Source organism: Drosophila erecta, unplaced genomic scaffold (assembly GCF_003286155.1).
Source record: "Drosophila erecta strain 14021-0224.00,06,07 unplaced genomic scaffold, DereRS2 tig00000000-arrow-pilon, whole genome shotgun sequence".
NCBI classification, from domain to species: domain Eukaryota; kingdom Metazoa; phylum Arthropoda; class Insecta; order Diptera; family Drosophilidae; genus Drosophila; species Drosophila erecta.
Window position 1 is genome coordinate 7,737,397 of NW_020825194.1, and position 254,100 is coordinate 7,991,496.

Consider the following 254,100-nt stretch of genomic DNA (forward strand, 5'->3'; position numbering starts at 1 on the left):
TCTTGTTACGCTTCTTTGGTTTTCCCACTATTGATGAATGCTGTCTGCTGTTTTATTTCGGTTTTTGTTTTTGGTTGTGATCTACATTTAATGTGATTTCTATACGCTTTGGCAGTGTTTATCATTTGAACAAATTACAATTATGATCAGAAAACTCTTGCTTTTTGAACGGCAAAACGAAACAGCACAGGATAAACGGATTAAACGATATCGTACTCGAGATACTTTAGTTACTTATCATATTTACAGGCTATGTACAAAAAATCAGAGCGTTTCTTTTGAAAGTTTCGAGCGCAAGTGCGTGAAGTTGGTAGAGAAGTTAGTACAGAAGGTTATAGCCAGAAGTCGGAGTTGGAACTTAACGTTTTCGCCATTTGGTTACCGATTGTATCTATCAAAATTTGTTTAGAACACCACAGTTGCTGCTCGTAAATCGCTGGTAAAAAGCGCACTCATTCACATACACTAAAAAATATTACTAACTACTTTTCATCAGCTTTCGTCGCACTCTATATTCCGGCCTAGGTATCCTCTATATTAAGTGGTATTTAATTATGATTCGAATGCGCTACTTACAATATTTTCTCAGGGTTTTCTCCCCAGCGTGTTTGTTTTTTTTTTTTGTGTAGAGATGTGAATGTAAGAAGTTGTTGTTCAATTTAGAATTAGCAATTAGCAAATTTGACTTGCGTCGAGTGAAAAAGCTGAGACTCCTCTAGTTAAGTGTAGTACTTTGCATATGGTTTAGTATTTGCCTCAAAACAGCCTTGATTGGGCGATTCTTCGGTAGAAACAACCATGTTTTCTCTGGCTTTCATAAAGGATCAGGTCGAGCCATATGTGTATTTGTTTTAGGCATACGAATTAGCTAGCAGATTGTTGGCTTTAGGTGTTAAATGTCATTAATCGATATTTGTGTTTTTAGGTTTACATTAAAAGTTGAATTATTACAATATGCTCTGCTCTATATAAATCGTTTTGCGCATGCTCAGAAACTTCTAAATGCAGTTTTTGAATTTTAGCCTCATTGCCTTGTATCTGTTTGTCGCTATCAGTATCTGTATCTCAGCCAAAAGCAATCCGCAATGCATTGTTTGCAGTGTTTAATTGGTGTGTTCGATATAAATTGTTGCGTTGTGGCCGCATTCAGCGACTTAGAGATAGATTTTGAGACATGAGAGTACACAGATCGAGTAGACTTAGTTTGTAGTTTTTGGTAGTTTCTTGTTTTTCGCTCAGTATTCCTTGTTTCCTAGTTTAATGTGTAGCTTACCTCACTAATGGTTCCCAATTGCTTACGTCACACCATTGAGATGGATTTTCGTTTAGAATTCAATTTTCAATTGTTTCTTATGCAATGATAGCGCCATGAAGTGAACTCAAAATGTAAACGAAAATTAGTGGTAAATGATTCTTAAGTATAAATGTAAATGTAAATGTAAATGATAGTCGACAGCACTCATACGTAAATACATACCCATAAGTATAACTAATGATTGTTGCTTGAAGACGAAATTGGGGGCAAACCATATGACAAACCAACTTAAAAGTCAAATAATAATACGAATATTTTATTGGGGCACACAATGTTGATTACAAAATAAGAGGGATAAACAAGGATACAAAATCAACCAATGTAGTTGCAAGACTAAAATTATAGATATACAGAATATGATAATTTCAAGGTTCTAAAAAGGCATACGGAATGATGTGGGAAGCAATCAGTTGGCAGTTGAACGATGGATATCAGGGCTAAGTTCTTGGTCCCCCGATCCGGATTAGCTTTTTATATGTGTGGAGACAGGCGGCATTGCCGTCGACGTTGATCTGGTGGTCAGTGGTTCCGGTTCCGGTTGTCTCTTGATTGTTAGTTTGGATGGACAAAATACACCGAGCCGCATGCCTTCACACACATAAAAGAGCAGAGCAGCGCATTTCATGGCACGCAAGTTATGGTCGTATTCTCTAACTTATTAACGCTTTTGATTTCACTTTTGTACACGGTACAATCGATTTACATACAAATATGTCTTTTTTTCGCTGCCGATTTGTTGTCGCCTTGTCGAGTATCAAATATCTTATGCCAATAGGTAGTTGTGGGTGCGTTGCCACAAATGCGCTGCTCTGCCTTCGATCAGCTTCTCCATCGTTCAAATGTACGAATAAGGACCATCAGTTAAGGCGCTACACAGTAACAATCAAGAGTTATCATCCTTGTTGGAGCCGCCCCCACCGACCCCGGAACCCTGTGTGTTGGTGCCTCGTCCGCCGGCAGGTGCTCGTACCGCTGGCGGCTTGTACTCCAGGCCCGGATCGAATTGCATTAAAACGAATACCTATATGATGCACATTGTATAGTGGAATGATAATGTATGCTTATGGGGCAACTTGCCTGATCTGTTGGCAGTAGTGAAAAGTCATCGGGTGGGTTGGTTATTACATAACGTTTGCTGCTCGCATCACAACTGGAGCTGGTATCCCTGAATCGGTATAGTCCGATGCACAGCATTCCGTACGACTTGAGGGCTGCCACAAACAGATCCCCGTACTTGCCGCACTCCCCAAATTGAGCCAACGGACCGTCGTACAGCGAGATTTGACCCACTCGACATCTAGCAAGGGAAAAACATTAATCAGTGATCAGTGATTATTTGGGATATTGCCTGATTCGACACCTCATGGAGTCCGCCACTTACCTGTCTCGATTGCTCAGACTCTCCACGGTGCTGTAGCCTCCGCGGAGGCCAGCTCCCTCGGCCAGGATCAGTTCCAGCTCGGGCGTGGCGCCACCCGTTATCAGTGAGCGGATCAGCGTTAAGGCGTTTTGATTGAAGTAAGTCTGTACAGTTGGGGATCAAGCGAAAGTTTATACATATGACCAAACACAACAGTGGAGCTAAGAGGGAAGACCCCTTCAGTGACTAAAACAAGGACATTACCGTGGACATCAGCGAGTCTAACACACTCACAGCGAAGGCTGTGCCGCAGGCGAAAGGCTGCGTCAGATATAGTTCTGTATCTGGATCATCGTCGTCGTCTTGATCGAGAAACTGCACGTTACTATCATTGACCAGTTCTTTAAACGACAACCAACATGTGAAGCATTAGTAGAGCACACACTTAAACCGCATTCGGAGCAGAAAGCGGGTGAGCCTGGCCAGGATATCGGATGCACCCTCCACCCCAGGATCCCTTACCATTACCATTACCCATGCACACTCCCCATCCACATCCTGGCCAGCCTCACAATCGTTCGTTCGTTCGCAAACTCGGCCAACTTAGTGCGATGCAGTTTACCTGTTATCATGGGCACATTGGCGCCATACACCGAGCCCCTCCGCTGCAGCACAATGGGACTGCCGGCGGTGGCGCTCAGGTTGTCGAACTCCGGGCCGCGCTGGCTGAGCACACCGATCGTGTCGTCAAAGGTCATGGCCTTGATGTTCAGCGAGGCGAGGATCGCCTCCTTGTCGGCCAGCGTGGGATCGTCGTTGCTAGGAACTTTCGCCGACAGGATGCAGCACATATCACACAGATTGACATTCACGGCCCGCAGGTCGGCTCGACTCAGCGGCGATCCGTTGAGCACCGAGATCTTGGGCAGGTTCTGCAGCATCTTCCACTCGCGCCGGATGTAGTCCACCGAGCCCACAATGACCACGTGCTTCAGCTCGTGGTAGTGGAAGTTGGACGCCCGCAGCGGCATCACCAGATTCCGCAGCCCGATCAGCGGCGAATCGGGATCGGCAAACAGGCACACGACCACGTGGCCGTTCAGCACGGTCATGGCCGCCTGGTTGCGATCCTGTGGAGAAATGTGCAGGTTAACTTTCATACCAATTCAATGAGCACTGATTGCACTGGACTTACCAGTATGCAGTCTTCTAAGCTCTTTGCCGGACTCCAGTGGAACATTCCCGTCGAGTCGTACTTCATTTCGGTCTTCTCGAAATCAAAGTCCTTCGACTGGTCGTCCGCAATGCCGGCGGGCAAGGATACGCCGCCGTTTTGATTCTGAGTGCCCGTACCGGAACTGCGACTCGTCGGCCTAGACACAAGTAGATCGATAGGATAGAGATAGAAGTTAGCCATCGGGCGGTCTGTGCTGGAGCTGGATTCGATTCGATCATAATGGGTTTTACTTCGATTCAACTTTTGACTTGCATATGCAGATTATCAACCAATTCAATTCAAAAACAAACGCTACATCCAAATGCAAAGTGTTCATCGGAAACGCTACGAGTACGTGTTTCGTTCAATAAATGATGTGAATACTTCAATACGAGTACGAGTACTTGGGGCATATTGAATTAAAATGTGATCTCAATATACGATAGTTAAAGATAGAGAGTTTTACGTTTACAAAGATAAATACACGGATAGTAAGATAGATAGAGAGTTAGAGATAGAGAGATCATGTGCTAATAACAAAAGTCTCGAAATGAATGCGAACAAGAATTTTAGAATAAATCAATATGTCACTACGCAAAATGCTTAACTGCACTATCCGGCGGCGGTTGGGATGTATGGATCAAAGACTTTATATAGTATATAGTGTATTAGGTGGTAGCCAAACTCCCTCCAGGTGTTTCATTGTGATTTAGGTGCTCTTCATGCGCGAGGGAGCGGCCTTAGTTATTCTATTCCATAACCCTTCCGATCCGCCGAACTTGGCATTTTCATCTACAAAACTTAATGTTGCTTCTTATTAATTAAAAAAAAAACATAAAATATATGGTACACTGGTGCAGTTTTATTACAAAGATGAACACAGGAACAACACACACAACACTTAGATTGCAATTCAGTTCAAATGATTCAGAGAAATAGACATAGAATGCAGGAGAAAATGGGCGATTATTGAGCTTAATGTATGCTTTCGTGGTCTGGAACCAGCTTATTTTTATAAGTCTCGAAGAAGAAGTTGTAATATTTGTAAGAATTATCGTAGTATGCGCCAAACGGTATGCTACGCTTTTGACTGATCCTTTTTCTCAAAATTGGTGGAATGATCTTAAGTTTCGCAAAGGGAAATCCATATTATAAAACGCTTTTCTTACATAAATATTTGCGTACAGTTAAAATATACATAACATTTTCACGGCAAATAAATCAGTAAAAGGAGAATTAAAGAAGTTCTTAAAAAGCAGCTTCAAAGAATATGAAACCCATATGAATTATTCATTGAACTCAAAGTAAAATTGGCACTTATTAGTTTACTTTGAGAGGCAGAGAGAGAGAACTAATATATTAGGTGTTAGTAGACAGAATGCTTCAGAATGGAATGCGGTTAGTTATGCTGGGGATAGTTTAGATGGCGAAAATAATCATGGGGCGCTCACGCATACACACCAACATATACAAACGCACAGACACACGTACACATACGCACACAGACACAGAAGACAGCGACATGACAAAAAAAAAAACGCACAAATTTGTTATAATTCATTATGTTTAGTACGCGAGTTTGATGGAATGGCATAGCTTTCGATCAATCAATGTCAATATCAATGTGTGTCAAACAAAATGCGCATAAGATGTAGTTAGATAAGTATTAACGAATACTAAGGTATAGTTAAAAAAAGGCTTTTGGCTTTTTTAGTTTTGATAGAGTTTAAGTTAAAAATCTAGGAAATTATGGACGCATACATGAGCTTTTTAACTTCGTAAGCAAGTTGATAGCCCGCATAAGGGTTAGCATCATTCTCTGGTGGCCTGAAACAAGATGTTGTTCGTTTTTATACATTTAGACTGGTTAAAAGTTAATAATTGGTTGGTTGATTTGTTGGTTGTTTGTTTGGGTTTTATTCGTTTCTCTTGAGTGAGCGAGTGGTTGAGTGAGCAGGTGAGTGAGAGACAGTTAGTTGAGGTGTTTGGTTAGTTGGTTAAAGAGCATTTACATATGTACGAGATACCTATTCATCCTTATCCTGACCATTGTGTTGTGTCAACTAAAACATGTGTGGCAAACACAGTAACCATAATTGAGTGTAATCTCTCGCGTTTTTTGTTCGATTGTAACGCAACGGAAAAGTGGAAAATCAAACTTGATGCAGCTGCAAACAGAGTTTTCCTAGTGGGTGTATTCATTGAGTTATCTTGTTGCTTGCTCTTGCTCGATTACCGACTTTGCTTTGCTATTTATTTGATAACTGAACAGAGTGCTGTTTAATGTGATCAAACTCTATAGTTAAGTAGATGGCCTGCTGTTCCACCCCATGTTAAATATATATTTATATATGTACAGGCCCCGCTGGCTACGTGCGATTGGCTTACCTGTTGTACTGCGATGGCGATATCACTTGGCCCTCCACCTGCCGGCTCACGTTCACCGTGGGCTTCACCTTGTTCACCTGTTTTCCCGCCGCCGCAGCTGCTGCAGCCGCCGCTGCCGTGTTGTTCATGTGGTGCATGCCACCTGTACCGTTGCCGGTGCCATTCGGACGGCGCACATTGCGATTGAGTACTGTAATCACAAGATGGTTGCGCACATGATAATGATATGTAATCATTCCAGTCGAAACTTACGATTCGTATCTTCTCTGTCACGAGTGATATCACCTGTGGCAGATTGGCAGTTTTATGTTTCATTTGGCATTGGCAGGCAGAAGCGTTGTATTTTTTTTGACGAGATCAGAGATAGAGAGCAGATCAATCGATTAGTAAACTTGGCAAGAACGCGGTCGCGCTGATCAGAGAGTGTGAAGAGATACTCATTGGCTTTAAGTATTAGTCATTAGTTAATCGAGAAAGGTATTTTTGAGCCGCGTGTTGCATGTTGCAATTAATTTAGGTTCAGGTTACTGGATCTTAGTTCTTAGTTCTTGTTATTATGTGATGCTTTGTGTGTGGTTGCGACAGTAATAAACAAAATTGGTAACAAGCAGATTGGTTATGCAATTGAAAACAAAGGCACACCGAGTGATGTGTACAAATAAGTAAGTTAAGGTAAATAGACATCGATATGTGGGTATGATAATACGGAAGATATATATCGGTTCTTTAGATTAGAGAGTATATCAACGAGTTACATTAGCAGAGGAACGAGTTCTGTTCAAGAATCAACGCAAAAACAGAGTTATGCAAACGAATATCTAAACAATTATCATGGGTTATCGATTGGATTGGATACAATTTCATCTCTTACGTCTTCAACTGAGGAAAAAGCGAACCAAGGCAAACGAAATCGTGGGCCAAACTGATAACTGAATTGTGATCTTGATCTTGGGTGTGGATGTGGATGTGTGTGTGTGTGTTATGTGAGACTAGGAGCTGGATGGCTGGATGGCTGGATTGCTGAGCTATCCACCTAAACACCTCCGCTTCAAAATGACCTTTCTGTGGATCTGATCTCTGACTGATACCAAATTGAGTGTTCGTTCGATCGACTCGGAGACGAGACTTTACCCGATACAGATCCACGCACATGCACCCGCTTGGGTAGCTCTGGAGGCGTAAATGTGGGTGCAGGATGGTGTTCATCTGTAAAATACGGTGGTTCGTTATCACACAGCTCGGCAAATCAGATTCGGTGTGTATGCAATTTCTTGTGTGTTATTTATATGGTCAAGCTTTTGTATGTGAAGCTCAAAACTGCTTTTGAATATACATCAAATTCTTGTTCTGTTTTCTTTTTTGTTTTTTTTTATTAATTTTTTAGGGGGGATTGTGTTTGGTTTTTGTAAGAACTGAAGCGGTAAGAGTATTGGTTTGTGTTCTAAATAAACACGAAATTTGAGAGGAAATCATAGAGAAATTAGTCTGACTCTTGGGAAAACCCAGGAAAACCTGACGAACTCAAATCAAATAAAAAGTGGCTCTCGGCCGAAACTGAACGAAAAGTGTTCAAGATGGTCGGGGTATGGCTTTTTGGGATTCATTTTAGGGTATTTGCTTTATAGAATATTGAACAAAACATGCAAATAAATATGAGTTGGAACAGAACTGGTGATGGTGTCATCTTACATTTATACAAACGGTTACATATTATATATAGGTAAAAAGAGTATAGATACAAACAGAGCTAAGCAAGCAGTGGTATATATTGGTACTCTGGTATAGGGATACAAACCAAATCGGTTAAAGCTTGAAGCATTATTTAAGCAACACGCTGACTAAGTGCGGATTACAAGCTGAGTAGCAAGATAGGCAATAGCTCTATATAGTCATCAATAGCTGGTTTTTTTTGGCTCACTGGATTTCAGTATCCGATTATCAAGCACTTAATACTTAGGCTGCTAGAACTGCTAACACCCACTTAAAGAAGAACTTCAAACGATCTCTCCAACTACGAGTTGCACTATCTAGTTTAACCCCTGTTTCCGATTTTGGGGCTGATTAAAACGATCATTGATGGTCAGCAATTTAACTGCACGGAATTTGGAATTTAATCGCTCTCTAATTGGAATCTCCTGTTCCCCGGAGGATTGGGTTTGGTGCAGTGCTCGGGGGGATGAGGAGGAGCTGCTTGCTTTTTATGTTCATTTTATTGTTTTGGGCGGTTGTGATCGAATATTGGTTCTAATCATTGGCTCAGTTGCTTTGCTTTCACAAGTCATTTGCATTTTATTTATTCATGTTGATTTATGTATGGTTTTAAACTAAAACTGACGATGGCTCTAATTAAATGGGGTTCTCTCTTTCAAACGAAAACGAGAAATAACCGAAACAAAACCAAGGTACAATACAAATCACGAGATTTTAAACGAAAAACGTGCACTGGCACATATGAAGGGGAATTGGTCAAAAACTCTAGTAATTCAAATGATAACGAAATGTTTTCGACAAGTACAAATGCGATATTGAAATTGATGTTCTTAATTTCTGGTATGGATATACAACAGTTTGAGTTAGTTTGACTTACTTGACAACGAGTATTCATCGTCTTCTACACACACACACAGAGACATATAAACAGGAGTATTTATTGTAGTTGTAGTAGTTGATACGGAACACGAATGTGTATGTAGGGAGGTACAATAGAAAGATGATAGGTTTACATATTTGAAATATTATATAGAAAGGAACATAGGTCCATAGGCGTAGAAGATCGAATTTGTATATATTACAGAAAATGAGTGTAGAGTGTGGTGTTGTGTTTCAGGATTGCAGGTCCTTAGAACCCGAGGTGTTGTGTTCATTGGAGTGTTGGAGTTGGTGTCACCACTTAGTATGCATATCATATAAGAAGGAAACTTGAAGTATTTGCTTGGATATGACATAGTTGTCCAAAGATACGTGAACGGTTAGAATTTGTATCACGAATTAACGATACTATACGACATGATATGATGCGATACGATAGATACAATACAATATGTAGTTAACGTTTGTACAAGATACTTTACGATATAGTAGGAGTACGATTATTATGTAGAGTATGACTCGACTTGATAACAAAACGAATAGTATGGATACTATGGAGCTCATACGAAAACACAACGCTTGAATCGATTATGGTTACTGAATATGTAGTATCCAAACAGTTGATTTCCAATATTAACTGGACTCAAAGCGAAGTTCGGTTTGGTTTTCTCTGGACTTTACTACACACTCACACGCACACTAGGGTTAAAGTTGAATACGAAACAGTACACAATTACTAGAACGAACGAGTAGAAACGAAACATGTAGATATGTGTGTGTTGTGTGGTGCATTAGTGTTGGAAAGGGGCGGTTGGTTACTTAGGGGCGGGTCCAGGGACTTTGTGTATTTTTTTGTGTTGGTGTTTGTGTTCTGTGTTCTGAGTTCTGAGTTCTGAGTTCCGACAAAGATTGATTGATTTTTTTTAGATTGTTTGGCTGCCTGATTAATTGGCTTAGTTTTCGATTGGTTTGCTGAATGGCAAATGGCATATACAGCTGAACAATAGCAATTAGAGTTGGATAGTTAGTTTGTAGTTAGTTGGCAGTTAGTTTGGCGCTATAAACATGTAATTGAGCGTTTTAACTTGGTTAGCAGGAGGATTTATAGGGAGAATGTGATGGTAAATTTCGGTTGCCAATTGGAAATCATGTTGGGTTTCGTGGTTTCTGGTTATGAGATGTATGTTTCGTATGCTTATCGGTAACAGTAGAGTAGTGGAGACAGAGACAGGAGATAGAGAGAGACAGAGAGAGAGAGAGAGAGAGAGAGAGAGGTAGAGTAAGTTATACGTACTTGCACGCCCAACCATTTGTACGGCTCGGACGCCTTTCCGGAAGGTGGCCACTGTTTTTGTTTCATGAAAACAGAATTTTATAGGATCGTGTGAATAGGTAAATGATGGCAAGGTAATGATTGTTGCTTTCAATATAATTTAGTTCTTCTTCATCATCTGCTCGCAACACTGCGCCAGCTTATCATTGGAACATCATTCAACGAAAATGATGAATAAATCATAGGAAATTAAATACGCTATACGGAAATCATAGTAAATTCACACGGCACACGTACTTGAACGTTCGTAAATAATATATTATATTTATGTAGATATATTCATATGTGGTATGCAGTTTATGATCATAAGTAGATATATGTATGCAATGTATATAAGGAATATATACTAGGTATGCTTTCTGTTTATTATGACACTATACGCGACTCTTGGGCGAACCAAACCAGAAATCGTGGCAAAACTAAATTAGTTCTATAATAGGTGTATGTTATATTTATACTGAGTACGATAGAGAGAACGATAGAACTATAGAGCGACAGAAGGAGCAGAAGTACGAACTGAATTCAACTCTTAGTCTAAAACTTATTTACTCGGAGTTCCCTGCTTGCTATTATCGAGTCTATCCACAGTTCCTCACAATCTGATTTATAAGTTTCCCAGTTTTCCAGCCAAATGATGCGGGGTTCGGTTCTTGGCGGGGATTCTTTTGCATTTAGCAGCTAAGAGCTTTTCATGGATTTTAGCATTAACTAAGGCACACAAACGCTGACAGTTGTACATTAATTTAGTAATGTTGATTTAGTTTCCAAGTTCAATTAGTTTTCTCAATGAATTTGGCAAGCCAAATCTCAGGAGCGCTGACCAAATTCTGTATAATTTCTTAGCTGGAACTAAAGAATATGCTAAATTTGTCAATGTTTATCGGATCAGCGGACTGTTAATAGTGTTAATATTGTTCTTTGGTTGTCGCTCCTTTTATCTTTTAGATTGGTTTGGATTAGGTTCAGGATTAGCAGCAACAAATAATTCTTTTGGCTTGGTAGTATATATAAACGGATATTAATACTGGATAGAGCGCCGCAAATCGCATATAATTGGTTTTGGATTCGTTTGTGGAAATGGATTTGAAAGCGTACCCTCCATTGTATTCATCACCGACGTGATGCCTTGGTTGACCATGCCCGTCTGCATCATAATCATGCCCACATCTGCAAGATGGTTACGTTTTTGGTTGGTATTTGGTAGATACTCGAATAGACACTCGCTCATACACACAAACAAATGCACATATGTATATATAGTTCAGTTAGGTGTAATATATCTGGGATCGGTATCTGGGATTGGTTCAGAAACTTAAGCTCTAGGCACTACGAACTGCGTTTCACATATTCAGCTGCAACACATTGGATCCCGAATTTGATCTTTCGCTGGTTTCAAAGCCAAAACGCAGGCAACGCAAACTCGGCAAACGTACTAACTACTTAAGAACATTTGCAGCTAAGTTGGGTGTTTACAGTTTAAGATTAACAGATTCACAGAGTATAGGTTGAGATTGTTCAGGTATTATGCTACATAGAAGCAAATACATAAACTTAGGTTATTCTCTGAAAACGCCATGTTAAGTTCTGCCGTAACCTGATCTAATGTTATTTACACTTTGGCTTTGCAGCTACAATCGCGGTTATATACAATCGCGTTAGATATATATATATATATATATTTAAACTTTAAAATTTAAATAGAGATCGGTGAGTGAGGTGAGTGCCACGCCAAGAACACAAATCAACGGAAAAGTGTTAGGGGATTCGTGAGGACGGCGCAGCATTTCAATAACTTAGGTCTACCGGTAAGTATTAAAGATAATTTAGTCATAAGTATTAGGAAGAGTATTTAAATTAGAGCTGGATGCTGCAAAAGTGAGTTAAAATTTATCGAAAATAGAGTATAATCTTTCATATTAAAGGTTTTTCGTATGGTGAATGGTGTGATAGGATGTAAATTGATTGTTGTGCTCATTTCCATGCACTTATTTTGATCTCGGCTTATTCTCAACACATAAGTATAAAGTACAAAGATTAAGAGGGGATTACAGAGACAGAGAGAGCAAGAGCGAGGATTAGCGAGACAGACTTTTAAAAAAATGTGCAGTTTCAGGATTGGAACAAAAATCGATCATCAAAAGAGGGCTATCAATGGGGTGTGAGTTATAAGTTCATAAAGAAATATGGATGGTAAAGAGGTTCTCATGCCTTTTTAATGAAATACAAAGCTGTAATCGAGTTGCAAAGAAGGCTTGAGTTTTAAAAATAGAAAAATATTTGAATAAATTTGCATATATCGCGTGGCGCCTGTTGTCTTTTTGAATGTGGCAGCTTCGCCTTTGTATTTCACTTCTTCAGGCTGGCATATCACTCATACGCCCCGTAAAACGCAAAATTCACTTTTGAACTCAAAATCGTGGTTGTCAACTATCATGGTGGTACTCTAATGGATTTCTTTTTGGTGATGGTTAAGGAAAAGCGAAGAGGTTTGGTTAACATTTCTTGCTGGCTGTAGTATAGGTAATCAAAGAACTGGGGTTGCATATCGCACAAACATATTTACAAGGTCGATGGTACGTTATGGTTTGTTTGCTTCGGGGCTTAATCACCGTTGGATAATTGTATGGGAATAAATAGTTAATCGTTATAGGTGTGGGTGTATTTAACTCTTACTTCGTGGGTTACAAAGAGGCGCATGTCAAAACAAACAGTGACCAAAATGGAACTGCACGTGGGCAAGGTAATCGGGCAGGACGAAATGGTTGTTGTTCAGATATATTTTATATACGAGTGTATGCAGGGTGGTTATGATATCGGAAACTTCGGTTTTATGGTTAGGGGCTGAGCACAATGGGTCGGTCCAATGGTTCGCCTTGCAAAATCGTTTCAAAAACTAAAGACAAACAATCAAAATCAAAGGAAAGGTCTTGATTTTGTTGTGCTCTTGAGGTGGAGGTGAGGTGCTGATAGGAAACTCAACTGGGGATCGTTTTTAGGGAATCGGGACCTTCGCTTTGCTTATTCAATGTACAAACAAAAGGTAACGGGAGTATGCAAAATGTACTTTATACAAAAGTTGGAATCGGTATCGGTTGGTATTGGTATTGGTATTGGTATCGGGTAAAACTTGAAAACTGAGAAGTGTTTGTGTGGTATCAAGTGTTCTGTTTTTTATGTGGGCAAGATTAGAGTGTGGTTTCTTGTTGTTCTTTGGATTATTCGGCTTGTAGCTTGATTTACCTAAGTCATCGAATTTGCTCCTGGGCTGAACAGTCACTGTGGGACAAAGTTATGGCATTGGATTGTATTATTGGTATTAAATTCGATTCGATTTCGGTTTAATTGGTTGTATTTGGTTATGTCACGTTGCAAGTGCGGCACACACAGTCGCACACACACACGGATATGTGCGAGGGGTGTTCGAACAGTTGCAGCCATGCCAATGGGTTTTGGTATTGTTGATTCGGTTCGATTATACATAGTTATAGTTATAGTTAGTTGTTGTGATTGGTTGTTGCAGTTTTTTGGTATTGATTTCATTGAGAGCGAGGCCACACGCGCCAACACACATACATAATAAATATATAATAAAAAACATGGATATTTATGTATAAAAATATGTAAGAATATACGAATAGTTTCATGGTGGAGAGGTAAAATATTTAGATATTCATAAGTATTAGAAAGATAGCGCCTTATACCTAGAGACTGCCTCAACACTCGCTAGTTCCTTCTTACAAACTAAAATCGAGTTGTTATTTCCTATCGTTTCTCTTGGCTTTTTCGATTCTGGCTGTCTTCGAAACGTTCGATTCGATTCACAAACGAAACAACAAATCAAATACATATTAAAATCAAAACGGATAAGTTAAATTAAATTCATAGATACATAAGACTCTAAAAAGATAGCTGTGGCTACTATTTGGTACAAGGGTTTGCTTACAGTTCTTGCATTTGCATTTCTTGATCAGCGTCTCGTCCTTGATGTCCTCATGACACGCCTTGCAGTAGAACCAGGCACTAAGGAAATTACATTTATAAATTAAAGTTAAAATGTTGGATATACTATAGAAGTATATGGATGAGTCTGGCTTGCACTTTAATATAAACTATATTTCGGAATGATTAAAATTGATAATATACTCAAACACCCTTTGCGGTGCGCTTCGTCACTACATAGAAAACATATATTTGAGAGGAAAGTGAAAACCAGAAGCCGCCTGGAAGACTTGTAGGGTGACCTCTTACCGCTTCACCTCGTCGGCGCTTTGTGCTATGAAGAAACCCTGGGTGTTGGCCTGGATTTTGGCCCCCCGAGGGTTGATGGAAATCTTGCTGTCCGCCCCCTCCTCGGCGCCCTTGATCTCGATGGCCAGCAGCAGGAGCTTCAGCTTGGAGAAACACAGTCTAGACGCGGGGAAGAGGGGAGTTGATCAGTTCCCGATCGCCCGATATCGCTTCAACTTAGCCTAGTTCTTTGCTTTACAAGTAATTGAACCTAGTTTTAGTATGCTACAAAGGTGTAGTCGAACTCTCTCAAAAACAGGGCATGCATATGGTGTCTGTGAGTGGGGTGTTTGTGAGTGTGTGTATGTGTCGTTGTATTGGTGAGTGCTCTGAAAGCGTACACTGTTTAAAATCAATAAACAATCAAAACGCTTGACGAGTCAAAAAAAGGCATGCTTGGCAAAATGCTTAGTTGAAAAAATGCTATTAAAAAAATTAATGTCTGAAAAAAATCAAAACTACCGACAGTGAATCATCATCATCCATTGCCAACTAGGGTACACTCTAAAAAACATTCTGCACATGCAATGAGTTCGGGACTTCGGAGGTGGAGTCACAAGTGGAGCTGTTCTGTGGGTGGGGTCTCTAGAATTAATTGCAGTGTACGTGTCTGACGCTCTACGAATCGCAGCGAGCGGAGTTCGCAGTTAGCAAGCGATTGTGGCGATCGGATGCGGATTACGATTGCAGTTGCGAATACGGATACGAATACGAATACGAATACGAGTACGGATACGGATACTATCAGGTATACGGATACGCTATATGCAGTTTGAGCCAATCGAAATGAGTGTGAGTTTAATATACAGGTTGTTCAATGCGTTCGCCCCGAAAGATTTGATCTCGGGTTCTCGATACTGGTGGCTAAATTGGATCTTTCAGTGGCTATGGTTCTAGAGTATGGGTTTTTGATATATATCGAGATACATGGCCAGAGGTGGGAGAGTGGGGAGTGGCGACAAACAGTTGTTTAGTTGTTGGTTGTTGTTATTATGAGGAGAAGGAGAGTAAATCAAACGGAATCGAATCAAGTTGGTAAATAATAGGAAAAAGAATTGTTAAACAAACTTATTTTGTACAATGCAAAAAGTTGTAGTAGTAGTAGTAGAAGTAGTAGTATTTTTTATACAGTTTGCATATAATTTTTTTGGTTTTAGTTTTTTTCTCTATTTTCTCATTTTTGAGTCTTACTCGCTGGCTTGTGGGAATGTCATGCCGGTAAATGAAGGTGATAGGGTTTCGGTGTACATCTCACACCCTGTACCTTGAAGATAATCATTTTGCCAGGCCTGTGTGTCTGGTGACTGAAAGTTAGAAAATGGTTTTGTTGTGGTTGGCATTTAGTAAGTTCGCTAAAGTAACTACTTGGCGCATTATCGGTTTGGATCTAATTTATTTGTTTGTCTGTTTTGGTTTTTGGTTTTGTGTGGCTGTGGCAGGTGGTTTTTATAGTTTTGGGGGACAGGTCCTACGCTTTCTGGGTCATCTGGTTCTACGGCACACATTTCAACAGCTGGCGAGTATCGGTGCTGGTTGGTGTGGATGGTGCTTTTGTTTCTAGGTCAGGCATTGCATACACTTTGGCTTTGGCTTTTTCGGCATTGGCTTTGGCTTTGGCTTTGGCTTTTGGCATAGAAATACTGCTTCGATCTCGGGGTTATCTTTGGTGGCATTCGGTCTGTACACTTTCTGGCGATTTGGCGAACTTTACAGCATTGAAGAAGGCACGAGCATTGGGATCATTGGCATCAAGACTCAACCGAACCGAACGTGTGTCAAATGAGCAAAAATCAAAAGGTCGAACTGAAAACCATCGGGAACGGAAAAGAACCAACTCAACTGAAAAATGCACGCTGCAAACTTAGAGCTTAGAACTGTTACTGAGATACAAATAGATAGATTGATTTAGAGAAAGATTCAGAGAGAGTTTCGGATAAATCCGCTCACACAGATACCATACATTAGCGATTGGCTGTGTGTCTGGCTGTGTATCGGTGTGTGTATGTGTGTGGGTGTGTGTATGTGGTGTTTGTTTGTCCTTAAATAAATAGAGTCAGTTGAACTGGCCCGTTTGAAGTTTTGAAGTTTGCTTTTGAAAATGAAGGATAAGAAACCATATTTTGTATTTGCAAACACTGAAGGCATTTTGAACACTTAGAACACTCAATTACACAAAGAATTTGCTTGAAACAACGACTAATTTGTCACAGTGTAATGTCTTGGCTGGTGTATTTTTGTGTACTTGTTTGGAAAATCATAAGCTAAGTTCACTGGCAGGCACATTTACACGTTGCAACACTTAGATCGGTGTAAACGTGCCGGATCTTCGATCAAAATCGAAAAATTAAGATACAATCAAAAAAAGATAGATTTACAACGACGATCAGAACTGAGTGAAACGAATAACAATGTGTTTACTTGTGGTGTGTGTGAGAGTTGTGAGGTTTTTCATCGGCCTACAAATTGGCTAAATTGTGATGTATTACTACTTGAAATATACATCCTTAAATCACAATTATGCTTATGTTTGTAGGCCGAATATATCTTATGTTGTTCATGGTGTGTGATATTTTGTTTATTTTAATTTTTTGATTTTTTGTTTCGTTCAACGCTGCACGATTAACAAGTAGAATAGAGTAGGTAGTAGTAGATACGATATAGTATTTAATTGGTTTTGTTTCTGGTACGAATATTACGATATAGCTTATGGTTGGAAAATTGGAAAACTGCCAGCTGCGTGACTTACTCAGTGGCCTGAGCAAATGGTATTCCAATAAATGTGGGACTCAATGTTTCAGTGTACATTTCCATGCCAGTGCCGCGCAGGTAATCATTTGTCCAAGACTGCATGTCTGGCGACTATGGGTTAGAGACGTAATTTAGAGACATTTGGATATTTTGATTTCATACGTATATACGGTACAGTACACCCCACATATAGTAAATTGCTTGCCCCCTGGGCGTTACATTTGTCTGCGGATCTGTAATCTGTAAGCGGTAAATCTGGAAAATATCTAGCCTTTTTGGGCCTGCTTCCACTGGGCGCCAGTAGTGTGAGTGTGTCTGGTATTTCGTAGGTGAGTGGCCTGATCTCTGGACTGGGACTGCAACCCCAACTTACCGTCTTGAACGACCTCATGGCGAACAGGTTGGCCATCATGGTCGAGAACCCGGGCGCCAAACAACTCTGGGCAATGAAGCCCAGCTTGAGTTCGGCCAGGCAGATGACATCGTCGCCCTGTTTCCAGTCCCACGATGGTATGTTCAGCAAGTACGCCTAGGAATTGTCATAAAGATCGTTTTAAAACAAAGATTTTGGAAAATAGAGGCCTTGAAAGCATTGGAAATAAATAAATATTTTTTATGTATTTATGCCAGACGCACCTTATTGTGGTACTGCATCAGCTGGATGATGACTCGAATGTCGTCGCTGTAGTTTTTGATCGAGATGACTCTCATGATGTTGGCAGCATCTTCTGCGTCGGGATCTTGGCAATATTTGTTAGCTAGCACGAGGCAGGCGTCGGCTTCATGAACCTATTGCATTCGCAATATCCAAAGGATGCAAGGATCGAGATAGAGTGTTTCGGATTAGCATAGTATTATAATGGCTATCTAGTATAGCTGTTTATGGTCAGACTATGTCTATGGGCATTGATGTTTGTCTCATGTGAGTTAGTTTTGTTATGTTGAACTGTTCCAAGTAGTTTGTTATGGTTCAGTGATTGTTATTGTTACTGTTATTGTGAATAGATATTGCAGAGGTGTCACGTTTAGAGCATTGTCCACAATATAAACAATTAGTAAGCGATTTTTTTGTTTTTTGGTTTACACGCACATCGACTGGACAACTATGGTACGAGTATGAGTACTTAAAATGCCACAGGTGAGTGTTTGTTTTTGGTTGGCTCGATCTGGCTGCGATCGAGTCCATATCAATATATATATATTTAGATATCTTGCATATGCATTGCGTACGTACTGAGTAGGGTTCTTTGGGGTACGAGTAGTATTCATTAGCATTGCCCACAAGGGGCCGGTTGGGGATATAGTAAGCGGTTATACAGTGGCTGGGTGGGTGGGTGGTTGGGTTGCTGGATAACACAGTCTTTCGGTTTCAACTCCAAACTAAGGACACATTAAGAAATCATAAGGCGAACGCTCGGTGCACGGGTGGGTGTTTTCACAAAGAACAAGTACACAAAAGTGTCGGGGTGGTTGGTTTTGGCGTGGGGGAACTTAAACTTAATCAAATATCAAATACCAAATACCAAAGCCCCACAAAACTCAAGAGCAACTCAAGTGGGCGTTTAGACAATAGATTGGCACTAGCTACAAGCATCTGTATCTGATTATAGACATGCAGTATGCTCGCATGCAAAAGATAAGCTCAGATACTGTGAAAAGTAACTATCTGCATCGCAATATGGCATTTTACAAGGCCAAGGCTGCTCAAGAGTGTCGATTCAAAGGATATCGATTAAGCTGATAAATATATATACAAACTATTAGGGCATGTACTTAATGATGGCTTACTGTAGTTTAATATACATTTCCCTCAAAATCTAAGTAAATGGATGAGCAGACTCACAAAAACCTTTACTGCTCTTAAACAAGTTCAAAGTTATAACTTATAAATATTCTTCTTTACTTTGAAAATATACAAAAAGTCTTCTCTGATAAAAACAAATTTATGTTAAAGATTATTTTATACCTAAATCTATGTTCCTGAATTAATATCATTTGCAATGATATCAAGCATATATTTTTTTGGTTTAACTTGTGTAAATTAATTCGTAGCTACTAATTAAATAGTTATATCCTCACTCAAAAATTTGCAAGTTCTCAAAACATTTCTATAATTCCTAAAATCCAATATAATCCATATTATAAAACTAACTCAAATTTTAAAATCCCTCAAATCCTATTTAATCCATATTATACAATTAACACTTAACTTAACACGTACAGTAGAATACTTAGCACATACATAAATAGGAAATTACGTATACGTTAATCGTTGCAAGTAATGCAGCTTAAAATAAGGATAAATCAAGATGATTTCGTTATCATTTTACACAACAAGTTCAACATCAATTTACGGTGTTTCAGTGTACAGCGAGTGTTTGTTTCGTGAATTGGCGTTCGATTTGTTTGATTCATGTTCAGATGGTTAGTCGAGTGCTGGAATCCAACGGATACGTGTACCGATGGATGTGGTGTGGTGTTGTAAACTAAACTAGGTCCAGAAAATGCATTATGGTCGCATACACCACGCATGTATTACACGAATATCGCTTGTACAGTTAGACAGACATTACACACACACACACGTAAATACATAGATTAGTATATTAATAGGCGGGTTGTAATTACATTTGAGCGTTCGTTACATAAATAAGTACGTAAGAAGTAGAAGTACGCTTATTCTGGGATTTCGGTTAATACATAATGAAATTAAAGCTCACAGGTCGAGACGAAAATAGACACGAAAAGGAATAGGTTAAATGAACAACGGAACGAAAGCAAACGAACAAACATATAGAACGGATAAAATGAAAATACATTTTTGTTTTACCTTAACCCTCTGAAGATCGATCGGATTCATAATGGTTCCTTGGAAGAACTCCACGGTGGTAAAATGACGTTTGAACAAACCCTCAAGTTCCAAATCGGGTGGTTTACTTTATAATTTTTCATTTGAAATTGATTGTTTTTTTTTTTTTTTTTTGGTTTTCATTTTGGTTTATCGTGGTTGTTGTGGGGAAATAATACAAAGTTTTTAGAGTTTTCAATGATTCCAATGTACACAGAGTTCACGTAGATTGGATTGTATTCAAAGGAACAGAAGAATATCATATCATTGCATGTGTGTGGGTTGGTGTTCGAAACACAACAAACAATATACAGATATTTATGATTATGGTGCGATTTTCGTAGTCCGCAAATATGCAAATGAAAAAGAAGAAAAACAAACGATGCAGACAATTATTTTAAAGAAAATCTCCAAGCCGAAGGTGCAACAAAAACTGTGATTCATTAAAACTAAACTGAACTAAAGTCGAAATACTGTAACCTCCTTACTTAAATTAGGTCTATGCTCTAGACAAAAACTCTTCTTAAATATCTAATTAACATTACTTAACTAGGCTCTCAAGGCTAAGTAAACTCTATGGGAGTATAAAAACTGTACGGATATGATACAAGAGGAATATTTGAATTCAACTTTTGGTTACTACGAATTGATAAATATAAAATATAATAAAATGTGAAGTATTTGTAAGCTTGAGCTTAAATTTGGATAAAAGGATATATGACAAAATTCAGCTAAGAAAGTCATTCCATTAAGCGGGGTAAAAATACTTTAAGCCAAGAAAAGAAACGATGAAACAAAAAAAATGGGATATGGTGAACGGGATTCTTAACTAAAGTCTATCTAAAATATTATAAACATCATTTATCACGAAGCTCTGAGAGGAATTGTTGGGAAAATGCTCTTCTCGAAAGCCTCATCAGCAGCAACCGGAAACCATTAATAATAATGCCGTAATAAAGCTATAAAATTGCAATAAAAATAAACATAATTGAATTGTTCAAGTTCAAAGTGAGAGCGAGCATAGATTTATGGCATAAAAAATAGAACGAGGAAGGGGGCGTGTCTTCTTTCATTTTTGTTTTCTTTTTTTTGCTGTGAAAGGTCAGCAGCGAAAGGTAGCCAAATTCTTTATAATTATTTGAATCGGAGGGCAAGTTGAGTGAAATTGCATCCTAGCTGTTGAAGAACTAAGTTGCGGGCACAAAAACATTCACAGGATCTAAGTATGAGTTGCACGTAAGATTCGCTGTTGTTTTTCATGTTGTTGATTATTTTGGAGTTTGATTTTGTTTTCTTTTGCTGGGACACCTGACAATCGGGGCTCGAGTAAATCGTTTAAATCGTTATTTCTGCGTGTCTTCACTGGTTTTCATGTATGTGTCTCTCTGTGTCTGTAGGTGTTCGTGTGTGTGTCTGTTGGTGTGGTGTGCATGTGGGTGTGGGTGTGGGTGTGGGCGTGGCTTGGTGTCTGTGTCACGGTGTGTGTTTGTGTACCTTGACTCGCTCCAGGTCGACTGCGTTCATCATAGTGCCCTGAAAAAAGGCCACTGTGGTATAGTGACGCTTCAGCAGTCCCTCTAGCTCCAGGTCAGGCTCTTTGCTATTTGGTTTACATTACAGTACATGATATGGCATATATATAGTTGAGTTTAGGCATTGATTAGTTACAAAGTGAACGTAAGAGGTATTTCCAAATCAAAATATTACATAACTTTCACTGACTGTGTGTTTTCTAGTCGCTAGATTAATGCAAATACTTAAAATAGTGCCTTTAACTAACTTAACTGACTGCAAAACTGGCATCCCAACTATCGATTTAGCGGCCAGCAGCTGCACAGATGTGAAATTAATCAAATTTAGATATTATTACTATGTAAGTGGTCTAAAGTCGCAGATTTCATACGATCCGATTTTATTGCAAAAACTATTGCCTACTTTCCTGCGCCGCCGCTGGCCGCTAATCCACTTTATTTTTAACTGCTTAGGTACTGCGCTAATTATTCTCTTGCTGCTGAATTAAAACTGAATGGAACATACATTTATCAAATAATAATGGAAATAAAACAACGACACAACAAATTAGCAATACGACTGTAAACAGGTTATTCTTCTGCTTAGGCGCTAATTGGATTCTGGATGGACTTACCGATGGAGAAAGACCACTTCGACATCGACATCCTCCCGATCTTCGTGGAGGAAGTCCTTCAGGAAATGCGACACGGATTCGTATGTTATATGACCGCATACCACAATATGTCTTGAGTTGGTGGGGGTTGGGTAGATAGAAAAATAGATTAGTTCCTTGAATGGGCAGCGATTCAAACGATTAATGCAATAATTTCACTTAAATCTAGTGTGGAATGCACTGAAGCTCTGTACATGTGTGACGTATGTGTGTGTTTCAAATGAGCATGTGTGTGTGTGTGTGTTACGGTGTTTCAGTGTTAGTGTGCGATTAAAGCGGAAAAAAGGAAAATTGAATTTAGTTCAAGTCATGAAATTAAATTCACTTCCTTAGCCGAATTATTGATCTCAGATTTAATCACATTCCATTGATCTGCCATGAAGCCAAGTCCATAATATAGTACATATGTGTGTTGTCAGTGTTCGTGTGTTTGAGTGCTTTGAATGTGTTTGAATGAGTGCATGTTCTTCGGTGCGGTTATTGATTCGAGTATATTCATTGTTTTGTATTGCTGTATATTTCTTTATATTGATTATGCTTTGATCTGTTTGTATTATTTATCAACTGCTTATCGTTGCCTTGTTATGATTATCTTTATGGCTTGTCAGTATTATTTGGTGGTAAAGTATAATTACTTTGCATTTTCTTAGGAAACAAACATTTATCAAAATTATACAAAATACACGAACTCATAATTGAAACTAAAAACTTAAATGATAAATGCAAAATGCATGAATTTAGTCTGCTACCCCAGGGGCTTGTACACAAATCAATCAATGGCAATAAATCAAAAGACACAAAATGAGGATCTTGTCGCCGCATTTTCGGCACTCTGCCGCTGCAGTTCGCCAATCGAAATGATAAGTATATATAAACGATTGTCGAAAATAATATTGTTCTAAGTAAAGGCTTAGCTACGCACACCATTTTCGGTAGTAATCAACTTACATGCATCAAGTAAAGCATCAAAAGTAGTCAGCAACTGGCCAACGCATTTGTTTTCTATATACACATTGTATAATACACTACTCTCATTCCAGGTATATAAATTACTACTACAGGTGCTAATTATACAAGAGATTATTTGTATTGGGTATTTACTGTAGTCACAGTCATGCAATCAGGCAGTCAGGCAAACCGGGCAGGCATTCTTCCCATACCTAGTAAAAAGTGAGTGTCAGTGCCACTACACATGCATACTTCTACATTATTTTTTCGAGTGTTGGATGTTTGTGAATTTGTGAGTTTGTGGATGTGCGTTGAGAATCAGCGAACTATATCAGATAGTTCCCAATTACTATACACCTACGGTTTCAGCTACAATGTCGATGAAAGTCAAAGGATAATAGTCCTTCAAATCAATGGGTTAAGTCCTTGTCCGTAGAAATATTTAACAAAAAGTCAGTACAACAATCGTTTGTTTTCTAGAAAAAAGGTAAGCGTGGTCAACAATTTAATGATCGATGTCATGATTGTGATCTGTTATATGTTCAATCCATTTTTGTAGATCAAATCCGGATGCAAGGCAACTGTTTACCTCTACGGTGGCAATAAAAAAACTGTGCTCGACTAGTTCGCTAAAACGAAAGAAGAACTTCAATTTGCATTTAAACAAGAAAGAAAGAAAGTAAATGCACTACATTCGATTAGTTCTGGTGTTGCTGGTATTTCTTTTCATTGCTGCAGCTAGGAAAACGAATGGTGACGTTTGGAATTAAATGTTTCTTTTTTTTTTTTCTTGAAATGAAATAATATAGAGTGAGAAGGTTTAACATATTTGATGCCTGGCCACGCATTTTCATTGTTTTATTTTCATATACAGAATGGCTGCTCAGAATAGGAAAACATAAATCTATTTCAATGCGCCAAATCTATCGCTCAGAAATGTGCAATGAATGTGAGTGGATCTTTTGAGGAAATCAAAAACTGTGGATAGGAGAGATCTTGAAAGAGAGACAGAGTTACAGAGAGACAGGAGATGTGTGTATGTAGAGATTGGGTGGGGCTCGGATACGGATACGGATACGGTTACGGATGCAGTGGTGGAATCGGGTTCAGTTGCGTTTACGGATACGGATGGTATACTCAGAATCAGAATATGAACTGTCCTCATCGGAGGAGGTTCGTTAGCTAGAGAACAGGGGCCGCGCATCATAACATCATATCTAATCGTCCTGGACCTCCTACCTGATCCTGATCCTGATTTTGATTGGGGTTTTGATTTCGAGCTTAATCCTGATCCGAACAAGGTGGGCAAAGGAAATCAAATGAAATCGCCGAGCGCATCCATACACAACACTGAGTTTACGACAAAAGTGGGTGGAGTGGAGATTCAGTTTCATCCGATTCGCATTGTATAATCTGTGTGTGTGTGCTGTAGGTTATGGTTGTTTATCTCATTATTACTTGATCATACCGTTGTATTCGAATGTTCGTTGAAACGAAAGTATGGTAAAAGAAGAGGAAAGTATCAAAACCATAAGAGTATAGAGTAGATGTGTGTGGATGTGTATAGCATGGGGTATGTGTATACAAGTTTACCAAGAACTACAACACTGATAGTATCTGATAACTGATTGAAGGTTTGAAGAGAGAAAGATATGAATATATAGAGAGGCAGAGAGTAAGAGTATAATATGCGGGAAAGATAAATGGGTTTTATTGATTGATAGGTTTCATTGATTCGCTTTACACACACATCGATGTTTAATCCGTTTCTCAGATGGCAGCTGCCTGCTGATTTTGGTCAAGATGTCAAAGCCAGTTTTCAAGCCGTGTGTTCTAATATTGTACATTATCTAGCCAAAAATATTGAGCAAATTGAAGTCTTCCGTGGAAATTGCTTGGTATTTACAAATTGCTGTCTGTACTTGGGGAGAAAAAGTCTATAGAGAGTTCGACTCTATGCATGTGTGTGTACATTTTGAATTAAATGGATTCTAACATTTACGTATACAATCGAATCAATAGTATTATTATTGTTAATATTATTATTGTATTTAGTATGCATTATTATCGTTCAATGTTAAATCGTTTAGGTGGATATACATATACGCATGTATATTTATTTATGTATATAGATATATATATACGAGTTACGACTTCGATAGCAAGGACTATATAGACAATTACGATAATGTAACACAATAATAAACACCAATCACTGATTCACTTCAAGGGCTAATACAAATGCAAAACGAGGCTAGGATGATATGGCATACAGAAAAAGAGACAAACTAAAGAGTATACGCATATTGAATTTCGATTAATGCCAATCATCAGCTCTGACTTCACACTCGCTGGGTCGACCTGCAAATTACACGTATCCAATTCGTTTCTAGATGAACCAAAGAATAATATTCAAACAATATACCCAAAATTGTAAATCAAACACGATTAAGCCGCGTTTTTCTTTCTTTTTTTTTGAAACTGAAGACGAACGTGCAAATCAAACGAAAAGTTAGGAGCTAAAGAATTTAGGTTCAAGATCAGGATGTACGAGTACGAATATAGAGAGTAGAAAGTAGCAGAAGAGTAAGTTGATAATTTGGCGTTCAAATTGAGGATGTAGTATGGAAACTCACAACAAGATAGCATTTGGTAGTTAAGAGTACGCACATGATATAGTAGATACACTCAGAACAGTATTTTAAGTACGAAACAATTGATTGTATGTGGTACGATTCTCAAATACGATCAAATCTGCAAAATGCCAATTCAAAGAACACAAAACTCAAAACTGGCAAATGAAAACGCAAATCGATGGGCGAAACTTAGGTAAAAGTAATGAAACTAATGCATAACCCGGCACAGCCCCCCATTTCCAAGGGGGGTTACGTCCTAAGTTACCTTTACATATTGATTTTTTTTTGGAACTACTTATGTAGACACGTCTAGGTCGCAAAACTAAAAGGAAATCAACTGAAGTACAACCAACACAAAATGAGTTGTTCGAGAACTGAAACATATACTTGTTGTTCTTTTTTCATATAAGCAATATGAGTATTTTAGTTAAAATTTTCTTGTTGATTTCGGCTTTATTTTTTTTCAATTGCTGTGTGGGTGTTTTATATTCCGTGGCTGTTTGTTGTTGTTGGTGTTGTTGCGGTGGTGGTGAGTGTTTGATCGATTAAATGTTTTGAATTTGGGCTGGGTGATTGATTGATTGGCTGATTTTGATTGATGGCCTGGATAGTTGGAATGTACAAATGCTGTGTTGTCACTGTGTTGTTTATGTGCCGTCCTGAGCTTTCCAACGGTCCCACCGGGCGTATGAGTAATATATTGTGTGTGTCGCTTGAGTTGCTGTTGGTGATTACTGTGATTGGACTGGTATTGGTATTGGTATTGGTGGGTTGGTTGGTAGGTTGGTTGGTTGGTTGGTTGGTTGAATCGGATTGGATTGGCCATGTTTGTGGTGGCTTTAAGTGTGGATGGCTGGTGTTAGGCTGGTGTGTATCTATTGGTAGAATCAAAATCAAATTTCAGCTACTTTTCCACACTCGCAAATCGTTTGGCATGAATGAAGCGCAAACTAAAAGTAAATTCTATCAATTGGTATCGTTTCAATGTTTATTCGACTGCTTTTGGCAGAAATTTAATTTTGATTTGGTGTTTACTTTTGGAAACATAAATGCTCGTTGTTGGTTAGATTTTTAAAATTGGTTGTTGGCTTATAAATTATGATTGGTATTTTATTTTTGTGGTAGTAGTCTTATTGTAGTTGTTGTTGTAGTAGTAGTTTTTTTTATATAATTTTTGGTTTAATCAGTTTGTTGATTAATTGTTTACGATTGATTGTAAGAAAATTTGGTTTGTCTCACCTTCGCCCTTTTTCATTTTTTAATGTGCCCCCATATTTGGCTCTTGTTCCAATCAAGTCTATAATCTCAGGTATACAACTTGCAAAAATCGCCTGTTTACAGTATGAAAGATAATGATGACAGTGAAGTATTTTTGATCTATTCGGTTTTTTGATTTTTTTTTTGTTGTTAAACATAAATAAAAAAGCATTACACAAATTTCGTTTGACACAAGACACAAGAGGCAGAGAAAGTGGCCCGAAGAATCAGCAGAGAGTTAGAGAAACAGAGAGAATGTTGGGGGGAATGGGTAAGTCAGACTCGAAGAAGGATCCCTATATAAGCACAGGATAAAACGCAGCCAAGTGGATTATTTCGGATATATCTCATATGAAGCTCCTCTTGGTGGTTCTCGTTGTTTTGGCTCTGGTTGCTGCGGCTTCATTTAACCAGAAGTTTAACTAGAAGTTGTTGTTATGTCTTCGATCGTAAACAAGGAAAATCAAAATGATATCAAAGAAACAAAATGTATGTAAAAAATCGGTCTTATTATCTTCATAAATCGATGGGCCGCTTCGACGGCTTGCAGCTAGTTTCTTATGGCTCTAATGGTTTCTTGGGGTTACGTGTTGTGTGGTTCGATTACGGAACATACGTACATATAGTATAGTAAACATATTCAAAGTCTAGGTGGAGAAGTAACGCCTAGTAACTCGGTGCCAAGTACACACGCACACACATCGACGGCCATTTGACCTTCGACTTCATCTTTGTGGTGGGTTTCAGTGCCTAAACTCTAGACTAGGACTACTCAAATCGGGTGATGCTAACATTCTAACAGACTAAACCGCACGTATGTGTGTGTGTTGGGTATCGTATCGGGTGGGAATCGGTTCGGAACGGGAAAGAGTTACAGATAATGTGAGGACATGATGCTGATACTGAATACGATCAAAAGATACGGATACTGCAACTCTTTACTGATATACAAATATATAATTTATTTTTATCTAAATGATGATAGTCGTAAAACATATTTCAACGCCAAAAAAGCGCCGGTTTCGTACTGGTTTCGTTTTGTTTTCGTTTTCGTTTTTGTTTTTTAAGTTTTAGTTTTATTTTTATGCGTGGCTGCGGCATACAAAGTGGGTGCAAGCAAATAAACGACTTTGAAATATAGATGATTAGATTGTTCGATTAGGTAAGGTGTGGAATTAGTTTCGTATTGGTATGGTAAATAAATTACAAGTAATCGATATAGTACGTTGGATAAGTTGAAATTGCAAAAACGTAACTACTGCAACTTTATTTATGTATGTATCGCATATAGGAACAAGTGGAAAACATATGGAAATCATATTCATATTGGAAACTCAAAATTCTATGCGGGAACCAAAGCAGCAACTGGGTGTAAGTGTGTTTCAACCGAAATTAGAAAATCGAAAGATAATGAAACCAACGCACAAACAAACGATTCAACAAAAATGCATTTCGGTAACTAAATAAGAAGCCAGTTGGGAGAACATATATATATTCTTACATACAAGTATGTATATTGATTCAGCGCTAGTTTTGGAGCTTAACACTTCGAACTCAAAATCAATGACGCAGCTGAAGTTGCATAAAAACACGCAATAGTGGCTCTGGTCTATATAGTATGTACGGTAATAATCAAAATCCAAAGTCAAAACTAAACAGAAACCAAAGACGAACTCAAAGATTACACTTTTCAAATGCAGCGAGTCTAGCCCTTATAAATATTCGCTGAAAAAAAATCCATATTTCCTGGGTAGCCCTTTTCAAATACTTCTGTAAATTAGTTTCTGGAAAATGTATTGTGTTATGTGGTTATTGAATACTGTTTTAGTAGGTTCTTTTTGTTGTTTAGCAAAAGTTTGAAATGTGCATGCTTTAAATATCGAACACAACAAATGCGGGAGCCCATCGATAAAACTTTTATTAATTAGCAAAAAGTCTGCAACTAATGTACAGTAAAGATTAGTGAGACGAATAGGGGTAAGACGGCCCAGAGATTTCGAAATTTAGACGACAAAAAGTGTTGCATACCCACAGGCGCCAAACAAGAGAAACATATTTAGTTTACGATACTTCTTTGATGGTTTAAGCAATTTATGAAATTTTACAATTTATCTGTCTAGCTAACAATAAGCCTAATGAAACGCACGCAAAAATGAAGCCATAGTTTCAAAAAATAAGAGTAATGTGTGTAAACGACAACGAGAATTACAGAAGGATTTGACAAGTAAATTACATAAATTATATCTCTTATACGGAATAGATTATTCCCTGGATTTTTGTGTAATTTTTGCCATGATTCTTTGAATGTGTTTCCTTTTTTTAATTGTTTGTTTAACTAAATACAGACACATGCCGCCAAGAAACCAATGCCTTTCAAGTCCTAATTGATTTTTCTTAATACTTTTTCTTTGGTTTAGCTTTATGAAAATAACAAAACAAGATAAATATTTTTTTTAATTTGGTCGGAAGCCCTGGCAACAATTTTCGAAACTCATTTGTTGCCGTCAGAGTTTGTCATTTTTATGCAATTCCAGGTAACGTCGATAAAAATGTTCAATAACAAGGTGAAAAATAAGAAATCAATCGAAATAATAAATAAGCTGTTGGTTCATTGACTGAAGTTAGGTAAAGAAAATGTTGTAATACAAATAGAATTCAAGACTCTTCGATTGCTGCGGTGTTTTTGGTATTTGTTTGCATTTATAATCATTTCTTGTTTATCTTGATATTTTCGTGTTGTATAGTTTTGGTAATTTCTCTTAGCGGTACAGCCAGCAACGTGTTCGTGTACCTTTTTCTAGGATCCTTGCTATATGTTCCACCATATTTGCTTCTTTGGGCAGCCAGTTCAGTGATTTCTGGTATCCAACTAGCGAAAACGGCCTAAATTCAACAACACACATACACATTTAGATTGATTGAGAGGTGCCAAAAAGGAGATTCAGTTCAGTTTGTTTTTTTCGTTATTTTGTTTTTAACTGGTTGGTTTTGTTCTGTTGGGCTAACAAATTTGATCTATGGAGTGTTAGTGTTTGTGTGGCTTTAAAAGAAATGGACAAAATTATTATATTTTGACAACGTTGACGCTGACGACGAAGAACAGTGCAGAATGGGAACCGCTCAACCCGCAATTAAGCTCTGATTCATACTCACAGCAGTATTCGCACTCACTCTACTCACTCACATCGCACTCACTCGTTTATTTACACCGATTAACATACTTGCCACTCACTCCATCCGATACAGATACAGATACTTTAAGGCTAATTGTACATTACTTTACACGATTTCTCGCCACGAGTTCGCATTTTGTTCGCATCTATTTACTGTACTGTACTCTTACTTGATTACATCTAATAATTTACATTGGTAGTTTACAATACACGACAGTGCTGGGGCCTAGACAGAGACAAATTTTGGAGTCGAGATGTTCGTGGGGAGCAAGATCCCTCCTAAAAGTCATCTGGAATTATTATTGGTAGTGCGCTAGTCTTTACGCTATTCAAATACCGTACTTTGTACAATCCTAATTACATTTTACTATGAGTATTTATGGGTAGGTACGCTTCCGATTCTTCGGATTGAATAAGTAGTAGGGTGATGAGAAAGCAATACTTCGGTTCGCCGAATTTACAAGGTGATCCCATGGGAAGTACCTTTTGGGTGAGCTTTACTTTAGATATATGGACCAGCGAGACTGACAAATGAAGTTACATATTTAGTAGGAATAAAGGGGAAATATGAATTGAATAATACATATCTTGCAAAGAAGGTGGCTTGAGTTTGCTCTCTTCAAGAAAATACGATTTGAATTACGTGTCATGACTTTGGATAGTTTAGTTACTTTATTCAATGCGTGACCGATGCTTTTTATAGGGACTGGTGTTGTAGATTATATGTTTATAAGTGGGGGCTCTATAAATCTGTGTGGGATGTGGTACAACAATGCGCCTAAGTAGATTGCACAAATGCTTTAGGTTATCGAAATAAATATATATATGAACCTTGAACTATTGCAAATTGATAAACGCATATCTTGTATCATAACTCTGGTGTTAATACGAAACGTTTAAAGCATGGCAAAGTATAAGTGTCAAACGATAATATCTTGAATAAAATGTTTACTCTTCAGACAAAATTCAAAGTAAAATGGCCAAAATGAACTCACGCTTGCCTACAAAGTGATTATATGATAGACATTGCCAAAGAGTTCAATAAAAATGTTTAACGAAACGAAACAAATTAGGAGGAACACAAGTACCAAGGAAAATAAACAAATAAAATTGGAAAACCAAACCTAAGTAAATGGAACATTAAAATGTTTAATGGCTTGTACAAATAGAACGATGTGTTTTCGAATCTGCTGAAATGTCTCTGACTGCGAGGCAACAAAAATGGTTAAAAATTATAATAAATAAATACGAACCGAAGTACAAATCGGATGATTAAATTGTACTTTACTTTTATTACTTGTTTGATGATTTATCAAATGTCATATCTGTTTCGGTATTCGAAATACATATTTATCAAGGAACAAAATAGTTTAAAACGGACGACTTAAGAGTCGGCTGAACTACTTTTTGATGCGGGTAAGTCAACTGTATATGCGATCATAGAGATACAATGAAATTAGGGAAACAAAGTGAAAGGGTAACAGACTATTTAATTTATCGACTTTGATCAATATTAAGACTTAGTGATTTATCTAATTGGACTTTTACTTTACCCTAGATGGGCTCAAAATACTATGAATGTGTGTTTTTTTACAAAAGTTTTCTTTTGTACTTCAACCGATCCTAACACTTCGAATTTTGTTTTGGAAAATCTTAAGATAATAGTTCTCATCAGATGGGACTTCCTCACTAAGAGCATATTGCTATCATGGTAAGGTTTATATATTTTCATGTTATACTTTAGATTTATTGCGATTTATAACTTTTTGTGAATTATTTTAAGAATGTGGCTTGGTGTTTTTCACATCAAATGCGATTATTATGTTTTATTTTTATTGGGTTTAATTATAGTTTTTATAGACTACCTCTTTCCGTGTTCTCTTTTCAGTTCACCGCCATACTTATTGCCACTACCGACGAGTTCAATTATCTCCGGTATACTGCTGGCAAACATTGCCTAAAATATTGCATCGTACACGAAATTAACAAAAATCAATTCAGCAAAAATATATGTACTGGTTAGGATTTAAATACAGTGATTGTGTCTTAGGCTTAGTCTAGTAGTTATCACTATGCTTTGATTGCTTTCACTTGGGCATTAAGGACAAAAAAAAGAAAACGCAGAAGGCGGTTATCTGGTGGGTACGAAGTCAGGCCAGGACATTCACACCCAAAGGATATCTAAGGATGCCTAAAAGCGTTCTGGTCCATTCGGTCCATTGGTTACACAAATATGCGGCAGCCAGCATTAAAGCATGCAAGAACATTAACTTTTGGATAATATATAGATGTATTTGGAAAGCTCCTATCCTAACCGACAGATCCCTGAAACATATAGTCCTCACTCTTGGCTGTGTGTGTTGGGTATTTCTGGTGTTTGGTGTCTACGAATCTTCCATTACAAAAACCAAAGCATATCGAAAGTTTCAAATGAAAAGTGATAAGGTAACTGCATGCATAAGTATCGATTATGGGAGAAAGTATTGAATGGGGCTGCGTGAACGTATGAGTCGAGTGCCCCCATCTGTATATAAGATATTAAATCTTGTGGATATCGAACGGATACATATAGCAGATATATCCGGGCGTGTGTGAGCGTGTGTTTGTTCGTGGTGGGGGTCGGAAAAAAGAAAACGCGTTAAGCTTGGGTGATGAGTTAAGCTAACGAAACTTTGGTAGGATAAACGCAAATACGAAACTCAGCCGAAGGGCCTCAAATAAAGTTCCATAATTCATAACTTGTGCAGCGGTATTAAGTCGTTCTATGTATTTACATAACGTGGCATGTACATAGTAGAAATGCAATTAACAAATGTATTGAGTATTAAGTCTAAAGTTACGTAAGAGTAAGAGAGAGAGAGAGGTCAAAGGGCAACAGGGTCAACGCATGGTTACTCTATGGTTACGTCTAAAAGAGTTCGAACTCAGTATCGATTATTCACTATAGAGTATAGAGTATCGAGAGTGCTACACTCTGGCTAGTATTGGTACTGATACGGATACGGATATGGATACTGATACTGATACTGATACTGCTCTTGCTTTGGCTACTCAACTATGGTTTCTGAGCACAACTGTACTAGTGGTAAGTAGTAGATTAGGCGGCAACCAAAACTTAAATCATTCACACACTTCAGCACTTCCAATCCCGCTTCGGCCGGGCCTAAACTCAATGGGCATCGAGGCGGACAGAGATAGGAGAGAGAAACACTGGCTACATCTGGATAATATATATGTGGTATATATTATATACGTACTCGGTTAGAACTAAGAGAAGGCTTAGACTTATCGGTATGTCTGCTGTTTGTGTTCAGACGGGTATTTGTTTTACTTTTCTCTAGTTTTTTTTATTTCTTGTTTTGTTTTTTTTTTTTTTTGCACTTGTGCATTTGCGTTGCGAACTTACCAAGCCGACGAGCAGAAAGAACACGAGAAATGTTCTTCCCAGGACAGTCTCACAGTAAACGTCACCATATCCTACCGTTGACATGGTCACAATTAGGAAATAGACACAGGTCCAATACGATAAACGATGAGCATTATTAAAATCCAGCGGATCGCCAGAGTTCTCCAGCTAAATTTTAAGTAAATGCAAATGCAATTATCAGCCGCATCAGCGGATCAGGTCGTCCAAAGTCCTCTTCGGTTGGACACTCCATAAACACATCGAAACATATATTTGTTCGTAAATATTGTGGCGTATCGAAAGTGCCTGCTTTTGGGGCTCTGTAGCGGGCTGCAACGCGGCGTATGCGTAATATTCGGGACTGGCTCCTCGCACACGCTGCAAGCCCACCACAGAGTCACCCACACAGGCACAACCGATCGCGCGTGCGTGTATGTGTGTCGAGTGTTTGTGTGTGTGAGTGCTTATGTGTTTGTGTGTTTCTACATACCAGATGTATAATGCCCGCTGCTGTTAACCACACGGATATAAAAATTGATACTAGTTGAGCCAAGCGTATGGAGCTCGATGTTTTTAGTACGTTTAAATATTGTAAAATATCTGGAACAGTCATGAGACGTAGCGCTCGAAGAAATCGAAGACCTGTTCACGATAATACACAAGGTATATACACAATTGCATACAGGCGGATGTTTCATGTAGAGTAAGGCACATTGCATGCATACAAATCGATCAGGACACTGTTTTTTGGGTCTGGCTGTTTTTGTGTGGCTGTTTCTGTGTTTCATAGTGACTGTGTGTGTGTGTGTGTGTGAAGGATATCTATATACACTTGGGAATCTGATTGATTTCCAATCTTGAGCAACACCGATTTGTATGCATATAACATTTTGGAATTTCATTGGGATAGGTTAATTTGAGAGGGATTGTTTCGCTTACCGATCCATGTTCGATCTAAATATATTGATACGAAGGACGGGGGTATTGTAAAATAATCTACAAAACTGTACATTTCTAACATAAACCAAAGCTTATCGGACGCCGCTATGAACTGTAAGAAGATTGTCAGATTAAAAAAAACGAAAGAGTTTTTAAGAATTTATCGCATAAATCAAAATACCAAAATCATCATCGCTCCAGACCAATTGATTCAAATAATTCTTAAATCAACTCAGTGTGTGCGCTGGTGTGGTCAGTGTGTCAGTGTGTGTGTGTCTGTCTGTCTAATTGGCCGTCGGCAACTTACTCGTATAAAAAAGTAAACCATAAAAAATATATTGAATGCGAGATCGATCTGTTGAGTAATGTTGTTACTCCACTTTTGGCATCTTTCGACTTCTTCGCTAGATGCATCAACAAAGTATATAATGAGGGATGCAATGCTGAGTATAAATACGAGTACGACCTGCAAGAGAAAATGGAAACATAATTAAAAGGCATCATTACAAACCACATTAAATTACAGCTCTTCCGCAGCTTATAAATAATCGCTATAAAACATATTTTGTTCATCAGCCATAAGGGAGACATCCCTTATCGATTTTGTAAATTAAAGAACCGCACATGACATGAGTTATTCTGCTTAAGAGAACAGCAAGCTCATTTAATAACTCATAAATTCATTGGCTGTTATAAAATAAACCCACACACAACTGCCTTACAAATATGAGCAGCTGCTACATTTCTGTGCCATAAATCACGGCCTTGTCAGATGACAACCGCATTCGAACGCTTCATTGAACTCAACAGCAGCCCACTCCCCCACCCAAAAACGGAAATTGGAAATGGAAAAGCAAAAGCAAAAGGCAAGGAATGAAAAGCGGTGGCCTGAAGGAAAAGGATAATCGGAAATGGTCCTTTCCTTTGGTGGGGCAAAAAGAGGGAAAACCGCAGTAATGTGCATTTTTAATTGCACACTTTGGCACAGGCCACGGACTCCGGTTCTTACGGATCATTTGATTCATGGCGAAAGGACTAAGGGACTAAGGGACTAAGGGACTAAAGGACGAAGGGACGATGTCCGGCCAGAAAATGCGCGGCTGCTGGGGCAATTAGTCGGACCCAACCCGTTGATAAATCTGCGGCAGTCATGAAAGTTTTACAAGGTAATTTCCGAGAAGGATGAAATTCTGAGGGAGTTGGCTAGCTAAATGCCAGCGCTGTGTGCCAACTGAAAACAACACTTTCGTAGAGGCCAAACGAGGTAGTTCAACTTGAGCTGGCTGCACTTTCTTTATATGTATGTTTAGTAGATGGGTACAGGGTATATTCCCATACATAATGCCAATGCAATTGTAATTGTAATTGTCGGTGCTATCGTTTCGTAATTACGTGGATAATCGAAAGCGAAGTGCCACAGAGAAGAGAAGGAAAAGCTAAATTTGGCACGAAACCGGCACGCAAGCTATTTACTTAGGGCCATAAATTGAAATGTCTTGGCCCGGTCGGACTACTCATTATTCTTGCTCTGCGGCTTTTTCTTGGCATGCAAATTACACAAACACAAAATCTCCTTACGAACTTGTTAGTTGCGCAATAAAGTTTTTGCCAGCACGAAAAACTTTGCCAATCTCAGTAGACAGACTAGAATTTTCAAGTAAATTGCAACGAGTTTTCCCCACATTGCTGGCATTGCGTATACGTCATGTGGTGCCGGGCAACTGACACTTTCATTAGCCACCACCCTGATCCCCAAGATGTCGGAAACGGAAGCCTAATGAAACCCCACACCACACACGGTTATCTGACGTCACGGACAAAAGGTAATAAATGCAGGTTTCAATATGGCGGCAACTTCTTCTCTGACGTCTTCACTGTCACACAACCCAACCTAAGCCACCATACCCACTTTCCCCCAACTTGGCATGCCCAATGGCCCAATGGCCGGGGAGCATGAAAACTGGGTCAATCACTCGGAGCAGCTGAGTTCACAGAGAGAAAAGCACTTAAGTCCTGGCTGCCATCAAATTGCATCAGCGCGATTCTGGGTATCTGGGTCACGAGGCGAGAAAACACGTGTCCCACTCATAACAATTTCAATTCGATTTGTTGGCTCCTCTGCAAAAAGCTCGAATGCGATTTGTCCTGGCCATAATGCCGCAAATACAGCAATTTGTTTGAGAGCCAACGGATTGAATGTATTTAACTGAATGCACGGCGCAGTAAACTCCAATAATTAAGTCATTAAAACACTTGATAGCTTTGTAGATAGTATTTATAGTTGCTTAAATCGATCAAACCAAAATCAAGTAGTTTTTCATTGTACTCTTAAAATTGAAATGTATATCTGTGGCACATCTGCTTCACATAAATTTCACTTTTTTCTTTTGCGTGCAGCACTTTAAAATGTTATGGGTTCACTGTTTATGTTTTTCTTTTTCAGCTTTTCCAGCACTCATATATGTGGCGTGACCAAGTGCAATCTGATGTGGGCGTAGATGGGTGGCAAGTGCTGGGATTTAAGCTCTTTCAGACGACTTCCGCATTGGAGTCACAGTGCAACGCGCATACCAAAGCCAATTAGCACCTGCAGCAGGGCTTCAATCCGCTTAGAGTTGCATGGATAGTTCAATAAAAGCGGATAACAAATGGCAGGGTTTCGCTATCTTGAAATAAGCCAAAGCGATTCGGAGAAAGTGGAGGAAACTGCCAAAAATAAAAAAAGGGAAACAGCAGGCACGAATTGTGTAATATCCAAATGGCAAGCCATTCATTTTGCCAGCCACAATAACAACGCCCAACAACAAGGATAAACAACACCCAAAAAGGGGCGCCACACGAAAGGACGAAAGGCGAAAGGACTTTTCCGAAAGCAGCTGCACCGCAGTACACATCGTAACAACGGGAAGGGAAAGGAAATTCGACGCTGTCTGCCAAACAGCAAAGCCAATTGGCTGCCAAAGCCCGGCACACAACTACGAGTGTATGGTGACTAGGCCTGGTAATAAACATTCACAATCTGCCACCCACTCAGCCCACTCTCCTCCCACATTTAACCCCACTCCGCAGCGGGTGAAAGTGGAAATGTGCGCGCTGTTTCATCGATTTTCCTGCTGGTAGCATTTTCCTTTCAAACGGCTTCTATCCTGGCATTTGCCATATTATTTACTGTTATTTGTTGTGGTTCCTCGGGCAAACCCCACCCACTCCTCCACTGAATCCCACCCAAAGGCATATGCATACATCATTTCCTCGGAGCCCGCTTCCCTTTATAAGCCCAAAGTTCCAATTGGCTGAAAGAGGCACTTTTATTTATAGGATCTGAAGAGAAGCTAATCAACTGAAAACTAAATATTTTAAAATAATATTTCAATATAAAATAAAGTAACCAACAAACCCATAAGTGTGCCAGACACAACGCACCACTCGGCGGGCGGTCGGAAAATGGGAAAATCGGAAAAGCGGGAGCACATGCTACATGCCAATGATCGCAACCCACCGCTGCGCCATTGTGCGCCAGTTGACAAGGAGGCAGCGCTGAACTGCCTGGCGAGGATTGGGCGGAGGGCAGGATGCGTGGTGCAAGGTTATGGATGTCCCACCCTTGACCCCTTACAATCGGACAGAGCTTGTCACTTTTGCCAAAGAATCCTGCTCCCTCAAAGACTTGCGAACAGGCAATCAAACTTTACTTGTAACAAGGCTTATCGTACAGAGAATAGCATGTTCGGCAGAAATGAAAGAACAAAAAATGATATAACAAGTTCCAGAAGCAACTGCTACTAGATTTATGTATAATAATTCTAATTAATTCACAACTATACATAAAACCGTGTTTTTTATCAATGAGAATATTTATACATTCAAAGAGGATTTACCATACACACATGACAGCGCTATTCCTCCCACCTAAAGTCCCCCAGACAAATGCAAAAATTCAGCTGATAAGCTCGCACTCAAAGTGTCGGCAACATCAAATCTAGAAATACTTATCGAGCGCATTAAGCCACAATGCCCAATAAGACCCACTAAATTGCCGCTGAGCCAGTGTGAGTAATTAACTAAGGCAAGTTAATTGATGGGACGGTACGCCATGAGGTATGCGTAATATTTGGACAAACAAACGATTTCCATCGACCTGTTGTGAGGGAAGTGGGCGAGAACCACAAAACCATTGAAGTTAATTCCTACGCAGGCATAGTGTAATTGAAAGACCCCCAATTGCACCCACCTCTCCCCCACTTTGTGCTCATGTAGTTATTGTACGTGGAAATGGCGCATTTACTTTGCTGCTTCCGTTGTTGACATGAAATGGCTGCCCCGAGTCCACCGAGTCCACCGATTCAGCAGTTCAGCAATCGCAAACAAATTACACACGCAAGTGGCAGCCAATGGACATGGAGGCATGGAGGAGAATGTGCCTGGAAACTGCTCCAAATGCATGGCGACGGCACTTTCGCCAGCTGCAACGATGGACAAGGACACCTCAATGTTTTCCTTGCTAGTGGCACCCATATACCCACTCGATCTCTGAATAATTCAGCGGGTTTTGGCATTCGAAGGGATGGCACTTGGAGAAATTAATAAGTTCTTATGGCAAGTGGGTTGACTTTGCTTACTGAACTTCTAGGAATGCATTGCTTATACGAACATACTTTCTCGAAGATTCTACTTCATGCAGACACAGATACCCTTCTCTCTACTTAGCCAAAAGATACTTTAAACTTGTAAGACGGAAACCATTATCTTTATATACAATAAGGCCTTCCCATAAAAAGGCTTCTTCAAGGAACATTCCATGTAGCAACGGAGTAGTAACGAAGGTCTCTCCACAAGTTATTACAACTAAAGTACGTTAATCATTGGACGTATTGGATCATTAACTCCACTGTAGATGCTAACAATTCTCTGCAATATTTTCTAATTTATTTGGATTTTCCATAGATTCCATCATTAGAATACGCCACTATTTCCCACAGTGCAGCAATGTGACCATATGCTTGGGCAAATTTCCACAGCAAACAAAGAAGGGGGGCACTCATAAATGATAAATGGACCATGTCCAAAGGGAGGGCACTCACCAAAATTCGACCAGTTGTTGTTTGACCCGAGATAAGCTCTCCAGCCCAGTCTTTCGCTTCTGTCATAAAGGTGCCCTCGAACTCCTGTTTGTTGCGGGAGGCCTTCTGCTCCTTCTGCTTGGGGTCGTTGGGCCCCAGGTCCGGCTCCTTGCGGCAGCAGACGAAGGCGAAGGCTCGCCATAGTAGCACCACGAGCAGGCCAGCAAGGAATGTAAAGATGCTGGACAGCAGAAAGCACCAGTACTTGCGCACCTTGAGACAATCATCGGCGTCGAATGGTGAATCTGTTGGATCGTCGGCCAATGATTCGACAGTGCTTTGATCACACCCCGACATCCCCTGCAATTACAATATATATTCGAGAAGCGGTAGCAATTAGTTCGGTTGCAGTGTGCTGGCAATTAGCTAACTATAATTAGCATAAATCAATACGATAACTGGCGGAAACATTGTTTACGTCATACACTTGACATTTGAAATCGGCGAAACGCCTTCTATACCCGCATGAAGCCACTCGGCCGCAATCCAATCTTATATATATACACTAACACTATATACTCTTCTCAACTTGGCGACGCTGGCGAATGTAAACAAAATTTGCGCCTGGCCAAGGGTGCGCATAAATGAAATGAGTTCATGAATAAATGTCTCTAGTTTGTTTAGCCGAAAACTGTATTCACTTGTGCACACACCAAGAAGAAAGCGCAAAATAATAATGACATTTTACAGTATTGTGTAATGAAATATGCAGTTCCATGTGGTTACTTATTCCTACTTATTCATAATCTATGGGGTTGGTTGTATATTCCTTAAGTTTAATATGTAGCTAAAAATTAAATTATATTTATTTTGCTTGAACAGCTTTCTGTTTTACATTCTGTTTATTATAATGGCACTACTTGTATATTGTTCTACACATATTGCTACCAAATTCTCTCTGTGCATTGGGCACATAGTGTGTTCTGTGTGCAATCCTTACATTTGTCAATGTGCTGCTGAAATTGGTGTCGATCAAACCGCTTGCCATTTTGGCTGTTTACATTGCGACACTGGCACACAAACGCTGTCAAATTAATATTGCCGCGATATTCGAATGGCGTTCAAGTGCAGGCGAGTGCCAGAGAATAAAAGACGCTGGGAAATCCGAAAGATACGAATGATCCACCGAGATCGCTGAACACCCAAAGGCCTCAGCCTCACAATGCGAAACGGAACGAAAACTTGGCCCGCCTATTATAAATAGCATCAAACAAATCTGTTATTTTTAAAGTGATCTTTTCCTCCGACACACGCACGGCGACAAAAGTGCTCATAACACTGGGCAAAGGCCGACTACACAGCTCCGATCTTACGATCCATAGAACCGAATTCCATAACTACACGTATACAATCTGATTACAGTTGTGGCTATAGCCTGCATTCACTGGCCATTCACGGGGTATTCACTGGGTATTCACAACTCTCGGCCAGAGGCCAACGCACTCATTCGGTGAATCACTGCACATACGCATGTGAATTTGCAATTTGTACGAACTTTTGGGGGTGGGGACGGGGCCACAGATATACATGCGTATAGTATATGTATATATTACTATATATATGGGGGATGTCACACGAACGACGCGGCACGCACGCGATTCTAGATTCTAGTCTAGAATCGAGCTGAATCAAAAGGAGGCACCGAGCGAACCGCACAACTGGCGTCCACCAACTGAACGAGCCGTTTTCCAATTGCCCCAGTGCCATCGGGACGGTTCCAACGATTACGAAGAGCCCGCTCCTATCTATCTATATCCCCTTGGGGGCCTTCACTCTCCCTCCCTCTCTCTTTCTGGCTCACCCACTCTCCGGCCATCTCTCTCGCTCTCCGGCGGACTGTACGGCTGTACGGCTATACGGCTATATGGCTGACCGCGAAAAGTGTCAGGACGGGCGACAAACTTGAATTTAATTAAAAGGCAGCGCCAAGACAAGGCGAATTCAATTGGGTATTGGAATAAAGCGGATATACCCTTACTGTGGGGTTGCAATGAATTCTAAGGACCCTCATGAATATGGCTGCCTGGATTTGAAGGACTTTGTGCAGCGTTTGGCATCCAGAACCAAAAGATTTCAAGGATTATGATGTGTAAGAAAAATTAATTCAAGGAGAGAAAATGTGAAGTTGTTATTATGCTAAATGTTATAATTATATAGATTCTTATTTACAACGTTTGGTCTAACTTTAATCTTAAGTTAAGTTAAGATTGTTCTAGCAAGCAGCACATATATTTTATTGCTAGCTCTGTTAATGCCAAGTTTTCTACGATCTCATGCTGGTATGTTCGAATCAAAAGTTCGATTGATGCAAATTTCGGGTGGAACCCTTGGCAAGGGCAGCCAGCACATGCGTGTGTGTTGGCTACAATGAATTATTGTTACAAGAAGAAGAGACAACGGCAGGCCGAATATAAATAAATAAATTATGAGTTCGCTTCTATTCGCCTTTGTATTTTGGTTTGTCTCTTGTTTTGTGCTCTGCGCCTATACACACACTTTTTGCATTCCTTCTTCTGTGACCCCATGGCCCCCGGGCAGCACTCGTCCCCAAAAAGTGGGTGGTGTACAGTGGGTGAATGGGTGGGCGGCAGGTTAACGTGAACGTTAACGTTACTGCCATTGCCACAGTTAACTCGGGCGAGTCACGCCATGCCGCCAGTTAGCTGTCGTTTCATAATTTACGCGCTTTGTTTGCTATTTCCTGCGGGGGCAGCCGTGGTAACAAGTTGGCCCAGTTTGTTTGCACATGCCACTGCCACAACTTTGCACTACTTTCCACTGCTGCCCCACTGGCCATAATTGCTCATCATCCTTAGCCCTCGCATCCCTGCACTGCTATCCTAGCCCATATCATCAACATGCTCATCATAAGCCAGTGGCGTGCACTTTATTTATAGTTTTTATTTCAGTATCGTTTTTTTTCTCTGCTCTCTATTTTTTTTTTTTTTGCTCTGCTTGGGCGGTTAGGTTCTTCGCTTCATTGCATTTACGCAATTATAAATAGAGAAGAAGAGCAAAATTGTAATTCAATTAAATTTTTGATGACTATTTTTAAGCAGCATTTACCTTGAATTTAAGCTCAGTCATTGCGTATACGTAATATTTAGGAAATTCAAAATATAAGTTGCAAAGTTCTGAATGGTTTTTAAGCTGCATTAATATTGTCATGAAGTTTATTATAATTTTTATTTATTACTAAAATTTTTTTTTTTTTGGGTTAAATTGTAAAGTTCCACTAGAGGTGTTATTTTTAATGCGGAATAGGTTCAACTTTGAACTTTATGTCAGACTTGAGGCGTTTATAAATATTATTCTTTCTAACTCAACTCAACGTTTATTTGTATTAAAAAAGTAAACACACCCACAAAGTTGGATTGAATTTAGAGGTGGTATCAAGTTTCCTTTAAATAAGCACATTCAAACGTATCGTACATTTCAGTTGCTTGCCTTTTTCTAGTATTTGGATTAATTTCCGAGCACTTTCATCGATCCAAGCGAAAATGCAGTGGCCGGCGTTGAATGAATTATTTATAACATGAGAAGCACTGGTCGCTCTATTTTTTGGCCCAAATGGAGAATGCTTTTTTCGGTCGAACCGCCTTTACTGGCTCAAAGATACTGCACCAAGTCGTTGGAATTGTAGGCGTCTTATGAATGCGGGTGCTAAAGATAGTGAACGATATAAATTATGCCACCGGGCCGATTTGCCTGTCATTCTGTGACCAGAAACGGATGAAGTCACACGGCTGCCGGTGGCTAGATAATAATTTACATTGCGAACTATCGATTTTGGGGGCGTGGGCGAGCCCCTGACCAGCTCTATATATCTTGACGCATGTCCGTCAAAGCGAAACGCTCGGAAGGCACAAAGACGGCGACAACTGACGAAGCTGACAAATACCCTTCGACTTTCTGAGCAATTTATGGCCAGCACTTGGCCCGCTGATTGGGTCCGTTGATTGCCGGCCACTGGTCCCTCCGCTATTTTCTCTTTCCCATCGGACATTGGACATTGGCCAAGGCCAAAGGGCTTAGGCTGCACTTGGTCGTTGTGTGTGTGTATGTGTGTGTGGTCTCTGGGTTCTCTGTTTAATGTCCAGTGTTTGGTGGTCTGTGTGCTAGATTCCCAAAGGTCACGCGACCCATGGCGAATGGGTGTCCAAAGTGATGGAAATCCCATTTATTAAATGAAGCGAACGAACTCGAAGTAAGAAGCGGAATATAGGATCGCATAATTAAGATTAGATTAAGCACAAGAAGAAAGCCATTGAAACTCCTACATAAAAATGGACTTAGCTTAAAGTATATTATTGTTCAAGAAATGGAAAAGCATTCGCACCTAGTGGATAAACCAAACATTATAAACTTCTAAGCACTGATTTGATTATTTACAGTAATTTACAATAGATGGTACAAATATCTTAAAATTACAGTATCGTTTTACACCAAGTTGCACACTTAATTTACAGATAATTTGTGTGTTACAAAAATGTTTACAAGGGGAAACACCTACACTTTAATGAGTAAATATATAATGAGCTCGCTCTTTTAAATGCAAAACAAAGTGATAAGCGATAGGATTAAAGATCACTGCCATATATGTTCGAAGTAGAGCAAACTGTGATAAGAATGGCAGCTGTTAGCACTGCAAACTATCGATGGAAACATGATTGATTGATTGACGAGCTGCAGATAAGGTAGCCCCAGTACTCCGTATGCAGATCATAGTGGAGCCGCTAACGTGATTTCTACAATTTCAGATGGTCTTTCACAAGCGTGGCGTACGAATATTTATCTGTGGATTTATCACGTACGACATCAAGGGCTTTACCTTTGGCGTGATGGGCGGATAGAACGGTGGCAGTTCGTGGCAATTGGGGCACCAGCTGGCCATGTCTGATGATGGTTCGTTCCGGGCGGACCGCTCGCTGATGTGGTGTTGATGGTCTTTCTGGGTTTCGATGCGGATCTTGCGGCTGCGATGGCTTTCCCCTCGCTATCCCTTCTCATATTCGGGTTTCTAAGCGGCAAAGTGTGTGGATGTTGTGGTGGTGGTGGAGGTGGTAGTGGTGCAATCGAATTGGGAATCGGAACAGTGTTGGGCGAATGGGTGGAGGACTGGGAGTACTCACCTAGTACTGGCTAAACCACCGAGGCAGGGCTCCAGGGCTGCCAACATTCACACGCTCAAATCGCACATCAATGTGTAGACGATTTGTGGTTGTTGCAGCTTGCCAATGTTGCACGTGGAAATTCTTGGGCTGGCTGGATGTTCCTCACTTGCTGATGGATTGTGTATTGCTGATTATTTCATAATTGCATTTGGGCTCCGTGGATGAGTTTCATTGTGTTATCAGCTGCATTAGGCTTATCAGTTTCATTGTGCGTTTGGTTTGTTTGCTTGTTTCTTTGCCGTTTTGATCGATAGTTTGTTTTGTGAATTTGAATTGGAATTTGGTTAAATTAGAAACTGCGCTTAGTCACACTGCTCATGTTTCCTTTCACAACTTATTTAGCTTTGTTTGCCCACGAAATTTTTCCTTGTGTGTTAAGCTGCAAGAGATTTATGGAGTTGAGCGATAATTTAAATACTATTTAATTTGCCAAGGCAGCGCGACGAACGCGGTAATTAATTATATTTCTTAGTTAAGCTGTCAGAGTTATTTGCGTTTTTAATTTTTTTACGACCGCCGACTTTTGTCAATGATATTTGTGTTTTAAATGAGTTCCTTCAGTTTTATTTGGCTGCTGAGCATTTTATTAAAAAAATATTGTTTTAGACATTGTATCACCATTTTCCGTAGCCGGAAAACCAAGCGTGTCAAGTAAATAAATAAATAAAGATGCGAAGCAGACTTGAAAGCAAAATCAGCAGCCCTCTCGCTGTTTTTAAATTCTCAGTTCTCTGAGAATTCTCGGAGAGTTCTCTCAATTTCTCACTTTGGCTGATGGCGTATTGGCGGCTGCGCGGTGCAGGGAATCCGAAATTTGTGAGGCTGAAAGCTTTTTCCTTGGCTGCGAAAGTCGCACATTTTGGTTAAGCATACGCAATGTGGTACCAAAAACTAGGATTTTTTGAAATATACAACATGCTTTTCATTTATGACTTTCGTTTGCATATTCTTTTAATGGAATACATTTAGTGGCAAACATTGAAATGGTAACTTGTTAAGTTATTCATTTCATGGCAGATTAGCGAGGCTTTGCTGTCCTGCGGACTCGTCCTTTCGCCTGCGGCATGTCGTTGAAACGGAAACACACTGCCCTAGTTTTTAGTTCCCCTTCGTGTCACACACACACGCACACACACACTCGCATAGCCGCAGGACGCACACTTTCATGCGCTTAACAAGCTGCCTAATGTGGCCGCAAACAATGGAAACAGGACAAATGCCGAGTCAAATGAAAGTTGCATTTCCATAATAAATAAGCAGGCGACACAATTTCCCACCGCACGCCAACGGTCGGAAAACGGGGGCTTGGAAGTGGGCATTCGTGGGCCAATGTAAACAGAGCTTAGTCCTTCGTCCTGGCCGCGCATTGAACTCGCCTGGATTTGGTGGCTTCATGTGTAGGTATCTGGGTATCTGCGTATCCTGGCGCACGCACACACACGCTCTCGCACGCATACACTCGCACACGCTCGGCCAGTGACTGACTGACACACATATACCAAGGCATCCTGCGACACACGAAGGACGACGAGTAGGAAGCAACAAAAATAACATTGACGATGACAGCAGCAGCAGCAACACCAGCAGCGGCAAAGGCAGGCGAACGATACAAGTGTATCTCCGGCCTGGAACATCGACTTTATCATCGGGTCGGGTCCCTTCGTCCTTTCGTTTTGGGGAACTTGTGGTGTGCTCGTTTTAAAAACGAACGAAAAACTGTGCCGTATGCGCATGTGTGTGTGTCTGTGTGTGTTGACTTCAACAAATGTATCTTTTAAATGGAAACCTGCAGAAGTAACAAAAAAAAAAAAAAGAAATGCGAAAAACTATAGTTCAAAAGAGTTTTCCTTTAGCTTTGCGATGGTCCACTTGCGAACTCCTTTATGTATGCAAGACTTTTTTCGCGAATAACAATTGCTATTTAAGGGGCGCACACACACGCACACACTCGGTCACTAATTAATTGAATTTCCTGCATTGTAAGTGTGTGTGTCGCACATTTTCACGTTCACTGAGCCCGTTTTCAACGGATACCGAATTTTGCACAATTGCCGTTCCGCAAATGGCCAAGATAATGGCCCGGATTTTGAGCCGTTTTTGCTCAATTTTCCCCGTAATTGGCAAACGCAGTTTGAAAATTTTTCACATTTCCAAGTGGTGTGGCTGTGTGTGTATGGGTCTCCGTGAATATACATATATGCGATAGGCACTTCTCCACACAGTCCACTCACTCACACACCCAGAAACCCAGACGCGACGCGCTCCAACGCGAGGACCAACCTTTCTCGTCAGCAGCGTATACAATTCTGCGCGATGTCGACTCCGACGACATGGAAATCGGTGGCCCAAAGTGCTTCCGCACGGCCCAAGCTCGTCTTTGGGAGCTTTTCGGAGTCCTGCGGTTGGTGCGGGCTGGACGCTTCGTTCGATTCATCAAAACTGGCGCCAAAACCCATTCACTATGAATGACCCAGTGCCGCGGTGATGGTGATGATGATGGCGATGGTGATGGTGTCGATGCAGGTGCAAGTGAACTTTTCTGCGATGCACACGTGGCGTATGAGGAATGTCGGATTAAATTCATTGCATACTTTTGGGACAGGTGCAATTTGCGTGCCAAATGAGATGAAATTGTGGCCAAGAGAACTGGTACATATTTGTATTCCCTTATCAATGCATAAATTACTTAAAATTTAAATTATTTAAAAAATGCGAGACAATTTCTTCTTGCATAAATACACGGTAATCTTTGTTTCGATTATTAAATATTCTTTCAGATGCAGTTATCCCATTAAATATAATAAATTTGTATATAATATATTTTTGACTTACCTTTATTCATTTTTATTTTCTTCAGAATGAATCATCATGAAATTCAAATCTTTTCCGGCGCCAATGACATCGATTGCAAGCTTTGCAATTTGGTATTAAAGCGTATCGATAGCCTCATCTGCCACCGATAGTTATGTCACCTGGTTTTATTTTGGTCTGAACGATCGAAGCCGGCATAGATTTCTCCGTCTGCAAACCAGAACTAGTCTGAATCCTCTGAGGGATTCGGGATATACCAGAAGGACAGCAGAAGGACCATGACGACGGCCGTGCTGGGAGGCGGACTGAGTGGACTGTCCGCCGGATACTACCTGTTGCGGCGATTCGGAAAGCCGCTGACCATCTACGAGGCATCGCCCCGTGTGGGCGGATGGGTGCGGTCGGAGAATCGGAAGGATCGCAATTTCATCTTCGAGAGCGGGCCGCGAACCATACGCCCCGTAGGATTGCCAGGAGCCAATACGTTAGAACTGGTGGAGGAGCTGAAGCTGGAGGTGACTCCCATTCGACGCAGTCATGTGGCAGCCCGCAACCGAATGCTGTATGCCAAGGGACAGCTCTGCATGCTGCCCAACAGTCCTAAGGGTCTCTTCGGCGTCCTGCCTCCCTTCACGAAGCCGCTGTACAAAGCGGTGCTCCGCGATCTGGTCACAGCAAGCAAAAAGGCCAAACTGGAGGATGAGAGCATCTACAGCTTCGCAGAGCGGCGGTTTGGCAAGGAGATAGCTGACTACGCCATCAGCCCCATGATCTGTGGTATTTGCGCCGGAGACGCGCGCGAGATAAGCGTGCGCTTCCTGATGGAGGGACTCTTTGAAAAGGAGCAGAAGTATGGAGGAGTGCTTAAGGGCGCACTCATTTCCCGCTTCGAAAAGAACAAGACCAAGGACACCAAGGATGGACTATTTGCTGAGGGACAGCCCAAGCTGTATGCGCAGGCGCTGAAGGAGAAGTGGGCCATGTACGGGCTGCAAGGCGGACTGGAGAACCTGCCCAAAGCTATGCGAAAGTATCTGGGTGAGCGGGATGTCAACGTGCAGCTTAGCAACGAGTGCCGAAATCTGACCTTTAGCAGCTCTGGCGTTCGGATGAACATCAAGGATGCCGAAGTGCCGGTGGATCATGTGGTCAGCTCCCTCCCTGCCTACAAACTGGCGCCTCTGGTAAAGCAGCAGCATCCCTCGCTGAGCGCCCAACTTTTGAGCATTCCTTACGTGGATGTGCTGGTAGTAAACATGCAGTTCCCGGGCAAACTACTGAAGCAGGACGGTTTTGGATTGCTAGTGCCGCCAGTGGAAAAGCTGCCTCTACTGGGCGTTATCTTCGACAGCTGCTGCTTCGACATGGGCGAGAACACTGTGCTTACCGTGATGATGGGTGGACATTGGTTCGACCAGTGGTTCGGCGATCGTCCCAGCCCCAAGCAGATCCTTGACTTGGCCACCAGTCATGTGCAGAAAATGCTGCAGATCCGCGAGGAACCCAAATTCAGTCGAGTGCACACGCTGCACAAGTGCATTCCGCAGTACACTGTGGGCCACAAGCGGCGTGTTGAGGCCATTCGGAACTATATCAAGACTTACAAACTGCCACTGTCCGTCTGCGGAGCTGCCTACGATGGCGTGGGCATCAACGATGTTATCCTGTCCGCCCGGCGACAGGTGGAGGGCATACCCTTGTCTTAAATCAACCATTCCCTTCTAGCACAACCTCTTCCATTGGTGATTCTGTTGTATTTGCGTAAGCTGGTTTTGTGAGTAGTAAAGTAGTTCCTTTGTACATAGAAATTGAGTTCTGTTCCTTCTGGGTTTACTTGCCGTGGCCTCCCAGGCACGGCGGACTCTTCTCCGGCTCCTGCTCCGGTTCCCACTGCTTGGGCGTCTTGGCCTCAATGGACAGGGCGTGCATAAACTCGAAACCGGCTGCCTTCAGGGCATTCTTTACCGTGTCATTAACCAATCGATGACGCTAAGGGAAAAAACCTGTTCATAAATAGAACGGAAATCTACCGATTAAGCTTACCTTGATGAGGGTCAGATCGTTGAACTTCTCCGAGACGACGAAGACACGGAAGTGTGACTCTGACCGCTTGGGGACATTGTGCTGGGGCGATTCGTTAATGACCTCCAGGAATACCGGCTTTAGCTCCGTGTTAAGTGCCTTTCGCATGGCAGACTCGATGGGCGGATACTGTCCCGCCTCCTGCGACATTGTGGCTCTGGGTAGGATCTGTCCTAAGCTGGTGATAGTGGGTGTCAGTTGATTCAGGTTTCTTAAGGAAACTCCAGTGAGTCGGCGAATAGTGAAATTTAACATGATTCCAGTATAGTTCGCACAGCTGTTTACAATTACATAAACAACTGCCAGACAGGGTTGCCAAGTGCAAGTGGAGAATCGACCAATCGATAACGATACGACTGCCACTATTCAAAAGACTGTTTTAACGGCTAATACAAAATATATTAAAATATCAAAATTACATTAGTTTACTTTCGTATACAGCTCTGCATTTAAGGACAAAAAAAAAACAACATATATCTTTTAAAAAACTTATCAAGTAGGGTATACAAAATGTTTAATAAAAGTAAATGTAATGTACACTAATGCTGCGTTCTCCCCTAAAAGTTTCAAATATAATACTATGCGCTAAAAATATTTTATTGGGGCCAGAATCAACAGTGAACGCAAAACACGCTCCAGAAATAAATCGTACATCTATGTATAAACAATCGAGCGAATATCAAATGTATAATCAAGTGAATAGAAAAACGTCTCCTTCACAGCGATTTCGGGATCAATAGTCAACCAGTTTCTTGAGCTTTGGCGGGGCGGAGATGACGACGCGTCCTCGATTCGAAGATCCGCCGCCACCGTGACCGTAATCCGCCTCACGATCACGGTCACGCACACGCATTCTTTCGTTCTGCTGCTGCTGCTGTTGTTGCTGCTGGTGCTGATGCTGCTGCCTGTACCGTTCCCGCTCGCGATTCCGCTCAATGCTGCGATCCCGCTGCCTCCGCCTCCTGGACTGACTCCTCCGGCTACGGGAACGGCGCCGATCCCGACTGCCACTGCGCCGTCGACTGTGGGAACGTCGCTTCCTCTCCACGCGACTTCCGCTTCGGGAGCGCGAACGCTGCCTCCGATTGTACTTTGGACTGGGTGTCCTTGTGCGTCTCCTTCTTTCCGTTCGGCTGCTGCTGCGTCTGCTGTGCTGTGTATCCGGCGGTGGCGACCGCTTACGACTGTGCGAACGGCTGCGACTGCGACGCGACGAGGACTTTGCCAGCTGGCTTTCCGATCCCACAGATTCCGCCTCGCTGCCCGAGAGCTTTCCACTCGAGGGCGTTCCGTACTTGTGACGCAGCTCACGGCGCCTGTGAATATGTAAATGTGAGAGGACCGCCAGAGCCAACCACATCCAGATACCCACCTTCTGCGCAGTTTCAGGGCCAGTTCACGCATCTCGTCCTCGCGCTCCTGCTGTTGCAGTCGTTCCCGTTCTGTCTTTTCGATTTCCGCACGCTTATCGGCTTTATCTGCAAAACAATTCAGTCTTAATTACCTAATTCAAGGGATTTAGGAAGGCGCTTGGTGAACATCACACTACACTCCAGTTGGCTTACATTGCCGGTTCAAAAGGTTCTGCATCTTTCTCTTAAGCCGCTCGCGCAGATTGGGCCGTCCGCCGCCACCAGAACTCGGATGTCCGGAGCCCTGTAAAAGCACATACTTATTTAGCAAGTCTCAGGATGTTGTTGTGGTTTTAAGGGAGCAGTGGGGGCCGTCGAAAGTGTGGTAGGCATTGGGGGTGGTCAGTGCGTCCATGATGGGCTGTCAGTCTAGGACTTCTACTCACTAACAATAGGAAAAAGCTAGCTTCGAAAACCGAAGCTCACAAATACCTGTGCAGACTTATAATTTGCATGATGCTTTCAAGTTCAATAGAATTAATTAATTTATCTAACTGGATTCGGATCAAAGATTTCTATATTAAAACTTGAAATATGTATCTGTAAGATGACCAAGCTGATTCTATTCGTGCCATTTTGCTTTGGTGAGAATTCAAATTTTTTAAAGACTTAACCCATGGGAACGAATCACGAAACTCCATTGCATAGCAACAGATTGAAGAAAAAGCAGACAAACCGGCCAGGAATTGCAATGGTTTTATATATACAATGGGGTGGTGAATGCATCCTTGATTGCATCGCAATCAACATTGCATTTCAACGCAACTGAATTGCTGCAGTGGTATTAAAAGGGGGACATAAAACAATGTATCAACAAATGGACATGCAGGGATGGTTGCTAGTCAGGTTTGGAACGAGAACACGGTGCTGCCTGCTTGGGTCCGAATGTTGCTCATTGGATTGGATGTCGGATAGCGGGAGGCTGAGACGTGAATTTTGTGGTGTACTCCAGTTGGGTGGGGCATGACACGCTTGGCTTTGCTTACTGACTTTGGTTTCGGTAGCAGAACTATATTTGCCTGTTTGATTACCCGTGCTGCTCGATGACGACATGGCCGGCTGTAGGGCGTGGGAACGCTCCGACCTGAAAGAGAGATTCCTTAATGAGAAAATGGTTACAATTACACGGATACAGGCGCTAGTCCTTGGCTGTTCTACTTTACCACTGTCTGCAGCACACAAACTTACGCAGTGTCCACTTCCATATCATCGGACTCCTCAGCTCGCTTTTCCAACTGTGGCTGTTGCTGCTCCTCGTTGTCGCTGCCTTCGCTGTTTTCCGCTCCCGACGACGATGAAGACGACGTGTCGTTGGCTCTTTTTCGGCCATAGTAGCGTTTCAGTGGCGGTGGTGGTGGCTCTACCACTTGTGGTTGCACAGCAGCGGGAGCGGAAGCTGTGATGGGTTGGCTTAGATTGAGCACTCGCGCAGGTATGGGATAGCTGATCATGGGCGGCGTTGCTTTGGCCTGCAGCTGCTGCTGATGCTGCTGCTGGAACATCTTTACCGCCGTTACAGTGGATGTAGTAGTAGTGGTGGTGGTATTTAGGCAATAACCACCCACTGTCGCCACTGGCGGAGGTGAGGTCTTCTTCTTAACCCGACTCCTTCGGCCGGAGCGGGATCGGGAGCGACTTCTTCGCCTGTATGAGCTGCCACTGGAGCTACGAGAGGAATAGGAGTAGCGCTTCCTAGAGCGCTTGTAGCTTGGACTGCGCGCCTTGTAGCGTTTCCAGGAACCGGAGCGCGATCGACTGCGAGACCTAGATCTGGATCTTGACATAGAGCGGGATCTAGATCTTGACCTGGATCTTGATCTGGAGTAGTACCTTCGCCGGCGACGAGAACGCGTCCTGCTCCTTCTGTGATAACTTCTACTGCGGCGACTTCTCCGACGACTGCCACTGCGACTCCTTGAGGGCGTGGCACTCCTAGAACGAGAGCGGGAGTGCGAGCGGGAACGGCGTCTGCTGCGCTTGGACGACTCATTCATCACTTTTAACTTGTCCAGATTATCTTTCACCTTTTGAGCATAGGAAACCGAGGATGCTGCGGCGGCGGCAATAGCCGCACCGCTGCTAGCATTGATGCACGATTCACCCAGGGTCAGACCGGGCTTCGTCAGGCTGATGGTGATCTTGGAGTGCGGCTGCATTTCGTCCTCGCCGCCAAACGAGGTAATATAGGTTATCTTCTCGGGACCTGCTTCCGCGGGCGAAGGCGATCGCGATTCGCTGTCCTCCTCCTTTTCCTTGTCACCGCCCTTACCACCACCCTTTTTGTCCTTGTCCTCCTTAGCCGCATAGCTTGGCGGACTGAATGGTCTATTGGCGATCCTCCTCTCCTTCTGGGCCCGACGCTCGCGTCTTGACTTGCGCCCGCTCAACAGCATCTTCTCCTGCTCCTCCTCGCGCGCAATGCGGAGGGCATCTGCCTCGTCAGCATCCTTAGTGAGGTGTGAGAAGAAGTCATTGCTTTTCATGCCGTAATTGCGCCCGCAGGCGTTAAGCTCGTGTGCTTGAGAGTTATCCAGCTTGCCGATGTCTATCGACACATCCATGTCGATGTCAGAATCGGACTCATCACTGCCTTCCCCCTTTTCCCCCTTCGCAGCAGCTGCCGCTCCACCAATGACAGCCGAACTGGCGGCTCCAAAGGGCTGAGGTCCAATAGTCGCTGCATCGCCGGTATCGTCGTAGGAGTAGCCAATTGTTGCTCCACCCGTCTTCTGCTTCTTCTTGGCCAGATTCCGCTCGGCCTCTAGTTGGGCATTGGCCCCGAACTGCTCCTCCAGGTAGAGTTGGTGCAAGAACTTATCCTCACTGACGTTGAGAAAGTCATTTTGCGCCAGGATGCGATAGCGCTCGTAGTTTAGCTGGCGCTCCTCGAGGCTCAGCTCAGAGTCACCATCCGCTCCCTCGGCGTTGGCCTTGTTCACGGTAGGGATGTGATCCAAATGGGCGCGTACATCGAAGCGGTCGATGAGGTTGTCCTGCTGACCCTGCCAAGGCACACTGCAAAAAGTACAAATCACTTAGCAAAAAACGTCGCCACGCAACGAGAAAGTAGAGGGTTTTAAGCTCCAAATGAATATCACTTGCATGATTGCGGCTCCATCGCCGGCGGCGGCCACCGCGGGATCCAAGTAGATCTTGCTACGCCGGCCATGCAGCTGCAGGAACTGGGTGGGATCGGCCTGGATTTTGTCGTAGAAGTACTGCCGCCGCTCCGCCCTCTTGCGGTAATCGACGATCAGGCCACGGATCTTGCGCTCCTGCTTTCTCGCCTCGTGCCACATCCTCTACTTGTGTTCCGTGCGATCGCCGGCTGGCAAATGACTTGGCTTCACAAGAAAAAGGACATTAGCACGCCCGGCAAAAATATGACCCTATACCAGCTAAACCAACGATATACAGTATGACCGTGCTGTAAAACCCCGAACTAGTGGTGGGAGATACAGCGACGTAATAACGATACAATGTACACTCAAACATCGATATATATAGAAGACGCTTGGCAGGACATTTTAAAAAATGAAAAAGCGGTTAAGTAGGTTAAGTATTGTCAGTGGCTTTGCCAATCGTAGTCTTATTATGGTTTTATTAAAAATAAGTGAACGGAATACTTGTTGGTTTTTGAATAGTTAAGCTCCAAAAAAAATACCCTCTATGCTTGGTTTTCTGAACCACTTTGAACGAACGAACGTTATTTCCGGTCGACACTGGCAACGCCGTGGAGCCTGCGCCCTTTTGTCGGTGGTGGAAACAACAAAAGGACAATAAATAACAAGCCAAACTGGAATGGGCCACAACACAACAATTGTCGCTCGCCGCCTTTTGCGGCATCGATTTTGAAGGGGAACACATCCACAGCCACAGGCACAGGCACAGCTACATATATCGAAAGGACACCCACGGGGATTTGCGAGTGCAAGGATCAAGGAGCAGGGAAGGGAAAGCGACGGCAGAACGAGTAAAGCTCGTTTTTCTGGAGCAGTTTTGATGTCCTCAGACAGACGCTACTATTTCGGAGCGGATTTGGAGGACAATGAGGGTGCCATTTGCAAGGACAACGACAACGATAACAACAACGAACAGGAAGTGGATAAAGACGATCCGGATGACTCGGAGTTCCTGCAGGATGTGCCCTACTCCTCGAGCAGCATTGACCGCAGCTCGGTGGGCTCCATTCCGTGGGCGGACGATGCCATCAAGAAGAACCTGCTGGACTGGGAGCGGGTGGAGCGGCTGATGAGCGGGGAGGATCCCTTGGCTGAGCTTCAGGAGCCGGAGTTGCGCAACGAGATCGCCGACTGGCACCGAAAGTTCCCCAGCCTGCTGGGCCGCAGGACTCGACCGCTGCGCCACCACAGCTTCGATAGTCAGACGCGGGAGGATATTGACTCGATTTCAAATCTCAGTCTGAACTCCCTGGACGACGACGATGATGAGGAGGCGGAGGATGGATTTCTCACACCCAAGGCAGAAGAACCAGAGCAGCCTCATCACCGCTCCTATTTGCGTCATAGCCAGAGGAAGCTGGTGGATCTACTGGACAGGGATTTGCGGGTCACCTCCGTTTCGGTTAGACTCCTCAAACGGCAGCGCAGCCAGCAGAACCAGCCCCAGCTGCCCATCTCAGCCACCACCCAATCCTCGGCTCGTCTGCGCATGCCGCCCATCCTAAATGTGCTGGACACCAACCGGCGCTTTCGGGGATTGCTCAACAACCGCAGTTTCGTTCAGCTAACCCAGGTGCAGCAGAAGGAGCAGCTGCAGCATCAAAACCAGGCCAAGTCTGCCGTGTTGCCACATCAAAGCCATCGATCATCCGCCTGGCACATGCCAATGGCCGCCAGTCGTTTCTTTAACAACAAAAACGCGGTAGTGCTGCCCTCGCTTAATCTGGGCAGACATAGCAGGGATTTGCTGGCCACCACCACGGCCACTTCGAGCCAGAGCAACTCCAGCGGCGGCGGCGGACACAACAGCCACGGCCACAGCAATAGTTCCTCCAACCGCTCCACGCTGCATCCGTTCGGAGCGACCAGCGTATCCAGCAATACACCATCCACTGGGCGCTCTATCTCGGCGGCAGTGCATCATCCGCGATCTGAATTTGCGCCCAGCAGCGCCTTTTACATACCCTACAGTGCCTCGAAATTCAAAGCCTTCAAGTAACCTCAAACAATAAAACTGATCTCAAAAGAGTGTTTTCTTACTATTCTTCTGCTTTAAAAGTGGTAAATTCTAGATATTGTAGGTATGATGATAGTCCTTTCAATGTTTTATATAAGTTCTGCTTGCCAAAGAACAGAGCATACAAAAATAACGCATTTTATCCTTTGTTTTAACGAATTAAAATTCCTATAAGACGAAAGTTCTCTAAAACTCCTGCAAGTGACGGCATATCCCACTAAAGACCCATATTATCCAGGCGCAGGCGTCCATCGTGTTCTGTGAGGTAGAGGGTGTCGGCTAAACATTGCTCTGTGATCAGCTCCTCCACGCGATCGTGCATCTGGAGAGGAATGTATAATAGATGTTAAGCTTCCTGGGAACAAATCAAGATATGTTACCCCCTTGGCTTTGTGCTCGACAAGCACATCGGGATACTTGAAGGCGGGTCCGAAGTTTACGCTGACCGTGGCACTTTTGTGTATCGAGATAGCCGGAAAATAGCTGCCGGCATAAATGTCTTCGAATGCCACTCCCTGAGATTGGCCGTTCTTAAAGAACTCGATGCGACTGCCCTGCAGGATGTGCAGATTCTTTAGGGTTTCTGTGATCTTGTCCTTATCCTCGTAGTACAGATGCGACTTGAACTTGACCAGGGGCTGTTGAATGTAAGAATGAATAGATTGAACAAGATTGCTAATTAGGGAGGGTCGATTTGTAAAGATACAATAATATGCAAATACAGGGTTAAGGCATTATATAGGCTAATTATCAAGTTGACCTACATCATTTTACAATTCAAAAGATATATCTGGTTTGATCAGAAAAGAGAAAAACAAGAATTTTGTAGGAAGATTAACGATCTGAGCCTACCCGATCTTTAAATGTGTTGGGCAGATAGTCGAGCGACGCCTCCTCTGGCAGTTCTATAAGGAATCCTAAGGTATCGCCTTCCACATAGGCCTCACTGTAGTGTTTGCCATGGCTCTCGGTAAACTTCGTGCCCTTGCGAGATCGCCAGGAATAACCGAACTTGTCGTATCCCAATGGAGCCTGCAAGTTACCGTACTCCCTGCCCCAACCAAGTCGCGTGGCAGCTCCCTCGGGCATTTCTTCGATGGTGATCTCAAAGTACCAGCATCCCCGGTTCACGGCTAGGAAAAAAGAATTGATTTAAATGTGATTTCTTTAGGGAGCTATAAATATGTATATAACGTTACAGTGTGTGGCTCGGACCATGCAATATCCACGTTCGCCCGTCACTGCCAGCCGATCCTCGCTTATTTTTAGCTGTGGTGCCCGATCGTGCAGCGCCAGGAGTACAGAGTGGGGCACCAGAGTGCGGTAAAGCCAGCCAGGAATGGGTTTACCCGCCCAGTCGGAGCTTTCGTCGAACTCCTGACGGAATGGCGCATGTGGATCCGGTTCGGCGAGTATGTAGCGATAGCCATCCTTGTTGAAGGGGTGCTCCAGTGGATAGCCATGTGGTGGCAGTTTTACATTGGCCGTAATATCGGAACTGGGCCGACCCTTCTTGCCTGTGGGTCCCGAATCCGTGCCAGGGAATTTCCTTTTCTGTCGATTGTTTTTGGAGAGGGTCGCTGGAAGCATGAGGGCAAAGCATTAGTTACAAATCCCATAAGTAAAATAATACAATACAATCAATAGTCCTTAAGACAGCATAACTAGTGCGTGATAGTGATAGAGGAGTATTCACTACGCTTGGAGTAAATCTTGGGGCGTATCTGCAATGCTCCCCAAAGAAGCTATTTCCAAGGAAATTCCTTCACCATGGAAATTGATTCTAGCTACATATGTAGGTGAGTGGGCAAAGTTCGAGGCGGTGATGTTTCCGGGCTTACACTCCTCGTCCGTAAAAGATGACGCCATGGCGGGAGGAATGAGCAGGAGCTGGAGCAGGAGCAGGTCGCAATGGAACTGAAGGAGCGGGGGTCTTGCAATTGCGTAGTGCTCAAAATCAAATCAGAATCAATTCCCCCGAAAGAGAATCACACACACACACACAAACGCACACTGACACACTGACGAAGTGTTCCCCAAGCGTAACTATTTGTTTGTAATGAATGAGCCAAGTTGAGCGCCTCTGCCAGCCCCACCCCACCCCACTTCGCCCCGCCCACAATCTGACTACGTGGGGCTCTCTCTTTTCTCTCCTTGCGCGTGTGTGTGTGTGCGAATCTGAAACTACGATCCGCATTGCGATTTCCAGTAGTTGTTGCTTTACTCTGCCAAACACTTGCGAAAGAGCATGCGAGAGGGAGCGGCGAAGTGTGCTTGTTTGTTTGCGGAGAGTGTGCTAGGCGCAAACGGCGATAAATAGGGAGAGCGAATAGGCAGCGAAATAGACGACACAAAAACCACTGTGCCAAAATCAGCTGGACGACCAGTGTTGCCAGTGTAATTTGCCCGCCTAAAGAAAATTCCTTTAGCTTTTCCCCCCGAGGGTTCGATAACACATGCGGTCAAGATTATAGCGCTATTTTGTAAACACAGTTACTTACATGATTATAAAATAGTAATACACTCACCTTGAGTATATCCATCGTCGGTGAGTCGCAGGGCGCCGCTCTTGCTCATGCTCTCGTAGTTGGGCTTGATGATCCGCAGATCCTGATGGAACAGTCCGTACATAGCGCCAAATTCTGCGTGCTCCTCGTAGGTGAACAGAGTCTGCACATCCTTAACCAAAGATCGCTGGACGGTGCTGTACCAGGATTGGGTGAGCCTGCGCGGCATGGTGGTCATGGCCTCCCAGTACTGTTCGATGTACGGTATGATCTCCTTGTCCTTGCTAAACTGTATCTGACGACGTCCGTCCCTGGAAGCCGCCTGCTGCATATTGGCAATGGCGCAGTGGCACATCTGGGATATGGCTGGCGATGGAGATTGTCATTACCAAGAGGGTTACGTCTGGCCGGCTTCTTTGCACTTACTTGCCTGACTCTTACGAAAGCTCTCCAATCCGCTGGCAGAGCAGTTTTTGCAGACGAACACATAGTTGGTGATGAAGGGCAGAAGTTTGCCCTTACCGAGTTGGTAAGAAACGCAGGTCTCGTGCACCCACCGAGCACAGGTGGCACAAAGCAGCTCCACAATGTTGAGATTGCGCTCCTTGCCGCTAAAAACAATCTTATCAATTGAGGGGCCGACCAATCAAAGGCCATACAACGAGCTCACCAGTAACAAACGCCGGCTACGGATCGCGTTTCCTGCGATTTATCCTCCTCCGCATTGAAATTCACTTCGGAGCTGGACTCTGTGGGTGAGCTGGTGTCCATTTGGCTGTCTTCCATGGCAATGATATAGATTTTCAGTCAACAAACAGCATGTAAACAAAAATTTGCGGCCTGCAAGAAATTCGGTGGCTGGCCAGAGTGACCGTTGGCTGGTAAACAAATGGTGTGTTTGCAAATACCAGAACGCCACCTATGAGCGATAACGATAGACGACGACAACATTTTGGGCACACAGCCTGACAACCCTGCCCCTGCCTCTTCGCTCCAACTCTGGCTCTTGCTTCGATTGTAATTGTATATATATACATATATATCCCTACCATATATATGTATGTCCGAGTGTAGAATTATCATTTTTTTGTTGCCGAAAAACAGTGTTCCGTGTTGAGAGGCGAGGGCGCCATCCTAAATGGCATTGCACGACCGCCGGGAGCGAGCCGAGCGACCAACGAAAAGCAAGAAGACCAAGTGCCCGCAACCGAGACCGAGACTCCGCCAGCGTATCCCAGACTCCGACTCCTCTACCTAGACGGCCAGGAGTCGTCGCCGCTGGCAAGGCGGCCCTAACCCCTGGAAGCTCCCGATTTGGTGTGCATCTAGTGGAGCACCATGTGCGAGGTGTGCGCCGACTTCCAGAATCTCCTGGAGCTGTGTAAGTAAAAAGTTCACCGCAAAAAAAAAAAAAAAAATTGACAAGAAAGACGAACACCGAAGCCCCTGCCCTGCTCACCTATGGTATTCCGAATTCCTTTTGCAGATGAGGTGCGCGTGGCCAGCTCGGATCTCAAATTCCAGCTGCTGCTGAAGAGCGAGATCGAGACCACCTTCAACTACATCCAGTCCTGGCCGCAGCGTCAGTGCATGTGCCTGTACCGGGACACCAAGAACTATGACCGCTTCAATCTGGTAGTGCAGTCGCTCATCTGTCTGACGGTGCAGCACCTAAAGCACATCGACCACTTGATCGACAACTACAAGCGACTAACGGCCAGTGCTGCCCAGGTGGTGGCCCAGGCCCAACAGCAGCGAGAGCAGCAGCGTGACGAGGCGTCAGCCCAGGCAGAGGGAAAGGATTCATCCGCACCAGCGGAAGAACCCAAGAAAGAGGAGCCATCTGGATCCTCAGGTGAGGAGGCTCAGGGCTCCGGCGATGGGCCAGCCAAAAAGCCGCCAGTTGGCCCCTGCACTCCCCCTCCTCCGCAAACAGCCAATTCGCAGCACAAATCCCACCTGCAGTACACAGAGGAGCCCTGGATCCTGCCCGAAGTAGAAAAGCTACTGGTGCTCGTCTCAAAGGTGTTCTTGCTCAACTTCCCGCTGTACATCGCCCACAAGCATGGCATGCACTCTCGGCTGGACGACCTGCAGGCTGAGGAGGCCCACCATCTGGCCCTCATCTGCGATCTTCACGACAACGACCTGCCCATCTATCTGCTGCGGAACGTGAGCCTGTTCTGCAACTCGGGCGGCTTTGGCGCCATGTCGCTGTGCTTCGAACACCCCGATCTGCCAGTGTCCACCGCTCACTCGATGACCGCTGCCGTCTCGAATGTGAAACTTTGGCTAAACTATCACTGTAATACCCAGCTCTTCGTGCCGCTGCGCAGTCGGATACTGCAGTACATGTGCAAGCTGTCGGATCAGAGCCTCCGATCTGCCGCCACCCGCGCGATGGCCGACTTTGTGTGGTCTTCTATGCGGGACCCGCTGGATGTGGCTGTCAACTTCGATACCGAAGGATTGGCACTGGCCTTTAAGTACTTCACATCGACCACGCTGACCATGCGACTGGCAGGTAGGTCCTACGATGCACAGATATTTATTAAAGGCACTTCGAACAAAGTTCAAAAATCATTATATTTATCTATCAATAAATATTATACATTAGACTAAATGATTTCAAATACCTTCCAGGCATGGCCCAGATCAACGCACACATTAATCTATTTAATGAGATATGCACCACCGAAACCGTCAACGAAGTGGAGCTGTTCGGACAGCGCATCGCAAACTGGTTGACCGAAAACCATATTGTGCAGCACCTGTTTGGTCCGAATCTGCACGTAGAGATCGTTAAACAGGCGCACGTGCTGCTCAACTTTTTGGCGGTGGAGAACCAGATCTCCGAAGAGGACATCAAGCTGATCTGGCAAGCCACCCAGCTGAAACACTGCTCAAAGACGATCTTCGACATCCTGCCTTCGCTGGTGAAGAACCTGGCACCGCGCCCGGCCATGCACCTTTACTCACTCCTTTGCCGCATGGATCCCAAGGAGCACACTGAACAGAGCATATACATCGCCTCAGCGCTCACAAAACTGCTGTGGACTCGAGATTGCTCTCGCAGCCAAATGAACCTAATGCAGGACCACCTGCTGGGTTCAAACGTCACCGCCTCCAGCTCTGACAGCGGCAGCATTGAGGGCAGCAACACAGAGGACGACCATGTGGGCGCCGACGATAGTAGCATTGCCAGCGGTGGAGGCGGCGGAGGTGTCGGTAACAAGAGTCCAATCGATGGAGTAACTCCATGCAAGCAGGCCCGGCACAGGCGGCACATCTGTGATCCCACCACTGAAAAAGGAAAGCAGTTAAGCGCCGAGGATATGGGCAAAGTGGATATAGTGTAAGTAAAATAGTTTTTCTGTACAATTTGAAATGTACAAACGTAATAAGTAATAACATTCCTTTTCTAATTTACCCAGAAACAACCGCATTGTGAACATTATCGACAACACAAGCAGCGAAGAGGAGCTGCAGTCGCGGGCCGCCCTGGAGCTGCAACTGCATCGCAGCCGCAAAAAGACGAGCAACAAGCGACGTCGCCAGAAAGCCAACAAGCAGATCATTCTGCCCCATGAGCTGGTCGAGATTTGGGACGGAGCTGAAGATGTGCCCAGCAGTGACGACGCAGATGGCGAAGCCGATGGTGATGGCGAGGGCGAACTTCTAGCGGACAGTGACGAGTGCAGCGATGGCGCAACGAGTCAGCTAGTGCCGGCAGCGGTGCTAAAGCATCTGCAGGGAGAGGGACCCTATATCAGGGCCATTGAGACCAATATCAATGAGCTGCTCAGTGGCGCGGAGAACGATGGCAGCTACTCCTCCCCGATGAGCAACAAATCCGAGAAGAATCTGGCTGATTTTGATGACGAGGACGTGTCGCCTTGCGAGGAGGAGCTGGCCCAGCTGGTCAGCTCCCGCGCCAATTGCCCGGACGTTCCACCAGCCTTTGCAGCTGCGGCCGCCGCCATGATGGTGGCTCAGTCGGCGATGGCCCTTCAGAAGTCTGGGGAGTCGAATGTTGCTGCTGCTGCCGCTGCTGTGGCCGCTGCTGCGGCGGCTACCGGTACTGCCCAGCAAACGCTGGTGGCGATGAACCGTCAGGCCAGCGTTGCTGCAGCCGCCGCCGTGGTTGCTGCGGCCAAGGCAAAGTCGGACTCTGATGTGGATCTGATGGAGGTGGCTTCCGGCGGAAAACAGCACCATTCACCAAAGGCGAGCCAGGGCAGCTCTGCGTCCGGAAATACACCGGTACAGCCCTCCTTCAAGCTAAACGATGTGTGTCAACCCGGAAACACACTGCTCTGGGATCTGCTTCAAGACGATAAAATTGTAAGTTACTTTACTTTCGTTGTCCTTAAATCCGGTGTAATGTTAATTTTGTCTCGCAGGGCCAACTGGGAGAATCTCTGGCTTTGGAGGCGGAGAAGGCTCTGGCCACTCTCCTGTGTTTCAGCATGGACCGCCAGCTGCGAACGAAATTTATCGAGGGTTGCCTGTATAACGTCGCCAACAACCGGAGCGTTATTGTCAGTCTGCGACTGCTGCCCAAACTGTTCGCCTCGTTCCAACAGTTCCGCCCCTCGGACACACACTCAATGACGCTGTGGGCAGAGCGAAATCATCGCATGATGCAGTGCTTTTTCAATAATATACGACACTATGCCCGTCGCCATGCCGAGGTACTGATAACCCAAAACGGAGAGCAACAGCAGCAGCAGCTGGGCGGTCAACTCTACTCCCACAAGACACAAGTTTCTGTAAGACTGCAGTTCCTATCATCGATATTCTCGACGGTAGGATCCCCGAAAAGCTTCCGCCTAACGCTGGAGCAGCTTGACGCGCTATGGGAGTGGCTGGCCCACGATCCGGAGTGTGCCGATTGCTACTTTTCGTGGCTGCAGGCACAGGCCAAAGGCGGTGACCAGCACGCTCTGGGCATTGAAGCACTGCAGCATTTATATTTGAAGAAACTTCCAGAGCTGCGACCCGAGGAGTTCTCCATGGTTGCGTTGGGACTATTCCAACAGCTCTGCAGCTTCGCCCGCATCGCCATGGCCGAGTACGACAAGCACAGCGAACAGATCTCGGCAAGCGCCAGTGCCGTTGGAATGTACCATCTGTGGAAGATCGCCTTGCGCGCCCAGAGCAACGATGTCTCCTTGGCGGCCATACAGTACATCAACATGTACTACATGGGTCAACAATTGCGCCTGGAGAAGGAATTCGTTTCCCAGTGCATGGAAAACCTAGTTCAAGCGGCCACGGCTTTAGAAAGGTGAGTAGAAATAAATGTCCTTTGACTATTTTTCTATTTTTTTTTCTTTCTTCAGCATCGATGATGAGACTGCTTTGATGCGAGTCCAGCGAGGCCTGCTCCTGCTAAACACCCATTTGGATACTTTCCGGCGTCGATATGCGTTTCATCTGCGACGCTGGGCAATCGAGGGCAAAGGGATTGGATCGCATAGTAACCTAAAAAACGAGGGAGCTGGTCCACCTCTACGGATCGTTCTACAACAGGCAGGACTTTCGGAAAAAAGCCTTTTACAGATGCACGCGTGTGACTTAATCGCCGACCTCAAGGCGGAGGTGTCCAAGTGGTGGGAGAGCCTCCAAACTGGTCTGGCTGCTCCTGTGCTCGGTCTGCTGCTCAGCGATGGACCGCTACGCATTATCACACAGGGGCAGGAGCTGACCTCGGATTACGATGAACGGAGTCTCGGTGATGCTGGATTCAAGGATAACCAGATCGTCTACGTATCCTTGGGTGGACGTGGGGCCAGGCGAAAGGAGTCCAATTTGGAGCACCCGTCAATGCTGCCGCCCCCACCGAAGGAGTGTTTGCCCACGGTGCTCCTGCTGCAGCCAAAGTACTTCGAGAAGCTATTCTGCCTGATGCAGACCCTGGGAGATATGCAACCACAAGCGTCCACTGTAAATCCCCAGCATCACACAAAGGCGCAATTGCTCTCACGACGCGTATGGGATATTCTCGCCATGCTGCCAACCAATCCGCACATTCTAGACGCCTTTAAGAGTCTGGTTACGGACCTAAGCGAACTCGAGCAGATGGATGCTGCCGGAGAAGAGGAACAACTGGCCACCAAGCGCAAGCAGATTAAGCAAAAGTTCAGAGATCTTCTCGATCCGAACAACCTGCAAAAGTTCATGTACTCGCTCCATATTGTGGAGAGTCTGGCCCTAACTAGTTCCAGACGCGGCGAATCCAACGGCAATGTGGCCATGGGACATCCACCAGAACAGGTACGTGTGAAGAAATCCTCGATGGGAAGACGGAGAAATAGCAACGAGCAGCCGCCTCCACCACCGCCAGAGGTCAAAATGAGCAAGGAGCAACTGTGCGAGCTGGAGGCCCCACTGACGCCCACTCCCTCCACTGGCTTGCAGGATGTGGAAACGGAGGCCAGCAGTAGCAGCGGTGGCGATAAAGAAAATCAACCGAAGCAACACAGCAAGCGTCAGAAGAAGGGCGATACTTTTGAACAGGAAAAGGAGCGCCCAGTGGGTTGCTCTACCCCGCCGTCTCCAACCCCACCACCACCAGCACTTTCGGTGATGGAAAGAGGTGACAATAAGTGGAGTGAGGCGTTCGTCAAATGTGGTGGTCTTCGTCATCTGTACGAAATCTTCAGTGAGGGCCAACTGCAACAAAGCGCACATCCGAAGGAGCTGGCTTTAAATGAATGGCGGCACGATTGCCTGGCCAGCCTGCTGCGCATCCTCTGGCTTCTGGGATTTGAGGAACTGCAGTCCGCGGATGCCCATGTTCTGATGTCACGTCCGCATCCGTTTATGCTACAGTTGATGGAGGTGCCAGAGTGCCTGACCCGACTTTCATCGATCCTTAATGACGAGGTTCACCAGCAGCATCAGGCTTCTTCGGCCAACCCACTGGTGTTTCCGTATCAGTTCCAGCACTTGCGCACCGGCTTTTGGGGCAGGGCCCAGCTCATCCAGTTCGCTATGAACATCCTAGTGAGTTTTGTGCACGCCTCGGCGGAAGCAAGAAGGCTTCTCTGGGCTCCAACTGGTACCGATCACTGTCGATGGCTGCAGAAGTTCATCCTGGAGGATCCCGAACCTGCAGTGCGGCGTGAGATATGCGCTGGCCTTTACCGCATTTGCTTAGGAAACGCACACAGCTATCGCCTTTTATTGGCACCACTGCTGCACAAGCTCATCGCCCTGTTGCCTTTGGCCGAGCAGATGAGCTCTGGCACCCAGCCCACACAGTTTTTGCTTTCCGAGGAGGGCAAGGATCCCTACGGACCCGCCTGCCGTGACTACTTTTGGCTGCTGGCCAGATTGGTGGATACTCTGTCCCCGGAAATGGTGGCCGAAGAGCACATCGACATTGAAATGCTGTGCGAAAGCATCTCGCAGAGCATTCTCACCCGAGAGTATTATGAACTGCGCCATGGTTACCAGGACGATGGCTTGGTGGGTCTGTTGAATCTCATGTCCAATTTGATCAAATATGACACCACCTTCAAGTACACTCCCAAGGCGTTATCCTTTATTGAACAGCTGATTGGCTTCCTGTTTGACATGCCCTCGCCGGCAGATCGCCAGAAGCCCAAGTGCAAGTCGGCGTCGTCTCGAGCATCTGCCTACGATCTACTGGTTGAACTGTGCCGCGGATGCGCCACGAACTATGCGTATCTGCATGGACGTCTTCTGGCTCAGCACAAGTCCGGGCCCAAGCAGCCGTATCCTTGGGACTATTGGCCGCGCGATGAAGGCAGATCTGAGTGCGGCTATGTGGGCCTGACCAACTTGGGAGCCACTTGCTACATGGCCTCTTGCGTCCAGCACTTGTACATGATGCCACAGGCGCGAGCAGCTGTTTTGCGAGTTCCACCCACGGCTGCCCGTAAGCATGGACCAACGCTTCTGGAGCTGCAACGGATGTTTGCCTATCTTCTGGAGTCGGAACGGAAGTCCTACAACCCGCGAAGCTTCTGCAGGGTTTACCAGATGGATCACCAGCCGCTGAATACGGGAGAGCAAAAGGATATGGCCGAGTTCTTTATCGATTTGGTGTCCAAACTGGAAGATATGACGCCTGACTTGAAGCACCTGGTTAAAAGGCTCTTCTGCGGATCCTTGAGCAACAATGTCGTCTCCCTGGATTGCGGTCATGTTTCCCGCACGGCTGAGGACTTTTACACTGTACGCTGCCAGGTTGCAGATATGCGCAATCTTCAGGAATCCCTGGACGAAGTCACCGTTAAGGATACACTGGAGGGCGACAACATGTACACCTGCTCGCAGTGCGGCAAGAAAGTACGAGCTGAGAAGCGGGCCTGCTTCAAGAAGCTTCCCCAGATCTTGTGCTTCAACACCATGCGCTACACCTTCAACATGGTCACCATGCTCAAGGAGAAGGTCAACACTCACTTTTCATTTCCGCTGCGCCTGAACATGTGTCATTATGTGGAGAAGACCTTGATGCCGCAGCAGTACAAGGAGGAGCGAGAGAGGCGCCAACGTGAGAACGAAGGAGCAGATGGTGGAGGCGATGGAAACGACAACGAAAAGGCAGAGGCCACTCTAGATGCCGATATTGAAGAATGCTACGAGTGAGTATTTCTGTTTTGAAATACTGTTTACAGAGAACGTAGTGATCAACTTTTAATTAACAACAATAATGCCCACTTATACAGGTACGAACTGGTGGGCGTCACTGTCCACACGGGCACTGCGGATGGCGGACACTACTACAGCTTTATTAAGGAGCGGACGAAGACCAGTTACCATCCACACGAGCGCTGGTTTCTATTCAACGATGCCGAAGTCAAGCCGTTCGATCCGTCACAGATAGCGGCGGAGTGCTTTGGCGGCGAGATGACGGTAAGTAGTTGGTTACATATGTTTTGTTCCCGCTAACACTTATCGCTGATATCTGCAGAGCAAAACCTACGACTCAGTGACGGAGAAATATCTGGACTTTAGTTTCGAGAAAACCAACTCTGCTTACATGCTGTTCTACGAGCGCCGACTGCCAGAGCATCTGCAACGCCGGCATTCCGAGTTGCTGGTAACACCAACGCCCAGTCCCACTGTTGAAGAGAAATCCGAGGCGGAGGAGCCCACAAAAATGGAGACGAGCGCTAGCGAGATCAAGGCAGATGTGGATGTGGAAGCAGAGGATGAGGAGAAAGACAAGGAGAAGCCTGCGAAGACTGACACAGAGTCCAAGGAAACCCCGACAAAAGAAGAGGTCGCGGAGGTTAAAGCGAAGCAGGATGAGCCTGAGAAAAATGAAGTCGGATCGCAATCCATAGAAGGCGAAAAGAAATCGGAGACGGACAAAAAGCCCACGGAGAAGACGATCGTGAGCACTGAGGAGGAGAAGCAGCCAACAGCCAATTGTGATAATCATAAGCCAAGCAACAATAGCCACAACAAAGCCAGCAACGATCAGCAGCCTTCTACGTCAAAGGCAGCCCAGAAGCTACAACTATTTCGTCCATTGTTGAACAAGGAGCTCGAGGATTGGATTTGGCAGGACAATCGACAGTTCCTGCAGGATCGTAACATCTTCGAGCACACCTATTTCAAGTGAGTTATAGTTTACTTTGTCTGCATTTCATTTCACTACATATCTTTGTTGTTTTTTACAGCTTTATGTGGCAGATATGTGGACACATACCCCAATCATTAATATCAGAAACGGACGTCACCTGCATGGCAGCCAAGTTGTCTGTGTCCTTTTTCATTGAGACTTTTATTCATGCTAAGGAAAAGGTGAGTTAATCCTCTTGGCAAAGCAGTAAGAGTGAGTTTCCACCTTACCTCGTTTGTGTAGCCCACTATGGTGCCCTGGGTGGAGCTGCTGACCAAGCAGTTCAATGCCAGCCAGGAGGCCTGCGAGTGGTTCCTGTCGCACATGTCGCTGGAGCCCTACTGGCCGGTCCAGGTGCTAATCCAGTGTCCCAACCAAATGGTGCGTCAAATGTTCCAGCGTTTGGTTATCCATGTCATCCAACAATTACGGTAAACCCATAAATTACAATAGGATTCCTTATGTTTATTAAGCATTAATTACCTATTCAGTGCCTCACATGCCGATCTGTATCTGGATGTGGAGACAGACGAAGATGACAAGGAGTTAATAGGCCAAGCCTCTTGTGTAACCCGTTTTATTGGTTCGCTCATCTCGCTTCTGGAGCACGGTGCCCGAGCGAACCTGCGGCACTTGTCCGAGTACTTTGGACTGCTGTGCGAGTTCTCACGCATGGGAGATGAGGAGGCCATGTACTTGCTGCGCATCGGTATACTCAAGAGCCTGGTGGACTTCTATCTGGGGCACAAGCAAACAGACAGCGTAAGTTGATCAAGATAAGTTACACCTGCTATGGTTATTTATGATTTAAGTTTTATTTTCCTATCGAGCAGATAGACATAAGCTCCGACAACGAAGATAACTCCTCAGACGAGGCGCTGTCCGTGGAGAAGATGCGTCCGGCCTCGCTGGACAAGATGATTGCTCTGTGCGCCAGCCTAGTGGAAAGATCAAGAGGACCCGACTTCAGGCTGAGACTCTCGCCCAAAGACTTTACTGCAATCGCCGGCGGCAAGGTTATACTCAAAAAACTGGAAAGCGTTGTCTCTTCTGTTTAATCAATCCATCAAACAACCATTCAAGCATGCCATATCCAATACCAACCATCTAACCATCCATTAACATTAATCCTTAACCGAATCCCAACAACAAAAAAATCAAGATAAAAATTACATTCGAAATCCATTTTTGTTTTTCCTGTGTTCAAAGTTCCCTGCAATTTTGTCAAATTCTGCTTATATTTCGTAGGGTTTTCCATTTTTGTACCAACAAATAAAGGACGGCATTAATCCGCACCAGACAAAGCATTTAATACACGCCCTTTGTCGCTGGGATGAGCGCCTGGCCACGCAGATCATTGGCATGCTATTCGCCTCGGTTACCAAGCACACGGAGCTGTGCGCACCCTTCTTCAAGCTGCTCACACTGCTCACCGAGACGCAGGGCGGTCCAGTGGGCCTGCCGTGTTTCACCCAGTTAATCCTGCCCCGCATGTGGGACGCGGCCGAGTACTGTCCACAATCCGTGCTGGACTGGCTCTCGCTGCAGGCCACCAAGAACAAGATCGCCCACGCCTGGATTCTTCAGTCAGCCGAGAAGTGGCTCGAGCAGTTCCTGCTGGCCCATGATAACACGCGGGTTCGGAACGGTATGATATCGGCGCTATCCGCTTGGGAGATCCTGTTAAATGGTCGGATTTTATTACAGCTGCCGCCTTTCTGCTGGTGGCACTGGTACCCTCGCAGCCCTTCCGGGCCAACTTCCGCGCCCACTCACAACACAAGCTGCTGGCCCTCAATCCACACAGTTATCGGTAAATTATTTATGGAGTAGTCCACTTTTTGATCTTTGAGTTACACTAACCACCTTGCTTATCCTCCTGCAGCGACATAAACAGCGATGCCCAGGCTGTGCTGCACCAGGTGATAACGCTGCTCCTGCGATTGCTGCGTCCTGCGCGCGTCTATGCGGATATCGGAGCCCATGGCACGACCAAGCTGACCGCGTACTTCAATCTGCTCAGCTATTGTATGGTTTCAAAGACTGAAAAACTAATGGCAAGTTTAGCAGCAGCAATTTCGCTTTCCCGATATGTTCACCACTAAATTGACCCACTTTGTTGCCACTTACAGATAGGTTCGTACATGCGCTCCCTGTGGGAGCTTTTCCATCCACGCCTCTCGGAGCCCAGTGTTCCAGCCCATCACAACAAGCACGCACTATTGACCTTCTGGCACCACTCACTGGTGGACTGTCCGGAGAATGCTGCCCAGGTGGCCAACTGCCCAGAGATTACGCGCAACATAGCATTTAACTATATACTGTAAGGAGACCACTGTTTTCGACTGGTGTAAACTTTATTTAACCGTGTGGTTACCACCTAGGGCCGATCATGATGACGCGGAGATAGTCACCTACAATCGTTCCATGCTGCCCGCCTACTATGGACTACTTCGTCTGTGCTGCGAGCAGAGCCGAGCACTCACCCGCCAATTGTCCCAGCACCAGAATCTTCAGTGGGCCTTTAAGAACATCACGCCACATCCCACGCAGTACGCGGCCGCCGTGGACGAGCTTTTCAAGTTGATGGCTCTGTTCGCCACCCGTCATCCGGATGCTAGTGAACAGGAAAAGCTCGATGTGACCCAGTTTAGGAGGGCTGTGATCGTGTCCTACACTAGTAGTCTGGATGCGCGTGTCTCCTGGTCCACGCTTATCAGTGCTCTTAAGATACTCGGTAAGCATTTCACCCAACTTAGTTGTAGAAGAGCACGCAGCACTAATGTGATCCTATTCGCCTACAGTGGACAATGAGGAGGACCGCACGATGGTGATCTTTAACGGCGGCATTGAGATGTGCTTTGAGGCGCTGCACACGCTACATTCCATGCATCACGAGGCCACCGCCTGCCATGTGGCTGGAGACCTATTCGATCTCTTGGGCGAGATGCTGCTCCTCCTAGCCACGCTGCGAACCCGCACAGACAGTCCTGCGCAAAAGAAGCAGCAGCAGCAACAGCAGCAGCTGGAGCAACAGTTGCAGTTGCAGCAGCAACAGATGCTGCAGAAACAGCAGCAGCAGTCGCAAAGCCAAACGCAAACACCACAGACGCCGCAGCAAAAGGAAAAGCAGCTGCAGCAACAAATGCAGCAGCACCTGCAGCTGCAACAGTTGCAGCAAATGCAATTCCAGCAGCAGCACTTCCTGCGCCAGCAACATCAGCACTCGGCGCTGGCGAAGGCACTGCCGGATGCAGTAAAGCGACTGGCCACGCTACTTAACACCTTTAACTCCCCTGAGATCAGTCGCATGGCCTTGGAAGTGCTCAAGGAGCTGGTGCGCAATCCCAGCCTGGAAACCATTAGCATTCTGGCGCCCATTCTTATCAACTGTCATCTGTCCGTGGCGAATGCTCCCAATGCGATCGGTCCTCTGGGACCGTATTTCCCGCGTCGCGGAGCGAAGCACACGCCTTGGCCATTAGGCGCCAAGAACTCACCCCGTCCACCGCGACCCATGGTACAGATGTGCATCGCTCTGGCAGAGCTGACACCTCGCGGTCTCGATGCGGATTACGACGTCCAGGTGGAGTCCTTCTACCGACCATACCATGACTTCATCGATGTCATGATGCGCATGTGCGTCAACACGGGTACTCTGAACGACACGCTAGTCAAGCTGCAATGCTTGGTGGCCATCGAGTCCACGCCGCTGCACTTCACCTATTTCCCCAAGTTCTGGGTGGGCATACACAACAATGCTCTGACGCACAAGTAAGTGAAAGCTGTTTGTTGAAAATAAGATGCAACTTTATCCCATTCCTTCTTATAAGATACGTTGAACTGCTCGTGAAGAATCAACTGTTGGTGGAGTACCTCCACAATGTCCTGAGGGACGAGCGAAGCATGTTAAAGGATGCGTGCGTTCGTGAATTTCTGGAGCTCTATTATCACAAGGTTGCCGCCCAGCTGCCAGTTGCCCGTATGATCTACACAATCAACTATGGTATGCACTCCAAGGACGACATTGACGAGCTGTGTGGTGACCTGTTCGCCATCCGAATCATTGCCCAAGCCACTGGAGTGCCAGCCTCAGTGCGCAAGGAGTTGCGCGGATCTCTGAGGGCACTACAGAATAAGAGCGAGCGGTTTAGGAAGGAATCGGAGCGGGGTAAGTTTCGCGTTACCATTATGGTTTTATTGCCTAGAATAGGGGAACTACTTGAGTACGTTGAAATTGATAGAGCTTTCATCATCTCCCTATTTGCCAGATCCATTTCCGAACAAGAAGCAGAAACGTGACTCGCAAAAGGTGAAGGAAAAGGATCACCCTCAGCCGGAGGGCGAGAAAGACACCTCAACGGACAACGACAAACCAGCAGATGTCTCTATGGAATCCAGCGGTAACTCGGAGCAAGTAACGGACAGCACCAAACCACCAACTCCTGCTGGCAGCGACGATGAGCAGATGGAGAAAACGTCAATTCCCTCGTCCGATGACGAGACAGAGCTGGAGGATGAGCTGCAACCGACGCCCAAGCGCAACAAGAAGGCGTCGAATAAGAAGACTGCCCAGGATCGTCTCAACGAGGAGCGCGAAAAGCGACTGATCACGCTGATCACCATGGAATCGTACATCCAGAGCATTTTTGCCATCCTTAAGCGAGATGCCTGTGTGCCCAGCTCGGGAGCGACTAAGGAGCCGAGTGAGGAACCGTGTGGCGAGGCTTCCACTTCGGCGGCTGCCGCTGTAAAGTTGTCTCGCCCCAAGGGAGCCTGCACTCCGCCGGAGCCGATGGCCGCTGCAAACGATGCGCGATGCAAGATGGATACGGAGACGGAGGCGGAGGAGCAATCTCCAAAGCCGAGTCACACCAATGGTGGCCAACAGAACGAATCCCCGCCAGCGGCCACCAGTGCAGACACTGCACCCGCGAATCCTTCCCCGGCTCCCACGGCCGCCGTTGCGTCCACGTCCCAGGCAGCAAGTCCAACACAGATTTAGTTGTCATTCAACGATTTGCTCAGCATTTTGTTTTTCGGCAAGCCACTGGACTGATAATGGGCGCCGGCGGCTGACCACGGCTGAGCACCTAACCTGTAAGAATTTTGTGGCCAAAGGTCATTGTTAGGCACACGTACGCAACCCAAGGTTGGTGCTAATGGTTGGTTGCACATACACACACAAAAAACAGAAGTCTAATGGCAAAACAGAGCGACACAAGCTAAACAGCTCCCATTCCGATATTCGTTTTCGAGGAAATGGAAAGTGCCAGGAGTTTGGCCATCCGCTGAAACTGAACATTGGTTTTGGGGTTAATAGATACTTAGTTAAGCTTATCAACAAATAGCAATGTAACACACATTCAGTCCCGACACGCAAACAGCCCTCACATATATTCAATATATAGATATAAATGTAACTAACTTAAGACTACCCAGCACGCAACGTCCCCCGCAGAGCAGAGAACCCGTAGGAGATCCCCTTTCGAATGGATGGTTAAGTTCCCACAACCCAATGGAGACATTTGTTATGCCAAAAAATAAGAAGACAAAAAACTGAAAGTGGAAAGCGGTTAAGCAGTTGAATCAGAGGCAGCATTAGGACTACAAATTAAAAGTTTGAACGAGTGAACGAGAGCGGTTAAAGAAGATCAATGAAACGGCTTACGAGACGCTAATATCTATATATGTTGTATCCATTAAGTATCATTTTAAAAACGATGCTAAGACCCACTTGCTTACCAACTTTCCTCGCCTTCTCCCACGCCCCCAATGCACCATAAACGATACGTTAGACATGAACAGATATTATAATTATAGAACCTAACGAAACATTTTAAATATTGGATGTGTTAAAGAGTATGAGTATGTCATAATCATTTTCAATGTAAATCGCATAACGCAAACCAATCGAACAGTTTTAGTTCACATCCGATAATGATAAATTGTAATGTTTAGCACGTAAGTTGTGTAGAGAGTTGTTGTCCCACGTGAAACACAACAGGACAAAAATGATAACATTAAATAAAGTAACTGGCCAGCCCCGCAAAACGGGTCGCATATATTGATAGTCTTAAGCAATCCCGAGAACGTAGCGCGATCGAAATTCACACAATGTAATGTTGAGAACCCAACAAAAAACACAAACCTAAATCACACGCAAACAAATCATGAGAATAATAAGTTTAAATGATATGTAATTGAAACGAACTGGAATGGTATTTATTGGGGCGGGCACTTCTTGACTTTCTAGCAACCTGTTGCCTTTCGACTCGAGTGTTCCATTCCGGATGATGCTGCCACACGCATGCGCTGCCGTAAATGTCACATTCCGGAAAGTCGCCACCCCAAGAATCAGTCTGTACAAATTCAGTGTACCATTTGGATTTCAATTAGGAAAACGAAGGCTTTCTTCTGAAAATTGCTTAAAATGCCGTGTGTTGGTTGTGGAAAGGGTGAGTTGCAACTCGATTAAAAGAAATTTTCCGCAGCAAAAGCAAACATATTATATAAATACACCATACAGATTGCAAGTGCACGCCGGAGAAGTGCTGCGAGAAGTGCAAGTGCCAAAACCCCGGACACTGTGGATGCAATCCCTCGAATGCCACCGCCTCGGGCGGATGTTGCAAGAAGGATGGCGACACAGCGGGCGGCGATGCCAAGGCAAGTTGCTGCGGCGCAAAGAAGTAGATGCCCATGCCCAAATCCAAGCCCATTGATGCGAGAGGAAAAATACTTTTTTCCTTTTATTTTTCGATGGCCATAACTGCTAGTGAGCTGTTATCATTAAATACATTTATTGTTTAATCGAAACAAAACCAAGAGTTCTATAAATTTACTGCACAAGATAAACTAATGACCTATACCAGCATTGCTCCTTTGTGTTGATCTTTAATGGGTGGCAATGACTTCTATTTTAGTTTCGTGTTTTTTTTATTTTTTTAAATTTTAAATAACAAAATGTGGCAAAATGAGGCGCTTAGCAAACCAGCCAACAACAATGTGCACTCTGTTTATACATAGATTGCTTATGGAATTCTATACCAAAGATGAGATAAGGTGGAAAAGGAGGCGGGGGGTGGGGGTATGTACGCCTTAGGTGAAAATTAAACAAATTAAATTCGTTAGCGATTTCTTTATATTACAGCGTTAAATTTCATATATCCGTTTCAGACGCATATCGTTTGTAAAAAAACAATTTAAAATTTCATTTTTTCAACAGACACAAGCCACTTACTAATGATGCACTTACTCTTAAAGATACGTAATATAGACCATCTACACTTCAATTAATGCAATATAAAAACAACTTCCTTTAAGGGCAATTAATAGCTAGACGTTTGTGTTTTCGGTTCTCACGCACTATAGAAGGGTTTAGATTTATACAAATTAGAAGGGGTCGCCCTTTCGAATATCGAACCATTCTACTGGTCCATGGACACCTAATTGCGCTTCGCTTTGCGCTTTTTGCGACTATTTGGCGCCTGGGAAGAGGATTGAGCCCCTGGAGTTTGGATACTGACTTTAGCCTTCTCTTCGTTGCTGCCGCCGAACTTGCGCCAGATGTTGTGGATGAAACCGTCGGCCTCGTTAATGTTGTTGCTCCTATTTGATTTGTATGCCACATTGTTGTTGATGTTGTTGTTATTATTATTGTTGTTGTTGGTTTTTGCCGACGGCGGCTGCGACGGCACCGGCTGCTGCGTCTTGTGCTGCGCTCCTTGGGCGTATTCTCATGACCGCTTCACCTTGCCATTGGACGCATTCACCGAGGTTTGGGAGCGGTAGGAGGCAGCGCCTCCGCCCACAGCCATTTCGGTCGCATGGGTGGCCACATGCTGGATGCCCTTCTCCATGCATCCGTGATAGATGGGTCGCATGAACTGCAAGCACAAGGTAGTTTAGCACACACACATCTCAGTTACATTCCCAGCTACTTACTTTCTCCCACATAAGCGTAGCAAAGTCATCCAACTTGCCGCCAAAGTCACTGAGCTCTCCGCTATATCTGCAATTCAAAAGAAGAGTTAGTTGGCAAGATTATCATCCAGAGCTCAATTATCAACCTACCTGATGTAAGCCCACAGAGCCAGCGTGAGTAGCGCCACACCCATGACCAGGTTGCAGAAGTTGGCGAACGTGTAGAGACCAACCAATCCGAAGATGCCGCTGAGGATGTACATGATGACGGCGCAAGCGAAGTACACTGCCGGGGTTCGTGCCGCCTTAAATATGTTCTTGCTCTCGTTGTGCGCTTGGTAGTTGGTGAAGACCTCCTCAAGATCATCTTCCAGTTGCTTGCGGAATTTCTCGGTGAACTCCTCGCCTCCCATCTTGCGCTTGGCTGCGAACTGAAACAGCGCCTTGTCCTTCACCCGCAGGTGCTCCGTTTGCAGGTGAGCGGTGCTTAAGTACGGCCGCGTTCCGCCGCACACCTCCTCCATGAGCTGTCCGTATAGCTCCTTGGCGGCGGCCACGGCGGTCAAATGGTTGGCTTCGGCGGTGGCCACCAGCATGCTCTTCGGCTCGGGCAGCTCGTTGCCCTTGTAGATGTTCATGTACGATTGGAAGTACTGGATGAGATCGCGGGCCCGCACTCGTTGTCCGCTGATCTCCTTATAGACCAGGTTATCCGGTGCCAGCAGCATGGGCACCAGGGAGCGCAGACTGTTCTTGAACTCGGGCGTGATGTCCTGCAGCCGACCGTCAAATTTGGGATTGGTGGCCACATTGAGGCCTGGATGGGGCATCAGGAAGCAGGCCACCTCCGTGAAACAGGACGAAATGTGTCGACGCAGGGACTGTAGTTCTGGGTGCTGTTTATCGGACACCTCCAGACGTCGTTTCAGAATCGTATCACCGCCCAGTGCACCGTATTCCGCCTCGTAGGGAAAGCTCCAGTCCCGGACAAGGAACTGCAGCCGCTGGAACGGCTTTTTGCCGGTGTCGGCCAGCGCCAGACGGCCATATTCGGTGAAGAGTTGCAGGTGCTGCAGATCGTCCTCCTGGATGTTCTGTGATAGGTTGTATATCTGCACCGAGGACAGCATTGTGCTCAATGCAAAAACGGTTGCACAATCGCGCACGGTGCTCTGGCTGTCGAAGGCGCCCTGTGTGTCTAGCAGAATGATGGCTATCTTATCGCCGTTGGGATAGTCGTGCAGGAATATGTCGGACCACATGAGAATGCCGGTGGTGTCACGCTCGGAGCCGCCGCGCCAGGAGAATCCCTCAAGCGGATCTGATTCGCCTCCCAGCCAGTCTGTCGCATCGTGATGCACATACTATAAAGACCACAAAAAAGTCATTTGTAAGTGAAAGATGCTTGTGATGGCAGCAATATCAAGACTCACCTTTGAATACATATAGCGCAGAAAGAAGTCCAGCAGGAAGCTCTTGCCCTTCCGGAAGGCTCCCGCCACGGAGACGACGCAGACGAACCGATCCTTGACCTCATCCCGCATGAGGACCTCACTCAACGCATCCTCGTTGAGCACAAATGTGTGCTCCTCGGAGGCGTTGATCACCTGCACTGCCGAACCGCCCATTCTGGTATCTGGAATCCTTGCCTGCTATCCCGTTAGCTGTCTCTGTGCTTCGCCGGCTGTGTGCTTGCCTCCGTTGGGGAATTCTTTCTAGTTAATCTGTTGGATTTCGACTTGTCAACTGCGAACATAAACAAACGGCTAGATAAGTATGGAGAAAATTTCGGCTGTGCCTTTCAGCAATTTTCCCCATTTCCGGCAAAGGGAATATTGCGAGTGTCTGGGCCAACATTTAATTGCGCAAGCCTCTGCGCCGCGAGTTCATTTAATTTTGGCACAGCCACGAGACACGAGCGACGGAAAGGACAGAAAGGCCTGCAATTATGAGAGGTGGCCAAAAATAAACCCAAACATGCGCTGCTCCGCGATCGCAGAAGATGTCAGCGCCGGACGTGGGGTACTATGTAAGCGGATTGTTCAGGTGCGTGGGATATATGTACATATGTATGTATGCACGTATCCATCCGAGGAATGGTACTTTGTAGGTGTGCAGAAAAGTATCTTATTTGTAGGTTGTCATTCGGTTGTAACCATAGTTCGTTTCTAACCATATTTTTAATTGCTTATAAACCCAACTGTTTTTGAGAACTGAAGCAGATCAAATAAACAGATCCGAATGAAGTCACAAGTAACTTTAAGAAATACGGGTTTGATTACCACTTTAGAATTAATTATAAGAAAACCGGTTTGTTGAACTGAGGACTAAACTTTCATCATTCGCCTGTATGAATGAGCAGAGTAATTAAGTATTTTACAAGGCCACATCAATTACAAATTATATGTTTTTAGGTACTCAAAACAACTTGGAAAGAAATTTATCAGAAACCGGTATTTTAGTGATTTTATTGACCTTATTAGCTTTCCTAAATGATGTTTTGTTTGCAACACGAACACTTGTTCATCAGTTCCTTTTGGGTTCTACCAGTCCAAATGGAGGGTATATACTCAAAATGGTTTCCAAATCGGGTTAAACGAATTCAGCACAGTTGAGTGTTCGAATGTAGGCCGTAGGGAGCACATTAAAATTAATTTCGTTAGCTGCGCTGTGATGACGTCTACAACTTTTGTCGCGCTACGCAGTTTGACCACTTGAATTCTAATTGGAAGCGCAGCCAAAACAAAAAGAGACCATACCACCACACGTACCACATTGGGACAAGAGATCGGTGAGGAATTATGCCACACACGCGATTATGCAGCCAGAATAAAAGTTATGCTTGCGCCTAATTGAATCCGATTCGGATGCGGAATGGGAATATGAATATAAATACACGACCAGCGCGACCGTCAACCAAATCAAACTGCAGCAACAACACGCAAGTCACCAATGGAATCGGCTACCTCAATGGAATCGTGGAAAGAGAGCGGGGCGGTACTCTCTCTTTTTCGATCACCTCTCTCTACTTTCGTCGCCACATGGCAAAATAGGAACAGACACAGTGGGAGGGGAGTGGGCTAATGCATTTGGTGCGGCAGCAGCTGCAACGTTAGCAAAATCGCGTCTGTCCAATTAACACATTGCCACTTAATTAAGACCAACACTTGTCCGAGACTTTGGCGCGCTGAATGGGAATTTAAAAATCAAAATAAGAAACACATCTGGCAATGCTGTTTGGAGCCAGGCTTGTCCAGCAGGTGTGTGAGCAGTGCCGCCAGATACGAGCGATCATCGCAACACACCAGTTGTCTCTGTTACACTTGCTGCTTTATCTACTGCTGGGCGATGTAAACAAAGGTGTTGGAAAGTAACAGCAACAGTTGTGTGGCCTGCGTCGACGTCGGCAGAGCGATTAGTCAACTGGAAACACGGTTGCCGAGAGCAACAACAACGGGCTCACACTCAATAACAGAACGGCAGTGCAAGAAGAAGAAGCAGCAGCAGAAGCGCTTGGAAAATGTTGAGCGGGGAAAAAGAATAAAAGTTTTTAATTTGCCTAAATTGGCTGCCCGTGAAAAAGTGTTTAATTGGCAGCCCTAGCCCCTGCAAAAGAAGAAACTAAAAGCCCAGGCGGATATCAGCCATCCGGCGTGCAGGAGCTGCTCATTCGAGATTTGCAAGCCATGGAATGCGGTTCACGTAGCGGACACCGCCCAATTCCGATTTGGCTTTCCAGCTGCCTCGTGGCCATGTGCTTGGCCCTTCCACGAGGAGCAGCTGTCCCCCAGGAAGCACCTGCCTACTACTACGTCGGTTGCTACACGGCTCGAACGGATCTGCTCCATGAATCGGTGTACGCCAAGACCCCGCAGACCTGCATCGAGATCTGCGAGCATCAGGGTCACCACTATGCCGTGCTGGCCTCCGAGAAGTGCTTCTGTGCCAATGTCCTGGAGCCGCAGGAACAGCAGGATGAGCAACTGTGCAACACCCGCTGTCTGGCCAACAAGGCACAGTATTGTGGCGGAGTCGGTGTGCACTCGTACTACTCCACCACACTAACCAAACAACCTGCGCCGCATCATCTAAGGATTTCGAACAAAACGGAGAACAGCCTGACCCTCAACTGGGATGCGTACGAGGCGCGGAAACTGCTCCTGGCCGGCGGCGCAGAGGCAGTTCTTCCCAACCAACTGCTGGACAACTTCCTGATCAGGGCTCAGATTCTAAAGACCTACTCCTCACTGCCCGCCTTTCCGCAGCCCGAGTTTATGGTGCAGAGCACGGAAACGCAATTTGAACTCACTGATTTGCAGCCCGCCACGCTGTACAACATATCCGTTAGGGCCATGTGCAAGGATGGCCAAGCAGGTCAATCTGAATGCGGACAGGCCTCCATAGAAGCCACCACAGAGGTTGGTGCTGCTTGAATGCCAACGAGCATCCTAATCAATACGACTTCTACTCCAAATTTCAGGTGGGCCTTCCGAGTCCCGTGCCAGCACAGCCGAAAATCCTCAGCCGAACCGACCGCTCAGTCACCATTGAGTTGTCGCCCATTCGGAATGACAATGGACCGCTGACCAAACTTCTCGTCATCGTGGAATACGTGGACAATGCCCTGAGTCAGCCATTCGATGCCCAGCTCCTGGGCAGCTGGCAGCAGGCTCAACAGGATGGAGTGCCCTACTACATAGCCGCCGAATTGGATTACGACCGACCGGAGGACAACCGCACCAGGCGCTTTGTGGTGGGCGATGGCAAGCGATACGGACGATTCGTCAATAAGCCGTTGGATCAGCCAGATGCGCATGTCCACATAAGTCTCGGATTGGTGAGTAATGATTGGATTGGGCAACTGCTATGGAGCCTTAATAGCTCAACTGACTATTTGTTATATGAAACTTTTGAATGACTATTAATATTCTAGGTGAGCACATTGGAAGGCGTCACCAAGACGTTGTACAGTCGTGGAACCCACGACCAGCACGTGACTTCGCTGGACGACTTTAGTTACGCCACCTTTGAGAAGGGTCAATCCTCGGTGGTGGCCCTGGCCGTCACCTGTGTGATCTTCGGCACCTGCCTCTTGCTCAGTCTGATTGCCTACTTTTATCTGCGTTACAAGACCTGCCGAGGACGACGATTGACTGGTGGCAATGCCCACGAGATGACGCTGCAAACCCCAATAATCGAGCGGGAAAACAACGGATACCTGGTGGAGGACGATCCACTGCCGCACTCGCCGGAAAACTTCAAGCAGCAGTTGCAACAGTTGGTGGAGGGATTCGAACGGATACCAAGGAATGCACTACGGCTAAATGTGAACGATGTGATCGGAGACGGACGCTTTGGCGAGATTATAACCGGAAAGGTTTCAAACAACGATTTTGCCAGAGATTGTACCCTGCACGTGCTCTGCCTGGACGACTTGAATGGCACTACTCAGGCACAGTTGCTGCGAGAGCTACGTCAGTTGTCTCAATTGAAGCGGCAGGACCATTTGCTGGATTTTTATGGAGTATCTGCGAGTCCGGATTGGTTCTACCTAATCTTCGAGCAGCAGCGCATGAGTCTAAAGCGAAAATTGGCGGAGAGTCGCCTGATGGCACCGTCGCAATGCCTCACTTCCCTCTCCGAGCAGCTAGTGCTGCAGTGGATCTACGAGCTGGCCAGCGCCATGACCTATCTATCCAGCTGCCAAGTGGTGCATCGACAGCTCTGCTCGCACAGCGTCTTCGTGACCGGCGAGTTCAAGCTGAAGCTGAGCGTCTTTGGACCGCTGCCGTACATGAACATCGCTCGCCAGCAGCCAGACCACAGTAGGTGGCTGGCTCCAGAGGTTCTGCGTTACCAGCATCACCATTCCACGCGATCCGATGTCTGGTCCCTGGCCTGCGTGGCGTGGGAGTGCTGTGCCCTGGGAGGTACGCCCTATGCCAATGCAGTGGCAAGTAACCAACAGCTTCTAGAGGCCATTCGAGCTGCAGTGCGTCCGGCACAGCCAGCCTACGTCTACGGGGATCTCTACCAGCTGCTGCTCAACTGCTGGCAGCTGGAGCCGAGCGAGCGGAGCAGCTGTGAGGACGTGGCTTTCGGAGTACGTCAGCTGATGACCTCACCTCGGCATGCCCTCAGCTTTGATCGAGTGGCCGGCGGACTAGACACCCTGCCTCCGTACCTGCCGCAGCTGGAAGCAATTGCGACGATGGGCTGAGTTGCAGCCGAATAGAATAATTAGCTTTAGTCAGCGAGAGACCATATTCGCAAAAAGTAGATTTCGGTTCTGAGTCACTGCGCCCGAGAGTAAACATCTATTCATTTGGATTTTAGATGTGTTTGTTCACTTTCAGTGTTCTGGAGAGAAAATAATTTGTTTTAGAATTTACATATCGCTGGAATAAAGCTCATAAATTGTTAAAATATGTACATTAGCAGTTCTTATGCACCATATTATATTAGAAGTGAGCATTTATGAAACACAATTCGCTGTTTTGATTCCACTACTGTTTATTGCTACTGTTTAGTGTTTACTGCTGATACGCACAAACTTCCTACGCTAATATATACAAATAAAAGAGAGTTCAACGCCAGATCTTATCAGATACATAAGGTAGTTAATTGGTAATCTATAACTCAAACGAAATGAATCGACTTTCCCCCACGCGAAACAAAGTTCAATCGAACGTGCGCGATAAAGAGCGAAAGATAAAAGACTATTGACAGTCTGGGCTCCAAGATTGTGTAATAAATTGAGGGATCCATGGCGAATGGATCTCCTACCAGACCAGCGACTGTTATTCCCCGCTGATGTTGCAGAAACCAGACAAAAACAATAACTAAGGCCAAAAAACCAACAGAGAGAGCGGCGAATGCGAAACTTTGATCGCTGGCGAGCAGCAATTAATAATAGAAAATAAACGCTGGCGTTGCTCAAGTGTTAGTGGATCAAAATTGACGATTAATCAGTTTAAAGGTCTTGCATTGCATCTATTGTTTGTTATGTTGTTTAAGAATTAATTGGGGATTTGTTGGCAGCAGCCTAGATGCTGTTACATGCTTTATTAGTCATCGGAGAGAGTAGACCACTATGTATTCTTTTCGTTTGGGCCTTAACCTAATAATGGAACTGCAGAGAAAAAAATGAGATCAACCTAATAGCGAAAAAAGCTGCTAAAATATTTACTTTGAGTTTAGATTGTTAATAAATTTCGTGATTTTTGAGTCAAGTACAGCTTATCTCGGGATCCTTTCTAAAGACGATAAGAAATCGTTTCTCTTGTCGACGTGTAACTATTGGAACCACTCAAACCCAAAGCACATGGCTCTTGCCGAAAATAGAGCGACTTTCTTATAGAGTATATAGTAAATACGGTAAATGAAGCGCAACGATATCCATAGCGACTTTTGGACGCTTACCTTGCCCACAATTCAAGGTGAAATGACGACGAACAATTGAAGTCACTGAAATGTGTATACATTCCGCGCAAATGGGCAATTATTATTAATAAATCGAGCTATCGGAATTCAGGGGCTTCGGCTGCCGACCATGCCGATCATGATGATGATGATGAGGTTCATCCGGAATTGGCCAACTTTGCGAGTGTTTTGCATTCGCCTGGGCAAATTGTTATTGTTTTTGTTACATACACACATGAGGAATCCAAGGAAACTGGTTGCTCACACACGCACACCAACGTACTTTGACAGAGCCACTCACGCACACCACCACAGGGTCGGCTAACTGCGCCAATAATGCTCCATTGTTACTCACTTTATTTAACCATTTACATCGGACACTGCGACTCCCTCTGCAATGCGATTTTTTGACACTTTGCTAGCAGAAAAGTACGTATTTTGTTTGTGCTCTGCTAATGGTGTGACCGTATGCGGTTGCCCCAAAAATCACCCCTGAACGTGGGGTGTTATCGATAAATAAGACGTTAGCCAACACTGAACGGCATATCGATAACATGTCGATATTTTGGTATTAGCTAGTTGGTATATTTCAACGGTCACCACACGGTCACACTGCATTTAGCGAAACGAACGGCCACACTGCGCTGGACCGATGATGTGGATTTAAATGTTAAATAGTTTAAAATTAGTTATAGCAAATAGCTATGGACATCACCCAGAGCTTCAAGGCCAGTGTAATGACGGTGCGCCTGCAGCGCAAGGCCGAGCTGGCCGGCAAGGCGAAGCCCGCCACTGCGCCCACTAAAACTGGACCAACTGGCCCAAAGGATGACTTCGCCAAGCAGGCCAAGGAGGTGTGCAACAAGATCACTTCGCTGCGCAATGTGCTGATCGACAACCGCACCGCCTACATGCGCATTGGCCAGCACCTGAAGTCCGCCGCGCACATGACCGACGCCCAGCGGGATCTGATTGATCGCGAGTCGGAGAAGTTCGTCACCTTCTACACGCAGCATCTGGGCAAGATGCGCAGCGATTGGAAGAACGCCAAGCGGAAGCCCCAGGAGCGCCAGCACATCGATGCCGTGCTGGACCTGCTAGTCAGCTATCTGCACAGCGTGGAGCAGATCTATCTGGACCAAAAGAAATACCGGGTGCAGCACGAATTGGACACGTATAGGCTGGTCAAGCTGGCGGCGGACAAAAAGAAGATACCAGTGCGTCCGGCGGGCAGCAACAGTGGCAAGCTGGGTAGGCGCCAGGTCAGCAACGATGACAGCGATGCCACGGAGTCTACTCCACAAACAAATAGCAACCACGATGAGTCCGCCGACAACGATTGGAATAACGACGGCTGGGGCGACTGGGATGAGGACGAGGAAGGCGTCGAGGTGGACGACCACGATGGGCAGAACGAGAAGGAGAGCAACCAGGCCAATCAACACAAGCCGCGTACGCGCAAACGAAGCAAACCCAACAGGTCGACCTTAAACGACTCATCCGCTAAGGTGGCTCTGGATGAGGAGCTTCAAAAGCAGCAGGAGGCCGACGATGACGATCCCCTAAGCGCCGAGGATGTGCAGCTCTTCGAGGCGGAGAACGTGCACATCTACAACTTTCTGCAGGGCGTCTCCGAGGAGGTGGAGCAGATTGAAAAGAATGTGGTGGATATTGCACAACTGCAGGACATTTTCACTGAGAAGGTAAGATAGCATAATAACGCACGTTCCAAAGACTGCATGCTTAATCACAAATCATTTTGAGGAGAACATATTGCTCCATATTGCCAAGACGACTTTTCATTCAAGTGGTGGCCCATATGTTCGTCGACTTAATCCGTCAATTAAAAATATTAATTGGTTTCGCTAAATCCCACATCCTTCGCGATTACAAAGTATAAGCCGGGCTCTTATTAGCATGCAATTAATTATCAACTAGTTCCAGCTAGATCCACGACCTAATCGCCTCTAATCCTCTTAAATTCCCCTTTTTAGGTCGCCATGCAACAGCACAACATCGATAGGATAGTTAGTGCCGTCGTGGGCACCACGGAAAACGTCAAGGACGCCAACGAGCAAATCCGCCAGGCCACTCAACGAAATGCAGGGCTACGCGTGTGGTCGCTGTTCTTCCTGCTGGTCATGTCGTTCTCCCTGCTCTTCTTGGACTGGTACTACGATTAAGTGAAGCCCCAAAATTTATGTGAAACACCTTTAAGGAATGAGAAATGCAAACATGTTTCGTTATCGTTTGATCGCACTAAAAGCATAATTTTGTTTATTACATAATTTATAAATAAAAGGAAAATATTTGTATAGGCTATTCAACTGCCTTGTTTCATTTCAATGAAACCTCATACAATAATATGGAACTAAAATCGATTTGAGCTGTCTCACACACGTCACGTGTTAGTAGTTCATTTACATAGATTCTACACCGAAATGTGGATAACCAATAATGTTTTAGTGTTGCTTGGTACATTGTTTATATCTAGGGCCTTAGTCCTATTATTTTCATTAAACGCTCTTCAAAAAAATATTTATATCTAACTGGGAACGGAAATCAGCAGTAAGTATGTATATGTATATATGGTCTAAGGCCTAAAGTTAACCTTTGCGTATTTGTTTCAGTTGATTTCATTACATGAATGTCTAGATTCTAACTAGCTTAGGTCTAATATTTTGTAGCCTTAAGATTTGTGTCTGAGGGAGTGTATCCTTGGCTTAGTCGCTATGTGTTTTATTTTAGGTGCAATATTGGATTGCATTCAATGCAGTCTGCTGGTTCTTTTGTATGTTGCTTTTCTTTTTGTTTTCTTTTGTTTAGAATAAGAGTTAAGAGTTACTTATTGGTTGGCTCTCCAATGGGAAGAATGGAAGCTATTCCCCACAGAGTGTGGTAATAGTGTAGGAAGGCGCCGATATTATTTGGCTAGGTTGCTTGTGATTACTTATAACTAAAGCGTTGTATACTAAATAATAATCCGGCCCCGTGGGTTATGGCGTTGTGGCAATGGATTCCAGAGTCACGCTGTTGCCGGCACAGCTCTCCACCGAATTGGGGTATTCGTCTGGGCTGTGGTACACGTGGCCGCCGCAGCTCATCGGCGTCAAAGGTGTCTCCTCGATGGGCGTGGGCGGATTCTCCAGCTTGTCTGGTGTGCTGCTGGTGTGGCTATTGTTGCTGCAGGGTGACTTTGATGCGGCTTCCTCGTTGCGGAATACACCCAACGGCAAATGGGTTTTCATGTGAGCTAATGAAAATCAAAAGGAAATTAGTTATTACACGTTTCACTCGTTTGACAGGCTTTCAACAAGTAACATCTTAACGTAGGCCATGCAAAAAGCCGGCATTTGTCATTTACCTATCCTTACTCGTGTTTCTTACGACAAACTAGAACAGAACCTAATACTTAAATAAATGTGGAATAGTGCTGCCAACTATGTAGACACATCGCAGTTTGGTAAGTATGAACATAGGACATTCAACATTAAGACAGCTGAAATATTACTGATGGAGAATCACTTGGGCGAGGCTTTTGGAAAACTCCCAATAGTTCTTAATCTCACGCTTCAGTGACACCTTCAATAATATATAAGGAAATCATTATTCATAAATATCAAAATTCGATAAGGAAGTGAAAGCTCTTCTGGTAATGCATTTATTTTTGAATTCGAGTTAACAATGTTGGCAACACCATTTGTGGACGAGACTGGCGAGACTTTACCCCGAAAATTCGTGAAACGCATAAAGGAGCTTGGACAGAATTTGCATTTGTAAAACATCTCGCTGTGGGTGCGTCGATGTTTGCGCAACTCTTTCAGATACTCGAACGTCCGATCGCACCCGTCGCAGTGGTAACCGAGCTCTGGAAAAAGACAATTTCGTTGGCCTTTGTATGGTATCGGTATCTATAAATTCGGATCGGTTGTTGTGTTGAGCAATTAGGATTCACACAGTGTGATCTTGAAGGGAGCCAACATAGATAGCGATATAAGTACACTTATGTCAAGCGAATTAAACTAAAGATTTCACTGTACCCGCAAAGAAACAATCAACATTTAACATTGATTGTTAAGGTTTTTGGTTGAAAGTGCGTCGCGAAACCCAAGGTTTCAGCAAGAGGAAATTCCATTGATGTAGAAAGGGAGGAAAGCAGAAGTAAAGCAATCTATATACAGCTTATAAATGTATACTCAATGGAATATTCAACACCCATTTTCTTAGAAATTCCCACGTGTTACGAAACGCACTCCATATCTATGTACCAATTGAATACAAATACATAAGTGTTCTGTGTTCAGTGTTACAGTGTCCAGGTCATTGGATTAATAACAAAGGGCAGCTAATTGTCAATCATTAGGCAAGCTGAGCCAGAGCCGTCGGAAATCAGCGTTTAATTGTCAGAGTTCATATCAACGGGTAATTAGCTTTTATACAATTTTTGCAAGCCGCTCGTTCGAGCTCATACAACTACCAAGTGTGGCTTATTTATTGTTATTTTTTCGTTTGTATCTTGTAGCCACTCACGAAACTGCATGCGCAAGTTCATAAACGGTTTATGATGGCTTAAAGCTAAAAGCATAATACATAAGCTGTGTGTTTTTCATGCCAAGCATTAGGAATACCCATGCCATAAATCGATATTGGTATTCTCGAGACGAAAGCGATTCGTTCACGGTTGTCATACCTTTGGTGCACATAACCCACGCTTCAATAAACTGCCGCCAACAACAGCAACAATACAGCGATAACAATTGATAGAGGTAGATAGATTAGTAAGAGGCTTATAACTCAAGCTACGACAGAGCAACACTAAGACTAAATGAATGGGGATTAGTACACGGTAGGTTAACTGCTAGGCAACCAACATACAACAAGTAATGTAACAACGAAGTAAACCCTTTTGGTGGTGCTCGGGGTTCGGCCCGCCACCGAAACTTACCTCCGTGGAACTTAATGTGCGTCTTGAGGGCACTCTCCGTGCCAAACTGCTTGCCACACTCGTCGCAGGTGTGCGGCTTGGAGAGCAGGTGCACCGTGATCTTGTGCAGCGTTAGCTGCGACGGTCGCGGGAACCGGACGTGGCAAATGTTGCACTCATACGGCCGTCCCTCCACATCGTGCGACTCCATGTGACGATGCAGCGCCGTACGCATGCGGTAGCCCCGCTTGCAGATGGTGCACACAAACGGCATGGTGGTCTGTGCTCCGTGGGCCAGCTGATGGTGCTTCTTGAGGGAAATTTCGTTGGTGAATCGCTCCTCGCAGTACAGACAATGGTGGCTCGTCCGCAGCTCGCTCACCTGCACCGTGGACGCGACGGCGGGCGATGGGGGCGGCGCTGGCGATGCCGGCGGTGCCGGAGAAGCTGGCGGTATGTGATCCACCGTCGATGAGGAGGGCGACGATGAGGGCGATGGCGAGGCCACCGGTGTGGCCAAATGCAGCGGGCCCTGTGGCCCAACGATCACGCCTCGCTTGCGATACTGTCGCAACGTGGTCGTGGAATCTGGCTCGGATTGTTCCGGCGACGGCATTGTTATGTGCTGCGCGTACACCATGGGCTGCGGCGATGGAACCGAGACGATGGTCGATGGCGGTGTGAGCACCGTTGGCGGAGTCTGCAGTGTCGCCAGCTCCTCGAACTGTTCGTTGCCATGGCTGTGGCCGGAAGTGCCTGTAACGGGAGGAAGACCAGTTTTAGATAGGAACCAATTAAGATTGCTGCCTGTCGTTATCAACAGGCTGGTCAAGTTAAGTCATGGGTTAGATGCAGCTTAGTGATTAGGCCATTATTCCATTTTACTTACAGTCTTCGCAGTCGGGACAGCAAAGAATCTTTCGTGGCGTTGTTGGGCTTGCTTGCATTTCCACTGCTGTTGTGGAATTCATGGTTTAATAAGAGATTGTTTGGTGAAAGTACAAGTACACAGTATTACTCACTTGATGGATGGGGCGACTGCGGCTGCATTAACGGTTGTTGCTGTGGTTGCTGCACTTGCAACACATGTTGCTGCTGTTGCTGCGCCACTTGTTGCTGCGGCTGTTGCTGCTGCGGTTGCGCTTGTACCAGTTGCTGCACTTGTTGCAATTGGTGCTGCTGTTGCTGCTGCAGTTGATGCTGCTGTTGCTGCTGCAGTTGATGTTGTTGTTGCAGTGGATGCTGCTGTTGCTGTGGCGTTTGGGGCAGTTGCTGCAGAGTCTTCCGCTGCTGCTGCTGCTGCACTTGCAACTTCTGCTGCGGCTGCAGCTGATGCTGTTGCAGCTGCAGCCGTGGCTTATACGGCCTACCTCGTGGCCTCCGCTCGCTGGTGATCTGCAGCTTAACGTCCTCCACCTTCACCGCATCCGAGGGATCCCTTTTCAGTGTCATGTGGAAGCGCTGGATGTGAACGTCCAGTGCCTTTTGGGCAGGGAACACCTGCGAGCACTGGCCGCACTGGTACTGCTGCACCACATGGTGGCTGAGGATGTGCTGCGATCGCTTCGTTCTGCCGGCAAAGGCCAGCGGACAGTGTGGACAGTTGAAGGGCGCCACCGCCGGATGCAGATCGATGATATGCCGGCTGTACTCCAGGCTGCTGGAGAAGCGCGGTCCGTTGTGGCAGAAGCGGCACTTGAGCGTTAGCGCCCGACCCCTGGTCGCTGTGACGGGAATGGGGGTCACTTTCGTTGATATGGACGTGGCTCCCGGCATTCCCAATACTGGATGGCTTTGTACGACGCGAGTTTGCTGCTGCTGCTGCTGCTGCTGCTGCAGCCGCTGATACTGCTGGTGGTGATACTGCTGGCGTATCTGCTGGCGTTGCGTGTGCTGCATTTGATGCACTTCGTTGCTGGTGGCCGCAGCATTATAGATGTGCAGCGGTGCCTGCTGCGGATTGCTGGCCGAGGCCACTGGCTGCTGGATCTCCGGCTGCTGGATCAGTATCATAATCGGCTGCTGCTGCGCCTGCTGCTGCTGCTGCGCCTGCTGATGCTGATGCTGATGCTGATGCTGGCGTTGCTGCTGAGACATCTGAATTTGTTGCTGGCAATGTTGCTGCTGGTGATTCACCTGCTCGATCATGTAGCTCTCATTGGATGCTGGTTGCAGCATCGTGTATGTTTCAGTCTGCTGCGGATAAAGATCGCTGGCACTGATGTAGTACGTTGTGGTTGTGGGTGCAACACTCTCGACGGGGGCACTCTTTATGGCCTCCAGTCCGCCCACCGATGACCACTGGACTTGCTGCTGCTGCTGCGACTGCTGTGTCTGCCACTGTCGTGTTTCCGTGCCAGCCGAGGGCAGCGAGATGACCTGCATCTTGTTGGAGGATTGCTGCACCGTCTGCTGTACAATGTGCTGTTGGTAAATCTGCTCGTAGGTGACTGTCGTCGTCGTGCCCTGCGACTGGACATGGGGCACCAACTGGGATTGCAGTTGCACTTGGGGAATCACTTGTTGTTGCGCTTGCGGCACGAGCTGTAGCGATTGTTGCTCCTGGTTTTGGACCTGAATTTGAGGCTCGATTTGCGGTGGGATTTGGTGTTGCATCTGAGTTTGGTCATGAGTTTGTACTTGAGACTGATGGTTTTGTGGAGACTGCACTGCAAGCACATCGTGTTGCATTCGAGACTCGATCTGAGGTTGCATCTGGGTCTCGATTTGAGGTTCCATTTGTATTTCGATCTGAGACTGAACTTGAGGTGATGATATGGGAGATTCGAATGGTGAATGATTAGTGGACGAATCATTTTGAGGCCGTGTATCAGCTTGCACTGGTAGGTTTGATTGGACATCCATTTGGACGGTTGGCTGTGTCTGAATTTCGGTCTTGGCGACCTGCTCCTCTGCCGACGGCTCGGCTTGTGCCGGCTGCAGATCCCTTAGGAACTCGGTCAGTTCCAAATGCAAGTTTTGTCCCTGCTCCGGGGTCTCAATGTTCTCAAAACAGGGAATATCGTTTTGGAAACCAATCAGTTCATTGGTAAAGTTGCTATTATCGAAGGGATCCTCGGTGGCACTGGGCTTCGCCTCCGGTTTGTCCACGGAACTCTGCTCGTAGGGATTCGGTGGCGACGAAACGGACGACTCCTGCTCGGTCAGCGTGGCATAGTCGGCTGGAGTGAGGAACTCATCAATGTGGGCACAGTTTGGTGTGTACATGTGCTGGTCCTGCATCTCGTTGAGGATGCCATTCAAAGTGTTCTCCACGTCGTTCATCTCCACCTCCAGTTTCTGCTTCTCCTCCAGATCGTTGAGGGGCATCAAATCCGAGGGAGTTGGCGATGCCGCCGGAGTCGTGACCTTCAGCTGTTCAATACCGTTCGCACAGTGCTTGGCGAACTCGGCCATAAAGTCCATGGGCGTTGGCCCAGAACGCACTATCGGCAGCTCATCCGCGTCCGCGTCCGCGTTATCCGATTCCGTTCCCCCAGGTGGTGTTGCTTCAATTTTATTGGTTCGGAGTGCCACAGCAGCATTGAAGCTATCTGCTGTAGCACTCTGGCAAAAATTTTCATCGTTTTCGTTGTTGTTCACGTCATCGGGACGCATGGCGAACTCCTTGGGCGAAGCGGACTGGCGATTGGCCGTCTCAGTTTCCGGATCCACGCAAAGGCGACGCTGCAGATTCTCGTCCAGCACCTCCAGCGGTATGCTCACTATGATCTGGTCAGCGGAGTCTGATTCGTCCCCGTTCGTCGTTTCCGTTTGCTGGACAGATGCCTGTTCTTGCATGGAGTCCAGTAGCAAACGAGATTCCTGCTGACCCACAGCTTCCAGCTGCTCAACAGCTTTCGGTTGCGACTCGGTGGATTCGCTGGTTTCGGTGGATGAGGTCAGTTCCTCGGATTGTACTAGATCAGCCTCAGCCCTGATGTCATTTGCAATCGACTCGATTTCCTTTCTAACTTGCAGATCCTCAGCAGAATGTTCCGGAGGAATCGTTTCTTTTATAACGCTGGTGGATTCAAACGCTTGCTCTTTGGGTGATGTTTCCTCACTATTTTGAAGGCTGGCAACGTGGATCTCAGCTTTGGGTAGTTCCGCCTCTACGTCATTGGACGCTATCATACCGTTAACCGACTCCATGTCCATGGCGCTGAGCTGGTTGCAACTGTCTATCAAGCCATTTGATGTGATGTCCTTTTGCTTGTCACACTGCAACATTTCATTTGAGTTGATATCATCCCACTTCATTTGGACCACTTCATTGGACGCCACTTCCAATGGCGCATCGGATGTGCTGTCGATGGCCTCATCACAGGACGGTGCAAGGCCTTCCAACCTTGGTTCCTTCGGATAAATATCCGTTTGATCAGACTTTTTGTTCTCTTCGGTGACTGGCTTCGCGGCGAACTTGCGGTTCAGGGGCTCCTTCCTAACCAGCGATCGCCTCTGCCTTTTGGCCGGTGTGTATATCGGCGCATTCCTGGGACGCCGACCCCGTCGAGGGATTAGATCATACATGGGCGATGACTTCTGGGGTGGCTGCTTCTTAACGATGATCACCGATCTCAGCGCCGAGTTGGAGGTGGAGGACGGGTTGCTGTCGCTTTCGAAGCCACAGCATGGACCGACGGACAAGTCACTCATGTGCTCACTGCTGCTGGTGCTGCTGCGTTCGCGATGGGGCGACGTGACCTCTGGCGAGCAACTGGACGCCCAAGTTTCGGAGAGTTGTTTGCGGGCTGCCTTCGTCTTCCAGGGCATGCTGCTGGCATCGATGGACGACGCGGCTGGACGCTCCATTTCACAGCCAATGGAGAGGGTTCGATACTTGCGCAGTCGGAGTTGCTGAGGACTTGATTTGGGCGGTGGCAAGCTCTCGAATTCCGTTCGCACCTGCTTCGCAGGAACTGTTACTGTTGATGCTTCTGCTGCTCCTGCTGCTGTCGAATCTCCGTCCGATTCGGATACCATGCGGCGCTTTCGTATGGGCAGCTGATGCTCCTCCGTGTGTCCGCAGCTATCGTGTGCCTTCTTTTGGATTTTTTGCTGACGCTTCGCTTGTCTGGCCGTCTGGCGGTCGGATATCTCCTGGGCAAAGTCCTGCAGGCGCTGCTGCATCCGTACACATTTCCGCCGGAACTTGGCCACCATCAAAAACTGGGCCATGCACTGCCGGCAGATTTCTTGCGGCAGTCCATCGTCGCGATTTATCTGGAAGTGAAAGAGCGGGTACGAAAATAAATATTCGATTCATGGAATAAATCATTGTTGGCATTTAAATTGTCATTTTGGGTGCTGAATGATTTGCAGCCCTTAGTTTATTCAATGAAAAAATCTATGGGCTCATACATATATGCAGCAGTGAATTTATTGCGTTTGCTAAATTATTGAAAGTCTACTCTACACACCGATTTTTAAGTTTGAATTTAAACTTTCTCTGGCTAACAATGTGGAATATAAAATCGTAGATGGAATTGTATAGAGACCAAGGCATTTAAAGCCATTAAAACCCATTAACTTATGCTTTTGAAATACTATAATCTATTTTAAGCCACCATTCCTTTTATGGCCTATGTGCCATTAAGTTTTCCTTACTTGTGCAGCATATTATCATGTACATAGATTGCTTAGCGAGAGTTGCATGCAAATATACTACTTAAAAATAGCCTAAACATAGACATTGTCTTGCTCGCTGACTGATTAGATAATAAAATTGTAATCCAGCCAGTTTCCTGCCTTTCCCTCCTTTGCGTTCCATTCGACTCGATTCCATTCACTTTGCCACCAAAACTGACTGACCAAATTATGAATTAATTAACTGACATTGAACATTGAACGTTGAAAAGGCGAAGTCGAAAATCTTTCGCTTCGAACGGCAGTCCACCAGCCACAGCGATGTTTATTAATGATTTATGGGCAGGGCCGGTGCCTCGAAATCCCCAATCTGCACACAGGTGGCGAAGGCGGATTGTATATCGGAACGGATTGGAGCATTCGGGGGGCATTCGAGTGGCAAAAATTCCAAACGCCACAAAAAGCACCTTCGTTTTCTGCGGCGATTTGGAGCAAATAATTTGCTTTTGTTTTCCAATTGAGTGATTTCATTAACTGCAGGCGGGGGAGATTCAACTAATGGTAGTGCCAAGATCCGATACAGAAAAAAGCGCTTTAATTAGGATTTCCTAATCTCTGTCGATACAATTTTGAATTTGTTTACGCGGCCTTACCGCCGAAATAGTGACGAAACACTCTGTGCGCACACGCGACTGCAACCATTTTCGAGCACCATTGGCCGTTGGCTCAAAATGAATTGAAGCAGCGTAGCAGGAGTGGCAAGCTCAAAAAAACGTAATTAACAAGTTCAAGATCTTGTGAATGGGGGGTAAAGAAATCCAGTTACTCACTGTGCGAATGGGGAAAGGGGCAGTGCCGAAGAATGCTGATACAATTCCGAACATACGTTACCGCCTGCGAGGAGCGACAAAGAGCTGGATAACGACTGGGTAACCAAAAGAGGAGTAAAAAAAAGGGGGCGAAAAAAAACCACTGACAACGTGATTTGTTTCGAGATATGTGCTTAGGTTATGGTAATGCCAATACAGTTCCCAAAATGACATCAAATCGTACAAGAGACCGGCCACAATTTATGCAGAGCTCGGCGAAAAAGAGTCCCGGGGTCGGAAATTTGAACGATTTCGAATGCAGATGCCGCCAACAATGCATAACCGATGTGAGCCGGAGGACTTCCAGTTGGACCTGGCGTGTACTGGAGTACTGGAACGGGTCAAAAAAAATTAAAAAAAAAAAAAGGGAAAGAAAAAAAAGGAAGGCAAACCCAAAATCTGCCACAAAAATAAAAGGAGCGGGAAAAACCAGCAGAAATGAGCAGCAGTCTGGGCTATCTGGGCAAAAAGCAAAGGCGAAAAGCAAAAAGCAGCAAACTGAAAACTGAAAACTGAAAACTGACGACAGACGCAACGGACCGCCGCCGTCAAGTGTAAATGACAATCCGAGTAAATGCCGTCCGGCTGGATCGGGCGGATATACTCGTATATGTAGATAAATGTGCATGTGTGACCAAGTGGACCGATGCATAAAATCGACGCAAATGCGTTGCCTACACTGAGATAAAAATGCACGAGCTGCGTGCGTCGTTTGCATCTCATAAAAAAAGGGGGGAATCAAATTTGAAGTGCTAACCTCTTCGTGGGCAATAAATAAATCATTCGGAATAAATCGACGCAGATGCTAACAGTCTGGCAATAAGATGTGTCCACAATCATTACAATAAGGCGGATAAATTTGGAATTTATCACGCCACAAAGAGATCAATAAAAATCCAAAATGGTGGTCGCAAAACAAATATTATTCGATTCGAAAAAAAAGAAAAAACGCCCAATAAGCAAGTCATCCATCGAGCCACAGATCTCGAATACGAATGCCCAAGAATTTGAATAGTACTCCGATGAATATCCGTAAAACATTTTAATTAGCGCTAACGTTTCACGCAGATGATGCTCAGTACGTAAAAAGAAAAAATTAAATAAATAACTAACATAAAAAGGCTGACAAATTTTGTGCGCAGCCCAAGAAAAAAATGTACAATATGTCGTTGGCAGATGCTTCTTTTTCTTTTTTCTCGCAGTCCACTGTTTATTCGCTATAAAGTGGGCATGACACAAATAATAAAAATATAATATGGTTATTTAAATGTTCGGACATCTCTTGGATCAAACAAAAAGGTGGAAAAAGCCACCAGGAGAATGAGAAAGCAACACGTTGTGCGTTGTGCGTTGTGTGTTGTGTGTTTTTGTGATTTGTTTTTTGTGCGACTATCACAAGTGCGAAATGTAAATTTCCTGGGCGGAGCTCTCGGCTCAATAAATGGCAATCAAAGGTAGCAGCATCGAGGCATATGGAATATTTTTCAGTGATTTATAATGTTGCCGATGGATGGCGGATGGAGCGCAAATAGTGGTAAAATGCACACGGCAAAGTGTGTCGAAATTGTAAAAGTTAAAAGTTTTTAAAGACACATGTGTGTTCGTAGTACATTGTACGATGTACATATGTCTTATGTGTAGGTATAAAAGGCCTCTTTATATGCATTGTCAGCATTGATTGACAGTTAATTATTGTATTCCATAATCGTTTTTTTAAAGGCGGCTCGCTTAAATTGCTTTGTTTAGTCAAACAGTCAACACACAAGATTTTGAGTGCTTTTGTGAGTCTGTAATTTATTAGTTTCGAATACCCGTAAGTATCAAAGGGTGACATAAATGCAAACATTTGCCATACGCCACACACTCGCGCTCTCGCAAAGTTCTTACATATTTGTCTTGCGAAACTGCAGTAATCCAAAGTGGACAAATAACCCAGAAAAGCCACACAATTGAAAGATTAGTTCAAGATAAACGTCGTTCCAGCCAGAGAGCAATAATGATTCCGATTCCGATTCCGATGGCGATGGCGATGCCAATGCCGATTCCAATTCCAAGCCATAGCAATCCGTTGCCCTCGAGGTTCGATTTGTCTTGGCCTCTGAAGTTGGATTGTCGTACGCTTATTCGTTGCCCTCTCACTTGAGTTTATACATTTTTCCATTTTTCCTCGTTGTTAACTCTTTGTTTTTTGGCACAGCCAACTGCTTGTTGCCCTTTCTCTTCCTAGTTTCACCAGCATAAATAAGCCGGAGAAAGGGCGTTGGCGTTGATTCCAGGGAATTAGACAATAGAAACCATCAAACACGCCATGGAAATCGAGTTAATTTGCACTCAATGTGCAACCGATTACGGCCCAGAAAAGCCGAATGCCAAGAGAAGTAGAAATAGAAATGGTAAATGGCCAAGTGGGTAAATGAAAATGCAAACTGAAGCAACAAGCGGTCAAAGTGGTCAGCACTCCAAAGATCGAAGCCCAAATGCACTTCACTTCACTTCCGCGCGGAAAGGATGCCAAAATAAATTATAGCAATTTTCCAAATTAATGTTTTACTTGAGAGATATAATTTGGGTAACCGTGACATTTAAAATACAATTTAGTGAAATGAGCTGCTGGGAAAATGAGTTTTTAAATTAGAAAAAATTATAAATGCAAACCACTTATTTAAACATTCCATTACCAATCACATTGTATGCCAAATATTATGTGGAAAAAAAGTTCCGCCTTTGAATGCTACCTTTCGATATTCCCGACTGGTTTTCGACGTACGGAGAGCATCTTTAAAATGCAAAGTTCATTTTTATTTTATTGCCTGTCGGTGTAAAGAATATTGATATATTTTTCAAATCGACACCGAGTCTGTGTTTCTGACTCATTGCCAGCCACGCTTGTTTGTAGATATATGAAATATGATTATTATGATATTTGCAAGCACAACAAACAATCAACACTTTGCGATCCATTAAGGCAGCATTTTAGAGAGATTCAATTTCAGCAGATAACGTAACAAAGTTGCGATAATCGAAGCGCCGATTGCCGGCCAGGCCAACCAATATGGTTGCACCAGCTGGATTGTTGGATTGCTGGATTGCTGGTTGCTGGGTTGTTGGATTGCTGGATTGCTGGGGGATTGCAGTGAATTGATGACGCCGCCGGCGGATGGATGGTGTCCACTGGGCGGTGGTGGCCACCACTTCGTGGAGCACAGAGACGAGAAATTTAATAAGCGTTAACTGTTGCAAGAAAGCCGGAGTCATAAATATAGTCGACTACTGAGGGGTAAATTCAGTGGGAGCGAGATAATAAATCGCCGAGATGCAAACATAAATTTACATTTTTGATGATGATAATTCCTCTGGTACCGCCTGCCCGGCCATGAAACACCCAACCACCCAGCCACCCAGCCGCTGAAAATTGCTGCAAATTAAAATCCAAATCCAAGAGTCAACAAGGCGAATTTCCCTCCCAAGAAGCCAGCCAGACACTCAATGTTTAACTAATTAAGAGATGAGCCCCGGTCCGGGGTGCGATGTAAGCCCATGTTCAACATGGATGGGATGGGCGGAGGGCTCTGCAAAGGATTTGGAGCGCTGGGCAGGATGTGGGGTGAAGTGGGGTGATGGCGGGTGATGGTGGTGCCGCCACTTCGGAGTGGCTCAACCCAAACAGCTTCCGACTCTAATGTAGCCATAAAAAGCCGCAGCAGCTGACAGGCAGACAGCCAGCGATTGTAATCAAAGAAGTGCACTCAAAAGAAAACATGTACGAGTGTATTCATATCGAATTTAAGGATAATTGCCACGCTGGCCACGCTGGCCACCTTTAAATCGAATAATAGGAAATAACCCATAATGGCATGTGGGCAAGTGCATTAAAAATCAGGAAGTTGATTGTCAATCGAGGACCAATCATTCTGTAATTGATAGCCGGCGGGTAGCAAATGGTCTGTAATAATCAAACATTGGATCAGCTAACGAGGTTTCGGGTTCCATTTATTTTCCCATCTAAGCCCCAATTCGCAACATTTAGTTGCTGGGTATCGTTAACTTTGAATGAAATGGCTGCCTAGCATGGTACTGTGCCACATGGAGGCAGCAGCAGTTTAACGGCACGACAAATTGAGTAAGCCACCAGCCCAAGTAATTCTGTTTACTTTTCAATTACAATTGGTTTACTTAAGGAAAACCAGCCAGAAGCAACCATTAGGAATTGGGGCTCTTCACTCTTGCCCTTTCTGACATGCCAATTTAAATTATTTATATGTTGCACTTTCATGTGTGAAGCGAAACAAAAACGAGCGCGCTTTAACTTCCTACTTGCTAGTAAAAAATGAGTTGAAGGCTGCAAAAAATGCGATTTTTTCCTGCGTGTGAGCAGTGCGAAAGAGACCACAAGTCAGCCAGGACGGATACTTAATAAATCATACGCCCCATGGCGGCGGAAACAACAGAATTAGACAAGCCCACAACATAGCAGCCCAGCCTGGATGGGGGAGGTTGGCGTTTGGGGCGGTAAATGGTTAGCATTTTGCCCGGTCCGGGGAATACCCAGGGATTCTGCAGAGGATGTGGTATGGGTGCACATGGATGGGCATGGACATGGGCATGGGCATGGGCGGCAGGATGGACTGCGCTGCGAAGTGGCGCGCTGCCACTTTGCACTTAAATCAACCCACTTGTAGAACTCCAGAGCAGCACTCGAGTTGGCATTTCACCATTTGGCTTAATTGCAGCGGACAATGTACACAGAAAAATTAAACAGCGCACAACATGCCGCAGCGACAAAAAAAAAAAAAAAAAAAAGGAAACCAAAAACCAGAAAAAAAAAAACGGATGCCTAGTGCAAAATGCTCAACACTCTGCGTATAAATCTGCCATTCAGTATGAGTGCACATACAATACACATGTGCTAATAGGCGGGGCAACAAAAGTCGCAAAGTGGGTGGAGGAGGTTGGCTGACTGACTGGCTGGCTGGCTGGCTGGCTGGGAAACCCGATAGAATCCAGGCCACCAACGGGATTCCGGTTCATCGGGAGGCGATGGCGATGGCGATGGTAATGGGCAGCCATCGGGCGTTACGTAGAAAAACACTGGAAACAGACGCAAAGAGTGACCGGCATATCGATTAGGCTAGACCCCGAAATAACGAAAAACCAAATATACAAAACAAAAAAAGGAAAAAAATCGAAGCATCAGACACCCAAGTGATCTATTTCAAAAGTGGAAATCGAACTTGGAGGCCGACAAAATAACATGAACATATACAGACTGCTTTCATTCAATTTGATTCCATTGAATAGTTTACACGCATCAATCATGCACATAAACGTATATACTCGTACTTGCGCGACCCTGAACCAAATCAGAACAGATTTATTTATGTAGTTTAAATGCGTTTAGCGAACAAAAACCAAATAACGCCGCACACATCTTAATTACCCACACTGAACTAGATCCACAAAACTCGAAAACAGCAGCAAAAACGGGGGAAAAAAATGTAAAAACAGCCAGTAGTCTCTTCAGATGCCGCAAACAACAGCATTCTGGGAACAGATACTCTCAAAACGGCAAACAATGAACAAAGTTCCTTTGTATAAACAAAAGATTGGAGTGCTAAAGTATCATAATGCGGGCGAATTTAGTCTAAATTCTATAGGCGCACAGAAACGGATTTAACGAATTTGCGAGCGCACAAGAAAGGCCCTAGGTCTATTCGAACTTGTAGATGCTTATCAGCGGGTTTCTCAGATGTTTTCAGAAAGACCCTATATGTGGGGTTAATCCCATTTGGCGCAGACTGAATTGCGACACTTCCTCCGGAGATCTCCAATTCATATGAGGCAGGGCTGCTATAGCTTCACTTTGTTGCTTAACCAGGCAAAGGTCAGTATCTTTTTATTTTCTCCAGATACTTCGCTATCTGGTATCTTGTATCTGGTGGTGGGGAACAGCAAACGAAACGGAAACTGCGATCCATACAATACTCACTTATTTTTAATCACAATGCCTGGCAATGATATACTTTCTTTTCAAGTCGTCGCTGTGAGTTGCATATCTATATTTATATTCGCATTATTTGTTTATTTTATACGCCACTTCAACTTTGTGGCACTTGAATACGATTTCTTTGATTGTTTACTTGTTAAAACGTTGCTCTTTTTTGCTGTCGCTCATATGACAGCTCGGCTTTTTTTGTTTTGTTTGCCGACTCTCGCTTTTGCATATTTTACGGATTTGCTTGAACTTGGCTTGCTTTCTGGATTTTGGCGGCCGACTTACTTGGCTTTATCACAAAACAACATTTTCTCAGCTATCATTATTTTTCGCTGCTGCTTGCACATTTCATTCAAGTCGCATTAGCAAAACATCTTTTTTAATTAACTTGTTGGCGGTGCATTCAAAGGCTGCTTTCACGTATAAATAGATTAATCAAATGTGTAAATTTGCGTTTTCGTGTTGATTATTGAATTAAATCATGCAATTTCTCGTAGTTCTTGTTACATTACTTAAAGTCTTGTTTTTGCTTTTTGTTTCCTTGGCAAGACCAGTCTATTTCAATGAGGAAAATTTCGTTGCCGTGCAGAATTTGTTACGCTTTTCCGCTTTGTAGCATAGAAATTGTAGACTATTTCACTATTTTCCGTTTGGCGACACAATCTAGTTACAGCGAACAGTTCTGCAGCCTGGTGTTTTATTTATAAACGTTGAATCAACAATATACTTGTGCCGAAAACTGTTCTCTTCTGCCTTTGAGCTTTTCACTTTTCCTGGCCCCAGAATCGCGTTCGTGCATCCGCGTTGATTCGCTTTGACCGGAACATAAACAGATACTGACTCGAAAAAGAGGAAGCTCTGGTTTTTGGCCGTCCTGGCAAACCTTTCTATCTAATTTGATTGGAATATGCGCACAGGAGGGCGTCATCTGTTGGTGCTGGGGAATCCTGCTCCTGCTCCTGCTCCAGCTCCTGCTTCTGCTGGTGCTAGTGGTCCGTTGGTCCGCCGGCAACCGGTGGTATGTCAGTGGGGGATTAGGCATCCCCGCGGATCCCCAGATCCACAGAATCCCCCTTTGCTCGGATGGCTGTCGGTTTGAGTTGCTGCTCTTTGGTTGGCTGGCTGATTGTTTCTGGCTGCCGTCGGTGGCTGCAAAATGTCAAAAGCGGTGAAAAATGAAGCCCACCGCCTTTTGATGTTCCAGTTGTTGCTATTTATTGTTGCTGTTGTTGTTGCTATCCTCCTCCTGACCGCCGGTGCAGCAAGTCGAATCCCTTTTGGCGGCCAGGCCACCCTCGGCATTAATTTTTCATTGGCGTGTGTCCGGGACAGACGGCATAGTCGTGGGCCGTTCGGCCAGGGGGATAAATCCATAAAACAATTTGAGAAATTAAACAATCAAAAGGCGTTAAGTGTTGCTGACTTTTGCTCGAGGGTTGCTCGATTACTTCCCACCTCTCTCTCCCCGCCTTCCCCGTCGCCCTGGGCTGATTACTCCGATGCGGATGAGGATGCGAATGATGTGGATGTGGATGTGGAAGTGGATATGTGCATGTTGATGTTGCTGCTGGTGTGTTATTGCGGACCAGCTGGCACCGGGTACTTCTGGCCGTATTTGCGTAGTTGATTAACCCGGCCAGCAGACAGGGAACAAAAAATAAACCATGCATTAAGGCCTTGTCACACATCATAGCGGTTTAATGTGTGTTTATGTGTCGTCAAACACACTCACACTGCCACTTAAGTACTATGCACGTGTGTACCCTCTTTTTATTCTATTTTTTTGATTTTTTTATTTGTGCCGGGGCGTGGAGCGCATTTTATAAGCTTTTATAATACACTTGAGTGGTCGAGCAGCTACTAGATTGCCCAAATTGCTTGCATTCTTTTCGAGAGCTCCTGCTCTTTTATGTGTAAAAAAAAGAGATATTTGCATACGAGTAGGATGACCAAAGGCATTCAAATTCCATCCGAAAAAAGGGGAAAAAAATGTCCATAACATGGTAGGTAACCGTAGTTAAGGAATTCCAACTGCCAGGTACAAACAACTTTTGTCAGAATATTTAATAAGGCTACATCGCTTCTGAAAAGTATGCCATAAACTAAAATATCTGCACAATCGGGCAGCGGTGAAATAAATATCCAGCATGCGCATCCAAAAACCTTCGCAAACCAAACGCCAAACGGCAAAGTGCAAAAACCTGATTAAAAATATCAACGATAATAGCAACGTATGCAAATATCCAGTGACAGTTTAATCGAAATATACGAGGCAACTCACTCGGATTGTTTTCCTTAATTTATTTGCGCCAAGCCGAACTAGACAAAAATATATATAGCAAACAAGATGGGTCCCTGCACTATTCATAGCCATATATCTTCTGACACACGCAGATGGCTCGCCATCTTTTGTCTCGAAAGTGTTTTGATATTTGCATATTTGTTTTTGGCATTTTGAATTCTCTTCACCTTGCTGCTCACATCAATCACTTTTTAATTAGAAGCCTCGAGGCGCGTTCCTCACTTTTGATTGTTGATTTATAAAGTTTGCTGGCCGCGTCCACTGCTCACTGGAAAGTATCGCTTTGGTGGCCAGTTTTTTTTTTTTTTTTTTTTTGGCGAAATTTAATGTGAAATTGGCCGGGTGCCCAAATGAGTTGAACAAATAAAGAGGCGCTGCTGACGGTGCGGAAAAGTGCACAAATGCACAAATGCAAAACATAAAAAAAAAAAAAAAAAAAAAAAGAAAACGCACTCGGTTGGCACAACTCGCCGCGTTACTCATTAGGTTGGATATGCTCGAAAGCCATAAACAGAAATTGCAAAATGGCAGGATAAAACGAGGATGCACACATTATCCGCCCACTCTTGCGGTCTGTCACCTGCAATTTGTGTCGCTTTCTGGGGGCTTAGCATCCTCGCAAGGGACATAGCCCATATGACAGCGGGGATTTGGCATTCTGCTATCCTATGGCATGCCGCACAGTAGTATGTGGCTACTAAAAGCAAAGCTCTGCCGCAGGACGCAGGACGACAAATGGGTGGAGTTGGAATGGTGTGGGGTGTGTATATAGGAGCCACCCCTCTAAGCTGGAGAATATTAAGTTAATTCGAGCGTAAGAGCGAGTGTTGGCCGGGCAAAGATGTTATAATGCGAGTAATGGATAACGCCAACCCGACCAAAAGGGAAATCCCTAATTTGTTTTCAAATTCCTCGGCAGCGCCCAGGCAAAAACCATTAAATTTGATTGCGGCAAAGTTTTTGTTTCGACCATTCGAGGCAGAAATGCGATAATGCTACGCAAAGTATTTAAATGCGAGTGACTAGAGTGAAGAGGTTTGTCATTGTAAGTTAGCTAAAAGCTTATTTGCTTGGCTTTATGGTCTCCTAGGTCTCTGCTCCTCTTGCTCTTTATACTATTACTAATTTCAAAAGGCATATTCAAATTTTGCCATGTGTGCTGCGCTGCTGCCGAACCGAAAGTTGTATACTCGTCGTACAATAAAGTTAACTCTTTGACTTTCACCCGCTGGGCGAATTGTATAGAATTGAATGGGTATGCGGTAAGCGGTATGCGGTAAGCGGTAAGCGGTAAGCGGCATACGAATGCGCTTTTTGATAACTTTAATCCGATTGAATGAAATAAGCTATGCGAGTATAGGGACTTAAATTATCAGGGGTCCGCTACAAATGTCACATTTGCACTGTTTACCCAATTTCGCTGGCAAATTCACTTCGCACTGTGAAGAAGCAGCAAATTACTTGTTAAGTACATTAAGAGCCATTCGAACGTGCGGATTGTTTTGACTAATTTGTGTTTGCACTTCAGCGAATTTTCACCTACTCCCAATTAGACAAGTGTGAAAATTGGTTGAAACGTGCTAAAGGCCAACATGTTGACATAAACCAAAGGTGACACAGACCATTTTACACCTATACACCATTTATCTTAGAAACCAATGTGCTAAAAAATGTGCTAAAAAAATTCGCTAAAAACGATGATAAAACGATCTCTGACCACATGGCGACCCACATTCAAGGCAACCAGAGATTTCCCCCAGTTTTTCTGTTTTCTGTGCGTATTGGTTTTGCTGCGCATTGCCTTTCGAAACGAACACCTATTTATAAGCATTGGTATTTTGAAAATTTCAAAAAAACCAGACTGCAATATCTATTCTACAGAAGCGGAAGGCCAAGGAATGGGAAGCATCCCAAATAAACAATTATGCGAGGGGCGCGCCCACACAAAATGACCATTCCCACATATTTTTAAGAGCATGACGTCGAGTGATAAATCCACAATTGTTCATCTAGTTCCTATGGATGGCTCCTGACTGCAAGTGAAATCTTTCGAGATGCACACACACATTCAGTGTGATTTGGAATTAGCGTGCTGTTGCTGATGACTTGGACACAACACAACAGAACACAGAAAAGAGAAAAAAACAGACAACAAAAACATTAAATAAATATAAAAAAAGAGATAAAAATTCCCAGTTGGTCGTGAGGAGCGGAGCGAAAGTGTTCGGACGCTGAGGTTGTGATTGGTGTATAAATAAAACAAGGCGATACATAATATAGCCTTTGGGATTGAAAGGCAAACAGCAGGAAGAGCTGAGAATCGGGAAAATAAAGTCATCAACTCAGATAGCGATCATCGTCGTCTGGGTCTGGGTCTCCTTTTTCGCCAGAAAAGGGCTACGGCTCCTCATTCCCGGTGCTTAAGCACATTTTGATGCCAGTCTGCTTTTCGTTTTATGGTGTGGGGTATGGTAAGGTATGGAAAGGTATGGTATGGTATGGTATGGTATGGTATGGCATGGTATAGTATGGCATGGCATGGTATACATGTATACAGTGTCTTTAAATACCCGGCAAACCCGACTTGGAGTATTACGAGTGAATCGGCAATGACCTTAGCACGAGTTCTGGTTCCGAAGGCGACAGCCCAGCCGGGAGCAGAGGAGTGTGGCTGGCCAGCACATTGTTGTGTGGAATGGCATGGAATTAAGCGAAACGATGACGATGACGCTGTGGATTCGAGCACATGGATGCGAGGGGCAGGGCAGGTGGCAGGTGGCAACTGGCGAGGGGGTAATGTCATTAGCATTATGGAAATGTGTATAAATACTGCTCGGCTTGATTCTGATTTCGGTGCTGTGCTTGGAACATGTCCAAGTGGTTTCGGTTCGATTGAGTTTGGTTCTTGAGCGGCGTCTTCATTGATTCCCCAGTCGTCTTCTTGGCCGGCCGGCGGACCAGGCTAACAACTCGTGCTGGCTACTTGGCTTTCGTGCCGACTGACCGACCAGTTGCGAGTTCAATAAACTACGCTGATGATTGCTGGACTTGTGCCAGGCCAGGTGAAGAGTAAACTTCTTTATTATCAACACTTTCTCCACGAAACCTTTGACCCTTATTGTCTTACTTTTCCCCACTTCACGATCATTATACTAAACAATAACTCGCTGTGGTTACTGTGAAGTTTGAGCCGCGCGAAAGCCATAAAAAAAGCACGCATACCAACAGAGTAGGAGAGAGATATCCATCAGTTTCGGCCCGCCCAAAAGCACTTTTAAGTGGCCAAAAGAGGCTGCCAATTGAAACAAACAGCTGCTCGACGCTCGACGCTCCAAGCTCGACGCTCCAAGCTCGTCGCTCGGTTTTCTTGTTTTTATGGTTAGCACATTGAGCAGGAAGTTCCACGGATCGCCAGTGGTGGCTAATGAAGTTATAAAGCCGCGGCGCACCGCTGCCAAATGACTTTTAACGCGGCACTTACGGTTTGGTTTAGTTTGGCCTACCACCAAAGCGGAACTTTGTCTTTTTCTTTGTTTATTAAATCACAAAGCCAGCCAAGCCCGGCCTAAAAAAGCAAAAATGCTTCCTTTCACTGCAGTTTTGAGTCACGATAATTGCAGTACTCCGCAATTTTCTTATCTCCCGTTTAATTCGTCATAGTTATGCACTGCAGCACTGGGTAAATTAATTTTGAGGACTTGTCGTGGAAGAAGGAACTGTGGTGCTTACTTTTTGCGATCAGTGTTAAAGGCACCAAGCGACTAAATGGGGAGTGCACACAATCAATTTATCCACATGTTTAGCTCACAATTGAAACTGGTGTCCACATTCTCTGGGCACAAGTAGTATCACAGTCACGTTTGTCTGGTTCAACTTAAAAAATTAGATTGTGTTGATTTGGCCAATTAATGTCAGTCAACCCCTGGGCTAAATGAAGCGCAACTAATTGCCCCACAGGCCAGCTGACTAATGATATTCAATGACTTACAATGGGTTTAGCTAACTAAATTAATGGTGAGAAGCTACCCCCACTACCAAATTAATAGCAGACCACCTCCACTTAGCTAAACATTTATTCTGCCACTTTTAATTTGGCTGTCACGATTGATTTTCCACTTGTTAATCACATGCTGATTAGCAATTGACATGTTTCCATAAAACGCAGATTACCAACGCAACGCAACGCAACGCAACGCAATGCAAAAGAAACGCGAACTCTAAAATGAATGTGAAGTGGAAATTGTTGAACCATGAGAAGCACTTGAGTGAATAAATCCCTCTCTATAACACTTATGCCGCCGGATCTGATCCGGGGATCTGGGAATCGAGGTGGGTGTGTGTGCGAGCGCATAAAATGCGGATGCGAATTCACGTTCAGATTCAGATTCGCATTCGCATTCGCATACGGATTCGGATTCGGATGTGGACGTGGATGTGGACGTGGATGTGAGTGTGGATATGGATGTGGCTGTGGATGCAGAGTAACCGCAGTTGAACACACAACGCTTCCGCTTCACTGAAGCCCCAAAAACGTACAATTGCACTTCTCTGTGGGCCGTAAAAACGAGGCGGGGGAATAAAACCGGAGACACAAACACTGTCTACAATGCGGCTTACATTTTCTGGCACGAAACTTAAATCAGATTACCATACAATAATAGTGGTGGCAGTGGCAGTGGCCACTGCGAAAATGAATTCAATTTGCAATTTGCTTTTTGCCCCATTGTTATCACTCAAAAAACGGCTTACAATTTCTGACGGCCCCAGACAACGAGGCGCACAAAATAAATATTATGCCAAAGTAAGCGTTTATTATTTGTTTAATGATAGCGCCAGAAATTGCTCTCTTTCCCCAAAAGAGAAAATGGGGAAAAAAGCAATTCAACCAGCTACATTTTCCAGTAATTAAAAGTCACAAATAAATATGGCTATGCAGCACTTTTTACGGAACAACGTTTAATTGTTATCTTATACACAAAACTGTTACAGTTTGTTGCCAAATGCAGAAATAGGCGTAAAAAAGTTATCTCAAAACTGCAGCACTCAAAATGCATACATTTTTGCAACTTTAAGTGTGATAAATATGAGTAAATAGCGCAATTTGTTACACCATACAGCATATTAACACATAAACTTGATGGTATTGTGAAATCCACCATCGCAGAGAAATGGCCGAATTCAATTAAAGCTAATTTTTCGGGATATCAAAATTAAAGGCTAAGTCGCAGAAAAAAAAAACAAAAATGGGAGCAGGCACACACACGAAATTGGCCAATTAAATAGCTGTAGAAATGGCCGAAAAGCAATGGTTTCTACACTTAACCAGTGCGCGGTGCTAACGTTATGTAATTAGCCCGCTTTATCTTGCACCGCCGATTTCGGCTTCCAAATATCCCGCTGTTTCACTTGAGGTCGTTTCGAGTCGAGGGAGTCACTATATACATATATGTTTGTATTTACGCCTGATTTTTATATGCCGGGCCATAACAAATTAATTAGGATTTCGGTTAACGCTTGGCTGAGATGTAATACAGCGCAGATTGTGCCGCTCGGTTGGCTGGCTAGATTCACAATAAAGTTGGCCCAATTTCTCTTTTGCAGAGATTGGTGAGATTGGTGAGATTGGTGAGATCAGCGGGGTTCATTAATCGAGAGTAATTGCAATCTTCGCAAACGCAGCGGCATAGAATTAAGATCTCCAGGAATTGCAGTAACAATATAAAAATGGAAACAATACGCCCTGATAATAGTTCACTTCATTCACCCATGCTTTTCCACTCGAGTACTCAGATACTCGAATACTCAAATACTGGAATACTTGAATACTCGAATACTTGAATACCCGAATACAATCGCGGCAAATGCAGACATAGAGGCGGAAATGTGAGTGGTTATATTATGGACGGAAGGCGTTTGAAACACAAACAAAAAGCTACAAAATTGAGCTCTTCGCGGTGGCAGCAAATGAAAAGTAAAAGTCAAATAGAGCGCAGCAAATGCAAAAAGCCGCCAGACTTCGACAGCGAGCAGCAAAAATTTCAAAGTTACGTACACACTGGGAGCACAAAGTAAACGTGTAGCTTGTAAAAACCGGCTAAAAACCAGCCACAACAAATACGCTTAAAATGAGGCGAAAAAAAACGGGAAAAAACAAGAAAACTCAAGAAAAGAAGGCCCTATTATGAGGCTATCGGAAATCGAAGATACAGATACAAGTGCGGCAAGGTGTGTCGCACCGAACGCGAAATGCCCTGGCAACCGATGGATTGAGCCGTAAGTCCCATAAACACACTCCCAAATTGTATCGCATCTGATCAAAGCGATCCGATTGTGTTAATGATTTGCGCAAATCTCTGGCCAAACGCTCAAATTAACCTTCAACACTCGGGTTGGCTAAGTAGGGCGGTTAATCAGTCGAGTGGAACTTCTGTGCTGGTTTATTATCTCGAGGGTAGCATACCGTGCGATTCTTATGTATGCAATGTTCCATATTATCAAAAGGCCATTCAGTTATTTACATGCTGCGTGTGCAAATAAAAGTCTGAGAAAATAATAAAAAAAAAAAGGAACCCCCTTAAAACGGATCCCCTGGCGCATACCCAGCCATAACCAAGTTGGTTATGCATTTTCCAGTTGATTGATCCCCGAGCGCATTTCCGCCACTTGAGAAACAATGACCTCTCGAGAAGTAAGCCCAAAATCAATGGGAAATTCAATTACAACCCAATTTCCTAAAGGAATTGACAGGAAAAAACAAAAAAAAAAAATGCAAGGAAATTGCCGCCGGCCATATATGTAGAAACTATAGCTTAGCGGGTTACTTGGCCAGTTCAAGCCGAAGAAACTGCTCCGGCTCAAGAAACCCGCTGCGATCCGTCGCATACGACGAATTCGAACCCAAATGGCCAATGGGCCAGCAGAAATACATAATATAAAATACAAAATAACAGCAGCAGCAGCCGCAGCAGCAGCAGCAGCAGTACCGGCAATTCAGTGCAGAAACCAAACCAGCAAACTGGCAAACTAGCAAACTGGCAAACTGGCAAACCGGCAATCCAGCAAACCGGCAATCGAGCAAGAGCAGCGTATTGGAGACCGACCTGAACTGAACTGGAAATGCCAGCAAATCCGAGTTGGTGAACGGACAGCGACCACGTGGGAAACTAATTCATTCAGCGGAGCGGTACAAAACTGAACCACTTACACTGCAACAAAGTTCCGCTGGACGGGGGAAGCGTTCTCGGTATTAGGAATTTCACAATCAAGGCGCGAATCTCAAACAGGGCGGATAAAATAATCCGAATGGCATATTTGATCCGTTCTATTTTTAATCAAAATGGGATCTGCAAGCTCGAGCATTTAATTCATGGCAATTTTAATTAGTTTGGAAAAGATTTTCGAATAAATTAAAATCCCGGTTGGCGGGTTGGCGGAAATGGGGCGCAAGCACATTAGAACAGCTGCTAGGGCCTTTCGATTTGCCTATGGAAGCCATTAAAGTCGTGACGAAATAATTGTTCGAGTGTACGAAACAAAGAAATACAAATCGCCTAAAACCCGTTGCATTTTATGACTTGGCAACAATTACGCCAAGACGCAGAGAGAAAAGAAAAATCCAACAATAAGACCCTGCAATGACAAAAATGGGGGCTTTTGTGGGGGCGCCAGGTCGATTGCAGGGGGTGTAGGTGGGCGTGGGATGGGGGTACTGGCAATAATAATAGCGTGGAAAATGGGTTAATAAAATAATATTTTATGGACTCTACGCGCTCGAGTTTCGCCAAGTTCCTCTGCTGCTACTTTTGCTGCTGCTTTGGCTGCTGCTGTTGCTGCTGCTTTTGCTGCTGCTGTTGCTGCTGCAACAGTAAGCGCAAAACGACACGGGCCAGTTGCTAAATAATACCATGCGAAAAATTGTAAAGCAATAAACAAATGAAAAAAATGCGAAAACAGGGTTGGGATTACGGGCGATTTGGACCTATGCTCTCTGTTTGCTTAGAATTTAAAACCTGGTCATGGGCTTTCAACAACAGGCGTTGCAATCAAAGGTGAGGTGACGACATCAAATGAAATGAAATAAAATTTGCGTGTGTGTGTGTGGGAAAAGGGAAAAAAAACAAAAGAAAATCCCCGGCAAATCGAATTCCGATCGAAACTGGTGGGGCAGGGGTAGGGGGCATTGGTCAAAGCGAGGGTGGCAGTAGTGTTAAATAGCAAGAATAAATAAATAAAAATATGCACGTCTGCATAAGGTACACACGCTCCATTCCGTCTCGTTTCATTTAGGGCTTGTGGCTTTGACAGGCCCGTAAAACCGATACGGGAACCCATGCAGGATGGACTGGCATGGAATGGGATGGGATGGTATGAGTTGAGGTGTGTGTGCTGCTCGGAATTCTTGGGAGGCCACTAGAAGAGCGGCTAGCCAGCCAGCCAACCAGTGAATCGAACCAACCACGTACCTAGGCCATCGCTCACCCACACTGCACATCCATAAATAAAATGAAAACTCCCCCTCACGGTAAAAGGGGCATCAGTGATTTTTATGAAAGATGTACGACCAGCACTTGGGATCTGGATCCGGATCCGTGGCATTGTGTATCACATTGTGCGCGACTTGTGAGCTGTAAGTACGTAGTGCGTACGTACGCCCTCTGTTTGCTCTTCTGCCACCTAATTGAGCCTTTCAAATTGCCCCATAAGTACTGATCACAACAACCCCTGAACGGCGATAAGCAAATCCCCTGCTCGACTTCCTTTGTCCGCACACACTTATGCCAGTTTCCCAGGACGTGATTTCCATTGTCATTCGTTTTGGTTAATTAAAGCATCACCCGAAATACAATGGGTTCATTGACTAAACTAAACACATCATTCCACATTGGTGCTCTTCGGTCTTTGGTCTTCGGGTGCCAGGTCCGCGTCCGCTGTGATTAGTGTTTGGTGTTTGGTGATTGGTTTTGCCCAAAAAACACTTCCCCTGCGATAAGCCCCCAATAATCGGGGGTGGGGGGCAACAATCAAATGGGTCGACCGTGATCGCTTTGAAATGGGTATGTACTAGCCGATCTGCGATTAGTAATTTAGCTATATGAATTGAAAACGTAATAGGCAGGTACGTTCAGGGTGAACAAATGCAACCTGACGTTGGTGGAATAGGCTAACCTTTCGGTTGGAAATGAATAAATAACAAATCTTAGAAACCGATACTTGAAATGTAAGTGCTATTGATATGCCTCTGTATTAAGCAAAACAAATTACCCTAATAAAAGTATGATCATGACTACTATAGATGTGCATTTATATCAACGCAAACTAATTATCCCCACACACACACACACACACACACAGGGATCACAGAAATGAAACTGGGAAAACGGGGAAAATTGAAAAGACCTTTGAAGTGGCATTTTAAAAACGAATTAGCCTAGACAGCGATTACTGTGCCCCCCAAGTCGTCGCTTTAATTGAGACTAGCTCCACCACATAGAGGATCTATCTATCACTCGTCACAGATACACGTCGTCGCACTCGAAGTTACTCAAAAGAGGTCAGGCACATGAAACTGACGCAATTGTTTGCTTTCGTTTTGATATCATCTCTCGATCGCCGATAGTCGATCGCCCGGTTAGCTTGTCTCTATTTACTTTGATGGCCTGCTAGTTTGTTGTATAATTTAATCGACATTTTACGAGGCCCAGTTCGATTGCTTATTGGCGTAGTCGGGGCAAATAGGTGGCAAAATATGCGATACAATGTTGCCAAATCTGAGTTGAAAAACTGGAGCTGCAGTCGTGAGCGCACTAAGCCGACATAAATAACACTCGTAAAATGATATAAACAAACACCCTCTTTTCATTCGCTTTTATTTCATTCGTAGTACATTTATTGGAATCTTGTTCGTACGGTTGTCAGGTCGACAGAAGCTGGTGTTTAGAAAAGTAGATAAGGTAGCCGGCGAATAGACGCACCTAATCTCGTGCCCCACAACTTTAAACTTGAACCACAGGCGATACGAAAAGTGCTCCGCTGACACACTGTTTTCTTTTTTTGGTCAAGCGGATAATGAAACAAAAGAAACAGGTATACAGAAACAGAATCTGGTTTTCATTGCAAGGAGAAACTTTCCCTGCGGCCAAATGAAAATGTTTACAGGCCCGCGTAATGTAATTTAAATGTATTGCTCCATGTTTTTGGCCACTCATCACATTTATCTTCAAGATGGGCCGCGAGGATCGTGTCACAAAAAATGAGTCAGGCACTCACACCTCTTCCCTCTGCAGGGCCGCCAGCATCTGAGATTTCTGATATCAGGTTCCCGATTTCGGGGCCTTACTTACTACAGTCACACGCACATAAATAAGTACGGGCGCAGTCGGATAGGATAACACGCGTGTGTAATCATCATTAATGTCAATCGCAAGCTCTGGGGCTTAAATGGCAATAATATGCCCGATCATCGTACGATAATGATACACCTGAATTTGTTGATAAAAGCATGCAAAAGGCTAGCCTACCGATAAGTAGTTCTATCCAATAATTACGTGTGTATAATACAATCCGCACTCTCTTTGATTGATTGCACCTTTTTCAACAGTACCTATATAAGCATATAGTATACCAGTTCCACCGCACACATGTGCTATATATATAGATATATGATACAGATGTATGGTGTAAGGTTGTAAACCCGAGGTAATTGCCTGGCGGCCTAATGAGAGATTTGTCCGGCAATTAATTCGACTGGTCGCCAAGCTAAATCGCTGGCCCGACTCCATTGATGATTGAGGCCTTTTGCGGCAAAATGAAAATAAAGCTGAATATGAAAACGCAAATGCAAATGCAAATAAATAACAAACGCACCGAATGTGGTGGCTAACGAACGAGAGTGAACTTTGAGGCGTGCCAGGCCGAAGAAAGTTTTCTTTCATGCAAAACACACAGCAACACACAGCAGCACACAGTTTCATCCAAACGAAACTATAAACAATACAACTATAAGCTGGCAGACGAAAAACGAAAGTCTCGTTTTAATTCGCCTTTTCAATTGGCGAGCAGGCAAAGTACATACGTACGTAAATCCCCCCGGAAGCGGTTTCGAAAATCATCATCATAACACTCGTTTCCATAATCGAGAACTTCTTTTGTGCGACTGCTGCTCCGGCGGCGTCAATTAAAAGCAAATCAGGAAAGCAATTTAACTGCAAGATCATAAATCCGCTTTGTAACGTGCCAAAGTTCCATATCGCCAAGTGTTCTTTACACACATCGCACTTGTTATGTCTCTTTGTTTTCTTTAGCCGGTTTTTGTATAACCCAATTGCGGCTTATTCTCGCACTTTCCGACTAAACTAATTAAATAAACAATCTCGCCGAGATTGCGTCGAGAGAACACACTCGAAATTCGAATAACAAATCTCGCCGCCAGACCAAAACTATGCGTTCAAGTCATTTATCAATGCGTTTTGTCGACAAACAATCCGCATAGTAGACAGATAGACCCGGCTGACTGCTGGCTGCTGGATTAATTTATATGATTGCCGGTTGAGCTGAATGCGAGTTTTGGCCTGCAGTCCGAAACTTAGACCCCATAAGGTCAAAGCATTTTTAATGCAACACCTTGAGAATCGAAACAACGGTCACCAGCAGCAGCGGCAATCCAGTAGTAGCACCACGAATACAAAAGCGAATACGAATACGAATACGATTACGAATACGAATAGCATTCGGCCAAAAAAAGAAAACCTGTTTCCCCCATGCGACTTTTATTGGTAATGAGTAGTGGAGCAGTAAGAGTAGTGGACAGCACTGGAAGTGAGAGGTGTTTTGGCTTGGCCAGGCTACCTGGTCGACCTGGTCGGTCGTGGCAGTTCCTTCTCAATGGGGCAACACAAGTAGCGGGTGCCGTATAATTGGCCGGAAAGTAACGTTGACGTTGGCCACTCTTTGCAATTAGAGGCCTGCCATAAAGCCAAGATTTAAGTTTGCTGTAGTCGGGTGAAGTGAAATGAAGTGGAGTGGACTGGAGTGGAGTGGAGTAAAGTGTAGTCCAGTGGAGTCAAGAACGCCACCTCGGTGACCGAAAACAAAAGGCTCCACCCGGATTCGTTGAATGTTTATGGCGCCCAAGGGCCGAGCACACATGCAAACTTGCCACACAGCCAGGCCAGGCACCATTGGCACGCAATGTGGCATAAAGTTAAGAATAGCAAATAGGTAAAACAATATTTGTGGGCATGATGGAAAGGCACTAGGTATAGTATACTATACCATAGAATATGAGCTCTACAACGAGCAAGTTCTATATGCAGTCTCAGCAAATGTTGGAAATTGTTTGACTTTTGATTAGGTCTAGTCTGATAAGAAGGCCAAACAATTACGCTGATTTATCCATGAAAAAGCGAAAAGTGAAAACTGGCCGAAACAGCAGGTAAATTACGATACAAAGCAAGAAGTCTGAGAATGAGTCGCCTTTGCCCCACAGCTTTCTCCTCCCAAGGAAATCGAGGCGCTATTGAATGGAAAAGGAACGCAATGTTTATACGTGACACGCAGAATGCAACGTACTTTCTTCCCAAACATGTGGGGCACAGCACTTTTTTGGCCAACAGCGTTGATTATGAATCTCTCATTTCCAGCATTCGGTCATTAAAACCGAACAAACGATTGTTAGGCAAAAGGGTCAAACGAAAAGTCACGTATCATTAAAAAAAAACAAAATGTTGAAAGAATCCCAGACAGATGACTGTGACCAAAACAGATAATTGCTGCGAATGAAGCTATCTTGATACGGCGTTATAAAATCCAGCAAAATTCGTTCGTTCATTTGGTATTAGAATAAATAAAGCGAGAGAGCGGAACGTGTTGCTGATAAGATAATGGATTATTTAAGCCCTTTTAAAAACACACATTACACAGACAGACAGACAGACAGACACACACGTAGCCGAATGTGCCCCAAAATTAATATTACCATATCTTCTGCGGTGGCAAATTGCATGTGAAACGGTTGAAAACCTTCTGCGGCATTATAAATAAGGCCTTATTTATTTACTTTTGGTTCTTGCGAATGGCCAGACAATTTAATTTATTTGCCTGCATTAGGAAAATAACACATGAGCGGGCTAAAGGGAGCAGGGAGCAGGAAGCAGGGAACCCTGGGAGCCCAGAGATCCTGGGCGGAACAAAGGCATGTCAGAGTACAAGAGTACAAGTTTTGCCCATTCTACAGATAGTGACTCAGTCTGTCAGATGAGGGAATCGAGAATGTCTGGGGAATTTACACGCTAAAAAGCTGGGCACTAGTCCACTACACTGGCCGTCTAATTACTTTAATTAATAGAAAACACTAAAAGGTGTTTCCACGCCTGCACAAATTGTTGGTTGAAATTTCCATATTGTTATTATACGAAATGGACTGCTATTAGTTGATGTATTCAGTTTAAAATATCGTAGAAATTAAAAACAAATTATAATCAATCTGGAAACGGGTTTGATTTACCGATACTCATTTATTTATTCCACAGAATATGACAATAACAACATTCCCGCCCAATTTGCCGCCTATTTCTCACCAGCTTTATTTATGTATGACATGCAAATCTTCAAAAATAATACAATTCGAATTAAACGCGTAAGCTTTACCACATGGTAATGGGGTTTTTCCACGGCATTTCAACTCTCTCTCTCTCGTGAAAAAAAAAATAAAATCATACTTGCTGGCTGCGGAAATGTATGGAAATCTTGGACACATTGGCCGCCCAACCGACCGATGTCAAAGTTTTCATAGATTCCAGTGACATTTCCTATTAATAGAAGGAAATATTCATTTCCTATTTATAGAACTGCACAGCTATGACGTCCTGGACTCGATTAGTTGAACTGAAACCCCCTCCCCAGGCTACACTGCGCTCCAATACTTGCCGTCCGAGTTATTGCATGCGTGCAGAAGAATAAATCACATTAAAAATTAAACACGACCCATAGAAACTTTCCGATATGCTCTGAAGAGAACTTGATTGGGTGGGTGGCCGCAGTGGGCATCTAGTGTGCTGCTGAGCTGCTGAGCTGCTGAGCTGGTGAGCTTCTGAGCTGGTGAGCAGTTCATAAAGGACGTCAAGGAGCGTATAGTATGTGTATAGTATAGTACAGTATATGGTGTTACTTACATTGAGCATCCAAATGGTCATCTCCTCGAGGACAATGTCCATGCTGCTGTGGGCCCCGCTGAGGGTGTAGTCGACGGCATTATCGCTGCTACGACCACGTGGAGCGGGTGGAGCGGATGGAGCGGTGGTGTTAGTGGTGCGACGCCTCATGGGAGACGTGGCTGTGTATGTGGATGCGGACGTGGACGCGGAGGGTGTGGCTGCGGACAACGTTGTAGCTGCTTCTGATGGAGATGATGTAGCTTTAGTCCCGGGATTTACTGGATTTGCGGACAATGTCTGTGGAGTTTCGGTTTCTGCTTCTGCTTCTGTCGCACATGTTTTTGCTAATGTTCCCGATGATTTGTTCGATGCTACTGATGCTGATGCTGCTGCTGCTGCTGCTGCGGATACTGATGCTGATGCCACTGTTGTGTTGGCCAGTGTTGGTTGGCTGGCCTCGAATAAGCCGAGTAATTTCAAATCCCGTTTGCAACAGCATCGGCAAATGCGAGGCATTTCCAGTAAATCCTCATCAGCTGAAGCACTGCCACCAGCAATCGGTAGAGAAAGTTGCTCTTTGGAGGGTGCAGTTGCTATCGCTTCTACTGCTGCTGATGTTGCTGATGTTGCTGCTGTTGCCGCTGTTGCTGCTGCAATTGCACTCGCAGCTGATGCACTGCGTCTTTTGTGCTGCCTTTCGATGGTTGCGGAATTCGCGCAGAGGAAACTGCTGCGTCTTCTTCGGTTGGCACTCATTCTGTTTTAGTTTCAGTTGTTCTACTTGCTCTCTCAGCTACTTAGTTTAATTAATTCAATTTATTGTTTCTAGCGCCAGCTTAATTCACACACGTTGCGAGGCACCCACGAAACTGTGTTTGTTTACAAGGTTTTTTCGCCGATTTGTTCTCTCTTACGAAGACGTTGCTTTCGTTTTGACCACGACTCGTTGACCACGTTGGAGACCTAAAAAACCAGAATGGGCCAGAAAGAGACATGAGAAACAGATCGGTTGGGAAACCTTTCGCCGCCAGAGCCATTCGTGCGTGTGTATGTGTGTGTGGCTGTGTGTGTGTAAGACTTGAGCTCGACTTAAACTGCGAGTTTGAGCTTAGAGCGGTTCGCGTGAGCCAGTTTCTTTTAGTAGGCCAACAAGAAACCAAATCAGAATATATGTAACTGGCGACGAAGCTCATTAGCAGGGGAAAAACCCTGGTTTTTCTGCTTTTCAGTTTCCAAATTCTACACTAAGCCCAGCTAGTTGGTCGCGCTTTAGGTTTCAAAACTCTACAGATATTTTAAATGCGATTTGATCGATGTTTACGAGTTAACGAGACAGTTTCGGACTTTTTTCGGACACTGGCATTACTACTTTTCAGTTTCGTTAAAACAAAAAAACAGTAATTGGGTTTTTATTATGAAAACAACGCGAAAAATAGCGAAAGTCTTCACTATATTGCCTTTTTTGATTTCCGTCTGCACGTATTTTATAGCATTTCCATTAATAGATTTGTTTTGCTTGGTTTCAAGAAACTACAACTCAGCATGGGAATTATTATCAATTTCGAGACCGCATTTCTATTTATGTACGTATTTTGGTTTTCGGACCAAAGTCTACACACTGATGAGCTGCAAAAGCTATAAGCATATGGGCACAACTTTTCCCACACTTCCGTTATTTATATTCGGCTTTATTTTCGGCTTTTCTTTCGGTTTTCGGTAAAAATTCTACATACGCCCCGTACACCTGCCCTTGTGGAGCAAAAATAAAACTCTGTCGCGAAATTTCTAGCCTTTCGGATGGATATAACCCGCTAGAAAAGCGATATTTCTATTTTCTTTTTGCGTTGGTTTTGACTTTGTTGCTGTTGTTGTTCTTGTTGCACGTTGTTATGGTTGGGATGTTGTTGCTTTTGTTGTTGTTACAGCCGATGTGAGAGAGATTTTCTCGAAATGATCAAATTATATTTTTGGCGGCGGCCTTTTGCGCTCGCACACTCGCACAATCAGACGGACACACACACACACACAAACACACACAGGGGGCAGAAATTTAAATTGATGAATTAAATGCAGAAAAACGCACACAAGCACCGGAATTTAAGTACGTCGGCCAAGAAATCCGTTATATTTCCAATTAACATCGATTGCCGTTAACTAACGGCACAATCACAAAACAATCGCTAATAAACAAGACGCGTCGGCGCGATACGATTTATAATTCTTTATCTTTGCGAAATGGTACGATTTGAGAGTTTGAATTCTCCGCGATGTAGCGCCAACTCATAGTTTTTTTTGGGGAGCGTCGAGAGGATCGGGCGGTGAAACCGTCGCGTTGGGAATTTGAATCGAACTGAAACCGCCTTCGAGCGAGCTAACCACTTTTGTTGCATTTCGAGTAACAGCGGCTGGAACTAACATGCGAGTAACAGTCCGCTGTTAGGCGGCTTAAGAGAGCTCGCCCTCTCTCTCTCTCGCTCGCAGCTCACCACGCAGCGCGGACTCCAACCGTGGTAGGTTTTGGCATACTGTGCCTTACTTTTGAATAATTTTCCAAAACATTACAACTTAAATTATTTCAAGTTATGCAAATCTAGAAGCAACAGAGTCAGAATGGTATTTGTGTATTGCCTAATGTTTAAAGTTACAACTGAGACATCAATGACAATAAGTATGCACAAGGTTCGTAAGTTACGGAATAAATTCCAGTCACGCCCTCCCAAAATTCGATTTAAGCAGGGGGTTTGGTTTTCCGGTGTTCATGTAGGCAAGAAAATTTCCGAATTAGTTTCTATTCTGTGTCTTTGGCCGGAATGACACATTAAATTTTTGGCATTTTCCGGTGCTCATGTACGCATGCAATTTAAGTATGTTCGCACAACGAATTTATATCATACTCGGATGACATGGCAAGTGGCAAGTGGCTTATACAAATATTTGACCCTTTTTTTGTCTTGAATTCGCTGCACAATTATGGCCGAGCAGCTGTGAACGATTAATTCTGGTAGATTGACTATTGTCGCTAGAAAGTATCTTAACCTACTACTCCGTTTCCATTTGCCTGCTAAATAGTAAGGAGAGCACAGCTGTCGAAATTGATAAAAATGAATGAATGGGCCTGCAGTGCGCTGCTTTGCATAATTCAATGTTTCTGCCAAGTGTGTTGTTCATTTAATTGGATTGTGGCAAAAGACCCATTAATAAGCGAAAAAGTTTCTGGCCAGGCTTTAAACAAGTACCAAAGAAGTTAAACTGTAAGTTATGCAAAACAAATGCCGGGGATAAAAAAGTTATAAGTCCGTGCGCCGTCTACGAGTAATTCCACAATAATCCGGACATTTTTTCCGCGCCCAGCCATACCTGCCGGAATTTCCCTGCTCAGCAGTGTTCAGTGTTCCAGCGGAGTGCCTTTAAATGTCCTTAGAATCCTGGCTGCATATAGGCAGGTGCTGGGTACACATGTACTTGTTACTATAGCAACATCCTATGTCTTATGTCTTGTGTTTTAATTGACAACGGGCCGTGTTTGCCACAAAATCTACATACATATGGATGTATGCTTGCTGCAAAGTGGTCATTATTATAATTATATCGAAAGCCTAAGCCTAAGCCGCTTTAATTATTGGGAAAATTATTGTGTCAGCTTATGAAAAGCAATCGTCCTTTGGTGTAATTAACCAAACTGTCAGTGCAGCGCTTGTATTACAAGTGGAATAAATAAATTATGCGAGTTCATAACACCGGCTAGTAAATTATTGATTAATTATGCTGAAAAAGTCACTTAACCAGTGGCAGTTCATTTGGGCCGCAAAATTGAGCAGTTTGTTTTCGCAATGCTTAAATTTTGCCCCATTATTGAAGTTGGAAAAGGTCCCTTTGTGCAACCCACCGAATCTCGATTGCAAATAGAGGACTAATTGATTTAATGCTCCTCACTTTCCGCCATTAGTAGAAAAATGGACCTTAATATGAAATCATTGCCGTCGGCCGTAAAGTCCTTGCCAAGATTTAATTATGTATCGAGGTATCGAGGCGGGCTCAGTGTTGTTGCACTGATTTAAAGGCGCGCATGGCAGCTGTAGTTGCTTTGCAGGATGATGCGATATAGGAAAGGTCCTTAAAGTTTATCTCTGCGTCTCAGTGGGAACAAACGCACAGAGGCATGTGCGTATGGTAATCCCCCATTAATTAGGGTGCGCAGTGCGAGCTGTTCTATGGCCTCCATAGTTATCCTAATCATATAATTAGCCCCGCATGCCAAAATCAATACTTTTGAGACACTCTCATCCAGTTGGCATTAGATCTAATCCACTGGCTTCGTGCGGGAAACAGGGAGTAACAAACGTATGTGAATTGCCATGCTAATCTGGGTTTGGGAAACTTTTCGCGGCGGCTACGAGTGGAAACAACAACCAGAGTCTGGGCCATCTCAAATATATGGCAAATATTTAGGCAATATGATCGGTAAGTGTATCCCTCAAAAGTAAGAACATAGTTATTTTAACTAAAATGGGCAAGGAATGGCACTCCGTTAACTTTCGAAAGTCATCGAAAGCGGAATGTGGGCGGTAAGTGCTGGAAGTGCGGCAAGTGGTGTAAGTGCTGTAAGCGCAGACTCAAACCTTTGCGAAGAATTTCGAAAGGAATTTGAATTTATACACAACTATGCGGCGGGAGAGGGAGGGCGAGCGTGGAGGCGGGACAGTGCTGGTGCGGAGAGCACGTTGAAAAAATCAGCTGTTTTGTGGGACAGCACCAAAACAGAAACAGAGATGGCAGAAGTAGAGCGCGTCAGACAAAGCAGCGCGAGCGAGATGGAGCGCGCGTTAGAGAGAGCGCGAGAGAGTGAGTGAGGGCACGGGAGAGAGGGGGGTAAGGACGCCGTGGGCTTTAAATTTCATGAATGCGAGTGCAAAAAAATGGGCAAAAAGAAATGCGAACAATGCAGAAAAAGGGGTAATGGAGAGAGCGCAACCAAAACAACGGAATATAATAAGAGCGCTTTAAAAGCTCAGTTAAGCGAATTAATTTGCATGCCGTTCGCGCGTTCTTGCACTCAAAATGTGAATATGTGGGTGCCACCCCACTGCCCCGCCCCCCGAAGGCTCATCCTCAGCCCTTTTGACTTTCGCCCCCTTCCCCAACGCTCTTCCTGCCAATTGTTGTTCGTCTCGGGCATTGTTGTTGCGTGCTCTTTGTTTTTGCGCTTCATTTCATTCGTCACTTAAACACCCCTCCCCCGCACTTAGTGCCTGCCCCCCTACAGCCCCCTGCCGCACGAACTGCAACATCCTGACAGCCATGTGATGCCAAAACGCCGATTCCTATGACGATTCCACACACAAAAAGGCTGTAGTAAGAGCCCTCGAGGACTTTCCACTTAGTCTGCTGAAGGGAACTCGCTACTTCAGAGTTTTCAGGAAGTAAGACAAATAATTGCCGTGGCTCGATTTAATCCGCCATTTAAGCGCATTTAAGCCGCTTATTCGGCTGCTTAGTACTTACTTGTACGTTTTCTAGGGAAACATTTCTGGCAGAAGTTAATCCGCCGCCGATAACGCCGCCAGCAAAACAAGGCCGGCGGCCCAATTAACAACGCCCATGCAACACGATAATTGGGTTGCACTTTCCACCGCTTCAGTCACACAACAAAAGTTTATCAGTGGCCTGCAATTTCACAAGATTTTTACGAAATTTCTCCTCTGCGTTTCTGGCGAAATAGTCTACTTTTCCCGAGCGGAAATCACGCCGCTGCGATTTTGAAGTCTTGACAAGGAATTTGTTGTCTTGTCAGTGCGTTGGAAGTTAGAGATGTGCAGGCAAAAGGCCGCTAAACAATCGTGCGAAATTAAACAAATTGCCAAGCCGTGTGCACACTTTTATCAGTGAGCAACATTCATGTCGAGCAATTAAGTGGATTGAAAACTTAAAAGTGCAAATATTTACTTTAATTTCGTAACAGAACTGCCTTATCGAATGCTGTTAGCTAACAGTAAATCACTAGGGCGCGCTGGATAACATATGTAAATTAAATCACAGCATTACGTTCTAAAAGTATTTATGGATTTAGAAATGGCAGGAAATCAATTGTTTATATCCGTATAAGCAATTGTAGCCCAAGTCGCAATAAATTTTAAGCTATCTTTTTATATTTAATTATATGAAAAATTCAAATCTTCTGGCGCTGCCAGACTGCGGCATAAGTGCGTGCTGTTAAACGCAACTTAACAGCACTCCAGCTATGTGTGGCATTTCCACAAAGGCGACGAGCGGTAACACTTGGCAGCCAAAAAACGTAAACAATTCATTGTAAATTCCGATTTCCCGCTTTTATTGCACGAAAATGTCCATGCAAAAGGCCAAAATCATCGACCAGAAGGAGTACCTCAAGAAGTACCTGTCCGGCGACAAGGAGAAGAAGAAAAAGAAGAAGGAAAAGAAGCACAAAAAGGGTTCAGCCAGCGCCAAAGTGAAAATCATTGACGACGACGCCTACGATAATGATAATCAGGAAATGGACGAGGATCTGCTGCTGGGCGGCGAGGATGCGCCCCAAATTGTGGGCGAGTACATCGAGGAGGATCCCAACGTGCGCAGCAAGTGGCGCAACATTGCCGTCAAGGATGAGATCAAGGAAGAGGACGACCAATCCTCGCCAGCACCTGCCATTCGCATCAAACAGGAGCCCGTGGATGAGGAGCAGGAGATGTGGGGGCGCAAGGCGTCAGTTGTCAAGGTCAAGGATGAATTCTCACCCTCCAGACGAAGTCCAGCCGTTAGAATTAAGCAAGAAAAACGCAGCAGCTCCAGGGATTTAAGCCCAGCGCGATCGAGAAAGCCGCCAAAGCGGGAGGACAGTCCTCAAGGGAGGAGAAGAAGGGCGGAAAGCTCAGATCAGAGTCCTCCAAGGCGAGAAAGAGTTGGCGATCAATCGCCGCCTCGCCGAAAGCGCAGAGATTCCGATCAGAGTCCACCCAGAAAAGCCAGGAATGGCAATCAGTCGCCAGCCAGGAAAAGGCGGGATTCGGACCAAAGTCCTCCAAGAAAACGAACGGGAAAACCATCACCCACTAGAAGGAGAAGGGAGTCCGATCAATCGCCACCCAGACGCCGCAGAAGTAACTCCGATCAGAGTCCGCCCAGGAGACGTAGAGACCAGGATTCAACTCCACCCAGAAGGAGGAAAGATGCCGATCAAAGCCCACCTCGCAGACGTAAAGCAGACGATCCATCTCCGGTGAGAAGGGGGAGAAAAGACTCCGACCAGAGTCCGCCCCGAAAACGGAGAGGCAACGACCAGTCTCCAGTACGCAAGAGACGAGACTCGGACCAAAGCCCACCACGAAGACGCAGAGATGATAAGCAATCGCCGCCAAGGAGGAGAAGGAATTCCGATCAAAGTCCCCCGAGAAGACCAAAGGATGAAGATCAATCGCCACCGAGAAGAAAACGAGACTTTGACCAAAGTCCATTAAGAAAACGAGACAAATCCCCACGCAGACGTCGCGATTCCGACCAAAGTCCGCCAAGGAATCACAGAAGTCGAGAACAGAGTCCTCCGCCTCGTAATCGCTTCAAGGAAGAGAGGAAGAGTCGCTGGGCCAAGGCATCGCCCAGCAAATCAGATTCTCCCCCTCCAACACACAAGCCGAAATCCACCAAGACATTAGATGGCAAGAAAGCCGGACTGCAGGATGCGAAATCCCTGAAGAAGGAAACTGACGAAAGGCGACGACAAGAACATGAACTCTTTGAGAAAATGTCCAGCGATATTTCCGGCCGCGATGGGGATGTGCAGGTGCGAAGCACGCGCAGAAAAGGAAACCGAGCGCGGGATGCAGCCAACGAGGATCCTGCCGAGCAGAGCCGCAAGGAGCAGCACGAGCAGCAGAAGAAGGAACTGTACGACCGCTGGGGCAAGGGCCTGAAGCAAATAGAGGATCGCAAGTCCCGCCTCGAGGAGATGGCCCATGAAGCCTCCAAACCAGTGGCCCGCTACGCCAACGACGAGGATCTGGACAAGCATCTGCGCGAGCAGGAGCACGCCGACGATCCGATGCTGGAGTACATGCGCCAAAAGCGCAAGAAACGCGACCAGCTGGACAACAAGCCGGTGATGCCCAAGTACGAGGGCAGCTTTCCGGAGAATCGCTTTGGCATCCGACCAGGATATCGCTGGGATGGCGTCGATCGTTCCAACGGCTACGAGCAGCGGTGGTTCGACAAGCAGAACGAGCGGCGGGCGGTGCAGGACGAGGCCTACAAGTACAGCGTGGAGGATATGTGAATGTTGCAAGCTTTGTTTCCTTTCTTGTTGCAATAAAAATTTCGACACTGCCTGTAAAAAGCAAAAGGGCAATTCTGTTGCTGGTTATTTCAAATGGAGGTTACGATATATTCTTTTGAAAAATAAAGAAAGCAACAAGATGATATAATAATATTAATTATTTTTATTATTATTTTGTATTCTACAAACATCAGATTTTTTAACTGCGCGGCAATGTGGCGCCAAATCGGCGTGCCACTTGCAACACTGGTCGCCAGCGCGATGCAACCCTGTGTGTAGAATAGCGGAGCAAAAGCGAATGCTAAATAGTCTTCATCTACACCTGCGACCTGCTCGTCGCTCCCAAAAAATCGTTTCAAAACCACGAAATAATCCGTGTAACTGGTGAAAACTCATTGCAATTATCAAGTTTAAAGCGTGCCGCACCATTTGGCCCTAAAACCAGACAGGGTAAGTGACGTCACTTGCTGAAATGAAGCATTCTAAATTTTTGCTTTGTAAGCAATAGAGTATCGTTGTGTGTGTGTGTATGTAAATGGTTCTGCTTTTGGTTTGCTTTGTTGCTGCTTTCGTTACAGCGAACAAAGCGTAACAAACTGAGTATGTGTGAGCGAGTTGGACGCTAGTGTGTGTGTGTGAGTGTTGCCCCGCCCCCAATAATTAGCATAAAACGCTCTAAACCACAACAAAAACACCACAGACGTGTTGTTGCTTTCATTTGTGGATCGGGATTTTGGTGGTTTTCCTTTTTTTCAGCTGCTTTGTCTGCCCTTCGCCTTCAGCCGCAATTGTCGGTCAGCCGATGAAAAACCAGTTTGTTTGTTTGTTTGTAGCTGCTGCTGCTGCTGCTGCTGCTGCTGATTGTTGTGATTTTGTTGTTGCTGCTGGTGCTGCTGCACTGCAATTTGCGTGGCGCGAAATTGGCGCCAAAAGCTTTCCAGCTGCAGAAACGTGGGGAAATGTTGAAATGTGTACCAATCCAATCAGGCATTTGGCGCATGCACGCGCCTGTCGTTCGCTGCAGCTTCCATCCCGCTCGCTCCCGATGCGATGCAAGTACCGCAATCAGCATTCGCTCTGTCTCTTTCCCGTTGACACACATACACACTTCCGCACATCGCATTCATTCATGACACTGCTATTTACTCCCCCTCTCTCCCTCTCTCTCTCTTCCCCTCTGCGTTATCCTCCTCGATTCCTTGTGTGCCATTTTGTGGTCTGTTTTTATTTCGCTTCACTTTGAATTAATTGCAATTCCTTAGATTATTATTTCTGCACTCTAACAAAGAGCAGTTCGCCTGCTTCTTTGTTTGCAAATGAAAATGTAGCTTATTTACACCATCGTAAATTTAATTTGTATTACATAGGTAAATCCATTATTTCCAGTGTCTAATTCTTTTTAGCAGTGAAGTACTAATTTAATAAATTGTGTGCCTTTGAAAAATAAATTAATAATAAAGTACGCTGTTTTCTTTAACTGCACCTTTTAATGTTGTAATTTTGCACATTTTATGTTGCTCTCCTTTGTTCTAAAAAATGTCTAATTATTTGAAATTATTTTAAAAGGCTATTTAAGATCCAATACCTTTTACCTTACCTAATTTAGTTTTATAAACTTCAAGTTTGCCTCTTTATAAATGCATGAAAAATAGTGCAACTAAAGTTCTTCATAACTGTAACTAGTTTTTAGTTACTTGTTTTTGAGTACAGATAACATTTTAACAGATGGAAATTGTACAGTTCCTAATTCTTTATTTTTCTAAGATAAGGGTGAAGCAAATTTCTGTTTTTGAAACGTTTGCTTATTCTGCTTTTGACCATGAAAAGTTCCTTCAACTTTTTTTAAGCACTTCATTTTGAATGCTCTTTGCATCAGATGGCTAAGATCAGTGCTTCTTGGGCCCCTTCCCCCCCAAAAAAAAGGGGGAAAACCAGAAGCTGAAGGCGCAGACACCCCAAAGGAACCCCCAAAAGGTCCAAAAGCAACCCCCAAAGCCAGCTCAACCCTTGTCCTTGGCACTTCCTTGTGCATTTCCTTGGCTTTTCCCTCCCGATTGGGGTGCTTCCAAGGACCCAGTGACATGACATTGTAATGGCTTAGAAATTTACACGCATCCCATGCTGAGTACGTGTGTTCCAGCACCCCTTACAATCCACAGATTGATCCTCCCCCTTGGGCTTTACTTGGAAACCGAGGGGTTGGTTAGCGTCCTGCACTGTGGAAAATTATTTATGTATTTGAATCTGTAACTGCATAGTTATAATAAATGTCGTTCTAATAGTCGTTACATAAAATCAGCATATAAAATATTTTAAGAAATTGGATATTTTAAGAAGCGTTTTGATTGTTTTGTGCAGCTCATTATCCAAACTAACGATCCATATGACTTTCCTGTTCATTTCAGGAAATTCAAAATGTTATGAATATTCTCATTTTTTATAAGTGACATCACGAAATTTCCAAATTTAAATGCCAATTGATTTAGAATGTTAAAACGAGTTTATCGAGAAAGTTTCAAAAAAGTTAAATTTATTATCTGATTAGGTTTGTGCAAATTTGTTTCAGTGTGGAATTTTGGCACAGTGATTCGGGTTCTTTAAAGCGTTTTTTAATTCCTCTACATACTGGAACAACATAGGGCGAAGTTATTCAAATTCCCTTTGTTCGAAACCCTGTTGAATGGAAAGGGGATTTCAATTCGGTTGCTTCGATGGAATTTCCTCGGCACCACGTGTTCCAATTTTGGGATTCCAGTGACTCATACACTGGGATTGTTGCTAAGGAAGCTTCTGAGTGGAGGAACTCCCGTTGAAGCTGGCTTTTCGATTCTGAGATCTTCCAATCAGTTTTTCAATAAAAGAACTAGCGTTCCTTCGACTTAGTACTAATTCCTTAATTATTACATTACCGACTTCAAGCTGCTGGAAAAATAGGAAGAGGGAAAGTACCCTAATACACCCCGCTAGGCCAACAAATAACCGGTGGAAAACAATGGAATTTTCATAATTTTCCTTTACCATCTGGTTTTTCCCCCTGCTTTGCGAACCTTATCCTCTTAGAACAATGGTGTGTAAAAGCGCCCCGCTGGAAAAACTAGTTTCGCCGCTTTCTTTCGATCGGAAAACAGAAGGCGAATGCCTTGTAACCAGTTTTTGCTAATTTGTGCACACGTGCAAATCCTTGGACAAAGGATCCATTGAGAGGAACTCGTTCCAGCCCCCCGCCCGAGGCAAAAAGAAAAGGAAAGTGTTGGGTTCAAAATGCCGCCGGCCACTGACACAGGAAATTAAGGTTAATTCATCAAAATTCCCGAAAAGTTTTCTTCAAGAAGGTCCGGATAGAAAATTCACTTTTCTCGGATCATTTGTCATTCGTATAATTAGATGCTTGTTATGACATCGCTGGGTTCAGAGTGCGAAGCATCAAGTGGTGTCGAGATGAGTCAGCACTATAAGATCACTATATAAGAATGTTGGATGATTATAAATGAGAGTTTAAGCTGAGTTCAAGTGGCGTAGTCAAAGGATATCGCAAGATCAACTGGGATTCCTAACAAAACAAAGAAGGGAAGAGGTCACTCTGTAGACCAGTACTTTTCTGGTGAATGTAGCTAAACCTGGTGTTAGAAAAATCTTTTATTGAACAAATATAGAGCTATATTCCTTATATGGAATTTCAACCAAGAACTGACCTTAGATGATCTTCAGTTGGGGAAATCCCTTACCGCCACGTCCTCCACATATCCATTTAAAACTCGAGCTTCTGTTCCAGTTTGGAACCATAAATCAAGATCCATTGTTCCACGTGAATTGTTCTACTTACCTAACTGCTTACAGAACTTTGTAAGACAGACAATGGAGGGAATCCAAAACAGGACTCGCGAAGGAGACAACCCGCTGCCCTAGATAAGCATGAAAAGCATCCCGAGACTCTTTTTATTTTCATTATTATTATTACTTGCTCGAATGCCAAATTTCAATTTCCAGTTTGCGCTCGAACAAAGCACATGGATCAGCATATGGATCAAAGGACATTAACTTGGGTGTTTCGGGGGGAATCCTGCCAGGATTGGGAACAATATAAAATGGGAGATGGGAGCAGGACAATGATATCGCAGCGAGTTAACTACCCTTGGTAGTTAAAGTTATGCTACTTTTATGTTTTCCCAATTTTTCACGTTGGCAATAAAAACAGTTCCGATTCTATTCACTCATCCTTCAGGTTTGTTTTCTTAGTACCTAAGGTGCGCTTTCCCCTTCCGGACCTTCATTCATTTCAATAGAAATGTAAATAGGAAAATTTTAATAATGATTGAAATGAGTTTTCCGTGTGGAAAAAGCAATCGTATCGAAACGGAACCGAATGGATCGGATCTTCCGGGAGGGTTGCTGCAACCCATTATAAGAAACTGCATGCGGCAACCCACAGTTAAGTATGTAATTTTCTGCCATCCCATATGCAGATTTGTGAGGACATAACAATTCAGAAGATGTTCGCCATAAAAAGTTAAATCTGAAGGGGAAAAGAAGTGTACGAACGAATTGCCACTGACATCGATGATTTATAAACTGTTTTTTAATCGCCTGCCTCGCTGCTTGTCGCCAATTTCCATAGCCATTTAAAATTCTCCTTCGGCACACCATTTCAATCGATGTATATAATTGAGCGTTAAAGAGCGTGGAAAATGCAAATCGGGGGAAATGCCAAGAGGGGGAACGAAAGCGAAGAAAATGATGTGGAAAGTGACTTTTTAAACAGGCCAAACTGTACTTGTGTGAAACGAAATTAGTGGGTAATAAATATTTAAGTAGATAACACTTATGCTCGAATGAAAAAAGGAAATCAGTATAATAATCATACTAAAATAAGGCATCAAGGAACATCAATAGTGCACCATTTGAAAAGCTAAAACTTCAATCAAGCTTAACTCTTTTTCCATTTAAATTGAATTTCAATAAACTCTACTAATGGACTGTCCATCAAATCGTTTTCTTGGAAACAAAAGTTGTTTTTCCGTCTTAATAGCTCATAACAATTGAAAGTTTTACTGTACTTTTTTTTTTTGGATTTTCCATCCTTTTTTTCGTGTTGGCTTGCAGCACATCCGCGTTTTCCCCGGCATCTGAAATTCACTCACTCATTCATGGAAGGAAACTCCTTGCCGCCAGCGCTTTTCCACCCCGCGTCGTTTGCTGGCCAAACAAAAAGTTAAATCGTCTACGAAAAAAATATCAAAACGCTGAGCAGAAGCATGGTCCTTCGATTTGGCACAGTACATACACATATCCTTGGCTGTTCAGGGTTACTTTTCGGCGGTCTTTCCACCCCCCAGCACACGACGGCGGTTATCTTCGCGTCTTCAGCCAGGATATTCCAGGATACCACCGCTCTGCTCTCCCGCATCTCAAAGTCGCTTCAATGGTGCCACGTACTTCGGTGGAGGGTTTGGCAACCTGAGACGAACTGAGCTGTAGTTCCTCCCGATTCTGGTCGGACTCTGTAGGTATTCCGCCGCCAGAGGCTGACACAGTTATCGAGTGCAATCCGGACAGGTCGGTTGTGTTCAAGTCGCGTCCTCCGTGCTCCGTGCTCCGCGCTCCTCGTTCTTCGTTATTCGTCCTTCGCGTCGCGTCGCGTTTTTCGGTTTGTTAGACTCCCTTTGGTTTTTGTTGCCTAATCCTTAGGATCTTAGGATCGAGTTATTGGAGCATTGCTTCAAGTCGAAGTCTTAGCCTTCAACGATTCACTCACGCATCGTTTGTTCACACTAATCGCATTTAGAGCCGTGTTTTTCTAGTTATTCCCAGCCGTTTGGAATCACAAGTAAGTGCATGGAGTGTAAAATGTAACTTGTCTATTAAGATACATTGCGGAGTAGGTTTCATTACTCTACATCATGTTTCCCCAACTATCAGCCAATAATCCTTTATAGTCTCTGTGTGTGAAAATGGAGTAAATCTGTGTCGGTATCTGCCGCCTTCAACCTTGTCAGTAGTCAAAGTGATATCCATTAATTGCGCCAGGCAGATACAAGTCGGCAATTTATTTATCTGGCTATATATGCATTATATACACAGATACGATCCATGTCTCGCTGCCTTGTTGCTAAACTGCAAATACTTGCAGTCGACAGACAGAGTGCAACCATTTTATATCTGCCCGTCTGCAGTTCTCTTTGTTTCGCTTTGGATTTGTTATAATTTCAACAGCTTCCGCATTGTCAAACATATAGCATGCATCCTGTATATGCGAATATATATATTTATATACTGTTAGCTATCACCGACGTCGTCTGCAATCATTGAACCGAACCAAAAGTTATTAATATAGTAAACTAAGCATTTCGCTATTCTCCATTAGTATGCCTAACTCATTTTGCACTTTGTACTTGCCACGTACAAATGCAAATTACATTTGGCTTTGAAATTTAAATTCGTGTTCTTTGTTTCCATTTGCAGGTTGGCATTTGGTGGATTGCATTTTGAAAAATTGCTAAAGTAATTAGTGAGGTAAGTTTTGATGCTGTTTAAGTAAGTTAATTATGGCAAAATATTTCGCTTACAATTGTGGCAAGTGCACACAAAAATTTAGAATAAATAAACATATTCGTTGACAGCTCAATTAATTAAATTGAGTATATTTAGATTTGGACTTTGTCCATGGCTATTTATACTTTTCCTCGTGGGTGACGCGTTATATTAGATAATGTCAGTGTCCAACCCCGTTTCACCACAAAAACCAGCGAGGAATATACAAAAATAATATGACCATGAGTAAGTGGCAACCGATTGGCCCTGAACTTGACTTGAGTTGGTCTTCGGGAAAACAGAGTCAATGGTCTGGGGGGTTTTCTTGGTTTTTTTGGCTTCTCTAGTATACCGCTAAAATTAATGCTTAGTTGTGCTGAAAGCGCTGTCAGTCTTATTTTTGTATATATTTTGTTATTATTTTTTATCAGCTCTTTGCACACTTTGTTGCTGCTGTTGGGGCCAATGAACGTGTAGCTTGCAAATCAGCAAAAAAAATATATAAAAAACGAGCTAAAAGAAAATGCGAAATAAATTGTTTATACAAGCTAGCAAATTGCTAAATGCTTTCCCCATCACATGCCGAGTGCATGTGAGCAAGCGTTCTATTTAAGCGTGTGGAGGAGGTACACATACAGCTCATCGAAAATCTGAAAGTCTAGTCAAATCACGTTTAGCAAAATGGTACGATGTCCGCAGGAATAGGATTTACGGCTTAGACTTTTGAATGACTCTTCCATTGAAAGAAGTTGCGCTTCGCCGTTGACGTCATCTGCCACATAATTAAGTGAACTGGAGACTTTTAGTACACTAGTACGCTAACAATTGTTTTGCATTAGCTAAATATTAAATCATGCCATTATACAAATTATTTATCTCTACTTATATTTAACAATCGGCAGTACACGGATACATTTAATTGATGACCAGCCTTATCAAATTTTTCCTGGAACACTGTGAAACTCGAATCCCTTTGTTTGAACAGCCCATTTAATTATTAGCCACCTAAATGGGGAGAAAGTGGACAATTTCAGGGGGTGGCCAAGAGAAAATGAAAAACATATCGACACCCACACACGATTTCGGAATGTGCCATTGTTATTTAGCCCTAGAAATGAGGTGTTGCCTCGTCTGGGGCCCCTTGTGCCAATTTCCATTTGATAAACATAAACAAATCGATACGCGTCACAACAACGTCTCCGCTGGATGTGGATGAGGATGTGGATGTGGGTGTGGGGATATCTGTAAGGACTGCATTGGTGTATAGACTAACGAGCTTTGTGTACTCACTCGCCGGCTAGCCCCCATGAAAACCAAAAAAAAAAAATGAAAAAAAATAACAGCAAAGAGAATAAACCAAAACCTTGGGGTGGCTTTTCCCGATTTTCCCTCCGCTGTGCTGGAAAATTACGACGCAGAAATGGTCGAGTTCGGAAGGACATCTATGCGATGGCCACTCGGTCCGCCCACATTTTCGCCCACTGTCCTTGACAGTCTGCGGTTGGCATTTTTGTTGTGCTTCTGCTTATTCATAACAAAAACAACATCGATTCGCTAGAAAGCCTTTCACCGGGAAGCTTAGCGAAAGGCTTAAACCAAAGCTCTGGGCGTTGCCAGATGGTCGGTGGAAAAGGGGATACGCAACCCTAAAACCTAATTAATTAATTAGGGATTATTTATGCATTGGCGTGCTTCCGAATTTGGAAAAACTCACAGCAAACGGAAAACTCGTTCCTATGCATAAATAAGAGCGGATTGTGTGGGAAAACGTCATTGAAGTCGCCCACGAAGGACAACGCCCACAAAAAAAAGGAAGAAAAAAGCTATTCAAGGTCTTTCGAAGCTTTGCACTGCCTTGAACTTCGTCGAAGGAAAAGCGAAAGTGAAAGTGGGAAGCTTCGATCCCTTGGAACCCGAATCGTAAAACCCACGCATCCCTAAAGTACTTATATACATGCAAGTCTAAGTATCCAATCCCACTCGGTTACGTGGGCGGCTTTGGGTATCGGGAATATATTTTGTAAATACTCAAATGCCGGCGCCCACGTCCTTGAAAAGCATTCCACACGCTTCCCTGAACAGGGATAAGCACAGTCGAGGTTACAAAAATAACACTTGACTTATAAATAATTGATGTAAAAGGATTTTCTATGAAAAGCACACTTAAAGGATCATTTTATAAATAAAAATTACATAACAATAAATTTTAGGAATTCAAAGAAATTTAGAAGCCCAGCTTCTGCACGAAGAATTTTTTTAGGGACGTCTATCTAAAAGAAAATCCAACTGTATTTAAAACTTTAATTCTTTTAAAAAGTTATTTAAAATTTGACGAATTCCTACACTATTATCTTGACCCCAGCTGTATCGTGGTTGTTCAGGGTGTTAAACAGTGCGTGGGATCGGGCTGTTATCCTTGCTGCTCCCTGCGTATCCTTGGCGTTCCCTCTGCTAGTTGGGTCGCCATTTCGTATTCAAGGACATGGTCGTGATTTTCTGTCACACCATCTAAACTGAATAAATAACAAATATACACAAGTATGTAACTCCGTGCGCCAGTTGGTTATTTCCCTCTTCTGTCCAGAACCTCCATTATGTGTAGCTAAAATTAAATTTTATCGAAATTGCAGACGCTTCTTGAGCCTGGTATCTATGAGGAGTTTATCTTGTCATATTTATTGTGAGATTTAGGTGGGTCCTTGAGAGCTACAGAGATAAATGCAGGTTTGCTATGGAAGTTTGGCTTGCAATGCAGAATCCTTGAACAAATCAAAGGGTCAGAGTATAGAGAAAATCACACCAGTTCTGATTAATGGCGAAATGGTAATTCAGGGAAATCAATGAATTTCCTGGTATGCTTTATCAACAGTTGAAATATAAACAAATAACTATTTTATCAGAATTCAATATAATATAAACAAAAACTCAAGCTGATAAAAGCCGAGTGAAATATATCCGCTGAAGCTTCAGTTTTTATGGACAGCTAAGCTGTATCGTATTACTCTTTAATGGGGCATATTGCATCAGCTGAAAATATCCGTGAAGTTCGTCAGCAATCGATCCGAGAAGTAAGATACAAAAGTGTCTTTAAAAATCCAAGTGATAGGTGGGCGATTCAGAATTTGAATTAATATGGGTGTTTCGGCGATCTCTTGATGGTTTTTGTTATAAACAAACTAATAAAGCGTGTGCAAAAAGTGCAACGTCAGCGAAGAAAAAACGCGCGCATTCTGCTTCTTTTTATTGCTTGCAATTTTATTTAATTCTGGGATGGCAAAATCCGTATAGTATTTTGTATTTTTCGATTGTTGTAAACAAGTTTATTTTTACACTGGCGAAAAATAAAATCAAATCGAAATCAAAGCGCCAGACAATTTCATAACAAAAATTTGCATAAAAAAGACCAAATGAAAACAACAACAACGGCGGCGAATGTGCAAGAAAAAGGGAAAACAAGCTGAAGTAAACAACGAAAGTGACGTCAAAATAGAGGGTGATAGGAAGAGGAAGCCAGAGAGAGGAATTGAGGCGGCAGAGCTTTGTAAATGAATTTATTTAATAATCAAATGCAAAAAGCAAAAGAATAATAAAAACCAAAACAACAGACTGTACTAGAGCTTTTGTATGCCGCCTCTCTCAATTCCACTCTTCTTGCTCCCTCTCTCTCCAAAATGGAAAAGTCGAAGTGAAAGAAGCAACAGACGTTGTTTCGGTGTGTGAGTGGGAGAGATGGTGGGGCATGCGCTCTCTCATAAGCTGCGCTACTCACAGAGAGAGAAATAGTTGATATCAATGTGGCATAGTAAAATTTCCTTAAGTGGGAATTAAAAAAAGCAAATATAATTGGGGAGTAAAAAAATATATTTTGTAGGGACCGGTTCTTTTCGGTGTACTCTCTTCCAGCTGTACAATCAAAACAAAAGCGATTGGGGAGCTTTGGCGCTCTGCTTTTCGGCTTTGTCGCCGAGCTTTGCACACTTTTTATCAATCGGTCAAGAACGTTTGACGAGCGCAGACCAACAAAAATAATCCAAGAAAACGCTAAAAAGACTCCAGAATACAAAGCCAGTGTATTGGGCGGCACATAAAAGCACACATGCACACACAAAGTGTTATAATCAAAATAAAAGAGAGAAGGAAAACAATTAAAGTGTACCGAGAAGATTGAAATAAATTCGAAAACCAAAAATCATAATCCAATAGGTTTGTCATAATAGAAACAAGTTTTTTTGAATAACCGCATTTAACGAATCGAACTAGTTTCCGAGGCAACGATATAAAAAAACTATACTAATTTGCATAAATAAATAAAGCAACAAACATAAACGCTGCCAAACTTGACGAATGCTTTGGAATTCGCCTACCGAATAATATAAACGTGTATGTCGTTGTGTGCGTATACTATATATATTCTTATTAGAACCCCACACTCCAAAACAAAAAGAACAAAAATAAAAATACAAAAAAGAGAGCGCCGAGAGAGCAAAAAGCCCCAAGCTTAAAATCCGCTCTCTCTTCCATCGATCAGTTGTTCGCTTGCCGCTCAGCTGCTCGGTCGAAACTTGGGAAATAAACCGCAAAATTGACAACAATCCGAATAAAGCGAATCAAGTAGCTGTGAGAGCAAACAAAGCTAATCAGAATTTGTTGTAAATTTTTGCAATTAATTTAGGAACGAGTTTCAACAAAAATTATTGAGTGCCAACCCGCAGTACTGAATAATACAAATAATAAATTAAAAACGACTTTGTCGCCCCACTGATAAGATTTCTCCCCCTTATCAAAATTCGTGTATGTAGCAAACCGAGTGTTTGGTTTGGCGTGCTGTGCTTCGGATGAGATATACTACAAATGTGCTTCATTATAAATAAATTTTCGTCTTAATCGCCGCATGTGTGACCTAGTTAAAAAAACAACTCACACTCACGACGCATGAAATAACAATGAAATTTACATATAAACGTGGACCGCACCATATGCATAATAATTAATAACGAAAAGCGAAAACGAGGATGTGGATGAGGGAAAATTAAACAAAAATACAATATCAATTAATTTGTAAACACCGCGAGAGGGATTTGTTTAAACCGTGTGCATTTAATTGAAAATCTTCGAGGAAGTAATTTAAAAACGCTTTTACAACAAATCAACATAGCATCATTTTCTGGCTTGTTTATACGCAAAGGGGTGTAAAAACGAAAACAGGAGATAAGGTGGGTACGAATATACACATATAGGTACATATATTATAAATGTTTATAGATCTTTTAAACGACAAAGGAGATACACAATGAAGATGTTTAATCCAAACATAAAAATTATGGACCATCAAAATAATCTTGCTGTTCAGTAAATGAATTTGTTTCTGAGAAATGCATAACAATAAGATAAATGTTGAGTGGTAGGGAATTTTTAACCTGATTTACCTAAAAATCCTATGAATTCCGACAAACATCTATTAAATCTACTAATAATGATTTATGGTCATGTTTGAACTTTCTGGTCCAAACAGGCGATGGAACTATGTAGTGTATGTAGTATTATAGGATCGTCATAAATCCCCAAAGTTCACAACTTTCTAATGCAGAGCAGTACAATTTGTAAGTAGCCCCCATATCGACGCGCTCTCCACTTTCCTAAGCCGACACACTGGTAATTTATGATCGCAGACCAATTAAAAAATTAACTTAAGCCTGAAAAGGGGCTCCATCCACAGAGCCACTACCACACACTATATCCCCCACATAGAAACCGAAAACTTGAAAATCAAAATCTAGCCTGCCCTTTGAAATGTGAGACACACAGAAGCGAAAAAAAAAACTAAACCAAACCAAAAACCAACCGAGTCAAACAACACAACAACAATAAAAGAGCATAGTATAGCACATAAACCTATAAACATTCCGAGTATTATTTATGTATCGAGCACACTGTGTATAGGCGACTTGATAGCGGCTCAAGTTAAGCATTTCCTGTCGCGTCAACAGAATCTTTTGGGAATCAAAAGAGTCCCCAAGGGGCCATGGAATTCGTTGGGATACAAAAATATGAATCTTGTCTTCAATCTTTTATTCTTTTATATTTTCGTTTTCTTTTTTTTTTTTGTTTTTTATTCTTTTTGAGAGGTCTATTTTTCCCCATTTGTGCAAATAATCAAAGGCAAACACACAGACACTTACTTACAAATGAAACAAAAGGAAATCAACAGAAATTTGCTGTGTTGTTTGGCAACAACAAATTAAATTGAAATTGATTTCAATTTGAATTTTTGTTCGCTCGGTTTGAGTTCAGTGTCAGTGCGAAAATTCAAGGTTGAAAACTGTTGACTTGGTACAAGAAATGAAATAAAACAAATCCAAACAGCTTTGACACGTGAGAAGCAACCGCACAGTAGTAGAGCCTAAAAAAGCAGCCATATGTTGGAAAAAAACAGTAGAAGAGAAACCCAAAACAATCCACAACCACTTACCCCCTATCTTGACTTGGAGCCAGTTTTTGAAGTTTTCTAGGAACCCCAACATTACGTATACGACATGGGTCCAGCTGCTACATCAGTTAATTGGATGTTGAACTTTCTGTTTAGCAATCTCCGCTTGCCCGATGTGTCGATAGGAGCCATAAAGTAGGCAGGCAGGTTTGATAAAATAAATCAATAAAAATTCACAGGAAAAAACATAACACAAAAAGGCCTAAAAATATAAATTAGGGCAGAGCCAAGTATGCTATGACTGATTAGAATGCTGATACTGCGTATGGCTTATATACTAACGGATTTAGTAAAGGCCTTTGTTGAAGGTCAACAAAGGTATAAAATACAACAAAAAAATTATATTTTATTTTGCTAATACATCTCGAATTGCCACAAATGTTAATCTTTTAAGTAAGAGACTGTAATTTAAAATTTACCCGCATAGAATCACAAAGTTAGCAGTCAGTAAAAGTGTTTATCATAACTGGTTCTCTTCAATTAGCATAAATATGCATATATAAATTAACTGGTTACACATTATAGATGTCATAATTATTTTACATGTTGTCGAAAAAGATTACAGATTATACAAAGATATAGGTGTTGTAGATGATCTATCAAACGGCTGATATTGCATCATGATCTTCTCCCATAAAACGAGCTAAGCTCTGCTTTCAATTTTATTCATTTGTTTGTATTGCAATCAATTTGTTTGAATCGGACTCCTACATATTAATATTTGTTCAAATTGCCGACTATATAGTCTATATACGGTCATTTACTTTTGCTGGCCTTCAACTTTCTTTGTTGCCGCCGTGCAGGAGATTTTTGTGATCTTTCCAGAGGCTGTTCCGCGGATGCGGCCATTAAGCAAACTTGTTTGCTTTTCTTTGAAATTTCTTTAGCAAAAATATTTAAACACACGAATATACATATTTATATCAAATGTTTTTGCCGCTGTCGCTTGATTTTTTAAGTGCTCGTGAGTCATGAGTGTTTTGTTTTGTGTTACCCCTACTTTTTTGGGTCAGTGCTTGCAAAAGGGACAAATCTATTTATACAGCACACAAATATCCCGTGCGGGGGCGTAAACTTCCTGAACCGAAATAGGTTTTCATTTGCGCTGAACAAAACATTCGCTGGCCATCTTTGTGTGCTGGTTTATCTCTTCATTCCGGGCTGCTCGATAAGATAGGTTCGCCATCCATGCCACCCCTAAAAATTGTTAGGGAAAGCTCTGAAAATTTGCAAGTGTCTGACCCATTGAGCGTGCCGCCTTATCAGTTGCTCATTGTCGGCTCTGCCGGCACGCGGTTGTTGGCTGATAAGAGGCGGAGTTAAAAGAGGGACAGCTGACGGGCCGGGCCGGGCCAGACGCCTCTGGAGAGGGTCTGGCTTCTTGCCTGCCACTCGATAAGGAGGCGCTCACGTGTTCCTGCCTCCTCCTCAACTTGAGTCAGCGTCATCAGAAGCGATTGCTCGAACCCTTTTCGAATGCATTTCTATTTGTCTAGCCGTCTACAGACGTATCGGTCTTGAAAGCCGACACAGACTCAGTGGTCACGATTCCTATTGATTTCTATACGGCAAGAGTGGCGGTAGCATCTTGTGTTTGCTTAAGTATTCAGACAACTTGTGCTAATTTCTTTTTGTGCTGCTAAATCGATATAAATTGATTTTAATTATTTATCTATTAGCGAATCGGTGGGGAAGCAAACATGATATACTGTGTGTTTGATTGGTTGTCTTCGCAGGGGGTTTGTGGCTAACTGACGATCAAAGTACTGGAGTTGGAATTCCCATTGCGAAAGCATCACACGGAGCACTTTGAAGTGTCAAATCAATCACCATTATTTTATAACAATTAGTAAGAACAACAAAGCATAAGCAAAACTTAGGTTGCATTTATTATCACGACTATGCCTCTATAAGATTAAGCCGTTCTATGCGATTCTCAAAGTTTTAGCTAAGGCACGTTGCTGTAAGTAAATTTTTAGAAATTTCCATTGGGTTTCAGAGTTCATGGGGGTTCAAACTTTTTTGTGCCTTTCTATGCGATTCTCAAAGTCTTGGTTAAGCTATGGAAATTTAGTTTTACATGCAAATCGAAACGATTCTTATATACTAACCTAGATCTCTCACCTCCAACGGCTTATATACATACCTATATATTTACACTTCCCTGAGTTCGCTGATCGATGCCTTGCCCCGCTCTTCCTCTTCCAATCAATACAAAAATTTACAATTTGCGTCAGCTGTTTGTATAAGAAGTATTAATGTATAAAACGAAAAGCAAAACAAAAACCGAACGCGACAGAGCGTGTTATATCATCAATTGCCAGACATTCGCTATGCTATGCTAAACATTCCGGCATATGAATACTAAATGAACTGTAGAATCGAATGTCCGATACCTGGCATGCTCACATTTGGGTGCACTGAAAAAATGTTCATATTTCTAGTGCAGATAGTTAAAAATCTAAACAACTTCAGCTGGTATACGTTACTAATTCGGTTGTATCTTTGTCTAGTTGTCACTAAATATATTAATGTTATGATGTATACGAATTTCTTTCGGTGCACCTATTTATTTTTATGTGCTTCCTACTAAACGAGGGCACTAAAAATAACTAGAAGGAACTTGCACTTGGCTCTGCGGCTACCTCAACATAGAATCGTTTATCGTTGTGTGGGTGGGCTTGTGTGTGTGTGTGTGTGGGTGCATTGCGTGTTCCTAAAATTAGAGCATAGTGTGAGGAACAACACAGAGACAAAGGGTAAAAGTGACTTGCACAAATTGCTAAACAAAGAAATGGTTACAGTAGTGGCGTATGCAGGACGTTCAGAAAGGGACTTCACTGTTAAAATAAAGAAGCTACGATTAAGATGTATCCCATATATGCAATCCGTTCACAGAAGCAGAAACTTGTCAGTATTGTGCTCCTTTAATAATAGTGGGTTATTAAAATCCCCCTATGACTAAGCCACTGGGCAAAAGTCTTTTGCCAGAAAGAAAGGGAATATCACAGCAAAAGAGAGACAGAGTGAGTGAGGAAAACTGCATGCAGTGGAAACATGTGACGCCCGATGACGAATGTTGACAACAACAAATCCGAGAGCGAAGAAAAGGGCAGAAGAATAAGTTATAGAGCTCCTAGCCCCCAAAACACACCCAAACCCCCCGCATCATGGCATTGACCACTGCCACTGACCCATTGATAATGCGGAACGGAAGTGCTCCCGATCAGCGATCCTCTACCTTACTCTCTCAAGTCTTTGTTTTCACTTTAACTTTTAGTTTATTGTTTTTTTTCTGAGCTAGTTTGCGTTGCAATCTGAACTTATCATCACTATCCCCCACTTTGAAATACATAATTTTTTGATGATATCGATATCAGAGGAAACCAGTTCATAAAGATTTCGGACTAGCATAAAATCTTATTACCCATACGTAAGTTGACAAATTTGGTCAAACGTGGCGTATGAGTAATTTGTGTCAGATCTTAAGTTATTCCTTGATTTCGTAGGAATTTCCATTTCCTCATCAGTCGTTCTTGGACTCTTGCGGTTCCCCAATCTTGCAAATATACCCTCAGAACGCTCTACACTTTGAGATACTTACATATGTACATATATATGTATGTACATAGCGCAATCAACAAGCACATGAAATCCCACACTCACGCAAGCGTATACAAATCTAGTATAAATTCTGGCGAAATGTAAAAGCTTCCATTTTGTTATTGTAAGCCAGCGGCGGCAACAAAAGCGACGACAACACACAAAACTCGTCAGTCAGGCGCAAAGCTACAAAAAGCTTCATACTATATACATATTATCTACACAAGCCTATATAAATAACTAGAGTCTACGAAGATGGCGACAAAAGCAAATAGACGGAAAACATATGTTGCTCAGATCCAGAGTAGCGGTCAGAGCGAGAGAGCAGGAGAACTCTCTCGCCCACGCTCTCGCAAAAGCTTATTATTATTTACAAGCGTTGCGTTTTGTTTACAACTCTGCAGATTGGTTCCCTGCATGTGTGGGTGAGGCGAGTGGAAAACAAAGGCAACTCTGCGATAAATTATACATTCAAAACAAAATATAAAAAATAAACAGTTTTGACCTTGGGCTTGCTTAAATTTGTGCTCTCTCTCTTTGGCTCTCACTCTCTCTGTCACTTAATTTGTTGATAGCAAGCCACGCTAACAGTAGTTTTTGCTGTTCAGCTAGGTTCCCGTAATAATTGTTAATATTATTGCATTATTTCATGTTGTGTTGAAATAAGCTGGTTCGACCGATCCAAACATGTGTTCATAATATCGCTTTATTTTAATTTATTTGCGATTCTTGTTATTCTCATTTCGCTTTCGTTGTTCGAAATTAGTCACATAACGTGCACATTGGTCACGCCTCAAACTGGAGATTTGTACTTTACCCTCAGTGCGGGAATTACCTTCCAAATGCTCTTCACGTGCATCCCACTCGATTTTAATTAGTTTACTCTGCCACACTTCCTAAACAAGACATCGCGAGCTGCTCAAATTTGTGTATTACTTACACGGGTTTGAAGATAAAATTATAATTAATATCTAGGAAACTTTTATCTCTTTTTTTTACATAGATCAAGTCTAAAACACAAAGAGCTAGAATCTTCAGAATTAGTAAAGTTAGTTATATACTTGCTTATCTGCCTACCATATCATATGCTTTGGATCAGATGTTCGGCCTTTTCACTGGCGTTTCTATCCTCACCAAACATTTCGCGTTCATTAACTCATTGTGTCGGTGTGCGTGGGGAATTTTTTAATGGTATTATTCATATATAGAAATGTCTGTTTATCTTTTATTGTGAGCTCTTCCAATGTTTGCTTGCCTTCTTCACTTTTTCGTACGATTCCACTTGGGGCTTTTTTGTTTCTGCTTTTTTTTCGGCAGTCAATGTGTAATAAATTCTTTTTTATTCGCCCCTTTGCGTCTATTTCCATGTTTGATGCTCGGTTTGGCGTGTATATATATATGAATATATATGTATATAATATATAAGCGCCCCATTCGGGTTTTGGTTCCTATATTTTGGTGTTTGGTCGGTTCTCTCAGCACTTTTTTATTATTGTTTGGCCTTCAACGCGTTCAGCTACCTTTGAGGAATATTAAACAATTTCAAGAGGAAATAGCAATAATGTAAAGCAGCCAGAGATACAAGCATATCACTTAGCAAAAGTAGCATTTTGGTCTGGGGCTTGAGTTTCTGTTTGCCTTGTGTATCGAGAGGTTCCCCCCACCGCCCTTTCGCCAACCATGCGAACACATCGTGTGACCTTCACATCTTGGGACCGGGCATTACAAAGTTCAAATCGAAACTGCCTCATTGGCTAATGTAAAACGGGGGACCTTATCATCCGGAATGTGCTCACTTATCGGCTGTAATGGATGAAAGATAAGCCAATCGAGGGATCACAATTGTGTTTGTTGTGGGTCGATATGGTATTGAATATTACGGGTAGCACTCTTATCGTGGTGGGGGATTCTCTTAAACAATACAGCACTAATTTTAAATATAAAGTGGATTTTATAACCTTAAGCGGTCTTTCAGGAGAACTGGGTAGCCAACTCAAAGCTTCTTGAACACCCACCTTCTCACCTTCAATGAAAATGCACCTCACAAGGCCATTTCCTCGAAATTTTCACAACGCACGGCGCAAATTGCACCAAATCCCTTATACTAGATGCAGTTTGCTTTCCTGATTTATGAACATTAAATGGAAAACGAGAATGTTGTATTTTCATGTGTAAACAAACTAATTAATATTTATTATCGAGCCACAAAATGGAAAACAATAGCCGGTTCGATTCCACCTCTGAGGCCTTTCATATGACCAAGAAGTGGTGTAGACTGAAAGAACCGAATCAAACCCGAAAATGGCTTACTAATTTTGCAAAAAGTTCGCCATTTCTTGTTCCCCTGCGATCCAGTATTGTTTTGATATTTTTTCTTATATTTTTGGCTGTTCTATTCGTTGTTTGGATGAACAAAACAAAACTGGTGATGATTTCTCTGCTTTTTTGCTTTCCAATATTTGTTGTTCACCAAATCAGTTGAAAGCAGAGGGTCTTGTGAGGAAGAAAAAGGGGATCAAGCCTATTATTGTTGTTTTTTATACCTTTTGGCTCGCCTTAAAATCAGCGATAACCATAAAAATAACAAACTTTGAATAGTCTTGTCTTTCGGATTTGCAAATTCATCAGGCTGCAAGAGATTACGTTTATCTGTTTAGTTTTCAGTGGTATACAAAGTTGTTTTGATTTCAGTTTAGAAGCCAAAGGGATAAGATAAGGGACGATGAATAGGGAAAGTTACAGTTCCAAAGGAAAACGACTGACTTAATTTAATCTTATCGTGGTTACATAATTTACTTAAGTTGCCCTGCCCATTCCCCGTCATAATTGATATAGCATAGCTACGTGGCTAGTGTCTATTGATTTAATCAATTCAATCACGTGTTGGTGCCACCAACTTATGGACACGTGAGCCCATCAATTATAATCTTGTCTTGGGGTTGCAGCTTCGGTTCCGGCTAGATAGCAGCTGCATGGGGTGCTTAGCATAAATGCCACCACCATCGGAATTGGGCTGAACTTAAAATGCTCCATTGGAAACCAGTAACTAGCCAATGAGACTGGAAGTGAGAATGCTGGCTACCGCCAAGGTTGTCTGGTCATAATTAAAGTCATAATATATTCGTTTAATGAGCTGACGTCTCGATTTTCAATGCAACTGGTCTGATTCGCATTCTCATTTTTCTACCTACTTTCAGATACTACAAGATAACGTCGGGCCTGGGCGCCCATCTAGAGAAGGAGGGGAAGAAGTAGCTATAATCCTAGACCACAGCGGGACTGCCCGCGAGATACAATGACAGAGAATCAGCTGTATCCCATGTCATCGGAGTTCTTTGACACCGGCTCGAACAGCAGCAACAACACACTCAAATACGATTTGTATTCCCTGGGCTCCACCGTTGTGGGGGCGGCCCTGCCCACGTTGACCATCAACACGGGCTACGGCATCAACAGCAACAATAACAACACTAATAACAACAATAACAACAGCAGTAGTCACAGCAGCAGCAGCAGCAGCAACTGCTCCACCAGCACCACAAATACCTGTAATGTAATGCTAAGTACAACGGCCATAACCATACCACGCAGCAGCAACCACAACCAGATCCATCATCATCCGTATCAGCAGTCGGATTTGCAGACACCACGCCATCATCCCAGTCCTCTACACACATTGCCCAGCATGACCCACCAGCAAAATCAGCTTCAGCAGCAGCAACAACAACAGCACAACCAACAACAGCAGCAGCAACAGGATCAACTGCAGCAATCGCATTTGGCACTGGGCGAGCTTTCGGACTTTGGACTGGATGCCCTGGATGCAGCTTCGCTGTCGCCCACCCTGCTGCAGGATGTAAGCCTCAGTGCCGTTTCTCCCCTAAGCTCCACACTGTACAATGGCAACACCAGTGGAGCAGGCAGCAGCAACGGAATTGGATCCGGCAGTGGTGGTTACTTCACACCCGACATGTCGCACAGTCTCAGTCTGAATGTGGTCAGTGAGCAGGTTCTGCTGCAGGAAGCCACTACCCCGAATGAGTTGCTCTACGAGATGGCACCCAACTCGAATGCCATGTGGAGTGATATCAGCAGTGCCATTATCCACACCAAACACGAGCCATTCAGCCTGGACGATGACTACATTTTTCCCAACGATAAAGCCGAGATCCAGGCGGCCGATCTGTCTGATCTAAATGGTGGCGATTTTCTGGATGTGATCGGAAGCATAGAGGATTTCTTGCCGCAGACCGCAGTCACTCAAAGTGTCAATTTCCTACTGTCGCCACAAGCCCAAGGACATGATGCCCTGGTGGCACCGCCCATGGAACTTTTGCAACAGCAACAACAGAATCACCAGCAGCTGCAGGTTGGCAGCCTGCCGCAGTTGCAAACGCTGCTCACGCTATCCCAGCAGCAGCAGTCGAACAGTTCCTCCACTAGTCCGTATGAGATCTATCACAGTACGCCCCAAAAGCCGCAGCAGCAGCAGCAGCTGTCCGCCAGTTTCTCGCCCGGCAGTCAGGCATCCCAATCGCCACTGACCCCACCGCCACCACCGCACGCCAATCGACCCCAGTACCAGATGGTTAAGTCGCGCAACATGCAGGAATTGATCAAGAAGGGCTTTCCCATGTCCTCGCCGCCAGAACGCTCGATCCTAAGTCAGTCTGCCGCCTTGAGTCCGGGTGGTAGCAGTGGTTTTGGCAGTTCGGCTTCTGGCAACAGTACAACTACCAATAATCAGACATCCGGATCAGCCGTGCGCAAATCATTTGGCTATCAGAGCGCCGTGGAGAGCTCCCAGCTGAGTCGCCTCAGCTCGTCGGCTCCCACGCACTTGGGATTGGAGCACATCTGGATGCGACGGGAGCCACGACAGCATTTACTCTCCACCGGCTCGCTGGCCGAGGCCGAGAGCTTCTCATCGCTGAGCACGGGCAGTGTTTTGTCCCCGGATGGCATTGACTTCTCGCAGGACGATGAGGATGACAATTCGAGTGAGAATAGCGATAACTACGACGATTGCAGCAGCGACAATGGACTCTCTGGGGATGACGATGAAACCCGTACCTCGACACCAAACCATTTGTCCAGTAGCAAGGGCAAAGAACGATTCTTCTGGCAGTACAATGTGCAGGCCAAAGGACCCAAGGGAAAGAGACTGGTCTTTCAGTCGAAGCTCGAGGATCCCCATGTGCTGAACGAGGTGACAGACCCCGTCTTCAGTCCAACTTGCTCCGTGCGAGGCATTAAGGTGTACAAGGTAAAATGAATGATAATACATTGCAGTATTTGTACTAACTTCCCTTCTTTGCCTAAACAGCACAGCGGCAAGGCACGCAAGGGCGATGGTAACGATTTGACTCCCAATGCCAGGAAGCTGCACAATATTGGCAAGGAACTGGACAAGCTGAGCCGCACCATCAACGACATGACGCCCGTTTCCGAGCTGCCATTCAATGTGCGCCCCAAGTCGCGCAAGGAGAAGAACAAGCTGGCCTCACGCGCCTGTCGCCTGAAGAAGAAGGCGCAGCACGAGGCCAACAAAATTAAGCTTTTCGGCCTTGAAATTGAACACAGTAAGTGCGATGCGCAAGCTGTGGAATTACCTTAAAGTAATCTTTCAATTTTCGTTTTATAGAGCGCCTCATGAATGGTATAGCCGAGCTAAAGCAGGCCTTGGTCATCAAGCATCGCACCAAGAACCAGGGCGAATCCACCGAGGAGGTGGACCAGCAAATTGCACGCATTTACGCTACCGCCTCGTGTATGTATAGCTTATCCTACTATATGCAATTGAACTAATGTCATATTTATCCAATTTGCAGCTGGAATCCGCATTGCGGGTGGCTCAACAGATTTTGTGAACAAGGTGCTGGAGAACATGCGCGGTGGCATGCCGAATGGAGGCCTCGAGGAGCTGCGTAAATCGTCGTAGACCAAACCAAGAAAAAATGTAAAGCTAACGAACCGCCCATCAAGCTTAGTCTTAACAACAACGCCAACTTTATCCACACCACCAACAACTGAAACCCATTCTACGACAGGATGACAATTGGATTTTGGAATGGAATCAGTCGAAAAACAGGAAACATTTTCTTGAGCTCTGAATTAGTCGAGAAAATTCTTATTGAACCTCCTTCCCTCCTCAAAACACAACGTTCTGTTAAATTGTTCTCCTTAAGTGATATAATATTGATAACCAAGATATAACTGTGATTCAAAGAGCCTGGGCTTTATATGTTTTGTATGGCAGAAAATTGAGGAAAATATTTTGTACTTTTTCGAGACCACGCCGAAACCGGAAAGCCAGAGCCAAAAAAACGTAAACAAAAGAAAAAAGAAAATTCCTTTTGAAAATGCAACATTAACAAATAGAAAGAAACAAAAACAAACACGTAAAGAAAGAGGCAACCACAAAACTGAAAAGAAAATGTGAAAAAATACAAAATTTCGTTTAGCCATTAAGATTGTTAAGAAACGGAGTGTTAGGCGAGCAAGTGAATTTTGTAGGGCTTTGCTACCAGTTTTACCTGCTTAACGAATAAGGGTAAACATTCATTTGATTGGATTGGAAGAATATATCGGGAATGCTAAGAATTAATGGAACATAAGTTAAATACAACTGCGATTTATCTGTTTAAGTTTAAAATGCTATATTAACGATGTATAATTTTGGTTCAATGTTTTAGTCATAGGTTTTTACATTTAACTCAATGTGGGGAGAGAGCTTTTATATAGATCATATGAACCTACATATTACATTTATCGGTTATATTGATTGTTTTGGCCCTCAACCAATATATATTTTATGGTCCTAGGTTGTCTTTTTTAAGTTTTCCATTTTGTTAACGAAAGTTCGATTGTTTCCAAATAAGAATGTTTTGCGAAACTTTATTAATTTACTTAAATGCTATAACTATCTATACATATACATACATGCGTGGTGATATAATTTTAATTTTTCTTTTTATGCTTTTATTTCTTGATGTTAACTGTAGGATTCAATATGCTTGAACTCTACAACTGAGAATGAAATAATTTTAAGTTTTTTCTATTATCCATACGATTTGCTTATGCTTATGAAATACCTTCAATATAAATTATAATTTATTAATTTTTAGGCACACATGAAAACATTTTCAAGGCTTCAGTTTTTATCTTTCACTTGCGGGCTACTCAAAAAACAAAAAAAAAATATAAGAAAAAACACCAAACAAAAAGTAATACAACTTTGAGTTTTATTCTAATTTGCATTATCAAAATGAATACTTTTGCTCTGCTTCGATGCTAATTTTGTGATATTTGTTTTCAAATGTTCTTTGTTGTGTAGTTCTTTTGGGCGGGAATCTCCACTTTTGGGTTATATTTTCCATTTAATATTTGTAGCCTTTCTTACTGCTATTTGTTGCTTAACGTGTTGTGTTCAATTGATATCAAAAGAATTAATTTTCGAAAGAAAAAAAGTACATTCTAACTGAGAGAAGTGGAAAGAAAACGAGAATGAGAACGAAAATACAAATTACAAAAGTGATTCAAGTTAAAAACTTAGAACTTAGGTACTCGTATCACCCACAGCGATGAACACGTGGACATAACAAATTGTAGTTGTTAACATAGGCTTAAACAAATATAATATAAAAACCGATTGAGCGCACATACATTATACATCGACACGCAAAATTGGCCATCAGTTTTTACGGTTTTCAAATTCATGTCTTGGGTTCTAACTCATTACATAAGTGATAAGAATTCAAAATTACAATTTAGAATTTTAGAAACAAGCGGATATCCCAAACACACCTACACACACACCCTCACACAAAGTACAAGCGCAAGCAAAAATACAGAATATGTATAATCGATCTATGCATATATCATAGTTAAGTCAGGTTGCTTAGGTTTTAGAATGGCTTTGTGTAAAAAGTACAGAGTGAAGCAAACAGAATTCAAGGCGAAGCAGCATTGAAATAAGCACGACAGTTCCTCAGTGTTTAATATTGTATAATAAACATATTAAATATATATTTAAAACAAAACATGTATACCTAAATGTTACGGATATTGTAAATGTGTGTGCTTTATATAAATGTGCTTCAGAGAAAACAACTTTTATATACATAACGAAACTAAGCAAACTACCTCAAAACACGTTGGAAATGAAGTTCAAGATTCATATTCGGTGGAGAAGCAGAAAAATTACAATTTGAAAGTAAATATAATTTATATAATAATATGAGAAAAACCAAGAGCCTGATTCATGTGTCCATTTAAAGCATATATACATATATATATAAATATATATCTATATTAATAACAGTGCATAATTATGTATTTTCAAATTCTTAAAATTAGGTATAATACAACAAAAAATTCAAATTAGATAGTTGATGCGCTCGACGAAGCCACGAAGATCAGACAACGAAAGTTCTCATGGCAAGTGCATTACCAGAACCAAAAATTGAAAATGAAATGAAAAAGGTTTGAGAAGTCTAAGATGGAAAATGAAATAATTGAAACAATACCAGAATATTAATAAACAATGATAAAAACCAAACAACTGTGTTGAAAATTGAAAATTTTGTATGCATACGCACTAAGCGAACATTAAAAAGAAGTGAAAACATAACTATTATGTCTAAATAAACACACGTCAGATGTATGTACGTCAACGGAAAACCATTGTCTATATATTACAACTACTAAATACATACCAAATTGAATACATATTGATGAAAAATAATAAATACTGGCGAAAGCAGAAAAACAAAAAATATGTTTTTATTTTATTGTCCATCTCCAACTCAAGGTAAGCAAAAAAATGTGGAACGCTTCACGATTTTGCGTGTCATCCTTGCGCAGGGGCCATGCTAATCTTCTCTGTATCGTTCCAATTTTAGTATATGTTCTGCCGAAGCAAGAACGAAGTACGTTCGAAAATTTTTCTATATATACGAAAAACACCCGGAAAAATAAGTTGAGAATTAGAAAAATAGTGGAGCGCAGGCGCCCTCTGGCGCGAGTTAGCATTTTCCCAGTTTGCATGAGTAGGTGGCGTCTTATTCTACTGTATAAAATTAATGTAGAATTGTAACTATTTATTAAGTCTTGAAAGATTTTAAATTAAATTTAAAAAAATAATTAAGTATAGGCACCATATATAAAACGTAAAAGATAAATTTTATCAAACAAGCTATGTTCCTTTGTGTTTAAGGAACCATTTCGCTTAAATTCTTGTACTGAAAAGTAAACATACGAGTATATAAAGCATATGTATGCATTGATAGCTGGATTTTGGAGTTAGGTATTAAAGTAAAGCAATCGCAGGTAAGCAAAAAAATGTGGAACGCTTCACGATTTTGCGTGTCATCCTTGCGCAGGGGCCATGCTAATCTTCTCTGTATCGTTCCAATTTTAGTATATGTTCTGCCGAAGCAAGAACGAAGTAAGTTTGAAAATTTCTCTATATATACGAACAGCACTCAGAAACAGAAGTTGGGAATTATAAAAATAGTAGAGCGCAAGCGCCCTCTGGCACAAGCTAGTATTTTCCCAGCTTGCATAAGTAGGTGGCGTTTTATTCTACTGTGTAAAATTAATGTAGAATTTTAACTATGTTATAAGGCTTGAAAATCTTGAAATAAAATTTAAAAAAGTAATTAAAGGCACAACGTAAATATTTTGTGTTAAAGGAATCTTTTCGTTTAATTTCTTGTACTGAAATGTAAATATACGTGTATATGTATAAAAGATATGCATTGATAGTTGGTTTTTGGAGTTAGGTAAAGTTAAGGTAAAGCAATCGCAGGTAAGCAAAAAATGTGGAACGCTTCACGATTTTGCGTGTCATCCTTGCGCAGGGGCCATGCTAATCTTCTCTGTATCGTTCCAATTTTAGTATATGTTCTGCATAAGCAAGAACGAAGTAGGAATGAAAAGGTACCTATATAAATTAACCACCTCAGGAAAAAGTAGTTGGGAATTAGAAGAATTTGAAATGGTCTTGAGAGCCCTCTGTTAAAGATTTCCAAATTGGCCTCTACAACCAAAGTTCCTTATTTTTTGTATGTTGAAAACACAGTTCGATTTATTGACTATAATAAATTGATAGTTTTAAATATAGAGGCACGACTAAGAGAGTTTGGTTTCGTTTTGGTTAGGGACCAAAAAAGTATACATAACGAATAAAAAAGGATTTAAGTGCAATTCGTAAAAAAGTGTCGAGTTTTTCTTGAGTTGATTGTGCTGTAATGAGACTCTGCATTCGGCATTTGACTCCGCGTCTCCTACTCGTGCCGTATTTCAGGCTGCAAGTCGAACCAAGAATTCAAGCCGGTTTGTGTGGTAATCTCGGCGTCATCCAGAGGTATTTTCAGCTGAAATAAAAATACATAAAACGCTTGTAGATGTGGCAAAAAAATGTGGAACGCTTCACGATTTTGCGTGTCATCCTTGCGCAGGGGCCATGCTAATCTTCTCTGTATCGTTCCAATTTTAGTATATGTTCTGCCGAAGCAAGAACGAAGTTCAACTGGGTATCTTTTCTATTTATACGGCACTCTTGCTGAACAAGTACTTGGGAATCATAGGGATGCGAAGGACGTACGGGGTGTGTATGTGTTAGGGGTTGCTTTCCGGTACCTACCATGCCAATGATGGGACTGCCGCCGGACAGGAATCCCTTTTGTGTGCACACCGTCACCTCCAGTTCCGTCTGCCTGAGTTCGGCAATGGAAATCAGGTACTCAAAGGATGCATCGTAAACCGGATTGCAGTTGTCCTTGATCACGCTCGTCTTGCGTTTCGACTCCTTGGTGCGTCCAGGCAGCAGGTACAGCTTTACATACGGATCGGGGATGTTGCTGGGATCGCGAAGTGGTATCTTCTGGATCTTGTGAATGGTCACGTCTAGTTTCTGACGCTGGGCGCTGTAGCGGATCGACAACTGCATCCGTCCCAGGCCGTGTTCGCCGGGTGAGGAGGTGGAGTCCGGAAAGCGGTGGGTCAGCACGGAGGTGGCCAGCTCGCTGATGGGCTTTTCGCTGGAGGTGGAGGCGGACATGGCCGGGGAGACCTTCGTAGCCGCCACAGGATCTTCTTCGCTGATGGGCGACTCGGCGGACAAACGCTTGATGGATGCCTGAGATTCCTAAAAGGCAATGCCAAATTACATTTTCAATAATTTACATTGTTTTACTAAATTAAAAATAACTGTTTATATTAACCAGTAAAAAGGAAAAAAAGAATCAACGATTCTCCCCGACGGGGAATTGAACCCCGGTCTCCCGCGTGACAGGCGGGGATACTAACCACTATACTATCGAGGACCTTGAAAACGGTCGATCGAAAACTAATTCTTATAGAGGTTGTACACAAAGTCAGTTTCTGTTTCGTTCTAAGAGGAACTATTATAGTTACTTTCATAGGATTAAGATTTGCCATACTATGAAATTCTACATGCTTATCTTCTGAGCAACTATTATTTCAATTAAGGTCTATTGAAGACCTAACCCACCTTAAGTGCTGGTGGAGAAACTGCAGCCACATCTGGGGTCTTCACGGAGCTGCTGCGTGTGAGGGCCGCCACTTGCTCCAGGGCATCCGATTCCTTGTCAATCTCGCCGGGCTTCAAAATGCGCAGAGAAAGCGACATGTAGAGCTTCGATTCCGGGCCAGACTTCTGGAGTTGGAAGGGCTGCTGTATGACCTCCATATTAAATTGCTTGAGCAGCGTGCTGAGCGTGTAGGTATACTGGCCGATATCGTTTCCGGTCTTCTGGTCGTAGATCTTGATGTTCAGACTCTCGTTATCGGGATTGCTGACCAGGAAGGTGAAGCCCTGCTCCCAAACGGGGGAGTCATCCCGCATTATCATCGCAGTCTGCTGTTTCTGCTTGTTGACGCTGCACACCAGATAGGGATCGGGCTTGGAGCTGGATCGAGCTTGCTGTGAGTGGATGTTTCATTTAATAGAACATGTGATTTATTCATTAATTCATTTTTAAGCAAACCCACCTTCAAATGCCTGGCTGAATCGATGAATACACTGAGTACCGCCGAACTCATGCTGGTCACGCGTAGGAGCTGGGTTTCCAGCAAGATCTGCTGCAGATCATTGGGATCGGCGGTGAGTTTGTACCATTGCAGGCGGACATGAAGAAGTCCATGCTTGGCGTCTTCCAGGGTGAGCCACTATTATTAAGCGTATTATTTGGTACACATTGAGAGTTCGAAATTTCTAATTACTTACACTATCCACAACGCCTTTCTTGATCACGCTGGCAATGTCGATGCTGGCTCTATTTTCGATGGGTAAAAGGTTAAATTAGTTCGCAGCAAATATGATTTAATGTCAAGAAAAAGTAAATGATAAAATCTCAACGGGTTCCCTTAAAACTCAAGCTGTTTGGCGGTATCTCGTTCGGAGTTCTTGTTAGGGGATGTTATTGGGGCAAGAGTTGGTCTGTTTTTCTTGTATGTTCTTGTGGGTGCGCGTTGGTGTTCAATCAATCAATCAATCAAATAGATGGGATTGCCTAACCTGCCGAGCGACTCGTCATCACTAGTGCGGTCCCAGTCAAAAAGTCTGAGCACGAGTATGGCATGCTGCGAGACCTCGACCACAGCCTGCTCCATTCAGCGTTCGAACCAAAAGCAAGTTAAAAGACATTTTCGCATTATTAATGGTTAGTTGTAGCGCAAAATCTCAAGATCTACACAAACTACGGTCCAAATTCGGGTGGGCTATTTACAAGGTCGAATCTAACTACAAAAATGGTCATTGGCATGCCGGTGGTTCTTGTTTCATTGTGTGTCTGTGGTTCAAAGTGCTTCAGCTTTTGCTTGTGGTTCAAAAACAGGTGTCAAAGGGCATGCAGATTAGTACAATGGAGTCATATTAGGTCGGTATTGCGACAGTGTTGAGAATTTCTTAGTAATCAAATTTACTTCATATACGAGTAGTTCAAAATGTAGCTACACTACACTACAGCTTAAATGAAACTACAATACCAATCAAACCAATTCTGAGCATCAGCAAATGAAATTTGTATATTAATGTACCTTATATGCGGTTTTAGACTAGGTTAAGTTCACAAGTGTTCGAAACAATAAGTAAACACAAGTCGATTGCTATTTGTTTAATCAAACTATTTGGGTCGATTGGCCAATTTCTCATCACTTCGCTGTGTTCGCATTTTTTGGTGCTTGTTAGTAGTCGTATTCAGAACATAAATGAAAATCAAGAGATAATCAAATCAACCAAGATAGAACAAGCAAACGGATTGTGAATGCAGTTTCATGCGGCAATACAACCTGCCCAATACATCATCGCTCTGTACACCTGGCATAGTCTGATCATAGTCCCACAAAGAAAACCCAATATAGTGACCAATGGTGGTAAAAATACACGCCTAGAAAAACGAAAGTGTGTGAGTGTGTGTTTCTGGTGGTGGCAGAGAAAGTTGGCCAAAAAGTACTTAATCCATAGAGCAAAGCGAAACGGAACGGAACGAAACTCAAGGAAAATAGTCGGTCACTTCTCATTTTCAGGCTGCATTTCATGCGAAAACGAGCTCTCAACAAGCATTACTCACTCGGTTTTTTAGGGGGTGGGTGTGGGTAGGGTGTGGTTGGTGTGGTAACTCAAAAAAGTTAAATGAAAATATTGCTTACCTGCCCAGGTTCTCGTCTTTCTTGGAATCATCCGAGTCCCTCAATTGAATCTCGACAAATTGACCCATTTGAATAAAAACAGTAGCCTGCGTTCAGGCGCCAAACAAAGTAATCGAGTATAATGATAAAGGAATGAAAATCAAAATGAAACCAACAGAAGGGCAAAACAACGAACTATTATGCAATAAATATGTGGTTTTTGTGTTGGATTGTATCATGCAGCAATCAATCGACAACATCGGCAGACTACAAAAAGCAAGGCAACAAGCGCAGAGGATCCGGTGGAATCCACGCCGTAATCTTCCACAGAATACGTACCTCACACCAGTAGTCCCACTTGGGATTCACATTGTTGTCTATGATCTGGGTCTTGAACTCCTGGGCGCCCACATTGATGATGGCATAGGGATCGGACTTGCCTTTGCCCAGCACACTGATGTCCTTCTTCATGAGATCCTTGGCCTCGACCACGTGGATGCGCAGGATGCCCTGAAAATGTCCAATCATGTATAAAAAATAACGAACAATTATATACACTTTGCACCTCTGGTTCGGGCATCTTCAGGGCCACCGCCGAAACCTCTTCGCTCAGTGAAATGGGCAGTTTGTTTGGCAACACCATCACATTGCCAATCTGCTCCACGATGATCCTTCGCAGCAAGTCACTCAGACCGGGCATGTCCATGAAATCGATCACTCCCACCAAATTGAAATCGATATTCGGATTGTTCAGGAAGAAGATCTGCAGTCCGCCCACCAGGGGCATCGATCGAATCAGGGGCTTCATCACCACACGCACCCAACCATGGATCTGAAAGTCCTTGATGCCACCCTTCATACCACCCAAATAGAAGTTGATGTCGCAATCGCTGGCATAAAACAGATCCAGATCCATGATGATCTCGTTGCGATCCACGTTCTTGTCGTAGATTTTCACACCTCCGATTCGCGGTGGAATGGTGCCCAGTATGATGCGATCGAATCGGAATCCATTCATCTTGTAGTTGGCCAGAGCCAGAGCCACGTTGGGCTCGATGGTTTCCTTCACCAGGGTGCGTGCGAAGTGATTGGCATTGGGCCACACTTGCTTCAGGATCTGCAAGATACTCGTACACATAGTAACTGGAAACTAGTTCTTAGCAGAAGCTCACCTTGTTCAGCCACTCGCAGCGCTCCACATCGGGAAAGTAGACCCACGCGGGCAGCTCGTCGATTCTGGCCAGGATTACGTCCTTCTCGGAGGCCAAAGCCGAGGCCTTGGCAATGTCGCGCTTCTTCTCCGACGTCTTGGCCAACTGGTCGCGTGCCACCGAGAGGATGACCGGTGCTATTAGCCAGGCCACCGACCAGCCCATGTAACCCACCAGATAAATGGAGCCCACAATGGCCACCTTCTTGCCCAGCGTGTAGAACACGGAGAAAATGCTGTCATCGTCGGAAACGGACTTTGTGGCCACCGTTGAGTTTCCATTTGCCGTCTGAGTGGGCGGCGTGCCATTGCCGGTGGGCGTGGCCGGCGCCACCACTGGGGATTCGCTCATTTTTTTGGCCTCCACCAGGGGCACAAAGGGTTCGGTCTCCGTGGGATCAGGTGGGATGGTGAACTCCGCCAAGGGCACCGATGGACTGTTATCGCTGCAAACATTTAAATATACACACTCATGAGCATCTGGAACAGATATTCTCGATACCAAAGCTCCCTGGGAAGCTGACTCATTAGCGTTTGCCGGCTAAGAAGCCGGCGTCGAACTCAATGCTCATGATTGTGATGATGTCATACTATATTGTGCTATTAGCTAGAAATGTGATCTTGAAATGCCTCACCGACTCTCTACGATTCATTTATAATATACACAACGTTTATGAACACTTTGTTTGCGTAGCTTAATTTTTCACTTCTTTAATAGAGTCTCGCATTGCTCATACGCCGTGTGGGTGGGGTAAATTGACACAATTTTACGACTTTTCTAATGGGGCTTCACCACCCACCGAGTTACCTGTTGAGTGGATACACAAAATAGCTTTCATTTCCATCGAGGGTAGAGCAACTTTGTTGGGAAGTTTGCTTATCACAAAGGAAAGTATGAGGGTATCGAGTTACCTATTCAAACTTTGGAAAAGAAAACTTATTTCTCTTCGTTTTCTATAGTAAGTTATATATATAATTATAATTAAATAATTTGACAGCATTTAGTAGTTTCTTTGTAAGTAAGTGAATAGCTCTTGATGTTATTTCGCCTCCAAACTTTCCACAGTTTTCCGAGTGTATTTCACATTTCCCCCAAACTTTTCTTTTATTTTCGCGTCTGCCTTAATTATTCAACGCTTAGCAGCAGCTGTTGACTTTATTCAAATTTCCCAGAAAATATATCTCATTGTTTACCTTTCATTCGTTTTCATGCGGTGGCTCTGGGGATTCATTATGATATAGCCGTAATTTTCTTTTAGCGGGTCATACAACTTTCATGTGCAACCTTGACTTGAATAATCGCACAAAACCAAACTTTTCAAGAGATTTACAACCTCAGCATTTCACGCTTTTTGACGCTTTGTTAGCTGCCAACAACAAAGCCGCCCGCAAAATTGTTCACTAAGCTGAATTCTTGGAGTGCCCAAATAGGCGGGAGGTTGGATTTTCCATCTCCGAAATGGAGGGACACCCTCTCCGGTTACGAGCTTTGCTAATTCAACTTTAACTGCTGGGGAATTGTTACATCTCGTTCTGAGCTGATGGGCACCTGTTGAATAGCCACCAGCCTCCTGCCCCCAAATGTGGCATCCAAAATACGTATACTATACGTGTTTGCAACTAAGAGTGAGAGCCGAAACCCGAATTCAAGAGAGGAACTTAATTCTAGACTGGCTGCCAAAGCTTGTCTGCCTTCAAAAATGATGGGGAGACTACTTGCCATTGCCAAGAACTTGAACTGAACGTGGTTTTATTTTATTTTTTCTTTTGTTTTGCTCAAACTCAGTTTTTTTTGTTGCTCTTCAGGTTTCTTGGCGATGACGTAGTCTGGCATGTGAATGTTTGGAATACTTGAGTGAGTAGTAAGTGAGTATGTCGCTTGTGTCGTGTAAATGTGCATAAATAAATGATAAATAAATAAATTAATTGTGGCATCACCTCATCGCTTAGGTTGTGGTCTCACTTGTGTTGTGTTGGCTTTTTTATGATATTTGGGGGTTGGGACAATTTGTGTGCATCTGAAATAAAGATTTCGTTTTCAATTAAGTGTGCAGCCATCAAGATGGTTTCGTGAATAAATTAAAGAGATTCAACTCCAATTTGTTGCCTTTTAATCACTGTACGTGTGCATTTTATCATATGTCATATACTCGTATCAGCCGTTTCGGATTTTGACTTTTCTATAAATAGTCCAACATTTAATAATCTTTCTCTTTGCATTTCTGTATAGGTCTTCGTAACGTAAACATTTTGATAGAACATTTGTAGCCTTTGCAATTATTTGAAAATTATGCATTTCTTTGAACATATTTAGATAGCTGGTCGGAGCTAAAATTCCTTTCATTTAATATTCACACACAAAAACCACACCGAAGGAAAGCCAACTAAATACGTATTTGCATATACTTGTACATTGAGGGGCGAATATATCGCTCAGCCCGCCGACAATGTTTTTGTATATTTTTATCAAGTTCTATATTCCGGAGTAAACAAATGAGTTTTTCAAAAAGACATCCGCATTTCGATTACACATTGAAAACATAGAAATTCTACTGATTATACGCACCGAGAGCTCGGAACCAATTTGTAATAGACCTGATTACTTCACTTCAGTATATTTTTATTCGAAATGCCGTAATAAACGGAGCGAATTCAGCGACTTTTCATTGTGAGCGGCGTTTCGGAACTAAATTGAATTGAATTCAATTCTCGGAGCCCCAGCCACTAGAAGAATCTCTCGCCTTTGGGGCCTTTGAGTCAAAGCTCCCCTACTTGAGTGGAAGCTACATTTCCGCAGCAGCCAGCAGAAGCACCAGAAGCACCAGCAGCAGCAGCAGCACTGCGGGATCCTTGGCGCCATGGTTCCCCATCAGAGGCTCCTGGACAACAAGGTTGCGCCCACAAAAGGACCTCTTTGCGCGACTATTAATCTGAATATTAATGAGCACCTCAGTGCTTTTGTTAAGCCGCATTCGATTGGAATGATTAATTATGAAACAAGGAATGCTAGAAATGTACCAACTTGTAGCTGTAGATAAGTATGATTTAAATATCCATGTTGGGGATTATCAGTTGAAACAAGTAGGTTGGTAACCTAGTTTAGTTTTATGTAACGATTTGTGTGTGACGATCTGCTTTCCACTCGTGGGCTGACCAGTGTAATTGGACTGATTGTCCTTGGTCCTGGGTCAAGTGCTAATTGTTATTGTTAGCCGCCTGCTTTTTTCTTTCTGCTGCCTGACTCACTGGCAAATGAGATAAAATCTAGGCTGTGTTGTTGGGTAATTAGCAAAACAGTTTGAGAGCCACTGCCGGATGACGCACACGGGCGTAATAAACCCCGGAAAGTGGGCAGCCATGAATGAGGATTAAGCGGCATTTTGTTTGGTTTGCCTGCTTGCCGCCTTGTTGCGCGATTCCGTTCCGTCCCGTTTTTCATAAATATCAAATGGCTGCGTAACACATGGCGTATGTGTAATAATCATGGCATATGCATTTTTAATGCATCGATGTGAAATCGAAAGGTAAACAAAGGCAGCGAGCGAATTGAGGTGGTGCTGCACCACGAAAAAGCGCAAATCAAAAGCAAACAAAGTGTGTCCGGTAGGAAGAGCGTACTTGAACATGGCCTTCAACACCCACCCACACTTGTCCATCGCCAGCCACCCACGCACGCACACCGATGCACACATTGTCTGGCTGCAGGACATGCAGGAGAGCAGAAGAACTCTGCCCAAGGACGAAGGCAGCTGGCAGGCAAATGGAGCCAGCGGATGTCGGATGTCGTGTGGGTCCCCGTGTCCCCACACACAAAGAAATTTTATCCGCGAAATTCCGTCAATTTTCCGTGATTAATATAGCCCAGGGTCACAGTATCTCATTTAAAGAACCTATAAAAAGCATATTGATGTTTCATGCACAACATTATTCATACATGAAAACACATGTTTTTAATATGCTCTTATTCAAGCATTTTTAGGACGATACTAAGCAACCAAATGCTTAAATATTAATACGGTTTTTTATAAAAAATTATACAAAATATTATATTTTTCCCCTACATCTAATACATTTCAGGTTTAGTATTTTTCCTCTGTGTAGTCGGTAATCAAGCGGATGTTAGTTGCTCCTTTCCGGTGAAGCAAGAAAACGTATTCTCATATTCCCGATGAATGACACAATGAAGCCTGAGGGAAATTTCGTGAATATACACACTCTCATCCTGCATCCTTCTAAATAAAGTAAGTGAAGTAACATTTACACCCACGTGCCTCCATTTAATTGCCCCTAAATATTTTATTCAACCTGCTCTGATTTGCCTAAAATCATGCGAGTTCCGTTGGGGTTATTCAACTTTGAACCCACATTATTGGGGGGCGTGGCAGCCAGCGGCTGGCAATAAAACTTTCGCCCCATCAGCGTGCCATAAAACTTAATTCAACACAATATTGAATGCTATATTCGAGTGCCCCGACTATCAGATACCCGTCACTCAGCTAGTGAAAGTGCAAACGAGAAATGTCAACATTTTCTGGAATATCGGTAGAAATTGGGGAAAAGGTAATAAAATTCAAAAAAACTTAATTTGGTAAAAGGGCGGACGTGAGAGTTTTGTGCGGCTTGTGGGGTTTAGAGTGGGCGTGGCAACATTTGGAAACAAACTTGATCTGCGTCTATGTCTCTGGAAGCTGCATGCTTAATCTCAACATTTGTAGTTCCTGAGATCCTGAGTTCGACTCGGCTATTGATCCTGATCAAGAAGATAGATACTTTATATAGTCGGAAACGTTTCCTTATGCCTGTAACATACTTCTCAACGAATATAGTATACCCTTTTACTCGTATAACGGGTATAAAACTAAGCTGAGACAATTCCCGGGCGGTAATCGAGGTCGCACGATGTCGACGCCTTGACTTTATTGAACGAACAATGTAAACAAATTGGGAATATTCTACTTTTTGTACTGTTGAGTTTGCAAGAAAATTGCGTCACACGGCCTTTGATTTATGGAGCGCCTCCAGTCGAGCAAAACGATGGAAACCTGGGAGACCTGCTCCACTAAAAGTAACTTTGATTATGTGCAGCAGGTCGAGCAGTCAGTGAGAAACGTAAAGAATATTATAGAACCATTTGGCTTTTTATTGCAGACATTTATCGTGTGATCAACAAGATTATCGAGGTATATCAACAGTATATATTACTGAAACGGGTTCCGAAAGATTTGAATACACAAATGTTTAAAAACCCATTGTACTTGCTTAATACAATTTTATAGAATCACTTTCATTTTTATTTGTGTATCGGAAACAACATTGATTGCAGACAAATCTCTTAGATACATTAAGGGAAACATTAAGGAGGTCAGAATGGAATTACAGCCAATGGAGATTCAAGGCTCCACAGCTGGCAATTCAATCAGAAAACACGCAATTTAAACTTACTTTAACATTGTTGCATTTTCTGTAGTGTTTTTCAAAGATTTCGTGAAAACATTCTAATCACTCGTGTGGAACTCGGGCGAACACGTTTTAGCCATTTTCATGGCACAGGTAAATTTCTTTACAAAGCCAAATGTTTTGGGTCCTTTCTTAAAGTCTTTCTTTTCGCCAGGCATGTCAAACTTTTCTTTTGACTACGTGTGGTTAGCCAAAAAAGACCTTTAGCCAAGTTGTTATATGCAGATGATGTTAACGTAAAGCGGCCTCGGGGATACATATAAAATAACTGACATGGGGTCGGGCAAACAGGCAACTGCAAATTAAAGTCTCGCCCGTTAAATTATCCTCCATTCAAGCCATGTTTCAGACTTTGTATCTGTGTGTTTGCTTCCCGTAATCCGAATCCATTATTGGGCTTTAATGTCGTTCGCCGGACTGACCACAACTGGCTATCTAAGTACAAATGCCTTTTGCCTTATGAATTAAACACAAGCTTGTTTCTATTTTTTCTGAACTGGCTATTGCCCCGAAATGCCGTCCTCGACTCCAACACTAAAGTGAAGAAACACGCACGGAAATCGTTGATTGCGGCAATAAAAGGAAAAAAACAATGGTAGCCGAAAAGGCAGCCGATTATTAATGTAGCTTGGTAGGTTCAAAGGATACAATGTCAAGGATTGTTTGAGGAAAAACCAGCAACGGGAGACTAGTTTCGAATATACAACTTCCATTAAGGATTTGCAATTCATGGCTCATAAAACGAAGTGTTTTTGGACAATCTATAGGTCGATTTTATCTTTCAGCAGAAATACTTTAATCCGTTGGTAATAGTATATTATTTTAAATTTTTATTAGGATTTTACACATATATAATTAAGAAGCACGTGCCTGAATTTCAGTGTCAAAACTTTCAAGCTATCCTTGCCTTTTAAACTATTTCATGTGGGTTTCATGTGGGTCACACATCATCACACTTTTAGTCTGAGCACGCAGTGTTAAACTATCTGTCTAATTAAAGTATTTGTTTAATTATACGGGCAGGAGAATTCCGAGAGCATTTCAGCCAGTCCCATTCCCCGGTGCATATAAAGCGTTCCACTTTGGGGGAAGAACTTAACCCAAACGCAAATCCTAAACTTTTTCCCTTGCCTGACTCGTCACCAGCTGCAAGGATATCCCAGTCAGTGTGTTTGCGAGGGGCTAACCACAACCACAGGACCGGAGCCGCCGTAATGTGTCCACATTTTAATTACCCTTGATGTCGAGTGCGAAAGGCTGCCACCGAAAAATAAAGGATAAGCAGCAGCAACAACAGAGGAGCAGCAGAAAAATAAAAAAAAAAACAGTTGAAGGCTTCATGGAAGCGCGCTGGTTTTCATAAATATTTCAAATGCCTACCAAAGTCAACCCTTCTACTGTGACAGCTCTTTCTGTCACTTGACACACTGCGTTTTATACTTTTTTTAGTGAAACTTTGCCTGGGACAACGCTGCGTATGTGTAATTTACATGCTTCAAGTTGAATGAAACCAATGGGAGAGTCTCTAGAGTAGCGATAAGAGCCAAACCTTTTCGCAGGTGAACTTGAGGAAATCGCCACTTAGGACTTTTGCATTTTTAATGTTACACACAAAAAAAAAACATAAGGTTGCAGACCAAAATTTGGCTAATTTCGGTTTTTGAAAACAACTATTTTGAATTGATTTTAAACTTGCACTTTTCGTTAGCTTACCTCAAGCTGGTTGATTTATGTGTTTAACTATCTTCACTTGAACAACAGAATATTTAGGGAGTTAATAGTTTTCAAAGGACATTTACAGTGGTCTCATTTTCCGTTGAGCCTTTGCCCAGTTTGAGAGTCACTTGCCTTTTTGGCAAACAATGTCAATGGGTTACCAAAAATAAAATTCAATTGTGCGGCCCCTTTCTAGTAATGTTTCCTTTCTTTTACTGCGTTTTTTTTTTTTTATTTTGCTGCCCGGCACTCAAGTTTCTGTATTGATTCGGAAAAGTCGCGCGCGAATTTCCTCCGCAGGCTTGTGGAAAAACATACGCCTGGATTTTCACATTAGCCGTGCTGAGTGTCCCGTTGTACGCGAGTCGCACAACTGAAAGTGCGGTAACTGAAAGCGAAATTCTATTGCCTTTGCAATATCACTCATACGCAGTGGTTGACCTACATCCTGCAACCAGGTTTTCAAGAGCTCAATTGAGCGAAAGAGCGAGCTTTGTTGTTTACGTTCTCTGCTATTTTTGGCGCCAAAATAGAACAACTGTTGCGGCGCGTGTTTACACAATCTGAGAGGGGGGTGGGGGTGTGTGGTTAAGGACATCAAATGTTGTGCAGCTGTATTGATCAGAAATGGTGTAAGTGCTCCTAGTACACATTATAAGTGTAATTAGAAGTTCCTGAAATATTTAAGTAAGCATTACATAATTCATTCATATTTAAAACATATTAAAGCAAATGATTTGCTCTAACAATGTACATTTTACACATTTATACATAACATGTCAAAAGCTAAAGGCTTTTTACATATAAAAAGCTTTTGTTCTCTCTTCTCCCTGTCTCTCAGTCTCTCACTCCCTCTCATTCTTCGTCTCACTCCGTCTCTCTCCCTCCGCCTCTCTCTCCCACTCACACCCTCTGTCTTTCTCACTCTCCCTCTCTATCCCTCTACTCCCACTCTCGCCCTCTCTTACTTAGATTTGGATACACGCATTTCATTCGGTGCCGAACTGTTGAAGGAGGCGGTTGTGTTTTCGCGTACGGGTGCGCATTCGTTGGTCCGTGTGTGGAGTGTGTGAGTGTGCGTGAGTTGGCGTTTTTGTTCGTACTATTTCTGCACGTGCTGCTCCATTGCTACCATTTCGAGTGGTACAATAATAGAGAACAGTCGTGGGAACCGATTAATGCTCTGATAGCTCAAGTAAGTGTCATTAGTGAATAAACCTAACGGTGAATTGTAAAATTTGGAAGTCGGTATGTCGCGTAATAAGTGGCGTATGTATATGTATGTGACCTGCCGATTTGCATGATTGTGTGCGCTTTCCCTCTTGTTTTCGATGGCCGTCTAGGTGGTTCAATGTGCTGTTATATCGGCGTCTGCTGTAATTCTCCTTTGCCTTTACGTCATTAACCGTTATTAAATTTAGTTCCTACCATTGTGTGCCTAGTGTGGAACACTTTCCATGTGCAAAGCGGCACTGGAAGCGATTGGAATTTCCACCAAACAACCACTTGTTTGCCGGTGGGGTCGCATTCCGATTAGCCCAGTGCTCGTGTATAATATAGACATGTAGATATATACAGTGCAGCTTCAATAATATGGACCACTTTGTTAGCGAAAAAGAACTGAATTCAAATTGATTAGACAAATTTTAACCTCTACCTCTGCTGTAGCCCGAATTTCTAATTAGTGAGTCCCACCATTCGATGCTTCACTGTAACTTGACGATACCGGTAAAAATAAATTAATCACTGTTTTACAATCTGTTCGTTATGTGCCTATCTGTGTTTACTTAGCGCGGTCATAAATTAGATTTCGTTGGAAATATTTATGAAACCTAAAACTCCGAATTGGCTGTCACGGTTGTTGCTTACAAAACTCGTTCTAAACAATTGAAACAACATTAAAATTCCGCATGTGTCTGATATAATTACAATTCTTAATTTCAAGCCACAGCGAAGATAACGGGAGTGATAAAAATGACGGCACTTTCTAGCTGATATGAAAATCTGTATAGTAGTTAGCTTTGAAAGGCAAAAAACATTGTTTCAGTACTTTTAATTGCTTTAATCGAAATGGGAAGATGTACGGCACGTTTTTCTATCTATTGGCGTGGTCACATTTTATTAAATGCCTGCGCTCAGACAATTTAGATCTATTAATTCGAAAATGGGAGCGGCATTTAAATGGCGTTGGAAATGAACAATATTAGTGCTTTAATGATATTACACAATGAGCAACTGAGGAGCATGGAAATTTCCCAGTCAATAGCTCCACCACAACTGCAAACTTGTGAAGTTAGCTACAAAAGTTTTAATTTGAAAAGTGAAATTTCCGCTTTGAGCAACTGGGTCAAAATTTCGTCTGGCCTATAACCTCAATGCAAAAACATCCGTAGTTATAAACAGAAATACGTGTCCAAATACCGGTCGTGCTTATCTGAGAAGGTCTCTGGACTTTTGCTTGCCAATTAATAAAAATTATGATTATTGTCATACGAAGATGTGCAAGTGTCGAGTGGATGCGTTTTGATTTACGCTGCCCCTGTCGCATGCTATCAGTTACAGACAAGGCAAATAGCCATTAGGCATTGGGCTAACGACCGATATCGTGTGATTGACCCTGGTCAATTCTATGCTGAGCAAAGTTGGATCCATGCATCCTGAAATTCCTCATAAAACTTATCTAAATAGGGTGTGGCTTACGAAATCTGAGTGCTCATTTTCTCTTTCCAACTAACTTCGCTTCTCGTTGCACATAGAACTTCATAGAACTTTAGCTTATGATCTATTATAGTCTATTAAAAAATATACTATATTCCCATATGGTAGATAAAGAACATATAGAACTTTTGCTTTTATGCATAATACAGACTCTTTTATTGGTCAAGGTCTTCGCTGATAAGAAAGAAGCTCTTACTAGTCTAGTCTCCGCGCAATCAACTAGTTTTCTACGACATACAAACATGATAAAGACATTCGAATGCGGGCGAATACAGTATGTATTGGTTATTTGAAAGTCATAGACTGAAATCATTTTTAAAGGCATTATATATGTGTTTGTAAATGTTTTAATCAGTTTCTAAATTTAATTGTGATCCACATTATACACTCAATTAGAACATGTAATTTAGCTGGTGTTAATGGCGAGTATAGCTGCTGCATTCTATCTTTAAGCCTTTAATTATTTAACATGAGTTTAGTTGTGGCTTATTTGCGATTGCAGGCCGACGGATTTTCTGATCTAGACGAGAGCTATCCACCCATATGATAGCATGGATAGTAGTGCAAAGCCAACGCGGAAAAACCCGCGACAGAATGCAAATATATTTTCACAACTAATATTTGCCTGGGCTATACCCTTACTTTATCGAGGATCTCGCAGAGGCCTGAATACGGATCACCTGACGCAATGTCTCAAGGAAGATCGATCCGAACAGCTGGGTGACCGTTTGGAGGAGTAAGTATTGAGTTTTAACATCTTCATCAACTGACAAAAAACACTAAGACAGTTTGACTAAAACATTCCTTAATTGTGATCATTTTTCAGTCAATGGTTTAAGGAACTGGAGCGATCCCACCGCAAGAAACAGAAGCCCCATCTCACAAACGCACTGTTCCGCTGTTTCCTAGGACCCACGATCATCAATGGCCTCATATGCCTAATCTACATAGTGATCAAGTGAGTTGGAGATTGAATTAAACTCGTCATGTGTAATTAAAAAAAATATCTATTTTTCAGAACCTTGATTCCAGCTGTTCTTGCGCAGCTGTTGATTCAGTTCCAAAAAAATTCTATTGCGGAAGTAAGAAATTTCGATGTGAATGATAATTCGATATCGGATTCCCTAAATCGAACTGCACGGGCAATTGAAAACTATGTGCTGAGTCAGGCTGTCGCCGCTTCTGGCGGATCTCCAGGGAATGGTAAACAAAGGAATATCAATCGTAATGGAAATATACAAATTAATCATGCTTATGCATATTTCAGCCTCTTCCCCCAATTCCCTGGACAAAGGGGGTCCCCTCAGGGAGCCGATACAACCTCCAGTAGAGACTGTGGACCACAATGCAACCGCTGTGCGAAGCATCATGGATCGGACCGTCGAATACATGTGGAACGATATGTACAGTCTGGGCGCCATCCTGGTTCTGTCGACGCTGTTCGGTTGCTTCCTGCTGCACCACGTCGATCTCCGCCAGCGTTTGATGGGTGCCCGGATGCGAATAGCCTGCTGCTCGTTGATCTACAGGAAAACCCTACGGCTCTCGATGAAAACGGCTGGTCAGACGCCAGCTGGTTACCTTATCAACCTGCTCTCGAATGACGTGAATCGCTTGGACTATGGCTTTATATTCATGCACTGGATCTGGATTATGCCGTTGCAGGCGGTGCTCACTTGCTACCTGATTTGGCTGAGCATTGGCGCCCCAGCGATCGTGGGAGTAGTTGGACTGCTGCTAAAAACGGTGCCCGTGCAGACGGCCTTGAGCAAGGTAACCTCTGTGCTGCGGATGAGAATTGCGGAGCGAACGGACGCAAGAGTGGGCATCATGAACGAGCTGGTGCAGGGCATTCAGGTTATCAAGATGTACGCCTGGGAGAAACCGTTCCAGGCGGTGGTGGCCGAAGCTCGACGCAGCGAGATCAAGCAGATCCGATATGCATCTTACCTGCGTGGCTTCTACCTCAGCACCATGGTGTTCACGGAGCGCTCCACGTTGTACATCACCCTGGCAGCGGCTGCTTTAGTGGGCCAACCCATAACCGCTGACTTTGTATTCTCAGCCGCCAGTTACTACAACATCCTGCAACTGGTGGCTGCCATTTGGTATCCGCTAGCGGTCAGTTTTGGAGCAGAAGCTTTGGTTTCGCTGCGTCGGATTCAGGACTTCCTTATGCTCGAGGGACGTGAGGAACGCACTCAAGGACTTACCCATAAGCGAGATCAGGAAGGGGGAGACTCCAGAGCAGTGACCATCAAGGACATTAATGCCAGCTGGGATCCGGAGAAGCCACAGAGAACGCTGCAAGGCATTAATCTTCAGATCGAGAAGGGCCAACTGTGCGCTGTGATTGGGCCGGTGGGAGCCGGAAAGAGTTCCATCCTCCAGTTACTCCTGGGTGAACTGCCAGTTATCGATGGAGGAGTATTTATACAGGGTGACCTCTCCTATGCAGCCCAGGAACCATGGCTCTTTACGGGATCGGTGCGAAATAACATCCTTTTCGGTGAGGAGTTTGATAAGAAGCGCTACCAGGAGGTAACACGGTGTTGCGCCCTCACCACGGATTTCCACCAACTGCCAAATGGAGACAAAACACTTGTGGGTGAGCGCGGAGCATCCTTATCCGGAGGCCAAAGAGCACGCATCAGCTTGGCCAGAGCTGTCTACAAGCCCGCCCAGATTTATTTGATGGACGATCCGCTAAGTGCTGTAGATGCGCATGTGGGCAGGCATCTCTTCGATGAGGTCATTGGACCCAGAGGACGACTGGCCCAGCTGAAGGCGACGCGCATTCTAGTGACCCACCAGGTGCACTTCCTGTCCGAGGCCGACGTTATTGTGATTGTCGACCAAGGAAGGATTTTGAGGCAAGGCACCTACCAGGAGCTGGTCAACAGTGATCTGGACTTCGCAAAGCTCCTTGAGCGACCCAAGGAGGAAGAGGAGGAGGCGGAAAACAGTCGCAACCAATCATCCCCGTTAGGTTCCAATTCACTGGAGAGTGACGACGAGGAAATACCTTTCATCGATGGTGTAAAAGATGGGTATCAGCAGTTGAGAAAACACAGCAGCTCGGTACATGGCAGCAAGTCGGTGGGTTTGCAATGTTCCAACATTTTATGTTCACTTAATGTAAACAATGCTTTTCCCGTTTCAGTTGGACAGTACGCAACTGGAAGATGATGTCGATGAGGATGCTCTGGCCGAGGCCCAAGCATCTGGCGGCATATCGCCCCGCGTTTGGTACGAGTACTTCCATGCGGGCAGCACTCTCCTGAGCTTCAGCTTCATGGTCTTTGTGATGGTGATGTCCCAGGTGGTGTGCAGCAGCTCTGATTTCTTTGCCAACATCTGGACACAGCAGGAGCATCTGCGGTCGGAGGGAGAGGTCACTACCTTCACCACCTTCGAGTGCATGTACATATACGGTGCACTGATCATCGCCGTGGTGATCATGACCACGTTCCGGGGCTTCCTGTTCTTCAAGATTTGCATGCATGCCTCTAAGGTGCTGCACGATCGAATGTTTGCCTGCATCCTGCACGCCACCATGAGATTCTTTGACACCACTCCCTCTGGAAGGATTCTGAATCGCTTCTCCAAGGATATGGGCGCCATTGATGAGATGTTGCCGCGCGCCATGATGGATTTTATACAGATCGCTCTGGTGATGTTTGGAATTCTGATTGTGATTGGTATACTGAATCCGGTTTTGGTGGCCGCCATGTTGGTGGTGGCCGTTGTGGATGTGCTCATCCTGAAATTGTACCTGAGGCCATCGCAGGATCTGAAGCGATTGGAGGGCATCTGCCGCAGTCCGGTGTTTTCCCATCTCAGTGCTTCCCTTACGGGTCTGGCCATCATCCGATCCCGCCAGTTGCAAGATGTGGTGGCCAAGGAGTTTGATTTGCTGCAGGATGTGCACAGTAGCGTGTGGCAACTGACCATGGCAGCGAATACGGCTTTAGGCTTGTGGCTGGACTGCGTCAGTTGCGTCTTCCTTACCTCTGTCACCTTCAGCTTCATTATCTCCAGTGAAAGTGAGTTCTATACGAATTATCTAATTAAATAGAGCAAAACTGATCGTCATACTTTCTTCTTTTAGCCACTTATAGCGGTAACGTAGGCTTGGCCATTGCCCAGGCCATGATCCTAACCGGAATGGTGCAATATGGAGTGCGCCAGGTGGCCGAATCCTTACAGCAGATGACCAGCGTGGAACGCGTTCTGCAATACACCGAACTGGAGCAGGAGCCGGCGCTGAGCGAGAAGACGCCACCGCAGCAGTGGCCCACCCGTGGTCAGGTGGAGTTCCGCAATATGAGCTGTCGCTATGATCCAAATGGATCGCCGGTGCTTAAGAACCTGAATCTAACCATTGAGGCGGGCTGGAAGGTTGGCATTGTCGGACGTACAGGAGCCGGAAAGTCCTCGCTAATTGGAGCTCTCTTCCGACTGGCACACATCGAGGGAGAGATTCTCATCGATGGCATAGAGACGGGAACCATTTCATTGGAAATTCTGCGCACCCGCATCTCGATTATACCCCAGGATCCGGTACTGTTTTCGGCCACCATCCGCTACAATCTGGACCCCTTCGAGCGGTACACAGACGCCGAGCTGTGGAGCGCTCTGGAGGATGTGGAGCTGCGAGGAGCCATTCCCGGCCTGGACTACATGGTCACGGAGAGGGGTGGCAATTTCAGCGTGGGCCAGCGCCAATTGCTCTGCCTGGCAAGGGCGATTCTGCGAAACAACAAGGTGCTGGTACTGGATGAGGCCACGGCCAATGTGGATCCGCAGTGAGTCCTCGAACGAGAGTTCCTATTTCTCTGGAAATAACCCATCTATTTTCTCAGAACCGATGCCCTGATCCAGCGCACCATCCGCAACAAGTTCAAGCAGTGCACGGTTCTCACCGTTGCTCATCGATTGCACACGGTCATGGATTCGGATAGGATTATAGTAATGGATGCTGGTGTAGCCGTGGAATTCGATGTGCCGCATTTGCTGTTGAAGAAGTCCCAAGGACATCTCCGACAAATGGTAGAGGCAACCGGAGGGGAAGCGGAAGCACTGAAGAAGACGGCCAGTGACAGTCACAAAAGGATGCAGAGGGAGCGGGATGAGCGAGATCGCGACGAGGATGAAGATGAGCGCCAGGAGTGAGAAGCGGTTGCCAAAAATATCCATCGGAAATCGCATTTATCCAAATATGGTGCTTATAATGGCTCTAGGATGCAGCTATAGGACTCCCAATGGAAAAGGAGTCCTGGTAAAAACAAATGCCGTACCAAAATGATTTTTTTGTGCACATACACATATTATGTTATCAATGTTTCATTTCCTTAGTTTAGTTAAGTTTGTTAACGAAAAGTCTAGATATGTGCTGCCTTATACGTATTGTACTTAGATGTAATCTCCACCTGGGACTACACTGTAATATTTGTCCACCCACTTTTTGTAGACCGCCAGTGAAACGGATGTTTACGTACGACATGACAAAGATACTTACATTCTGGTTCCGGACTAGAACTGAAACACCGAGGTCCTCAAAGGATCAGTGGGTTACTCTACTCACTAGCTAGATCATCAGATATATACTGTATATATATTGTGTACATTATTACAAGTAAATATTCATAAAAACGAACTATTGTACTTGAAACTCTAGATAGAAATTTAATAAATATTCGTCGAGTTTATTAAAATATAAATAAGTTTCACAAAAATTGGTAATACAATTCTAAATTTAACATATTGAGCGAATTTGATACAATCGTTTTTGATAGTCACTTTTGGACACATAATTGCAAAGTTTATTAAAATATAAATAATTGTCATAAAATGGATAAAACAATTTAAAATCTAAACAAACGAATTGAGAAAATGTTCGACGATCATTTTCGAGGCGACTTTCGATGGGATGTCTTGACACCTGATCCTATTTGACCTGGGGATTGGCGAGTTTGATTTGTACTTAGTTTGCTTTGTTGTTCATAAGGAATGGGTGGAGTTCCATCTGGATAGTTTACCAGGGAGATGCGACTCTCCCCGGAGAACAGTTGAGAACCGGTGCTGTTCACGGACCCGGCTTTCTCTGGAATGGAGAGGAATGATCCCACTGGTGTGGATGTCTTTTGTCTGTCGTTGGTTGCCCCGGTGGCATGGCTTACACCCACTCCCGCTGTTTGCGTATTGTTGCTGGGGGAGAGCGAATGCAGGACCGACTTCAAAAAGTGTCCTCTTAAGGACTCATCTGAACTCTCAGTGGTGTCGCCGCTGTGCCCTCGATGTTTGAGAAGCTCACGGGTAAGAAATTCCCTCAAGTTTAGGGATCTTCCTATTTGACTCGCATCCTGCACTGTGGAATCTTCCTTGGACTTGTAACTCCGGTCGTGCCCTCCACGTAGCCGCGACTTTCGTGGCCGTCGTTCTGGCGACGAGGCCGAGGTGCTGCTGCACAACTCATCCACCTGCTGTTGCCTCTGATGCATTGTGGTATGCCAGCAGTCACCTCTCTGATCCCCGTCGCTGGAAAAGTTGCTGCCGGAGAGAGGATCTATGCCACTCTCGTTGGGCTGATCGTTGGTTTGCGGGGCGACGCTTTCCCGCCGCGTACTGCTAGCCACCTCCCGACCCGTCAATGTGGTGTCAGTGGCATTGCCACGTCGAAAAGAGTTCTTCAGAATATTCCGCTGGCGGAGTTCCTCCTCTATATTGAATGAATCCGAAGAATCATGGTCTAATCGGTCACTGTCTATTAGTTCCCTCTGATCTGCTGGTTGCTTGGCCATAAGTTTCTCAAAGTATTCCCGGCGTTTGGGGAATTCTTGGATATTATCATTGACCACACGCAGCTGACGCAACAGTTCACCCGGCGACAGAGTGGCCTGATCTGCATCCTGACCTATCTCCAGGTGGATTTGGGTGCTAGTCATGTTATGAAGATAGGCATTAATGCTTGGAAACTCACGGTAGTCCGTTCCTTGAGTGCGCTGGTTGATCACGTGGATCAACTCATTAAATTCGCCCTGCAGCCGTCGGCTCTGATCAGCATCCAACCGCGACAGATCCAACTGCAGTTCTCTGGCATACTGATCAAAGCTGGGAAACGGCTTGGGCAACGGTGTGGCGGCCACGATATTTGACTGTCCCGGCGTTTCCACTTCTGTGATGGTCGACAGCTCGTGCGCCAGGTCATCGGCGTCTAGTTGAGGACTATACCGGCGAATCGTGGCCGGCGGAGCCTTCATCCGGCCACGTGCTGTTGTGTTCTGCGTTGAGGAGCCCAGCGAGATGGGTTCCATATCGACACAAACCTGCCCCTGTGCCGTTATTGGACGCGAGTCCGCGATGCCACTATCCCTGCTGGCTGCTGTCGGCTTGTGCTTCTGCAGCGGCAAGGCTTCCGAGGTCGATGGCGTTTGAGAATCGCTGCGATCGGACAATGTTCGGCATCTCGTTGGCTGTTGTCCAGTTGGGAGCTCAAAATATTCGGTGGATTGGCGCTCGCCATCGCTGTTCGATGTGAGGGTGACCTCCACCAGTCGCTGCTTCTCCTCGCGCACTTTCGTGATCAGCTCCGTCAGTTCGGCGATCCGCTGGGTGCAATTCTCTGTGAGCTGCGCATAGCGTTCCATGTTTCGAGCAGAGGAATCTTCGCTGGTAGATTGGCATTTCGATTTTTCGGGCGCAAAGCGGTTTGTGCTTTTATCGGCAGGCAAGCCTAACGATACCCCTCCATGACCTTGTTTCATCGTCTTTTGCCCTCTTTTTTGTTGCACTGCACCGTGTGATTGCTGCTGCCGCTCCCTTTCTTGAGCAGCAGGAGCTCTGCCGTTTTCTTTTTGAGCTGACATATGTTTCCTATCTCCTTGTGCAGTCGGCCTTTCTCCATGCGTCTTTTCCGCTTTGTGCTCTTTATCTTTGTTGGTTGGCTGACAATCTTCTTGATTCTTGGCCAAGCGCTTGTTCCATATTTGATCGAAGGCGCGCATACTTCTCTCTGTGTCCTGCGACTGTTGCTCCCTTTGCATCTGCTGCTGGCAACGTATTGATGCTTCCAAATCATCGATTAGGCTGCGATTGTCTGCAATGAAGGTCTGCACCCTTTCCACCCGTTGCTCGTTTATCACTGTCTCCTCATCCTGATCCCTTTCTGTTCTTCCTGCTTCAGGCTCGGCACAAGGCGTTACGTTTCTCGATGAGTTGATCACCGACGTCGAGGGTGTGGTCACATACGAGGAACTAACACCCATCTCATCTATACTTTGGCGGGTCATTCCCAGCAGACGATTTATGTATTGAACAACCATGGGATGTAATGGAGCAGACACGGGAGCCGCCGGAGCAGAAGGAACTCCCGAGTTCAAATTTTTATAGCTTACTGGCGGTAGACTGCGATAGGCGGTGGAGTTGGAATCAATGGATATCTGACGCTGATCCTGTGAAAATGGCCGCTTTCCGTGATCCTGTTCCGTCTGCTTTTCCGCATCGTCTATTGGTGTGCTCCCAGTTGAGCCCAGCGGCACATCCTTTTCATTATCGACAGTTGAGGTCTTGGCTTTGGCTTTGGATTTAGCCCTCGGTACATATTGCTTTACAGTACCGTCGCTCCTCACCTTAATAATGATCTCTACTGGACTGTCTTCTTTTGCGGTCGCTTTTGGCTGCTCACCCTCACTGGATTTTGCACTTTTTGTCTCCTTGTAGAATTTTCTTAGACGCTGCTCCAGAATAGCCTCCTTCTGTTGCAAATCAGATTCTCGTTCGTTCAAAGTCCTCGTTCTTTCCGATAGAATATCAGCTCGCTCCTGACGTATATTATGCAATTCCTGTGCGTTGTCACCCTTTGATCCAGCTGTCTCGCCCGCCTTCAGCTCCTCCAACAGTTGGACTCGAATTCTTTCAATGCGCTCAAGCAAACTTTTTAGTCTCATCGATTTCAGTGAGTTTGACTGCTCTGCCTTCAGGTCCGACTTGAGCTGCTTGCTTTGATCATCAACGTAGTCGAGGAGGATGGAGCAGCAGCTCTCCGTGCTGCCAAGTTTATCCCGTCCCATTTGAACAGGAGGTTCACCCACGTTGAGTGACACCGGAGCTTTCGGTTTGCTACGCGACGAGTTTGGTGGAGTTGGTTTGGTGCGCACTTCGGGACAAGTGATGATGGCCGGACGAAGCAGCATTTCTTCCATTGCCTCGTTCATTTTCTGCTCTCGCCTGACAGCCGCATCCGCGAACCGATGGCTAGGTATAATGTTAGCCTGGTGGGAAAATAAGTTTTTATTATTTAAAGGAAGAAATATTTGATACCCTTACATCGGTTGGCAAGAGCTGCGGTTGCTGTTGGGTTAAAGCATCCAGCTTTTCCGTTAATTCAGCACAATCTCGACGCACTTGCTCGCGTTCAAGAGCCTTCTGACCACGATCGTTACTGATTTTCCTATTAGAATGAGTTATTAGTATTCATTAATATAAATTCATTGTGTGTTGCCTACTACCTAAGCTTGTCTAGCTCCTGTTCCCGCAGTTCCCTCAGCTGGTTCTCGATGCGAGCATGATCCATAGCGGTCATTTGGGTGGCATCCTTCTCATTGCACTGCACCGACTGTGTTGGAGCTTCGTACGTTCTATGGTACTTATTGCTATGATCGTAGAACTGAACACGTCCCGATTGAGTCGCCTTTGGGTCCTGTCGCGTGGACGTGGTAAATGTGGTGGTGGATACAGTGGAGTGCGTAGCAGTGCTCGGTGGAGCAGTAACAGCGGGAACGCGTACCGCTGGCTGATTCGGCATCATTTGCTGCGGTGCATACATCGGGTGAGGTTGTGGAAACTGGGCTTGCATGGGGAATGGCATTGAGTATGGCATCGCATATGGTTGCATCGGATGTTGAGAATACTGATGCATGTATGGCTGATTCTGCGGCATGGGATAACAATGGGTCAATGGCGGATTTGGCATGGGTGGCATAGCCTGTTCTGGAATCGGTTGAAGATTTCGGGAAGGTTCCCCTGCTGGCTCCTGTATTGCTGTTACTTTGGGCAGCGTAGCTGGAGCTTTGGCCTTCTGACCTCTTTGTATGCCCGCATCTATCACCTTGGCAGGTGCTGGATTTATTTTTAAACCCGGTCTCTTTACTGTCGGCTGATTACGTGGTGCCGTCGCGGTTTTCTTGGGGGATCCTTTACCCGTTTTAGTAGGGGATTTTCTGAGTGGGGGAGCAGGAACGGGGTCCTCACGCTCTACAGCTTTCCTGGGCGATCTTGGCAGAGATTTGGTGGGACTAGGCGGTACAGATACCGATGGAGCAGGATCTGTTTCCCTTCGTTGAGTTGGCCCAGTTCGTATGGTAGTAGTAGTTTTCCTTACCAAATCGCTGATCTGAGTAAATCTCGGCCGCCGTTGGGGTTCATCATCACTGGGTCTCACGACATGGCTGAATTTGCGGTTGGTTTGCATGAACCTATCGTTTATATCCATACCTTCAGGATTCTTGTGGGTTTCGGAAATGGTTTCCTCGATTTCCACGTCCAGGATTACGGGGGGAGTTTTCTGGAGACGCCGATTGCTGACGGGACTCTCGCTGAGCAGGATGGATGAGTCGTCCTGAGAGGATGCGTCATCCTCCTTCTCCTCCTCGCCATCGGTGCTGGCACATCCGCAGCTGGTTGTCCTTTTGCGTTTGCCCTTGCAACAGGGTTTGTTACATCCACTCTCCAGTCGATTTTCTTTGTCCTCCAAAACGGTCGTTTGTGTGCCCGCCGAGGCACGTCCCTCCGCATTCAGATTCATTACGTTAGTGGCTCGCAACTCCACGCTAGCTTTGCCCGATCTTTTCAAGGCCTGCTTGCGACACCTTCGGATTTTCTCGATTCTCTCTTGCTTCTGCTGCTCGATGCGTTCGTTTTCCTCCTTTGCGGCGCGATGGGCGGCGCCCACCTGGAAAATGGCCGAACGGTAGTCCTGGTGCTTTTTGACCAAAACATGGTCACGCCACGCATTCAGCTCCTTTTGCTTGACCTGCTCCAATTTGTCGATTTGACGCCGTTTCTCGGCAGCCACATCCTCGCGTATCTGGCGTGCCAGGTGGTTGGACTTCTCACGCACCTGGGTGTCAAAATTGGGTCACGATTAGTCTTACAATTACTGCGCAATGGGCTCGGAACCCAAGGGCCCAGTTACCTGCTTCAAACGGGTTATGCGACGCTCACTCTCGAGATCTTTGCGCACTTGCTCTGGATCGTCCAGTGGTCCGATGGGCCTCCTCAAGTTGGCCCCGAACTTCCCATTCACTGTTACTTGCAGAGCCATCTGCTCTATCAATATATGTAGTATATTCGTATATGGGGCAGCATTTACGCCGTAGAAATCGAAACGAGTTTGAGCGTAAAATCAAACAACCAACATCTTCAAAAATTCCTCCCAAGCGGCAGTGTGACCGTAGATGTATAACTTAATGTACTAGAAATTACATTTCTTTAAATATGTCAGCAGTAGCATGCCGCAATACTAATTATGCCCGGTGCCTTTAAGAAAAACTAAATTTTTGAAGAGTTCTGTATTGTTTTCAAATTATATAACTCAAGTAGTGTGTTCTTTTAGATACATGATAATAAACTCCGTTTTAAATCTAAAACAGCACAGACTCAAACCTTGATAGTCCAATTAGGGTGTATCGATAAATTAGTGCAACTATCGGCACTAGTTATCGGGTGAAATCAGCTGAAGTTGTTTGGATTACGAGATAGTAAATAGAAATATTGAAATTGCACTTTTTGGCTGTGAAATCGTGAAATTATGGCGTTTCTACTGCGGCAAGTGGTCAGGACCGGACTCCAAAGGTGAAATTAGCTAGGAGACATGCGCGACAAGCCCCACGATAAGTGTTTGATCTTTCTCAGAAATGTAATCCTAATGCGGCATGCAACCGCTTCCACATCCGCCAATCCCGAGCTGAGTGTCCAGGTGAGCGAGAGCTGCTTGAAGCGACTCCGTGAGATCTGCGTGGACGGATCCTTCCTGCGGGTGACCGTCGAAGGCGGCGGATGCTCCGGCTTTCAGTACAAATTCGATTTGGACAAGCAGCTGAACGAGGATGACCGGCAGTTTGGCGAGGGTGAGGCCAAGGTGGTGATCGATACCGTCTCGCTGGAGTACTGCAGTGGCGCCACCGTGGACTACCACAGCGAACTAATACGCGCCGGATTCCGGATGGTGGCCAATCCGCTGGCGGAACAGGGCTGCTCCTGCGGCTCCTCATTCTCAATCAAATTGTAAACTTTAAACTTTAGAGAATTATTTAATACATATAGAATGTTCAGTTATATACACGTCGAGGGTGGACAATAACAAAACAGGGGGAGCGGGCGTTCCCAGTTAGTTATTTTACAACAATATACAGTAAAGCAGCTGGGCGGGAGGCGCTCCGCTGTCCATGCTCACTTGCAGGCGGCCAGCTGGTCACTTAAACTAATGACCTGCTCGGTCAGCACGCTGATTTGCTCCTCGTAGTTAATACGCGTCGTGGTCTAAAGAAATACAAGTTGTTACTCGGTTCTAAGAACGGAAAACTGGGGCAACTCACCAACTCCTCTTCGAGCATTTGCAGGGCTCCCCCCAAACTGGCCAACTGATCGTCCTTGGCCTTCAGTTCGTGCGTCGCATTCTCCAGGCAGTTTTGCAGATGCTGCACCTCCAGCTCGTAGGATCGCAGCTTGGACTCCGCTTGCACTTTCAGTCGCATCAGATCCTCGAACTTCTTGCTGAACACACTGTAGATGAGTTGCTCCTTGGAGGCCGGCTCGGGTGGATCCTGCAGCGAGTCTCGCGCCCGCTGGCTGCCTTTCGTCTCCGACTCGGCCGGTCGAACTGTGACGCCCGCCGCCGCCGTGCTGCAGCTGCACGTGCTGAGATCCTTGTTGGGGTTCGAGACAAATGCTTGGTGCAGCTTGGCCACTTCAAATTGAGCCCTCCAATGCGCCGCCTCCTTCTCGAGCAGCGCAATGCGATCCTCGGAAGTGAGTTGGTTGCTATTCGACTGCTGCTGGGGATTGTGGAGAGGAGTATTATCGCTGCCTGTGGCGCTCAGTGCGTCCTCGCTGCCAAGCTGAAAACACGTGAGTCTTGAGGTAATGATTTTAAGAGAGATCTTTATATTACCATGCTGGCCGCATCAACAAGTTTAGTTTCCAGCTCGCTGTTCCTGTGCTGCAGCGTTTCCACCTCCTTCCTGAGTCGCTTCTCCAGCTCGTTCTGATCGCCGATGCGCTTCTCCAGCTTTTGTTCCAGCGATGCGATGCGCTCCGTGTGCAGCAGCAGATCCCTTTGCTTGTCGTCAATCTGTGCAATGTCGTTCAAACCAGAGGTCATAACAAATTTTTCGAGTTTCATCCCCTGGGCCTTACCAATGACGTCAGCTGGGCATTCTCCATGATTTTCTTCTGCAGTTCCTCAAAGATAAGCGCTTCTTGAGCGGCATCCGATGGCGGATCGGCTTCTGGGCGGCTATTGTTCTGTAATCCCCGCCTGCCACCGGAATCCTTGTCCTTCTTCTTGGGCTGCTCGTGCGCCGAGATTTCCTGTTGCAGCTGGGACACCCGGGACTCCAGCTGCTTGTTGCGAAAGCCCAGAGAGTCCACCTCCTGCTCCGTGCGCCGCAACGAGGTGGCGTATTGCTGCAGTTGCTCCCGCAGGCTGGCCTCCTTGGACTGCTCCTCCAGCACCGCCTTCTTCAGCACCGTCGCTTGGGCCCTCAGCTAATTGGCGTTTATTTTGGGGATTAATTGGATTAATGGGCGTTAACTGTTGCTGCCGATTTGGGGCGGAATCCTACCTTTGAGTATTCTGTGGCCAGTTTCTGGTACTTGGCCTCCGGCACGGTGCCATCCATGGCGAGCGATTTCTCTGCCATCCAGGCAGGCTTTACGGTCGATGTGGTTTCCGGCGGTGGCGTTCTTCCCACGGTTTTTAAATTGTTTTAAACAAATTGACCAACAAATAAAGCTGGCACAGCAGTGGGCACAGCCACACTTTCGCTGAGAATACCAAAGCGCTAAGGTCGAAAGTGCTTTCATTTGTGCTTATGGTCACACTATATTTTTAACGGATTTTTGAAATGAGAAAGAAGAAACTTACATTATAAAATATTTTTCGCTTTGATAATTTTTAATCAATGTTAAATGTTAATGTTAACTTTTTTAACAACGCACATACAAATATTTGTTATCTCGACAAACCAACCGCTGTTGAATACAAAAACATGTTAAATATATCATATATATTTTTATACCCAAGGCTTGCATATAAATTAAAAAAATGTTATTGCAACCTTGACCGCTCACTTTTCAGAAAAGCAAACTGTTTTTCCTTTTAATAGGCAGCAAATTCTTTGAATAATCTTGTTTACAAGTAATAAAAAGGGAGGCGAATAATTAAGAGGTGTGAAAGGTTAAGGCGTTAAACAACCAACTAAAATGCTGTTTATATATGGTAAATATTTATTTTGCGTGTGACTAAGCCGATGACTAGCTGCCAAAGGGCCCATCCTAATAAATAAACCACATTTATTTAGTTTAAGTCCTTTATTAACTATGTAGTAACATAAATTAAGCATTACCTAATAGGTACGTAATTGAAAGCTCGAAGCACTTAACTTAAAAATATATTGTCGAAGGGCACTTTCTCAAACAGTTTGTTCGACAGCTCCCTGAAAATGATGCCGAAACTCTTGGCATATCCCACCTTCAGCTCGTTGAACACCGTCTCCCAGTTCTCGTTAAGGAATCGATTCATGCCATCCGATAGGGTTTTGTCGTTGAAGAGGTTCTCGAAGTTCATATACACCCTCTTCGGATCGAATGACACTCGGTAGTCCTTCAGTCGCATGTACTTCACTCCATCCTTCTCGAAGGGTTCGCCGATCAGGCGATGCTCGATCTTGGTGTTGATCAGCGTGACATTGGCCTTGCCATGTCCTGTGATGGGCAGCAGAAGGATGCGGCCGGACATCTCGTAGTCGCCGATCATCTCGATGCGGTCCGTTCGGCTATCACAGATAATCAAGTGCTTGTCCAGATCGGTTCTAAAGAAGTGGGATATCATATGATATAATATGCAAATGGGGTATCTCTTTATCCTGATAACCTACCTGTACCGCTGTATCTTGCTGGTGGAGATCATGTCGTGCACCTTCACATTCTTCAAGGCCTGGCGCAGATTTATTGGCGCATTGCCGGCATCTATAACGAGTTTCTTCACGGTGAGCGGCTCGAGGGGCGGTATGCCGAATTCCTTATTGCCTGGCATACAATTGGAGAGGGATAACTGCAGGTCTACAACCAAGTCGTTGTGATTACTCACCCGTTTTCAGCTGCTGTATCGCCACATTGACGGCATCCACCAGACATTTGTCGAAGTTCGCGTCCCGCTTGCACTTGGGAAAGCCTTCGGCTAAAAAGTGGAGATAAAAATCGGTTAAGTCGCTTAGTCATGACATTGAAATCTCGCCGCCTCGCGGATTGCGGAAGTGGCACTGCCAAAAAAAAAATAGTGTAGCCGCCTGCAATTGGGCCAGCATCCACTGGCCAGAGTTCGTTGGCCACAAAAACTTGTTTGTAAACAAAACAAAAGTGTCGGCGACAAGAAAAAATGGATATACATGAGAAAAAGAAGTGAGCTAGCATATTTTAGTGGCTCAATGTCAAGTTGAGGGGCCATTTATCATGAATACATTGAGCAGACAAAGGCACACATGACCTATGCCAACGTTTTCATTAATCAGCTGCACAGGGAGAAAAATTCCATACCAATGCCGCGCGACTGCGTGGAATGTGCGAATTAATTAACACACAATCAATCGCCGTGCGGTTACATATGTCCTTCTCCGCGATAATCGTAGATTTGTGTCACAAGCGGAAGTGTAAGTGTGAATGTGGATCAGTGGACTGTGGTCAGTGGTCTGGACCGTCAAACTGGCCTGGCCAAGAGCAACCTGTTTGCAGACGATGGCTTCAATTGCATAACACCCGTGTACAGTGGACTTCGGTGGCTGGAGACCTCTAATGCCGCCAAAAACCGATCTTAATTGATCTTGACCACTTAGCAGCACGCAAATGAAGCGCATAAAGTCTTTTGGTCGTTTGTTTTTTATATCTCACCTCAATTATTCTCGTTTTTAATGGGCATAACTATTATCTTGGAAATAGCCCATAGCATTTTTAATCACTTCACGGAACATATTTTTATTTCATTTTTTGGTGATTCCTTCGCTAATTTTTATTGTTCATATTTGTCTATTTTGATTTCTTTCACGATTTAAATTAACTACACTAGCTTACATTAATTTTGAAACAAAAAAAGTTACCCATGCCCATAAAGTTTTAAAGGCTACATAAGACTTCTAAAAAATCCTTTCCCTTTCGTAGTATTAATTCCAGTACTTTAAAAATATTATACTTATTTTTACCTGAACACAGTTGGATTGACTTTAAATAATTTAACATACTTTGCGCTTAGCCGGTGGTACTCCCTACTGATTTTTACTGTACCTGCTGTAATAACACTACAAATTTGCATGCAACAATGGACGGCATTAGAGAATCTTACAGAGATCGACCTTCGTGTCTGCAGGCCAAAATCCGAGTTCCCAAAACGAAACTTAAGAGCCATAAACCATATCGATCACGTTTTAACCATAAATGAGGTGCCAAGCAAATATGTAGATGTAGCCGAAGCATAGCGCCAAAGCAAATACGATCTATAAGTTTTTTGCACTCTTGACTCGCCGCAATAGTTGTTGCTGGATTGGCTTAATTTATTTGATTTTTATTTTGTATTTTTTTGGTGCAGTACTTACGCAAATCTTGCGCAGCCGTTACAGTAAGTTCCTGCGCAACCGCAGCGATTAGCAGCAGCATTAGTAGCGTGTATTTTGACATATTTCGTCCGGGGGGATGTATGAAATCGGATCGGATTCGGATTCGGAGCGGATGTACGAAATCGATTGACCAAGAGCAAGTTCCAAACTTCAATTGGCACTCGGCACGAAGAGATGTCTCCACGCGCGCGCGACTTCCGTATCGGTTCAGGTGACAGGTGGTTCTGGCCGGAGACTTATCACTGTGTACACGGGATGCGTCCGTCGATCGTCTTTTTATACCGAGCTTCAGTTGGCTTTCTGAACGGCGGACGTCGGAAAGCTTTTGCGAGTCGAAAACCCATCGATTTTCAATCGCACCGAGCTTTGGCCCATTAAGCCAGCCAGTGAGCGAACCACTTTTGCTTTCCGGCTCGCCGCTTTTGGCCAGGCCAAGACAACCAACCACCAGCAATGACCACTGGAAGTGGAAGCCAAGTGACGACGACGACCAATGACCGAGCTACCCAGCAACCCTGTGTTGCCCTTTCTATTTCATTTTCCCCCGCGATCCGATTCGGTTCATTGAACCTTACCTGGTTTTCACCATAATTTAGGGCCCTAATTTGGGGTGTATGGCTTATCCAATATTCACGGTTCGCTCTCCTCGAGGAAGTCAAATCGAACCACTTAATCCGGGCACTTGAGCGAACTTAGAGTATATTCTACAAGTGCACAGGAACTAGTTTTTATTGGGTCAATATTTGGCAACATTTGTGTGCTGAAATCAACAGTCGAATTCTTGCACAAATGGGAAAACTAATTTTGGGTTAAGCGAATTGGCCAATCTTATGGGTGGCTACCGCTTAATTAAATGCATAGTTTGGATTAACAGGCATCATTAAACTGAAAATTCGCAAAAGAGGTAAATGTAAAACACTTAAGATGAAGTGAAAGATGTAATCTTATTCGCAAAAATGTATTAATATGATTAGGTATTTTACTTTCATTCATTTTCATAACATATACAATGTTTTTTTTTCTGATTAGGTGTGTACTTAATGAAGCAAAGTAATATGGTGATATGTCATACATGTAAGTATCAAATTTAAAAATGATGACTCATGCTGTCGAGCCTTAGATTTCATTCTGCTTTTCCACAGTTTTCCATCAATAATATCTTTTGATCTTTTACAACACTGTTCCTTGATTGTAATTCTTCACTTGACTTTATGGTGCCGAATTCAAGTTTGTTGCCTAAGTCTTTCGTTTGGCCAGCACATTCTTTTGTCCAACTGGGCTTAGGCATGCACTTGTGTGCGTTTGAACATGAGTCTGCGAGCAAGTGTTTGGCCAAAAATAAACAGCCCAAGGACCTCGACATGTGTCTATGGAAACTGTTGCAATTGTTGTTCAAATATAAACAAACGATATGCGAGTGCTTTGCTGAGCCGGCTAACGGTATACTTGTATGCTCGTATGGTATGATGATTGGTGATAAAGTACCAGGCCATAAGTGTGGAAACCGGTTGTCGGCAGTAGGCTCTTAACATTCAACGGACACGCAATCACTTTGGGGAATAGAATAATCTGAAAGAAAATTAATTATCACTGGAATCATCAGAAAGGCTAGACGCAATAAATCCCAAAATGCACAAATGCTATTGCGGCGTAACGACATCGGGAAGCGAGCGGCCGCAGCAACATCTTGCGCTGCATCCAGAGCGAGATGACAATCCACGTGGCGATCTCAGGTCGGTGACCTCATCTTCTAGACAAAGCCTGCGACCCACCCAATTTATAAAGCGTCCGAGCCTAAAGACCCCGCCCCGATTTGGCCTAGGACACTCCAGCACCGAGCTGGTCAATGACTTCAGTCGCCGCAACTCCACAGCCACCACGGTGAGTCACTGCTCCAGCTGCAGCTGCAGCTCCTCCCAGCAACGCCAGCAGAGCAGGGCCAAGGTTTTGCGATGGGGCTGGGAACGAACAGGCGGTACTGACACCTCAAACACAAATCACTATGAGGGGTACACGGACAATCGGCGTCTTTATGAGCAGAGCGCATGCGTCGCCAGTCGCCAGAGGAGCCAAGGTCAGGGTCAGGTTTACAGTGGCAACTCGACGCCATCACCACGCCCAGTTCAGTGCCCCAACCAGCAAGCCACGGATGAGCTGCAGCAGCTGCAGGCCCTGCAGCACTTCCGCCTGATGAACGTCGGCGAATGCTTCAGTGATGGCCGCCAGGATGAGCTGCGTCTGCAGCGGGCCTATGACAAAATTAGTTTCGCCAACTCGGACAAGTGGAACAAGGATCGGGCCAATGAGTGCAGGCAACAGGAAGTGACGAGGAGCACCGCCACACCCTACGCCTTGAGGCAGAAGTTGCTCCGGCTGAGGCTCCAGGAGGAGGAGCAACGTGGCAGGGGCACCGGAGCCAGATGTGCTCCTTTGGGAAGGAGTTGCGCCCTGCGATATAACTAAAGTGCTTTATAAACTACATTAAGTGCAATATTGTGTGCAACAGAAAGTAAAGAAATAAATTCCTTACACAGCAACTATAAAGATATCTGAATAAGAAACTAGCATGCATTTCACTCAAGTAAAAACACATCTTGAATTTCATATTTATTGCTAGTATGTATTTCAATTTCTTTTAATAAAACAGTGCTATTTTGTTACAAGTGCTTCCTCATTGTGTTCATTTTGTTAAATTTTATTTTTTTTTGTTTAATTTTTTATCTCTTTTTTAAATGATTTTTTTGTTGCTTATTCTTGCAATTTACGCTTTGAATGCATTATTAATTTACCCCATTTGTCTTTGCTAATTTCCTTCTTGAGGTCAATTACACTTTAATTTTACGATATTACGTTATAGATTTCTTATGACTCGTGTTTTTTAGGGTTGAAAACAGCCGATGTCGTACTGGATCGCATTATTACAAGTACATATATATATAGTCGTAAATATACGTTGAATTCATTACAACATTGAACAGAGTACTAGAGTGTGAAATAGACGAGGACTCATACTTTTGCTTTTGTTTTCCGTAGGTTACGCGATTGTTGTTAGTAGGTTGCTTGGTTGTCGGGCGGGGATTGGATTATACAAACGAAACCATTTTGGGTAAGTTGCGTCCGGCTGCATCGCTCCGGATCGCTGCCTGCCTGGGCATAATACTTGTAATTGAATGTGGCGGCCTTTAGCACTAGAATGTTGCGACGTTAGTCGTAGAATGCAAAATACACAAAGTATACACAAGTACTTGTACATAAACAGTGTGTGCCTGTGTTGGTTGCGCTGCTGTTTACAAATATTTCATTACTTGCATATTTTTATTTCGATTTTGTATTTTCGTGTGAGTTTCACATGCACTTAATGGGTCTCTGGGGCTGCTTTCCTTTCGCGTGGGCGGGGGATTTAAAGGGGTAACATTATCTGCCTCGTCGCTGACATCAGCAGAGAGCACACAGTGCCGCTCAAAAGCGTTCGCCTTAAGGTAGATTTTCAATTCGGGTTTCTTGTATATATAAACATACTTCTTGGGGTTTTCCTTAAAATCGTGTGTGCGTGCTTGCATGTGGGAGGTGCGTGTGTGTGTGTGTGTGTGTGTAACGCAAACAGTAAAAAAATATTCACAATATTTGTTTATTTTAATATTTTTGGTGTAAACAATTCAAACTTATGTAGCTTGCAACTGAAATTGCTTTCCTCGTTTTAAAACTAAGTAAACATGTATCGATGTAAAATTTGTAAGACAATATTACAAAAATAAATCGTGCCTCGAGTACATATGTAATATGTAGTAACCTCAACTCACATTTAAACGCATTCTCGTACAGTTTAATTAACATAAAAGTTAACATTGTTACCATTTGCTAATATTCTTTTAGATACGCAAAAACAAGGAAGAACAGAAGTGTGTGGTTAAAAACCTTTGCCAAAAACTGCCAAAAGTGCCGCCAAGATCGGCTTAAATAAAATGCTGTGCGAGATAGAAATGCAAATTAAAATACAACCGGTGCGTGCACTTATCGTACCTACTGTACGGTACGGGTGATCTGAGCATGTGTGTGTGTGAGTGTGTGTGAGTGGGTGTGGGCTTTGCGTAAGGAAAAACTATAACAAAATTAATACATTAGGAGATAAAATATTCTTGCTTATGCAGTGTCTTACACTACCATTAGTTTGAACTAAAGTGTCTCGATTTGTGTTTTGTTTGTTTTTTTCTTAATTTCGTTTCATTTGCTTTGTTTTCCTTATTTGTTTTTTGTTTTTTTTTTTCTTTTCAAATGAAAAATAGGCTAATTTGTGTAGATTCATATACCCCTTATAACGTTGCTCACGATTCGATTACACGTATTTGATAAAAACAAACTTCTTGCGCTTCCGTTGAATGTGGACACGGATTCTCCTTTCCAGTTTCCCTATTTTTGTTTTGGGTGTGTGGCCGTTTGTAGTTGCTGTTGTTGTGCTTTGTTCGAGGTGTGCAGTGTTTATTTTTTCTTGTTTTTATTGTTGGCCCCACGTGGCGGTGTCAACGGACGTCCTGAGCTGCCAAAGTTGGGATAAACAAATCGTCGCTTGTCGGCGGGTTTCAATATCTGGAAGGAGCACATCAATGTGTCGTCCACGGACATCATGGCACCTGTAAACGCAATCAATAATGATTAATCAATTCATTAGAAGCGGGATTGTCGTTTATGAGTTGTGCCATTCTCGGTATTGATTATTGATTATTTTAAAATGCGCATTTTCCGAGTGGAAATTAAATCTGGTTGCCAGCTTTCACTTGCCGACAGGTTATCGGTAGGTAAAATCATACAGTACAAGGGTGCTTCATGGCTATTCTCCAAACAAACAAGGTTTATCTCCGACTAAAGTCCTCGCATGATGAACACTTACCCGCGTTGTCGAACTCCCCGCAGTAGTTGGGCGCCGAGAAGAGCGTCACCAGCTGGCGTTTGGCAAAGAACTCATAACCATCCTCCACCACCTGATGAGCCCGACAGATCAGGTCAAATTCGTGCTTCTGTAAAAATTTACCCACAACCTGCAAGAGCGAGTGTTTAAACAACTTTGAGGACAATAGTGTAATGGGAAGAACCCACCTCTGCTCCAAATGTGAAGCTCACGCCGCGATCGTTCTCGCCCCAGCCCATGGTATCCTTATCCGGATCCGACCACAGCAGATCGCACAGCAGTCCCTGGTCGGGCACGTCTGTGGGACGCATGATGCGTCGTATCTGTTCCATGGACGACAGATCTGGACTCAGGCCGCCGTGGCAACAGAAGATCTTCTCATCCACGATGGCGGCCACCGGCAGGCAGTTAAAGCAGTCCGTGAACGTTTTCCACAGCTTGATGGTGTAGCGACGTTTGCATTCATCGTAGAACCTGCCAATTAAATGCAATTAGTTGAGTAATTTTATGGATTATTGCGATAGAATGTGGCATTCACTTTATCTATGTGGGGTATACTAATTTAATTGATATGCACATAGTTGTATGCGTCAGTAAACTAGAAAGTATTAATAAGCTTGGAAACATACATAGGTGGAAATCAATATGTTTGGGAAAAGTTTAAAGCTCACGTAAACAATAAACAAGAATTTGTTTGTTTGATTGTATAAAGTTCATAGTCGACATAATTAGTACGAATACTATCAACTGTAATCAAATTAGTTTGCTTGCTGTAATCTAAGCTGGACCCTAAGTCTGTTTCAATTCCTGTTCGGAATTCACCTAGCTTCATCCAGTATCCCCACTTACCCGTAGATGCGGTTGATGCTGGCGCACTCGTGGTTGCCGCGCAGCAAGAAGAAGTTCTCCGCGTACTTGATCTTGTAGGCCAGCAGCAGGCATATCGTCTCCAGGGACTGCTTGCCACGATCGACGTAGTCGCCCAGGAACAGGTAGTTTGACTCGGGCGGAAAGCCGCCGTATTCGAACAGGCGCAAGAGGTCATAGTATTGTCCGTGTATGTCGCCGCAGATCTTTAGCGGTGCCTCCAGCTCCAGGAGGATGGGCTGCGACAGGAATATCTCGCGGGACTTGAGGCACAGGCTGCGGATCTCGCTCTCTGACAGCTGCACATTCTTTCCCGGTCGTGCGCCGCGCACTGCAACGGAAAACAAACCAGGGAAAATCGCGTTAGGGTGATAAGAGTGGGTGGTTTGGGTTTGGCGAGGCATGTGAATTGGGTGGGGGCAAGGTAATCAAAAGTTGGAGCAACACCTACCCTCCAGCAGACGCGAGATGATGCTATCGATGTTCATGATATCCGACATCTTTGTGGCCCGCTCGCTGCGCTTCCCGAATTTCGCTTATCCGCTGATTGATGCAACTGCTATTTCCCGTAACCCGTGTATTTTCGGTATACGTTCGTTATGTATGTTATTTCATCGATGGGCACGGGCTGCGTGCGCCTGTGTGTGTCTGCGCCGTGTCCGTGTGCGGATGGAAACTCGGTGCTGCGCTAATCTCGCCCTTTGGTCCGCCGGATGCACGGATACGCGGATTCACTGCCTCGGATGCTGGCCCCTCTGAGGTTGGCTGACTTCAATCGTTCCGATCCTCGCCAGCTGCCCTTTTATTGCATTTAATGCACGTTTTACTCGCGACGTACTAAAAAATTTTCATCTACGTTGGTTAGTGACGTCGATTGTTTACAGCGCGAGTCGATAGGCTATCGATTGCAGGGCACGAAGCTATCGGTGGCAGGTAGTGTGACCGGAAATAGCAAATTAATTTGAAAAACAATATTTTTTTTAAGATTAGTACCCTACAGTACAATTCATCGATTAAAGTGGTAAATATTTATAAAGAAATCGTATTATGTTATAATGTAATGGTTAGAAATAGTTAGTAAATGTGTATCAATAATGAAATCAATACCAACATCAAATGTATAAAATTCACATTTAAATTAAAAGAAATCGTTTTTGAGAGGAAAGATTTATTGACTCATTTTAAGTTATCATCTCTGTCCATGAAGCTCTTTCCGTCCTCCGTGGTATTGAACATCACGCGCTTCCTGGGCAGCGGTACGGGCCTCGAACTCAAGGACGACTTGGAAGCTCCTCGCACAGTGGCCGCTGGTTTGACCAGAATCTCCTCCAGACGAGCCTTGAAATCGCGACTAACTGGTCTGCGAGGACTGGAACTTTGAGATTGCTGCTCGCTGCTATCCGTTTGCTCATCCGCCTGCTCCTCGTCCTGGGAGCTGGCTATATCCTCCACAGACTTTTCAGATCTCACGATCCCTCTGCCTGGAACCTCCATGGGTTTCAGTGGACTCTTGTGCTTCAGCAGCATTTCCGCTCGTTCCGAGAACTTGGCGGAGCAGAGTTTTTCGACAAACTTGCGGATGCGATTTCGAGTCGCATAAAAATGTGGATATTGCTAAAGGGTATTGAAAAATTGTCAATTCTTTATAGATGGTTTTATGGAGTTATAGCCTTACCAGTTTCAGTTTATTGCGGTGCTCTGCCAGCTCTGAATTGACCCTCTTTAGCGAGGTGTGGGAAATACCCTTGGACTTCATATCAAAGCCGTGAGGCATCAACTTCCGGTTGACCATCCTCCGGGCATCCTTGCGTGTAAGTGGTTTTTGTGTGCTCCTTAAAGTATGGTCATTATTAATACTTTAAGAAAGTTTAAGATCAAAACACTCACCTTATGACTCTACCCGAAGGCTTGTTTGTTTTTGGCTTTGGATCCTCCCGTGGCGCTTCCGACTCGGAGGTGGAAGCCTCAGTGCCCTCCTCCTCTGGCAGACTCTGTTCCTCTTCATTCTCCGTCTCCTCTTGGCTGAGACTCTCGCTGATGTCCGTCGCTTCCCTCGTTTCCAACTTAGTAGGCACAGGTTCCCTTGGGGATTTCGTATAAGTTGGATTGCTGCCTGAACTACCAGCACTTGGCTGCTCCTTTTCCACCACTTGAACTTGGGTCACCAGCTGCGGAAATGGTTTCACCGGACTCTTCCGTGGCGCCTCCTCAATGGAGTAGGTGTCATCGTCATGTTTCTTTTTGAGGAACTCGCTCTCCACCTGCTTGCGAATGCGATCAATGTTGGTTTCCTCCTTGAGAGCCACCGGCTTGGGTATTTTCGAGGCAGCTGGCACAGTCTGCAGAGGCTCTGGCTGCACCTTTTTAACACTCAGCTGCCTAAGCTCCCGCTCCAGGGCCTCCAGTTTCTCCTTGTAGCCCACTTCAAGGTGGAAGACCACCTCTTCCAGCCTGTTTGCGCTGATCTTTCCAATCTCTGCCACCTTTTCGGTGAGTATGCGCTCCAGATCCTCCAGACACGGTGTGGCTACCCGATCTTCCAGCGGAGGCGTGCTGCCGGAAGCCTGTTTACTCTGCTCGAGAGCTTGGCTCAGACCCTCCAGCCTCTTGTTAATGTCCTGGAAGAATATAAATTGTAAAGGTGCTCCCACAGGAGTGAGGAATACAGGATCCTTACCTGTATGAACTGTTCGTTGCTCTGCATGAGCTGCGATTGCCACTCCTCAAAGTTGCTCAGTCGCTCCGCCAATCCTGTGAGTTGCTCTTTTCTTTCGCTAGCCTCGCTTTGCCTAGCCTCTCCGCTATCCTCGTCTTTCTCCTTCGGCTCCGCCAGATTGCTCTGGATGCCCACGGTGCGCTGCTCCTGGCGCGGACTCACCCGCTTCGATCCCGTGCTCCGCTCCTTAATGTTCCGCTCGGCGGCATTCAGGCGCTCCTTTAGCTGCTTGATCTCCAGCTCCATTTTGATGGTGTTTATCAGGTGCACATCGGTGGCCTTATCCCTATCCTTGTCCTTCCCAGTGGCGGATGTCAGACTCGGCGGTGATGCCACACGATGCTTTCGACCAATGTGTACATTCAAGGCCTCGTTGCTGATGAAATTCTTGGTGCACAGATGACAGGGATAGACTACCTCGCGAATGGCCTCGATCTGGGTGATTCTCTTGTGCAGCTGCACCACTTCGTTGTTTGACTCACTCAGGGACTTTCGCAGCGTGGCTATCTCCTCCTGGGCCGTCGTATGCGCCTCCTTCAGATCAGTGACACATTCGTCCAGGTAGGTGCGACAGCACATCAAATACTGTATGGCATACTGTGACATCACAAAGTACTTGGCAATGCCACTGTCCAGAATGTGAGTTTCCAGAACTGTGCCCAGTGGAGCCTCCGAAAGATGGACCAACGCCTTGTCCACCAGCTCGAAGTTCTGCTCCCTGAGAATCCTCTCCGTTTCATAGGATCCTGCCAGTGATGAATTGATATAAACCAAGTGATAATTACATAGTATTTTCATCATTTTCCTTACCCATAAGCCTCCAGTCCAGTGGACCATCGCGATACTGTCTCAGTTTAAAGCCCGTTTCCCGGACCATCTGCGGATATTTGCCCTTGAATCCCATTTCTCTGAATCACCCACGACTGAAAAAAATCGAAAGTTTGTTTACTTCTTCTTCGCCTTCTTTGTTTTGCTTCCGTTCTTTGCCAAACTTTATTTTCCACTAGTTTCCCTTTGGGTTCCCCAGTTTTCGGTTACACGTTGTCAAAGCAACTAGGTTGCCAGGACGACAGATGCGAAGTAGGGTTGTTGAGCCTCGGAAATTTACTGAAGAAAGTATAACACTCTGTGCATAACAGAATGAGTTTACGAAAAATTGTTATACCAGTGTATGACAATTTAAAACAAGTTCCCCGACTATCAGATTGCTCAGCTAGCGGAAGTGCAAACGAGAAATTTCACCATTTTCTGGAATATCGGTAGAAATTGGGTTAGAAATTTTTAATAAAATTAAAAAAAAACTTAAACATTTTTTAAAAGTGTGGGCGTGGCAGAAAGTTTTGTGCAAATCTATAGAAATGTTCAAGATATATAAAAAAGTGAAAAAAGACAACATTAATCAAAAATGTGGGCGTGTTGGTCGGTTTCTGGGCGTTAAATACCCATTTAATCTACAAGTAACGGGTATAATTACAAAAAATTTATATTCAACAAATTTTTTAAATTTGAATGCAGATTTTTAGAGAATTGCTCCAGAAACATTTAGAGGTATGCCACTTCAAAATCCGATTAATATAGGTTGAGTTATGGACTTTAGAACTTCAGCCCTGGGACATATCTTGATTTTTGTGAATTTCTCCAACATATAACTTCAAGAAAATGACAAAAAAATTGAAAAAAAATAAAATTCTATATTTGAATGCAGATTATTAGAGAATTGCTCCAGAAACATTTAGAGGTATGCCACTTCAAAATCCGATTAATATAGGTTGAGTTATGGTCTTTAGAACTTCAGCCCTGGGACATATCTTGATTTTTGTGAATTTCTACAACATTATAACATCAAGAAAATGACAAAAAAATTGAAAAAAAATAAATTTTGAAATTTGAATGCAGATTTTTAGAGAATTGCTCCAGAAACATTTAGAGGTATGCCACTTCAAAATCCGATGAATATAGGTTGAGTTATGGTCTTTAGAACTTCAGCCCTGGGACATATCTTGATTTTTGTGAATTTCTCCAACATTATAACATCAAGGAAATGACAAAAAAATTGAAAAAAAATAAAATTCTATATTTGAATGCAGATTATTAGAGAATTGCTCCAGAAACATTTAGAGGTTTGCCACTTCAAAATCCGATTAATATAGGTTGAGTTATGGACTTTAGAACTTCAGCCCTGGGACATATCTTGATTTTTGTGAATTTCTCCAACATATAACTTCAAGAAAATGACAAAAAAATTGAAAAAAAATAAAATTCTATATTTGAATGCAGATTATTAGAGAATTGCTCCAGAAACATTTAGAGGTATGCCACTTCAAAATCCGATTAATATAGGTTGAGTTATGGACTTTAGAACTTCAGCCCTGGGACATATCTTGATTTTTGTGAATTTCTCCAACATATAACGTCAAGAAAATGACAAAAAAATTGAAAAAAAATAAAATTCTATATTTGAATGCAGATTATTAGAGAATTGCTCCAGAAACATTTAGAGGTATGCCACTTCAAAATCCGATTAATATAGGTTGAGTTATGGTCTTTAGAACTTCAGCCCTGGGACATATCTTGATTTTTGTGAATTTCTACAACATTATAACATCAAGAAAATGACAAAAAAATTGAAAAAAAATAAATTTTGAAATTTGAATGCAGATTTTTAGAGAATTGCTCCAGAAACATTTAGAGGTATGCCACTTCAAAATCCGATTAATATAGGTTGAGTTATGGTCTTTAGAACTTCAGCCCTGGGACATATCTTGATTTTTGTGAATTTCTCCAACATTATAACATCAAGGAAATGACAAAAAAATTGAAAAAAAATAAAATTCTATATTTGAATGCAGATTATTAGAGAATTGCTCCAGAAACATTTAGAGGTATGCCACTTCAAAATCCGATTAATATAGGTTGAGTTATGGTCTTTAGAACTTCAGCCCTGGGACATATCTTGATTTTTGTGAATTTCTCCAACATATAACATCAAGAAAATGACAAAAAAATTGAAAAAAAATAAAATTCTATATTTGAATGCAGATTATTAGAGAATTGCTCCAGAAACATTTAGAGGTATGCCACTTCAAAATCCGATTAATATAGGTTGAGTTATGGACTTTAGAACTTCAGCCCTGGGACATATCTTGATTTTTGTGAATTTCTCCAACATATAACATCAAGAAAATGACAAAAAAAATTGAAAAAAAATAAAATTCTATATTTGAATGCAGATTATTAGAGAATTGCTCCAGAAACATTTAGAGGTATGCCACTTCAAAATCCGATTAATATAGGTTGAGTTATGGTCTTTAGAACTTCAGCCCTGGGACATATCTTGATTTTTGTGAATTTCTACAACATTATAACATCAAGAAAATGACAAAAAAAATTGAAAAAAAAATAAATTTTGAAATTTGAATGCAGATTTTTAGAGAATTGCTCCAGAAACATTTAGAGGTATGCCACTTCAAAATCCGATTAATATAGGTTGAGTTATGGACTTTAGAACTTCAGCCCTGGGACATATCTTGATTTTTGTGAATTTCTCCAACATTATAACATCAAGGAAATGACAAAAAAATTGAAAAAAAATAAAATTCTATATTTGAATTCAGATTATAAGAGAATTGCTCCAGAAACATTTAGAGGTATGCCACTTCAAAATCCGATTAATATAGGTTGAGTTATGGACTTTAGAACTTCAGCCCTGAGACACTTCTTCATTTTTATGAATTTCTACATCATCATCAAACAAAAATACGAAAAAATTTTTTTTAAATAAATTTTGAAATTTGAATGCAGATTTTTAGAGAATTACGACAGAAATATTTTGAGGTATGCCACTTTTAAATCCGAATAAGATAGGTTGAGTTTTGTATGCAGCTTCATTATTTACATATTTACATATTTCTTTTATAAATAATTCAAAAGAACCGCGCAAGGCACGATAATTTGCAGGTTCCTTTCAGATAAAACATTTTGGAGCTATCGAGCATCTCCTTTAATGCATCTGTCAAAAGGCACAACTCAGTTGCGATTGGACTCTCCACCCGTGAGGTGGTATTAAGAGGAAACTCCAAGCGAAATGCGTTTAGTATAGTTAAAATACATAAATTATAAGCAATAAATTGCAGAAAAAGCAAGAGAAAACAGCAACAAAATGTGGCATTGGAGTTTGTTGTGTGTTTTCCTACTGGTTCCGCTGGCAAATTCCACGGGTAAGCTGGGAAAACTTGTGCGTCAGTGCGAGGAAAATCCTGTGAAAATTCCGATACCCTGATGCTGTATCCCAAGTATCTGACAGATGTCAGGAAGCTGCGCCCACAAGAGAGCCAGAGAGAGCGCATGCGCAGAAGTTTGTTTTGGGAAATTTACCTTTGTTTGGGAAATAAACTTGGCATTTTTCTCTGTTTTCCCCCGAATTTCCACCACCTTCCCAGCTCCAATAAGTTTTGAGGCAAATCCGGACACCAAACGTCTCTATGATGATTTGTTAAGCAACTACAATCGTTTGATTAGACCGGTTGTGAACAACACGGAGACCCTGACGGTTTGGCTAGGTCTGAAATTGTCTCAGCTGATTGAGGTCAATCTAAAGAACCAGGTGATGACCACCAACCTTTGGGTGAAGCAGGTAGTTATGAGTGCACTATACTATTACTATATATTATTAACATGTTTTCTTAAAGCGCTGGTTCGACTACAAGTTGCGCTGGGATCCCGAAGAATATGGCGGAGTTGAGCAGCTCTATGTGCCATCTGAGCACATTTGGGTGCCGGATATCGTGTTATACAACAACTGGGATGGCAACTATGAAGCAAGTTATTAAACTCCTCAATACTGTATTCATATTTAACTAAAATATCCATTGTTAGGTAACTCTGATGACCAAAGCTACTCTGAAGTACACAGGCGAAGTCTTTTGGGAGCCACCTGCTATTTACAAGTCCTCCTGCGAGATGAATGTCGAATACTTTCCGTACGACGAACAAATCTGCTTCATGAAATTCGGTTCATGGACCTACAATGGTGCCCAAGTGGATCTGAAGCATTTGGATCAGGTTACATTTTTTTTAATAATTTAATTATTTAATAAATAACGCATCATGTTTCAGGTTCCTGGCAGCAACCTGGTGCAAGTTGGCATTGACCTCACGGAATTTTACTTGTCTGTGGAATGGGACATACTTGAAGTGCCGGCTACCAAGAATGAGGAGTATTACCCCGATACACTGGAACCATTTTCAGGTACGATTACATTGTTATGCACATAATATGCTTGCATTTATATTTATAATACCCTCTACCCAGATATAACATTCAAGTTGACAATGCGACGTAAGACCTTGTTCTATACCGTCAATTTGATTGTGCCGTGTGTGGCTTTAACGTTCCTCACGGTGTTAGTGTTTTATTTGCCCAGCGATTCGGGCGAAAAGGTAACGAAGATGGATCCTCCAAACTCCAATAAAAATATCAGAGTGATATCCCCTATTTTGAGCACGTGGCATGTTTTTGTTCATTTTTTCACGTAGAGAGTAGATTTTCTGTTGCTTAGAAAAATGAAATGTAGCTATTGTACATATGTTTCTTATCTTTTTAACAATTAATATTTTTCAAATAATTTTGTAAAATAATTTCATATGCAAACTACTCCCTATAAATTATAACACTTCAAAACAATAACTCTACAATAAACCTATACCTTAGATGAGCTATCTTTTTCATATGCACATATAGTACTCCTTTCAATTACCTTAACTATCACTACCCAATCTTTCAAGTCTGCTATCCTAAAGCTGAGCTCTTGTACTCTCTAAATTGGCTTTTAAAAACAAATTTCTTAAACGAACACTATCCAAATTTTTTCTGAGAAGAGCTCAACTTGAATTTCCCGCTCTTTCCAATCTTAAACTCTTTCTATTTTACGCTCCAATTATTAACTAATGTGTATATCATAATGATATTTAGCTTTTTCTATCTATCCATCAAAAAATCAGCTCCGCATTCGCAGCAGCGACTCTCAGATTTTTGAAAGCAGCACACAGATATTTACTTCCCAAAAAAAAAAAAAAATATGTATGAATATATCATACATGTATCCTGAATACCACATTTTTTGCTGAATATCATGTGTGCTGTCCTGAGTTGAGAAATCTCATAACGTAAATTTTCATCGAATGCATACAAATGCGCATCGATATCGACATTGAACCAAATCCGAATCGAGTCGAATTCAAAATGTCAAAAAGCCACTTCCATATCGCGTATCTTGTAATTAAGCAGCGCACTCACACACACACACACCTAGGACACCTGCATTCCGCACAGGCACACCTACACGCACACCCACACACACTCACCACTTTAAACACACACACACAAACACGTACTGGACTCGTGCAGTTTGTTCTTGAATTCATTTTATCGTTGCCCTAGAGTTTGTTCGTTCAGTCGTATTGCTCAAGTAAAGATACATACTTCCCATCGAGATTGATATATAAACCCGATTTAAACTGAATCGTACAACAATTAAGTTATTCAGTTTTTAAATAGCATGTAATTCTATTGAAACTCATAAGGTGGAATAATATAATATATATTGTAGTAGATACTTACAGCTTTCTGGGTTCCATGTTGATGTTCATTCCATACATCCCATATTTGATAAAAAATAGATTTGAAAACAATGCAATTCCAATTGCGAATATTTAAAAAAACTTATCGTTCTTATAATTGGCATTATTTTCAAAAGTCAGCTTGAAACAAATAGTTATCCTTGCAGCTTTCAAATAATTTCTCAACAAGTCAGTCAGTAATTAAAATGAAGTTCTTTCGTGTCAAGAACTTAAGAACTTTTCCCCAAAAAGGATAAGAAGTGATACAAACTACCCGAATCTTTTTATTGACACAAATACACTCGTACGCAGAAGTTCACATGTAAACGTAGTAAAATGCGCTTTGTTTCTTTGAGTTTTTGGTGTTGATTGTTTTAGTGTAAACTTCGTATGATTGATTGATGTGGGTGGGTGCAGGTTGTCCCATCCCGCTGGATTGTGCGTTTGCGAGTGTGTTAGTTGTGGGTCCTTAGCTTGGTCACAGGATACGCGATGCAGTCCTGAAGTACGTAGCCGTTTAGTTGTTTAAAACCAATTGTTTGTTAAAGTATCGTATTTTAATTTCATGGCCTTGGAGTGTAAATATTACAATATATTTTCTCCTTGGCCAATATTTTTCGTACCAGTAATTGGCTGAATTAATGAAACAAATTATTATTGTGTTTTCATTTGGTTGTTGTTATGTGTTCAATGTCGTTGTTGGTTGATTGTTGGTTTGATTGTTTGACTGTTTGACCGTTTGACCGTTTGATGGCTCGTGTTTCTGTCGGATCGAGTGGGCACCGATAGCCGTGAGATATCGACAGGTGGAAATTGTGTAAACATTTCGTTGACAGGTTACGTTATGTATTTCGATACTCGTGTCGTTGACCGTGTTTTTCCTGCTCTTGGCCGAAATTATCCCCCCAACCTCGTTGGCCGTGCCCCTGCTGGGCAAGTACCTCCTCTTTACCATGATACTCGTCTCGCTATCCGTTTGGACGACGGTCTGCGTGCTGAACATCCACTTCAGGTGAGTTTCGATGCGGGAAAGGCTGGGGAAAACCACCTTTAAAGTCCACGATCATGCCCCGTACCTAGTACTTCGTACCTCAAACTTTATACCGTATATAAGGGCTAGATAGCTCATACTTCCCATTACCTCCTTTGATTTCGATGGTGTATATTTGCGGCACAGATCGCCCTCTACGCACAACATGTCGCCGCTGGTGCGGAAGCTCTTCCTGCACTTCATGCCCAAGCTGATGATGATGCGGCGGACGCAGTACACCCTGCCCGACTACGACGACTCCACTCCGAGCAATGGGTACACCAACGAGATCGATGTGCGGTAAGTGGCAACTGGCTAAATTGAAAGCAAACACTTGACTTTGGCCTGCCTGTTTGTGTTGTGGATGTGTTGCGATGTGACGTGGGCTGGTTTCCCCTCCAGTGACAGCATCAGCGATTTTCCCAGCGAGTTTAAGGACAGCCAGGATGGCGCTTACGATAATGGCATGCAGAACTCTGTGGGTGAGTGCGCGAAATCTAGCCATAAAACACACAAATATTTTGCATGTCTGCCGGCATCAAATTGAAATCAAATACATCACACACACACAAGTCTAAAAAAAAAATAGCAGGGCAAATAATGCAATAAAATGGGGCGACAAAAACCGCTTATGCCGTCGAAATTTAAGCACGGTTGTGGTCAAAAGAATTTCAAAAGGGAGTTTGTCAAAGAGATAAACGAATCACTGTGCTGAACCGCCATTTTTCCAATTTACGCTCATGTGATGACGAATTATTTGTTTTCAAACTAAATAAAATAATATAATGCAGCACACAAACATATAACCAGCTAGAAGAGATTCCTGAAGTTAATAAAAAAATATATAAATGGAAAATTAACTTATGTCAAACTTATATGTATTCATTGTCCCGAAATATCATACTTCATCTTCGGGATGTGCATAATTTAGATGCTTCGTTAAGCCAGAGTCCCTTTTTGCCTTTCGGCGTTAATTTGCGTCCTGACAGTGACCAAAATATTTGTCCACTCATGCGAACCCACAAATGCCCACATACATAGATGTGCACACATAGCCGGCGGTCGGGATATTCTTGATACGCACATTTATTTATTATTCCAATATTTTATTTCAATTTTTTGCCATTTCATGGCGGAAACTTGACAGATTCCGACAATGTGATACCGCGCAACTTAACACCCGAAGTGCTGCAGGCGTTGCGTGCGGTCAGATTTATTGCGCAGCACATCAAGGATGCCGACAAGGATAACGAGGTGGGTACACAGGCTCCTCAACTTGGCCGCCATCTCCGAGCCGTTTCCTTTTTTTTTTTTTGCCCATTTTTATTGACGCGTGTCCGCCTTAAAGATACTAGATGGTGGCTGGTGGATGATGGCTGGAGTCCTTGGCGTTGTTATTGTTTACATGACCATATTTTTTTGGCGTCTGGCGCGGGCAAGTAAATGCCTGGCATTTTTATTATTGTTTATTGTCCCTAAGTTCGAATGCATGGAACGTAGAGCCAAGTCCCAAATGTGCAGCAAACAATTGCAAAATATTAAATCATAACTTTACACTTTTATTGCGATTCAAGTTTATTGGAAGCCAGCCGCAGGGTCATATTTTATTAGGCCCCCTACTTCAGACGACGAAAATGTGTAAAACCAATTTCGTTCTGCCGCAAAAACGATACGAAAACGAATGATATTAAAAAATCTATTTTATTTATTGTTTCATCGCCGCAGATTGTGGAGGACTGGAAGTTCGTATCGATGGTGCTGGACCGCTTCTTCCTCTGGCTCTTCACGCTGTCCTGTGTGTTCGGGACCTTGGCCATAATATGTCAGTCGCCTTCGCTATATGACACCCGGTCGCCCATCGACCGCCAGCTGAGCGAGATTCCATTGCGCAAAAACAATTTCATGCTGCCGCCGGACATTGTCCGTCAGGTCCTAACTTAATTGGGATCCCGAGGTCTTCCCGTCTGAGTTAACAATGCTTCCGAGGCTGGGCACTGTTTTTTATGATGCGCAATCAAATCAGTTGCTTCCTGGGCAATGCTGCAACGATTTATGTTTAAGTGTTTATCATCCTGCAGTGCTGTAAAACCGAATTAGCTATAAAACATGGAAACTAAATAAAAAAATTCTGTTTAAATCATCATCATCCTTTTTGGCACCACTTCATCTTTAGGCCGCACTCAAGTTTTTTCGAATTAATGTAATGCGTATGCCAATTGGCAGCTGCTATCAGACCAAAACCACAATGACATCTGTTCTGTTGCTGTTAATTTTCAATTAAGAGATGACTTTTCACGAAAGTTTTGGTGTGGAAATAAAACGTTTTCTTGGCGAGAGCCAAAACAATATGGCATAAACTTCGCTTATGCTGTGTCAAACAGACATTGCGCATACGCCGCGTTGGCTGCCTAAATAATTTGCAGTATCATTTATTTGCCTCCGCACTCGGCGTTGCCTTTGTCTTTGTCTCTGTATCCGTCGCCCAACTTGTCTCCTTGTCGCATTAAATTAGAAAGTTGAAATCTCTTGGCCTCGCATTCATCAGCATGTGCAGGTCCTGCTGGCAACGCCAAAGGACGTTCACTTCGGCACTGTCAACAGACATAATTTGCGGAGCACTTTGACTGGCAGGAGGTGGGTTAACATTCTATAAGGCGTGTTGATGATGAAAAGAACCAGGGAAGATGATAAGGAATTTCGGCAATTCTAGTGTAGAATCAAAAACACCCTGTCATAAATATTATGTGGCTCTTTAATTAAGGCTGCTGATTATACGTAAGTTCACCTGTAAAATATGACACCTTAAAATATCATTTTGAAATGTAATTACATACTTCCACTACGTTGTACCCTTTCTTACCAAGGCTGTGATCCAGAAATTATTAAGATTTGCTAAAGGACTCCCTGGTTGCGCCCAACCCCCTTACTTAATGGCGTTTTTCTGAGTTTCTTCGCTGTACTTTATTTTATTTTTGGCATTCCTTTTTTTTGTGCTGGCAGTTTTAAATTAGAAAAGTTTCTGCCAGATTTTTGTTTTACATTTTTCATATTTTCTACGGGCCATGCCCCGCTGTGCATGTTTGTCGCTGTCCTTATTGTTGTTGCTGCGTCACATGCGTAGCTCCACAGCCGAATCCTCCTCCTGGTCCACCGCCTCCATCTGTGGGCCCATCTTCATCTCCATCATCATCAACAGCAGGAGCAGCAACGGCTTTCGTGGCACCAAATCCACTCCCGACACCAGCTGAGCTGAGGAGCTGCGAACCGGGCAAAGTATGTCATGTTAATTTCTATTTGCTTGCCATGCAGGGCGGCAAACTTGTCCCGGGTCCTGTTCTCCAGGAGATCTCAGCTACAGTGGAGGTCAGATGCATGTTTTCGAAGCCACACTATGCGCGGAAACTTGGGCAATATTACGGGTTGATATCAAGCTCTAGCTTTTTAAAACAGGCAGATAAAAAAGGTATTTGTCAGTCTTAAAAAAAAAAACCATGTCCATTTGTATGCCATTTTCAGCTCCATAAAGAATGCTTTCAATTGCTGTTTCCAACCTCGGCATTGCTCTCGGAATAATTTAAATGTAATTTGAATGAAAACAGGCCAACAAAAGCATCCCCTATTTGTCAGTGACCACTGTGATGGTATTTGCATAAAGCCGCAAAGTATGCAACACATTTTCGGGCACAAGCTAAAGTTCAGCAAAGCACAAAACAATATGCAAATTGCCCGGCCAACCCGCATCCACGTCTCACCACCGAACAAGAAAAAAGGCATCGGGAAGACGACTCTCGGGTCAGGAGCAGATCCCTTTTTGATTTTGTGCTTTTTTCTGGTTGCTGTTGGTGCCATCCCTTCAGCTGCATGTGTTAAGCGACTGTTAAGTGACTTAAGCCCAGTTTACACGCTCAATTACACCGCTAGCAGAAGAAAAGGGGCAAGCCGAGAGTGAAATGGCAGCTAATTAAGAAGCGCGTTGCGCAACGGAAATCAAAGCCATAAACTAAACTGCCGCAAAAGGAAACGCGGCGCGGAGTGCATCTGGCCCAGGGGCTACGACCATCTACTTTTGGCCAGGCCAAGATTAAGCTCGAAATGGCCAAAATGGCGAAGTGGCACCCGGCAGAAGCACGTGCGATGCTACGTTTGGCCAACCAACTAACCAAATACACACTCGTGCACTTTGAAATGCACGGCAAAAAATAGTAGACAGTAATATTTATTAAAAGAAACGGCATTGTCAGGGTAACGATTTATAAAAAATGTGCTTGAGGAATGTAAAGTGCACGGAATACACTTTTTAATTTTTTTAAAGCCGAATTCTACGCAAATGTATCTCAGTCTTGTTTTGCGATGTGCATTGTAAATATATTTCCGAACTCAGAGATCCCTTTTGCGGTGCCCTCTGACACATAAACACCCTTGAAATGCACTCGTGTGTCCCCGTGTCCGGCGGCGTGACTGGAAAAAATATGTACCAAACCAAAACCAAATCCAAATCGCTACATTTGACCAAAAGCACGTCAATTAGAGTTTAAAAGGGGTGCGGTCTATGTGCGAATGACTTTGATACGCCAAAGGGGTTTGGATTTGGCAGAACATGCATCCGTACATCCGCATCCGTGGCCAAAACCGCAGCGGGTGGCTTGTTCAGTTTCAGTTTGGCCTTTTATTAAATTTGAAAGCAATTCCTGGTTTTTGTACTTCTATTTTCAGGATACGGGCTCAGAGCCCGCCACAGATACCGCCAGATCTCGCCAGATCCCGCCAGATCCCGCCAGATCCCGCCAGATCCCGCCAGATCCCGCCAGATCCCGCCAGATCCCGCCAGATCCCGCCAGATCCCGCCAGATCCCGCCAGATCCCGCCACAGATCTCGCAGCCTGAAGCCTACAGCTTGGAATTCTTGTGACCGAGGAAGCTTGATTTACGGGCGTCATTGACGAGTTTAAATAGTTAAGTCGGGTCTCTTCGGCGCTTAGGTTCATTTGGCAAGAACAAAAAGGACTCGAGTGACAAACATATGGGTGAGTCCGTGTATTGTGCAATGATAAATTACAAAATATGTGCCTTTGGCAAGAGGCATGTGTGTGGCTGGCTGTTGGAGTGAGTGACCCAGTGCCAAGAAGAGGCCGCAAAGGCCATTTTGTTGTTATTAAGTTTGCCTTTTTCCCAGTTTTTTTTCGTATTGTTTTCAGCTGCACATGGCCTTTGTCTATGGGGCGCAGGGAAAAATATGAGGAGGATGGCGTGCGAGGGGAGGCTCGACAGTTGTAGACTGCGTGAAATTAATGATGCGCCAAAGTTCTGCTTCTTCTGCGGCTTCATTGTTGTGCAGTCGAAATGGCAACGAAATGTCCACAAAATGTAGGTCTAAAGACGCTTTTATTAATAGTCCTGGTACGTGGTCACGATTAACTGCCATTTTACGCACTCGCACTCGTCCTGCCACTCCCACTTATCCTCCCCCCCCCCCCCCCCCCCCTGCCAACCAGCCCACCACCCCTCTTAAATGGCCGATGGGCGGTCCTAGCCTTTTTGAAAGCTTTTTGCTGTTGCGTAAGTCGGAAAGTCGCTCATCTCCGTGGATGTGTGTGCGTGTGTAATCTGCGTGGGATTTGGACACGACTTTACTTAAGTTCATAAAAATTCTATTAAAGGCACAAAAACCTCGACGTAGGGCAACGCCCCTTTTTCGTATCCTGGACGCCCAAGTAGTTAGTTAGCCGTTCTGCAATCCCTAATCACCAAGGTCTTAGGATTGTCAATAAGGTGTGTAATTATTTATGATTACATTTCTCTGGTTATGATACGCGTAAAATACAGTATATTTCTAAGGAATATTCTTGTTATTATATGTGTGCATTTCCGAATATTGATGTATTATTATTATTCCTTCGGCTGTCATCTACAATTTCCCATTTAGTATACAACTAAAGTGAAGTCAAGCTGAAGTGGTTGTTAAGGCGGTTTCATGTCGGGAACATCCGGTTGATGGAGGACCCTCGTCCATGGCATTGTCCTGCTTTTGGAACAATCAGAGTCGGCGGCTTTTAATAACATTTTTCGCTGCGTTCCCACGCCGCCGCCTCTTGCACTTTTTATTCCGCTTTTGTCTTTCGGTGTTTTTGTCGCTTAAGTGGAGGCCCCGGATCCTTCGAGTGCCGCCTGCCACGCCCCTTTCGTCCGTCCCAGCCCAGCCGCCCACCATTTTACATGACATTTTAAATTTACGATTTACATTAAATGGCGCAATGCAAGAGCAACAACACAGGGCCAACTGGCAGAAAGAAAGACAAAAAAAAAAAATCCAGAAATGGAGGAGGAATAAGTACAACGAGTGGTTGTAAAATGAAATTGCTCAGCCGCTTCAAGAGGCTCAGTTTCCATTGGGCCCCAAATCCCCGCCCACATGGGCCGCCCCCTGCGGTTGTCTGGCTGTCCTCGGAATACAGTTAAAAACCAATTTCGTGTATGTAAAATATATATCAACTATATATTTAAGTGGCTCTCGCGATGCTGATTCCGTACCTCCATCGCTTCTCCTTTTCTACATTCGGGGATGTCCTTTATTTTTATTCGTTCTACTTGTCGCTTGTCAAGGATAAATGCATTAGCGGGTGTAGCAATTTACACATTAAGGCGTGACAGTGGGGCAAAGGTAATGTACGAGTATGGAGGGCGGATGAAATGGGGTTGCGTGGAAAGACATTAAGGATAGGAAATCTCTTAGCGATTGAAAATGAAATCGTGTTGAACAATCACATAAATTGGCTGAGACGAACCCATTGGGAAGTAAGGATACGTGGCATAGAAATTGGCTTTGTAATTTATTTTCGGGTTAAGTACGAAAAGCGAAAATAAGTGAATAAAAATATTATTTATTGAATAGTGGCAAAACAAACCAATTCCTTTCAGCATTTCAAGGCTATTAATAACGACAAATAGTATCTTTCTACATCTGTAGAGTATAATGAATTGTGTCGTATCTCAGGCACCAAGCCAAATAAATCTGCAGCAACGACTAATTAAACTTTTGGCCCAAGAACTCTCAATTTATGATGATTGTTGATGGGCGCACTCCACACTCCGCACTCCACCACCGAAAACTGTTGGCAGTTGAATAAATAGTTGTTTCGTCTTGTTTGCTACACACAAACACGCACAGACAAACCTGAACCACCTGTCCACACACTTGACGTGTATTTCCGTTTCCGTTATGCGAAAACTTTTTTTCGAGCCACCAAGCAACTAAGACTTTCCCTTTTTCCCAGCCCATTTTCATGTCGAACTTGTCGAGAGGGCGAAAGTTTCACGCTTAACATTTGCGCCGTGCAAAAGTTGAAAAGTTTATCCCGACACACAGACGGGACTAACTAACTAACTAGCGGACACCTGGCCACCAGCACAGGCACATCTTTTTCCACACACACACACACACCTGTAGGTCTGCAATACACACACACACACGTATGCTGATTAGCGTGGGCCGTGATTAAAGGAAAGGAGAGCGGTAAGAGGATACTGGCACACTGCTGCTGGCTAATTAAATTTAACTGCTGCTTAATTGCACGCCCGCCAGGGGGCGCTGCCATGCTATTAATAATTTTGACCAAAAACGCTAATGAGCCAAACTGAACTTGAGTTTAGTTTGAACTGAGCCACGCCTCCAACTCCAGCTCCACAACTTCGACTCAAGTTTTTCAATTTTTAAACGAAACGCAAGGCGTGACCGGGTAAGGTATAAGCACTTTGCCAGCAAGCTAACACTGTTAAAATTAATTCGTTATTACTTTCAAGTGCGGCTTGAAGTTGAAGAAAAAATATGATTTCTAGTATTTGCCTTGGAAAAATAACGATAAGCACTATAGTCAATGGTTAGTGTGGTAACTATAGAGTTCCTGGTCTAGGAATAAAAAGATTATTATTAATGAGACATGCTTTTGTACGAATTAACATGTTGTATTAATACTTAATTTCCAGCCTAGCCTAGGGTATTTACCTTTAAAACTTCTGGTCAAAACTTTGACGTAACCTTCGCTGCTTTCATTTATCATGACGCCAAAGGACTCCATTGGCCGTGTGCCTCCATTTCGTCGCCTCCACTCGCCTGAGTTCCTGGCCACCGGCTGAGGCTATTAATTTCGCGTCAATTAAAAATTAAGCCAATTATTTGTGCCAGCCCCGTGGCAGTCGAACTGGCTCAACACCGGCCTCTGTTCCGAGTCCTTTGCCCTGTGTTCCTATCTTGCTGCCATCCTTTCGGTTCGTCTTCCTGTCCAATGGCCTTTGCTAGCCTTTCCCTTGACTGCTTTCGAAGTCCATTAGGGCTTCATTTGTTTTTAATGCCGTGTAACCTTTTGTCAGAAAGAAAGAATAACATAAAATAAAATGGCGGAGGAAAAACGCCAAATTTCTGAGTTGCCACTTTCACGGTTCGGCCTGGATCGTTCAGTTCTATTTCTGTTTCCGTTTCCGTTTCCGCTCTGCTTCGTGTATTGGTATTGGTGTAAGGCCGCCCGCCGTTTATTGGCTAATTTAATTTGCATGTCTTGCGTTTGGGCAATTAATCAACGGAAACAGCTGTCCATCGCCTTAACCCTTGGACGTCCACATCCCTCAACCCCGTGCTTTTCACAATTTTTTACCAGTTTGTTTGGCTCATTCTCTTTAATAGAGTGGGACAAACTCTGTCGAATACTGCGAAGAAATCTATTTTTATGTTAAAATGTAAAATTAACGTAATTATAATTTTTTTTTCTCATAATTTGCCAAAATGACATTAACAGTTCAAGGAAACTCAAGTATAACCATAAGCTGAATTCACTGTACGTACTTTCGAGTGTCTAAGAAAAAGGGAAAAAGAATGTAACCCAATGAATTATAAACGAAACAGGATAATTTTTGTTCCGTACATTTGCTTTTCGGCACTTAATTTCAATCTTCTTCAAGTCGCCTGCCATGCTCTTTGTATTGTGCAATCCTGTCTTCCTTATTCCTTATTGAATTACGAGTCCCCGCAGCTCCAGCAAATGTCCTGTGCCCTTCGCCTTTTAATTGCATTTTCCGTGAACAGGACTGCAGCTCAAGTGGCTGCCACTCACCTCTTCGCCCCATCCATCCTATTTCATCCCGTCAAGTTGAAATTAATGCAGCAATTTGTAATGAGTTTGCCTCTTTGCTTTGGTGTCACTATTGTGCCGGATTTATTGTTGTCTCCGGGTTCAAGTAAATATACTTCATTTCTTTCTGCAATCCAATTTGCACTGCTGCACTGCCTGTTAACATTTGCCGCCCTATCATGATAATTTATGATAATTTATCGTACTAAGCCGGCCACTAATTGTGCCCAAACATTATAATGAGCCATGGGCCGACGCCTTCTGAATGGTCAAGTGGCATCGAAAGCTGGATTCCGTAAATCAAATTATGCAAAACAGCCGGGCTCCACAATTCTTTATTGGGACATTCACGGCCCAAAAGTCCCAAATCGCAAAACAACCGTAGTGCACTCATGTGTCGGCTGAATGTTTGACCAATATTTATTATCGTCTTGGGGAATTTACATATTTTAAAAGTCCAATTTAAACATCATTTAATTTGGTGGCTGCAGTACATATATAAAATGGATATTTAAATGGATGTTTTTGTATATTATTTGATACGATTTTAATAATGGTAGTCGAATAAAGTATTGTTATATGGTACTATGTTTAATAACCAAAGATATGTGTACTCTTCAAAAAGCACTACATTTATTTTCGGGTTTTTTTCGGAGCATACACTCAACGAAATAGCTTGCCGTTTTTGCCTGTTTTACGAGCTCATTTTGACACCTAACATGGGGATCGAGGACAGGGGACAGTGTGGCGACCCCGTTTCATACAGATTGTCGAGCAATAAATTTGTTTGGCTGCGCGTTATAAATTTTTAAGCAAAGACAAGCCATGTCACGCACCCTCCACAAAACCAGCAACGGCCATTGGGAAAAGGGACGAACAGGATCAGGATGCGAGTGAAACTATAAAGGCGCCGAAAAATTGAAATAAATTGAAAATTGCAGAAAAATATAACAAAGTGGTGTCCAGCTTTTGAGGGTTAGTGGGTGGAAAAGGGGCAAGCGATTCGTTCTTGTGTGCTGTGAAATTCCCTCTTCTGTAAGTTGAATCCTTGGGCCCTTTGTATGTGTCAGTGTGTGTGTGTGTGTGTGTGTGTGTGTACGTGTGTGCGTGCATATAAATTAAGTTTTAAAAGTGAGCGCTCTTGCTTCTCTATCCTTTTCCCCATTTCACCTTTGTATTCTATTTGAAAACAAAATAAATGCAGCATCTAGAATTTCGTGGGAATTCGATAGACCAAAGTGCTGGTTGGTACGAGGGGAAAGTTTTTTGAGCTGGCTGACTTGGAGAGCTCTGATTTCAGAACTTTCTCCTTGGCCATCTTTTTAGAGTGCTGAGCCAGTGCTGAACCCTTGAGTGGAAAATGCATTAGCATATGCTCAGTATTTAAAGATAAACATGGCATTGACTGGCAATAGTGGTCGAGTTTCAATGGAGATTGATTCTGTTTGGGCCAAGTTCTGGTTCAAGTTTTTATTCGTAATTTACTTAATTTGATTTGTGTCTTGATTTGGCAGCAGTGTGATTTCTATTTGACTTCCACAAGAGGCAACGTTTTAAGCAATTTAGCGACTGCCTTTAAATATGTTCAATATGGCCAGCCCATTGAAGAGCTCATTAAAGTGCGAAGGGTGCTTAAAAGTCAAGTATAAAGTATATTAAAGCAGCTTAAGCGGATGGCTTCTCTGCGCGACCAGCATTCATTAACCGAGCTTTCTTTTATCGATGCGAGTGTCAATTAAATGCGAGTTTGCTTTCCAATTAAGCCACTTGATTAGCTTTTGTGAGCTGCAAAGCGACGTTCGTGGCAAGCATAGCCCACTGTGAGTGGCGCCCTTTGACCTGCCCCGCCCACTTCCCGTGGGCTTTGTGTGCCCGTGCGTGGGCGTTGACGTTGCAGTGTGACCAGCATTATGCGTGAAGCATGTTAATTGCGCCTAATCAGCGACACGAGCATTGGGTTCGGAGTTCGCCACATGGGCGTGGCATCGCAGCGCTTAATTACGCAACTGAAAGTAGTGTGGCTCCGCCCGCAAATCCAGCGCTGAGTTTTCTGCTGATGCACGAGTTTTCCAATCGCCAGGATGGCTAAAAGCGCCGGCGACAATTTGTTACTTCACCGCATTCACTTTCGGTTAACAGATTTCTTTTCGTGCAGCTAACTCAATAAACCCAACGTTGTCTTGCATGACAAAAGCCATGACGACAGACACTCAACGGGTTATTAGCGAGGGGTTGTCAAAGGACCCACGGCGTGGTCAGGGGTTAAGGGTCGAGTGTCGGCGGGTCAGGGGGGTGAGGGGTCGGTGATGAGCTGCCGCCCCCTTGTTGTTGCTGATTTCACTGCAGTGAGCTCGACGCTAAATGGATTTTTAATGTCGTTGGCAATGCAGGAAAAGTTTCCCAAAAGGTTGTTCTCAGCGCTGGAGCGAGTATCCTGTGCGAGTGTGCAGTTGTGTGCGTAATAACACTTAAGCGCTTAAATTTGGTAATAGATTGGAACATGGTAGTCTTGGAGCTGACTCGATACTCAGATTGCAAAGCAGTCATTACTGGTTGCTGCAATAGCTAACAGAAAGTAAATCTTTATAACAAGACTGACTCAAAATCCGTTTTCATGTTTACACTTGTTTTTGGCATATCCCACCATCTTTTTCGTGTAATTACAACTTATTTTCTCGGTTTTCCCGCACTCATCACGCTGCCATCTCTGTGTATAGATAGCCCACATTCTCGGAGGGAAACTTGGTGGTGCTGCCTCAGCTTCTTTGGAAGGTACGTGCAACAATCAAGTGTCAGCGTAATGAGCTATCAAGCTGCAAAATATGCAATTTGAGCGCGAGTGAATAGTGCGACTAAGAGTAGCGCCCACCCACACACACACACCCACACACACACACCCACACACACACTCGCACACTGAGGAACGTGGCACAAAGACAGGCACAAATGCGGGTTGAGTGGAGAACAACGACCACGACAACTACAACACCTCGCTATCGCAGGGGCTTTTGCTAAATTTTGCGTGTAAGTGACAAGTCCCGCATAAAAGGGCATAACAACTGCAAAACGCTGATGACAATGTGTGTGTGTGTGTGGGCTGGTGTGCGTGCCATGGGGCTGTGTTGGTGTGTGTGCACTGGTATGAGAAGGAAGATGGCGACGCGTTTTTGTTGCACTTATTAATGAACAAACAACAGAGCGGCTACGTAATCATCGTTGTCAGCCAAGCGCCATCATAATCAAGCACTCAAGCGCATAATTATGCCATGGGTGTGGCGTGATGGGGGGTGCGGTAAGGCGTTGTGGGCGTGGGGAGTCAGGGGGCGTGGCCAGGCATTGAGGGATGAGGTGGCGTGCTGCTCTGACGTTCGTTTCGGATTTTGGGTTTTGTGGCCTGACTGTTGTCCTGCGGTCGCCAACTAATGCCGAGCAGAGGCGTCCTGAAAAGGATTAGGATGAAATCCCTTGGGCAGCTGCCTGGAAATAGTAGTCCAATCGAATTCGATTGGATTTATGCATTCAGCGTAAGAGCAACCCCTTGACTCGGCGCCCCTGTTTCCACAATCCGAGAAGTGGACACTGACCAGCGCTTTGCCCAGGACACTCGTGGTATCAGTGCTCCAGTTTGCAGCTCTGGCCATCGCCGCTTTATGTTATTTTTGTGTTGGTCCATAATTTACAATTAAAAATCATGACACTTAAATATAATTAAAATATGAAAACGGTTCTGGATGCTGCGCAGCAATAAACTGTAATAAAAGTTAATTAGAAGACGGCCCGAAGGCGAGTCCTTAAAGCTCGGTGTCCTGCATGGCAAAGCCACTAAATTCAGCAATAACCCAGTTCTCAGTGCACAACTAAAAAGTATTGAGTACTAATGAGTTTTTAATCACCCATAGAGAGGGAGGACTGTTGGCTGCTGGAAGGACGAAATGCATTCGCAGCTACTCGTTGTTTATTATCCTGCCGAATGGCTTTAAATAATAAATGCTGGAAATTTCGCCCGGAGCCCGATGACCACAAAGTGAGAAGCCAGAACAATGCAGCCATCGGGGTGTTAAATGGTTTTGTCTGCATGTCAAATTACAGGAAGCATAATTTCAAGCCTGGTTGCCTGCTCCTGTTCCCAATCCGCAAGCCGACCAACCATCGACCTAACTGGGCCCAAAGTAAACAAAACGTGGCACATTCCAGCCAAACAAAACAAAAGGTGCAAACTCTTTGAAATTATGCATTGAATTTTTGGGTCTGCCAGAGGAGTCGGATGTGTTCTGGTTTCCAGGAAGGAATGGAATTGGAATTTATTGTTGGTCATTAGGCAAACTCATTTGGTAGTCGGGCCGCATTAATGGCGTTTTAAAGGCTTAATCGACACATCGCCTATTGATTTCAAAACAATGCTGGCGCTGATGCATAAAGACGTAATTAGCTCCAAGTCCTTGTAATTGGTATCGTTTGAATTGTGTTCGATTTGCTTCGATAAATGTTGAACTGAATGAGTGAATTAAGACAGAGTGTATGTACATGTATGTATAGGATTTAATATGGAATTAATATAGAGGATTTAATATCTCTCACTCGTGGAATATAAAATGTTTTACAATATGGGGGGATTACTATACGATTGGGCATTAAATTGCGATTTCAACAAGAAATGATAATCGATTAAAACCTATTTCTTGGCCAAAAACCGTACGGTTTCAAACTTCTTGCTTAAATTTCCAGTTAAAAACTTGATTTTGAGATATGTGGCCATTCGAAAAATTTGGCAAATGTCCTTCTGCATTGCAGCATCGAACGCATCCACTTCAATCCGCGTAATGGAGTTTCCAGTGCACTATGCGCCATATCCTTTGTGCGGTGTGCTATTAATTAGGCTTATTAAAATCGACGCTGACAGCTTTGCGGTTTGGCGGTTCGAGGTTTTGGGGCTGCACACAGCCGGAGAATCCGGAGCGGGTCTTAGCCATCAAGGATATTTTAATCAGGGCAATTGTTTGAGGAGCTGCATAATGCAACGCGCCAGCTGAGTTGAGGCAGCTCAGTTGAGGCTCATCACAAATTAAAATTACCGCTTAATAATGTTTGAGGGCGGCGGCTCTAAAATTCTCATTACTCTCTCCGAAACTCTTTGAATGCAAAATGTTTCAAGGATATATATACTCCTGGTACATTCCAGTACATTTCCCCTTCCCGGTCGCTCGGCCGTACCACTTTATTTCCCTTCGTTTTTCCATTTTTTTTTTTTGTTTTTTTTTGGGTCACAAGCCATTAGCCAGGCCAAACGGAAAACACGCTAAGCCGTCGCGGACACCGAGAGTCGAGTAGAGTCGAGTCGAGTCGGGATGAGTCGAGTTGAGTTGAGGCGAGTCCTTTATGCATGCAGGATGAGCCGGATTCGCATTCGGATTGGGATCCTGAAGCGGCCGAGGCTGCGGTTGTGGCTGAAAGTGGTGGAGGCCCGCCCGCCACCATGGGCCAAAAAGTTAATTGTAAACATGACCCAGTTTGCCGGCCATCTCGTTCCCCTGCTCCTGCTGCTTCTGCTGCTCCCGCTCCTGATCCGGCTTATTTGCAAGTCACTCATTCAACTGCAAGGGCGCTTTGTCTGGAGCGGGAACAGGAGACAGTGGCCGGTGGGGTGCCTGGGTGCAGTGCATCCCTGAATGAAGAATGCCGCTCCCTTTATTATGCGACATTGGCCTCAGCAGCCGGCAGCTGCCTCAAAAGGATATTTGTAATGCTCCATTGTGCTGGTGTTGTTGTGCGCTGTGTCCTGTGTGCCTCTGCCACTGTCACCTAAGTCATTTTGGCTTCACTTGAGTAATGGCAGCGACGCCTTAAAATATGCAAAAGCTCGAAAAATGTTTATAATATCTGCAGTGCAAACAAGAGGCGAAGCAGAAGTGTGCACTGCTAAAAAATAGGCATAAGATGGGTGCTCAAATTGGGCTGCCCTTTTCAGGAATGGAAAGGGATTGTTCTTGAATACAGAACGAATCAATAGATTAAGCAAACTTGCAGATCCGTCTATGTTCCGCTTCTCGGGTAGCCAAGTTGCTCAGCATCTTTCCAAGTGTACCCAGTGCAAAGGGGATTTCCATGGGTGCTGGCCCAATCCGCAGCCGTTCTTGAGTTGCTTAGCTATCCCGACAAATGTCCGCCGGGCTTCGCTGCAGCACTTTCTTGGGTCGAGGATGTGGGTGGTTGTGGGTGCTATGGATGGAAGTGGGCGCTGGTGGGTGGGCGTGGGCGTGCGTGTGCTGGCTGCAGTTCAAGTTAATTGGATTTGGGCAAAGTGCTGCCACCGGCGGCTTTCGAAGGTTGTTTGCAGTGCAGTGCACGGTGTGAGTGTGTGTGTGAGTGAATTGGGGGTAAATGCAAGTCTAATGGCTGCAAGTGCCTTTTTAATGACACCTGAAGTCATTCGGTAAGCTTAAGCATTTGTGCCGGCAGTGAAAGTTGCCAACTTGCAACCGGCAGACTGGGATATTCGTGTGAAACCCCCTTTTCAACCATCCTTTTCGGGGTTTTAAAACGGTGATATTGCTTAATACTCTCCTTGCCGCCTGCTTAAACCACATTTATAGGTAATTGAATGCGTAACTTTGCTGGCTTTTAAGCAAAAGGTCTTTCAATTGAATGTGGCTCAATCCACAGTTTGAATGGAATTTTAAATAAATAACACTACATTTTTGCTCTACAGCTCTGCCGATACTTTAACGCTCGTGGCGCCAAAACGCCTTACCTTTTTGGGACTATGACTTACTGGCGGAAAATATAAGCAAATCTGCCCGAGAGCAAGTCACGGAAGCAGGGAGTCACTGCTCCTGCCCCAAAGACTCCCCCATGGACATTTACATGCACGCCCACATGAAGTTATGCCATAACAAAGACGTTGCACATAGGACTACTTGGATATGCATAAAACTATGCTACATTGGCACTAAAGCAAACAGCAAATGGGGATACGGTCGGGATAAGAGGATGAGGATGGATAGGATGGGGACATGGCACCAAGTGGGGCCGTGTGTGTATTCAGTAATGTAAAAGATGCTGTGTGACAAGATGATGACGATGCTGATGAAATATGCCAAGGCAAAGGTAAAACCAACTGGGTAAAAACACACAGGGATGGATAGTCTAAATCAAATCTCAGTTGTGAACAGAGACAACAAAGCCAGAAAAAAGTGTTAGCCGTACAACTATGAAAAGGTAACAGTGTCTATAAATAATAGACATAAATATAAAATTATGAGCTAAATTTTGAACTTAAACTCAACTTAAATTACACTCATTTAAAATATAACATGTAGTACTCTAATATAATAAATTGTCACAAATAAAGCCATTGAAAGACTCACTTGGCTTCGCAAGTAGTCATCTAAAGATGAAAGTTGATAAAGTGAATCAATTTGCGAATGGAACTAGATCAAAGGGTCATTCAGCTCAGGGCCCCGGTTGAACTGGCTTTTCCATCTCCCTGCCTGCACCTGGCAACCAATGGAGCTTCTATGTTGGCTAAGTAAATGTTTAAAATGTTTGGGTTGCCTGCTGCTGGTCCTGTTCGTCCTGCAGATCCTGCCACTGCTCCTGCTGCTACACGTTCTCGTAGTTGAAGTTTTGTGCCCAAAATTATTAAGATGAGTGGCATAAATTATGAGCAGACCAGCAGGCCCTGCACAGGACTCGTAAAAGCCGCTGGCACATAATCCTTGGGGACTGGGACTGGGAGTGGGTGCATGGGTGGGTGGATTGTTTGATGAGTGAATGACTAACTGCATGACAGTTTAGCCGCTGTGTGGCTGTGGTCGTGTGCGGTGAGTGTGTGTGTGTGTGGGTGTGAGAGTGGGCGGTGCTGATCACTTTAAGTATTGACAACGTTGGACTGCATGGCGTATACGTAATGTGGCTTGTGGTGGCCGGGGGCCGCTGGCAGTTAGTTTAATATTTATTTAATTTAATATGCTAATTGGATGTGATCTGAGTGTGTGGGTGTGTGGGTGTGTGTGTGTGCTGCTGCAACTTTACGAGCGAACAATTCATAAATAAATGAAAGCTTCGCAAGTTTTCACATGTCAATGAATTGAGTTTGTGCTTGAGTTTTGCCTGCCAACTACTGCACCAAATGACTTTTATAAATCGTTTATAAAATTTGCCACCAAAGACGGCGAATGCTGTCGAGCCAACTTCTGCCGCAAGTCGGCGGCCACAGGCGACGACAAATTGTTTTTGCGATAAAATAAGACAAGTGACACGCGGCCCTAATCGTTTTGGTGGGCGGTGGGTGGTGGCGGATAGTTTATGGTGTTGCAACCTAAAAGGCTGCCACTCCGTTAACGTTAATTATATCAGAGTGACTGAGTCGGAACGACATGAAGAAAAAAAAGGGATAGAGGGCGAGTGTGAGAGCTAAAACGGAAACGGAAACCGAGAGAATATTGTGAAAAACTTTTGCCTGACCGTTCCAGAAATTGCATTTAAAGTGTGGAAAACAGCAAATGCATTTCCCGCCGACGACCTCAATGTTTTGCATTCACCAATCAAATTGAATTTGTCAGACGACATAAATAAATGGTAAATCAAACGAATTGCAAACTCGGCTGTCAGCGGGAAATGAAATTGCATGCCAAAAAGTATGCAATGAATTATATGTGAAAAAAACCCAAAAAAATACCTCAAACTGTAACGACTCAAAAGTGGTGCGCAAAAACTGGAGCTGGGAATAAAAATAAATTCTTGAAATACACGAATGTATACAAAAATTGTGTGTGCAGCATTGGGGAATATTTTGCACCACTCGCAGGGTGCACTGAATGGATTGGATTGGCTTTGGCATTGGGTGCAGAATCTGACGTGGCAATCAATTTTTGCAAAAGTTATGAAAAAACTTAATTTCTGTTAAGAAATATTGATGAATAATTGAGGAAACTAAAAGTTCTTTCAACGCAATATAGTTGCGGTACAGTATCATCGCGTTGAATGAAAGTTATTGAATGTATAAACTAAATCTTGCAAATATGGTCCTTCTCTGCAGTGGGGTTGCACAGACAAATGATACCCTTGCTCCATTTAGTTGCAGTGCATCAACTGCCTCATAAATCCCACTTTCCCTCTGCTCCTACCGTTGCACGCTTTTTCACATGTGAAGCTGGAATAATATGAATTTAAATTGGAGCCCTGAAACAAAAAGAAAAGGGGGCACTGGGGATATAGAGGAGCGCAGCTCGCTGAACTGTGAAAAGTAGACGGGAAGTAGCGAAAATGATGCACACGCACACTCGAAATGCGAAAAGCGACAAGCTGGCAAAGTCACTCAGTTAGTGGGTGGTATGTGGGCGCAGAAGTGGGTGGCTCGCAGCATATTGAACTTGTCAACATGACAGTGGAGCGGAAACGAAGCCAAGGAAAATGAATGAATGAGTGAGTGGTGAGTGAATGGGTAGCGGGCGGTGTTTCGAGTGTGTGTGCATAAAGTGATTCCCGATAGTGGGGAATGTATGCAAAATATATGCGCACCCGAATCCGGCGAAGGTCCTGCGGCACAAGCAGCAAGGAGCAGGCATCCTGGAGCCCGGAGCCTGGGGAGCAGTACTTGTTGAGCTGAGCCAGCGTTACTCACGCTCGTCATGCTGCTCGCCGCTCCTTTTGTTGCATTTCAGTCGGTAAGAAATTGCAATTGCTATGCGCAAACTGACATTGACAGCCGCCCCCCTCGCTCTAGAAAAAAGGGGCGTGGCACTGCGGCTGGCCCGCCACTCTGTTGCCCATCAATTTGAATGACATTCACAAACAGGCAGCCAGCTAGCGAAAATGCAAGGGAAATTCAGCATGCACGACGAGGAACAAGAAATTGTGACATTTGTATAGAAATAGTTTTGCAGTTGTTGCAAATAGTTGTGCAGACATTTTTTGATTGCCGCATACTTTAAGCCAGCGAGCCAGTCAGTCAACCAGAATGGATGCCTCCAGCTCGCAGCTCGCAGCTCGAAAGCTGAGAAATGGTTTGGCTGGAGCTGGTATTTTTTGCCAGATCCTTGGGGCTCGTTTACTCCTTTGCTTTGATGCGGCTTCATGAAGCTGCTGGTAATAAATCTCTCTTTATACGAAAAGGGTCTCATTTGCGGCTTTAATATTAATTTCGGTAATTTGTTGAGAATGCCATGCATGGTTGGCTGCTTCTTAGCAGTCTGTTCAATGTGCTGCAAATTAAAATGAAGTAAGAAATGTACTATCCCCGTATTTCTGCCGTGAATATGGCTCTTAAGTAGAACTGCTGGAAAATTCGGGGAATTATCTTGGCTGGCTGGAGTCTTCATCGGCTGTTCTTATTTTAAAAGCCCTGCGATTATAGTGGATTACATGCACATACCCTTCATTATCAACTTATGCTCGTGTTCCCAGCAGCTCTGTGCCGGCTGCTTCGACGTCATCTCCATCTCGCCCATGAGTTGGCATCCGTTGCCTGTGCATTTGCCGCATTTTCAAAAGGTTAATTTTCCAGTTATCAAATAAAAGGCCAGGCATGCTTTCCTACTCGAATCCATGGAAACCGAGGAGCAGGGCAGGGGAGGAACAGGATGCAGCAGCTGGCTGTTGGATACACATGCTTGGCAAATAGTTTTGACAGCCACCGGGGAAACTGGGCGGTGAAAAGGGGGCGTGGCGCGTGTGTGGGTGTGTGTGTGTAGTTGTGGCCAAAGCCGTTGGCTTCCTCTTACGTACGAGTATTTTCGCTAGCATTTTTCTTGTAATAATTTTTGCTTTAACCTTCCTGGCATGCAGAGTGAAAAGAGCGCTTTGCATTTCAGCATTTTGCTTGGCTGCTTTGGGGCCAACGATTTTATTATAGCGTGTTTTAATTTTCATTCGCATCAATTTGCTAAAACATTGCATTAAACTAGGAAGGTTGTCTTAAGCCTATGTTCTCTTGAATTTAATTCTTCTTCTCGGTTAGATTGTAGATTTGCTTGGCAACATCGGAGAGCTGAACATCAATGGCCTTGGTGTCGTCATACAGCGATGGAGCCTCGCCCAGGATCACAAATGTGCCCACCAAGGATGCGATCATAAAGAGCCAGAGGAACAGGCGATCCATGACCATGGCCACGAAGCCCCAATCCTGATCTTCCTGTAAGTGGAAATGGTTAAGTGCCAAATGGTTAAAGGTGATTAAAAAATGCATACGAAATCAGAAATCCGAAAATCCGAAAATGCGATAATAAATCAAAAGGAGCACATTGTTAGTGGATGTACGTGTATAATCGTATATCCAAAACGAATTTATTTCAATTATGCACACTTTATATAAAGTTGAATTATTAAATATGATTGCAATGAACTTTGCTGAATAACATGTTCAACAAGAGCAAAAATCATGCTTGTGTTTATATGAAAAAACATTTTTTCGCTTTTGGCTGCCATCCAATTTGAAGTTGCCCGCATGCAGGAGGCTTAATTGCGCTTTAAGCCCACACTTTGAGCGATTGGCTTTCATTAAGCACTTCGCTTAATCTACTTATGCCCGGCATCAGTTCGGTTATCAATCAAAGAGCGAAAGCGCAGCACCAGCAAAGCAAGGCCCGAAAAAATAAATGGCTCAAAAGGGCCAAAAGCAATGAATGGGGGCCATGGGGGAAAAACTCGTGGAGACCAGACGCCGCAATCGCACAACAAAGAACATTCGGGGTTTGATTGAAACGTTTTGCTGAAACCGCCGATGAAGAGATGAAGTGGCTCGATTGGTGGGAGGTGGCCAACTGCCAGTCAATTGAACAAAAGCAATTAAAAGTGGATTTGCCGGTTCGAGTCTTTAAGTGCAAATATGGCAAAAGCTTAAATAAGTTGGCAAAAGGAAAAGCAAGTGCCTTCCTGGAGATCAGTGCCAAGGGCGACCAGTGGCCACTGACCAGTACGGATGAACGAGCGCCTCCGGATAGGTGGACGACATCATCGGCCAAAGCGATTTTTGCGGTTTCATTCTACGGCTACGCCCGTGGACAAATGGAATTTCCAATTAAAAATTCAATCAGCTGCCGGACTCACCGCATTGAACTCGTCCTGCCGCTGCATGTGGTGCTGTATGAACATGACGTTGTGGATGGCCTTTTCCAGCTCGAAAGGATACTTCTTGCGTGCGGCCACATCGCTCAAAGAGTCGTCCAATCCCGATAGCACCGATGGCAGTCCGTTGTAGCCGCTCAGGGTGCTCAGTCCGCCGCCCAAAGCCCCCACCAAGCCGCTGAATCTGTAAGTTCGGGATGAGAGGTCATCACGTGTCCTTGTTACAGGATGTGCAAGCATGCGGGGCTCAGAAATCATTAATGGGTCCATCGCAAAGTGCAACTCTTACTTCGTTTCGCGCTTTTTATACAAAATCATATAAAATATTATCAAGATTGTGAATATGGCGAAAGTGAGTTATCTTTAGTAATTTATTGAGTTGAACCTCGTATTATTGCTGTACATGTTCTAGTTTTGTTTAGACTCAAGTTGGTTTATTTACCGCCAAGCTCGTTAGCATAACTCACCTGTTCGTAGCCGTGGTCACGTGCATGCCATTGCACCCACCCGCACCCACTCGACCTTGCATCCGCCGCAGGGAGTCCGGACTGGAGCCGCCGGAGTTCATTTGCATCTCGTCCATCAGCGCCTGTCCGAACTTGGTCTTGCTGAACTTGAGGCCGTAGTTGATCTTGTTGGCCGCCAGGTCACGCAGCAGGTCCTTGGGCACGCGCATCAGCAGGAGCTTCGGCAATCTCTTGATGAAGAAGGACCTAATCCAGGGGCGCATCTTGTGGGTACTCGGCTTCCGGTAGTGTATGTTCAGTATGATAATCGTGATGACCACACTCAGCCCAACCAGCAACATGGTGAACAGCAGATATTTTCCCAGTAGCGGCAGTGCCAGCGACGTCGAGGGTATAATCTCCGATATGAGCAAAAAGAACATGGTTTGCGACAGGAGGATGCTGATGCACAGGGCAATCTTCTCGCCGGAATCAGCGGGCAGGTAGAAGACCAGCACCGAAAGATAGGAGATGCCCACACAGGGAATGATCAGGTTGACCGTGTAGAAGAGAGTCTTCCGCCTCAGGGTGATGTTGAAGAAGATATCTAAATAGTCCAGCCAGTGAAGCAGCCACAAGTCCAAGAGTCGCGCGAGAAGTGGGATACAAGTGTGTTGGGAAAGGGGGAAAGGGATATTTTTCAGGGGATGAGTTTGGGTAGAGCTTTCGCGTAATTGCTGGCGATGGGAAGCTTTAAACTCCACTAAACTCACCCGGATACGGTTCGGCACAGCAGGGATAGTACTTCTCGTGCCGCTCAGCCGGAACGCCAAGGATGTCCCACTCCACACTGGGATAGTACTCCCGCAGGTCGATGCCTATCTCCACCTTGTTATCCTTGTCGTTCTTCTGGCTGATGTGCTTCAAATCGATCTGTGAATCGAGCAAAGCCCCGTTGATGGAGCCCTTAAAGTTACGGTCCTTTGCCTTTTGTCCGGCTCACTGCCGCTTGCCGTGACATCGCCACCCGGCGCATCCCAATCCCTCCAATCTCCTCCCAATCTCCTCCAGCCAGGGGACCCGCAGCCCAAGTGCAGTCGTTAAAAGAGTAGCGAAATTTAAATGCGTTGACGAACGCCCGGTGAAAAAGAGCTCTGTTCCGTTGGCAGTCCCAAAACCCATCCCAGCACTCAGAAAAAATCGAGTGGCATTCGAGTGGAATGTAACACAGAGAGAGATTCTTCTGGTTGCCCTCCAGAAAATTTGCTTTTAACTTATCTGTTGTCATTAAACACATCTTATTAGTTTTAAATTTATAGTTCGTCCTTAAGGGGGTTTCCAATTTCAAATGCTCCTACTCCAAGATAAGCGACTTGATATTTTTCTAAGTGCACCTGTCCCTCTTTGCTGAACTGCGAAGGGTCAGCGGAAACGGAAGCTGCTTGGAATGGGTGGAAGTCGCACTTTGGCTTAATTTATGGCCGCGCATTTTTATGACAGCGACACACACAGTCGAGTGCCTCTGTGTGAGTAAGTGGCGCTCCCTTTCAGCTACAGTGTGTGTGTGAGTGTGCAGCGGTTAGACAAGTTTCAATTACACTTTTACAATTTCTCACATTTTAATCTGCGAGACGCCAACGACGCCTTTTCGATGTTCTTACCGCGTCTTAGGCGTGTAAGTCGCTACCTCATCTCCTTATCTCTCAGATAAATGGTGGGCCATAAATCGCTGGCCACGCCCATTTATCTAGAGCCCAACTTGCATGGCACTGGCAGCAGATAGCAGATAGCAGACAATGACGCCCCCACTCACCTGATCGCCGTCGTAGGTCCAGGAGCCGAACTTCATGAAGCAGGTCTGCTGATCGAAGGGAAAGTAGCGCACATCAATCTCGCAGCTGGACTTGAAGATGGCCGGCGGAGTCCACACCACTTTGCCGGTGTAGTGGAGGATGGCCTTCGTCATGGTGGTGACCACGTACTCGCCATCGGCACTAAGGGAACCAGATTGTAATGGAAAAAAGCTTTGACTTGGGAACTCTGAGAAATGGAAGCTTATGTTTTCCTATAGTTTACAAATGTGGTCTTCAAATGTGCATTTATTTGTTCCATGTCCTTTTCCCACTACTCACTTGTTGTAGAGCACAATGTCGGGCAGCCAGATGTGCTCGGAGGGCACATAAAGCTCGGTGACGCCGCCGTACTCCGAGGGATCCCACTTGAATTTATGATCCTGCCACTCGTGCTCCAGCCACACGTTGGTCGTTAGAATTTGATCTTTGAGATTCTGCAAAGAATTAAGCTCGAATATACTGCAAGCTCTACAAGCCGCAAAAAGTGTGTGGGGAAACGGAGTGGAGTTGGAGGAGTTGGGGGAGCTGGGGGAATAAGGCCCAGCCATGCATCAAGTGGGATTTGCATTTTATTCATTTTCCCCCCACAGTTTTTTTTCCGTTCTGTGCCCAGACGCTTCTTTATATCATTTGCACTTCTCGTCCCGGCCAACCGGTCGCCGCGGCTAATGTGCTTTTTGCTGTCAGCTTACGGCTTCTTTCCCTTTTCGGCATGTTTTATTACCTTTTAAGCCTTCTGGTGGCGGCCCTGCAGCCGGAATTGCAGTCTCTGCCGGCTGACAAATGACTTGGCCGGGGCAACTTTAAGCAAGCGCAGGCAAGGATCCCCTCCATGTAATGAAATGTTGAAGTGTAATGTTATAAAAATCTAGTGCTCCCCGTTCGTCCGAAGTTTTTTGAGAAATGCCAGCCATTTATCTGTTCTGCTGGTGCAAGGCAACCAGTGCTGACGGGAATAAAGTAGATGTTGCGAATTGAAATATGCCACTTTAATATAGGGTATACACAGCATATTAGAATTACGCTTCTTCTTGTTCAGTAATTTTAACTTTCCTTGGTCTTTCATTATGGCCAGCTCTCGATGCGCCCCATTTGTTGCTGTTTATGGTTTTGCATTTTTTATTTACGAGCGGCTGAAACTTGCTGGCGACTTTTACGCATTTCTTGTTGCTTTCTTTTCTTTGCCAGCAAATGTAGCGAAACGCGGGCGGTTGAGCTTAATTAAAAAATTCCCCCCCAGAACTTCGATGATTATATCAATTAATCGTGCTTACCAAATCGATGAGTTGGGACAGCCGGAGGCCCAGCTTGACCAGCACCGTGTCCGTGTTATTGCTCACGGGTCGGATGAGGCGATTGTAGTTGCTCAGCAGATCGTCGTAGAGGCGCTTGGCGTCCGGATTCGCCTGAACGGTCTCGCAGAGGAGCAGGAGCACCAGGAGCAGGCAGAGCGGCTTGCAGTGGCGCCAGATGTGGGCGAGCAGGGCGGTGGGGCGGCGTGGGCAGCCAGGAGCCATGGTGACGTCACGGCGGAGAAAACACAACCAAAAGAAAAACCAAGGAGGACCTTGACGTCGTGCGGCGTGGGCGGTGTGCCGGTGTTTTATTGATGCACAAAACACGCGCACAGGTTTTTGTTTACCTTTCTGCCCGCCTTGGGTGCTTGGTTGCCCCTTGCTGCTCAATCTCTGACGCAGTTCGTGGGGCAGAGCGAGTGGCTGGCTTTTAGCACATGGCCTAAAAGTGTTTACAAGTCTCCAAGTCTCGCTGCTGCTAACTGATTCCCGATTCGGCGCACTGGTTGAGCAGCTGAAGCCGCTGCGCCCAGGCAGCTGATTTTGTTTTTGCTCCGGCCGCCTTAACTTATTTAAATGTTTTTTTTTGTAACTTTCAGCAACTAAATGTTGTGCTTAAAAATTTGGAAAAATACGCGAACTTGTTGACGAATTTTTTCAGATTTTTTCAGATTTTTGTGTGCAGTTTTAAGCGGACTATCACTGGTTTTCAACGAGCCTTTGGGCCCCGCTCCGTGGTGTCCTGCATAGATATTCACAGGATTCGTACTGACGCGCGTTTTGTTTTTGTAGCCTGGCCAGGACCTCTGGCAGCCTCCGTTTTGTAGCTTTGTCGCCGGCTGAATTTTCATCGGAATGTGGCATCCGCAGATGCTGCGCAGCGCCTGCGCCTTTCGCGTTCACCCTGTTATCCTGCGAGAGCCGCATCCTGTTACACACAGTAAAGCCAAGCCCTAGACGGCGCCTCTCTTCGACACATACTCTAGGCGGGATGCTCGGCGGACTCTGCCAGACGCGCTCTTCGATGGGTTAATCCCTCAAAGACTCAGGCTCCATTACAACTCCAGCCTGGCTCGGTGCTCTTTTGACCGTACATATTTTTGGGGCTCTCTCCCGCGATTCCGGCGAGCCACAGCCCAAAAAAATTCCCCACAAATACTCCCAGCACACACTTACGCAAAAAAAAATTTGGGAAAATCGGGAAAAAAATATGAGGACAGGCAGGGAAAACTTTAACCGTGTACATGTGTACACATACCGCTGCACACTTGGCAAACACTCATACGCCACGTTGGACCCACATTTCGTTTAACCAGAAACCAAATTTTTCGTAATTGTCAACATTCGTTAAAATCTACGTTAACATGCATTCGTCCAGGCTCCACACACACACGCGCACACTCATACATCAAGGCACACACACACACACACACGCACACTGCTATCAGCACTTGTGCACTTTGCATGTTTAGCGCTGCAATGCTGGCTACACTTTTTGCCTTCTGCATGGGTGTTGGTTGAGCTCGGTTTTGCATTTCGTTTCGTTTGGCATTTTGCAACGTCTGTTCACATATGTGTCATATTGCGATTTTGAGTTGTTTCTGTGGTTTCGGTTTGGTTTCTGCCACCCATACTTGTATTTCTATCTGCCGGCTGCTGAATTCCCCACCCTTGTTGCCTGTAATGCGTTTGGCGTGTTGAAAACCAGCCGAGCCATTCATTCCATAATGCGGTGTGGCCAGCCTGACTACCTTTAGCTGGCTAAATTTAATTACCGCATATTGAAAATGATTGAATTTAACAGCTTTTCGAATGGTTAATTGAAATTAACATGTTTTCATCGCCGCTGATTTAAGGGAATTAAGGTTTCATTTTTACTGTGTCACATAGTTTGGCAAAAAAATGTGTGTTGTGTTTGTAGAGAAATTTAATTTCAACACAGTCATATGGAACCAAACTAAACTGTAGCTTGTGGAGCTGCAAGATGGAGTCCATTTGGTTTGGGGTTTATTTGCCCTGTTGGTCAGTGTTTGGCTGTAAGTTCCGGCAGAATCCATAATGATACATGAACTCTGTCATTTGGCCGTGCCGCCATTGAGCCGCGTGTGTTTTATGGCTTACGGTCATTGAAGGCATTTTTAGCTGGCATTTGTAGCTCGCTTTTTTCGCTTTGGGGCCAAATTGGTGGCATCAGCGTTTTCACTTCTGCCAAAAAGAAAAGATTCAATGAGCAATTTATGCGCCTGCTGGCGGAACAACTTTAATCTAGTCTATTAGCTGCTTTATTGCTGTTTTCGTGGCCACCCTTTTTATTTATATGCTTTGTTTGAGCCTCATTTGAATGGGCTGCTGATACAGTTGCTCCCTCCGACGGTTGTTATTGCTTTCATTAGCCAACCTATTTCGACGAGTTACACATGTTTGAATACTCGCATGTTTGAGGGTCTCGAATGGAGCGGAATGGAGGGGAATGGAGGGGAATGGAGCGGATTGGAGGCATCCTCACGTTTTATTGCCACCCACACTCGGCGCCCACTTCTCCACATAACAAAGCAATCAAAATTACAACAACCAGCGTTTGCCACAATGGCAAACAACAATTTTTAGCTTGTTTGCAACTCAAAGTTTTATTTTTATTTTGCTTTTTTACTATTTGAGTTGATGCTAGATGCCTTTTTTTTCTTCTGTATTGCGGTATTTTAGCAACAACAGCGAGAAAAGTTTTGCTCTCTGCACTTCAGCCTGGTAAATCAACAAGGAAAATGGGTCGGCTGTGAATTGACTTTGATATACCCTAGATATACAGGTGCCATCAATCCGAGCTGCTGGTTCTGTCAGTCTGGCTGAAATTAAATCTTTGATGTCATAACTTATATCAGCATTGCCCGTCATTTTCAATGAATAAGTTAACAAAACATTTTCAATAACAAAGCTCAGCCCATCAGCCCATCAGGCGGCAAAGTTAAAGTTTAGCCAAACACCTGACTTTTGGACTCGCAACTAGCTCCTGACCTAAGGACCTCAGCCTGGTCCCCCATCCGCGCTGGCCCCACTTCCTGATTGCAAGGAAACTCAATTAAAATTTAAATTTTCGAACGTAAATGACAAAAGTTTCTCAACTATAAATAATCGGCAGTCGCTCCACTTGGCCTGCTCTTGGTTTTTGGCTTGCCACTTCAAAATCTGACAAAGCCGCGACCAGAGACCCGCTCTCGACCCCCTTTGGACCAACTTCCAAGCCTCTTTCGATCCCCTTTCGATCCCCTCGAGCCCCTGAAAAGTCAGTCGAATTCGCCCCTCCATAAAATGCGTGCGTGGCTGCGTGATCGAAAGTTTTTGTCTATATTCGTACCATTTATCTAACTTTTATGGCAGCCACACCAGCGGCAACAACCAACGTTTTCCTGCTTTTGGCCAGAAATTAATCGCAAAACTGTTTGGTGTCTCTATATAAATCTCCCCCCACTGAAACAACAGATATGTACATGCACAGTGATAAATAAGTGCAAAGTTTGCTGAAATAACACACAAGCTTACAGCTGTACACTTTACTAATAGTTTGCCAATTACAGTTCGAAAGCATGGGTTACCAATATGATAACGATAACATATGATGCATATTCGGTATGTATTTCTTGCAGTGCTTAAACTATGCTGTATACATGCGAGTTCGGTGGCTTGTTTTTGGCCATGGCAGGCCAATCACAATGAGCGCTTGCCTGCCACTTGAACAACATAAAACTGATTGCGAAAATCTGTAGCGCGCAACCCTCTCCAAAAAAATTTGTCAACGCGGACGGGTTGGCAGTGGGAGGGGGGAAGGGGGAGGGGGCGGCATTTGGAGCCTGCACAGTCCTTTGTTCATCAATTCGAGGCTGCTGCGCTTGTCGTGCCCATTGTTGACACGTTTAAGAGCCGTTTGCTTTTATCAGCACTGTCCAGATCGACAGGCGACAGGCGACAAGCGACGAAAGGACGAACGGACGAGATGGACCGCCAGGACGAGAGGCCACCAACCTGCATATAACATTTTTATAACAATTTTAATTGTTTGTGCCGACTGTGGAATCGTGCAAGCTCCGGCGACCCATCAATTTAATGGCATTTTCGCGTGAATCGCGCCGAAAACCAAAATAAAAAGACAAAAACAAACCTGGGAGCAAGAAAATCAAAGCCAGGGGCGAGAACACTGCCGGTTCTCGGGTCTTTTGGTCAATTAATGAAGATACCGGGTTTTATGATGGGCAGCGACAAGTCGTGCTGAAAATGGAGTAGGAATTATACGCCCATTGGTGGCGTGTTTATGGCGCCGTAAAATTGCCGCTCGACATAAAAATGTTGCATAGTTTTTGGGCCGCTAAGCGGATGTCATTAATTGCGCATTAGTTTGCTTTCTCGCAGTCGTGTGAATTTCGTGATTTCGCGTTCGCAAATCAAAGGGAATTCGAGTGCAAACGAGGCGTATGCGCAATCTAATTTGCCATTAGCGTTCGTATGCCACAGTGGCTGTAAACGTAAGTGTAACTGGGTGTGTGTGTGTGTGGGTGTGTGTGGCCCTTAGGGTGATGACTTGGCGGTTCGTACTTGAATTTTTGTATGGCTGGCTTAACTTGATGCTTTGGCTGTGTATGTGATTTGGATTTAAGTTGAACCGCCCGTTGAGCAACCGACAAAGTTCTGGCCAACCAACTCAGGCAGCAGCAAATAATATAATAATATTATTATTATAATATTTTGCAGCGGCACCAGCAGCTGCCACGCCCATCAGCTCAAGCTCATGTACACGCCCACACAGTTTTGTCAAAACGAAGAAAGAGCGAGTTGGATGCACTGAAAGAAAGCAGCGCGGCTGAATTCGAAATACCAAAAGAAAGGGTTTTAAAGCCAACATCTAAATTTATCCAAAAAAAACCTTAAAATATAAATATATACCGAGATACTTTCTGTGCTGTTTGGATGTAACTAGAACAAGCGTATGCCTATGTATACAACATGTAAGTATTTATTTCTTTCAGTGTCTGCCGAGTGCGAGTGACACAAAGTCATCAGGCTTCTGACTTAGCAACTTTGCAATGACAAGTTTCGCTGTCTCGCTTTGAGCGCGCGTTTTACTATGAATACTTTGTCAAGTTCTTGCTCCAGGACCCAGGACTCATTGTCGTTGTCATCATCAGCACTTTCACCGCCTCGTCGTCTGTGCGAAATGCCCTGCCTGCGATTTGCCAAAGTCGCTGCAAAACATGCAAACAAAATTAACTGGTACAATTGTGGGCGGGCAGTGGGTCTAATGATTTGATGGCCATAAATAGAGCAGAATAGATTTAATAGCAATGGAGGAGGGCATCTATCTTTGTCTAAGTCAATTTTGAAAGAAAATCAACAATTTGTCACACTTGCTTCATTATCCGAGGAATATTTAGGGTGCTCTAGTTCGGCAACTCTTGGTAAATGTTTTGCCAACTTCGTTTGAGCACTCAATTTACCCAGCATTTCATGGCTAACCTATCTCTCTCTCTTTTGTCCTCCATCTTGGCACTGCCACTTGGCATTTCCTGTTTCCGGTTCGTTGTTAGCAGCGCCACGTTGTCGTCTTTATGACCAGTGGTACCCTCCATTGTTTCAGTCCCTCTTCTAGATATATACTTGTATATATGTATATGTAGTACATTATCTTATGCGACTCGGCTTTTGTCGTTTGCTCTTGAAATATTTGCGCTTCATTATCATAAAAAATTTATACAAATTGACAGAAATCCAAGTAAATGCATAAATCCGGCACAGATCTCAAAGTTTTAATTGCGCCGTCTTGGATTTTATGGATGTCAATATATACGCGGGATCCCTTCGCAAATTCACTGTCATCGTCATCAATATGGTGGGTGCGTTGGGTACATTATTGCGGCCACTCGCTTTTATTGTTATTTCGGCAGGGACTTTCGCTGGGCGGAGGGGGACTGGGAGATGAGGCCTGACTTGACTTGATTGAATGCCATTCGTTGGGCAGGTGGCGCTGCTCAGGTTCCTGTCTCCTTCGTCCTGTTGCTGTTCCCTGTGATTTATGTGCGTACGCGCGTCTTGACGTCAATTCCGCTTATGAAATTGTCTGTAAATTGGCCTGACATTGATTTTGGCTGGCTGCCATCCATTAGTCATCAGCGTATTGATTGACATATGATAACCGCAAGCGGTTGCCATTCACCAAAAGCTTTTATCCTTGCAGCAGGCGCAAAACACCGAAAACAAAGACCGCAAAAAGCACCGCATGCACCACCAAATATGCTCCAAATTGCATTCAAGCGTTGACACCCATTAGTCGCCAGCAACAAAGGGGTAAAAACCCAAATAAAAACCGAAAACCAAAGACCCGAGCAAATGGAAAATGGAAATGTGTAAGGCGGCCCAGCAAGGCCTGCACTTGGCATCAATTTTTATATTTTAAGCCACAGGCTGCCTGCCACTTGAGCCGTGAGAACAATGCGATGCCAATGCAGAATGCCAGATTGCACTAGGCACGAGCTGCAGAAAACAAAACCAGCACCCAACTCGTTCCTCCAACCGAAACAAAAAAAAATACAAAAAAATGGAAAGATAGTATGAAAAGATTCTGCCGAAAAACGCAAAATGCAAAGCGAAAACTCGAGGATATCCAGTTTGATGCAGATGGGCCAAAAATCCCAAAAACAAAGTCTCTTGCCTTCCAAATGCGAGCCTGCCATAGTAACCCAATGAAAATCAGTGCGAAACGCTTTCCAAATTTTAGCAGCCAGTTTCTGTTTCCTTCTGAGATTTTCCTACCAACTGCTTGGCATCAGTGCACTGCAGGCTTCGTTCCGTGGCAGCCGAATCCATTTGGCAATTCCATTCTCTATCACTTTGTTGTAAAGCCGCTTGTGCGGATTTATTAGCTGAGCGATCGGATTTGTAACTAATTTTGAATAGTGAATTTCGAACCATAAGTGGATTTTAAAGGGACATTGTGACGGAGATTGCAGGGAAGTTATGAAGTAGTTCTTTCTTCTAGAATAAGCAACATTCCATGTGATCTTCAAAACCGTTCTTGCAAAAAACATATTGTTCGATTCATAGACTATATAAGATGACTTAGACCTGAATGACTTAGACGCAGAATTTTGAATTCCGAAATACCCGCGATGAGAGTATTCCCTACTCGACTTAAGGCGCATTTGGATTGGATTTTGATTTTGTTTGCTTTTGCTCGGGTGTCGGAGTGCGTGCTTTTGGCGTTTATGTCAAATGCAGAATTTCCGTTTCATACTTTCTGCACTTGCTGTTTATTGTTTGCCCTCGGTGTGCAGTGGTGCTTTGTGGATGTGCGGCTGTATGGCTGTCTTTGTATCTGTGCGCGTATCTGTGTGCAATGGCTGTGCACTTGCATCTGTATGCCGGCTTGTTCGAGTATTTTATAACTTGTTGGCTTAACTTCCACAGAATTTTGTCTGTTTTGTTTGGTTATGTGCTATTTTCCCCGCCCCGCACCCCGCCCGCCTGCCCCCCTCTTCGACCCGGCCAAAGTGCCAAAGTGTTTGTGCTGTGGTTGCGCTTAGTTCGGCAATTGTTTTGCAGAAATTCCTTAAGCTGCAAAATGTTTGTTATCAAACAATTTTTCGTGGCTTTTCCCCTGGGTTTTTCCTTGCCCCTGCTCCTGCTGCAGCTGCCTGCTATTCCATTCCACTTCCACTAATTATAACGAAGCCGAGCTGCCACAGTTGCAGTTCTAATTAGTTTGATTTTAATAGGCGGAGTTGTCGAGCGGTTGCCTCGAATCCTCGACAATAATTGAAACCATTGTAGTGCCAGCAGTTCATTTGCATATGAGAGCAGCATTTCCTGGTGCTTCAAATTTATGGTACGTGCAGTTTAAATATTAAACTAAATGTCTTGCAAAAATAATTGAAAATCCCTGCCCTGCCCTGCCCTGCCCTTCACTTCACTTCAAGCCCCGAGGAAGTTTTGTGCGATTAGTGCAAATATTGCTGTCTCAGATTTCCACACAATGACTGGGGGAATTTCGATTATCAAGTTTTGGCCATATCAATATTTGGACAAGCGTTTGCAATTGATAATTGAAAAGTGTGCGGCCAATGGTACGTATGAGTAATGTACAAAGGCGGACCATTGTTTGAGTTGCTCGATTTGAACACGTGTGTCTGTGTGCGTGTGTGCTGGTGTGAGCGGATTTCCGTAGCCGTATCTGAAATGAAAATCAAATAGCAAGGGGAAAACGAGGCATGGGAAAAGTGTAGCTGAAAGAAATTAATTTGTGTGCAAATATTTTAGATAGTTCTTTTTTCCGGTTTTCTCGAGCTGCTTTCAGTGCATTCGGTGTGTGTGTGTGTGTGTGGTTGTGTGTGTGTGGCGTTGGCAATTTCAATTTCTTTGCCAAAGTAATGCTTCAACAATTCGCCACGCCAGAGGGCGCTCACGTGCACGGGCGGTCTGCTGATTAAGGAGAATTGCCAGCTGGCAACTTGTCTTGCAATCGCATTTGCTGCATCCACCACGGCATGTCCTTGCCGCCACGGAGACTCCTTTCCCTGGCAAAACATTAAATTGTATTAGCCTAAAACATTTCATTACCCTCAGCCCTCCAACTGGAGCAATCAGCTTGAAAAAGCATTTGAAGATTTAAGGCAAATCCCCGAGATGGCAAAGCGGATAAGGTGGAGGTCAGCTTGTAGCATACTTTTCAGAGCTGCTCGCCCCTGGCGTGCAGCTAATAAAAAGGAAAATATTATGCAACAAGTAAGCAGGAGTATACACTGCACTCAATGGCTTCCAGGCAGCCTGTACCGAGTGGCGCTTTATTAGCTGACCCATCCTCAGCTGCCACGCCCCTCAGCAGGTCGGCCCTTCATCCATCCATCCCGTCCTCCAATCCGCCCACTCATAATCCCGTGTAAAATTGTTTTCAAGCAGCTGAGTGCATTTCTCGCTGTATGTACTTGTGCAGCTCTAGGGCAGGCTTTCTGCAGGATCTGCTCCTGCCCCTCATTTGTTGGCCCAGGTCCCAAACAAATGTACGTATATACGTACACCAAAATGCACAAAAAAGTACAACAAAAAAAACAAGACAGAATGCCATAGTCGAGTTCCCCGACTATCAGATACCTGTTACTCAGCTAGTGAAAGTGCAAACGAGAAATATTAACATTTTACTGGAATATCGGTAGATATGGACTTTAGAACTTCAGCCCTGGGACATATCTTGATTTTTGTGAATTTCTACAACATTATAACATCAAGGAAATGACAAAAAAATTGAAAAAAAAATAAATTTTGAAATTTGAATGCAGATTTTTAGAGAATTGCTCCAGAAACATTTAGAGGTATGCCACTTCAAAATCCGATTAATATAGGTTGAGTTATGGACTTTAGAACTTCAGCCCTGGGACATATCTTGATTTTTGTGAATTTCTCCAACATTATAACATCAAGAAAATGAAAAAAAAATTGAAAAAAAATAAAATTCTATATTTGAATGCAGATTATTAGAGAATTGCTCCAGAAACATTTAGAGGTATGCCACTTCAAAGTCCGAATAAGATAAGATGAGTTATGGAGTTTAGAACAATATAGAATGCTATATAGGCCAGATCGGCTATTGATCCTGATCAAGAATATGTATACTTCATATGTTGGGAAACGTTTCCTTCTGCCTGTTACATACTTTTCAACGAATCTAGTATACCCTTTTACTCTACGAGCAGTGGGTATAAAAAACAGAAAGAAATACAAAATAAGAAGGCAGAATGTGTGCTGCACTACACAGAAATAATTTCAATCATGGCCCTGTAATTCCCAGGCCCACTTGCCGCCTCCTGTGGACCCTTGAAGGTTCCGCCGAAGAAAACCACTTGCACTGTGCCCCATTTAATTGCCGGAATGCAGGTGCTCGAGCAGATGAGCAGCGGAATATATATATTCGGGAGTGCCCTCGCTTAAATAGCCGTGCAGGTGGTATGCGGTGCTGAAATAATACATTCAAGGATGCCCACTTGACGCTTTATAATAAATAAATTGTTTTAAGCTCTGAAAAAATCAATGCTTAACTCACAGAAGCATAAGAGATTATTGAAAAAACCACAAGCCAACACAATAAATAGTTGCGCACTTGAGGGAGCTGTTTTTAGAACAGTGAAATTTGCTATATTGAGTGCTCGCAAACATATTTCCACTAAATAAATTTTAATTTGCTTTAAGGAGGCAGCGCCCTGTTCATGCATGCTCAAATTCACCGGGAACCACACAAAAAGGACGAGGGACATCGAGGGGGATGGCAGAGCAGGATGTGCCAACACTCGCTATTTATGAGTTAATCAACCATGAACTTTAAAGCCCCGTTCTGAAATGCAAAAAGGACACCAAAGCCACAAACACTAACCGCACTCGAGACCCAATAATGAATTTGCATTTTCTACAGCTTCCAAAAGGCATTTTCCGGCTTGTTGCGGTGTTCAGGACATAGAGCGAAAGACCACCAACCAAAACAGGGAAAAACAAATGAAAACCAATTAAAATTTAATGATTATGCAGTTTTGCATAGTAGCAACATTTTCCACGCTTCAACGGCGAGCCAAAGTTTTTAGCAAGGTTTCTGTTTGATTGAATATGAGTGTATTCACAGTGCATACATAATATGGGTGCGTTTAATTCAGCTCGAAATAAGTTATTTATAAGGCCAGTGATTTAAGCAATACAGCTTGGGTCCTTGGACAGGAGCAAACCTGCGAGCCATAAACCCAAAGGGGAAGTGAATCGGAGACAAACAGGAAATCAAACGCAAACCGCAGCTGAAAGCCAATGCCGACCGATCCGCGGAAATGCGAAGATACCGAGATAAAGACGGACAAAATAAGAATGAAAGTAAGAAGCAACTGTAACTGTAACTGGTGAAGGTGACAGTGGTGGGTGGTGGATGGTGGGTGGTGGGTGGATGACAGGCAGATTACGTTTCCGGTTGCCGCTGACAAGCGATGCCGAAACCGGAAACCAATGAGCGGCGTATAAATGTATTTACAATACCGACTGAAAATAAAGTCCGGCTTCTCGGCTCGTGACGCCGAAAAGTATGCTACTTACACAAACACTTCGTCACACACTTGGACGGAGAATTGCAAATTAGCAATTGCCCATGTGAAAGTGAAATGAACGGAAACGTGGCCCAAATGGGCCCGAAAAAGGACAGCGGCTGGTTAAGTAAACGGCAAGCGCACTGCAAAAAGTTGAGAGCCGAAGGATGAAGATGAAGGTCGCCTATAAATGCGGCCATCAATTAGGGGGCGGGGCAGATCGATGCTCGGCTGGATGGGCTATTTATATACATCAAAGTGCGGCCTTTTGCCTCGTAGTGGACCACTTAACTCGATCGAGCGCATTCCCAGACGCCCCGGTTTTGGGGGCGAAACTACTGAAGGGTATCCGCTGTTCGCCAGAGCGAACCCGACCGAATTTACTTTTGTCTATTTCCCCTGACTTACGGCCAATTTAAAGTGCTGGCTTAGAGTGGCCAGGCCACAACTGAGGTCCTGCCATATGGGTGACCGGAAGAAGCGGCCAACAAGCGGAGCTTAGGCCCAAGAACTCAAGTTGATATGGACAGCACACCCGCACCAATATTAACCCCAACTCGCAGTCGCACTAGGGTGGAATATTAGAAATATTTTCAAAATGATTCTCTATAAATGAAATTAGCTGAATGAAAATGAAAATGATGTAGTAAGTCTGTTGATGACGATGTGGATTTTCAGGTACCTTTTCTTTATATTACAGTAATAAAATATTTATATATTATACAAAAGTCGAACTACCCTAATCCCTGCACACGCACACTCACAAAACGTTCACCTACACCCCGCATAGTTGTGTGCATGTCAATGCGGCTGAGGGTAGGAAATGAGTTTCAAAGTGCTTAAAAGTGGCTGCTGGTGTTTGGCTTACAGTCCGCTGCCCTGGAGTGCCAACGTTGCGCTACATTAGATTAAACAGCTTAAGAAGTCAGCCAGTAATTCCAAGGCACCAACACACGCGCACATACGCAACCCAAAGATGTCAACGTGGCGTATGAGCAATGTGGCCTTTCGCCACTCGCTTGCCGCCTTGAGTCGAATGGCGATGGTGTGGATGATGGTGATGGTGATGCGGTCTTCTTGTGCGATGTGGCAGAAAAATTAGTGACCCTGAATTAAATTGCCATTATTTTCAACTCACTCGAAAAGATGCGCAAAATACACACACTCGCTGGCATCGAGTGTATTTGAGCGGCTGCTGAAAAGCGGATTTAATATGAAAATTCCGCATTACGAGTTGTTTGTCGTTTCACTTTGTGTACTGCATATATGTACATATGTACGAGCAATTGCCAGACTGTGCATGTGTGTGTGTGTGTGTGTGTGAGCGTGTTAGGGTGTGTGCGGGCTTTGCGATTGAAATTCAATTACTTGTGTCCCTTTTTGCTGCCGCCCAAAAAGCATAAAAAACTGGCGAGAGCGTAGCAAACTTTTTCGCCTGCAAAAAAAGCTCGTAATATTCAGCGTGTGTGTGTGTGTGTGAGCCTTATATCTGGTGAATGTCATCTGGATATGGCTACAACTACAACAGCATAACTTTGAACAACTGTCAGCCGGGTTCAGAGTGGCCACGTATCTGTGTGCGTTACATGCCCTTTGAGGTTGGTTAACTGTCTCCTGCGTGGTCCGAGTTTTTATCGCCGCACAGTAGGTCGCCAGTCTGTTTGGGCCTGAGTTTGAGTCAAAAATACAAAACACTATCAGCAGGCCAGCACCAAGAGCCGAAAAGAAATCGAGCGACATTGCCGACATGGCACACAAAGTTATGGCCTCTCGTCTGGCAATCGCATAAATCAAACCTTTGTCTTGCAGGTGGCAAGCGGACTTGGCCAAAGATAGAAGCATTTTGGTAGCTGCATCGAATCAGTTTATTATGCCACTTCGGGGGCCATTTAATTTACATTTTATGTGGGTGAATTAAAATGTTTTCCAGATTTGTGGCATATAAATTTGCTGCTTAGGCAAATTTTAGGGTTTGCTCGCAATGATGCGAAATAGATCGATGGCAATTAAAGGCATTCAATTAGCAAAGAGCCCTCGGTGTTTTCCGATTGATTATATGACGCACATGATTGATGGCCATTTGAGCCACTGCGATTCAATCATAAGCCGTATTTTGATTATCCGTATTTATACTCAGAGGCGAGCAAATAAAATTAATGAGCCGCAAATGCAAAGTAGGGAAATAAATCCACCAAATCATATTTAAAACACGTGGCTTTGTTCTCCGTGCCCAGCATTTCTTTGTTTTTATTTCATTTTATGGCTGTTGTTGTACCTTTCACGTCAATTGGAATGCCATACATTTCAATGATTACGATGCGCAAATATTCAATCAACTGTTTCGCCCGTTCGGATCTATGTGGACCCACACTCCTCAATCTTGCCCCTATTTCAATATCCAAACACCCCGAAATCGCCTGTTTTTGTTATGGGTTTGTTTGTGGGTTTTCGGTTTCGCGGGCCTGATTGCTTCATGTGCGAACAATTCCAGCATTTTTTCACGTTTATTATTTTAAATAATCGATTTTCGGCCAAACATATAAAGGCGTTTATGTACGCGAGGGCCGGGGTTATATCTACATGCATACTTATATTTTATGGCCCCAAGCTAAGGACACTCATTATTCGGTGCGGCCTGTAATAATACCGTGAATAAGAAACAAGAGCTGAAAGACTGCTGGCCTAAGCCGACTGTCCAATACCCTTCCTATTTAAATCCCTCAAATACATGGTTCGCAAGGTTCCAGTGTATCTTTCATAATAGTTTCCAATTAGTGAGTCCACTTTGTAGGGCATACAAATCTAAAGCAATTTGCTTGTGGCCACTAAATTGGCCATTGCCCCGCCCCTTTTTCCTTTTGTATGTGCATGTGTGTGTGTGCTAGGCGTCGCAGCTGCGGTTCATAAATAAAAATAAATACATCGCTTGATTTATATGGCCCTAATGAGCTCAGCGGCCAGTTCAAGCGACTTTGGGTCCAACAAAGACCGAAGAACCGAAAGGAGGCGAGCCGCAAAAATAAATAAATAAAATCCGCAAGCACATCATGTAAATACTGTGCAAATAAAGAGATACATTCGGCGATGTTGGGGAATGGCTATGGCGATGGCTATAAGGTATGGGGATAAAAGAAGGCTATGCAGTTGGGAAAGTCGCAATGTTGCCTACTTTTCGGCTGTTTGCCCGCCAGGCAGCGGCCATTTATCCGCTACGTGCGACACACACACACACGCACACGTCTAAAGCACATATGGATATGTATGGGTGTATTCCCCCAATTTGGTTTATCGTGCTCTACGTTTGATCTGCTTTCAGTGCGTGCCCATCATCATCAGCATTAGGCATGATTGTTGTTGTTATTAGACAAATATATATCTATGCATAGGGATATATGGAGGCACGGATAGCTGGAAGCCGTGCAACTGTTTCTGGCATAATGACGCTAATTTTGTACGGTCCGGTGGCATTGCGCCTATCCTAAGTCCTGTACTCGGAAGGACCAGCGGCGATAACGTATGAGGCGCATTTTTCAGGACCTCGACGTCCTGGCCTAATGTCAGGTGATTTGACAATGGCATTTATTAATTAAAACATATGTCGCACGCACGAGCGCTCACAGACGGCTGATCCGCCAGCCAGACGCTATCGATTCGTCCTTGCCCAACAGGGATAGCACTGGAAAAGGTTAACAGGCCGAGTTGGCAGGGGGCCAAAGGATCAGAATAGAAGCAGACAGGACACGACGAAATCATATTCCTGTGCGAGATGGGGAAACAAGTCAATTGGGTGGGACCCCAAGTTCATGCCAGTCCTAATTCGTAGCATTAAAGGCTATAAAAGGGCTGGGCTTTATTTTAGATGCCATCAATTTAATTAGGGCGATTCAAAATTCAAATTTAGCTAGTCACGTTAAATATTGCACATTAAGTGTGTTATTATTTTTACATAAATATCGATAGTTCATTTAAATGCATTTAGTTTTATCTTCATGTTATTAATGGCTCTTAGATGTTCGTTTTATATAAATTAATGATTTGAACACACAAATTGGTTTTTACTGCATTATCAGTTTTCATTATTATTAAGCTCAATAAGTAGTTACCGAATAAATTGTTTTGTTATTTTATTAAGCCAACATAAATAACTCTAAATAATATGCGTTGAGTGGGTATTAAAGCCTCCCATGAAAGGATTGCATTCAATCGGTAGTCGGAGCTCTTAAAACCCATTGTAATTGCAAATTAGTGGCAAGTAATCCGCGGACATCCAGCGGCCTGGCAATCCGGCTCGCAGGACCAACGATCGATGGCAACTCTGGCCAAAAATGGAGGCAAAGTGGGAAAAGGACATGCCAGTTGGGCCAGAGGCAATGGGACAGAGCTGAGCAAATGAAGTCACGTACGTGCGATTTTTCTTCTGCTTTGGGGCACATATTAAAATACGTGCGTCTCGCTTTTACTATAACTTTTACACAAACACACACACACACACACACACACACACACACACACTTTCACGGACAGCGAGGTGCCCACACTCACACACATGCACATTAATGGCGGCATGATGAGGCAGCTAAGTTTGCGTGTTTGTTGCTGCTCACAAAAGGGCTACAAATGGCTTAGGCTTTTCCGTTGTCTTTGTGTGTGTTTGCTTCGTTTTGGGCTCTTATTTTTCGGTTTTATGTGCTGGTGTGCGTGCGTATATATATATTTGTTTCAATTTCAATGACTGCAAACAACATTTGCACTTAGTAAATAAAATATAACAAACGCAGTGGGTCGGGCTGTGCTGTCGGCACTCGGTTCGTTTAAAGTTGGCCACACTCAGTTTAATGTTTTTCGTTCGGCCACTCGCTTTCGGCCCCATTCCCCTTTGGCCAATAGCCAGCATCCAGCCTCCCAGCATCCCAGCATCCCAGCATCCAGTGTCCAGATCCAGAATCAGAGTCTGAACCAGATCCAGAGTTGCTCATTTGCATTTTGGGCGCTGCAGCTGGGCAGCATACGAGTTGGAAATGGGCCAATGAACTGGCAGACAAAGGCCGGGGTCCATTCTGGGACTTTGACTCGAAAAGGGAGCGCTTGCTCCAATTTTGGTTCATCTTCATTCCTGTGTACTCGTACATGTATTCACACCCTACGGAATGAAGCATCTACTTTGCCGCGAAGTAACAGAAGCAATATGGAGTTGATCACTACATTTTGGTTGCATTTCACTTGTATTGAATTAATTCGTGGACTGCTGTTAATCAACAATGTGTTCTTGAAGTTCTTTTATAACTGAAATTATTTGTCAGTGCACCACCTTCCGACTTCTGAATTTCGCTCAACACTGGCACTTTCTGAGGAAAATCAACAGAAACAATATGCCATTCCCAGGTTCCCTTTTTGGCCAGAGTAATGTGCACCGTGTCGCACCAGTGGCAGACCCATTGTTGACTTGATTTGTATTCTTCTTGGCTTAGTGCAATGGCCACTTTGTATTTTTGGTATGTGCCCGGGCACTCGAAATTCCCCCATGCAGGCAACTTTATTGAATTTCCACTGATATGCAAAGCAGCGCATCTCAAGACCGAAGATAAGATCTCGACAGCAGCACCAGAATGCCCAGAGCAGCCAGCCAGCCGGCCATGGGTGAGCACTTGACCACCCCGCTCCGATTCTCATCGCAGACGCAGGAGTGCAGGCAAATATCGCAGTTCTCCTTCCAGCCCGATTGGTTTTGGTAGTGGGTACCGGCCAATTGCTGGCAGCCCACCTTCGGCGACCACAGACAGCACCAGTCCAGAATCGGACCTTTAGGACACATTAGTTGCGATGGAGTATGGAGTTTTGTCACATACTTACCCGTGACGTTATATTTTGGTGGAACACACTCGGGTAGATTGTATAATTTGTTCCCGGTCTTGGTTGAAAATAGTATCTTATCCTTATCCGACTTAGTTTGACAAAATAGCCCAGATTGGGAGACGGTACACTTGTGCTGAATTTTCAGGCAGCTTGAGCACTGTGGTCCTACTGCCCGTACCTCATTTTCGATCTTCGAGGCGCCGCCTGGTCCTATATAGCATAAATAAACAATTAGCCACGCTACCAAACATTTTCCGGTGAGCATGTCTTATATCCAAAATCTAGTCTGTGGAATGTGTGTTTTTGAAAGATTGCTCTGTGTAGTGCTGTTATTTGAATTAAGCTTTATTCATATTCAATTCTTATTGCAGCCAGGTTTTGTAAAAATGATGATTACTTATTGCTTGCCTTTAGTGTACAATTATTTCATACATGGTGAAAGTATTTTTGAAGTGATGCCCCAATAAATTTATCATTCTATTTGAAGCGATAGTAGTCCCTATGCTGTAATTGAATTCGAGGAAATTCGAGATAAAATTGTAACTGCCAAGCATTTCCATTCGACCCAAGAAGTAAATTTACCCAGGAAGTTAAACAGTACTTGTATATTCGTGCATTTTCTATCTATTTTTCATTTGTGTGAAAATATATCAGCCGCAATTTATCTGCCCGTCACCTGTCCCATGTACGTGCGTACTCATGTGTGCAGCGTCAGCAGGAGGCAGGATCCGCAGGATAAGGGATAAGAAGGATAAGGGAGGTGTCGAGGCGACCCCTCCGAGCCTGATGAGGGTTAATTTGCCAACGGCTCAACAATTCATCAGCCAGTCCAATTAACTAAGCGCGACCCATTTCCCCAGCGATGCGGCGCGACTTGTCGGATGTTATAAATTTAAATTTAAAGGCCAAACAAGGCGCGGTGCCAAGTGTTTTATCGCTAGCCCCGCAGATTTTTACTCCAAATGAAGAAAAACCGCCTGCACAGGGCAAATCCGAAGTCGAGCAGCCAGACGAGCAGGTCCTCACAGATGGTTACACGATGTCCTGGCTGTCCAGGTGGCCAACTACTTGTATTTTGCTATTGGCCCACTCCCGATGACAGCGTTTGCACTTTATCCTTGTCAGCTGTTATCGTTTGTTGCGCTTCTGAGCCAAAGGAGGCGTCCGCTTTGAGAAATTGCCGCACAAAAGTCAACGTGTAACGAGAAAATAATAAATGCCATTAATACAGCAGGCGGCGCAGGCGAAAAGCGGCAGTCGCAAAAACAGAAAGGGAAAGCTTGCCAGAAGAAAGGGATTCGAGTGTGAAATTGAAAAGCGAGGAGCATAGTTTAAGCAGCTGCTTCGATAAGGAGGTCGAAGATATAGATACCCTATAGGATAGGTATTTCAGAAACACTACTTGCATTACTTTGGCTTCTGACATAAACAATGTATTCAATTATAATTTGAGCTATCTTACACTTAATCTTACCAATGCTTCATAAATATTGACAAAAGGTAACCCCTTTTGGAAGGAAAAACACATCAAAGATGTAAACTGATGAAGAACAAACACAGTTTAAACTGCAAAGTCAACTTTTCCAAAGCACTCCCAAGTATGAATGAATGATTCACATTTGATAGGCTGGGCGTTATGTTATGATCAATTATTGGGCGGCCCTTTCGCCAGTTTGTGTGTTTTTGAGACCAGGTGCCGATTGCCACGCAATGGGATGTGGGCCTAAAGGCGGCTGGGTGCTTTACTTTTATTGACAAACTCGACGGGAATTTGTGCGAAATGTGCGTGCGCGACTTGGCCAGGATATACCTTATCCTTTGAGTGTTCTTTTTTCTGCTTTTTCTTTTTTTTGAGCACACAAAAAGGGAACTTGCATGTGTGTGAGTGCGGTTTTGGTTTGGGCGTGGCCCGGGGCATGGCATTTTTTGTCGTAGTTGCCGCTTGTGTCTTTTGTTTCCACCTCGTGCCACTTGACATTGCTTGCGGTTTGTTAGCGGTCCGGGCGAATTCCAGTGTGCAACAATCTCGTACGGGAAATTTTGTTATTCAAAACACGACGGATTACCGTTCATTCCGCTTACCCACACACACACATGCGTTTCGGTAGGGACGAGCAGGCAGAGCACTGTGAGAAATAATGTCAACACTGATGCACTTTATTATAATACAGTTTTGCAAGCTAAAATAGCTCCAAAACCTTTTTTGCATATTAAATATTAAACTTATTGCGTATTATCGCTTATAATTATAAATATACAAAGTTAGAAAGATTAGGATCCCAAATTGGTGGAAGTTTAATTGTAATTTTGACTCAATCAATGGCATTAATAGCCCATTAAGATTTTGTATATGAATACAAGTTTTTCTCAGTGTATACACGCATGCCTATGTGAAGACCGCAGGCGGCACCTTGCCCTGCGACTCTTGTCGCTGCCGTTGTCACACGGCGCACATTTGTTAGACACTAAGCCCGTGTATGCCTCTCCGGTCGGGATAAGAATGTTTATTATGTTTATCACACACACAAACACAGGCATACACGGACTCGCAGGACTCACCAACACAGAGAACGAGCGCTTACAACTACAAGCCAAACCGCAAAGCAACCGCACGTACAGAACTTAAAGGGGCTGACGGCGAATGACAGACAACAAAACAGCAAAATGAAGCCGCCGCTTCCGTTTCCGCTCGCAGCGGCCATTGTCTTTCGTAACTAACTTCAAAATGGCGATACGCCGTGCCGCGCAATTATGGCCACGCCTACGACTTTTGGCATTTTCCGGTGCCTTCGGTCCTGCCCGCTTTTATTTCGCATTATTAAATGCTTCAGGTAGCTACTTAAACACGTTTTCGATTAGAGCAGCTGCTGTCATTACTCAAAGGCGCGGCCGGAAGTGGCGGCACCGGGAGTCTCCCCCCTCAGTCTCGTCTGTCTTGCGGGGGGAGACTTCCTTTTTCAGTTGCCTCTACCTGCGATTTTCATTCTTTCCTTGCTTTCCTTTTTTTGTATTGTGTACATCTTCAATATTTTATAATAAAGTGAAATTCCAGGAAGAGGAATACAAAAATGTGCAGCTAAAGTTGCGCCACTGGACGAACTGCGATGGGGCGGTTGGGCAGGTTGAAGCAGCTGCTTACTGGAGTGTGCTGATAAGACTGGGGATCAGCTTAAAAGAAAGGGAAACTTGCAGTATTAAGACCGAACGCGGGCGAGAGGAGCGGGGAATATTATTTTTGTAATCACTAGACTACTTCATTTCCCCTCTCTGATAAGCCAGACTTCAATTTATATTGCTGCAGTTGTGGAGTGTACTTGAACGTTATCAGCAACTTTAGTTTTGCACAATGAAAACTTGCTAACTGCAATCTTTAGAAGCGCAAAAGTAAATAGAAAAATTTGCAGACAATAAATAAAATTTTCTGATTCGCTTACAAACTAGCACAGTGCCAAAAGCAAGTAACTTAATGCTACCTCCAATGTTATCTATCGCTTCCCTAGTTCACTTTGACCTCCTAAAGTGGAAGTAAAAATATATATTATTTTATTTTTAATGGCTGTCAGAGATTATATTGTACGCAAAATGTCCAACCCTTGTAGCCACTCCATCGTTTCATTGTGTCTAAGCATCTCGGGGTAGCCATGCCAGCCAAGCCGCGAAGCTGGCTGAATCCATTCTGGAATCGTGGTACGCAGAGTGCCTCGAAAACAGCCACAACCTGTCATAATTTGATGTCTTAAGCTGCCAGATGGGCGGCCAGAGCGAAGTGGGGCCTCTTTAAAAATAAATCTGACGGTGCTTTAATGTTGTATCCTGTTATCGCCGACGACGTGCAGCTGTCGCTATTAGCGTGTGACTGCCGTGGCCTCCATGGCCACTCCCACTCCATTCCACTCCACTCGAGTCCTTTTCGTCCTGCCAAATGGCTGCCGTGTTGTGCCCTCTCCTCATTGCCTGATGCGGCGTGTTGACAGGATATTTACAGGATTTCTATCAATATGCCGGCATTAGCACGTACGCCTGCAATGAACGTGAACGTGAGTAATGCCAGGCAAAAGCAGAAATACGGGAATTTCCACGAAAAAGCCTGAATGAGAGACAATGAAAGCTGCTAAACGGAAGTCGCCATCATTAACTTGGCTTCTAATTTAATCATATTTCAACAAACCAGCTCATTACATTACTGATTCCAAAACACACTCGGTGTTTGTCTGCCTCAACTTGGTCGCCATTCATTCATTTTCTTGTGTTGTAAAACGAAGGAATCTTCAAAAAACTTACTGCATTTTCAAAGAAAACCCAAATGAAATGGGCTCTATTCATTTAATTACATTTATCTTATATCTCCTCTTAAATGACTCAATGCTGGCTAAAATCATTTGGTTCCTGACTCCCATTCCGTGTATTCATTGCTCTGATTGCTGCGATTTCTCGCTATTTCTTCAGCAAATTGAAAGATCAACAAGACTCAGGTGCTGGCCGTTAAACTTATTCCTCTTATTCCTCTTAAATTATTTACATTTCATTTGTACCTGCAGTCGGTGGCTTCAATGGGTTAAGAGACGTTGGGCCCCAGTCAATTGTTGCCAGTCAAACAAAAACTGGCACGACAACAACTAAACAACAAAAACAAGTAAAGCAACAAGAACAGCAACTACAACAAAAAGGAGACCAAGTATTTGTGCTATTTAAAATTTGCTTTACCAAACGTCAAGTGCCTGGCAGCGGCAGTCGGGCCAAAGTGCCACTCGGTTCAACTTAACTCTTGACCCCTGACCCCTGGCTTTCGCCACGCCCCTTCCGGCCATCAAGCCCGCCCACTTGGACCTGGCTTATGTGCGTTGGTAACAGAGAGAGAGCGAGAGGGAGAGAGGGAGAGAGAGAGGGACTCGACTGAGGCCTATTGGCCATAAATTATTAATGATTACTAGCCCGAAATTACAGTTAACTCACTTATTTGCTCATTCGCAAATGAAGGCCAATTGCAGCTGGTTGGCCAGAGGGGGCGGAGAAGACGGAGTCTAATTTATTTTTACCACAAACCTGGCAAAAAGCGAAGAAGGGTTAGTCTCCAGCTAATTGTGGGTACGATTATGTTTAAATATTTATTTTGATTGTTGAAATTGCGACGGGGCGGCCTCGGCATCTATCCAAAAACTTCTCTCATTTCATATTCATAACAACTTTTTCTTATTTATATTTCATATAATTTCATGCCTGCTGCGCATAGGCAAAATGTATCCTATTTCATGCAAAATTACGCATTTTTATAAGCTATGTGTTTGTTGCGGACTTCCGCTGAAAATGGTATGCGCCCCAATTGATTTTCATTATTAGCGAGGGGCAAGATGCAAATCAAAATTCAATTTTTTTGTAGACTTTCGCTGATTGTGTTTGATTGTTGTCTTAGCCCCGTAATTCGCTGACTTTATTATGCCGTCTTTGCCTGTTTTCCATTTGATTATTCCGAATTGTTTGCTTTATGTTCAAGAGTACGTAACATCAAGTTAGCAGTCTAATGCCATTCATGAAGTGCATTTTCCAGGAGGTAGGTGGGTACTTGTTCATATACTTTTATAAATTTTAATGTGATCCAAGTGCTGGTAGAGAAAAGTTTCAATTTTTTGTATCAGCTACCAAGAATTTAGATTGCTTACCTTGAAACTCATTTGAACCTTATCTTAATCAATTAAATTTGCCCATAACCCAAATATGGATTATCCTGAATGGCGAACAACTTCGCACTTGAGTTCTCTGTGCTCCAAACGAGTGCAGGTATCCTTTCAGAGGAGCGACAAAGCGACCGGGGAGAAATCCACACTGCCTCCTTGCTGAATGAAAATGGATGGTGAAAAGTGGATGTGCATGTGGATGGAGATGGAGATGGTGTGGATTGAAAGAGTGTTGACGGCAAACTATTGAAGAACTATTGAAAAGTATTCAGGCGCGGGAAAGTCTCAGCTGGGGCAGTGGACTAAATGGGCGCGGCACGAGTGGCCGGTGGGCGTGGCAGGCGGGCAGCAGCAGCCTACACAGAAAACACAAGCCAGCTGGCAAGAATGTGTGGACAAAAACAAAAATTCTTTCTAAAGCACTCAGCAGCCCAAAAAGCGTGGCTATACACACATGCACACGTGTGTATGCACACACACATACAGACACACTCACGTCCACACAGCTTCAGTTAGTTGCACTGAAAAGAGGATAAACTGCATTTTTATCTTTAAACACACTTCAAGTGCCGTCATGGGCGTTTTTCGGGGAGCGAGAGTGGGAGTGGGAGTGGCAGCCTAACAGGCACGAAACTCACAAACACAAGTGCACGCGCACCTGCTGTCGAGAGTGCGACTGTGTAGGTGTGGGTGAGTGCACGTTGCAACGTTGCTGCAGGTGAGCGTGTCTGTGTGCGGCAGGTGTGCTTTTGTCACAGCTCGTCCTTGTTATTATTATGATTATTATTCAAGTCATCAACGACGGCCATAAAGCAAGTTTTGTGAAGGAGCCGCACTTGCACTTCAAAAACGCAGCGAACAGTTATGAAGGATCGTTAAGGACGCGAAGGTGCCATCGTCACCCATTAAATCTATCTGCTCGGATTGCCGTTGCATTAATCACCAAACACGCCGCCCCAAAGCCGGTCGATCGAAATGGCCAAACTATTTATGAAATCAGGCATTTTGGCCTTTTCGCTTAAGCGAGTTGTGCGATAAACGCCTGGCAGCCGGTTGCCATTTCCCATTTGCCATTTGCCATTTGCCAGCCACGCCCATGAAGACATTACGCGATAAGCCCCAAGGTAACGACACTGCAGCAGCACTCTCCCCGTGCAGCAGCCCCCCTCTCGCCCCTCAATTTTTTCGGCAATTTATTGCCAACCTTCAAAAGGCGAACTATGCCAATTTCTGGCTGCGAGTTGGCAGCGAATAGGAGTGCGAGCTAAGAGTGGTTTGCATAACGGCAGAAATTAATTTTTTAACACGCACACTGCCAAAATGAGATAAAACGCGGGGTGCACTAAAAGAAAAACATTGTCACTGGGCTACAAATTTTTCAAATAATTCAATAGTTTGGTGAATGCTGTTAGGAAGTTTGCAGGAGTTATGAGTCAATCGGTAGCATTTATTTGAAGCTGATGAAGACCAGAACAGATAAGCCCGGTAAATTTAAATAAAATACGTTTTCACAATACCTTTGTATGAGATATTACTAAAGTACATGCAATTTTTCTCGCAGTGCAGGAAGAGATACAGCGAAGGAGAAGCCCGCTGCGCGTTGACACTGATTTTGACGCATTGCTCCCAAAGGATGTGACCCAAAAAGTCAGTGCGGCAAATGAGCAAATGTAGGCGTTGGCAGAAAGGGACGCGGCCACAGAAACCGAGAAACCGAGAACCGGTTAAGTGTTCGCCAGTCTGGAGTGCTGGAAACCCGCTCACGGATTATGAGAGCTGTCGGGTTCGCAGTGATGTGCGAATCCGGGGACCTAGGATCTAGGGTCCCGGAGTTGGAGGTGGGTGCTCACCTAGTCGTTAGCCGTGGTTTTTAATTTGCGACCGACTTCTGGGCGGCGGCAGCCTGATACAAAGTGAAAGGCAGACGGGCTCTGTGCAGTGGCAATCAGACAGAAGAGATCCCAGCATTTTAATATGCATATTGCGGGCCGCGAAAAGTTTTGTCAGGAGCGGCAGGGCACGAAGGGCATTCCTTTGAGCTGGTTCAACACACCCAAGCCCAAATCCAAATCCAAATCCGAATCCCAGAACCTCCAATTGATAGAAACGAACTGGTTCAATGCCAGGCCAAATGCCGAGCAAGGGGAAAAAAAGCTGAAGGAAAAAGTAACTCGCAAAGGATGGAGAAGGCAAAACACGAGCCAAGATGATTCGCTGCGAGCGTCGCACAAGTGCTACACAGTGAAAATGCAAAAGAAAACTGCTGGCTAAAAGGGGTAAAGAGATGGGTGGGGGGGGAAATGCGAAAACGCTGAAAACCATGTCAGTTTCATGCTCGCGGCCGCACTTAACATTATTTCTGCTGCACCAGCTACAAAAATCCACTTCTTTTGTGGAGAAACAACAGAGGCAACGCCAGCGAAAACACTACCCACTAGGTTCTTATAACGCATACGCCGCGTGGTACGTGCGCCAGCAGGTCAAACTTAAATATTTAATGAAGCGCTTAATGTGCAACTTCCCGTCCTCTCCCCACAACTTTAACCCTTAAGCACCCCTAATTGCCGAGACCCACTGTTGGCCAAACACCCCAAACGTCCCCACTTTGTTTTTGCCCTTCTTTGGTCAAGCTGGGGTAAAAAAACCTGCAAATATTTTCAACAAATTTTTGCCTAATGCAAAAAATATTTTATTGTGCTGCTGGCCTCTGAAAGGCGGGGCAGGTGGGTCTGTTCAGTACCATAAATTTGAGCTGGGGCAAAAACAGTGGAAAGTGGAATGGGGATTGGGGAAAGGGGCTTCTCTGGCCAAGCAGCCCCGAAATATTTGCGGCGGTCCTCTAAGCCCTGGCATGCGGTTTTCCAGGCATGTGCAGCATTTCAAGCAGCGCACTTCACACAGAGCCAAAACAATAATACACGCACACACACAGCCACAAAAGCACACACACACACACACACCCACACCCACACAACCACGATGGGGCAAACAAAGGACGCGAAGGCAGGCAGCCAAAGCCATTCAGTTTTTCGGACGCCCAGCGAAGGTAACTAGATGCAGGTGCTGGCTTAGTGATGTCATGATCTGGAACAACATCTGATTCAGGATATAAATAATTGGTCAGGAGGCGCGCAAAAGCTGAAAGACCGATGAGGAATTGTTAAAGAATTGGGAGCCGTTAAATGAATTCATTGAGGGCGAAAAAGTTGCAAAGCCTGACCAGAAATTTGATTATTTCATAGTGAATTATTTTATTAATAATATTTCAAGAGATTTAAGTCTTTAATCACATTTTTCTAAATAGATTTAATGCCTTTTTTCTGACCCATTTCGCAACAGCCACCTGACTTGGCCTACACTAAACTGCCTTTGGTGACAAAGCATTAAAACCTTTGTACGAGCCAGCTGGAAAGCGGGTTTCTCCTCTAAGCACGGCAAGAACAATGCCATGGAACAATGAAATACGCCCAGACAGGCCCAGATTCAGAGCTGGGAGCAGTCTGGAGCGCTTTCTCCATCCCTCACAATTCCTCTCTGGCGCACACCACTTGTATCCCATTAACGTTACCCATACGCCCCCCTGGCCGGCGATTTACTTATTTACATCAAAGCCCGAGTCAAGGTGTTTTGCACACGATGCAGCCTGCCTACCAATTACCCACTAAACTTGAGCCACCACCCATCCATCTGCTCCACCCACTCACCCTTAGCTCACACACACACACACGCACTTTAATGGGGATGCAATAAAGCGGGAGCCTTGCGACAGCAGTGGGCACAATAAACTTGCAAAAGTAACAAAATTCAGTTAACACGATGGCCAAGGCGACGAGCGTGGATGTCTGCGCTTTGGTTTTGCGCTTTTGGCGGTACTGCCCACATGTGGCCATAATTTTTAAGCGCCAAATGAGCGGCCATCCATTGGCCATGATGTCTGGCATTTGCCGTCGGTTGCCATTGCCGTTCGCCGTTTGGCATTGCCATTTGTCCTGGCCAGTGCGACATGAATACCTTTGGGTGTTTGCCAAATTGCGAAATGCTGTAGCCACCGGAAGTGCGAGGGAATGTGACGATATTCTAACCGTAGTTGGTGGCCTGCTTGGGACTAATAGCTGCACGTTAAAATTAACAACTTAATTGAGAAGGAACACATATAAATCGAACACTCCTTCGCTTCTTGGTGCAGAATTACATTATTCTTTATTTGGGCTCATTTCATTTAGATTTCTCAGCACGATTCATGACCTCTGCTCAACCAAATAATCAAAATCAACATTGGCAACCCTTTTTAGTTGGCCAAAGGCAAAGCCGATACAGCCAGCAGCAATTGTGAATAAATTGTTGAGTTGCAGGCTTGTCACGCACTCTGTGAACAAAATGTGAGCAGTTTTTGTCATTTTTCGCCAAATAATAATCAGATTTTTGGCCAAAACTTTGGAAATATTCGTCCAAATATCGAATGGCATATCTCGATGAACTTCTAATTAAACCCACTATTGATTTGGAATCAAATTTGGTAATTTTATTTTTTTGCGATTTTTTGCAAAATTTGATGATGTTACCCCTTACAAAAATTGCAAAAAAATAAAAAAATTTTTTTTTTTCTAATTCCGCCTAAAAGTGATAAAAATAATTGGCATTGATAAAGAGCTGTAAGAAAAAGTTTTTTTTATGCCCTTATGAACTGTTTTGGCGAAGTTATTTCGAATAGCCCCTCGAAAATTACGAATTTTAGCCAAAAGTAGTTTTTGACATTTTTCGTCAAATAATAATCAGATTTTTGGCCAAAACTTTGGAAATATTCGTCCAAATATCGAATGGCATATCTCGATGAACTTGTTATTAAATCCTCAATTAATTTGAGTTTAAATTTGGAAATTTTATTTTTTTTCGATTTTTTGCAAAATTTGATGATGTTACCCCTTATAAAAAATGCAAAAATTAAAAAAAAATAAAAATTTTTTAATACCCAAAAAAAGTGACACGGGTCGTTAGCATTAGTAATTAGCTGTACAAAACCGTTTTTGTTTTGTGCCTATGATCATTGTTGGCCAAGTTATGACAAAAACATCCATGTCATCGTTTGGCCAGTAAAATAAAACGGTCAAAAAGGCACCAAACGTTAAAATATACCAAAAACATTGGCCATAGTCAAAAAGTTGTAACATTGCTAATAAATAAACATCCAAAATAAAATGGCTAAACTGCGCTCGGATTTTGAGCAACAAATATGCAGTTGGCATAGGACGAGTTTCAATTGTAAATATTGCCACGTGTTTGAGTGCAAATAAATAGGGTAGCTGGCCAATTTGCCCGGCCAACATGCGACTGGAATGCATTTTAACCGAGACAGAAACGGGAACAGAAACCAATCGCATGTCGCACAAAGTGGCAGGGCACACATTTTGTCAAAATTCCCCCCAACACACAGACAAATGAAAGCCAAACAGAAAGGCGAAACAAAAACAGCGCAGATAAAGAGAAAAAGGTTGTTGGCGAAATGTGGGCGGTCTGGGCGGTCTGGGCGGAGAAACCACAATCGAGACCATTATCAATTACACGCACAGCAGGACACGGCGGCAGGACACGGGAGCAGAAACAGGAACAGAAAAACAGAAACAGGAAGATGGAAAACAGAGGGAAAAGTCGGAGGACGAGCAGCGCAAACGAAATGAAAATACGCATAAAATTGCAATTTACATCAAATCCATTTGCACCCATATGTACAAGCACGCACACACACCCACACACCCACAGACACACACACATTGTTGCCAAATAAAATTCATTCACACGCATAATGAAACTCGCTCTCTTTTCCTGGCTCTCTTCCCAGCAAATGCAGAGGGCTAACAAAAGGCATGCCGAAATAAGGACAACAATGTTTCGAAATAAACAAACAAATGCGACTGGACACCCGGGGCGGTGGTGGGTGGTGGGTGTTGTGTGCGGCATGGGCGGTACGGCAGCGGGGGTGTGGCAAGGGCGGGCGGTGGGTGGCAGCGATTGCTCTGATTAAGCAGCACACGCATTCAGCGCCGCTGGAGAGTTTTTCGGCCGGAGAAAAATCCACGCCCTATATGTAAATTATTAGCCAGGCTGCTTTTTGTCCGCCCAACTCGCGGCGACACAAGTCCCCTGGAGTTTCTCGCTAACAATTTGCGGGAAGCTGAGAAGTGGTGGCCGAAAAAACCCATGAGAGACACTAACAAACAAGAAAAAAGAGACACTTTCAAGCGGAAGAGTGAGTGTTGGGCGAAGGATGCTCTCGGTTTGTAGACTTTTGCCATGTGGCAGAAAGTAAAACGCCCTTTTGGAG

At 44.0% G+C, this 254,100-nt stretch overlaps 26 protein-coding genes and 5 non-coding genes across 63 annotated transcripts; 12 read left to right on the forward strand and 19 right to left on the reverse strand.

Moving 5' to 3' along the window:
• Nucleotides 1-611: 611 nt before the first annotated feature.
• On the reverse strand, nucleotides 612-47,269 carry LOC6554692 (calcium-activated potassium channel slowpoke). 17 transcript variants are annotated; one of them, XM_026983946.1, is made up of 26 exons: nucleotides 40,689-41,666; nucleotides 39,710-40,048; nucleotides 34,936-35,094; nucleotides 34,629-34,740; nucleotides 34,180-34,331; nucleotides 33,690-33,857; nucleotides 27,093-27,184; nucleotides 22,231-22,341; nucleotides 21,579-21,684; nucleotides 17,873-18,025; nucleotides 17,610-17,765; nucleotides 15,680-15,792; nucleotides 14,450-14,608; nucleotides 14,145-14,221; nucleotides 10,163-10,213; nucleotides 8,867-8,890; nucleotides 7,411-7,485; nucleotides 6,532-6,564; nucleotides 6,280-6,469; nucleotides 5,653-5,718; nucleotides 3,871-4,048; nucleotides 3,298-3,805; nucleotides 2,940-3,076; nucleotides 2,697-2,839; nucleotides 2,393-2,612; nucleotides 612-2,336 (listed from the first exon to the last, which is right to left on the reverse strand). In XM_026983946.1, exons 1-26 carry the CDS (start codon nucleotides 40,734-40,736, stop codon nucleotides 2,199-2,201), a joined length of 3,708 nt encoding a protein of 1,235 aa, XP_026839747.1. In that variant the 5' UTR covers nucleotides 40,737-41,666; the 3' UTR covers nucleotides 612-2,198. The 17 variants fall into 17 exon arrangements, 16 of the variants coding, with proteins under 16 accessions (XP_026839747.1, XP_026839746.1, XP_026839745.1 ...); XM_026983945.1 differs by lacking the exon at nucleotides 27,093-27,184 and adding an exon at nucleotides 29,902-29,993; XM_026983944.1 differs by lacking the exons at nucleotides 15,680-15,792; nucleotides 27,093-27,184 and adding exons at nucleotides 17,235-17,347; nucleotides 32,149-32,240.
• Nucleotides 47,270-47,870: 601 nt separating this feature from the next.
• Nucleotides 47,871-49,533, forward strand: LOC6554694 (protoporphyrinogen oxidase). The gene has a single exon (XM_001981918.3). It carries the CDS (start codon nucleotides 48,012-48,014, stop codon nucleotides 49,437-49,439), a length of 1,428 nt encoding a protein of 475 aa, XP_001981954.1. The 5' UTR covers nucleotides 47,871-48,011; the 3' UTR covers nucleotides 49,440-49,533.
• Nucleotides 49,468-50,138, reverse strand: LOC6554695 (bolA-like protein DDB_G0274169). The gene is made up of 2 exons (XM_001981919.3): nucleotides 49,777-50,138; nucleotides 49,468-49,722 (listed from the first exon to the last, which is right to left on the reverse strand). The coding sequence occupies exons 1-2, from the start codon at nucleotides 50,068-50,070 to the stop codon at nucleotides 49,564-49,566; spliced, it is 453 nt and encodes a 150-aa protein (XP_001981955.2). The 5' UTR covers nucleotides 50,071-50,138; the 3' UTR covers nucleotides 49,468-49,563.
• A 256-nt stretch (nucleotides 50,139-50,394) lies between these two features.
• On the reverse strand, nucleotides 50,395-54,687 carry LOC6554696 (CLK4-associating serine/arginine rich protein). 2 transcript variants are annotated; one of them, XM_001981920.3, is made up of 6 exons: nucleotides 54,330-54,687; nucleotides 52,416-54,242; nucleotides 52,218-52,311; nucleotides 51,381-51,471; nucleotides 51,188-51,293; nucleotides 50,395-51,131 (listed from the first exon to the last, which is right to left on the reverse strand). In XM_001981920.3, exons 1-6 carry the CDS (start codon nucleotides 54,524-54,526, stop codon nucleotides 50,549-50,551), a joined length of 2,898 nt encoding a protein of 965 aa, XP_001981956.1. In that variant the 5' UTR covers nucleotides 54,527-54,687; the 3' UTR covers nucleotides 50,395-50,548. The 2 variants fall into 2 exon arrangements, with proteins under 2 accessions (XP_001981956.1, XP_015008912.1); XM_015153426.2 differs by lacking the exon at nucleotides 50,395-51,131 and having other exon boundaries at nucleotides 51,216-51,293; nucleotides 52,214-52,311; nucleotides 54,330-54,626.
• A 3-nt stretch (nucleotides 54,688-54,690) lies between these two features.
• Nucleotides 54,691-56,429, forward strand: LOC6554697. The gene is made up of 2 exons (XM_001981921.3): nucleotides 54,691-54,777; nucleotides 54,872-56,429. Exon 2 carries the CDS (start codon nucleotides 55,230-55,232, stop codon nucleotides 56,406-56,408), a length of 1,179 nt encoding a protein of 392 aa, XP_001981957.1. The 5' UTR covers nucleotides 54,691-54,777; nucleotides 54,872-55,229; the 3' UTR covers nucleotides 56,409-56,429.
• A 9-nt stretch (nucleotides 56,430-56,438) lies between these two features.
• Nucleotides 56,439-59,839, reverse strand: LOC6554708 (set1/Ash2 histone methyltransferase complex subunit ASH2). 2 transcript variants are annotated; one of them, XM_001981922.3, is made up of 7 exons: nucleotides 59,604-59,839; nucleotides 59,360-59,544; nucleotides 58,955-59,299; nucleotides 57,626-58,006; nucleotides 57,279-57,559; nucleotides 56,807-57,064; nucleotides 56,439-56,748 (listed from the first exon to the last, which is right to left on the reverse strand). In XM_001981922.3, the coding sequence occupies exons 1-7, from the start codon at nucleotides 59,717-59,719 to the stop codon at nucleotides 56,644-56,646; spliced, it is 1,671 nt and encodes a 556-aa protein (XP_001981958.1). In that variant the 5' UTR covers nucleotides 59,720-59,839; the 3' UTR covers nucleotides 56,439-56,643. The 2 variants fall into 2 exon arrangements, with proteins under 2 accessions (XP_001981958.1, XP_015008909.1); XM_015153423.2 differs by lacking the exons at nucleotides 58,955-59,299; nucleotides 59,360-59,544; nucleotides 59,604-59,839 and adding an exon at nucleotides 58,268-58,504.
• A 67-nt stretch (nucleotides 59,840-59,906) lies between these two features.
• On the forward strand, nucleotides 59,907-74,746 carry LOC6554710 (ubiquitin carboxyl-terminal hydrolase puf). Of its 2 annotated transcripts, none has more exons than XM_001981924.3 (20): nucleotides 59,907-60,314; nucleotides 60,420-61,457; nucleotides 61,577-62,288; nucleotides 62,368-63,277; nucleotides 63,337-64,223; nucleotides 64,279-67,551; nucleotides 67,636-67,822; nucleotides 67,881-68,533; nucleotides 68,596-68,719; nucleotides 68,781-68,968; nucleotides 69,029-69,299; nucleotides 69,371-69,553; nucleotides 69,786-70,185; nucleotides 70,245-70,350; nucleotides 70,423-70,594; nucleotides 70,670-70,860; nucleotides 70,922-71,274; nucleotides 71,342-72,311; nucleotides 72,371-72,708; nucleotides 72,782-74,746. In XM_001981924.3, exons 1-20 carry the CDS (start codon nucleotides 60,272-60,274, stop codon nucleotides 73,540-73,542), a joined length of 11,760 nt encoding a protein of 3,919 aa, XP_001981960.2. In that variant the 5' UTR covers nucleotides 59,907-60,271; the 3' UTR covers nucleotides 73,543-74,746. The 2 variants fall into 2 exon arrangements, with proteins under 2 accessions (XP_001981960.2, XP_015009279.1); XM_015153793.2 differs by having other exon boundaries at nucleotides 72,809-74,746.
• A 76-nt stretch (nucleotides 74,747-74,822) lies between these two features.
• LOC6554711 (metallothionein-3) lies at nucleotides 74,823-75,414 on the forward strand. Its single transcript, XM_001981925.3, has 2 exons — nucleotides 74,823-74,995; nucleotides 75,067-75,414. The coding sequence occupies exons 1-2, from the start codon at nucleotides 74,971-74,973 to the stop codon at nucleotides 75,231-75,233; spliced, it is 192 nt and encodes a 63-aa protein (XP_001981961.1). The 5' UTR covers nucleotides 74,823-74,970; the 3' UTR covers nucleotides 75,234-75,414.
• Nucleotides 75,324-84,402, reverse strand: LOC6554712 (atlastin). 4 transcript variants are annotated; one of them, XM_001981926.3, is made up of 5 exons: nucleotides 84,241-84,402; nucleotides 77,897-78,209; nucleotides 76,614-77,827; nucleotides 76,485-76,551; nucleotides 75,324-76,426 (listed from the first exon to the last, which is right to left on the reverse strand). In XM_001981926.3, the coding sequence occupies exons 2-5, from the start codon at nucleotides 78,089-78,091 to the stop codon at nucleotides 76,277-76,279; spliced, it is 1,626 nt and encodes a 541-aa protein (XP_001981962.2). In that variant the 5' UTR covers nucleotides 78,092-78,209; nucleotides 84,241-84,402; the 3' UTR covers nucleotides 75,324-76,276. The 4 variants fall into 4 exon arrangements, with proteins under 4 accessions (XP_001981962.2, XP_015008908.1, XP_026831509.1 ...); XM_015153422.2 differs by lacking the exon at nucleotides 84,241-84,402 and adding an exon at nucleotides 79,235-79,700; XM_026975708.1 differs by lacking the exon at nucleotides 84,241-84,402 and adding an exon at nucleotides 79,430-79,683 and having other exon boundaries at nucleotides 75,664-76,426.
• Nucleotides 79,865-83,071, forward strand: LOC6554713 (putative tyrosine-protein kinase Wsck). The gene is made up of 3 exons (XM_001981927.3): nucleotides 79,865-80,881; nucleotides 80,944-81,300; nucleotides 81,397-83,071. Exons 1-3 carry the CDS (start codon nucleotides 80,150-80,152, stop codon nucleotides 82,681-82,683), a joined length of 2,376 nt encoding a protein of 791 aa, XP_001981963.1. The 5' UTR covers nucleotides 79,865-80,149; the 3' UTR covers nucleotides 82,684-83,071.
• A 70-nt stretch (nucleotides 84,403-84,472) lies between the features above and the next one.
• Nucleotides 84,473-86,224, forward strand: LOC6554714 (syntaxin-18). The gene is made up of 2 exons (XM_001981928.3): nucleotides 84,473-85,588; nucleotides 85,880-86,224. The coding sequence occupies exons 1-2, from the start codon at nucleotides 84,590-84,592 to the stop codon at nucleotides 86,066-86,068; spliced, it is 1,188 nt and encodes a 395-aa protein (XP_001981964.1). The 5' UTR covers nucleotides 84,473-84,589; the 3' UTR covers nucleotides 86,069-86,224.
• Nucleotides 86,124-123,696, reverse strand: LOC6554673. Of its 5 annotated transcripts, none has more exons than XM_015153419.2 (7): nucleotides 123,214-123,696; nucleotides 117,730-118,674; nucleotides 89,832-94,035; nucleotides 89,699-89,764; nucleotides 88,831-89,565; nucleotides 87,613-87,753; nucleotides 86,124-87,138 (listed from the first exon to the last, which is right to left on the reverse strand). In XM_015153419.2, exons 2-7 carry the CDS (start codon nucleotides 118,465-118,467, stop codon nucleotides 86,882-86,884), a joined length of 6,141 nt encoding a protein of 2,046 aa, XP_015008905.1. In that variant the 5' UTR covers nucleotides 118,468-118,674; nucleotides 123,214-123,696; the 3' UTR covers nucleotides 86,124-86,881. The 5 variants fall into 5 exon arrangements, with proteins under 5 accessions (XP_015008905.1, XP_026832118.1, XP_015008907.1 ...); XM_026976317.1 differs by lacking the exon at nucleotides 123,214-123,696 and adding an exon at nucleotides 119,795-120,095; XM_015153421.2 differs by lacking the exon at nucleotides 89,699-89,764.
• Nucleotides 123,697-123,956: 260 nt separating this feature from the next.
• LOC6554674 (BUD13 homolog) lies at nucleotides 123,957-126,148 on the forward strand. Its single transcript, XM_001981930.3, has one exon. The coding sequence runs from the start codon at nucleotides 124,052-124,054 to the stop codon at nucleotides 125,993-125,995; it is 1,944 nt and encodes a 647-aa protein (XP_001981966.1). The 5' UTR covers nucleotides 123,957-124,051; the 3' UTR covers nucleotides 125,996-126,148.
• An 89-nt stretch (nucleotides 126,149-126,237) lies between these two features.
• On the forward strand, nucleotides 126,238-149,843 carry LOC6554675 (protein CREBRF homolog). 3 transcript variants are annotated; one of them, XM_015153794.2, is made up of 6 exons: nucleotides 126,238-126,445; nucleotides 132,455-132,505; nucleotides 145,811-147,879; nucleotides 147,940-148,195; nucleotides 148,258-148,383; nucleotides 148,445-149,843. In XM_015153794.2, exons 3-6 carry the CDS (start codon nucleotides 145,909-145,911, stop codon nucleotides 148,552-148,554), a joined length of 2,463 nt encoding a protein of 820 aa, XP_015009280.1. In that variant the 5' UTR covers nucleotides 126,238-126,445; nucleotides 132,455-132,505; nucleotides 145,811-145,908; the 3' UTR covers nucleotides 148,555-149,843. The 3 variants fall into 3 exon arrangements, with proteins under 3 accessions (XP_015009280.1, XP_026832105.1, XP_001981967.1); XM_026976304.1 differs by lacking the exon at nucleotides 126,238-126,445 and adding an exon at nucleotides 131,465-131,819; XM_001981931.3 differs by lacking the exons at nucleotides 126,238-126,445; nucleotides 132,455-132,505 and adding an exon at nucleotides 136,398-137,736.
• A 1,590-nt stretch (nucleotides 149,844-151,433) lies between these two features.
• LOC6554676 lies at nucleotides 151,434-151,540 on the reverse strand. Its single transcript, XR_046884.1, has one exon. It is a non-coding gene; the product is annotated as a U6 spliceosomal RNA (small nuclear RNA).
• A 411-nt stretch (nucleotides 151,541-151,951) lies between these two features.
• LOC6556362 lies at nucleotides 151,952-152,058 on the reverse strand. The gene has a single exon (XR_046981.1). It is a non-coding gene; the product is annotated as a U6 spliceosomal RNA (small nuclear RNA).
• Nucleotides 152,059-152,431: 373 nt separating this feature from the next.
• On the reverse strand, nucleotides 152,432-152,538 carry LOC6556361. The gene has a single exon (XR_046980.1). It is a non-coding gene; the product is annotated as a U6 spliceosomal RNA (small nuclear RNA).
• A 132-nt stretch (nucleotides 152,539-152,670) lies between these two features.
• On the reverse strand, nucleotides 152,671-165,032 carry LOC6554677 (extended synaptotagmin-2-B). 4 transcript variants are annotated; one of them, XM_026983930.1, is made up of 11 exons: nucleotides 160,046-160,171; nucleotides 159,418-159,497; nucleotides 157,442-157,925; nucleotides 156,835-157,386; nucleotides 156,609-156,779; nucleotides 155,931-156,028; nucleotides 154,867-154,915; nucleotides 154,632-154,808; nucleotides 154,132-154,563; nucleotides 153,262-153,765; nucleotides 152,671-152,992 (listed from the first exon to the last, which is right to left on the reverse strand). In XM_026983930.1, the coding sequence occupies exons 2-11, from the start codon at nucleotides 159,420-159,422 to the stop codon at nucleotides 152,903-152,905; spliced, it is 2,562 nt and encodes an 853-aa protein (XP_026839731.1). In that variant the 5' UTR covers nucleotides 159,423-159,497; nucleotides 160,046-160,171; the 3' UTR covers nucleotides 152,671-152,902. The 4 variants fall into 4 exon arrangements, with proteins under 4 accessions (XP_026839731.1, XP_026839732.1, XP_026839733.1 ...); XM_026983931.1 differs by lacking the exon at nucleotides 155,931-156,028 and adding an exon at nucleotides 156,291-156,376; XM_026983932.1 differs by lacking the exons at nucleotides 155,931-156,028; nucleotides 159,418-159,497; nucleotides 160,046-160,171 and adding exons at nucleotides 156,291-156,376; nucleotides 164,650-165,032.
• On the reverse strand, nucleotides 153,032-153,138 carry LOC6554678. Its single transcript, XR_046885.1, has one exon. It is a non-coding gene; the product is annotated as a U6 spliceosomal RNA (small nuclear RNA).
• On the reverse strand, nucleotides 153,872-153,943 carry Trnad-guc. The gene has a single exon. It is a non-coding gene; the product is annotated as a tRNA-Asp (tRNA).
• Nucleotides 165,033-165,634: 602 nt separating the features above from the next.
• Nucleotides 165,635-173,249, forward strand: LOC6554680 (multidrug resistance-associated protein 4). Of its 2 annotated transcripts, none has more exons than XM_026976147.1 (8): nucleotides 165,635-165,847; nucleotides 167,850-168,106; nucleotides 168,197-168,328; nucleotides 168,389-168,573; nucleotides 168,638-170,469; nucleotides 170,534-171,416; nucleotides 171,482-172,178; nucleotides 172,236-173,249. In XM_026976147.1, exons 2-8 carry the CDS (start codon nucleotides 167,922-167,924, stop codon nucleotides 172,543-172,545), a joined length of 4,224 nt encoding a protein of 1,407 aa, XP_026831948.1. In that variant the 5' UTR covers nucleotides 165,635-165,847; nucleotides 167,850-167,921; the 3' UTR covers nucleotides 172,546-173,249. The 2 variants fall into 2 exon arrangements, with proteins under 2 accessions (XP_026831948.1, XP_001981969.1); XM_001981933.3 differs by having other exon boundaries at nucleotides 167,873-168,106.
• LOC6554681 lies at nucleotides 173,062-178,879 on the reverse strand. The gene is made up of 4 exons (XM_001981934.3): nucleotides 178,565-178,879; nucleotides 176,880-178,489; nucleotides 176,698-176,821; nucleotides 173,062-176,642 (listed from the first exon to the last, which is right to left on the reverse strand). The coding sequence occupies exons 1-4, from the start codon at nucleotides 178,691-178,693 to the stop codon at nucleotides 173,277-173,279; spliced, it is 5,229 nt and encodes a 1,742-aa protein (XP_001981970.1). The 5' UTR covers nucleotides 178,694-178,879; the 3' UTR covers nucleotides 173,062-173,276.
• Nucleotides 178,880-178,982: 103 nt separating this feature from the next.
• LOC6554682 (iron-sulfur cluster assembly 2 homolog, mitochondrial) lies at nucleotides 178,983-179,706 on the forward strand. The gene is made up of 2 exons (XM_001981935.3): nucleotides 178,983-179,223; nucleotides 179,284-179,706. The coding sequence occupies exons 1-2, from the start codon at nucleotides 179,180-179,182 to the stop codon at nucleotides 179,657-179,659; spliced, it is 420 nt and encodes a 139-aa protein (XP_001981971.1). The 5' UTR covers nucleotides 178,983-179,179; the 3' UTR covers nucleotides 179,660-179,706.
• On the reverse strand, nucleotides 179,662-181,421 carry LOC6554648 (protein phosphatase 1 regulatory subunit 21). Its single transcript, XM_001981936.3, has 5 exons — nucleotides 181,215-181,421; nucleotides 180,787-181,137; nucleotides 180,542-180,721; nucleotides 179,967-180,488; nucleotides 179,662-179,910 (listed from the first exon to the last, which is right to left on the reverse strand). The coding sequence occupies exons 1-5, from the start codon at nucleotides 181,290-181,292 to the stop codon at nucleotides 179,821-179,823; spliced, it is 1,221 nt and encodes a 406-aa protein (XP_001981972.2). The 5' UTR covers nucleotides 181,293-181,421; the 3' UTR covers nucleotides 179,662-179,820.
• Nucleotides 181,422-181,951: 530 nt separating this feature from the next.
• LOC6554649 (protein takeout) lies at nucleotides 181,952-184,532 on the reverse strand. The gene is made up of 4 exons (XM_001981937.3): nucleotides 184,236-184,532; nucleotides 182,741-182,830; nucleotides 182,529-182,679; nucleotides 181,952-182,462 (listed from the first exon to the last, which is right to left on the reverse strand). Exons 1-4 carry the CDS (start codon nucleotides 184,315-184,317, stop codon nucleotides 182,030-182,032), a joined length of 756 nt encoding a protein of 251 aa, XP_001981973.1. The 5' UTR covers nucleotides 184,318-184,532; the 3' UTR covers nucleotides 181,952-182,029.
• An 897-nt stretch (nucleotides 184,533-185,429) lies between these two features.
• LOC6554650 lies at nucleotides 185,430-186,876 on the forward strand. Its single transcript, XM_001981938.3, has one exon. It carries the CDS (start codon nucleotides 185,886-185,888, stop codon nucleotides 186,717-186,719), a length of 834 nt encoding a protein of 277 aa, XP_001981974.1. The 5' UTR covers nucleotides 185,430-185,885; the 3' UTR covers nucleotides 186,720-186,876.
• A 992-nt stretch (nucleotides 186,877-187,868) lies between these two features.
• LOC6554651 (serine/threonine-protein phosphatase alpha-1 isoform) lies at nucleotides 187,869-190,949 on the reverse strand. Its single transcript, XM_001981939.3, has 5 exons — nucleotides 190,478-190,949; nucleotides 190,009-190,357; nucleotides 189,348-189,633; nucleotides 189,142-189,289; nucleotides 187,869-188,884 (listed from the first exon to the last, which is right to left on the reverse strand). The coding sequence occupies exons 1-5, from the start codon at nucleotides 190,524-190,526 to the stop codon at nucleotides 188,733-188,735; spliced, it is 984 nt and encodes a 327-aa protein (XP_001981975.1). The 5' UTR covers nucleotides 190,527-190,949; the 3' UTR covers nucleotides 187,869-188,732.
• A 238-nt stretch (nucleotides 190,950-191,187) lies between these two features.
• On the reverse strand, nucleotides 191,188-193,845 carry LOC6554652 (zinc finger protein DZIP1L). The gene is made up of 5 exons (XM_001981940.3): nucleotides 193,553-193,845; nucleotides 192,704-193,488; nucleotides 191,914-192,644; nucleotides 191,702-191,858; nucleotides 191,188-191,640 (listed from the first exon to the last, which is right to left on the reverse strand). The coding sequence occupies exons 1-5, from the start codon at nucleotides 193,644-193,646 to the stop codon at nucleotides 191,203-191,205; spliced, it is 2,205 nt and encodes a 734-aa protein (XP_001981976.1). The 5' UTR covers nucleotides 193,647-193,845; the 3' UTR covers nucleotides 191,188-191,202.
• Nucleotides 193,846-196,897: 3,052 nt separating this feature from the next.
• On the forward strand, nucleotides 196,898-202,496 carry LOC6554653 (acetylcholine receptor subunit beta-like 2). Its single transcript, XM_001981941.3, has 11 exons — nucleotides 196,898-196,959; nucleotides 197,182-197,375; nucleotides 197,431-197,559; nucleotides 197,618-197,803; nucleotides 197,858-197,990; nucleotides 198,054-198,181; nucleotides 200,197-200,372; nucleotides 200,538-200,690; nucleotides 200,793-200,872; nucleotides 201,538-201,644; nucleotides 202,116-202,496. Exons 1-11 carry the CDS (start codon nucleotides 196,902-196,904, stop codon nucleotides 202,329-202,331), a joined length of 1,560 nt encoding a protein of 519 aa, XP_001981977.1. The 5' UTR covers nucleotides 196,898-196,901; the 3' UTR covers nucleotides 202,332-202,496.
• A 17,812-nt stretch (nucleotides 202,497-220,308) lies between these two features.
• On the reverse strand, nucleotides 220,309-225,997 carry LOC6554655 (acetylcholine receptor subunit alpha-like 2). The gene is made up of 7 exons (XM_001981943.3): nucleotides 225,146-225,997; nucleotides 224,151-224,305; nucleotides 223,832-224,012; nucleotides 222,792-222,951; nucleotides 222,040-222,625; nucleotides 221,555-221,756; nucleotides 220,309-220,640 (listed from the first exon to the last, which is right to left on the reverse strand). Exons 1-7 carry the CDS (start codon nucleotides 225,386-225,388, stop codon nucleotides 220,446-220,448), a joined length of 1,722 nt encoding a protein of 573 aa, XP_001981979.1. The 5' UTR covers nucleotides 225,389-225,997; the 3' UTR covers nucleotides 220,309-220,445.
• A 15,623-nt stretch (nucleotides 225,998-241,620) lies between these two features.
• Nucleotides 241,621-242,424, reverse strand: LOC113564843. Its single transcript, XM_026983730.1, has 2 exons — nucleotides 242,107-242,424; nucleotides 241,621-242,055 (listed from the first exon to the last, which is right to left on the reverse strand). Exons 1-2 carry the CDS (start codon nucleotides 242,372-242,374, stop codon nucleotides 241,826-241,828), a joined length of 498 nt encoding a protein of 165 aa, XP_026839531.1. The 5' UTR covers nucleotides 242,375-242,424; the 3' UTR covers nucleotides 241,621-241,825.
• Between the last annotated feature and the right edge of the window lie 11,676 nt (nucleotides 242,425-254,100).

Excerpts from the sequence above, each read along its gene's own strand:
- LOC6554711 (XM_001981925.3), top strand. The coding sequence starts at position 74,971 with ATGCCGTGTGTTGGTTGTGGAAAGG. Across the intron at positions 74,996-75,066 it reads GTGTGTTGGTTGTGGAAAGG|ATTGCAAGTGCACGCCGGAG; the intron begins GTGAGTTGCAAC and ends TACACCATACAG.
- LOC6554648 (XM_001981936.3), bottom strand. The coding sequence starts at position 181,292 with ATGGCAGAGAAATCGCTCGCCATGGATGGCACCGTGCCGGAGGCCAAG. Across the intron at positions 181,138-181,214 it reads TGGCCACAGAATACTCAAAG|CTGAGGGCCCAAGCGACGGT; the intron begins GTAGGATTCCGC and ends AACGCCAATTAG. Across the intron at positions 180,489-180,541 it reads TTGTTGATGCGGCCAGCATG|CTTGGCAGCGAGGACGCACT; the intron begins GTAATATAAAGA and ends ACGTGTTTTCAG.
- LOC6554712 (XM_001981926.3), bottom strand. The coding sequence starts at position 78,091 with ATGGGCGGTTCGGCAGTGCAGGTGATCAACGCCTCCGAGGAGCACACA. Across the intron at positions 76,552-76,613 it reads GCTCTGTGGGCTTACATCAG|ATATAGCGGAGAGCTCAGTG; the intron begins GTAGGTTGATAA and ends TTTGAATTGCAG. Across the intron at positions 76,427-76,484 it reads CTACGCTTATGTGGGAGAAA|TTCATGCGACCCATCTATCA; the intron begins GTAAGTAGCTGG and ends TTGTGCTTGCAG.
- LOC6554674 (XM_001981930.3), top strand. The coding sequence starts at position 124,052 with ATGTCCATGCAAAAGGCCAAAATCATCGACCAGAAGGAGTACCTCAAG.
- LOC113564843 (XM_026983730.1), bottom strand. The coding sequence starts at position 242,374 with ATGCTCACCGGAAAATGTTTGGTAGCGTGGCTAATTGTTTATTTATGC. Across the intron at positions 242,056-242,106 it reads ACCAAAATATAACGTCACGG|GTCCGATTCTGGACTGGTGC; the intron begins GTAAGTATGTGA and ends TGTGTCCTAAAG.
- LOC6554694 (XM_001981918.3), top strand. The coding sequence starts at position 48,012 with ATGACGACGGCCGTGCTGGGAGGCGGACTGAGTGGACTGTCCGCCGGA.
- LOC6554696 (XM_001981920.3), bottom strand. The coding sequence starts at position 54,526 with ATGTGGCACGAGGCGAGAAAGCAGGAGCGCAAGATCCGTGGCCTGATC. Across the intron at positions 54,243-54,329 it reads GGCGATGGAGCCGCAATCAT|TGTGCCTTGGCAGGGTCAGC; the intron begins GCAAGTGATATT and ends TACTTTTTGCAG. Across the intron at positions 51,132-51,187 it reads GCCCTGAAACTGCGCAGAAG|GCGCCGTGAGCTGCGTCACA; the intron begins GTGGGTATCTGG and ends ACATATTCACAG.
- LOC6554710 (XM_001981924.3), top strand. The coding sequence starts at position 60,272 with ATGTGCGAGGTGTGCGCCGACTTCCAGAATCTCCTGGAGCTGT. Across the intron at positions 69,300-69,370 it reads GGCACAAGCAAACAGACAGC|ATAGACATAAGCTCCGACAA; the intron begins GTAAGTTGATCA and ends CCTATCGAGCAG. Across the intron at positions 72,709-72,781 it reads TAGGAAGGAATCGGAGCGGG|AGCTTTCATCATCTCCCTAT; the intron begins GTAAGTTTCGCG and ends TGAAATTGATAG.
- LOC6554714 (XM_001981928.3), top strand. The coding sequence starts at position 84,590 with ATGGACATCACCCAGAGCTTCAAGGCCAGTGTAATGACGGTGCGCCTG. Across the intron at positions 85,589-85,879 it reads AGGACATTTTCACTGAGAAG|GTCGCCATGCAACAGCACAA; the intron begins GTAAGATAGCAT and ends TCCCCTTTTTAG.
- LOC6554673 (XM_015153419.2), bottom strand. The coding sequence starts at position 118,467 with ATGAGTGCCAACCGAAGAAGACGCAGCAGTTTCCTCTGCGCGAATTCC. Across the intron at positions 89,765-89,831 it reads GCAGTCGCCCCATCCATCAA|CAGTGGAAATGCAAGCAAGC; the intron begins GTGAGTAATACT and ends ATTCCACAACAG. Across the intron at positions 87,139-87,612 it reads GCGTTTCACGAATTTTCGGG|CTCACATGAAAACCCATTTG; the intron begins GTAAAGTCTCGC and ends GATTTTCATTAG.
- LOC6554649 (XM_001981937.3), bottom strand. The coding sequence starts at position 184,317 with ATGTCAAAATACACGCTACTAATGCTGCTGCTAATCGCTGCGGTTGCG. Across the intron at positions 182,680-182,740 it reads GATACAGCAGCTGAAAACGG|GCAATAAGGAATTCGGCATA; the intron begins GTGAGTAATCAC and ends ATTGTATGCCAG. Across the intron at positions 182,463-182,528 it reads AGCAAGATACAGCGGTACAG|AACCGATCTGGACAAGCACT; the intron begins GTAGGTTATCAG and ends CCACTTCTTTAG.
- LOC6554652 (XM_001981940.3), bottom strand. The coding sequence starts at position 193,646 with ATGGGATTCAAGGGCAAATATCCGCAGATGGTCCGGGAAACGGGCTTT. Across the intron at positions 193,489-193,552 it reads ACTGGACTGGAGGCTTATGG|GATCCTATGAAACGGAGAGG; the intron begins GTAAGGAAAATG and ends CATCACTGGCAG. Across the intron at positions 192,645-192,703 it reads GCAACGAACAGTTCATACAG|GACATTAACAAGAGGCTGGA; the intron begins GTAAGGATCCTG and ends ATATTCTTCCAG.
- LOC6554713 (XM_001981927.3), top strand. The coding sequence starts at position 80,150 with ATGGAATGCGGTTCACGTAGCGGACACCGCCCAATTCCGATTTGGCTT. Across the intron at positions 80,882-80,943 it reads CCATAGAAGCCACCACAGAG|GTGGGCCTTCCGAGTCCCGT; the intron begins GTTGGTGCTGCT and ends TCCAAATTTCAG. Across the intron at positions 81,301-81,396 it reads TCCACATAAGTCTCGGATTG|GTGAGCACATTGGAAGGCGT; the intron begins GTGAGTAATGAT and ends TTAATATTCTAG.
- LOC6554695 (XM_001981919.3), bottom strand. The coding sequence starts at position 50,070 with ATGTTAAATTTCACTATTCGCCGACTCACTGGAGTTTCCTTAAGAAAC. Across the intron at positions 49,723-49,776 it reads ACGATCTGACCCTCATCAAG|CGTCATCGATTGGTTAATGA; the intron begins GTAAGCTTAATC and ends TTTTTCCCTTAG.
- LOC6554692 (XM_026983946.1), bottom strand. The coding sequence starts at position 40,736 with ATGGCAAGCGGTTTGATCGACACCAATTTCAGCAGCACATTGACAAAT. Across the intron at positions 6,565-7,410 it reads TGTGCGTGGATCTGTATCGG|GTGATATCACTCGTGACAGA; the intron begins GTAAAGTCTCGT and ends AATCTGCCACAG. Across the intron at positions 2,337-2,392 it reads CACTACTGCCAACAGATCAG|GTATTCGTTTTAATGCAATT; the intron begins GCAAGTTGCCCC and ends TGCATCATATAG.
- LOC6554653 (XM_001981941.3), top strand. The coding sequence starts at position 196,902 with ATGTGGCATTGGAGTTTGTTGTGTGTTTTCCTACTGGTTCCGCTGGCA. Across the intron at positions 197,991-198,053 it reads TACACTGGAACCATTTTCAG|ATATAACATTCAAGTTGACA; the intron begins GTACGATTACAT and ends CCCTCTACCCAG. Across the intron at positions 200,873-201,537 it reads TGGCATGCAGAACTCTGTGG|ATTCCGACAATGTGATACCG; the intron begins GTGAGTGCGCGA and ends GAAACTTGACAG.
- LOC6554651 (XM_001981939.3), bottom strand. The coding sequence starts at position 190,526 with ATGTCGGATATCATGAACATCGATAGCATCATCTCGCGTCTGCTGGAG. Across the intron at positions 189,290-189,347 it reads GCTTCACATTTGGAGCAGAG|GTTGTGGGTAAATTTTTACA; the intron begins GTGGGTTCTTCC and ends TCGCTCTTGCAG. Across the intron at positions 188,885-189,141 it reads CGGGGAGTTCGACAACGCGG|GTGCCATGATGTCCGTGGAC; the intron begins GTAAGTGTTCAT and ends TTGCGTTTACAG.
- LOC6554650 (XM_001981938.3), top strand. The coding sequence starts at position 185,886 with ATGCACAAATGCTATTGCGGCGTAACGACATCGGGAAGCGAGCGGCCG.
- LOC6554655 (XM_001981943.3), bottom strand. The coding sequence starts at position 225,388 with ATGGCTCCTGGCTGCCCACGCCGCCCCACCGCCCTGCTCGCCCACATC. Across the intron at positions 224,013-224,150 it reads GACATTGTGCTCTACAACAA|TGCCGATGGCGAGTACGTGG; the intron begins GTGAGTAGTGGG and ends TGGTTCCCTTAG. Across the intron at positions 222,952-223,831 it reads GGACCTACGACGGCGATCAG|ATCGATTTGAAGCACATCAG; the intron begins GTGAGTGGGGGC and ends CTCGATTCACAG.
- LOC6554677 (XM_026983929.1), bottom strand. The coding sequence starts at position 158,711 with ATGAATCCCCAGAGCCACCGCATGAAAACGAATGAAAG. Across the intron at positions 157,387-157,441 it reads GCTGCGAGTGGCTGAACAAG|ATCCTGAAGCAAGTGTGGCC; the intron begins GTGAGCTTCTGC and ends AGTATCTTGCAG. Across the intron at positions 153,766-154,131 it reads TTTCTCCACCAGCACTTAAG|GAATCTCAGGCATCCATCAA; the intron begins GTGGGTTAGGTC and ends ATTGCCTTTTAG.
- LOC6554680 (XM_026976147.1), top strand. The coding sequence starts at position 167,922 with ATGGATAGTAGTGCAAAGCCAACGCGGAAAAACCCGCGACAGAATGCA. Across the intron at positions 168,107-168,196 it reads CTGGGTGACCGTTTGGAGGA|TCAATGGTTTAAGGAACTGG; the intron begins GTAAGTATTGAG and ends ATCATTTTTCAG. Across the intron at positions 171,417-171,481 it reads CTTCATTATCTCCAGTGAAA|CCACTTATAGCGGTAACGTA; the intron begins GTGAGTTCTATA and ends TTCTTCTTTTAG.
- LOC6554708 (XM_001981922.3), bottom strand. The coding sequence starts at position 59,719 with ATGGAAGACAGCCAAATGGACACCAGCTCACCCACAGAGTCCAGCTCC. Across the intron at positions 59,545-59,603 it reads GTAGCCGGCGTTTGTTACTG|CGGCAAGGAGCGCAATCTCA; the intron begins GTGAGCTCGTTG and ends GATTGTTTTTAG. Across the intron at positions 59,300-59,359 it reads CTTTCGTAAGAGTCAGGCAA|CCATATCCCAGATGTGCCAC; the intron begins GTAAGTGCAAAG and ends CTCCATCGCCAG.
- LOC6554675 (XM_015153794.2), top strand. The coding sequence starts at position 145,909 with ATGACAGAGAATCAGCTGTATCCCATGTCATCGGAGTTCTTTGACACC. Across the intron at positions 147,880-147,939 it reads GAGGCATTAAGGTGTACAAG|CACAGCGGCAAGGCACGCAA; the intron begins GTAAAATGAATG and ends TTGCCTAAACAG. Across the intron at positions 148,196-148,257 it reads CGGCCTTGAAATTGAACACA|AGCGCCTCATGAATGGTATA; the intron begins GTAAGTGCGATG and ends TTCGTTTTATAG.
- LOC6554682 (XM_001981935.3), top strand. The coding sequence starts at position 179,180 with ATGGCGTTTCTACTGCGGCAAGTGGTCAGGACCGGACTCCAAAG. Across the intron at positions 179,224-179,283 it reads GTCAGGACCGGACTCCAAAG|AAATGTAATCCTAATGCGGC; the intron begins GTGAAATTAGCT and ends GATCTTTCTCAG.
- LOC6554681 (XM_001981934.3), bottom strand. The coding sequence starts at position 178,693 with ATGGCTCTGCAAGTAACAGTGAATGGGAAGTTCGGGGCCAACTTGAGG. Across the intron at positions 178,490-178,564 it reads GCATAACCCGTTTGAAGCAG|GTGCGTGAGAAGTCCAACCA; the intron begins GTAACTGGGCCC and ends TTTGACACCCAG. Across the intron at positions 176,643-176,697 it reads CGCAGCTCTTGCCAACCGAT|GCTAACATTATACCTAGCCA; the intron begins GTAAGGGTATCA and ends TTTTCCCACCAG.
- LOC6554697 (XM_001981921.3), top strand. The coding sequence starts at position 55,230 with ATGTCCTCAGACAGACGCTACTATTTCGGAGCGGATTTGGAGGACAAT.